At 35.2% G+C, this 288,358-nt stretch overlaps 2 protein-coding genes across 5 annotated transcripts; both read right to left on the bottom strand.

Annotated features, from left to right (window-relative positions):
- Positions 1-49,384: 49,384 nt before the first annotated feature.
- Positions 49,385-269,536, bottom strand: LOC118269616 (angiotensin-converting enzyme). Of its 4 annotated transcripts, XM_050706773.1 has the most exons (16): positions 269,280-269,536; positions 236,230-236,267; positions 204,162-204,220; positions 147,412-147,446; positions 94,872-94,900; positions 75,485-75,701; positions 74,288-74,455; positions 72,410-72,497; positions 68,150-68,290; positions 66,020-66,196; positions 52,026-52,123; positions 51,557-51,845; positions 51,330-51,486; positions 51,075-51,251; positions 50,872-50,985; positions 49,385-50,778 (listed from the first exon to the last, which is right to left on the bottom strand). In XM_050706773.1, coding segments are annotated over exons 2-16 (2,298 nt in total). In that variant the 5' UTR covers positions 236,232-236,267; positions 269,280-269,536; the 3' UTR covers positions 49,385-50,231. The 4 variants fall into 4 exon arrangements, with proteins under 4 accessions (XP_050562730.1, XP_050562732.1, XP_050562731.1 ...); XM_050706775.1 differs by lacking the exon at positions 94,872-94,900 and having other exon boundaries at positions 204,172-204,220; XM_050706774.1 differs by lacking the exon at positions 204,162-204,220 and having other exon boundaries at positions 94,888-94,900.
- Positions 175,117-253,641, bottom strand: LOC126912847 (uncharacterized). Its single transcript, XM_050707145.1, has 3 exons — positions 253,561-253,641; positions 252,388-253,275; positions 175,117-175,133 (listed from the first exon to the last, which is right to left on the bottom strand). The coding sequence occupies exons 1-2, from the start codon at positions 253,639-253,641 to the stop codon at positions 252,484-252,486; spliced, it is 873 nt and encodes a 290-aa protein (XP_050563102.1). The 3' UTR covers positions 175,117-175,133; positions 252,388-252,483.
- Positions 269,537-288,358: the final 18,822 nt, after the last annotated feature.

The following is a 288,358-nucleotide window of genomic DNA, read 5'->3' as shown; positions in this document are numbered from 1 at the left end:
GCCATCTGAATCATTTGTTAAAATTTTGCGAATTGGTTAGGCAAAAGTGACCGATAGTACATTGCTATAAATAGATTGTAATAAGGCTTTTATAATTAAAATACATTATATGATTCTATTTGGCAATATTTCGCAAGAATTAGCCAGTGTTTTATGTAAATTTTTATAAGAAAATATAAAAAAGAAATAGTCTGACGCGTTTAGATTGACACGTGTCTAGAACAACAGAGCTTTTTTTTTGAGGTAGGAAAATCATCCAATGGCTTCTTCCGCCTTGGGTGAGGCGAGAGGGAGTGTCAGACTCTTACTGACTAAAAACCACCCCGTTACTTCTCCTGCTTTTCGAGCCGGAGCCCCGGTAAACCCGCTAGGTAGTCCGCAGCTCCGGATCAGGAGAACAATAGAGCTGGGAGCACGCGTGTGGCGCAAACGTAGACCTCTCTTACCTCAACAAAGTACTATGTATTTCATAAAAATCTTATTGTGGGCAGAACATTAAGATTATAGACCAAATACATAAATATTGTAAACAACAAAAACATTACGAAGCTTTGAATATCAAAGACCGTATTGCCCAAAATGCGTGTATTATCCCTTGGATTTTTCTTCCATTTACAATCTCCATTACGGTCCAGATCAAACAAAGATGGCGAATTAAAGGTACATTGTGAACGGAACGAATATTACTTTTGTTAAAAGCTAAACGAAAAATATTATTTCAAGTTAAATTGAAGTGGCTGGTCGGCTTGAAGGAGTCAAACTTTTCGTTCGACGCCAATCCAGGTGTTTGTTCTAATAATAGGCATCAATAAGAAGCCTTGTAGTGACGAAGATCTTGTTTTATTTCATTTTTACGAAGTAAATATGATTTTACAAAACATGTTCTCCATTATATATGGCAAAAGGCTCACCACCTATTACATGGGACTTATAACAGTAATTGTGAAAAGTGGGTGTCCAAAGTGGCCATGCGTGCCATATTGTGCACCTCTGCCTACCCCTTCGGGGATTAAAGGCTGGACGATAATATGTATGTATGTTCTCAATTACCATTAACCTGAACGTTTGTTCAGTCATCGAATACAGCGGAAAAAAGCAAGATACAGAACCATTGATGGCAAAGAGTTTTCTATTGAACAAGGATTCGAGATCATGTTGAATCCAAGAATGGGCAATATTGACCACTGCACTTCAGTTGTTCCCCATAAATTCTTATTTCCAGGTCCACTAAAACCTTAGGAAACATTTCGAAATTGATTCCTACAAAACAGACGATAAACGCTAAAATTTTACTGAAAAATAAATATAAAACTACGATAAACTACAGAAATCCATAAAGTTGGTCTTAAATTTTATTTTATAGCCAAAGCGATTACCTGTATGAAGTTGTAACCTCCGATATTGGCCATATATTTCATTCAGAGATTTAGTTTATCGAGTTTACACTTGAGAGCTATGGTTAGACACAGAACGCTCTAAATAGGCTAGTTTCCTACTAGTCAAAATACTTATTACGAAACGTCAAAACCGATATTTCCTATGAATATTGTATAACATAGTGTGTTATGACATGCGATTGTTACGTGCAATAACAGACTTATTTCTAGAAAATGAGCTAGGAAAGCTCGAAAATTAAATTTGAGTATCGAGACTTAGTGTAAATAATTTATTTTTGACTGAGGAAACTACCCAATCACCTATGGTAAAGAATTGCACAAACGAAATTGCGATAGCAAAAAATATGAATATTGTATAAAATAGTGCGTTATAACATCATCAGATTTAACGCATAAATAAAATAACACAATTTTATTTCCCAATGGAGTGTACAATTAATGTGTAATTAATTAACACGTGCATGGTCTTAGCTAAAGGGTCCTGTAAGCTTTACATACATACATAATATCACATCTTTAATCCTGGGTAGGCAGAGGTGTTCATACGAAATGTACCCGTTACCCATTTCTCAGCTCTTACGTTATGGGTACTAACCAACACATTCCATGTAACTGAGGCGACTCATACATATGTATAGTTTTACAGTATCGTTATTTTCTATTTCTTTTAGTAAAATCTCGAAATTAAATTTTGAATTTATTTATTAACACCATGAAACAAGTGCGGTACTTATTTACACTTACCATCAGGCGAGACAGCGGCCAAACGTCGACCCATCAAATGTAAAAAAGAGAGAGGTGGTTGCAATATCCCGAGCTCCCTTTAAAGTGTAACGCATGGTATCTGCTCTTTGTATTTGCTTCATGATAAACACTATCGTCCAAAAGACGTCTACTTTATAACTAAAGTTTGTCTAAAGACTTGCGTCCAACAGCTAATATATTTAAGACGAACTCAATAATGGTGGCTGCAAACGAACAAAGAAAGTGATTGATCGAATTATTATTTTATTTCACAAATATACATCATCTTGTCAGAATATAATATTACCTGGGCCTACAAGTTATTGTGAAATCGATCTTCTTTCTTCGTAGTTTGTTAGGTAGGTATAATAGACAGGTAATCTAGTTTTAGTTTCAATTTAGGTTGAGGAAAATACCGCAAACTAAATTTAGGTATTTCTTATTAGAAATTGATACAAATATAGTTTATTGTTCAGAACAATAGCAAATTCTAAAGATATCTAAAATAATTTGATTATTGAGTCAAAGTCAAAGTCAAAGCATTTATTTCAATTAATCCTAAATTAGGCACTTTTGAAACGTCAAATTGAATTGTCCGTCAGTCTGTCTGTCAGTGAAGCTAGGCGCTCGTTCCAAAGTGTTGCTTCGAATGGAGAAGAACGAGCAAGAAACTCCATCGTTACTCTTTTCAAAAAATGTTTTTTACAATATCTCTGATACATTATTTGATCATTTACCTATTGTATATATATGTAGGAACAATGTAACGACAATACGACGTCAAAACTATGGGACAATAAAACCAATTTGTAAAGAATATAAATTAAAAAAGCGGGTTGTTTCAAACATAGTGCCCACATATGTACACTTACAATTTTGAAATAATGCTTCTATACAAATAAAAAATAATCTTTAATTTAATTTTTCAAATAAAAAATAAATAAATAACTGCTTGATGCCACAGGATCCCTAGACTACATTGGGATAAATTAGTACTTTAATTTAACGTGTAACTAGTGATCCTATTAGAGCATTGTCTAGTGTGAGTGAGTGTCCAGTGGAGCCGGACCAACATGCTGCCACACATTTTTATCTTCAATATAATCTGACAGTTTATAATATGCCTGTTTACACAGTTCACGCTTTATACAAGATTTAAATTTTTTCTCGTTCAGATTCAGTATGGTGGTTGGTAGTTTATTGTAACACTTAACACAAAATCCCATGAAGGATTTCTGCACTTTGGACAATCGGAATTGCGGTATAGCTAACTTATTTTTACCTCTCGTATTAAAATTGTGTCTGTCGCTTCTTTTTTCAAACAATTGTTGATTTTTTCTCACGTACATAATATTTTCGTAAATGAATTGAGAAGGCACTGTAAGAATGTTTATAGTTTTAAATAGTTCTCTCAAAGATTAAAGAGTTGTATAGTATTAAGTTTTACAGACTAAAAGTTAGTTTAAAACTTGCGCGGATTCCAGTCAAGCCTAAAATATATCTAATGTGACAAAATGTAGATGCTGAACAAAGAAAAGATGGATAGACTTTGTGAGGAACAATATACAAAACTGAGCTTTCATAGAATGTCCTTTGTCTGGGGAGAATAGAAGAAGAAAACATATTATTGATGATGACCTCAACAAACTTGATATGAGAGCAGGAAAGATATAAGTAAGCTCTTCAAATGGTCTAAATAAAAAAAAATGTAGACAAATAAATCAACATTGAGGTGTCAATTTCTAATATTGAAACAACCGCTTTTTACTACATGCAAATGAACATACATACGATACATACATCAAAATGCAATGTTTTTCTGTCTGTAAGTATAACGTCTGTCTGTCTGTTTGTCCTCGCTAATTTCTCAAATAGCTGAACCGATTTTGACGGGACTTTTATTGGCTTAAGTTTTTTTGTCTCAAAGTTATCCGAAATCCGTAATCCATGCGAGCTAAGCCGTACGCATCAGCTAGTTGAAATAAAAAAAAGAAACAGAATTCAATCATGATTAAATTCTAAAAAGAAAATTAGAAAACCAATAACATTATACTAAACATTTAATAACAATTTATTTAATACAACCATCCAATTTAACTTAACACATTGTCTGCATTTAAACGATTTCCGCCTTTATGTCCATACACATACAGTCATATAAGCCATTAATATAATGGAAACAGTGAAACAGCTGTTAAGGGTTGTTAATTAGTAAAACCGCTCAAAACACCATGTAAAAGGGGCAATTTTGATGGGGATTAAAATCTGTAATGGCGTTGAGAGGGTTATATTGCTGACGTAAATGTTCAACAATCATGGTCACCATAATGGGTTCTATATGTGGTGGGATTAAAATTAAATTTTTGTTTTGTATTTTCCATGTATGAAATGAATATAAGAATATTTTTATTACTGTGCACTTCTCACGAAACTATCTGCCTCGCACAGCAAAACTGGAATGAGCTGTCGTTGGCGGTAGTTACGAACCGATACGACCTCAAAACCTACAAGAAAAGAGCGTATTTCTTTTTAAATGGCTGGCAACGCACCTGTCCATAGGTGGCGCTGATCGTTTACCATCAGGTGACGGGACTGCTCGTTTGCCCCCTATTCCATAAAAAAACCTATTGTCGAAAAACGGAAAGGTCTAGTAATTGTTTGCCTGACACGGAAATCAAAAGACCGCTTACCTGGCAGTCGCACTTGTGACCACTCGAGCAAAGAGGCAGCATTCACAGCCTATTTATATAAATTCTTTCAATACAATTATCGAAACTTTACTAAATAATCTGATAACATCAGTATAACAATACAACGTTACATATATAAAAAAATCAACAACACAATTTCCTTAATTGTTTAACATTTGAAAAAGATACAAAACATTGCAGTACTTTCGATGTCGTTATTCTTACACAAAGTAACAGACAACAAACAACGAAGGTAAAACAAACACAAGCTTGTACTAGATACTTGTATCAGGTATTGTATAACAGTTTGGTACAAGATATTTCGCAATATCATCGACTTACTAGTACTTGAACGATACGAACACAGAAACAAAGTTGAACTCTTCGAATAGATACATAGCAGGAGATGAAATAGATGGCATATTTGAACGGAGTTTTATTACTTCAAAAGCTTTTTTTGTTTTTTTTTTCTAATAGTAACGTACGTAGGCGTTTTTAGATTAAAAAATATTTGCTTAGTTGCCTACTCAATATACGTAGCATACCATACTTTTGTTTTGCGGAGCTGCGGACTGCCTAGCGGGTTACCGGGGATCAAGCTCGAAAAGCAGGAGTTGGAACGGGGTGGTTTTTAGTAACAAAGAGTCTGACACTCCCTCTCACCTAGCCCAAGGTGGGAGAAGCCACAGGATGATGAGCCCTTAAAAAAAACAAACGTTTATTTCAAAGACACTGGCATGTTCTCCAGTTTTCGTGGCTTTAGAGGTCTTTATTCAGCAGTGGACGTCTTTTAGTTAATGATGATGATGATGATGATGATGATGATGATGGTGGGATGAATACGTCCGTCACCGTTATATACCTACAATCCACGGGATTTTCTTATGATATAAGCCGGTAAACCAACAGACGGATCACTTAATGGTACGCAATCGCCACCCCCCATGGACACCTGAAAAACCAAAGGCATTCAAGTGCCTGCCGGCCTTCTGGGAGTTAGGAATTTAAGCGTTGTTGGGGAATCAGAAAATCAATAGATTAGGATAAGGAAATTGGACTTCTGGTAACCTCACCTACTCAATGAAATACAACGCAAGCGTTGTTCCACTTCGGTTGTCTGTGAGGCCGTGGTATAACTCCGGTCGGGAGGGCCCATTCGTGCCGATGCATGGCTCAAACGGAGAATTTAAACCAAGAATACACAAAAGAACTCCAAGTATGTTTATGATGTACCTCACCCAAAGCAAAGGTCATATATTATAATAATAGCAAGAATCAGATCAGAAACCCGTAAATAGTTGTAAGCAAATGGACAAGTTAATGGATATGAACCTCACCCAATTATCCCTAGTTCAAGCTTCACAGACTATTTATCTTATTTCTATTTGTATTCAAGCAGAATTTAGTATTGATTTAATTTTTATTCTTTACATTTATTTTCTTTGTTGTCAAGACATATTTAAAATTTGACAGCATACTTTTCATTCCACCGACGGTGTTGAAAGTAGGTTCGATTCCTGGATCAGCACAAAGTCGGAGTTACACCCAACGCTTACTCTGTCACACTCTAGACTAAAAACGTTGTGGATCGACGTAGACTACAAGGTCGGCTTCCAATACGTATACCTCTCATCTCATATTATCATACACAACATGCAGTTGCAAAATGCAGACGTACTTACGTTTCGCTCCTCCACGGAGCATCTGCAGGAGGTGTTGACTTGGCCGCCCGATTCGAGATGCGATTAATTGCGGGATGTAAGCGGAATGAAATCTAATAATCTATTGTATTATTAGTGTAATAGAAAGTAGGTTTACCTATTAAGATAGTTTTATTTTAGTTTGGAAATGGTAAATTATTATTGAGACTTAGTTCTACTGTATATCTCAACAACCGAACTATTCTAATACTTTCTCAAGTCAAAGCAAAAAGCAACACTTTCACAAACACGCCCAAACAAAATAAGTGTAAAAAATACAATATAGAAAAACAGGCTATTCCTATTCGGTTCACACTTGTATACCCAACCGATATTACTTGTACAGCTATTATTCTAAGTTGAGCCTCTAAAATTTTAGCCCTTACTGTATTGGGTTCGGATTTTCTAGACGGCTGATAGCAGTTTTTGATTGGATCAGCGCCACCAAAAATAAGATACGTAAAAATTTACTGGGTTTCTGTATCTGTCTTGTTTTTATTTATTTTTTTGAGGGGTGAATATCATCCATTGACTGCTCTCACCTTGGGCGAGGCGAGAGGAAGTGTCAGACTCTTACTGACCAAAAACCACCCTGTTCCTACTTCTGCTTTTCGAGCCGGAGTCACGGTAACCCTCTAGGCATCTGTGTCTAGTTTAGAATTATAAAATCAAGGCAAAGGTAAATAATAATTTATAACATTCACAATTCTTAGCTCAGTATATATTTGTAAGAATTTATGTGAATAGTATCTACCTCATAATGTATATGATATGACTCAAATTAAGTAATGTTGACGATTAAAAGTATTACCTAGTAACTTATTTGCAAAAATAAATACCATTTATCATAATACACATTACTTTGTATTCACTATTATTTTCTTCTCTCTCTATCTCTTTCACACAGGTAGGTGTAAGACGTAAGATCATGTCCTATCTTATCCGAGACATCATCTGCTTTGTTCACGGTTAGTGCTTAATCCTGCTTTGTGGTAGCTATTGTTCCTAATCGATCAGAGATAGATGTATAGATAGCGGCATAATTATCATGCTTTACCATCTTGCTAGCACATACGAGTATATTTTCTTCGTGGAAATAGCGATATTAGCACAATAGACAAAAAGTGATTTCTATGTGATAAAAAGTACCTTTTTGTTACAACCACCATTTGTAAGGACATGTGGTTGTTTTACGAGGCTCTAATATGTAATGTATAACCAAGAGCTTTCCAACCTAGGCGTTAACTCTTGAAACCAATCTCAATGTCAAAGTAATTTTAATCCAATAAAAAATCTCAATAATTATTCAATGTCAAAACTTACCGTACCTGTTAATATAACAGAGTACAACATACAGATACAGTTTAACATACAGAGTACGGAATATAAAAAAAAACTCAATATCAATTAATTTATTTAATATTTACGCAATACGGATGCAATAGGCGCTAGTGTTGTAACTCAAGAGTACGAAATTTCACTATATCAATGTTGATCGATCGGAATTGGGTTCAACAGCCCCCTGGAAATACATATTTTTGACGTGATTGCTTTATTTTATTTTCTTTTTTTGGCATAATCCATTCCCAATCTAAAATTTTATGTTTTTTGCGCAGATTATCTGCACGTTATATTCTTTCCTCTATCTCTACTTCAACAATAAAAACACTAACATTTTTCTTCAGCTCCAATTATAACAATACCTACATCCCCTTTTAAGTTTACTCTTAGAAATCACGTGCTTTGAACTGACTTGAGACGGGTGCTTGAGCACGCGCGGTCACTCCCAAATGGCTCCTCTTAGTTTGAACTCATGTATTGGCCGTTGTTAAACTTCGTGCTGTGTCTGCAATAATAGTTAAGTTCCACGATGTTTGAGCCTTTGACAAGAGATTTCATGTTTTATCGACAGACCCTTTGATGTTTTTTTGAAGCCAGCTCAAAGTAGGCTTGTGTAGAAAATGGAAAGACGTGTGATCAAAGCGAATGTTTGGTTATTTCAAAGTTACTTATAGACATGTTGAAGTAAATTTTCTATTGACTTGTGTCTAATAGTTTTTTTTTTATAGAAAAGCTTTTCTTTTGACCTTATTTTGCGCTATTTTTGGATGTCTTTTATGTACCCTTTTAGTGTCTTTCGTAATAAAGGATAAGACAATTTTACTTACTGTTTTCTTCACAATAGAATAAGGTTCAGCCTTTTTGATTTGTATTACTAAAGATTAAATGCGTTACTGTGAAGTTATAAAGAAATTAAATTCCTTTAACTAATAAGTAAAATACAAAACATTATATATACCGGTACTATATGAAATAGACTCATCTGTAATGTGCAGAGCCACATGTATAATATAAGCTTTTATAATAGGGCAAAATCAAATAATCATAGTGGTTTTTAGAACCATATCACTCCTAATAGGTATCTATGTTCAATTTAGTATAAGCTCAGTGACTCGGCGCGACCTGAATGTCTGCACTCCCGATACCATTTCCCGTTATTACCTTTGTATAATGTGATCACATAGAATCACGCCTTTTTCCCCATAGAATTTAGGATATAGATATATTCTTATAGAAGAAGAATCGTGGAATAAACCTAATATGTTCTGTGGAATCTATGTAAAAATTAAGATATTATTGTAATGAAATTGAACTCAATTTGCATACATTTTTTTGCTTAACAATCTTAATAATTAATCGTGTATGGTATAATATAAAAGTGTTACATACACTTTGTTTTTGTGTATAATCTGGCAACAAGCCTCTGTAGTAACAGAGGCTTGTAGTCCAACAATAATATTTAACAGACTGGGAAAGTTTTTGATGATCAGATTCCAATCAGATTGACCTTAATAAATAAATCATATATTTTTCAACGCAGATTTACCATACAAATAATGACACAAACCCAGATTAATAATTGATACTTTTCCCCGTAAAAAATGGACACATCGTGAAATTCAAACCCTGAACAAACAATTATTATGAGTTTCATTGGTGACTTTATTAAAGAATTCGTAAACAATACAGAAGTAGATGGAGACATATGGTAGAAAACGTATCGCAACAAAAACTCAGAAAACCGACATTTTATGTGACGGAACAACTGACTGACTTTATAGGCTCGACGTTGCACTGTAACATTCATGTCACTATTGGGACTTGGAAAAAAGACTGCACCGTATCCAGAGTTTTATTTGGACTACTTTTATATTGTGATGCAACTGCAGTTCTTTACAATACTGTGTATTTTAGCATGTCTTACTTTATGTTTACAAATGTAATTAAGAAACTAGCTGCAGACTACCTAGCGGGTTCACTGGTGCTCCGGTTCGAGAAGCAGGAGTAGGAACGGGGTGGTTTTTGGTCAGTAAGAATCTGACACTTCCTCTGGCCTTGACCAAGGCGGGAGAAGTCATTGGATGATTTTCCCCCTTTAAAAAAAGCCTGCATTTTGCCTTGCCTTGCCAAAAAAAGCTTGCTGAAAAATTTAATGTTTAAAAGTTAAAGTAGTAAGTTCAAACCCAACTGTTTTTACACTTAAAAACCAGTTGTCCTATATTTATTTGGTTAATTTTCACATATAAAAGGGTGCCAAGGTAACATCGCTACTACATTTCAACCTGGATTCAAAAATTAAATCCAAAACGTCGTGCTCCAAGCATGACAACGTTGCAGTCACATCCAATTGAGTATCAACGATTTTTAAATTGACAATTTGTCATTCAAATAACATTCATAGTCCACATTCGTTCGACGTTCATATACTTTTGGCGATTGTAAACGATTGAGTTCGTTTCGTTACGAGAGAGAACAATCGAATACATTCGAGATACGTAATCGAATTAATTGAATGTGTGCATCGGTAGTACCTATACTATATTATACAGTGTGTACTTTATTGTAGGTATATTTGAAACTACTCCTCAGTGACTTGTTTGTTTACGTGTTTTGGTCCAATTGTTTTAATGGAATGAATAAGTCATGGTTAACACTTAAAAACTCTAGAACTGCAGACTTAGACAGAAAAGTAGACGGAGTGGTTTTTAGTCAGTAAGAGTTTGACACTCTTGTCTTTACTTTACCAGCAATTATTAGTCATGTTGCTAATTATCACTGACCAAAAGGAAGCAGCAGCAAAAGGATTTACGACAATAAGCCTTTATGCATTATTATGAACACAGAATACAGTACAATAAAACCCACCTGATGAAACCATTACACTGTCTAACATAATAATGTTTCCATCATATTGCAGAAATTACGCTGCTTTTGTATCTATGTGATAGACAGATTGTTCATACACGAAATTAGATGTCGAACGAGGGTATACACATGTCCGACATCCATGATAGATAATTTACATTTTGTATTTGGATAGACCATTTTCAAATCGAAATTACTAGGTAATAGTATTTTGGTCAAGTACGATGATTTTTGTTTATAAAATAAACGAGCAGACGTATCACCTGATGGTAAGCAATCGCCGCCGCCCATGGACATTTGAAACACCAGAGGCGTTACAAGTGCGTTGCCAGCTTTTTGGGAGTTAGAAATTTAAGGGTTGTTGTTTGGGAATCGGGGATTAGGATGATTGGGAAGGGGGAAATTGGGCCTCCGGTAACCTCACTTACACAACGAAACACAACGCATGCGTTGTTTCACGTCGGTTTTCTGTGACGCCGTGGTATCACTCCGGTTGAGCCGGCCCATTCGTGCCGAAGCATGGCTCTCCCACACTTAGACGATGATGACGATGATTGAGAAAACAGTTCGCTGAATTAAACTAATAACGAACTTAAGATCAAAGCCTCTTTATACCCAGTTATACCCGCTTCTAATAAACCAACAAGACAGTCAAATATAAACTTAAAACATCCACAACTACTACAGTAACAAAACCAAAGTCATTAAAAGCCGAAACACCGCAAAACTTAATCGATAAAGTTTGAAAACGAAACCAAACACGAATACTATTCGATTACAGAGAATCACGAAAGTTATCGATTCCGAAAATTACTTTAATATTAAGTCTGTGTAATTGAATATGGGCGAACTCCAATAAACTGTTCAAGGTTCTATCAATCAGTGTGCCATTACGGGGATCTCAGTCAAAACATCAATCAAATCAGTTTCTAATGGCGGGCCGGAACGGGTGTCATGGCGTCTCGTGACGTATGCAAATGTCAGATGGTGAAACGAGTAATCTATCTATTAAGCGAGTTCGTATAGCTCTCGGAACTTCTTGTGTGGATTCTTGATTACTCGTACATTTTGGAGATATGAATAATTTATTCAATTCATTGTGCTTTGTTTTTGAGGGGGAAAATCATCCAATGTCTTCTCCTGCCTTGGGCAAGACGAGAAGGAGTGTGAGACTCTTACTGACTGAAAACCACCTTGTTCCTTCTCGTACTTTTCGAACCGGAGCCCCTGTAAACCTGCTAGGTAGTCCGTAGCTCCGGATCAGGCATTAGCCTTACTGAGAATTCATTGTGCTAAGGCAGCTTGTGTAGTGTAGCGCTTTTGGTTTTTGGTGTCCTCCGAAATTATAGATAGAGGATTTACTTCTAATGATTTATTTTTCATTACATTACCGTTATTCTAATAGCAGAGAATAATAAATGTATTTCATAGAATCCTCTTTCTAATTCCAATGAAATACATTTTTCATTCTGATCCAGTCTATTATAGTTTTAGCAACGCATTTTTTAATAACTTTGAAAGTAAGTAATTCGGCTAACATAGGTACATAATATTAATTTGAAATTCAACTTTTTGTTAATTATATTCATAAAATTTTGAACATTCAGACAAGACAAATCTCTAGGTCCAACGTGAATAAAACAAAATGCCTAGTCCTTTAAACTTAAATCTAAAAGAAAGTTAAGTTATTCTGACATGACAATTTACCTCACTAACGAGAAGTCAATGGAATACAAGTATTATTCAGTCAAAGGATTTTCATTTAAAACGGTACTCCTGTGTAGGTCAATTTTAAATTGATCCAATTACCTTTGAACAAAACTGTAAAACACTTCAAGTATCAAGTACGACAACTTGCAAATACAATTTGAAATGAAACTCTTGACTGACAATAAAATTCTTTTATATTTTCCAAAGGAACTAAACAGCGTTCTTCTAAGTTAGGGTTAGGCCCCACTAAAGAGGAGAGGAGAGAGATGATTTTCAGATAGAAGTTTAAAATTTCTAAGCTAGAATGACTATAGCTATCTGCAAGTTGTAAGCAGTTTACATCGCCATATGGTACAGCTCATATATCCACATGGCACGGCACAACTTATGATTCCAGTTTTTTATGTATGACATGTGACAGAAACCCCAGACATCTCCACTCATGGACTGCACTGAAGTCGAGTTGGAGAAGAGACTTGAGTAGCGAAATTCTCCTTATTTTGTATTTTACTTTGTATAACGTTGTCCTACACTAGGATTTTCTCCTGTGTCATGGGTGCGTTTAAATATATACAAGACACCCAGACCCAAAACAACAATTAGTGGATCACACAAAGAGTTGCTCCGTGCAGGAATTGTTACTACACGTTGCGTGGCAGCCAATTGCCCAACCACCGTGCTAAGTATGCAGATCCCTAATCCCCGATTCCCCAACAATAGTTAAATATTCCCAACCCCCAAAAGGCCGGCAACGCATCTGTAACGCCTCTGGTGTTTCGGGTGTCAGTAGGCGGCGGCAATTGCTTACCATCAGGTGATCCGCCCGCTCGTTTACCGGCTTATACCATGATAAAGATTGTTTAAAAATATCCTCCTTTTTATCTGGTCTCTAACACAGTAGAGTCCGGTCATTATATTCAGTAAATTGCATTCGCCATCTTTATGGAAAATAGTCTTCAGTTTTTAACTTGGTAATTCATGCATTTCCAGCATTGTGCGGAATGATTTTTTGATTAATTGGACTGAGTTTTTGTTATAAAAGAATTTGTTTGCTTTTGTAGGACTGCGGATTTTTTTATTCATTTAGATGTCAACTTGAATTCATTTTTATAATCTAGTTTAAGTTTAATTTAGGTTTATTACTTAGGTTTAGGTTTATTGTGTGTAGTGGTTGTATAGTGCCCAGTAATTGCCTATAGGCTCACCCCTATTCCATGGGAATTATAACACAAATTGTGAAAATTGAGTCAACTTTGTGTAATGTGCACCTCTGTCTACCCCTTCAGGGATAAAAGGCGTGACGTTGCGTGTGAATATTTATTTAGAATTCGTTTTTGAAAGTCGTACACCTACTGAAAAAGCTTATTTCTTTCCTTGGTGTTAAAATATAGGTCTAGGTAGCAATTTTAAGTCCCATTAGTTACCCAATTCTGTAGAAAATGGTCTAGTTAATTGCATGGTTTAAAGATGTAGTGGAAGGCGGTGAGGATTTATCCTTTTTCTGACCTTCATTTATTTACTTAAGACTTGTTAGTTAGTAGACGTATAAACTTTTCACTATTTTGGACTTAGTTGAGATTTTTGGACAACTAGCTTCTGCGATCCCTTGCGCTCGCGTTCCCGTCGGATAAAAAGTATTCTATCACCCAAGTCAACTTATACCCTAACTGCTGCTGATAATGATGTTTGTCATCAAAATCCGTTCAGTAGTTTCAGCGTGATTGACGGACAAACATCCAAACAAACAAACTATCACATTTATAATATTAGTGTGATTAGTATGATCCTGGGATTTTAAGGGAGTCTGAATTTCATGTACGATATTTTTAAAACCAAAGTGCACATTAAAAGTACTTATATTCTAATGCCATGTCTCTTTGACCTAGTTTTTTTAATGATAAGGTTAAGCAGTCAATTAGTTTCTAAGCACTTAGTTTCACTATCTTTCTGGCTAATTAAGGTTGAGAGCATTTAGACTTTTAAGTAGCTCAGGTAACTACCCGTAAAGGTAAGCGTCCACAGGCCCGCATCGTACGCATCGCACGCAACGGATTTTAGTTTGTCTGGTATAGAAATTCATACAACTGCGTCCACTGATCCGCATCGTACGGACCGCATCATCAGCAATGCCTACATGCGATGACGTCATACGGAATGCGTGCGATGCGTACTATGCGGGTCTGTGGACTCTTACCTTAAAAGTGTACTTTAAGATTTCAAAAAATACTGGTCTTAGGTTTTTGTATCCTACTTGATTGTTTTCTCTAACACTATTTTAAGATGAAAATATATTCATATGAAAGATATACATAGAAGCGTGTAAGAGAAAACATTCAAGTAGGGTACAAAAACCTTTTTTTTTATCAAAAACCATTACATTTCGAAAGAGCAATCTCCAACCCTGAATCCCAAAGGAAAGGTTAAAAAAATGTTTCATGTATTCAACCGTCATTTTGGCTGCAACATCAAAATATAATAAATCCGTTTCTTGGGACGACAAAGGGACCTTCCTGAGCACTCTATTCAAGATGACAGGTGAATTCATAACTGATTCCCTTCTATTGTGTGAAAATTTCTTCGCATAAACGTATCTATATTGACTTACAAAACGACTGGGAAATCATTGAGGAGTGTTTCCTATTCGCTGTATTGTCGTTAGATTGTTTTCACATATATATACAATAGGTAAATGGTCGAATAATGTAATGAATATGAACATATTTATAAACGGAATGTTTTTGGAATCAATTTTAATAAAGTTCTTACAAGCTTCGGCCCGCGGCTTTGCCGGCGTTTCCGTGTAAATAGACATGAATGAGTAACAAACAAACACACAAACTGACAAATTTTCGCATGTATAATATGTGTAAGATTTATTGAGTTACAGTGAATGTTATAGTCTATGTAAATATTAACCTACTGATAGATTAAACTAGAGTATTGGGTACATTAAAAAGCAAATGACACTTATTCGACCAAACACTAAATTTTCAGCACCATTTCATGAAACTAACCGCAATTTGCGGAGGGTTTTCACCGCAATTGACTAGTATGTATTTGATTGTTCATTTTTTATTTGGAATTCTATAATTTATGTTATATTGTATAAAACTAAATATCACCTTTTATTCCTGAAGGGGTAGGCAAAAGTGTACATTATGGCACGCAAAGTCCCATGTAATAGTGGATGAGCCTATTACCATATAACGGGCACATTTCCAGACTCCGTGCTACTACCGGGAATTATTCAAAAACCGAAAATGTCCCAGCAATACTTTGCTCGACTCGGGAATCGAACCTGAGACCCCATGCCCAAAAGTCGCTCTTGCAACCACTCGACCAACGAGGCAGGCTGTTGATGTGTGTTTAATATATTACTTTAAAATTCAATTGTTACCAACATTCTTTACCATGCTTTTTAAAGTTCCTATAAACAAAAATCTCTATTTCTCAACAAAAATGCTCCAACAAATTCCGTATCTGAACAACAAATACACTTCAAGTTTCGTGTTGTTATTTTAGTTCCAATTTTCACATAGTACAAATATGAACAAAGCTGGAGGGCCGGAGGGTGTTCGGAGGACGCAATCAATCCCTTGATAAATGTTTTTTTCTCGAAAGAGGAGTGACTATAATGTGATTTATCATATTTCACTGTTTCAAACTATTGTTCTAGTATATTTCAGTTGGGTTAATGTGCAGCCAGGATTTTTGTGACATGTTGATTTATATTGGTTAAAGCAAAAAGTTTTTTTCTTTGTTTGAACGCACTAATCTTCGGAACTCCGAATTGAATAATTATTTTTGTGTTGCACAGTTTATTTATTGAGAAAAACATAAGCATAAGACAACATGCTAAGATAAATAGGAGCTGAGTAGAGCGAGTGATTCTGTGTAGGAGTAGCTAGTCTATTGATAAATTAGAATTAGAGAAACATTGCACGCTTGGTGGGGCTGGGCAACAAGCAACCGTGCAACGTGTAGCAAGTTCGATTCATTTATTTATTTATTTGAATAGAACGGTACAAACCAATAACACTATTCAATACCTTACAAAAATTTAAAAATAAATAATAATTTAAAATTCATGCACGGAACAACTCTTTGTGTGTTCCACAAATTGTTCTTTCGGGTCTGGGTATCATGTGTACGTGAAATTGTATGTTTGTTAACGCACCCATGATACAGGATAACATTTTGAAATTCTTTACTTATTTTTCTTTTGAACGTCAGTAGATACTAAACTTTAGGTTACGTTTGTAGACCACATCGCATACAAAGCTTCGTAAGTACATTAGCAATAAAGAAAAGATGTGGGCAGGTTTCTAAATTAAATTGCTATCTTTGAATGAATAAATGAAAGCATTAAAAGGTCCTTAACATTTATCGCTATTAAAAGCTAGGCATAGTCGTTCAGAAAACGCACCCACGCTGCCGCTGGGTAGACGATACGCACGCAGACGATATTTCGAAGATCTTATATTATTATCACAATGAAAATCTGAGTGAAAAATATTTATAGAGAAATAATTATGAAATAAGAATGGTATTTACTAGAAAGAACAATTATTATAAAGACTAAATCACTATCTTTATAATTCTGTTACGTCACTAAAATATATCCTAAATATAAGGTGTTCTAAAATTATCTGCCACGGCTTTAATGGGAGGTAGTGTTGTGTTTGAAGATGACAATGGTGTAGAACTTTTATATCTCGGTCCATAAAGAAGTTAAATAAACATTGACTCTACTCTCCATAAAGTGGTTCATACGTACAATACGTACGATACAAAGCACTAAACCCAATATCACGAATTTGCCTAACCTTGAAAGCAGACCATTCAACCACCTCTCACTTAGCTTTAACAACCAAATTAATATATTTACAACGTCACGCCTTTTATCGCCAAAGGGGTAGGCAGAGGTGCACATTACGGCACCTAATGCCGCTATACAATGTACTCCCTCTTTTCACCCTTTGTGTTATAAGTCACTTGTAATAGCCTATTGTCATATACTGGGCAAAATTCGTGCTACTACTGAGACTACGAAAAACCGAAAAAAGCCCAGTAATACTTTGCCCGGCAGTCGCAATTGCGACCACTCGACCAACGAGGCCGAGACCAAACAGATTAAATCAAATCAAAATTATAACTAAGAACAACACAAAGACAATATTCGTTACAGTTTACCTAGCATGACACATGATTTTGAGAACCGACCACAAAGGAACCATGTGTCTACGAAGTTTCTAACACAAAGACCTGTGCCAAGCGTTGCAAATTAAATTACGGGATCGAGGTCCAAATATCGGAATATGGCTGGTTTAAAGTCACTGGTAACGGAAATGGGATTATGCTATTTGGACGTAAGGTGTCTTTGAGGAGACGGTGTGAAATTTGAAGTGGTAGGTGGGAAGTCAAAGGTTTGGAACTCGTAGTGACAATGGTGTTGAAATAACATTGATATTTTTGTTTATGTATGGACTAGCTTTTGCCAGCGGCTTCGCTCGCGTTCCCGAGGTATAAAAAGCGTACTCCGTATCCTATCACCGAAGTTAGCTCATACCCTATTTGTATACCAAAGGAGATGGCTAAATGACTGACCCAGGCATAATAACAAGAATACGAATTTCACGCTAACCCGTATTATTTAAATATTCACTTATGAATTATTTTGTGTTTAACTAATTCTTATAACTTGGTGAACAAAAATTAACAAAAAATAAGTTTCATAATTGATTTTTTTCTGTTGTGGTTTGACATGACAACACGGAAGTAGGTACTGCAAGCTATTATTAGGACATTAGTTTCCCCGAAAATCAAATCGAAATAATTAAACGAACATCAATTTTTAATAACGGTAATATAATTACTTTTTTCTGAAACCAAATAATTGTAAATGTTTTGATCGACACAAAATATACATATTTGTATAAGATTGCCATCTTACTATATATTTTGTGTCTGTCCTTGGTTACTTTGTGTTCATTATCTAGTATAAGCAGAATTGTTTACCTATCTACCTCAATATAAATAACTTTCGGCTCAGGTACATCAAAACGCCTTGGTAAAAGTTCACAGCAATGTTATATTGAAGTTTTTGTAATGTTGTTTGACGTAGGAGCGCTACTTTATTTTCAGGATTGCGCAGATGCCAAGTTTCTGTGACCTTCTTAATTACAGAATATAAATTTTTAATTATGCGGCTTTATTTATTGCTAGGTACCATATTTATACAATATTTATTTGTACGGGTTACGACGTCCATACTTTGGTTTAGCCATGTCCTTTTATCAAAATCCGTTTAGTAGTTTCATCGTAATTGACGGATAAACATCTAAGCAAACGAACTTTCAGTTTTCTAATACCTCTTAGTGTGATATTTGTTACACATTTATTAATTAAAATCTTAACCTTCTGATTCTTTAGAACAACTCTAGTTATTTTCTAACTTACTTCAATTGAGAAGTTAGAAATTAAACGTTACAATATTTTTCTAAACTCCGTCGTGACAGTAATTAAAAATATAGAGTCTGGTGCGGTCTCAAAATTATTACTTGAGCAGATTGCTTCGCACACGTAGTGGTCGTTGTCGGAACCAATAACATTCTCAATTAGTGCAAAGTAAATTATTACGTTTTTCGACTTGCTTACGTCATTATTTGACGAAGAACTCGATTAGTTTCAAGCCATGCTAGAGCAGCATTCCGTAAAATACGACGCGGCGATTGTCACGCTGCTAAGCTGCTGTATGACTATGAGTCAAATAATTACGCGAGTAAGCCAAAAAACATAATTATTAATTGAGTATGTCTCACGAAATTTGTAATATAAACATGATGCAAAGTCAATATATTTTTTTTTTACCATATAGGTACATAAGTCACTACTACATGTGTTTTTTAATTTAGATACAGAAATTATTAGCCGTTTTTCTATGATGGTGTCCAGAGTTACAAAATATAGCTAAAAGTCTATTTTAAAAGGCCAGGAGTATCTAAGTAAGCATATCTTAATCTACATTGCACCATGTGCGAACTAAGTGCAGCCCTAAGCATATAAAAGAAAAAGTTCCTTTAAAAGACTGAACATTTGGCAAGTCTCCCGTTTTCTCTCATACTTAATTAGCCTTTGCTCACATTTAGCTGATTCTAAGTGAAATTATCTTTAAATATGTATGTATTGTCTATGAAGATAGCGGGACGAGCTGGTCATTACAAGTATTGGCAGGTTATACAAAAAGAGTGAAAGGAGTGTAGTTATATTATTTTAAATAAAACTTTTGCCCTACACTAGCATTTTTTTTCCTGTATCGTGGGTGCGTTTACAAACGTATAAGTTCACATGACATCCAAACCCGAAAACAATTTGTGGGTCACGCAAAGAGTTGCCGAGTCCGTATGGGAATCGAACCCACTACAGCGTTAGGCCGCAGCCCGTAACCCAGCCCCCGCACTAACCGTACAGTTGATCACAGTAATTTGTGGCTGAAAATAAAATAAATGTAATGTCAAAAACCTACCAAAAAGGGACAATTAGCTAAGTTTATATTTTAATTGTTATTGTAATGCCAAAATATTTAAACTGAGTAAATAAAAATAAAATTTATTGAAGCATAAAATAATAACGACACCACACTTCGTACATAAACGTTTTATTCATACTAGCAGTCGTAAAAGAATAACATTTAATGTAATTTTTAATTTCATTTAATTATATTTTATTCAGTTAAATGAGTATATTTATTTTTCATTAATGTATGTAAATATTTTTATCTTTATCTTTTACACGTTTACATTTTAATGTTTACGTAAATTCTACTAACTGCTGCTTTTAATATTTACATAAAACTGCCTCGTTGGTCGAGTGGTCGCAAGTGCGACTGCCGAACAAGGGGTCTCGGGTTCGATTCCCGGGTCGGGCAAAGTATTAAGAGCTTTTTTTCGGATTTTCGAAAAAATTCTCAGTGGTAGCACGGAGTCTGGAATTGTGTCCAGGATATGGCAATAGGCTCACCCCCTATTACATAGGACTTTAACACAAAATTGTGAAAAGTGGGTGTACATTGTATAGCGGCATTACGTGCCGTAATGTTTTTTTTTTTTTTTTTTTTATGGAATAGGAGGCAAACGAGCAAACGAGTCACCTGATGGTAAGCGATCAGCGCCGCCCATGGACACCCGCAACACCAGAGGAGTCACAGGTGCGTTGCCGGCCTTTGTTTTTTAAAAAGGAGTATGCTCTTTTCTTGAAGGTTTGAAGGTCGTATCGGTTCGGAAATACCGCCGACGACAGCTCATTCCACAGTTTTGCTGTGCGAGGCAGAAAGTTGCGCGAGAAGCGCACAGTTGTGGCCTGCCAACCATCTATATGGTGGGGATGGAAATGCTGTCGTGTGGGTCGATGGCGAAAAGAAGCGGCAGGAATAAGACCAAACAATTCCTCAGAGCACTCCCCGTGGTATAAGCGATAGAAAATGCACAATGAAGCTACATCTCTACGCATTGCCAAAGTGTCAAGTCGGTTTGAAACTTCCTGACACTCAACAATCCGAACCGCACGCCGCTGAACGCGGTCCAGAGGATGAAGCTGGTACTGGGGTGCCCCCGCCCAAAGATGAGAGCAGTATTCCATATGGGGCCGAACTTGCGCCTTATATAGAAGCAGGCGATGGGCTGGAGTGAAATACTGCCTCGATCTGTTGAGCACACCAAGCTTTTTCGAGGCTAATTTAGCCTTATCCTCCAGATGACCACGGAACTGGACGTCGCTCGAAATGTTGATGCCAAGTATTCCAATACCGGCTGAGGCAGTCAGAGGGGTACTTTGAAACTGAGGTGAGACGACCAACGGTAGTTTCTTAGCGGTAAACACGCAGACCTGTGTCTTAGTAGGGTTAAACTGGACCAGATTAAGTTCACCCCAATCTGAGATTCTCTGCAAAGAAGTCTCGATATCTGACACAAATCTGTTTCGGCTTTCGATGACGTTTTCCCGAGAAATGTTAGCGCGGCCGGTATAATAGGCATCACCTGTACTGTCATCCGCATAACAATGAATGCCGCTGATTTGCAACATATCATTGATATGGATGAGGAACAGGGTAGGTGATAGCACGCAGCCTTGAGGGACACCTGCGTTCACAGACAGAGAGTCGGAGCATTCCCCGTCGACAACGACCTTAATGCTTCTGTCTGTAAGGAAGCAGGAGACCCATTCGCACAATTTCTCGGGAAGCCCATAGGAAGGAAGCTTCGAAAGAAGCGCTTTATGCCAGACCCGGTCGAAGGCTTTCGCCACGTCCAAGCTCACTGCCAACGCTTCCCCCTTAGACTCGATCGCCTGTGCCCAACGGTGTGTCAGGTAAACCAGAAGATCCCCAGCCGACCGACCTTTACGAAAACCGTATTGTCGGTCATTGAGTAGTTGGTGATCTTCTAGGTACCGCAAGAGCTGGCAGTTAATAATGGACTCCATTATTTTCGAGAAGAGGGAAGTTATGGCTATCGGTCTGTAGTTGGACGGATTTGTTCGATCGCCTTTTTAGGGATCGGGTGGACCAAGGCCGTCTTCCAGGATTTCGGTACTACGCCTAAAAAGTAAGAGAGCCGAAAAAGACGTGTTAAAACTGGTGCCAACTCCGGAGCGTACATCTTTAACACAAGGGGTGGAATCCCGTCGGGCCCACTCGACTTTTGGACATCAAGGGACAGGAGCGCCAAACGTACCGAACGCTGGTGGAATCGGATATCTGGCATATGCCACCCACACCACGGCACGGCAGGCGGCCCACGCCCCCGTCATCCAGTGTCGAGTTGGACGCAAAGATTTTACCCAAAAGTTGGGCTTTATCCCTTGCGCCATGAGCCAACGAATCCCCCCCATGTGCAGAGGTGGAAATGACGGCCTGCAGAAATTGCCTTCGATAGCTTTGGCGAGCGACCAGAACGCACGAGTTCCCGAAGGAAGGCGTTCAAGCTTCTCGCCAATTCTACCGATGTACTGAGACTTAGCCCCTGCAATAACTCTTTTGAAGGACTGTGAATGTGCACCTCTACCTACCCCTTCGGGGATAAAAGGCGTGACGTTGTGTGTGTGTGTGTACGAAACTACTTCTACTAATTAATTACTGTCCTAGGTAGGTTGCAGTGGTCTGCGGACGGCGAGCAAGAGTAGCTCGCCGCCCGACCAGAACCAGACCCGTGCGTGCGGCGCGTTGCGTTCCGCGCGCGCCTCAAAGAGCCATCAGACCACCACAGATAGGGCCCAGTAGGGCTGATGCTTAATCCGGAGCTGCGGACTACCTAGCGGGTTTACCGGGGCTCCGGCTCGACAAGCAGGAGTAGGAACGGGGTGGTTTTTAGTCAGTAAGAGTCTGACACTCCCTCTCGCTTTGCCCTGGCGAGAGAAGTCATTAGATGATTTTCCCCACTGAAAAAAAAAAGGTAGGTTGCAGTCGGACCCGGAGCTGCGGACTACCTATCGGGTAATCAGGGCTTCGGCTCGAAAGGCAGGAGTAGGAACGGGGTGGATTTTAGTCAGTAAGAGTCTGACACACCTTCTCGCTTCGACCTAAACGGGAGAACATAAGATGATTTTCTCCCTAAAAAAGTAAAGTGTCTGGATATTTTTTAATGTACCTATGTAGCAATAAAGTTTAGTTTAGATATTGAACAAATATTTTGAAAATCTTTTAACTTAACTACCTACTAAAAATTCCAGTATTAGGTGAAACTAAACCTTAGATGGCAAGTAAAGTATTTAAACTCATACTATAAGTACCTATAGAACTGTAACCTCCATTAAACCCTTAAGTAATTGCTGTTAATTTTACTTAACCACATTGTCAGTACATTAAAAATAATGAATTGTATAACTGTTAAACGTTCCCATACGTTTCATAGCTTATTACAGCTCGGTCAAGACAGGACAACCGTGCAGTCAAAATTAAATCTTCGTCGTTATGTACACTGATTAATTAATGAAAATAAGTATGAATTTAACATCCATGTGAATATAGGACCAAACCAAAGTAATTTAAAATAACACACTTATCACACTCATATTGTTTTAAGGGGTGGTTTCCTCAGTATCTCCACATTCGCCACAAATACGTGTTGCGGTTACTTTGTCTCTAAATCCCTTACATTATGAGTCTACGTGACTTTGAGCGATAAACGCATGTTACGCTGATAGCGTGTTAGGTTCTGGTTACAGAGGAAGATAAAAGAATATGTTGTATGCATCATGGTTGTACAATTTGTTTCATGATAGGCTTGCTCTTATTTAATGGAATGAGTTATTATTACACATTAATTAATAGAGTATCAAAATAACAACAGCCGTTTAGGAGTTCAATTCCTTTCATCGTGAAGATATTGTATTACATTTTTTTTTACAAAAACTTTGGCCTGTAGAATTTTCTATGGTATCGTGGGTGCGTCAACAACAAACATACAATTTCTCATGCACATGACACCCAGACTGGAAACAACAAATTGTGGCTCACACAAAGTGTTGCCGTGCAAGAATCGAACTCGCTACAGATCGGTAAGTGAGCAATATTATCTTCTACATCGAACCTTATGCTTAACTCTATGATCAATATTGATAGCTACTATGTATCTACTTTCAGCTTCTCGTATAAAACTGATGAAAAGTTACACAACGGTAACTTTGAACAGAGCGAGTGAACAAAATATTATGATACGATGCATCGCGTTCCGTACCGCTAAATATTTATAAGATCAGAAATATGAAAGTTGGAAGTCTTCGTCAGAGGTTTTAATAACGGCCCGATTCTTTTTAAGCAAAGAATAATAATAAAATACATTTTGCATGCAAATTGAACTGTGTTATGTGACGGTAGAGTATAAAATACATTTTTTAGGAACCCTACTACCCATTACATACATACATACATGCATAACCTCACGCTTGACTCCCATGGGGGTAGGCAGAGACAATCGAACCCCAATTGCCACGGTTCTTAGACACTTCTTTCGCTTCATCAACAGTCATCAGTCTCTTCATGCATGCTCATACCTATTACATATCTAACAAAGGCTTGGCTGGAGCACTCTGTTATAAAACTGTACTATATCCAGTGCCCAGATTATGGCAAAACCTACTCATTTTACACTAACAATTCAATAAATTTCAAGTTTTAATTCCGCTGGTAGATGTATTTTCAGCATGCGGTGTGCAGCACCACCCTCCTGCACGTAAGAGGTGCAACACAAATACACACACACGACATGCAACAAAACACTCGACATATGTTTCGCTCCTCCACGGAGGATCTTAGGGAGGTGTTGACTTGGTGGCACCCGCAGCTCTAATCCGCCGCTGAATCGCGAATTTATTGTATTGTTAAGGTGCTCCCACACAGCAGTTATATAACGTTATACAACAATGTGTAACAATATAACATTTGCAATAGCGTGTAACATACTCCACAATTACTGTTATAATTTGTTTAAACACAAATGTTAAATCAGTCTCTAATGTTATATAACTGCTGTGTTGCTCCCTTTAGTTACCATGGATATCCGCAAAGTACCTTTACTTAGCGTTTTATAAGATTTGTAACTTTCTTATTTTTGCATATTTCTTCTCAATTTTTTTATGACGTATGTAAACACACATTTTAAGCAACTTGGCATAAAAAAACGTTTTTTCCAAATTTCGAGTTAGCGTAGTATAAATTGCTGGTGTCGAAATGTAATACAATTTACATGAAAATTCATAGTTCTTTGTATTTGTACAGTATTTAATCTATTTGATTAACTCCGTCAAACAAAATTAGTAATTATCTCAATGTTTGTTCAAAGCAATTAAGGCGAATTTTATTTGCCAGATTAATAACGCAATTTAAATTAGAATTTTGTTATTTGAATTTTAGTGCCCCATTACTATTCTAATCTCTAAGGTTTTCTTTATTGCTGGTTTTTGGCCTGTCTAGTCCGAATTAAAGAATAAAAAAATAAGGCTAAGATTTTTCTTACGCCAGACTCTGAGTTTTACTTTTATTAGTCAAGAATAAGAGTAGTAGAGTCTAAGATACTGATATAGGGAGAGGAGGGAGACCTGGAGACTTGAGATACAGGCTCCACTCCGTATGCGATGTATCGATAGTAGGGAAGCCATCTATAGCACACATCCATAGCACGCATCCATAGCACACATCTTTCCATATAAAAACATAGCTTAGCAGAGTCCGTTTCCACCAGTGCTAAGCTATGTGTACCAATGAATATAATTGATGGAAGCCAAACGCATCCACAGCAATGTAGCATAGTACATCTCTGTCTGAACTTTTCATCAATGAAAACCACCCTTTATTATTACTAGAGAAACGTAGATTTAAAGTCGTAGATGTACTGTAAATACACCTACGAATTTACCTCTTAAGAAAATTATATGAATTACGTTTCAATGCTTTGTTATAATTTCAATAACTTTTATCTTCATATTAAAACTTGGTTCAACTTTTTATCTCTGATATCTCTACAAGTACCACAACATTAATTACATTACACGAAGTAACATCATAACTTCTACGTCACGTATCACGACCCTTTCACAGTATCATATTAAATTAATAAGTTATATTAAGCGAAAGAATGAAATATTAGATATACGGTGCTGAATGAAGTCGTTGACTTTTGAAGAACGAATGTGGTTTTTATTTTATTTGGGTTTGACCTGTTTACTAATTAAAAAGGGTAGGTAGAGGTGCGGGCAAGGGGTCTCGGGTACCGGGTCGGACAGAGTGTTGCTGAGATTTTTTTGGCTTTTTGTACAGTATTAGTACGGAGCTTGGAATTGTGCTCATTATATGGTAATAGGCTCATCACCTATTACACGGTACTTATAACACAAATGGGGAACAACCTGATCCAAAAATATAGGGAAAAACCTAAAAAACCTATACGGCTGCCGTATACACTTACGTGCGTAAAACTGAGAATATAATAAATAGAAAATCGAAAAGATTTTGCCTCAACTAGAAAACATATTTCTTGCTTGGCAGTAAAGTTTTTATTAGATAGTTTTTAATGTAGTAGTAAGTAATTACAACTGTGATTTAAAAAAAATACTTTTCAAACTTATTTTTTAAGAGCACCACATTTACTATTTCCCGACGTTCTTGATAAAATAATTAACTTTTATTTTACAGAGGTACGTAAAACTAAAAAGTTCAATATTGCGAAATTGATATTTATAAAGTACCAATCAAATTAATTACACAAACCACACGGGAAACGGAATATTTAATAACGATGCCATATCTCAAATCTCGACCCTAGTCCCAAAACATTAAAGATTAAATTACAACCAAGTGTGTCCACAGTCGTAAAACATAATTTACGTGCCTTGGGAAACACCGTTGGGCATGATTGTATAAGAATAGTAGTAGTATAGCTGTAAGTATGTTGACTTACCATACTAATATTATAAATGTTTGTGTGTTTGTTTGGATGTTTGTTCATCAATCCTGCTGAAAGTACTGGACGGATTTTTATGAAATTTGGTTTACAGACAGGGTATGACTCGGCTGACTTGGGTGATAGGATACTTTATTCCATTGAAACATGAGCGAAGCTGTTGGCAGAAGCTAGTAGTTTATAGATCGAATCTTTCGTTAGATGAAGACGTTGAAAGTATCTACCTATCATTACCAAATCCGTCGAGTTGTTCCTGGTGCAGAAAATATTCTTTTAACACATTAATACTTTTTACTTCTTCCATTACATTACGGAATTTCATAAATAAACTTGTTAGTATTTATAATTTGGTATTCTCAAAATAAGTATTAGGACTATTTCCAATTTAGTTCAAATACGATACCCTTAGGCATTCTATAAATCCTGTTCAACAGACTTCTTTGATAAATCTATTTCATCCGGCCTTTATAAGACAAAAATACACATTAAAATCCTAATTTAAAAGAAATCAAACCTATTCAATTAAGCAGACGAAACAGAAAATTCGACAGCATTTCGTTTCATTTTAAAAATTCTAAATAAAATACCATTCCACCAAACGTAAAGCATTTCATTTCGAAACAAGCGAGCAACTCAAATTAGGAGTCCAATTTACGAATACGAAACGAAAACGGATAAATGTCAAAACATTACGAAAATAATACGCGAACCCGTAATGAGCAGCTTTAATCAACGTAATGCGTAATGCTGTAGCATACACAAATCCATTTAGTAATTACATTAGCGTCACAACAGAGGCGACCTAAATATTCAATCCTTTTTATAAGACAGTACCTACCAGGCTTTCATGAGATCCTAGGGTTAGCTATAAAGATTCAAAATTCATGAGCACGACAATAAAGGTCTTTGACCCCAAAGAACTTGTTTCGTCTGGCGGACTCTTCTCGTGAATTGGTGTGAAATATTCAAGCGAGGCACATATTATGTCCTTTTTATGTAAGTCACTGTCTATATGTGCATTGATACGGATCTATGAGTACAATTCATTAAGAAAAATGCTCTGTTGTTGCTATTTTGAGCTTGTTTGGGATTACAGTTTTATATTATTGTAGTTGAAACGTTTTTCTTTATATCTATTGAGGAAAATGGGAAAATGTTAATTTAAATATATTGGTACTATTATATTTTATTAACATTTTCTGGTGTTAGAACTTAAACTATAATTTAAACTTAACTTACATTAAACTTAAACTATGACTGATTTAGAAGCGTATTTATTTACATGTACAAATTAATAGCTCGAAGTGATTGAAATAATCGGCTTTTATTTCTATTTTTTTTTTTTTATACGGACAAGATCACATTTTCCCATAAATGACAATAAAAACCATTTTCCCATGAACGCTTTGAAAGAACATGTTTGTTAACAGCATATTTCAACACATTTCACGTATAAAGGAAAAGGGTTCTTATTGTTTGTTATTTATTCGATCCTGTTAGATATATCGTATTTATGGGCATCCAATTAAATTGGTAATTGTGGTTGGGTTTCAGACAAACAAGGACTGGTTGGATAACAGCATCTTAAACAGAGTGAAGACCAGAAAACCGCAGCCCAATCTGTGGTTGATGTCCTAAGGGTAACTTTGGTCCTTTGGATATTCGAATCAATGAAGAAAGGACCAAGGTTGCATCAATTAGTAATAACACCAGTACTTATTGACTTTTTTGTTCTGGTATGTTCTCTATAAGAGTGTGAGTAAGCGAAACTATACCTTATGGTCTTTGCATTAAAATTTTAAATCTAAAATTTCATCAATAATATTTTGTCTGGATTACGTCAGGAGTAAGTAATACTCCACTTAACCTTTTGATGCTTTATAAGCACCATTAATATCCTCGAAATAAGTTGCTATAAAACCCACTTAGCCGGTTTTGTTTTGATTATGTAAATCTTGAAAATTCAAAGACCTTGAAACAAAAGCTACAATTTTGTTTGGATTTAAGAAAATGTCGTCTGAACAAGACTTTTAAGTAAAACCTTGTTTATGAAAAGATTCAGTCTCTTTATAGGAAAATAACTTTGGAGCTTTGCATAATTATTGTATTTTGTGCTTTAATACTTACATATTAAGATCCATTTCCATAAAGTTCTGTTCTTATTAATATTAATTAATTTCGCACCAGCTTCAGAAATTATGTATTAACATTTTTCCGTTAATGAGTACTACATAATAATGTATACGAAGAAAACAACTTCATTTTGTTGGATATTCACACTGAATGAAATCAGCATAAATTAAAGCTGATGTTTCGTACAACTTAATGTAACTTTACAATTTTTACTTAATTATAGATACTTACTATAAGTATTTTCTTGCTTTATCATCATTATTTTCAGTGCATTTCCATCTGTTGTTGGAAATGCCTCCTGAATATTACGCTAAATATACGCCACTGTATTTTATATTCGTCTTTCTACATTTGTTGCATACTAGGATTTTCTTCTGTGTCGTGAGTGCGTTTATAAACATAAAATTTACAAGCACATGACACCCAGACACAAAACAATAATTTTTGGATCGCATAAATAGTTGCTCTGTGCCGGAATCGAACCCGCTACACATTGCACGGCATCCAGCGACCAAGCCACCCCACCAACTGTGCAGTTATATTCATAGAAATAAGTGATGATACTGCTATTGATCTGTGTAACACACGTAATACCAGAGCCCTAGTGGTTTCCATAAGAAATTTGAACTGTAAGATCGGGTCAAGACACGGACCGTATGACCACATATGGATCGTATTGTAAAAAAAAAAGCTTACCACATGATTCTGGACTACCAATTCAGTATTCACTGTTTCAACTACTAAACCAATGATCCCATCTATCTCCTATCCAATATCTTTTGTTACATCCAACGTGTTATTAACAGGAGAATAAACTTGGGTGTCATCGTAGCTTGGGATGAGCTAATCTCGTCCTACATCTGACAACCTTAATAATTCTACAATGGTTGGCTTACTACTAACTAAACTGTAGCGTTTTATCTTTGTTCATAGTATTGTTCTTGTTTTTTTATAAAGAGTACAGTAACTTAGACTTGAGGAGATTTCACTAGTTTTTTTAAGTACTTGGATCTATAAGGTAGCAACGAAATTGATCAGAAAATACTCGTATCCTTTGAATACGAAAAAACTATATAGCACTTTGTTATACCTATCCTTAGTCATTAATATTTTAATGGTATGACATAAAATTTAGTTGCTAATTTTCTTTTATGTCATATGCCTTCTATAATATGAAAATCGTATTCAAAATACCTAAAAATAAAAATTAATCTCTAATTGAATATGTATGTAATAAATACACATTGAAAATTCACACACATTTCTTCACATATTATTTCCTTAACATCCAACCTTTTAGTTTACCAATTTAACAAACAAACTCCAAGGTCATTAGGGAACAAATAAAGTAACATTTGTATCAAAATCAAAGAACTATTGTTGGCTGGCCCCGTGTTGTTTACTTCTCCATGTTTGTTGTAGACAAGTCACGCTTTCAAAATACAAACATCGCTTGTTTTTGATCCTTTTCTCCTAAATATTTACCCACTGACCTGAATACAAACCGGTCATTACAGGGTTATGTGCAAGGACTTTTAATTGGTGAACTAGGGGTCCTCTTTAATGAAACCGGTTTGAATTTGGATAATTTTCTCTTTTTGGTCCTTTGGTCCTTGCTCTGGGCCTTTGGTCTTTTGGTACAGTTTTCTGTCAAATGATGTGACATTGCGTTATAATTAAAACATCTTACTTCTCTATTAGTTTCGTATGTTTTAGGAAAAAAAATATAAAAGTTAGTATTGTCGAAAGATAACAATTTATGATATTTTTTTTTCTAATTATTACAGAGTTACTTAAAGCAAACTCATCCAAAGAATATTATGTTCTTACAAAAATGTGCAGTTCTCATTTTATGTGTTAATTCAACAAGATTGATGATAATAATTCATCGCCTCTTCCAACACGCGTAAAAATAAATTGATCTCTCGAATCTCAATGACAAACAGCTTATTGAATATATCCATTTCGACTTCGGCCTTGAATGCATTTTCCTACAAACATTTTCTTTTGTTATGTCCAGACCCCTTGGAAGTGTTGACCATTCAAACGAATGCTGCCCTAGTTTTGCTCAAGCGATTTTGTGCCAACACGGCGTCTTAACACCGTCTTGACGTATCGAGGAAAGGAAACAAAATATGTTGACAGCAAGATATATCTATTTTTCGTGCTTTGAGAAATGATAGAAGTTTTGGCAAAATAAAGCTTGTTTATGTTGAGATTAGCCCCTTAAGTTATAGTAACGTAATTGTTTTTCTTGGGTCATTTAATGTTTTTTTTGGTGGATAATAATATCCAAATAGTAGGTAGCAATAATCGAACGACACATTGAGCACAAGATCCCTTTCCAAATATCAGCAGTAGTAGGTACTTAGAGAAACTTGAACAAAAATAAAAATTCAACAAATACAGACGGAGAAAAAAATTAACTGCCATACTAAGCACAGTCTCACTTAATATTAAGTACTTTCGCACTTGATCCCAAAACCAATTGAGTACCGCGTTCCGCCATTTCTGCATCAAATTGTATATAAAAATGTTCTGTTTATAAATGTTGCCCTTAAAGAAAATGTTAGCCCCCATGGCGAAGTCGTTACATTACACGCAACATTTAATCTTGCGAACAGGGAAAAATATATATTCTCAACTTACGCCTACGACCCTCATTTAACTTTTTTGTAAGTATTAGAAAATGGTGCTATGAATTTTATTTTGACTGTCACAATAAATAAAGTAAATGCTGAAATCAGTTGAGCATGTGAGTAAGTCAAACCTCCGATCCATTGAAAGTCGTTTTCAAATTCAAGTTCAAATAACTTTATTAGTAGATCATACTGGTACAAGATTTATGTTGACCATCAGCGGTCATCATATAAGTTTTACAATTCCACATCACTAACATCCACAGCGCCTATATGTTGCCACTGCTGACCAAAGGCTTCTCGTACGGAGAACGTTTGAGCATTAATCACCACGTATGTTCAAGGCGGGTTGGAATTAGAATTCATCATCATGTTATTTGGTGCTGAACATAAGACTCCAATGACTCCAGTTCCTAATGTGTGTATACATGATTACTAATAAAAATAACGACACATTTATAAAAAAATAGTTGTATCAGTGTAACTTCCGACGAGTTTAAAATAGTAAAGACAACATTAAACATTTTTAAAAGTGGCAAGCCAGAGCATTTACGTATTCTAACTGTGCAGTCACATATGCTCGGTTTATGTAACTTGTAGTCAAATAAACTAAGCATTTATTTATTTATCTGAGACTCAAGGAAGGCACATTTATTCATAGTTACGCTTCGGAACTCGTGATTCACTAGTAGTGTGACCCTACATACTTTGATTTTGTGGATTGTTTTTATTTTTTATCTCGTTCTTAATACTGGTTCTATTTTTAATCTTTTTTATGTTTTTAAATTAATTTAGTCGTTGTTATTTTAGCAAATTAAAATATTCTGATATACTTAATCATTGACAGTGACTGGGTGACTGAAAGCTATGCAATGTATCTATGAATATGTTGTACGTTGACTTTGCAAGTCATTGTCGTCTGAGTGTTTTTTACTTTTGGCACACAGTATTTTTCTTAAAACAAAGCCCAAATAAGTTCTTGGAATTCAGTAATAGTCTTCTAAGCACATTATAACACGGCCTTGTTCTGATTCAACCAAAAATATGTTATTGTTCACAAAAATAAATATATCGTAACCTAAATTAAGCCTTGTCTTCCTAAAATAAGGTCCTTAATTTCATGTCGTTTGATAGACAAATTAATTATCCGGCTGAACATTACAAATGTCAAATTGTAACAACTGACAATCGTAACAAGCCGGCGTTGGCGTCGCCGTGTCGTGGGCGCTCTTTGTAAATAGAGTCTGGAGAGCTTGTACAACTTATTTTGTAAGTCATTGTCGCAGTAGATTGAATAACTTTTTTGATACTTACAAGATCGCTCAATGTTTAGTAGATCTACTGGCAGATATCAGTCTGGATTGTAAGATTTGCATATCACGCTTAAAAAAACTGTAAATTACCTTGTATTTAATAAATTAACAGGGTCCTTTACTGCCCTAGTTGTATATAATGTGTCTATGTACGTACATTCTGCAATAAATTAGAAAATAAAGAAATAATCACTGGAAACATTCAAAAAAGTTTGTTATTAAGCTGAACATAAGAATCAATTTAGTGTGTCTCGTGACATTTATTATACAAAAGACTTCACCTCTCGTTACAAAGGTCTTTAAAAAAGGATATTACATTTCCTTTGTATCTGAAGCACAAATATTTTGCAATGCACTCACTCACTCGCCTGTAATGTAAATTCTCTTTATGATAGCAAAATGCACATATTTCCCAATTTTCCATTTGATATTCACAAAGACATGGACACCGTAGTACAACAACATTGTCGTAAGTTGAGGCAACGCTTCCTGTATATCAGAATATTTTAGTCGACCATTGTGTTCCGGATATTTTTGTGAAACTTGGTCACTGTATTTTCTAAAACTTCGCCATTACGTTTATTAATTTTGATATTCTTAGCTAGTACGGTACTGTGGGCTTTGTGTTTGGCAAACAAATTCATAAAATGTACCATTGAATAATGTTAGAACATTTTCAAAGGTTAATCCACACTACAACTTGATTGTTTTTTTTTAGTGGTTTCTAATCATCCAATAACTTCTCCCGCCTTGGGTGAGGCGAGAGGGAGTGTCAAATTGTGACTGACTAAAAACTACTTCGGTCCTACTCCTGCTTTTCAAGCCGGAGCCCCGGTAACCCGCTAGGCAGTCCGCAGCTCCGAGAACTTGATAAGCCTGGATTGAATTTTATATTTAGTATTTTTTTTTTTATTACAGTTCAAAACATTTCTTCGCATGCGACCTTTCATCGTTTGTCAAAGTACTAGTTTTCAATATTTTTCCTTGAAATCATTTTCTTTAGCCTATTGTGTGAACGCCAGCACCTATTGTTCTGTTTCGTAAAAAAAACATGCTTCACTTCCAAACCGACACACTTATTTAAGATGACAGGTGACGGTACAAAATTACAAAAACACAAGTCACTCTCTTTGAGGTGAGAAGACTGCAACTTCCATTTTCGTTCATATTTAATACAGGAAGAGTGTTATAATACTTTGCACGCGTCGAGGTAAAAGGGTGTTAATACAGGGATGTATTGTGTGCTAGAAAGGCCCCTGACATTGGATCGGGGTCCCGAAGCAGAGCAGAGACCCTCCAGATCGATGTATGATGAGGACCTAAAGAAGGGGACGGGTAGAGGCTTGAAGCGGAAAAAGGGGGAGATCGACTGCAGCAGTGAACTGCACTTAATTAACTGTGATTTGGTCGTAAGGGGCCCAGCTGGCAAGGGTCACCCTGACTATATGCCAAGTCCGACCCTGTATAATGCACATAGTTCAGCTGTCTTTACGTTTGTTTCTGTTAGCATCAGAATGTTTAATAATTCCTCGTTGTGAAGTGCTTTTAAAATGCGGTAAATATTTTGCTAGGAATAAAAATAGCTGGGTGTTCAGGCTGTATAAAATATGTGTTTGTTCACATATTTTTTGTGTACTTATTCAAATAGCCCGTTGCTATTTATAAACCTTTTTAGAGGAACATATTAATTAAAAATCACGGTTTACTCACATAAATTAATGGAGAAAAGCTCTACGTATTTCGAGTCACAGTGGGACTCTTCATCATGAGCTGCACGCGCATCCAACTGTAAGTAATATAACTTTTCTCGTTAATTTAGTACGTCTTACGATAGTATAAATGAGGAACATTAATTGATATGGGGTATATCTACTTTTGTCTGATTAGGGAACAATTAATCATGCTTATAGTACCTGAATGTTGTTACAATTACATTTGCGACACTCAACAAGACATTGCTATCTCATTTCATTAGTGAATTTACGATCTATTGCAGTTGTACACGAATAAAGTATATAATACACTGAGTTACAGCGTGATTAGATTCTACTAACTAAAAGATTCTTTTTTTTACGTGGGGTTGCTAAATCATACAATGACTTCTCCCGCCTTGGGTGAGGCGAGAGGGAATATCAGACTAACTAAAATTCACCCCGTTCCTACTCCTGCGTTTCAAGCCGGAGCCCCGCTAAACTCGCTATGTAGTCTGTAGCTTCGGGAATCAGATGCTTTATTTTGCTTTTTATATATTTGTAATACTTCACAACTGAATTCTTTCAATGAAACAAACATTAATTAACACATGACATTTACAGTCACAAACGTTCCCAAGAGCTTTCAGAAAAAAGAAATAACTCGTTCGACACCTTAATGGAACATTAACAGAGAAAACAAGAACATCTATATCCAATAACCATTCCTTTACTTCGAACGTACATATGTAAGAATATAAGTATTTCGCTACAATTGCTGTCAAAGGAATTTCTTTTACATGGCTTCCCTGAAAAAAGTACATAAAGTAGATTTTACTTTAGCCGACCTGTATTAATAGTATCATAAATTTTATATTTACAACGTATATTACGTTATCTTATCGTAAATGAAACTTGTATCTTTGTTCCCTTGTTGATCGTTATTTTAAAGCTATGGATACACTGACGTGTGCAACATGTTGCGTAGTTTGTGGTATACCAAAAATCCGTGGCTGTCCACTGCTGTGTGACTGACTTTCTTTAGAAAATACGAGTATAGTAAGGTTTGGTATAATATCCATAATTGGTTGGTGGAAGATCGTACCCTAAAATAAGGCACTTTAAGCGGTCACCATAAGAGTGATTGTTGTACAGATTTTTGTTCATGTTTAAACTCCTTAAATTCAAGTTTTATCTACATTATACACACACACACACAACGTCACGCCTTTTATCCCCGAAGGGGTAGGCAGAGGTGCACATTACGGCACGTAATGCCGCTATACAATGTACACCCACTTTTCACCATTTTGTGTTAAAGTCCCATGTAATAGGGGGTGAGCCTATTGCCATATCCTGGACACAATTCCAGACTCCGTGCTACCACTGAGAAATTTTTCGAAAATCCGAAAAAGCCCATTAATACTTTGCCCGACCCGGGAATCGAACCCGAGACCCCTTGTCCGGCAGTCGCACTTGCGACCACTCGACCAACGAGGCAGTCTATCTATCTACATTATAATTTGATAAAATTGATGCATTAATTTAACAAAAACCTTATCAATTCATAACAACCAAAATATATTTGCAACTTAATTGAATGTTACTGTAACGTCATTGAAAACATTGCCCTCAGTATATCCAGGGCTTTACATCTGAATAAAACGTTGACTGGCATTATTTATATTATTTATTGATTAATATTATTTACTTTCCCGTTGTATAATATTCGTACATAAAATATGACGGGGCGCGATAAAATGGTAGTTTATATCGAGGTAATTATTTATTTTATTGTATTTTGATTGTAGGTACATATTTATTTTATTCGGTTATTAATATGCATTTGTAATTTTTACGAGTATTTATACTGTTTCGCTTTGATTGGACTTTTCAATACAATAGTTTGATTTTATTTGATTTACTTTTGTTTAAACTAATTTATTTTATGCCACAAAAAATCCTTCTGATAAGCAAATTTCACATTAGAAAACTCAGCAAAGAACTTTAACTTATAAAAAATTTCGTTAAACTTTTCTTACTAATGTTTCGACTCAAAAGACCTAATAAATGATATCTTTTCAACAACATACATTGGAAAACAAAATAAAAGAAATTACATAAACCGCTTACCTGGTATTTAGAAATTCTTATTAAATTGGTTGAATCTGGCTTCTTCCACAGTTTGCTCATGGCGAACTAATTATGGTTACCAAAGAATTCCCGATTCAATCACATTAAGGGTTTCATAATCACCTCACGGTATGTCCCTCCAATTTGGTCCTTTCACCCAATTGCTTTCTTCCTCGAAAACAATTGAAGAAAAGGTTGGCATACACATTCTAATGCCATTTCCCTACCCCTCTTGGAAACCAAGCAAATGAATTACCGTTCAATCATAATTTTGCTTCCAAAGGTAGAATTATTTGTTCGAGTCGTAAAGACATATCTCCATATTTTCTTAGTTCTGTGAATGTTGTAGCAAAATAAGACAAAAGGTTTGATCCAAGATGGGACACAAAATGTGATTTGGTGATTATGACAAACATTTGTCGTGGCGTTTTGGTCTATCGCACTAATATTACACATGTGAAAGTTTGTTTGGCCGTCAAATACGCTGAAACTACTAAACGGAATTTGATGACGTCACGTTGTGACAAACATGTCTGCACTTTTCCGATGTCGTCATCCTGTATGTACACACACATGTTTAAGCGAATAAATAAATCTAAATCTGATGAAATTTGGTATACAGACAAGATATTATGAGCTGATTTGGGTAATAAGATACTTTTTATCCCAAGGAAAAGCAAACAAAGCCACTGACAGAAGCTAGTTAATGGTATAAGTACTGCTCTGTCTGTGACTCTTGTAGGATAAATTAAACCAAATTGTTGGCTCCAAGTTTGTTGTGTAGATATACATTAGTCGTGGAGTTGGTCAAATAATGTTATGCTTAAGAGTAACTACATGTTGTGTATGACCAATATTTGCATGTGCATCAACTGGATTAAATGCTGAGACACGTATAGTGGGTTCTAGGGAGTGACTGCTGTCTGTTATATTATTATTATGTTTGTTTATTCTGAATCTTGTTAGTTGACTTAGTGGTGCGCCAATGTATAGATATAAACTACATAGATATTTTCATTATGTGTTTCGTTATTTACTTTTATGTTACCTACTTCTGATTATACGGTCAGTTAATAAATTAGTAAATTGTTTGGTCTTTTTTTATACCACAACGGTTGCAGAAAAGCGCCATCTGATGGTAAGTGGTTACCGTGAACTATGAATACTTGCAAATACTAGGGACATTAAATGCGTCTTGCCGTTTTAACTCTTGCTTATTTTTAAGTCTACCACATAATGACTCTAACCAAAAGTATAGCCAAAGTCAAGCCAAAAGTATAAAATGCTTAGTTATAATGTGAGTTAGTTTTGCAAAAATATCGTTAAATTATTTAAATTAAACAATCTATCTTAGCATGTGGTATGAATTCGATCTTCGTAGGTAAACCAATTCCCATATAGAAATATCGTAAACCAATTCCCAGATTCCAACAACACTGGATATGAACTAATAATAGCTCCAGTTATTACTCTAATCGAATATAACGTACTTTATTAACATTTACGCGCATTCTACCGAAAACAGGAATTATTTCTGATCCAGATATTTATCGAATCCGATCAGTCAGTGACAATAGTTGTGTACCGTTCTGCGAATGTTTGATAATCAATCTCGTGGATTGGGTACATGAGTATTGTAGTATTTGTTGATGAAATCTGTCGATTGGAGGAAAGAGTTAGAATGTGTGATGATGAAGAAAGACAAAGGGTATTTTTTGTGGGAGGAAAATCATTCAATGATTTCTCTCAACTTGGGTGAAGCGAGAAGTGTTGGTCTCTTACTGACTAAAAACCACCCCGTTCCTAATCCTGTTATTCGAGCCCGGTAACCCGCTAGGCATTCATCAGAAGAGATCTAAAAATGCCTAATCCGAAACAAGGTATTACAAACAAATTAATTAAACTAACATGTCATCCATCGTACTTGGAGAAATTTAATGGTTACTTAATTTAGTCCTTAGCAATTGTTTTCGATACAAAATAATTGCTAAGGAATAGTTTAAGTATCCTTTAATTGTTTTCAGAATATCAACTTGGGTGAGACGAGAGTGAGTGTCAGACTCGTACTGACCAATAACCAACCCGGTTCTACTACTGCTCTTTGCCAATACAAAAAGAAAAAAACATAACTCACTATCATTTTAAAATTTCTGCCAACACTTTTGTAGATCTCAAAATTCTCTAAAAAATAGTCCCTATAAGTTTTTCTATAAGTATTACCGTTTCTAAGATAGATTCGTGTGTCCCCACACACATTTTTCCACTTTGGAAGCGTCTAACTTTCAAACGATTGATTTTGACGAAAAGTGGTTTTAGAAACCTTAATGTCTTTTTTAAAGACCTATCCATAGACACCCATCACGGATATGTATGCTGAAAAAAAATTTTTTTTTAATCAGTTCCATGTATGAGTGCCCCCCTTTACTTTTTAAATTTATAAATTTTTATTCAAAATTCGAATAGCGGTTACCAAAATACACCATCTTACAAAGTTTCAACTATGTAGGCCCAACAGTTTCGTGGCCCAACAGGCTGTGACTTATTCGTCAACTCGGCCGCAATAAACTCGACCGCGCGGTCGAGTTGGGAAGATTTAAATGTACCTATTATTTCATTGTGCATCTCGACCGTAGGAACATTCACTATGCGGTCGAGTCGACCCGGCTAATTTTTGAGATTTTTTATTATTCGTCATCTCGACCGAGTATAAAATGTACATTTGAGTAGAAAATGTTTAAGGCACATCATGGAAAGATTTATTTTGCTAGGCGAATTAAAATGCGTCCTGTGCTAACACAAAGATCGTAGATGTTTCATTACAATCACCCTTTAGTTTTGTAAAATGTAGCATCTTAATCATGACCTTACATATATCCTGATTAGTTAAAATAGTTTTGTATCTCTATCGCAATTTTTATCAGTGGTCAGAAATGAACCTAATAATCAACTGAGCAATGCCTGATTAAAAACATCTTTATATCTGTCCTTAATTCTAATTTTAAGTTATTATACTGTTGGGAAGCGAACCCAACAACACGCGCGGCCATCACGCATCGGCGGCGTGTACACGTCATGCGTCATCAGCTGGTGGGGAGCGGCGCGGCGCGGCGAGCGAGCGACACGACCGGCTCCGGACCACCACTTGCTTCTTCGGACCCAACCGCGACGGACCCCTCAACCGCTCTTAAAGATATTAATGTTTGTCCGGGACCTTTGTACTTTATATAATTAACGGCATTTTTAGACCAGTACACCTATTTCGATACAGTCCACTATCTTGTTTTATTCCCCGTCTAAACAATACATTATATAATATATCCATAGAAGAATAAAAAAATATATATTAAAAACGAAACACTTTTGTCAATCTCTGTACCATAATGCCTCATATTTTCAATGTCGGTCGAGTTGACGAATACAAGATACGAAAAAATTGCTTCATCAACTCGACCACGTGGTTCGGCCGAGATGCACAATAAAAAAATAATTAATATTTAAATTTCCCGACTCGACCTCGCGGACGAGTTTATTGCGGCCGAGTTGACGAATAAGTCCAGGCTGTGACATACGGACGGACGGACGGACGGACGGACAGATATTTATTTCCGAAACTGTTGGATAGGTCTTTAAAAAAGACATTAAGGTTTCTAAAACCACTTTTCGTCGAAATCAATCGTTTGAAAGTTAGACGCTTCCAAAGTGGAAAAATGTGTGTGGGGACACACGAATCTATCTTAGAAACGGTAATACTTATAGAAAAACTTATAAGGACCATTTTGTAGAGAATTTTGAGATCTACAAATTTGGTCTGAGATATTTTTTTGAAAAAACTTACAGTTTTTGAGAAAAACTCAATAAACCTAAAATGTTGGACTTTGACCTCGAATAACTTTTGAAGCACATATGGGATCGATGGGGACTTTTAAATTTTTAATCTTTATAGTAAAATAAAGGTCTGTACCAAAATTCAGCTCTGTCGGAATTTTTGTTATTTCTACGTATAATGACCGGACTATAAGTAATAGAGGGTTCTTTAAAATGAAAAATTCGTTAAAATTCTTTATTTTCAAGTGTACTACTACCTATTCCAGTTTAACAAATATACATAATTATGTACATACACATACCAATCTCACTTCTCACTAATATTATAAATGCGAAACTTTGTGAGTTCGTGTATATGTTTGTTACTCAATTATATCAAAACTGCTAAAGGGGTCGGGATGAAATTTGGAATAGTGGTAAATAATGATCTGGAATAACACATATGCTACTTTTTATCCCACAGGAATGCAGGCGAAGCCGCTGGCAGAAGCTTGTACTATAATGTATATGAATAAACATTTAATATATACAGAGAACAGTAGCTTTATACTCAAGGAAAACTTCCGAAGACATAGGTTCATGTTCAGAATTAATTAACCCAATAATTTTAACTAACTCACTAATAGAATAACAAGAGGAACTGACTACACCAATTAAAAGTTCCAACACTGATAAACTTTAATTAATTAGTTGTCACTTTCACTTACTAGTTATGAGAGGTCAGCTCTTCTGTCCCTTTCAAGCCTAATTTAATTACTGTAAGTGAGAAAGAGAAGTCGTTTAAAGGGCAATAAATATGTCTTGAGTTGGTATGTTTGTTTGCTAAATTGATATTAGTTTTAGGACATTTGAGATTTAGTGCAGTCTTGTTTGAATTATGTTGGGTACGATTATATAGACTCAAATTGACAGTCTATTAAGCCTATCTAATACGGAGTCTATTAATGAGAGTCCGTTAATCAAATGGAGATACTATTAACCAGGATAATAAGCAACAGTATGCGACAAGCCGGTGTGGGGTGTTTAACATAATCTCCCCGCAATTTATTCTCTTACGCAATGTCCTGCGTGACATGGTGCGGGAAAAAACAACAAACTGTCAAAATGTATTGACGTGGCCTTCGTGACAAACCGCACGAAAGATGCGGTGAGGCGCGATACGGCGCAGCAAGCAAGCAGTAATTATTAAAATTTAACCTCTTTCGTGATGTCCGATCGATCTGATATTTGGTATACACTCATAATCTTGATGGCTATACAATATAAGCCTATTAAATCTTAAATTACTTATAGCATGCAAATGCTTTTGCAACTTTACATACCTCACCAATGAGTAGTTCAATTAATTTTCCCTGTTATAATAGGATCAATACCATGACTGCCGAAAAATGACAAATTACACTTCTACCTAACCCTTTTAGGGAACGACAGCCTCTGTTGTCATACCGAAATTTAAATTCTACCACCAATTGACAAAGGGTGCAAACTCGAATGACAATGACAGCTCTACTCTTGCCCTGGCCTCGGAGGCAAAATATTTTTCAGAATAATACCTCTTCGGTCTGTTTTTACATCATGAGGTAATCTTATTTGTAGGTGTCATTTTATTTTCCCAGAATTTAATGAAGGTATGCTTAATTAGGATAAGGGTTATTTCGGGTTTCAATTTTATACTCGTTCTAAAACCATAAAGTCTGTTAAATATTAATTTTTGCAAAAATAATATAAAAGGTTGTCAGGGATTAAATGAATAAAGGAGTTTTTACGGACGGGAATTTTAGAGTGGGTGATACTGGAGGGCTCTAAAAACATATGTGTAGGTTTAATGTGTTATTACACTAGGTTTTATATGTTATATTTTAGCTCTTTTGCTTACTTTGGGGTGAGTAGAGAACACAAAAATATTAATAAACCAGCTGACCTGGCAAACTTTGTACTGCATTCAAACATTTTTATTTTTCTTACCTTTTAAATCGTCCTTGACTTCTACAAATAATTCAAGACCAAAATTAGCCAAATCGGTCCAGCTGTTCTCGAGTTTTAGCGAGAATAAAGAACAGCAATTGATTTTTATATATAGGTATAGCAGATAACTTATTCTATGGTAGAAAGACTATTTTTTATAATCTGTCTCATTAGTCGAGTTGTTGAACATTTAACTGCAGAACAAAAAGTCCATCAAAGAATTTTTAGATTTTTGAAATTTTATCACTACCTACTGCTGAATAATTTTGGGTTTCAATGCCAAATAAACCTCAAGCATAAAGTATACCATTTAAATGTACAACATTACATCGATATTTACAGATAAGTGTAATAAATTACGATAAGTAAATTAATATTCATCACCACGAACCAACCTACTCGTAACTCATTTCACCTCCCATTCATTTCACCCACTTTAATAAAGACACGTGGAAGACGCTAATATATAAATTTTATGGACAATGAAGAGGAAGAACAAAGCTTCGGAATCTCAGCCTCCCCTTGTATGCACATTAATCTTTTATTATTATTCGCATTGTACCGAGACGAATACCCCATAGCGTACTTTAAAATGGCTCATATTTTACGACAATTAAGTTTAAAGGAAAATATGGCGAGCAAAAATAATAAATTGTCGTGTTCGTTTTGTGATAGCGTGGTCTTGAAGTCTTGGATGTGATATGATGCCTAAATGGTGGACAGAGAAGTTAGTATTATTACAGTTTAAGTGTGGGAGATTAGTATTATAATACGTCACGAATAGGCCGGCTGATACCACGGCCTCACAGCAAACCGATTTAAATCAGCACTTGCGTTATGTTTCCTTGTTGGAGAATGAGGTCTATTCGGCCTAAGGCCCAGTTACACAAGGAAACAGCATGCAAGCGTTATTTCACGTCGGTTTTCTGTGATGCCGTAATATCAACATCAATAACAACAGAGATCCGAGTCTATTGACTATTGTTGACAGTATTGAAATAAATCCCCAAAAATACTATTGAATGTTTCTAGAATAAGTACTGATGCTTAATCAATACATATTAATTACATAGGTACTCTTCGACCCACTCCGATGGAAAACCTCGATGGAAAATTGTATGGGAAATCACCTGCTTGATATCATCATACGTAACGTAACAACTCAAAACGTAGCGCAAATAACTAAACCGCAGAACTACTACAACATAAAACTCACGAAAACTGTAACAGCATGCACCAAATTGCATTTCTTAATTAAAATCTCTTTGTAATTAAGAGCCACGATGTCGTAAAGAAGTCATAAAATAAACTTAAATCTTGGAGTTACCGAAGACGCCAGATGTTACATAGTTATTATGTTTTGATTAATTGTTTCCCTTAGTCAACCGTTGGCGCTGATATCGCTTACGAGTATGAGGGTCTTTCTTACGTTACGTGCACGTGGTAAAGTTCGACGGACAGACTGACAGGTCGTTTGTTTATAAGTATATGTATTTTTGTTTGAATCGTTATTTTGAGTTGAGTAGGTAATGAATTATTTTTAATGGGGAGATTTTTTACGTTTGTAATGTCATCTGTCATCACATATTTAGACTTAATGAGTGTGATTAGTGTCGTCTAGGAAAAGCAATGCTTACTTCCCATCAACTCAGTAGGGAGCGAGCGTATATTGCTTTTTGTTTCTTTAGGCCGATTCATTATGATTACTGATGTCAATGATAAATTGATGGCATAGGAAATATTCCAATCCATTTAACTTTCAGTAAATATTTTCTACTAGCTTCAGTAGTAGTAAAAAAGGTATCCTATCACTCAAGTCAGCTCATAACCTGTCTGTATACCAAATTTCATCAAAATCTATTTAGTAGTTTCAGCGTGATTGACGGACAAACATCTAAACAAACAAACTTTCACAACGAGAATGTTGAGATTATTGATATAAATAATCCTTTAAATAGATACTCCTTTAGTTTCAAGAAAATTGTAAAGGGCCATTAGCAGATATGTCATAATATTAACAACAATGATGATAAATAGAATCTACAAGCCAATGCAAGTTGTTTACAAGTAATGCGATTATTATAAGAGTCAATACAACTTTCTCATGTCATAACTTTCATATTATCCTTAAAATGGATGGCGACGTTGCATTATCTGGCTAAAGTTCGATCAAACAAACTTCTTCATTAACTACACAGAAGTTTGAGGTAAACATTTTGTGAGAAAAACAAACAATATCGATATGTTTGACCTTCACAGTATGAAAAACATATAAAAAATATGTTATGTTTACGATTAGGTCTGTCTTTTTTTGTGAATCAGGTGCTCATTGTTCACACTGAATACATATTTCTGTCGAAGTTATTATTTACAACGGATTTTTTAAAGTAAGATTTAGAACAAATTCGTCGTTACAACAATAAGAGTCTCTAATATGGCCTAAAACTAGTCGAGTTCCTCGTCAAACAGTTATGTAAGCCGATAGCATAAAAAATAATTTAGTATAATATACTGTCTATCATCGGTCACAGAGTTCCAACCGAAAAACGGCGTTGAATGTTTAACGTAACTTAATGAGATAAAGGCTCACTCAGTATGGGTATTCTTTTGGGCTCTTGGTTACAGCATGGCGCTTGGCCACCATCTCATCTGGGGGAAGCGATTACATCATCGACGCCTGACGATGGAGCACGCCTACCTAAGACCAAAAGATTACTTTCCAATAATGAGCAGTGAATATGTATTTTTTTTATTTAGCTATCATTAGCAAAAAACCTTAAACACTGTCTGATGGTAAACGGTCACTCAGAAGTTAGAAGTGCGTATTAAAGTAAACACGTGCACCTCTGCTTCCACCAGCGATATTTTTACGTTCCTTCTGTGACCTACCAAAAAATGCAGACAAAAGCAAATCCAGCTTTAGATTAAAACACGGATCATTAGTAGGTACACGCGTGGAAAGGTCCACAAATGTTTTTGCTGACACACGAACAAGGATGTAGGAGTGTAGGGTCAGGAAGTTATTATTCCTTGTCACAATCCCTTTTGTTAACGAGTGTTATTCGTTGATTGGTACACTGCATTTTAGTTATAGAATTGTTTTATGTATTTTTTGAATTTCTTATTGCATTGCGATTACTACATAACCAAACAGTTAACGTAATTAACGTCAATATGTTATCGGCTTGGTCATGTAACTGTTAGACGAGTGATTCGATTAGTTTCAAGCCATGCCAGAGGCTCATATACATGAGTAGCATTCCACGACACACAAAGCGGCGACTGACGTACTGTTACTGGCGACTCGAGTCAAGTTCCTCGTCAAACAGTTATGTGAGGCAGACGATAACATACTTAATAATTAATTTAGTATGTCTCACGAAGGTTATAATAATTAAATATTGTGATATTAAAGTTTTTTAAGTTCTATTAGATGAGTTGCCAAACTCTTTGAAGTTAATAAAGTTATAATTCTAATTAATTATGGATTAACTTGATATGCTATTGTCTGCAGCCTGTACCTATCACAAACGTCACTCTTAACAACCAAATTCCCTTGACAAAACATCATAAAATAAAAAGTACGAGCGCCCTAACGATGGAGTGTGAGGATAAATCTCGGAACACAAACATATCCTGGAATAACAAACAGTTAAATTATCCCTTTTGTAGAAACATAGGAACGAAACCAATGATTTTTTAGGAGTACCCAACATAAATTAGAAGGATATTACTAGGGGTGATGTTATTTCATTTGGTGTATTTTTATAATGATTTGTGTAACAGTTGGCTAGTGTTGTATTGAGGACTTTTATAGATTTAACTTAACATCAATGGTAAGATGTCACTCTCAATGTTAGTGACTGAATTTGTGTCTTTTAATTCTGAATGTTTTTAGGTATACATTTTTAAAGTGACATACATGGTCAATAGTAATATCATTAGAACTTAAAACGATCAAGCCAAGCTTACAACAGTGCCGAAATATCGGAAACTCACAAAAACTAATGAAGATGGTAAATATCCCGTTTTAAGTTCTAATGTTTTTAGGTAGATCGTATTTTAATGATATCCTATTGTTCATTTTTATTAAATAAATCTACATGATATAAAAACTGGAATAAATAATAAATAAATATGTACAATGTACAATAATTTAAAACTAAAACGAAGAAAAATAATTCCCTCCATTAGGCGTCAAAGTGTTTACTCGTCCGCATCGCTGTCACTGGGGAACGTTCCCAGAAGCCTGGCCACTTTGCCACGTCGGATGGCAATGCTTATCTTCTGACCAAAGAAATAGCCTTTTGTATTTCATCAAAATATTTAAACGTTTTCTTGTCGTATCAAGTTTTACTTAACTAAGAGGCTCAAAACTAAGAAAAGAGATTAAACGCCTTTTATCCCCGAAGGGGTAGGCAGGGGTGCATATTATGGCTGAAAAATGTACACCTACTTTTCTTGTGAGCCTATTGCCATATACTGTGCACAATTCCAGGCTCCGTGCTACTACTGAGATATTTTGGAAAATCCGAAAAGCCCAGTAAGACTGTCCGACCCGGGAATCGAACCCGAGACCCCTTATCTCGCTGTCGCACTAACGATCATTCAACCAACGAGGCAGTCTGTTTCCGCCACTATACCGCCTAAATCTATTCTGCAGAAATTGACTTATCATAAATGTATTACAACAACATGACATTTCGGGTCACCCGGTTTTCTAATATGAACAAAAACCTTTTTGGTATCACGTAACTGATCGGCTTGTTTGATTCTAGATTATGCTAATGCTGACACAATACAGTGATTTGTGGTTCCAAACAGTTGCAGTTAATGTTGATACTGGCCGTTTTTAGAACAAAACTAACTGACCGTGTTCAAATATCGAACGTGGAACGCAATTTGAATTATTTATTTAGAATGTTGACTTTTTTTGTCCGTATTTCATCTGTAGATTTTGTTTTTCTTATGTTTTTTTTTTAAGTTTCATATTCATAGTCAATCTTTAGTTTATGGTTTAGGCCGGTAAACGAGCAGACGGATCACCTGATGGTAAGCAATCGCCGTTGTCAATGGACACCCGAAATACCACAGGTGTTACAAGTGCATTGCCTGCCTTTTGGGGGTAAAATAGATTTTAAGGGCCGTTGGGGAATCGGGGATTGTAAAGGGGCTATTGGGCCTTCGGTATCCTCACTCAAACAATGAAACACAACACTCTCTATAACTCCAGTCGAACCAGCCCAGCAGTGCCACCCACGCTTATATTTTTTTTATATATAAAAATCTGGTACCTATGTAAATCTATAATAACTTATTATTTATTAGTATCGTCCTTTTAACTTTACTGTGGTTTACTTTTATCCCTAATTTCGACATTCTTTTTACATTTTTTTGTACTTCATAGGATGGCGTTTTGACCACCATCTCGCCTGGTGGACGCTGAACGATGGAGCACACCTACCTATGAGCAATCTGTTCACTCGGGACTTGAAGACACTTAGTTGTATGCCTATTTACATAAATATTTTGTTTACGCCAATCGTGTTAATCTCAAGGTTAAGTACCATAGCTCGATAAGCTAAATTTTGTGCCTGGCTTAGCATTCGATCTAGATGAAAACAAACAAATAAATATACAAGCAAAATTATTGGGATATAAAAGAAATAGATCGTGGGAAGAAGAATACTACCCACGCAGATATTATTATGTATTATGAATCCTATTTCTATATAGGTAAAGGTCAAATTGTAAGAAAAACAGTCGTAAACTGTTGATCAGATTTCAACCTACGTCGTTTCTTTCTAAAATCAATAGGCTAGTTTCCTGTTAGTCATATTCAATACGGCTTTCAAACCTTTAAGAAAAAATCTGTGACCGGTCAGCTGTGACTCCTCTGGTGCTGTCGGGTCGGGTGTCCATGAGCGGCGCTCATTGCTTACCATCAGGTGACACGTCAACGCGTTGCCGCCCTATTAAACAAACTTACGAAAAAAAACGAAAATTTCTATGAGTTTTGTATGAAATAACAGACCTATTTCTAGAAAAAATCGATAATTAAGTTGATAATTCATTCTATGAATAAAAGTGTGATTGATTGATTGATTATATGAATGATTATTTTTTAATATTCAAATTTTGAACAAAACTAATACTATATAATAACTAATAAATAGAATTGGAATTTAAAAATAGAATTATTCTTATTTTATGTTTCGGATTCCGTAAACGTAGATTTAAGAAGGTACGTTCGTATGAAGTTTTTATGTTACCAGATCTAAAAATATAAGAAAAAAATCAAGCAAAGCTCAGGTAAGAAACTCCAGTTTTCTTTGTACACATTTCCTTTTATATTTGGGTGTTCTTGGCAACTCTCCAACTTAGGGGTAACGGACACAGCTAGTAATTGTGTCAACTTCAATTTTTGCTATCTTGCTTATATTCCTAACTTATTCCTTCGATAAGATAAGAGTAACTTAATATTAAGGGTGAATCGTTGCAATGTTTCGGTGTACTTAAATAGGATTGTGTTCTTTATTCCAGATAGTAATATGGTTGTGTTTGTTATAGCTAGACCAAAATAGTATTAGACTTTTGAAAGACAAAGTTTAGTATGTTTAAATTGATTTTCATTGATATTGATATAAATAAAAGGTTCAGTTCATATTTTTTTAATAATTCAAATCTATTATGGCGTATATTAGGTTTATTTTTCCTTGACAGTTTTGTTAAATGCCACATATTTTTGAAGAGGGATTAACTCTTAATAAACATAGACAAGTATGTATGTTCAAAACATTTATTATTCTCTGCTTTCATTGTTGACACAAATATACTAATCCCGACTTTACCACAGTAAAGTTTCATAAACACATAAATTACGAGCAACATCAAATTAAAACAAATACATAATTAATTACAGATATAGAAATAGAACATTCAATTATAATTAAAATTAAAATATAACATTATCTGCGGCACTCAGAGACGTTTAAAGGTAACTTAAACTATTCCTTAGTAACGATCCTTCGAGTAACAATTGCTAAGGACTGGGTTAAGTAACCATTAAATATCTCTGAGTACGGCGGTAAGTAAGACAAACTAAGTTTTGGTCGGAAAATGTTAATAGCTGACAGTAGGTAAATAGAGACTTTATAAAATTACATTATTTTTACAAATTTGATAATCCCTAACATATTATATGCATCTTACTTATTAGAAATTGAGACGCTTAAGGCACAGCAAAATTACATCTAACTAGAACATACAACTATATAGACACTCTTGGTAACAATATTTATTCTATCTTGCAAATTGTGATATGTACAAAAATATTTCCATCTTTATAACCTAGCATTATTATTACAAAATTGAAATAAATACATTCTAAGTATACATTGTATACATTTAAATGCATTTGTGTGATGAAAGTATTAAATAATACAGAACTGTATAGAATAAATAAACATTGCTAAATACAACTTAAGTTCCCGAACAAAAAGCAGATTACACGAAACGATACATTGAACAGAAATACGTCTTTGAACTCCACTCAATTGTTGGCACAATTTCACTATATTTAGTCTCAGTGTCCATATATCGGTTCGACTTCTAGAACCGATATTCCTCAAATCAGGCATGCGAGTTGTTTCTCCGTTGCCTCTCCAGCTGTTTCCTATGGCTGTGACGCTTCCTCGCTATTATTGCTATTAATATCACAACCACCGCCAGGGCCACCGCTATTCCTATCCACCAATACGTGTTATACGAAGCTTCCTTCGTATTCACCTCTTTTTGGTCCCCAGGTGCGACAGGATTCTTTATCTCCAAAACTCCTACTGTAGACGTTTCGATGCCGAACTTGGAATTCGATTCATCACCTGTATCGATTACGTTTTCTACAATGTCTTCGTGTGTTTCTACTTTATCGACATTTTTGTTTTCTGCTGAAGGCGATATCTCATTTTCTTCTGGTTCTGGTTCTGGTTCTACAGGCTCGACATAATCGTCAGATGTGCCACTGCTGTCTGTCGACGGTTCTAACTGGTTATCTAGGTACTCATCCAAGAATTTGTAGTAGTCTGTCAGTCCGGTGTACTCTAGTCCGTATTCGCGCTTGGCTAGCAAATCGCTAACCATCTCAGTCCAGACGGTCCCGTAACCTTGCATCATGGCGTCTCTGTAAATAAACGGATAAGGTAAAAAAAAGTACTAGACAAGCGGTAAAAGGGTTTTGTTTCGTACGGGTTGATGAAATCCAAAGGGTACTCACATCAATCGTTCGTTGTTTTCAGCAACATGTTGTATTAAATCCGAATCATCCGATATAAGTTCTTCAGCAAAAGATTGATAGATTTGGTACTTTAGAATTAAGCCCATGAATTTTCTATAACAAAAGAAAATCATAGTAAGATACGAAATTCTCAAACACAAATCTTTTATCGAATTACTGTTTTTGTTTTAGTAGCCACTCACCCAATAAAAGGTTTATTAAACATCATGTATGGGTCTCCGAGGAAATCACTGTCCGCAGTTTCTATGTTGGAGAAATTTTTACGGAAATCGCTCCAACTGCTTGGTATTTTCGCGTACGGTATCGCTCCCATTAAAACTTTTATCCTCCATTCGTCAGCTGCCAAGTAGAAGTTTAGTCTGGAAAGAAAGGCATAGTATAAAACATTAAGTTTACAGTTTTAAGTTAACACTACTTCTGTGACAACAAAAACTTACTTTGGCAAGTCTCTGAGAGCCATAATAAGTTGTAAGACCAGACGATGATGATTGGCGTTGTAGTTGAAAAGCTCCACCGGGAATAGACCCGCTTTACTTAACGCATGTGGGTTCACGGAGAGCAGCGACACAAAACCAGGAATAGCTTCATACACAGCTGGAACAAACAAGGCGATGAGTTGCAAAGTTCTCAAAGAAATTACTTCGGAACTAGAACGGAGACTTACCAGAATAGCGGGACGCTTCTCTCAAGATGTAAGTGTTGTTGCTATGTAAATTAATAGTTTGCTTGTAGACAATTTTCATGACGGCTTCGTGAGCTTCTATGAAGTTGGCAATGCTGACATCTTTACAAGTAATTGCTCTAACTTTGTTTGGCTTACACCAGTCGACCAGTGTCGGTGGGCAAGTGCTATTGAACACTGATTCAGTCCAAATATCTGGGTCTGCGTCGCCCAAGTTTAGCTCTTTGATGAGTTTTGCTGCTTGTTTGAAAGCTTGTACTCCACCCAAGTTCTGTGAAACGGATTTATACGTTATAAATAATGTTCACTTTATGCTTATTTCTCTTTGATAATATGTTATTTGTAAGTAAATTGCGTCTTTTCCTGTTGTTGCTATATAAAGGTCGGGTTTGTTACTTCAAAGTGATTTCGAATCATGGCTTCAATATTCTAACATGGAAATAAAACTTACCTTTAACTGAAGGTTGGCGTGTACTTTTTGGTAAATACCAGGATGTTTTGGTAGTAGACTTTCTATGAGATTGGACCAGTCGTCACCCGTTAAGGATCCTGCGGAACAAGTCAAATTGAGTTAACAATATTGACGACAGCCAATTATAAGTTTGCGTCGCCAAAATTATATTTATAGTATGGAGGTGTCATGGGCCAATAGATTCCTAAGTAATAAGTAGATGAGTACCTTATTTTATTGGAAACTTTAGGCTGTATAATACACAGGAGAATCTAAGTGCGTGGCAAATTATCTTGGGTCCTACTTAGAAAATGAAGTAAATTAACCCTTCAAAAAGCACCCTTTTTAGGGAGCTGTAGAGTATAAAAGTTAAAGTTTTTAAATGTGGTCCAGACTAAATTTCTAAGTACCCAAGGTCACATAGAATTTCACGCGAAATTGAGTAGAACTTAAGCATTCCCTGTCATATAAATTTCAATCCTGTGTCAAACGCAGATAATATGATTTGCTTAATTAGTCCTTTATGATGTAAATTATGACTTTTCTTTCTGTTTAATTTAATATAATATATCACATCAACAGCCTATTAGTGGCCACTGCTGTCCAAAGGCTCTTCATAGAAGAATTGAGCATTAATCACCAAGCTTGCTCAATGCGGGTTGGTGATTTAAAACTTACTAGCAAACGCGGCGATCTCCGTTTCGCCACCAATGATTTTCCCTGTTTTCCTGCTTTCTCTTGATTTTTTCCTGAATTTTCTTTGCTATAAACCTCACGGAGCCCGAGACCTTTCCAACGAATGCAAAACCGTGGAAATCAGTTAGTGCGTTCTGGAGTTATAGCATCAGGAAGGAAAACCCGACTTATTTTTATATAATAGATAATAAGAAACACCATGCTTGTCAGTGGTGTCTAAATTATCTTAGAAAGTAAAAGTAAAATTTATTGAATTTCCCTTTTTTACTTTTATATTTCTCACCTATGTAATAATTTTATGCATTGGTTGGTATAACATGTCACAGTTTCCATTTTCATACAAAGAAATAAAATAGCCACGGCTAAGTTAATTCACCTGCATTGGAACTAACAATATACATATTCAGTTTACCAACTGGAAAAACTTCAACAGATTTAATTTTAACTTTAGCACACATTTTTTGCTATTGAATTCTATATGCAAGAGTGTTTACAAAAAATACGTATTTTTAAAAATAAATTTTCCAGTATATTGTGTTCATTTTTATATTTAAAGGAAAATGTTTGTAACGAGAAATAAAATAAATAATGTAACAGCAGGTACATTCTGTTTGCATTTCACTTTACATTTTACTTTTTTTTAATTCTATTCATTTCACAAATTGAAACGTCGAACAGAAAACCAATTAATTTCTATGTTATAATTTCAACCTTAGTAAAATTTTAAATTTACTAATTAAAATCATTAATTGTGTCCTGTTAAAATAAGTGGGTGTACATTGTATAGCGGCATAACGTGCCGTAATGTGCACCTCTACCTACCCCTTCGGGGATAAAAGGTGTGACGATGCAGATTAAAATCATTAATTACATATTCAAGTGATGTCACTATACAATGTACACATTGTACACCCATTTTTCACCATTTGTGTTATAAGCCCCATGTTATAGGGGTTGAGCCTATTGCCATACATTGGTCACAATTCCAAATTTCGGTGTGTGTGAACCTGGCAGATCATTGTCCAGCAGATCAAAAATAAATGCGAGTTCTTTTCGCATGCAGCTGAGTTCTACAGTTCGTGATAGTTTTTAGCAATAGTTCTGACGTTTTTACCTTAAAAAAAGCCGATTGACGAAATGATCTGCTAACTTCCCGTAGCAGATCATTTGGCAGCAGATTAAAAATAAATGCGAGTTCTTTTCGCATGCAGCTGAGTTCTACAGTTCCTGATAGTTTTTAGCAATAGTTCTGACGTTTTTACCTTGAAAAAAGCCGATTGACGAAATGATCTGCTATGGGAAGTTAGCAGATCATTTCGTCAATCGGCTTTTTAATACAGATAGGAGAGTTCTCTTACGAATTCAAAACAAAAAAAAAGTTCTAGCCTTTGACAATTATTTCTAGCGATGAAAAAATATTTTCCGACTGTTCAACTCGTCTAATATGATGTGCATAACGATTGTAACGGAACTCCATCGCAGAATTCGATTCCAGACGAAAAATACCTTCTTTATCGACGCAAATCATTTTTAAAAGCTAGAACTCTTTAGTTTCTTGTGAATTTGTACCAGAACTCCAACACAGAACTCGATTCGAGTCTAGAACTCACGTTCCAATGCTAACAGATCATGATAAACTGTTGAAAAAGTTCAAAAATATTGTTTTCAGAGATTCAAATTATTCTTAAAGGCTAGAACTCTTTTGTTTTTTATGAATTTGTACCAGAACTCCCACACAGAACTCGATTCGAGTCTAGAACTCACGTTGCAATGCTAGCAGATCATGATAAACTGTTGAAAAAGTGGAAAAAATTTGTTTTTATTGTTTCCAGCGATTCAAATCATTCTTAAAAGCTAGAACTCTTTTGTATTTTATGAATTTGTACCAGAACTCCCACACAGAACTCGATTCGAGTCTAGAACTCACGTTGCAATGCTAGCAGATCATGATAAATTGTTGAAAAATATTGTTTTCAGCGACTCAAATCGTTCTCAAAAGCTAGAACTCTTTTGTATTTTATGAATTTGTACCAGAACTCCCACACAGAACTCGATTCGAGTCTAGAACTCACGTTGCAATGCTAGCAGATCATGATAAACTGTTGAAAAAGTGGAAAAAATTGAAAAATATTGTTTTCAGCGACTCAAATCATTCTTAAAAGCTAGAACTCTTTTGTATTTTATGAATTTGTACCAGAACTCCTACACAGAACTCGATTCGAGTCTAGAACTCACGTTGCAATGCTAGCAGATCACGGTAAACTGTTGAAAAAGTGGAAAAATATTGTTTTCAGAGATTCAAATCATTCTTACAAGCTAGAACTCTTTTGATTTTTATGAATTTGTACCAGAACTCCAACACAGAACTCGATTCGAGTCAAGAACTCACGTTCCAATGCTAGCAGATCATGATAAACTGTTGAAAAAGTGGAAAAATATTGTTTTCAGAGATTCAAATCATTCTTAAAGGCTAGAACTCTTTTGTTTTTTATGAATTTGTACCAGAACTCCAACACAGAACTCGATTCGAGTCGAGAACTCACGTTCCAATGCTAGCAGATCATGACAAACTGTTGAAAAAGTGGAAAAATATTGTTTTCAGAGATTCAAATCATTCTTAAAGGCTAGAACTCTTTTGTTTTTTATGAATTTGTACCAGAACTCCAACACAGAACTCGATTCGAGTCGAGAACTCACGTTCCAATGCTAGCAGATCATGACAAACTGTTGAAAAAGTGGAAAAATATTGTTTTCAGAGATTCAAATCATTCTTAAAGGCTAGAACTCTTTTGTTTTTTATGAATTTGTACCAGAACTCCAACACAGAACTCGATTCGAGACAAGAACTCACGTTCCAATGCTAGCAGATCATGACAAACTGTTGAAAAAGTGGAAAAATATTGTTTTCAGAGATTCAAATCATTCTTAAAGGCTAGAACTCTTTTGTTTTTTATGAATTTGTACCAGAACTCCAACACAGAACTCGATTCGAGTCGAGAACTCACGTTCCAATGCTAGCAGATCATGACAAACTGTTGAAAAAGTGGAAAAATATTGTTTTCAGAGATTCAAATCATTCTGAAAGGCTAGAACTCTTTTGTTTTTTATGAATTTGTACCAGAACTCCAACACAGAACTCGATTCGAGTCGAGAACTCACGTTCCAATGCTAGCAGATCATGACAAACTGTTGAAAAAGTGGAAAAATATTGTTTTCAGAGATTCAAATCATTCTTAAAGGCTAGAACTCTTTTGTTTTTTATGAATTTGTACCAGAACTCCAACACAGAACTCGATTCGAGACAAGAACTCACGTTCCAATGCTAGCAGATCATGACAAACTGTTGAAAAAGTGGAAAAATATTGTTTTCAGAGATTCAAATCATTCTTAAAGGCTAGAACTCTTTTGTTTTTTATGAATTTGTACCAGAACTCCAACACAGAACTCGATTCGAGTCGAGAACTCACGTTCCAATGCTAGCAGATCATGACAAACTGTTGAAAAAGTGGAAAAATATTGTTTTCAGAGATTCAAATCATTCTTAAAGGCTAGAACTCTTTTGTTTTTTATGAATTTGTACCAGAACTCCAACACAGAACTCGATTCGAGTCGAGAACTCACGTTCCAATGCTAGCAGATCATGACAAACTGTTGAAAAAGTGGAAAAATATTGTTTTCAGCGATTCAAATCATTCCTACAAGCTAGAACTCTTTTGTTTTTTATGAATTTGTACCAGAACTCCAACACAGAACTCGATTCGAGTCTAGAACTCACGTTCCAATGCTAGCAGATCATGATAAACTGTTGAAAAAGTGGAAAAATATTGTTTTCAGAGATTCAAATCATTCTTAAAGGCTAGAACTCTTTTGTTTTTTATGAATTTGTACAAGAACTCGATTCGAGTCGAGAACTCACGTTCCTATGCTAGCAGATCATGACAAACTGTTGAAAAAGTGGAAAAATATTGTTTTCAGCGATTCAAATCATTCTTAAAGGCTAGAACTCTTTTGTTTTTTATGAATTTGTACCAGAACTCCAACACAGAACTCGATTCGAGTCTAGAACTCACGTTCCAATGCTAGCAGATCATGACAAACTGTTGAAAAAGTGGAAAAATATTGTTTTCAGCGATTCAAATCATTCTTAAAAGCTAGAACTCTTTTGTTTTTTATGAATTTGTACCAGAACTCCCACACAGAACTCGATTCGAGTCTAGAACTCACGTTGCAATGCTAGCAGATCATGATAAACTGTTGAAAAAGTGGAAAAAGTTGAAAAATATTGTTTTCAGCGACTCAAATCGTTCTTAAAAGCTAGAACTCTTTTGTATTTTATGAATTTGTACCAGAACTCCCACACAGAACTCGATTCGAGTCTAGAACTCACGTTGCAATGCTAGCAGATCACGGTAAACTGTTGAAAAAGTGGAAAAATATTGTTTTCAGAGATTCAAATCATTCTTACAAGCTAGAACTCTTTTGATTTTTATGAATTTGTACCAGAACTCCAACACAGAACTCGATTCGAGTCAAGAACTCACGTTCCAATGCTAGCAGATCATGATAAACTGTTGAAAAAGTGGAAAAATATTGTTTTCAGAGATTCAAATCATTCTTAAAGGCTAGAACTCTTTTGTTTTTTATGAATTTGTACCAGAACTCCAACACAGAACTCGATTCGAGTCGAGAACTCACGTTCCAATGCTAGCAGATCATGACAAACTGTTGAAAAAGTGGAAAAATATTGTTTTCAGAGATTCAAATCATTCTTAAAGGCTAGAACTCTTTTGTTTTTTATGAATTTGTACCAGAACTCCAACACAGAACTCGATTCGAGTCGAGAACTCACGTTCCAATGCTAGCAGATCATGACAAACTGTTGAAAAAGTGGAAAAATATTGTTTTCAGAGATTCAAATCATTCTTAAAGGCTAGAATTCTTTTGTTTTTTATGAATTTGTACCAGAACTCCAACACAGAACTCGATTCGAGTCGAGAACTCACGTTCCAATGCTAGCAGATCATGACAAACTGTTGAAAAAGTGGAAAAATATTGTTTTCAGAGATTCAAATCATTCTTAAAGGCTAGAACTCTTTTGTTTTTTATGAATTTGTACCAGAACTCCAACACAGAACTCGATTCGAGTCGAGAACTCACGTTCCAATGCTAGCAGATCATGACAAACTGTTGAAAAAGTGGAAAAATATTGTTTTCAGAGATTCAAATCATTCTGAAAGGCTAGAACTCTTTTGTTTTTTATGAATTTGTACCAGAACTCCAACACAGAACTCGATTCGAGTCGAGAACTCACGTTCCAATGCTAGCAGATCATGACAAACTGTTGAAAAAGTGGAAAAATATTGTTTTCAGAGATTCAAATCATTCTTAAAGGCTAGAACTCTTTTGTTTTTTATGAATTTGTACCAGAACTCCAACACAGAACTCGATTCGAGTCGAGAACTCACGTTCCAATGCTAGCAGATCATGACAAACTGTTGAAAAAGTGGAAAAATATTGTTTTCAGAGATTCAAATCATTCTTAAAGGCTAGAACTCTTTTGTTTTTTATGAATTTGTACCAGAACTCCAACACAGAACTCGATTCGAGTCGAGAACTCACGTTCCAATGCTAGCAGATCATGACAAACTGTTGAAAAAGTGGAAAAATATTGTTTTCAGAGATTCAAATCATTCTTAAAGGCTAGAACTCTTTTGTTTTTTATGAATTTGTACCAGAACTCCAACACAGAACTCGATTCGAGTCGAGAACTCACGTTCCAATGCTAGCAGATCATGACAAACTGTTGAAAAAGTGGAAAAATATTGTTTTCAGAGATTCAAATCATTCCTACAAGCTAGAACTCTTTTGTTTTTTATGAATTTGTACCAGAACTCCAACACAGAACTCGATTCGAGTCTAGAACTCACGTTCCAATGCTAGCAGATCATGATAAACTGTTGAAAAAGTGGAAAAATATTGTTTTCAGAGATTCAAATCATTCTTAAAGGCTAGAACTCTTTTGTTTTTTATGAATTTGTACCAGAACTCGATTCGAGTCGAGAACTCACGTTCCTATGCTAGCAGATCATGACAAACTGTTGAAAAAGTGGAAAAATATTGTTTTCAGCGATTCAAATCATTCTTAAAGGCTAGAACTCTTTTGTTTTTTATGAATTTGTACCAGAACTCCAACACAGAACTCGATTCGAGTCTAGAACTCACGTTCCAATGCTAGCAGATCATGACAAACTGTTGAAAAAGTGGAAAAATATTGTTTTCAGCGATTCAAATCATTCTTAAAAGCTAGAACTCTTTTGTTTTTTATGAATTTGTACCAGAACTCCCACACAGAACTCGATTCGAGTCTAGAACTCACGTTGCAATGCTAGCAGATCATGATAAACTGTTGAAAAAGTGGAAAAAGTTGAAAAATATTGTTTTCAGCGACTCAAATCGTTCTTAAAAGCTAGAACTCTTTTGTTTTTTATGAATTTGTACCAGAACTCCTACACAGAACTCGATTCGAGTCAAGAACTCACGTTGCAATGCTAGCAGATCATGGTAAACTGTTGAAAAAGTGGAAAAATATTGTTTTCAGAGATTCAAATCATTCTTACAAGCTAGAACTCTTTTGATTTTTATGAATTTGTACCAGAACTCCAACACAGAACTCGATTCGAGACAAGAACTCACGTTCCAATGCTAGCAGATCATGATAAACTGTTGAAAAAGTGGAAAAATATTGTTTTCAGAGATTCAAATCATTCCTACAAGCTAGAACTCTTTTGATTTTTATGAATTTGTACCAGAACTCCAACACAGAACTCGATTCGAGTCAAGAACTCACGTTCCAATGCTAGCAGATCATGATAAACTGTTGAAAAAGTGGAAAAATATTGTTTTCAGAGATTCAAATCATTCTTAAAGGCTAGAACTCTTTTGTTTTTTATGAATTTGTACCAGAACTCCAACACAGAACTCGATTCGAGTCGAGAACTCACGTTCCAATGCTAGCAGATCATGACAAACTGTTGAAAAAGTGGAAAAATATTGTTTTCAGAGATTCAAATCATTCTTAAAGGCTAGAACTCTTTTGTTTTTTATGAATTTGTACCAGAACTCCAACACAGAACTCGATTCGAGTCGAGAACTCACGTTCCAATGCTAGCAGATCATGACAAACTGTTGAAAAAGTGGAAAAATATTGTTTTCAGCGATTCAAATCATTCCTACAAGCTAGAACTCTTTTGTTTTTTATGAATTTGTACCAGAACTCCAACACAGAACTCGATTCGAGTCTAGAACTCACGTTCCAATGCTAGCAGATCATGACAAACTGTTGAAAAAGTGGAAAAATATTGTTTTCAGAGATTCAAATCATTCTTAAAGGCTAGAACTCTTTTGTTTTTTATGAATTTGTACCAGAACTCCAACACAGAACTCGATTCGAGTCGAGAACTCACGTTCCAATGCTAGCAGATCATGACAAACTGTTGAAAAAGTGGAAAAATATTGTTTTCAGCGATTCAAATCATTCCTAAAAGCTAGAACTCTTTTGTTTTTTATGAATTTGTACCAGAACTCCCACACAGAACTCGATTCGAGTCTAGAACTCACGTTGCAATGCTAGCAGATCATGATAAACTGTTGAAAAAGTGGAAAAAGTTGAAAAATATTCATAAAAAACAAAAGAGTTCTAGCTTTTAAGAATGATTTGAATCGCTGAAAACAATAAAAACTAAATTTTTCCACTTTTTCAACAGTTTATCATGATCTGCTAGCATTGCAACGTACCATCGGCGTCGAGACGACGATGACGTACTTAGGACTCGTCCTCGACAGTCGATGGAACTTCGTGGAGCTTTTCCGACGTTTGGCTCCTAAGTTGGAACGGACGGGGGCTGCGCTTAAGCGGCTCCTGCCCAACCTCGGGGGCCAAATGCCTCCTGCCGGAGGTTGTATGCGGGGGTCGTGCGGTCCATAGCCCTCTACGGCGCCCCTGTGTGGGCACCGAACCTGATGCGGCGGCCTACTCGGACGCTGCTCACGTCCCAGAGGGTCATGGCCATCCGAGTGATCCGTGGATATCGCACGATCTCCGGGGAGGCGGCGAACCTCCTTGCCGGATTACCGCCGTGGGATTTGGAGGCGAAAGTGCTCGCGCGCGTCTTTAGTCTGCGCGCCGACGCGCGTCGCCGGGGCGAAACTCCGCTGCCGCGCCAGATTAGTGCGTGGCGGGACGATCTCATGGCGGATTGGCAGCAACGACTGTCGCAACCGAGGGCTGGGCTCGCTGTCATTGCAGCGGTAAGTCCCCTCTTTGAGGAGTGGCTAGAGAGGCGCCATGGCGTCCTCACCTACCGCCTGACGCAGGTGCTTACCGGACATGGGAGTTTCGGTAGGTTCCTGTTTTTGATTGGGCGGGAGGAAACGCCCGGGTGTCATCACTGCGAAGACCGCCCGGAGGACACGGTGGAACACACGGTTGCGGTCTGCCCTGCGTGGGCTGAGCACCGCCGTGCCCTCAGGGAAGTGATCGGCGACGGCGACCTCTCGCGTCCGGCTTTGGTTCAGACCATGGTGCGGAGCGAGGGGGACTGGGATGCCGTCTCCTCCTTCTGCGAAGCAGTTATGCTAGCTAAGGAGGAGGCGGGACGCGTGAGGGAACGAACTTCCTCACGCCCTAGCCGACGCGAAAGACACTCCGGGCGTCGGGGATCGCGTGACGATCTCCGGCCACCGTAAGTGCGGGTCTGCGGACGGCGAGCAAGGGTAGCTCGCCACCCGACCAGAACCAGACCCGTGCGTGCGGCGCGTTGCGTTCCGCGCGCGCCTCAAAGAGCCATCAGACCACCACAGATGGGGCCCAGTAGGGCTGATGCTTAATCCGGAGCTGCGGACTACCTAACGGGTTTACCGGGGCTCCGGCTCGACAAGCAGGAGTAGGAACGGGGTGGTTTTTAGTCAGTAAGAGTCTGACACTCCCTCTCGCTTTGCCCTGGCGAGAGAAGTCATTGGATGATTTTCCCCCTGAAAAAAAAAAAAAAAAAAGCATTGCAACGTGAGTTCTAGACTCGAATCGAGTTCTGTGTGGGAGTTCTGGTACAAATTCATAAAATACAAAAGAGTTCTAGCTTTTAAGAAAGATTTGAATCGCTGAAAACAATAAAAACAATATTTTTCCACTTTTTCAACAGTTTATCATGATCTGCTAGCATTGCAACGTGAGTTCTAGACTCGAATCGAGTTCTGTGTGGGAGTTCTGGTACAAATTCATAAAAAACAAAAGAGTTCTAGCTTTTAAGAATGATTTGAATCGCTGAAAACAATAAAAACAATATTTTTCCACTTTTTCAACAGTTTATCATGATCTGCTAGCATTGCAACGTGAGTTCTAGACTCGAATCGAGTTCTGTGTAGGAGTTCTGGTACAAATTCATAAAAAACAAAAGAGTTCTAGCTTTTAAGAACGATTTGAGTCGCTGAAAACAATATTTTTCAACTTTTTCCACTTTTTCAACAGTTTATCATGATCTGCTAGCATTGCAACGTGAGTTCTAGACTCGAATCGAGTTCTGTGTGGGAGTTCTGGTACAAATTCATAAAAAACAAAAGAGTTCTAGCTTTTAAGAATGATTTGAATCGCTGAAAACAATATTTTTCCACTTTTTCAACAGTTTGTCATGATCTGCTAGCATTGGAACGTGAGTTCTAGACTCGAATCGAGTTCTGTGTTGGAGTTCTGGTACAAATTCATAAAAAACAAAAGAGTTCTAGCCTTTAAGAATGATTTGAATCTCTGAAAACAATATTTTTCCACTTTTTCAACAGTTTATCATGATCTGCTAGCATAGGAACGTGAGTTCTCGACTCGAATCGAGTTCTGTGTTGGAGTTCTGGTACAAATTCATAAAAATCAAAAGAGTTCTAGCTTGTAGGAATGATTTGAATCTCTGAAAACAATATTTTTCAATTTTTTCCACTTTTTCAACAGTTTGTCATGATCTGCTAGCATTGGAACGTGAGTTCTAGACTCGAATCGAGTTCTGTGTTGGAGTTCTGTTACAAATTCATAAAAAACAAAAGAGTTCTAGCTTTTAAGAACGATTTGAGTCGCTGAAAACAATATTTTTCCACTTTTTCAACAGTTTATCATGATCTGCTAGCATTGCAACGTGAGTTCTAGACTCGAATCGAGTTCTGTGTGGGAGTTCTGGTACATATTCATAAAATACAAAAGAGTTCTAGCTTTTAAGAATGATTTGAATCGCTGAAAACAATAAAAACTAAATTATTCCACTTTTTCAACAGTTTATCATGATCTGCTAGCATTGCAACGTGAGTTCTAGACTCGAATCGAGTTCTGTGTGGGAGTTTTGGTACAAATTCATAAAAAACAAAAGAGTTCTAGCTTTTAAGAATGATTTGAATCGCTGAAAACAATAAAAACTAAATTTTTCCACTTTTTCAACAGTTTATCATGATCTGCTAGCATTGCAACGTGAGTTCTAGACTCGAATCGAGTTCTGTGTGGGAGTTCTGGTACAAATTCATAAAAAACAAAAGAGTTCTAGCTTTTAAGAACGATTTGAGTCGCTGAAAACAATATTTTTCAACTTTTTCCACTTTTTCAACAGTTTATCATGATCTGCTAGCATTGCAACGTGAGTTCTAGACTCGAATCGAGTTCTGTGTGGGAGTTCTGGTACAAATTCATAAAATACAAAAGAGTTCTAGCTTTTAAGAATGATTTGAATCGCTGAAAACAATAAAAACAATATTTTTCCACTTTTTCAACAGTTTATCATGATCTGCTAGCATTGCAACGTGAGTTCTAGACTCGAATCGAGTTCTGTGTGGGAGTTCTGGTACAAATTCATAAAAAACAAAAGAGTTCTAGCTTTTAAGAATGATTTGAATCGCTGAAAACAATAAAAACAATATTTTTCCACTTTTTCAACAGTTTATCATGATCTGCTAGCATTGCAACGTGAGTTCTAGACTCGAATCGAGTTCTGTGTTGGAGTTCTGGTACAAATTCATAAAAAACAAAAGAGTTCTAGCTTTTGAGAACGATTTGAGTCGCTGAAAACAATATTTTTCAACTTTTTCCACTTTTTCAACAGTTTATCATGATCTGCTAGCATTGGAACGTGAGTTCTAGACTCGAATCGAGTTCTGTGTGGGAGTTCTGGTACAAATTCATAAAATACAAAAGAGTTCTAGCTTTTAAGAATGATTTGAATCGCTGAAAACAATAAAAACAATATTTTTCCACTTTTTCAACAGTTTACCGTGATCTGCTAGCATTGCAACGTGAGTTCTAGACTCGAATCGAGTTCTGTGTGGGAGTTCTGGTACAAATTCATAAAAAACAAAAGAGTTCTAGCTTTTAAGAACGATTTGAGTCGCTGAAAACAATATTTTTCAACTTTTTCCACTTTTTCAACAGTTTATCATGATCTGCTAGCATTGCAACGTGAGTTCTAGACTCGAATCGAGTTCTGTGTAGGAGTTCTGGTACAAATTCATAAAAAACAAAAGAGTTCTAGCTTTTAAGAACGATTTGAGTCGCTGAAAACAATATTTTTCAACATTTTCCACTTTTTCAACAGTTTACCATGATCTGCTAGCATTGCAACGTGAGTTCTAGACTCGAATCGAGTTCTGTGTAGGAGTTCTGGTACAAATTCATAAAAAACAAAAGAGTTCTAGCTTTTAAGAACGATTTGAGTCGCTGAAAACAATATTTTTCAACATTTTCCACTTTTTCAACAGTTTACCATGATCTGCTAGCATTGCAACGTGAGTTCTAGACTCGAATCGAGTTCTGTGTTGGAGTTCTGGTACAAATTCATAAAATACAAAAGAGTTCTAGCTTTTAAGAATGATTTGAATCGCTGAAAACAATAAAAACTAAATTATTCCACTTTTTCAACAGTTTATCATGATCTGCTAGCATTGCAACGTGAGTTCTAGACTCGAATCGAGTTCTGTGTTGGAGTTCTGGTACAAATTCATAAAATACAAAAGAGTTCTAGCTTTTAAGAATGATTTGAATCGCTGAAAACAATAAAAACAATATTTTTCCACTTTTTCAACAGTTTATCATGATCTGCTAGCATTGCAACGTGAGTTCTAGACTCGAATCGAGTTCTGTGTGGGAGTTCTGGTACAAATTCATAAAAAAACAAAAGAGTTCTAGCTTTTAAGAATGATTTGAATCGCTGAAAACAATAAAAACAATATTTTTCCACTTTTTCAACAGTTTATCATGATCTGCTAGCATTGCAACGTGAGTTCTAGACTCGAATCGAGTTCTGTGTGGGAGTTCTGGTACAAATTCATAAAAAACAAAAGAGTTCTAGCCTTTAAGAATAATTTGAATCTCTGAAAACAATATTTTTTAACTTTTTCAACAGTTTATCATGATCTGCTAGCATTGGAACGTGAGTTCTAGACTCGAATCGAGTTCTGTGTTGGAGTTCTGGTACAAATTCACAAGAAACTAAAGAGTTCTAGCTTTTAAAAATGATTTGCGTCGATAAAGAAGGTATTTTTCGTCTGGAATCGAATTCTGCGATGGAGTTCCGTTACAATCGTTATGCACATCATATTAGACGAGTTGAACAGTCGGAAAATATTTTTTCATCGCTAGAAATAATTGTCAAAGGCTAGAACTTTTTTTTTGTTTTGAATTCGTAAGAGAACTCTCCTATCTGTATTAAAAAAGCCGATTGACGAAATGATCTGCTAACTTCCCATAGCAGATCATTTCGTCAATCGGCTTTTTTCAAGGTAAAAACGTCAGAACTATTGCTAAAAACTATCAGGAACTGTAGAACTCAGCTGCATGCGAAAAGAACTCGCATTTATTTTTAATCTGCTGCCAAATGATCTGCTACGGGAAGTTAGCAGATCATTTCGTCAATCGGCTTTTTTAAGGTAAAAACGTCAGAACTATTGCTAAAAACTATCACGAACTGTAGAACTCAGCTGCATGCGAAAAGAACTCGCATTTATTTTTGATCTGCTGGACAATGATCTGCCAGGTTCACACACATCAAATTCCGTGCTTACTACTGAGAAATTTTCTAAAATCCCAAAAAGTCCTATAATACTTTGCCCGACCGAGAAATCGAACCCGAGACCTCTTGCCGACAGTCGCACTTGTGACCACTCGACCAACGTGGCAGAGATGTAATGTGCCTAAGCGCACCTCTGCCTACCCCTTTAGGGAAAAAAGGCGAGCCGTTGCAAAAAAAATACGTATTTAAATATAGTACTTATATACTTACTCAGTAAGTGCACAGGTAAAGGCTTGCCAATGGCATCAGAGCCCTTTAGCCTAAGTGCAACATATTTGTGAAGTTTCAAGTATAGTGGTTTGATATTCTCCCACAATTCTCTCGCTTTTAGTATGGCGCCTTCATATTCGCCAAGGGCGTCCCAGTATTCTTCAACGGAGTTGTAGTCTGTGAAAGAAAGATATAATTAGATTTTGACATTAAGGCGTACTGTCTCCATAAGTTGCATTTTACACGCACGCTTTCGTCGATTATTCATCGTAAGAATGCTTGCAGAAACAGTGCGCTTGCAGCTTTCAGTCACCGCGCCGTAAGCACGCTAGCAGCCAGTGGTAACCACAGTACGAAACCACGCCGTGCCTGAGCCGAGCCGGAGCTGTACTTGTTTTAAGGTTTGTTGTTACATTTTTATTGAGTTAAGGAAACATGTTCCGAGATTTGTCATATTCCACCTGTAATCAACAATTATCACGACGTATTTTTATAGCTGATGGTAGGTAATATTCCCAGCCCTCTCTTTTTAGATGAGAGACAAGCAGAAGAAGAATATACACAAAGTGTTTAATATCTTCTCGATAAAATATTGAACACCATATTTCAGACTACCTAATTAGCAAGTCTAGGTAATATGTAAAGCATTTATTAAAATATTTATACTCTGTAAAATACAAACAACTTTGGCGTTAAGCTTTCCAGCGAAATGCCATTTTCTCACAACTTCATGGCCGAAGTTGGGAATTTTGCCTCGTTACGTACTTATTGACAAAATCCTAAATGGGTTTCAATGGAGAATTCTCAGGAGCGACGCGACATTACATCTTTAGTTTAATATTAATTAAGAAATTAAGATTTATTTCAAAAGCTGCTTCTATAAACACGCTTATTTAATTAGTAGTGAACAAATGTAATTAATTTAGGACGATAAGTATTTTAAATATTTGGTAAGAATAAGGTTGAGCATTTAATTTTGAATGCCTATAAATATAGCAACCTGCCTATTTAATGTTTAAGACATACTTAGTTGGAGATTTATGTGAACAAAAACCGCACTAAATACTTATCTCTTTCTAATGCTCCTATTATTTTGATTGATGATTATTTCACTTAGAAGTATCACGAAATAAATAGAGAGAGATTACATACACAAAACGAGGTTGACGAGACGTTGACCAATTACTTTATCACTTATTTGGGTTGCCTGGATTTAGTTACAAATTATTCAATATCTTCTCTCGTTTAGGTTGAGGCGAAAGAGAATGTCAGACTCTTGTTTATTAAAAACCACCGTTCCGGAGCCCCGGTAACCCGATAGGTAGATAGTCCGCAGCTCCGGGTCAAACATGACAACACACAGATGGGGCCTAGTAGGGCTGTACTAGGCCCCATCTGTAGCCTGATGTTGACTATCTTTGTAGAACATACGAGTAATATCACACATCTGACATACAACAACTAATAATTTATTCATGTATCAACCCATAGTTAAAATTGTTATTTAAATTATCTAATTACATTAATTGCGTTATCATCGATAAGCTATTGTCTGTTTAGTAATTCAATTTAATTACTCGAAGCTCTAAATTGTTGGCAATTAATATTATCTATTGCTATTGTATATTGTTTGTAATATTGATTATTATATGCAATAGTTTAATTATAAGCTATTAATAATATAGGCACTTTCCTATTTAGTAGTAATTTAATATTATAATGCTATGATGTATATACGCAGAAGTAATGTATCTGCCATCACTGTGGGTATTTATTACCTTTTATGAGCGAGGCGAGATGTGGAAAGCAATAAAGATTTGAGTAGGTATTGAGAGGGCAATTTACTTGGCTGATGGCAATTTATAAGAAAAAGAATTTCGACTGCACGGTTGGTGCGGTGGCTGGGCAACTGGCTGCCGCGCAACGGGTAGCACTTCGATTCCCGCACGGAGCAACTCTTTGTATGATCCACAAATTGTTGTTTCGGGTCTGGGTGTCATGTGTATGTGAACTTGTATGTTTGTAAACGCACCCACGACACAGGAGAAAATCCTAGTGTGGGGCAACGTTTTTAAAAAAAAAAAAAAAAAAATGAACAATTCATAAGAAGAAAAAGAAATAAAAACTCACTGTTTTTCTTGGAAGCATTCCTCAGTAATGGTAGGATATGCTCCAGATAGTCGTTGATATCTGGTAAGTTCCTCTCCCACGACTGCTTCATGCGATGCAGGGTCTCCTCATCTTGCTGGCGAGCCATATAGTAGTGTAGTTCTGTGAACAAATATTAAATTAGTATAATGAAAACAAGCTTTACTAAGAGACGGGTGGAAAGAAGGTAGGAAAGCCTTTGCCCTGCAGTGGGACAACAATGAGTAAAAAGAAATAAATGAAAACAAGGTTTAAACAGAGACAAATTTACCGTTTTTCACCGTTATGTATTGAAGGATGGGCTTTATCAATCACGGAACCATACCCAGTCATTTGGAAGATGTATGAGGGCAGAGACGCAGAAGCCCTTTAGACAACTTTAATCTACATGCAAAAGGACACTAACCGGCGGCTATTTCTATACGCACTATGGAATTTATGTGTTTTTCGGAAGCACAATTATCCCCCTCCCCAATTCTCTTCATCCCAATTCCCTAACAACCTTTAAATTCCTAACCCCCAAAAGGCCGGCAACGCACTTGTAACGCCTCTGGTGTTTCAGGTATCCATGGGCGGCGGCGATTGCTTAACATCAGGTACTCCGTCTGCTTGTTTACCGGCTTATACAATAAAAAAACAAGGACTGTCCCCATGTTGGTGTAGATCTATTGTAGACAACTTTACGAATATTGAACTACCAGTTTGATTCTGACTATATCAGATAAAAGGAACAATTGTCAAGACATTCTCATCTAAATAACAAAAGGAATAATTACTTTAAGATTCAGTACACCACTAAAATACTCAATACATCTCCTAAACTCTAAGATAGATTGACCAAAACAGATGGTACAAATAACAGCAGATCAACCTATACCTTTCTTTAAAATTTGTTCATTCTATTTTCAACTTTAATATCTAATATAAAGCACAAAATCTAATGAAAAATTTCGCCAATTGGTGTAGGTACAAAGACCGGGTCCTCGCTTTGAATAACTAAGACAAATACTGAGTGAGTTTGTACTAGCTGTAGAATTAGATTTCCTTGTATTGAAGCACTGTTTATTTAGAAAACGGTAAGCTACGGAACATTAAATGAACTAATTAAATGAATACAGATTCGGAATACGTTTTAATATTAATTGAGGTGTTTAATTACACAGTTGAGTAACAAATTCATTTGTATGTCTATAGTGGTTTTAAATGATTGTCCTGTAGCTATACAATGTGATAGGGTTGGGACTTCTAACCCGTTAAGGCTGAGTACTTACTACATCTAATTTTATCGACAAAAACAATAATATGGGGGTTGAACCCCTAATTTAAAATATTGAAAAATAGTTATTTTTTCGGTAAAAATAATTCACAAATGATTTTTTTCTCACCAAAACATTATCAAACATATGAAAAAAGTAATGAATTAGTTAGCCAAGGTTATTAGCTACCGTTTGTAGTATTTTTTTTGTTTCTATGACGCATACAACCTTTGATATCAAAAAAAGTAAAAAAAATATTAAAATAGCCATAACTTTTAGGGGGAGGGGATTCGACCCCTTCGACCCGGGACTTTTGTCGATAAAATTAGATGTAGTACTCAGCCTTAACGGCTTAGAAGTCTCAAGCCTATCACATTGTATAAGAGTGAGGTGGAATTCAAGGGAATTCAGTTTAGTTAATTCTTAATTCTATTGGTAACTAACTTCATAACAGCATAATATCACGATTTCTATTCCCCAAAGGATTGGATACACATGAAATACCAATTTTAAACCAATTACGTTATGGGATCCATGTACTAAGAGAGAGCTTACTGCCATACACTGCGTGGACACTTTCAGACTTTTTTTAATACTTAATAGGATGGTGTTTGACCACCATCTCGCTTGGTGGTAAGCGATGATGTCGCCGACGATGGAGCACGCCAACCTATGGGCAACCTGTTCACGAGACTTGAAGAAATGTCTGACTTATTGCCGACTCAAAATCACTTAATTATTACTTAAACTATTCCTTAGTAAAGATTTTGTTCTGAAAACAATTGCCAACGACTGGGTTAAGTAACTATTAAAAATCTGAGTACAGCGGATTAACAATTAAAATAAGTTATACTTGGCATAAAACCTGTTATATCCGTTGCAGTCGCTTGACATCGTTTTCATATATAATATTATGCGATAATAATAATGTTTTAAAGCTTGCATAAATCTAAGCAATACCGACCATTTTAATGATAGCTTAGTGGAAAATGCTTTCGTATAACGCGCGAGAAATATGTTATTTTATTAACTGTTAAAAATAACGACTTGTGTTTTATAAGTTCCGTAAATGTGCTGAACGTTTTATTAAAAGATACATGAGTTATATACACTTGGGAGCAAAAAAAAAACCGAAACATTAAAATAAAATATTCGTTTAATAACAAAATAATCTCACTTTAAAGGTAATTAAATTAAAGCGCCTTTCATCCGTTAGCAATTAATAAAATAATTGTATCAGAAAAGAAAAACGCTAGTGCCTCCATTTATTTGCTCCCAAGTGTAATTTAAAATGTAGTTTTTGTATTATTTTAACACACTAATCTTCGTGGGCTTAAAGACCTTTCTACTGGGCAATTATTTACTAAGTAACTTATTTTTTTATGATATAAGCCTGTAAACAAGCTGACAGATCACCTGATAGAAAGTAATCGCCGTCGCCCATGGACACCCGATTGTTGTTACGGAATCGCGGATTGGGAAGGAAGGTAATTGGGCCTCCTGACCTCATTGACACAAGCAAGCGTTGTTTCACGTCAGTTTTCTGTGAGGACCGTGGTATCACTCCCGGTCCATTCGTGTCGAAGCATGGCACTCTTAATAAAAGAAAGATTTCCAAATCAACAATCCCTAACATTATTTCACATAATCCGACGATTTAAATAAAGTAAGCAGTCGTCGTCAAGTGCTGCGCGACTCGCGATGCGTAGCGGAGAAATGCAACTGTGTTTATTCTCTTTTTTTAAATGCACATAAGTTTAGTCTAACGTTTTTTATTTAAGCACCATTGTATGACAACTGGAATCCTTAACCAAGCACTTACCTTTTTACGCGAGCATAAAACCAACACTGATGCTTTTTTTTTCATAAAAATACAAGTGCTCTCACCCCAGATGAGAAATTAACTTTTTTACAAACATTCGTTTCTTGTGCCAGTGTTATTAAAACTTTCTGTCTTACTTTATAAGATTCATAATGACTTGGGAATTTTATTTGGTAGGGCTAAGAGGTCCTGTCGAGCCACCATTTGTCCTTCTACTTCCTTACTTATATAAAACCTTCAATTTATTTCCAAATTGGCCATCCAATTTTTTTGTTATCTCAAACGGATTATTTTTCCTGTTACAATAAAATTGTTTTAACTTCAATGTCAATTAAGATATTTTTTTAAATTGGCCTCTGTATCGAATTTGCTTTTGAGATTTATCTTCTAACTTCTTTTAATAGCTGAATAATTTATTTATCTGACTTCAAAAAAGGGAGGTTCTCAGTTTGACCTGTATGTATGTATGCCTGTTTGTACGCGATTATCTCGCGTTTGGCGCAACCGATTTTGATGCGGTTCTCAGCATAGTACTTTTGAGACTTAAGGATTTAGGTTTATTGTCCGACTTAAGAAAATGGAAGTGCTCTCCGCGATTAGTTCACGTTTGAAGTCAAAGTGCAAGTCAGTTTTTTTAAACATAGTTTTAGACTTATTTATTGTCTAAATTTGTTAGATTTTTTTATTGTGTTTGTATGTGATCTATTATTAACTTACTGGATGTTAGTTAAAATGCACAAAGAAAAATGTTTCTTTATTCTAAGTATAGTTTCAAACATAAGAACGTTTTTTCTTTGAAGCTTTAGTGTAAGTCTACTGTAGGACTAACGTTTGTAGGTAATTAGTTTGTTGACGCGACTTATGAGTTTTCTTTGTGTTATTTCATACAACTAGTTTTTACCTACCAACGGCTTACTAACGTGGATTAACCTATGCCTTTCTGCGTAACCATGGCAATTTCAAGAAGTCTGGTTGAGTAAATAAAGGTTACAAACTCAATTTCGAATTTATATTTGTTGGCATATTAACAAAAGTAGCAAAACAGGTATGTAAGTTTATGTAAGATTCATAATACAATTGGTGTTCCATGGTCTCTGCCTACCCCCATGTGAGACAGGCGTGAGGTTATGTATGTATGTATAAACAAAAGTTGGCATATCTTACCTTTTAGCGTACAATTGGTGGCAGTCCCACAATCGTAGTTGGTGGCGAATCTTATTTTGTTTTGGGCAGTATCACCGAATGTGACGAGCTGAAAAGAAAAATATATTTGAAAAATTGGTTACTTGTACAATTAAAGACATCATAGGAAGGCCTTTTTCGGGCTAGACGAGAGGGAGTGTCAGACTCTTACCGACTCTTACAGAGCCGGAGCCCTAGTAAATTCGCTAGGTAGTCCGCAGCTCCAGATATCCTAGGTAGGCCTAAACCAATTTTATAACATTTTTAGACACCATAATATTTTCTAAGAATATCTAGAACAAACACTACACATTAGTTGAACTAGAATGCGATAAAATGGAACTTCAAGTCAAACAAATCTTTCCCAACACATCGTGTAAACGATTAATCCAGTAAAGAAGTAGTTTCATTAATCTAAAGATTCCCTTCGTACGGTTTAATGCGAGAATCAAAGCCTGATAAAACTAGATGAAGTTTCACCCCTCTAAGTTTCCGGGTCATCAGATAAGCGAAAAACAAAGAAAAAAGAGCTATATATTTTGAGTTGTAAGCTGTAAAAATTAACGAGGGGAAATGAGGTATTGTACTCGTAGTTATTTGATGGCAAACTTTCGGTTTTATTTTATGTTTTTATTAATTCAATTGGTCCGATTTCTGGGTCGGGAAAGTAGTTATTTGATCTGTATGTTTACTAATTCAGAAGTGCATCGACACATATTTTTAATATTGGATAGTGAGGCAAACGACCTGATAGATTCATTAGTTTTACACAAGGATACCAGCCACATCAGTGGAATTGCTGTTACCGGCCATTGGTTTAGTATTAGTAGGTAACTATGCTGCGCACTCTGCTCATGATGAAGAGCCCCTCTGTGACTCAAAACTAGTGGAGCTTTTCTCAATAGGTACAATTACGTGAGCCGTTCTTTTTAATCAATTAACACAGATTCTGCACACAAAGACACTCCTCCATCATGAACATAACAATATTCCATAATACTAAGCCTCAAATATCACCAAAACAAACTACAAAAGCACCTCTCAGTCCTACCACCATATAAAACCAGTAAGAAACATATATCATAGATAAAACACCACGGCGGACGCCATAAATAAAAGCAAAGATTTATACCCAATTACTCCCCACTATCTATCGTAATAAAAATAACTAAATGAATTTATTATCTCTCAGGTGTATAGAGGTATAATATTGCAAGATTCCGAACTTATTTCTTGGAAACATTTTTATATATTTGGTTCACCACCAGATTTTATTATTTGTAAGTCTCTTTGAACGTTTTCATAGAATTTTGCTTGCTCTTATACTTATGTAGGTAGCGTAACTATTTACTTCCGTAGGGAGGCAGATAAAAAGAAATCTGAAGATATGTTCCTAGTATTTCTTTTTTACTGAGACGAATATATTATTCTATTTTTGATAAATGAATGAGAATGAATGGTAATGGACTGAATGTATTCAATAAACGTCATCTTCTTATGTCTACGGAACTTTTATGGGACCCCAGTAGTTCCATAAGAGTGCTTTTCTACCAAAGATGTGCTATGCTACGTTGCTGTGGATGCGTTTGGCTTCCAACAATCACGAGGAAACGGACTCAGCTAAGCTATGTATGTTTTTTATATGGAAAGATGCGTGCTATAGGTGCGTGCTTTGAATGTGTGCTATAGATGGCTTCTCTACTATTGAAACATTGCATACTCGAACTGCGCATCTTCCTCCCACAGCTACATAGGTTAGTATCAGAGGAAACTATATCTAAGAAATGAACTAATTATTACTCTTGACTAATAAGACTTTAGGATAACAAGATAAAATAATAGGTAAGCAAAAGAACTCACTCTTATCCACTGCTCAGTATCAAGCAGGGTGTCTCCAGGTTGCAACAGCAGCTTCACCTTGCGCCGGAGCACGTGGTCGTCGGCGGAGAGCGCATGCGCGGTCAGAGCGCTCTTGATGTCATTCGTTTGCTGACACACGAACATGCCGAACGTCTTGTCGCGCTCCAACTGTTGGTAAAATAAATTAAATAAGTTATCTAAAAAATAAGCCAATATAAAGAACAGAAGAACATTGCTACTTCTGTTTTTACTTAACGTAGCTGGCTCGCAGAAACTGGGCCTACAAAAAGTTAAACTCTAAACTTCAGTAACTCAAACTTCGTACTTTAATATCCCAAGTAGAGGATTTAACAATATTCTCATACATTGGGTTCATATCGAAGAACCAAAAACTCACAACATGATCTTTATGAATAAATCAAATAACATTCATGTCGTATTATATTATTTTCTCGTAAATGGAAATTCCAACCGACATACGAAGTACAACCAATTTAATTAATTGCACTTAATATACAACATAATATGAGCAATGGAAATAATTAATAGCCCTCACTTAATATATCATGCACATAAAATATTGAGTGTGAGTTTAACCACACCCAATATTTTATCTATTATATAAAAATAAGTCGGGTTTTCCTTCCTGATGCTATAACTCCAGAACACATGAACCGATTTCCACGGTTTTGCATTCGTTGGAAAGGTCTCGAGCTCCGTGAGGTTTATAGCAAAAAAAAAACTGGAAAAATTCAAGAGAAAAGCCAGAAAACCGGGAAAATCATTGGTGGCGAAACGAAGTTCGCCTGGTTTGCTAGTTTCATATAAATAATTGTGAGAATAATTCTTTATTCTCACATACGTTTTCAAAAGAGGACCTGTAATTTAATCCCCATTCCCTACTAAAGGATCAGAAGGCGACATAAGTAAGACATAAATTTCGGTACTACAATTCCATTTATTGCGAACTTTCTTGAATAACAATGAACGAATGAAATGAAGATAAATAAATAGGTTTTGGTTTGAAATTAAAAATATAACGTTATTTTAAGTAATTTCATTAGTAAATCATTAAAAACTACGGCCGACAATTAAACGAAACTTCGCATTGGAGAACCGGAGTAGTCCTACTGGTCGGTTAATGTAGAAAATATTATCTAAATAAGAGAAAATAAAACTAATAATTGTTCTACCAACCTTTGACGCTAGTCCTTTACTGTTCCCAGTGAGCTCATTCCACGCAGCATTGGCTCTCTGTTCACAATGGTCTACATAATCCAACTCCACAAGGTCCACTAGAGACACTAGCCATCTCCTGTCATCATCAGCGCTGGATGAAGTGCCGCATTGTAGAGGAGATAGCAGAGCGTAGAAGAAAATGCAGAAGAGAGTGAGAGTGGGACTCATTGTTGATCTGTAAAGAAAGAAAAGAGTTTTTAAGGTTTCGTCTTATTTTGTGAATATGATATTTATTGGTCATCCACCATCCAACATGTGGCGTGGTTGTTATAATGCCGTATTTGTAAAGAGAGTTCAAATTAGCTTAAAGAAAATAACGCACTTTTTGGCCTACGTGGCCTATTTTGCTCATTTTTCGTATATTGTCAGCCAAGATGTTAACAAATATGTGGTTTAAATTAAGTCATAAGAGGTTTTCCCATAAGGTATAAAAATAAACAAACAAAATGCATAAAATCAGTAAATATGTGGTTGAAAAATGTTTTAAACATTATCACTATGAGAGCACTGATCTAAAATGAAACTGGTGAAGTACTTTTAAGAGTACACTTTATGCAAGACAGCAGAAAGCACTCATAGCTCCTACGAAGCGGTGACGTAAACATAGAAGTTTCTAGTAACAAAAACATTTTGACGTGTAAGTACTATGAAGGTGCTTTAAAACTCGTTCCCCAACTAAAGAAAAACTTTTGATTTTTCTGAAAACCTTAATAAACATACCACCGTAGTATCCCAATTACTTCCATTAGAAAAACAACAAACAATACAAACTCAATAACGCTCAATAATTTTGGCATCATCATTTAGATCCCACAAAAACGTTTCATGGCTCAATTTTTTCACCATAACACAATAGCGATTATTTCCTTTAGCAGTTTTCCCTCTACCAGCAACTTTTCCCATCATAATAAGTTGCATGAGGTGTTTCACACGTTCGTTTCGATCAAATTATAAGATCGCACCTTACTGCCGACCCATTAGAAGGAGATTTGATGAAAGGCCCACTAATCTATATTGGATTCGCGCGGATTCAGTAAAATCCCCTCTCATTGAGGAAATCCTCTCTTTATTACAGTACAGGCCATCAAATAAATGTCGAGGTAAGTAGAAAAGTAGCGAGGTTTTCTAAGAGGAAATTTCCCATGTTCATCTCATGTCTAGCAGTCGTAAAATATTAAACAGGACCCTAACTCCTAACTCATGTCACAATAAAACAACACCTTTCTGGATGAACATGATGATGCCAGATTACAAATTTGCAGAGATCCTGTCACCCATGTCCCTTATTGGACGGGCATTTCACGGCACTCAAAATGCCATACATAAAATTTCATGAACGACAAACTTTGTGAATTTATTCATTTTTGTGAACCCAATCTCTGGAGGAATGAAATTCAAATTATTTCGCTGTCACGTTTTTTTAAACGTTTATTTGATCCGTCCTAAAATTTCAATCTAGGTACCAATACATTTTATGTTTTCCATGAATTTATGAATAATTCAAATAATGACAACAATGTTACAAAATTTTCCCATTTATTGAATCATTTTAAAAATTTCCAACTCTAATCCCAAAGTTTGCATAACAATTGGCTGCAGTCACAATGATTATATAATCTTTTATCAATTAACTCATTATGAACGCGAACTTCGTTTAAACCAGCTCAGTATCAATTATCTAAGCAATAAGGGAGAACCCCAAAAGCGAGAATTAATGAGGGAGCCGCAAAATTAAAGATTTTTTACGTATAAACGTTAAAACGGGGGCTATTCATCCTTTATTCGGTTGAAAGGGTCACGATGATAAAAAGAAAATTAAAGACCAGGCATTCATAAAGCGATTGTTGCTTTCATTCAACATCTTTCAGACGAGATATTAAAACTACATCAAGTGAAGAAAGGAAATGCAAAAGATTTTTTATGTAAATTACATCCTGAATTATTGCAGCAAATCCCCAAGAGAATGCGAGCTTTAGAAAATCTGAAATTAAATCATTTGTTTCACATGAAACTCAGACAAAAAGCGATTTAACGGCTGCGCAAATAGGACAAGCTCCGTGATTACTTTTAAAACTTGGACGTGTGAGATAAAATATTCGAGGCATTATACCGAAATTTAGAGAACAACAATCCGTTTTAAATCGCCTGACAAAATTATATCTGCATGTCCTTTGCTAATTTATGTAGTGTGCCTGATTTTGTGAATATGAGAGCATTTAGCTGCAATTTTCATGTATTCAGTTTTACGTCGACCGTGTCTTTCTCATTAATGCAAATGTTCCTTAACTTTCTTTGACAAACATGTCGGGTCATAACTCAATTCCCCGTACTCGACTCGGTTGACTGAGGTACCGGTGTCAAGTAGTAGTGACCTATTTCACCGAAATTTGCGTATAGTACGCAACGCTAAGTTTCCAGCAAAAGGCAACTCAATTGAGCACAACGGGAGTGCGGATACTGACCGTTCTATCGATGCGACTGTCCTATCAGTGGCGCCGGTAACGACCGTTCACGTGTCTCCAAATATCAGTTTTATCTTTAACAATGTAAGACTCAATTTTGTTTGTTGGAAGATGCGATTTTCTTTTGGTAACGAGTTATAGTTGACCGCATTTTGGATAATGGCAACGAGGATATGGGGTGATTGTGACGTGGTAGTACTTAGCTTTGTTCAAACGATAGCTTCAAGGCAGTCATTTAGAATTAGTACTTACTACAGTGGGGGAAATAAACACAGAGGGATTCGAAAAAGTAAAGAAAATAACATTACTCATTGTATGGACATATTAATCTGCTCAGGTGTAGCAAGCAGAGATACCTATATTTATGAGGTCTATATTACTATTAAGATTGTCCAACACCAATGATCGCGAAAAATATTCCACATTACAAAAGAATTGTAATTTTAGACACAACCAAGAACCGTCACGTACACAAAAGTTTAAGGATAGAAAGTAAGACATTTTGAAAGTTTTCGAACAACCACAATGTGAGGGTGGGACATTAGCTATACTTCACAGGAATACTGATATGCCTTGAGAACTTCTAGAAAATGCCCCAACAGCTGATGCAGATGACAAAGCATTATCTTATAATGAAAAGAACTTCTTTGATGTACTTAGTTTAGATTTATTAAAAAAGTTTCCAAGTATTGTAAGTGACGTCTCAAATAGAAAGTTTTCTTTGATGATGGTAGTTTTTATATATAAACATTGGTTTTTAAAATCGTTTTTGGATTGGCTTTTTAGATTATAAGTGGTTTATTGTGAAGATGCTGGTTGTAATTGAATGGACAGAACTTTTAACTATAGCACGGATCAATAGGTTATCATACTTTTTAGATTTTTTTTTATGGTATAAACCGGTGAACGCGCAGACGGATCACCTGCTGGTAAGCAATCGCTGCCGGCAATAAGACTAGAGGCGTTACTAGTGCGTTGCGTGTGCATTGTCGGGATAACCGTCTCAAAGTAATATTCAAGATTAGTCACTCTTAATTAGTCATAAATATTTTTTTCTGAAACTAATAAACACTATATAAACTAAAGTAGCACGTTGTCTTTAAGGACTCTAAACTGTTTTAAAATCCCTTAACTACAGAATTCCACGGCAATTAAAATAAAAAAAAATGCTCTCCACTTAACATAAATTTATTTAAGCAACGGTGAACAGCACTACATAATTTGCATACCATCCCTTTACGGAACATTTTATTAATTTTTCCAAAGGATCCACTAGTTCATAGGGTTGCCTCTCATCTGATCCCAAGGTATTCCAATCACGTATGATCTTCAATTACCTAGTTTCTTCACGGGTAAGTGGTTGAGGGCTTTGTTGTGGCTTATTAGAGAAAAGGTAAACACCAATTAGTGTAGTTAACTCCTATTTAGAGGGAATTAAGAGCGATTTTTGTAGGAGAATAATAAGTACGAAGATTTTAAGTGTGTTATAAATATTAACTGTAATATAAATGGCACGACATCCTTTCCCTAAATGAGTAGATAGAGTAAATATTAGATACAATATACCCACCCAGTTTCGCCAGATATGACATCACTAATTTGCCATCGCTAATATAATTCGGAGCCGTAGATTACCTAGCTGAATCTACACCTATATACTCCTGTTTTAAGAGCAGAAAAAGTCAGAACAGGGTGGTTTTTAGTCCCACGGAAGGAGAAGTCATTGATGATTTTCCCCCACAAAAAAGTGTTAACATAGTTGCATTCTCGATCAAGTGAGGAGAATTCAGATTCCATGAGAATGAATTTCCTAAAATTTACAAATACTGGGAAACTCAACAGTCACACTTTAGCAATCACTCGACAAAGAAATAAAGCAAGAGAAAAGGAGATCATAAAAATCTTAGATTATAATATCAAAACTACAGACAGAAAAATCTCTACAAACTCAATATTACAGCGGTTACAGCGAATGCCCGAATGTAAGGAGATATTACATGAATATTACAATTTGCATTTACTCCGTTATTAGATTTCCACACATTACGGTACCACTTAGATATTGTCTGGAACAAGTCTAGATTTTCTGTGTACAGTCATGAACAAAACCTGTGTGTGTGTGACATTATTTAGAGACTACCGACTTACGGTGAAGAACAACGTCGTGATGAAACTTGGATTTATTAAATTATTCCCTGGACTGGACTTACATAATTTCTAATTGTAAGTTTGTTTTTGCCAACCGCCAAAATTGACAACCCTTACTGAACAAACGTGGTGACTAATGGTCAAACCTTTTCCGTGTGAGAAGAAGCCTTCGTTCAGTAATGATACTACTGACGTTTGTGCATGCCTATAAGCAACTCATTCACTTTATACTTGAAGACAATCAAGTAAGAATGGAAATGATTTGTCTTATAAAGATCTAATCTTTTATTTATTTTATAAACTTATAGTAGAACTCCTGATTACCCTCACCGTTATTTACCATCTACCTCGTCTCATCTTTTGTCTGATGCCATCTTAATACCACCTGTATTAGATGGACAACGCCACACGTACTGCAAATATTAGAATTTCATGAAATACGTATATATTTTGCTCATGACTGTACCACACTGAACCCGAGATGAACTCTATTAACGTTTGCGTTGGTTTCATTACGTTTTATCTAACGGTAACTGTATTTTAACGTACATGTATGTATATAAACTTACGTAGAAATTCTTGAATAATATCAAAATTCACATAAAACATATATTATAATAACTTTATTTTTTGTACACATACGCCTCACGCCTGTCTACCATGGGGTTAGGCTATTGCTACTAATCTTACATACCTCTTTCGCTTCATCAACACTCATGAGTATTTTCCTTTTCATGCATGCTCGTCACTTAAGGGTGCTTGCGTTTCGCGTATGCTCTTTCAGTATAAAACACGACTTTAATCAATGTTTAAAAGGGGAAAAAACCATTTTTACTGAAGCTAGTCCAGTAAAAATCATAATTTTTAGCCTGAATTGAAAATTATACCTAGGACTAAAGCACGAAGTATAAAACAAACACAAAAAAGAAAAGAGAAACTTATAGGAAATATTGTTTTTTTTTAAATGTTCAATATTCCAATGTTTTGGATGTTGGATTACTGTATATATTTTTTAATAAAAAAAACCTAGATTTATATTTAAAAAACTACACAGTTTTCGTGGAAACGTAATCAGTTTTAACAATATTTATTTGGAGCAGTAAGCTACGCGCCGCGGCCTGTATGTGTGGTGCATTAACTATATTCTAGTTAACCCGTCCGAACGTTAGAACGAAGATATTTCATTATCTAGATAAGGCACAATGCAAGACCAAATAATATAAGGAGATACACAAAGGTTATTGGCATTAATATTATAATATCTTTTTTAAAATAATACCCTTCGTATAGTTAATTAAAAAACCGACTTCAAACTTGTCTTCGTTCTTCTTATTTCTAAAATCTAACAGAAACATATATCTCCTACTTTTGGAGATGATTTCTGATGAATTCCGTCGAAATAAAAGTCGGAATTAGAAGTTCATGATGCTAATCAGAGACATCACAGCGCGAGTTATTGGCTATTTTCTATTTCATCTATAGGGCCGCACGCCATAGGTACTTAACAATTATAACTGGTGTAGAATGGGGTACATCTTATTCAAAAACCCTGTCTTTTTTTTCAAATTTAGATACTCTAAGAACCGCTGTGTCATCACAGTTGAATGCAATGTAGAGGGGGCCCAGTAGGGCTGATGCCCGACCCGGAGCTGCGAATTACCTACCGGGGTTCCGGCTCAAAGAACAGGAGTAGAAACGGGATGGTTTTTAGTCAGTAAGAGTCTGACACTCCCTCTCACCTCGATGATTTTCCTCCAATAGAAAATAAGGGATTACATTTTAGCGATATCCAGAACATTATAATATCTGTGGCATTAGAATATGTGTGTAATGCTAACAGAGATGTTGCGGGATTAATTCAGGATCCCGCACTTTCATGGAGGATACACATTTAATCCCGGTTTGGAGTCAGGAACAAATGGAAGCCATTCCTTAATTTGTTAACATGAAACTAATTTCTAGTAGATAATAATCTACTCATCTTCTAAGCAGTGGTTATCGGCTTTTAATAAAGTTGAAGAATGTCTCTAATATTATAAAGCTGTAGAGATTGTTTGTTTGAATGTGCTAATCTCCGGAACAATTTTTTCGAATTGAGTAATTATTTTTGTGTTGGATAAATAGTACATTTATCGAAGAAGGCTATAGACTACAGTATCAAACTCTTGTTGACTGAAAACCACCCCGTTCCTACTCCTACTCTTCGAGCTGGAGCCCCGGTAACTCGTAACTACGACTACTACGAAGGGTAGTATGTGTGACACTGTTTTAAAACAGAAATAAAAATACCTATACCTACATTAAATCCGCTCCCACCAAACAAAAGCTAGCCCCTATATTTAGTTACAACATTAAACCTACAGGCTGTTCACAAAATTGACTGCGATAAACGATCCTTAGCGTGCACTAAATTAAAGCCTTTGAGAGGATCTATTGAACAGCAAATCCTCCCCTCCGATATATAAACAGGCAGGTTTAACGTTCACTTCAAGTAATAATGACCTGTCTATCGTTGTTGGAAATTTAATTCGCTGGGATATTGTGCTAAGCTAAGCTGGTGGAGAAATAATTGTTATTTTAATGGTCATTTATCTTCTTTGTGAAATAATGTTGGTGTTTTTATGTCTTTTATATTTATATTGATTATTATTTTTCTTTCTTTATGCCTCGACTAAGAAGGAACTCTCCGTTAAATACTAATTGAGATTTTCGAAGTTTCATATTCTAAAATTAGGGTTTTGTGTCAGACATACAAGTGCTTTGGGGTATAATGGTGGCAATGGCAAATCATTTTTCAATCACTTATCTGTATACTACAAAAGATTTTCTTAAAGTACCAAACCTACTCCTGCTTTTCTACCCGGAGCTCTGGAGCTAGGTTGTCCGCATTCCTGATCAGGCATCAGCTTTGCTAGGCCCCATCTGTGATCACAATAGCACCACCTCTTTTTGTGGAACGATAGATCTGATGTTACATTACTTTAGACTCAACGATCTATCTCCCTGACCCAGTTAGAAAAAGATCAGGAAAAAGCCCAACTGATATAATAATTACATCTTATTGAATTACCTAAGAGGCAATAATTTTGTTTCCCAGCTAAGAGCCATTTGTGCGTAACACTTCGTAGAAGGGAAGGCCATCAGGGACTGTGCGAAAAATATGACGGAAGATAACAAATATTTCGTAGTTAGATTTTTCCTTAACGATTCTAGAACTTTCTGCCTATTATTGGACTAATTATGGTCATGGAAAAGTCTGGTCTTCGTATAAGGAAATCGTAGTTGTATTGATCGCAGATTTGACAAAGGTTAGTAAGTTATTCTGGGCTTGGGGAAGAGTCAATCCCTAAGATGATAATCCCTTTTTTACAGGAGAAAAACATCCAATGACACTCTTACTATCTAAAAATCACCCCTGTTTTTCGAGCTGAAGTCCCAGTAACCCGCTCATGTTATTTTGTTACAATCAATAACTGATATTAATTGAACTTACTCAAAAAGTGAGTATATTATTTTCATAGTAATATGTACTGAAACGCCACTAAAAACTGATGATACTCTAAATCTCTAAAAAATCGCATATCGATTATGAATTTAAAAACGAAGCATAAAGTTTTATCACTAGCAGCATTCCTCACTTACTAATAACAGCTTAAAGTATGATCTACTGATATTCCTCCACCCTCAATACTATTCCACATTTTTCAAAAATAACGCAACAAAATCCCATTCGAAAACTAATAATTTTCCCAAATGCAGCCACAAATTCGTGCTAGAAAATGCATATATTGATAAGTCTCGCAATTCTTCGGGTCTGCGTTACGGCTATGAAATATGCATCCTTATACCAGTCCGATGGTTGCTCTTATTTCCATTTGCAATTGCATATAATGCAGATGTGAGACATTTCTACTAAAACGTGAAATAGTGTCTATAACTCATAGTTTGTGAAGCACTTTGCTATTTTACTAACTAAAAATTTAAAGCTTTGAAAATGTTTTATCACCCTCTCTGGCTGTCCGGTCGGTTTGAGTGAATGTTGTTATAACGTTGACAATGTATGAAATATTCATTATGTGCGTATTTTGTTGGGATGATGAAATTATTCCTATATTGTTGGTGACGGTATTATGTGGTGCTTTGTAGTCTTCTAGTTATCATAATTAAGTCGCAGTTAATAGAATAAACTAAAATTTTTAGTCATTTCTTTTTTTATATAATGTTCATAACACAATATAACATATGGTTTATTCCATTAGAGAATAGAATCTAAGGACTATAGTAGAATTTTCACATTACATCACATCAAGACCTCTTCTCGCACAGAAAAGGTTTGAGCAATTAACACCACGCTTGCTCAATAGGGGTTGGCGAATTCAAACTCATAACCAGAAATTATAAGCTCAGTTTTCCTCAAGATATTTACCTAAAGAAAAAGAAGTTAATATTTTAAAATAACTCTATAACTATATACGTTTTAATTATATCAGTTTCCAGGCTCTAGAAGTCTAGATAATAACTAGAGATTTATCAAAGAAAGAACACAAATCGTAATTTAAACTATCTTCCAGTAAAATTTATCAGGCCTATGACCTATAGGTACACATTAGAGCTACGAAGCTAGCTTTCAGTAACCAAATCAAATACACATAGAAACTAATTCAAACAGAAATTCAAGGGAGTTTACATACGATATATATAGCTACCGAATATCAGGAGCTACGATTCTAAATAATTAATTAAGTATAGTGATTCGGATTCGGAATATATTGATACATATACATACATACGTGAGCTATTAACTACCTTACTGTATTTCGTATCAGGAATTCGTGAATGCGTTTCAATCTGAATGCTAGTAGCATTCAAGCGAAATGTCGTGTCTGTTTCGTAATTTTCCGAAGCATGAGTCAAATCAAATTTTGATGAAGTACTGACTTACGATTATTGGAAACATTTTATACACAATATTGCGTAGTACGTAGTATTACTATTTAAAAATACAAATCGAAGTTACAATTTGTAACTTGTTGTTAATAACTTAAGGTATTTTATTGGATAACCACAAAGGAAAAACGCGATTTAAGCGAAAATATTACAATATTATTGTCAAAGGTAAGCAAGAAATTACATAATATATCAAAAGGTAAAAGGAACGGCATACAATAAAAATGTAAGTATAATATAATGAAAAAAATACCAACATCCCTAATCCGCTTACCAAAGAGGATAATTTATGACTTTACCATCGAAAATTGTTCGCTATAATAAATAATATCGGTAAAGTATTAGCAGACGACAATACTACGGCACAAAGAATGAGTTAAGGACAAAATGACAAACAAGAATAAAGAAGAGAAAAAAACAGAGCAATCGTGAAAAAATATTGACGCAAGATAAAAGAGTAAACAGCGTTTGAAGAAAAAGGTTTTGCACTAGCTAACGTAGGCAAAGAACTTTTATGTCGACGGCGAAAACGTAAGACCACTAACTCTATTCATAAAAAATCTTATAAGTGTCGATGAACAAAACAACTCGCTTCGTTGCGATCAAGGAGTAGAAAAAGAGCGACTGCTAAGCACTATAGGTCTGGAGTTAAATTAATGTTGAGCAATAACATCAAAATTGTCATTATTTTTGGTCTTAAAATAGTTGTTGAGAGTAACTTCGAAATTTGTTTCTTCAACGGTTTTGCATGCATTTCGTATACCACGCATCTCCTTCATTCATTATATCTGTGGTTTAAGTAATATGGCAACAGATAATGGTCACAAGGGAATTATGATGAAGAAAAGTGAATGCGATGTAAGTCCACTGAAAGCAACCTCTCTGAAGATTAATAGACGTCACAATGGACCAGAGCCTATTTTGGCTATAAAGCCAAATACCACTATAACGCTTGTCTACCAAAAAAGCAGAACACCTCAATGTATGGGGATGACACAGACACATGTCAATATTTACGTCAATCCCGTATAATTTAATTTTCAACTCCCTTGGTAGACAAGCCCTAAGCGCCATTTAGCTAAAGGCTCAGGAAATCAAAATAGAACATCTAGAAACCTAATCGCATGACAACAACCAAGCATAAACGAATAAACTTAGCACAAACAAGGAGCAGAATTGGTAAAGAAAGTTTGCAACTTCGAACGTAAATTCGAACCGAGTTATCGGTCCACAGTCATTCGCGTTAATGAGTTAGGAAGTTACCTGTGGTGTCAGAATTACAAAGTTAACTGTAGAGTACACACTGATGATTTGATCTTAGTTTACAAGTTTATTAGGAACTGTTTCTGGATCAAAGTAAACTGAGTAATGTATGTATTAATTCGCTGTATGATTATATTTGGTTTGGTTTGGAGTTGTTTCCTTATTAGCTTATGTTTGCTCATCATGTGTAATGTTACAGATACATATGTAACGTTAATGGATTAATTTATTAAAATTGTTAGGCACTTTAAAGCTAACTTCAAAATCGACATGTTTGAGCACATCATCAGCTCTTATCCTGTTCAATATAAACTCCACTTCGTTGGCTACTCGTACGATGTGAATAAGTATATTCAAAAATCTAGAATACTTTGTCAACTCTAATGTTTTTAGGGCTATTTGTATTAACAGACAAAGGATACAATAAGACAGAACATAATTTGTATTAGTTCCAGAACTTTCAGAACACTTTAATAACTAACTATAAAACTTAGAACATGACCTCATTTAAAAACAAGCAAATTGACATTTCAAACCAACTACGTATAAAATCAAAACCGTTCGAAAGAATGAAATCGTCTTCAGCAAAAGATTGATTGCTTTTCTGACATCTATTCTTTTATAAATCAAAGTGATGGAACACAGTCTTCGATGGAACTCAAATTATGCTTAGGTAGCAAGTTTAATTAAACAGTCTTCAACAGTCAGAGACCTTTAACGAGACACTCGGGATGTCTAAAGTTCTAAGAAACTTAGTAATAGACACGTACATTGTGGCTAAGTAATTAATTTACCGAGGTGACATTGTTGTTTTCTAACATAAAATAAGTTGAATACATTACACAAAATAAAACCTCGTTCAGTTTAATCCCAGTGTGGTGCAAACAAATGAGAAAAACAAACTTTGGGTTTTAAACAAACAACGTTCTCGTGTATACGAAGTTAGGTGCAAGGGTACGTAATTATGAAGTGTGTCATAATGTTGATGCTGTTAGATATTTTGTCTTGATAAGAACAGTTCATTAAGATGTAACTACACTGGTGTTATAATGAAAATAAGTTTAATTAAGTGTCATTGTCCTACAAAGCTAACTTACTATTTATGTAGTAGCTACCATTATGAATTTGATAAATTTAAGTACGGCGCGACAGACCTAGTGTAATACTTACAAAATATATTTTATGTTAAACAATTTTAATGTGTATGGTGATCAAGAATGTGATATGAATAGAGGTACCAAAAATCTGATTATCTGTCGTCAGAAAAGGAGAAAAATACAGTTACTAAATTTGACCCAAACAAATAACCAGGTCAAGCTAAATAAAACAGTTTAAAAAGTTAGGCAGATATGAAAACTCATACTGTAACTATATTATATGACATTGGTGTTAAAGAGTTTGTTTGATGCAAACAAAACATCAAACAATGTAAGATAGTATATTAATGGTGAAGAAACTTTTAGAAATGAACTAGATTCTGAAGACATTATCAATAACCGTTTTAACTAAAATCATATTAATGGACCCTTCAAAACTTCGTAGGCGTAAGACGTAGGCGAAGCGAATAAACATTAAGCCTGTAATAATCTAGGACTTGTAAGATTTCATCATCAAGTTACGTCTACATAATCCATTTTAATAATTTGCTGGTGGAAAATTATGTTTACACGTGATCATATCTCTTATGGAGTATATTTTGTGACCTAAATACAATAATTTGGAAACAATTTGAAGTTTTAATTTAACTTTGGCGTATATATTTTTTTCTTCAATAGAAGCTAGTTACATATATTTTGCTTTTTACAAACTTTGATTGGTGCCTACTGTGGTAAGAACTGCTTCTGAACAGAAAAAGAGGCCGTTTTATTTTCTGACTCTGATACGTTTAGAGTCTGTTTCAAATTGTCTGATTAATTCTCTTTGATCTTAACATTTCATAAGGAAAATATATGCGCAAAATAATGAAATATTCGGAAACCAATTCTTCAAATAATATCATAAACTACACACACAATTTTCCAACTTCAATGCAATTGCAAACAAATGGAAATTCAGTAGAATTTACAGTATAAAATTGTTTTAAGTCTACGAAGCGAGGCTAGGTACTCTTATATCAAAATTGTGCAACTGAAGAGCTCTCAGGAAAGGTCGTATCTTCACTATTGTTGGACAAATTTCTTCTACTATCTTCCAATAAAATGTTTTTCCATTCATTCGAAGAAATTACTGTTTTGAGTACATTTATTTTGTTCCGTTTCATCATTTTTCTTTCTTTTCTTATTATTTAGTTTTTATCTTATTGTAAGTTCAGGTCGGCACTAAGACTTGACTATAAATACAAAATATAGGAATACTGATTGTTGTAATACTTAACAATATTTTCTTCTTATTTTAGTTTCGTGCCTTTTTTCTTCTTTTCAATCTAATCTTTTAGTTAGAATTAAGATCGTCGGAAAGATTAAGTTCGAGTAAACCGAGACCTGTTTATTTTTATGGGATAGTGTTGATTCTACAAATAGATATTGTTCTGGATTTAGTTGAGGTGTGTGTGAAAGAAATCTTAGAAACATTTCTGACAGTTACTGTCGCAACAGATAACACTAGTTACATGCTTTACCATCTTGCAGAACAGTCAGTAGAACCAAGTCTCCATTACCGTGCACAATGACACTTTTAAACTGACTCCAGGATTCAAAACCGAGGATATGAAGATATTTTTTGTCAGAATGCTTGAAGTTTTGCGAAAGAGATTAATATTACAATAGTAATTAATAATAATTGTCTAGTAAGGTTACACTTAAATCAACGTGCATTTTAATAAAACTCAATCATTTTAGTAAATAATTCTCGATAATATGTGAAAAGTAATAGACACAGTAGAAATATATCTAAATAATAAATGGTTCGCCCACGTTTTTGGACTTTTGTGCTATTTATTTCATTTATACTCTCACCTTGGGGCTTGGCAATTCCATCTGACAATTATTCAGTTTGTTTTCATTAAAATGTGTTTTTATTGCTGCGTCTATACGATCCTTTGGGTACTGTTTATGACTTCTGTGTGTAGATATTAATTACATTTTAGTAGCCTGGGTCATTGAACTCTAAAATTACTGAATAAAATTAGCAATTTTTGTTTTCGCTTACAACATCACTGGTCTATAGAAAGTACTAGCTACTAGCATGCGTGTTTCATAGTTTACGTAATTCATGTTAGTTCTATTTTACTAAGCCTAGTATCAAACACAATATTACCTACACCAAAGTTTCCCAAACTATGGGTCCCAAGTCATTGGTGGGTTACAAGCGTAATTTTTGTGGGCATTGTCTGTAGAAACCAATCGTTCTATTTAAATTCAGCTACGCATTTATAACACCTCTAGTAATGTAAATGTCCCTGGGCGGCATTGATCACTAACCACTTAGGTCTGCTCGCTTACGTCAACAAAAACGTCGCAAAAAAATTATAAAAAGAATAAGTAGGAAGGTATATGTATTGTATTCCTAAAAGTAAGTTTGAAATAAAACTTTGTCTCGGTAACTGACCCCAATCTGATTTGAGATCCTGCCAAGTTAGAGACGAGGTATTTTTGGAGCGTAAGCTTATGTATGAATGGAGTTGTAATCAGATGATGAGATCACTATTTGTAGTATTGTTGTAATATACAACTATAAAAAAGAAATATTAGTTTTCGATATACCTATTTCAAAATTGTTCTAGATATGAATAGAGTGATAGAAAGTTATAAACTTATGACTGTTTGACGAGGAACTCTACCAGTTTCAAGCCATGCATGGGGTAGCAGCGCGACAATCGCCGCGTCGTGTGTTGCGGAATGCTGCTCATGAATATGAGCCTCTAACATGGCTTGAAACTAATCCTGTCCCTCGTCAAACAGTTACGTGAGTAAGCCGATATCATAATAATTAACACATTGAACGTCGTGGTGGTCAAAATTCGACTGTCGTGACCGACTGACAAAATTCCACAGATAACCGCGTTCAAACCAAATTTACTGTATAGATTTTTAGAATATCAATAGGCCAACACTTCCATCGTGAAAAGGTTCAGCTGCTCTATTTTTGGTCCAGTAACCTGTGAAAATATATATGGAGCGGTATTGTCAACAATAGTCAAAAGTCTGTATATACTCGTACATACATATGTATGTTAAAAAAGGTATAGTTGGAAGTTATTCTGAATATTTAACTTGGGAAATTTAAAAAAATAGCAGGTCTGTAGTGTTCTTAACTAGTGCATAGTGTAGTCCAATCACACTAATACGAGTATGATAAATGTGAAAATTTGTTTGGATGGATGTTTTTCCATCAATCATGCTAAAACTACTCAAACCTTTACCACCAGGGATGTGCTATGCCATGTTCAAGTCTATACACATATAGCTTAGTATTAGTGAAAATGGTCACATAGTTTCACATCTTAGCTATTACATCTAGCATAGCTATATAACACATATCTGGTGAAAAAGCGCCCTCAAACTATCAATTCAACTTAAGAACAAAGTCCTTATAAATGTCAACAAGGTAGACCCTGTTCTTGTTCACCGTTACACCCGCGAAAGTGTCCATTTATTTTTTATATACCATTTACTTTTATGTATTGGGCCTTAAATTCTGTGCAGTCAATCTGTTAAGGTTGGTTCATGCATCGCTGGGCTTAACTGGTACCCTTACGTAGGCATACATACCCAAAATTGTATGTTAACGCACTCGTGTGTATTTTCTTTATCGAATCGTAAAATGTTTTTTATTTTTATTCGCTACATCGAAAATTCTAGTTGTTATAATTGCACGTCCATTATTTTCGATCTATTTTTTTTTTTTGGAATTCCGTTTATTGGAAATAGTGATGGACTTTAGTTTTTAAAAGCCTAATGTATGTATCGTTGAATTCAAAATAAAGTAAAAAATTGTAAATAGTTCTTGTCAATAGTCAGATTATTTAGTAGCTGCATGTTTAGATAGTAGTTATGTACTTTTATGTTTTATTTTTTATTGTGAACGTAAGTAATTCCGTTCACTATAATTAAAATAATTACATTTTTCTACTGTAAAGTAAATACTGCATTAATTAAAATACTGTAAAGTAGAAAAATGTAAGTGCTTGCTACAGAAAAACTAACTATTACAAGCTCTTTCACAAAGAAACCGATTAAACCCTAACTCAAATAGTTGATCTAAACTCAGTCTATTTTTAACAAGCACGCGTCTAATTTGGAAAATTCTCATGAACTCACATTAGCAAGTTAATGAAACCACCATCTACGTACGATCAAGTTTTGGTCAAACAAGAAAATGCTTCGCAGTTTTCAAAGCGCACATTCTAAGCAAAGGGAACTTTTCGCTAAAACTTTGACTTTGCAATTTTGTAAGAAAATTCTTTGCGCTTGTAACTTTTCCGCATATTACGGTGTTTTTTTCATAATACACATTGTTTGTTTGCATGTTAATGTAATCGTTTACATTTCACTGAGTATGCTTTGATTATTTTATGTCAAAAACAATATTTTACGTTACAAGTTACCTACACCTTTTTCTAAGAAGTATTTTTTTATTCCACGCCGACTTAATGGTAAGTGGTAAACGTGGTCTATGAACGCTTGCAACACTTTGTATTTTGCTCAAAAGCGCAAGTAGATTAGTTCTTCTAGACGCAGCGTAACTTATCATATTCTCACACTCAAGGCACCACGTGATATGCATCCTATGCAGAATTACACCAATGCAAATAAAAAATCTCACGAAACAGCGCAATGAAAAAGTTAATCTTACAAAATATGGTAAAGAAAGCTGCATTTTACCTGCATATGAACGTAAACTATGCTAAGACTCACAATCTCCAAAAGTGCAATATGCAAAAGAGTGCAAACTCTCCACTTCACTTATTAATATGTATGTTTGTGAAATATGTTTAATAAACTGTAGAAGAAGTTAAAGCACTGAAATATTCATGACAATCGCTAATAAACATATCAAGGAATTCCATTTTAAACTTATAGGTTCGTTGATAATTTAAACTTACTTAATTATGAACAAAAATAAAGTAAAGTCCCCTTCACTATGATGCTACACTCAAAAGAATACCTTCCTACCTTTGAATAAGAACTAAATAATAAACCTCATTATCCGATGAACTATGAAATAGTCCTGAAGAGCTTATTTCGGCACTTGACAATACTCGTCCGTCCTTCTTCAACAATCGTTCAATCATGCCTCCTATTGTCAAAAATTGCCTTTCATACAAAATCATAATTCATATCACAATACCAGAAAATAAGCCCTAAGAAAAATATTTGAAGAAAAGTGATTCCTTTTTGTCGTATTTTTGTGTGACCTTATATTTATTTCCACTTCTTCAACATAACATACATACCATCTGACTTGTTTTTTCCTAAAAAAATCAACTACTATTTCATTCAGTTCATGATATTCACTGTTCTTCCCCCCTAAACCGCAAAACATAGACCCAAACCTAAACTGGTAAAGAACTCATTACGTCACTCTATTTTCGTCACAGTTGATAGACATGGCATACATATTAAACATACATGGCATAGACATATTGAAAACACAATGAGATGAAAGCTAAAACGAACAGCAACAGCTCTTGAACAAATAATTACAAATCATAAAACGATTCCTACGTCAATCACGTCAAAAGTAAACGAGACTATCGATTCAAATGAACCGTTAACAGAGTGCCTAAAAACAGAACAACAAAGGCAAGGATCAAAATAATTAACAATAGACCTCAAATTGTACCCAAAAAGCAATTTCCTTTAGTCTCCATTTAATCCTTTATAACTAACTTAAGATAAACAAAGGTATGTAAGTTACAATCGTGTCTGAACAAAAGGGCTGATGTGGAACCTACATTTAATTATGTATTCAAATACATAAATATGCGGTCACACATTGTAAATGGAGGTTTAAGCGAGGTTTATGTGTGATTACACTTTGGTGACAAAGTTTCTGCGTTGAATAATTGTGATGGATCATTTGACGTAAATTTTGAAGTCACAATGTTCCCAGATGCTTTTGTAAATGGAATTGGAGACAAAGATGGTGTTTTGAATGATGAAGATGGTTTTGGTGAAATTAAAAAGGGTGTTCTGGGTAATTATTTTGTGTAAGGAAGCTTTGAAGAAGGGTGCGAGACAGATGTTCTTCTAATTAGTGTTCTAAATGGGTTAGACGTTCTTAAAAACGGATTGCATTATGTTAGTCACAAAAATGGCAAACTAAAAAATCATAATTTAATAAGTATACGTTCCTTTGTAAAGCCAACCTGTTCTCGTTTCATTATCACATGACAATAAAAGAAGGAATATTTTTATAATAACTGTCAAAATCACGGTTTACTCACGGGACTTAATGGTGAACAGCTCTACTAGTTTCGAGTCACATGTCGACACACACAACGGCGCCGCGTCAGTGCACGCTCATGATGAAGAGTCCCTCTGTGACTCGAAACTAGTAAGGCTTTTCTCCATTAATGTACGTGAGTAAATCGTGATTTTTTTAGTTAGTTTCAAAGAAGAAATAATGTAACTACAAAAAAAGGACTTTAACTAAAAGAAGTACTATAATAAAAATGGACCTAGAGAGACTAGTGTGTGAATAGTGTCCTATATCCTTAGGTCAGGTCTGGGATGGGTTAACAAAACTAATTTATTTACAAAAAGGTCCACCGTTATGCTCTTAACTGACAGTTGGGTGACACAGGTCAAAATGAACAAGGCACTGACGTGACAATTAATGTAACATCATATCCTTAATACCTGGAAGGGATAGGTAGAGGTGAACTTAAGTGAGGTGATGTTAGTATGTCGGTTCTGTGGAATGATACGAATTGGAAGCTTTATAATATTTTATTTCCACATGGAAACTAAACCTAGGCGGGTTAACAGTCGACTTTGTTTTGTTATGAATATCCAGAAACTGAACACATTTATGAACAAACTGAACAATAGAAAACTGTTGAAGGCAAATCCTCCGCTAACATCGGTCACCGGTGACCCCCGTGGCTTTAAAGTGGGGGCAAATTGAGGACTAAGATTACTATTGATTTTATATCTAACTAGCTTCTGCTAGGGGCTTAATCCGCGTTCCCGTGGGATAAAAAGTATCCTATCACTCAAGTCAACTCATACTCTGTCTGTATACCAAATTTCATCAAAATCCGTTCTGTAGTTTCAGCGTGATTGACGGACAACCATCCAAACATCCACTTTCACATTTATAATATTAAGTGTGCTAACTACTTGAAGTTCAGTAAATAAACGTACAACAAAAAGCAATTTCATAATCATTCAATTCCCTAGTCTCCATTATATTCCCGTGCCATAAAGAATATTAAAATAAACGAACAATAGCACGTACATTCATAGTTTCTATTCACATATTGTTATATTTTTCTTCCATACTCTAGTTTTGCAACTAGAGCGCCAAGTAATCTAGAGACATTTCCAGGAGATATTTTTCTCAGATATTTATATACGTACTTGTGGCTCCACGTACCTGGTTTTATAGTCTGAAAAGAAGAAAAAGTTGGAATTAGTTTGATGTAAAGCAATTTAAGTAGGCACATAAAGTTGATACTGTCATTTATTGCTGTAGAAGTTTTAGTGCTAGATAGAAAAGTAGAAATGTACTGATATTCATCTAGTGTTACGAAAGCAGTTTTTAGTTTTAAAAATGTCGGCTTTTTGGTCTTGAATGTGAAATGATCTACTTTGACATAGAATTACAGAATCAGAAACAACATTAAAATTTTACTCAATTTCAATTGAACTAAAACTAAGCTTTCATGAGACATACTAAATCAACTAAGTATATTGAGAAAAACTCTAAGAGTCCTTCTGTGAATCGAAACTAGTAGAGCTCATCTCACTACTATTTGATCAGTAAAAATATATATAAATATACGATATTTTTAAATACAATGGATTTTTGTCAGCGTATTATTTTTTTACCTATATAAATAACCTCAAACTTATCTCCCAATGGGGATAGGCGAATACTGTACAACGCCAATTACTACGAATCGTACTTTGTCACATATATAGAAAGATACTATTTTCTTTGACTCAGTAATTACTCTTTGTCACTAATAGGCTTGAAACAGTTCTAACAATTGCTATCCATACGTAATCCTGTTCACAAGACGATAATCTATCATCCAATTAGCAGTTCAAAGTAATCCAAATAATGAACAACGTGTTATTTTAGCCAATCAACGGTCGACGACTGAATCTATTGATTCGTTAACCAATCAAAGTGGCTCTAATTGCCGTAACGAAAAAAAAAGTGTTGAGAACAAACTTATCAGTCTGTGATGAATAAAGCAAAGTGTGTGTATTTTAAATGAATAATTAATTACCTAGTTTTATCAGAATCAACAAAAAAAAGCATACCGACCGAATTGAGAACTTCCTCCTTTTTGGGAAGTCGGTTATAGTATTTTTTTTATTAGTAAATGATTTAAATTCTGATGGTATAACTCGCCAAATATTCATTCATTCATTCTGGGTACATACCATACATACACAATTCATATGGTAAATGGGTAAATAACACGAAATCCCTTTCGCATTCCAATTCCGACCAATTTTTTTTATTCCTTTATTTTGGTAGGATAACCTCAAAACACACGCAACGGCTTATGCTCTGTTGTTTTAGAATCACAAAGACATTTCTAGATCTGGAGGCCTACTGCGATTCTTCGAAACGTAATTTCGGTATCGAAAGAACGTGTTCCAAACAATATAATTAATTTTTAGACCCTTCCTAGAATAATTTCTAATTTCCATATTTTCCCACGTAAAAAAATACTTGAAAATTTATGTTATAACGAAATTTCGTTTCGAAGAATTGTAGTAGACCTCCGATTTTCAAAATATTCGCGGAAATTAATACTTGGGATTGTTTTATGATTGTTTTGTAAATCTTTCATCTGTAGGCCTTGGGCATAACTTTAGGATTAAAGTTCAGGCTGCTTTCCATACTATTCAATTGAAGGTATGAGGAATTTATAAGTTGGTTCACTTTGATGAAACTGAAATGAGGATTACTAAGGACTGATTTCCTTGGCTTAACCACTTGAAATTCCATTAAATCTAAAGTCATATCATACTTTAACGGCACCGCTCCAACCCATTTTACATCATATGATATAATTCGTAACGTCAATATAAAAAAGGCTGTAAGCGCACCGTCCGCTCGCTGGCAGCGCACGTATAGTGTTTGTCGTACCTACACAAAAAACCGTACGGTTTTCAAAGAAAAAACGCCGTGTCTGAGCCATGCCATGCCCGATTATGTAGATATTGGAATTTCAACTTGAAATAATAAATACAGCATAAAGAAAAGTGTCTTACTAGGTACTTCTAATACCAATATCAAACTGCATACACATGTTATTTTAGAACAGTTTGAGCTAAACGACGTTCATATAAAACTTTTAACTTAAATCGGCTACATTTTAAATAAAAATCCTTGCATTTGAGAAACTGAAAAAGTTATTCCTATGGCAGAAACTGCAAGAAGCAAAATAGACGCAATTTACTTCAATGCTAATTTTGTGCAATTTGCTTTTGCTATCATTCCGTTATTATATTACTTTTAAAAGAACTTACTTATTTAATTCCTTAAGATAATTTATTCAACTGCATTATAAACTGAGAATAACCGCTGTACTCCTCTGAGTAATCATTTAATGACTCTTCATTAAATGATTACTGAACCCAGTCTTTAGCAATTGTTTTCGATACAAAATCGTTTCCTTATTAATATCTCTGAATGTGGCAGTTAATACCATAACTATTTTTTACACTGAGCAGAGACGTGTAACAAGTCTTTAAAAGTTTCACACCTTTTTATAACCAGTATAAAATTAAATTATCACATTGTAATTCAATTTTCTTCAGGGTCCAAAATTTGAAGTGAATTCGGCTAATCAAGTACCCTAGCATCTTGATAACTTCCTACTTCGGTGACAGGTAAAAGCGACCCAAATCAATTGAGATAAGGACGTTAATGAGTAAGCAATTTATTTTCACCATAAAACCTCTTAGGAGCATCTATTCCTACGAAGCATAATTGTTCAGATTTCATTATTCTTCATTACAGACGAGAGAAGAAAATTCGTTGGCTAAAGTAATTATTTTCTATCGTATCCAAAGGTCTCATTGGATGAAAGGAATAAATTAAATTTTGAAGAACTGGACGGCCTCTCGATATTCATAGCATTTATTGGAGACACTTTTCCCTATTAAGCATTTCAATTATATTTTGAAAATGAAATGAAAAATTCTAATTTCATTTCAGCAATGATGGTTACTTTGGAAAATATTTTCGTTCGGTCTTTTAAGATTTTAATGTTTTAAAAGAAAATGTAAATGTGTTTACGGGGACAGAATGCTGCCTCTCAGGAAAACAGGAAATGTTTTTCTTATTTTTAACTTAAAAATAAAATTAAATAACACCTACACATTCATTCATACCTACAAAAAAAATGCCTTTGGAAATACTAGTTGTCCTTATAAATATGCCATTCTAAATAATGCCTTTAAAAGTACTAGTAGCTAGTGTCAAATCGGTCACTGACATGGGATAGTACAATGAATTGAAATTCGGAATTTTATAGTATACACAACTGTGAATTAAAGCCAAATTTTATCACCTCTAAAATAGATAGAATAATGAAACTACACGTAGTTAAGGTAACATGACCCTTATTCAAGTCAACATTTGTGTCAAAACTGAGAATTCGCAGGTGACTTCAGAAAATATTTTCTCTAGCAATATTTTAGTAGGCCATGTGATGTTTAACTTATGAAATGAGAGTGGGACAGCAATCCTTTCAACTGACATTAACTGCTTAAGTCCAACGTCACATTATGCCCAACAATTTTGCGGTGGTGCGGGAAAATATTAAACATTATTACTTGAAAGTTTATTAATATACTCGTACTCGTATTTTAATGCAAATGTAAATGCATTCGGAAACTGTTGAAAACTATATTCAAAGAGATTTTCTATTTAAAAAACTATTCAAACTTCGTAATGCTGAGTTCGGACAACTTGGAATCTGGAATTTTTGCTAGTGTTTAGCATTAGATCATTATTTCTCTACCACATAAACATAAAAAACCCTAAATAAACTTCTCCCACTACGAGACGAGAGTGTCAGACTGTTACTGACCCATTCCTACTCTGCTTTTCTAGCCGGAGCCCCAGTAACTTTCGTCGATTATGCGACCTAACTTTCGTCGTGCGATAAAAAAAATGGTATTACTTATCGGTGTCTGGGATTATCACAGTCACATTGCTTGTTAATTCTGAGCGACATACAGTCCGGTTTATGAGTGAATCAAAGCAACGCAAAATTTTCGCGTAATGTGACGCCAGTCTAAAGACTCAAATTAGTTCCTCGCTAAGCCTACTTAGAGCATGTTAGGACTTTAATTTTAGCCCAGCTGAGACACGACCAGTATAAACCAGCCAACTTTGTGGACTCTCTAACAGGGAAACGGTTCATATTTAATGTAGGCTCGTACTTAGTTACACGGTTATATTTTAATTTCATACCTTTTCTCTAAGGACCCGCGTCAAAGTTTAAGCGACCAAGTTAACATTTTAATGAAACCTACTCCATTGCTGGAAATTCTTTTGGCTGCTAGTTTAGTAGATGCGTAAAATACTCGAGGGCTTTGACTCTAAAATGTGACTCCAAAATTATAAATGTTAATTCTGTCTCAAATCAAAAAGAGAAGGGATAATTAAGTCAAAGTGCAGTTAAACGATAAAATAAATAGTTTTGAAATGTCAACAAAAAAAAATCTGTCAGTCTCTCCACAAGTGAAGCTAGGTGCTTGTTCTAAAAATGTAGCTTTGAATGAAGAAGAACGAGCTAGACACTCCATTCCAATATTAATACATGAAGCAAAAAACCAACCCTATTAATTCAAAACCACACAAAGAACGAAATTAATACAAAACACACTGGACCAGTAAACCTAATTGTAATGAAGTTCAAAACTTAAAATGATGTGTTAAAACAAACTACACCCATTCGCCCATTACTTCGAACTCGCAATACACTTAAAACAATGGCGCTTTGATAGTCCAGACCGCTATTATGTTCCACGTAACCCCTACAATTGATTTCCTAACGTTCCTCTGAAAGCCACATCGTTGTTTTATTTCGTATTTCTTTTCTTTCGTAATTTAGTAGTACGAGTAGCTCTTTGACCGACTCCCTCCATTCGGTTACTAAACTAAGCTTTTCTTTGAAGTCATTAATGATGTGGGTAGTTTCTAAATCTGTTTTGTTTTCATTTTGTAATGGAGCTAATATGGAAAAAGGCTCTGAAATTAAAATATTATATATATAAAATAAAATAATATTTCCTAATAAAAAAGAACTTATTTTTTAGTAGGGCGACACTGGTAATACGCTCTTTTTGTGAAGGTTTGAAATTTCTTGAAGTTTGTATCGGTTCGGAAATACCGCCAATGAAGCTCATTCCACAATTTTGCTGTGCGAGGCAGAAATTTTCAAAAGAAGCGTACAGTTCAATTTCTCTTTTCTATTAACATGTTTTTGATGATTAGCTCACTATTTATTTAATTATTATATTCAGCACTGAAAACACATACATTGAAATAAACAATATCTATGACAGAGATGGTATTTACATTAATTAAAGACATGAACGGCATTTAAATATAATGTGTGTGTAGTTATAGTTAGTATCCATCTTTATACAGTGACAAACATCGAAAATGCATAATTTACATTTAAAACAATGGTAAACAAATAAGGTTACATAATCAAATTCCGATAATAGACGGCCCCAAGTAAACATAAGAACAAATAACCATTTTTGAGAACACTCCAAATGAAATTGCCGGGTTTACCAACCGAAAACAAGTAAAACCGTTAAAGTCCATAAATTTTAATGGAAGCGAAATTTCGAATATAACGCAATAATGTCTTTGAACAATAACATTCGTGTTCCATTAACAGAAACGTTCCTGAATGTCGTTTCGCAAACAACTCTAACATTTACACAGACAACGTCAAACAAAAGTGTACAAAACGTTTGCAGAAACATTATAATATACCTACATACATACATTATTTAAATAAAACTTCTATACATTCACAAAAGTCAAACTGAAGAGTTTCAAAATCGCTGTACTTTTTCGCTTTTCTAGTGTCTTTTATATCCTTGAGTGTCCAAACGAGGATTCCTATTGCTCTCGATAGCTAAACTGTTTGCATGAGCTGTGAATCGCGATAACTATTACTACTGCATGTTAAATTCAATATAAGCAAGTCTGTATCGGTTATTTTTTCAACCTTTTTATGATATAAGCCCGTAAACGAGCAGTAGTTTACAATCTCCTGATAGTAAGCAATCGCCACCGCCCATATACACCCGAAACTCCAGAGGCATTGTCTGCCTTTTGGAGGTTAGGAATTTAAGGGTTGGGCAATCGGGAATAGTGGATAATTGGGCTTCATGCTTGTTCCAAATAATAATATAAACTTGACGGTTAAGTAATGTATTGGCTCAATACATTTCCGGATTCTTAAAGATAGCTTATTTCTTTTCTTAACTGCAATATTTTATAGAAAGACTTCACAAATTGAACGATAAGGGAAGATCCATAATTATACAACACACATCTCTAATAATTGCACTTCTCAAATAACATGTCTAGTAAAATGAAGTCAAATCAGACCAAGGTCATTGCAAGGAATGTCCATCAAATTGACCTTCCAATCATAAACACTAAACAGTCAATGGACTTAATAAGACGAATACAGATAGAGATCTCGTTGCAAATAAAGACGTATCATTTTGCCTGTATCTAGTTATTAAGGGAACGTTATCTGATTGAGATAAATGTGGGCAGAATATTAATGGAAATGTAGGTAGCATTTGTATTCCACACGCGGGTTTATTTACAATCGTGGAAAAACAAACCTAACATAATATGGCTGAAGTTTTTCTTCAAAGGTTCCTGTGGATACCCAGAAGTGTATGTATGAGAAGTAGATCCACTTTTTGCCAGTTATGTAAACAAGCTCTTTAATATTTTAAGTCTGTTCGAGCTTTTTGCTATGGACCAAAACATGGACCAACCAGGCTAATTAAAAATTATTATCAAACCCGGAAATCGGACCTTAGGCTTACGTCTTTATTTTGATTACAATTACAAAATGGAATTTCCAAACCCAAAACCCCAAAACGATTTGAAACGCACCATCAAATTCCCCGTTTCACAAACAACCGAACATTGTCCTTAGAGACCGTTTTAATAATAAATTCGGAACACAACAATAACGAATAAAGAGTTCCAAACGAACCCTAAAATATTAGTAGGTGCTGTTCGCAGTTCGTACGAAGCTTCCGATTCTTTCCCCAAGGCGGGACTATCCGGAGAGATTACCCCGGATTTTTCCCGGTCCAAAAACCGGTAAAGTTGAAAGTTTTGCAACCTATCGAGCTACTTTACTCGAAGTGTGACGGCAAATGTATGTGTTTGGAAACTTTTAAAAAGCTCTTTGTGTGAAAATCTATTGGTCGATGCGTTTCTCTCTTTTGGATTATTTTAACTGCACTTTTGAGTAGAGGAAGCATTCGATTTATCTCGAGTGCAATTTCACTTTGTGGACTTAAAAGATCTGCTGTCATTTGGACCGATTCTCGGCAAAGGCTTGAGTTAATAGTCAAAGGATCTGACTCGAATTTGCTTGTTTTATTGTCACGTTCGGACCTGAAGGGTATAACCATGGGCGTTATAGGTAAGGTGCACGTTTTATATTTAAAGTTAAATGTAGGATACCTTATAAAGTTAAGGTAAATAAATTAATGTTATGAATTATAAATACTTAAAAGTAAAACAATTCTTTCCTTCATAAATTGTAATGCTCATAAAAATGCTATTGACAGAGCATGCCAAGAAGTCAAACGACCATACATGAGAAGCTAATATAAATGAACCGTCCATACTAACACTAATTTAAGTATACATAGCATATCAACCAATGAATGATAAAAAAATACTAATAACTCAGAACATCCTTTAACAATGACGTCAATGACCATCTAGTAGATACCTACTAGTCTCTACAAAGAAAAGTACTTTGATACGTATTTCTTTTATCTGCCCACAGTTGCTTGTAAACTATAGGCCATTACAGTATTGTCTTTACCTTCGACTTATAAACTTTTCAACTGCGACGTGTTTCCACAAGTTCTGCTTACACACAAGATACGATACGAACACAGAATTCTACAAAATCGAGAATTCTAAATGTTAACAATAAACTTCTTGTTCTGTTCAAGTTTGTGCTTTAAGAGATACTAGATTCAGTACAAGTTAGTAGTTGTTTTACTTAAACATTTTGTTAGGTTCTTACGCTCAATTGCTAAATGATACATAAGGTCGATTTTCCACTGGCATGACGATACAGGGATATTAAATTAAAGTCCTTAACATAATATTATTATTCCCGGGTGTTCATTAAAAAAGGTGAGATGTTTTAAGCTTCCAACTAATTTTGTGTTCCCTAAATAAGTGAAGGAATTCTTACGATAACATTTCTTTTTCATAACAAAAATTATAGGCAAATAATGAAAAATAAAACCTAAGTTTGAAATATATATCCACTACATTCTGCTATAAGACTTTATTCAAACAAAAAAAAAATGCGCTTTACCAATCACAATATACAAACATCGCCCAAAAATGCCGACAGCGCTCTCGATCATTATAAAAATTGGTGCGAAATAAGATAGGAGCGAACAATTTTCAACCGAACTTCAACCGAATGATAGCTGTCGAACGAAATTCGATTAACACCTGTGAAAATTCTCAACTTTTTCCGACAACCAGTACGAACTTAATAGAGGTTACCAGCCAACCGTGTTCCTTGTGACTCCTAAAGTACCACGTGGCCTGGAAAATCGAGCGCCCCAACCAATTTTAATTGTTTTGACTTTTTGAATTTCGTAGCCCAATTTTTGCTCCCAACCTTTAAAGTAGAACCCTGCTCTTAATTTGGAAATTGAGTATTCTCCGAACTGCCAATACTGGGTTCAGAAGCATAACATTGTACAATTTTTATGGTGAACTGGAATTGTACTTGGATGTTTCCTCGTATCTATCACTCGAAATGTTTGCAAAACAAATGTTACAAATGGATTACGTGTTCATGAAATCCAGCAGTTTTTAAATTTGTAGTTCTGTGGACATTATTAAGCCTATATCAGAGCCAAAGTTAAGTATACAAATTCTTACATTTCACGTTAGATTCTTTAATATTTTTAAGCAATTCAGTATCGTTATAATCCGAAAATTTCTTTTCATCTCGCTTTTAAAGTTGCTCGAAATAAAATATATCCGTGGAAACATTTTTGATATTAAATTTATATTACTTATTCGAAAAAGTGCTGTGGCGAAACGTTTCTGTCATGGTAGGTCCGTTCGGGTTGGGTGATATGAATTGGAAAAACCTTTTATGAATGAATGGATCCACTTAGATGCGTATATAGTAATGGTTTTCATAGAAATGTGTGAGGATATTTCGTAGTAAATCTAATATTTTCTTTGATCATAATAAATATTATATTGACTGCCTCAGTGAGTTGCAATCACGGTCCTTGAACAAGAGGTCAATTCCACCTTTAGGGACGGTCTATTGATAAGTAGGAAGTCCCTTACTAACTCTGCAAGGAACGATATTCTAAAATCTGCTGCTTTTTTATTGTATAAGCCGGTAAACAAGCAGACGGATCACCTGATGGTAAGCAATCGCCGCCGCCCATGGACACCCGAAACACCAGAGGAGTTACAAGTACATTGCCGGCCTTTTAGGTTTAGAAATTTAAGGGTTGTTGGGGAATGAGAAGATTGGGGAAGGGGGTAATTGGGCCTCCGGTAACCTCACTCACGAGACGAATCACAACGCAAGCGTTATTTCACGTCGGTTTTTTATGAGGCCTTGGTATCACTCCGGTTGAGCCGGCCCATTCGTTGACAGTCAAACATATTTTTTACAAATCGACATCAAAGACTGATCTAAGACTTTAATTATCAATAGTCGTAACATATCTGTGTGTACGTACAACCAGTCACCCAATAAACCAAGTATAGAATCTAACCTCAAAACAAAAAGGAAACGTTTCTGTTCAATATCAATATTCTATTTGTTTCAACACCATCTAAAAACAAACTGCATCCGAAAAGGATTTGGCTTACACGAACAATAAATAATGGAAGTTTTACATTGAACATTTGGTAACGAAATGTGTGTTTTATGTTAAAGGATATGCAGCAATGGATTGTATTGCAAAACTTGGAACACGGAGTTAGCTTTGCAGACGTACGTGCATGAAACTTCGATTACAATTTATGTACTAGGTACAGTTTCTGCAGGTATTTGAAACTGAAGTTTTGTTCGTATTACATCGCAGACATGTTATATCTGTTGTTTTAATATGAGTTAGCAATATTTGCTTATGTAGCTCATTAGTCCAAACACTTAATCTAGATATCAGCAACACCCATTTTCACCAGTTTCTTATGGAGTTCCTTATGTAATAAAGTCAAAGGACCTATTTCCGCGATCAGACACCATACAGATTGTTAAACAAGCCTTTTGAAATATATGTCTTTACCTAATTCAAAACTCAAGAACGAATACTGTATATTTAAGAGTACCTATATTGATAACCCTGGGGATCATGCCATTGTATCTACTTATCAGGTAAATGCAACTCTACCAAGCAGGTAACAAGAAACATGTCTCAAACAGAAGTAATTTATCAAATTCCTTTGAATTGTAAATGAAAGAAAACGCTCACGTGTTATTCAAATACAATGGAAACATACCAGTCAAAATTTACCACAGCATTATGAAAATTCAGTGATCCCGTTACGGTTGGCGACTTTGATACCGATTTAACAAATAACGAAATGCCACAATTCAGAGCAAGGCTAATCCGGCATCCTAATATTAAACGCATAGTTATATGTCTGTAGCATTCCAACGCAAAAATAATTGAACCAATTTTAATGAATCCCTACTTTTTGACAGAAAATTCAGAAACGGAGATCATTAATTGTTAATTACAATAATTTATTTACATAGTCTCCAAATTGTTTTTTCATATTAAAACTCTTCCCTACAATGATTTTATGTGAAGACTACACGGTTAGCGCGGCTGAGCAACGGGCTGCCTGCATAGCGTGTAGCGTGTTCGATTCTCGCACGGAGGAACTCTTTGTGTGTTCCACAAATTATTCTTTCGAGTCCGGGTGCCATGTGTATTTGAACTTGTATGTTTATAAATGCACCTAAAACACGGGGGGAAAAAACCTTATGAGGGGCAACTTTGTCAAAAAAGATAATTGTTAAATGCACTTATCTCTACTGACTTGAATCAGATTTTTTCATTCTTATAAATATCAAACTAATTGATAGAAAATCACAAGCAAATCCCTGATCAAAAACTATACAATTCAGTATATTACCCGTTAATTTTGCAAGTTTAGCATCGATTGTGTTGTGACAACACGATTAATTCAGTTCATTGGCGTATTTGTTAACAAAATAGCTGTTTGATATATCACTGTATTTTCATATTTAACACTCGTTGTTTTGTATCTGTATTTACATGCATTATGTGAGAATACATCTTGTCATGACGATAGTCTATGTTAATTTAACAAAAAAATATTCTGACGTGTATTGAATACGAAGTTATGAAATTCATTTGAATAAGATTTCAAGAGAAAAAATAGATGTGATTGGTTGTCTTGATCTTGAAAAAGGTTACTTTTCTATTATAAGTCGCAGTAGTATTTATGTGTGTATGTATGTTGCGGTATCTATTGTATATGGCATTGCCATTAATAATACAAAAATCTATACAATTCAAAAGGGTTAATCACAAAATGTCCTCGAAATGTCGATACATCTGCAAAGGACTGTGTAACATGGTATAATCTAGTATTCAAGACCAAAATCTTAATCGTCGAGTTTCTGAAACATTGGCATCAGTACAAGCAATCAAAACTAAGCAGTAACCGCGAAAACCAATCAAACAAATCAGTTACAAGGTTACATTTTTAATTAAAAATGTCTATTTATTCTGGGAAGTATTGCTTCGAAGATTGGATAGTTGCCAATAACCCCAATAACCTAGATACAAAATCTAGGTAACGAAGACATCATTCAGGATTTGTATTACTTATTGACAATCTGCTTTTGTTTTAAGACCGGAGATTGTAAAGAGGCATCGATACTTCAATGAAAAGGTAACGTCTAGAATTGTTTTAATCAATTTTGTATTCTATTCCATTATCATTATGGTGGATATTAAAACGCATTAATGAGGTATCACGCTGTTTGCTGTCTCTAACTTTTATACCTACATTGAGATGAAATATTTTTAGCTAAGCAACAAAGTTCTAAGAAGGCTTGAGGTCGTTTCGAAAATACAGAAAACAAGATTCTTATTTGTACAGAAAAATAAAAACGAAATTTCGTATTGCAGTACAGTAATGAGACATGGCAGTATCAAATAAATATCAGATAGCAATAACATTGTTTCCAATACATTTGATTCTTTCAACGCAAATAAAATCTTTTTAGCAACACAATTACTGATTTCGCAGACAGAAAAGATGTGTAGGTGTTGTTATTTTAGAGGTGATTGAAGAACAAAGTACTTTAATCGAAACCGTTTTTTATGTGAATAACTCGTAAAGTATGACTATCGATAAAGTATATACATATTTGCTTTTTTGAAACCCTCGAAAGTACGAAGTCTGAAATCTTACCCGGTGCATGTAATCTCAACCCTATTATAAATGCGAAAGATTGTTTATTTGTTTATCTTTCTTTCACGTCACGACGAAATAATTTGAGGGTATCTATGGATGTTACACTTAATATGTGAGTCGTAACCAGTCATTGTGTATATGTATGTATGTAATAACTCCTAAAGGGTGTAAAGAGGTTACATTTACAAGAGTGCTAAAACCATTGAAATAAAGAAATGGAAAAGAAACGAATGCGTATTTCTCTCAAAGAAATTACATCGTTCGTGTACGCATTCGATTGTAATAACAAACATGTGTGAAAATTGTGGTACAAAAGGCATTTATTTTGTGGAAAAAAACAACACAGTTAAAGTATTGTGCACATTATTTTGTCAAAAGGCTAAATGAATGATGCGAAGAGGACTTTTAAATGTCGCTTTTATGAAAACACATTACGATTCATTTATATTTTAATGGCTGCTGATATTTTTCCATTAAATGTGACGTTTTGCTTCGGCTTGATAAATAATATTGTTATGAATACCTATGTATTTTTTTTTAAATCAGATACGTATAATGAATGTTTTTATTTTTAATGCAATAGATTATTACGAGAAGTCAAATTTCTTAAGTTGATTTATCAATTATGTGAGTATTAGTTATTTATTTTGGCTAGCTCTAATTATTATATTTGATTGTTTCGTATCACTTAGAATGCGGCGGGACAAAGTTCCATTATATTGTACCAAATAAATTAATTGTGTACATACGTTAGAGACGTTACACATTGTTTCAAGTCTGGGTATATTATATGTACGTAAAATTATGTGTTTGTCAACAGCGCTGCGGACAACCTAGCGGGTTTACCGGGGCTATGTTCTTAGTCTGCCATTCCCTATCGCCTCACCTAAAGCGGAAGAAGACATTGGGTGATTTTCCCCCTTTTGTTTTTTTATTTTCGTAAAAGCAACCGCTGTAGTAACTCACATAAAGAGATCGCATGTACAAATACATACATATATACTATTTCATCTCAAGTAGTGCAAGATTTATGTCTATATTCATGAATGATTTGCAGTCGGTCGTCTATTTATAAATTCAAACGATAGTCCCATTTGTTTACCCACTCGGTCTGTTAGATCTGACAGCTAGTCAAGATAGGGTTATCGAAGGAGTCTAGGAAGTGATAAGGACATCTGTTTTAGATCATGAATGAAACGCAGATGTGGTACAACGGTTATTGTGATAATTTTGACGATATTGATACAGTAATTAGGAAGTAACCAGTAGGGCCGATGCCCGATCCGGAGCTGCGGACTATCTAGCGGGTTTACTGGGGCTCCGGGTCGAAAAATAGGAATAGGAACGAGATGGTTTGTAAAAAAAGTGTTATGGTAAAAAAACCCAGTATAGAAAGAAACAAAAGAGGACATGAAGAATAGATATACATGTATGGTAACTCATTACTCCTGCTTGATGTCTAAGATTTTATGTATAAGATTGAAGATTGACGAATGGGTTAATTTAAACTTATAACTTTTCTTTTCAACATCAACAATATTTTTATTGAAAAGAAAACAAGTCAAATGTTTGTACTTACGCAAGTAATTAAAACACAAAATCAAAATTAGAAATAGGATATTGATACCCTTATCTTCTAAAAAAACATCTTCCCAACTTCAACATCAATCCCATTGGTGCGAACAAATATCTAAGACAGTTTCCTCGAATCAAATTAATTTACGTGCAACGGGACACAGTGTAGCTGTGTGCCAAGCACGATTGTTTATCTAAATCGTCTCGCCTTTTCGGCAGCCAACGTGTCTCGTATCCAACGGCTTTATGCTCTGCATTCCAACTAGTTTCTACCTCCTTTTGGGTGTTAAATGTTTGTTTATGTGTTATAGTTGCGTGTTATTAAGAACTGAGATTATTGGTTTTGTTCTAATTTACTGTATCATAAGCACAATTACATCCTTGAAGTTTAAATTGCTGATGATAGTCTTGTGGGCCTAAATGGAAGAGTTTTGTATAGGTTATGTTTGAGACAATTACAAAATTAAATACGTCTCTATGACCTCAAATATTTCCTTTTATGTATAATTTTAAATATTGTCCCACATTAAGATTATTTCCTGTATCGTGGGTACGTTTACAAACACAATTTTCATACACATAATACCCACACCCGAAGCAACAATTGGTGCAGTCAAATAGCATATCCATAACATACACATTTTCTAATGATCCTACTTCTCTTATCAGCACTAACAACAACATACAGCTCTCAGAAATTCACTCACAAATCACAAGCACCCACCCACAAAACCCCATGAAACAAAGTTTCACAACATTCATACAGGAATGTAGAACAAAAAGCAGCATGACGTCACACTAGTGCAGTTGAGGCGGCGAAAGGTCAAAACAAATGCAAGTCAGAGCCGTGAATAATAGATTGAGTTTTGACACTTTACACAAGGGTCGAGCAATCTGAGCTTCTATTAGTTCAAGTACAATAGTTTATCGTGTGCCTTGTCATCACATCGAGCGCTTCGCTAGCTAGGCGTTTAATTTGATCTGTTAGGTTTTACGTTGAATGCATTTTAGTTGTTTTGATCGTAGTTACGCTTTCGATCCCTGAAGGGGTAGGCAGAAGTGCACTGAGGTGACTTTACAATTTATGCTGTATTAGTGACCCGCCCCAGCTTCGCATGGGTGCAATGGTGATATATTATGCATGTACTATACATATAAACCGTCCTCTTGAATCATTTTATCTATTATAAAAAACCGCATCAAAATTCATTGCGTAGTTTTAAAGATTTAAGCACGCAAAGGGATATAGGGACAAAGAAAACGACTTTGTTTTATACTATGTATTGAAGTCCCGTGTAATAGCGGGTGAGCCTATTGCACCGCCTATGACCGGGCTCATTTCCAGTCTCCGTACTAAGAAATTTTTTAAAAACTGAAAAAAGTCCAGCAATACTTTACCTGACCCGGGAATCGAACCCAAAACTCCTTTCCCGGTAGTCGCAGTGGTCATAGGACCATTTAAATATCAAAGTCAGTTGTTTTGATATTTAAGTATCAAGTTGTTTTCATATTTAAGTGTTTTGAACCTTATTTTTCTAACATTGAAGATGTTTTCTTGACCTTTGATACTGTCATTCGTGTTTGAATATGTTTTTGTATTTACTTATAATACTTTTGGGTCATCGAACTATGAAAATTTGAATGACGTAACGCTTGGTATGAAGAAGACAATAATTTTTGCATACATTATTTTATGTTCAAAATACTTTTTTTTCTACGCAGCCAGTCTCATTCAGTATACAACGTTCGACGTTCAAATTATTATGATTAGCGGTTTTAGCTAATATCAATAATGTGTACTATTTGTTGCCTGTTCCTGGCAGGCACATGACGGTGTGTTTACGTAAAATACAAAATAAATTAATGACAGTTCTGCTAATGAATATTTCATTGACACGGATTCGTAATCTACATTCATTTAGTTTTGTGGCTCGTTAAAATAAATATGTTGGTGTTAGTTTTGTAATCTGACAAGATGGAGAGATGGTGATGTAAATATTTTGAATATATAGGTCTTTGGATAAATAATTTTAGGTAAATTATTACTTGACTTGCTTAATATAATAAAATGACGATGATTTTTGTTTAAGGGGAGAAAATCATCCAATGACTTCTCCCGAATTGGGCAAGGTGAAAGGGAGTGTCAGACTTTTACTGACTGAAAACCACCCCGTTCCTACTCCTGCTTTTCGAGCCTGAGCCTCGGTAAACCCGCTAGATAGTCCGCAGCTCCGGAAAAATAACTATGATAAACCGATAAAATAATAGTGACGAGTACGACGTGTATGATTATCAGGCAGGACAGGCATTATCTATAACGTATCATGTTTGAAATTTTGTCCTATATTTCGCACCTACTACTTAATGAAGAATTAATTCGAAGTACACTTATGTCTCTGTACGGCGAATGGCGTACTGTGTTGTTTTTGTATGCAAAGGTCCAAAGCCTCTATGTAGCCCCTGCGTGCGAAAGCAACAGCCTTTGTCCAGCTCGACTCGTGCATCTTGCATGCATCCACAATAGAAACTTGCCTCCAGGTAACTATTGTTGTTGGACAAGCAAGCAAATTCCGCCATTTTTTATTCCCTTTCAAAACACAATAGAAAAGATTTTTCCGTGAACAAAAACCAAGGTCTGAAAACAATTGTCTGTTTGAAATGGTTGAGTTTGTAAGAACTGGTTTTTTGGGGCGTGCATTCAGGAAATGTTTAATTGTTAGTTTTTGACTAAATAGCTGCGAAGTGGTAGCAGTGTGCGGACTTTTGTTTTTTGCGCCAGAAGGAGGGTTATGTCTTACTTTTCACGCTCTGTAGCCTAAACGGCTTGACGGATTTTGGCTTGAGAGGTGTCGTTAGATTCGTATTTACTGTGAGAGTGACACTGGATATATCAAAATAGTAAAAAAAAACAAAATGGCGGATTTTTGGCGCCGAATTTGAATATTTCTTACTCTCTAGCCTGAACGATTCAATGGATTTCAGCTTTATAGGTGTCGTTTGATTCGTATTTTCTGTGAAACTGACACTAGATATATTAAAATGAAAAAATAATAAAACTAAAAGAAAATAAAATAAATAAAAAAGGTAATTTAAAAAACTAAAAAACCCGACTGCGTTCCAATGAAAAATCCCTAAAACAAGAAAGTCATTAAAATTGAAGCAGTCGGGACCCATTCTAGAAAGCTAACCGTATGTGCCCTCACTAGGTCTTCCTATTTAGAATGGGTCCCGACTGCTTCAATTTTACGATGACTTTCTTGTTTTAGTTTTATTCCGTTTTTTTAGTTTTTAAATTACATTTATTGTCTTACTTTTCTTCTGTGAATGCAAGCGGTTCCCGCACTTTGTAAAGAATTCTGGAACTTTTCTTTTGTGTGGGAATACTTTAATTATTTTTCATTTAACTCTTTTCTAGTATGTTGTCGTGTTTCGCGGTTTTATTCCGTTGTCACTTGTGTAGTTGGTTGACGTCTTGACATTGAGTAATAAATTAGGTATTTCTTTTCTTATTAAAAAAACATTGTTTCTACTTAAACATTGTGATCGTACTAACTTATAAGTACAATACGCCAACCACGCTTACTTTAAAAATGTTTGTCGGTAGGTAATTGAAGTAAAAAAAATTCACTGAGTAAAGGACAAGCTGGAAAGCAATTCCTACATTATTATCCAATTAAAATTAAGAGTCACAAGCAAATTTTTACAAGCTACAACCTAAAGTGTAGTATTAAAGCCAAATATGCCTATTTAAATTTTATGACCTTATAAAATAATTTTAAGTGGCTATCTTCCGAAGCAATATTGGCGTTTACATAAAAACGTATGCTTTCATAAAATGGTTAATGTTTGAAAACATTCGTATTCCTTGTATTTCTAAACAACAAAGTTCCAAAGTATAAAACCATTAACACACGGTACGTAGCTATTGTCTTTTCAATTAAAATCAATGTCTCGAGAGCTCGCTGATGTACTCGCGACTTTACACCGATTCCGTACAAAATTTCCTTTATGGAATTCAATTTTGTTTTACGCTAAAATTTCTACAATAGATGTTGTCAGTTTATATGTAAGTGTTAATAATAATAATTTCAATTTTCAGCGAGACAGCTTTAGGTTTCAGGCGCCAAGGGAAATCTGATTTTTGTGCCTAAACTTTTTTGCTTCTATTGACAAAGGATTTAAGATAAACCAGACTAGTATTACAACTTTCAATGGATTTTTTAATCACAGTTTATCTTCAAGAAGATATTATTAAAATGGCATAAATGGAATCCACTAGAAAAAAATAGATCATACTGATCATACATCAACAGTCTGTCGACCAAAGCCAGCCACTATTGACCAAAGACCTTCTCACACATGTATAATGGTATAAGCCAGCAAACAAGCAGACAGATCACCAGATGGTAAGCAAACGCCGCCGCCCATGGACACTTGAAACAGCAGAGGCGTTGCAAGTGCGTTGCCGGCATTCTGGGGGTTAAGAGTATAAGGGATTGATTTATTGGGATGGAGGTTAATTAGGCCTCCGGTAACCTCACTCACAGAACGAAACACAACGCAAGCGTTGTTTCACGTCGGTTTTCTGTGTGGCTGTGGTATCACTCCGGTTGAGACGGCCCATTCGTGCCGAAGCATGGCTCTCCCACACTTAATTTACCGTGAAAGTCAACAAATTACATACATGCCTACATAGGCTTTACTAAAAATAGCATCGCACATTTGAATACGCCTAACTTCGCGCGTAAGTAAGTGTAGCTAATTTATTTTCTAAATGAGCATACATTTTCTAGAGAACCTTCGTCGTGTGTACATAAGACATGATACCAGTACTTAATACCCACGCACGTAGCGATTTTGAACTCTAATATTATGTAGGCTGAAAGTTGTAAATCTATTACAGATTTTGGTGTATCTTGATGTGCGTTTAGTTCAAAATCTGTTTTTATTTACGACTGATGTATAGAAGTTGTTGAAAAACTTTATATTGACGTAGAGTTTTGTAACGTTCACATCTCGTTAGGGAAACTCGAGAAATGTGTGTAAAAAAAGAAGATACAAGACTGTTTGAAGTTAGTTTTGATTGTTAAGGAATTATTTTTTCGACGGTTCTTTGATACAGTTGTGAGTAGAGTAATTATTATGTTTGTATGTTAAATTTGAAGTGCTTTCGTTAAATGGAATTTAGTGTAAATATTTACTATATTGTCTGCAATTAAGGAATGAGTTAAATGGATTTACTATGGATTGAATGCCTATTGTAGAGTTACTCGAAACTAGTAGAGCATTTCTCCATATCTAAACCGTGACTTTTTATTAATTTAGTATGTCTCACGATCGTTATTATAGAAATAAGAGTGACTACTTCCTCGACAGTTAACACCAGTTTTTATCTAAATACTTAACATAGCAGTATAAAGGTAAGCGTCCACTGAGATTCACGTCGTATCACATCATCGGCAATGCCTACTTGCGATGCGTACGATGCGGAACGCTTACCTCAAACCTGACTTCTTTCAACCAAAGCATCAAATACAGTTCTAAACACACAACACATTTGTCATTTGTTGCTCAACTCTCAAACCACACGCATACTATTATTGTCAGCCATAAATAAACCAAATTATTTTGACCTACAAGTTCACAAGTTCAAGCAGGTGATCCAGTCTTTGAAACAATGACAAAACATCATAATGCATATCAAACTTCAAAGAAAATATTTTGTCATAATATTATATTAGTCCTACGCAACCTAGCTTGCGAAATGAAATTGCTTCGTGGCGATGTGAGCGACTTAAAGCAACATATTAACGACGTATCCGAGCACCTCAAAAGGTGCTACACTCGACTTGACGAATACGATACACGAATCAAGACACTTGAAAAGCGGGAGGAAGAAATTATTTGCCTAAACAACACAATCAGTAATCTACGCGAACAACTAAACACACACACACAAGCTTCTATACAAAATGAAATAGAAATCTCGGGAATTAACGAATATAAAAATGAAAACCCGATGCATACCGTACGCGTAATTGCACACAAAATCGGAATCTCCATCGATGACCAAGACATTGACTATGTGAGCAGAGCAGGGCCACGACGGCAGCAAGTGTCAAACACCACCGATAATTTACCCCGGAACCTAATAGTTCGCTTTGTACGCCGACATCAGCGTGACAGCTTCTTGAAAGCTGCAAAAACCAGAAGTCCTCTGCATTCGACTGATATAGAGATATCCGGAGCCAACAGACAAGTGTATATCAACGAACGTCTCACTCCCGGGAACAGGCAGTTATTTCGTGCGGCTAGACTGGCTGCAAAGGAACACGGGTACAGATACTGTTGGTGCAGGAACGGAGCAATCCTTATCCGAAAACAAGAAGGGAACCCGCCGATCCGTATACGGAACTCTGATGACCTGGACCGCTACCTGGGACCATCCACCGCGTCTCCGGCATCTACAACCACAGCGGACTAAGGACAGAACTGAATATTGTAATGATCTCACAAAGCACAATTCTTACTTTATCCTTTTTTATAATTTTGTTATTTTGTCTCTTAATTTTATTCACTTAGTATTAAGCATTACAAAATATAAGAACCACTTGATATTATGTACATCAGACACTATAGTCACTTATAGATTTAAGTTCCTAAACACAACACTAATTAGCACAACACGCGACACACTAAACGACTTATTACATACTGCATCAACCCACACACACATTCTCTCAAAGTCAACACCCAGTAACGCCGTCTATAAGAGGTTTTTACTACACATTATAATATCAATCCACAACACATGCTCACTACACACACTTTTATCACACATTACATTAACTCACATAATTATTCACCACACCTACTTATTACACACCGAAATAAATCATAGAACTACTGTCTCAATCCGCACACTTCTCAATGTATGTCTAGTAAACACAATAACAACTATTACATACAATACTCATCTGCGTCCTGCGATCCACACCACTGACAGACCTATAATAACTCAATTAAACCCAAGTAATACATATCTAGTTTCCTTACACCCTATAATAATTATAGTAATTGTGACAAGAATAAAGAGAACAAACAACACAGTTTTCTTAAATTACATAAATGGCTTTATTTGACGTTATACAAGACATAGACTCTAACGTAAACATAACTTGTCATAAATGTGATTCATTAGAAGACTGTAGGAAACTTATACCTAACAATAACCAAAATCTCAAAATACTAACATTCAACATAAGGAGTTATAATCGCAACTTTGATGAATTTTGTTTAGCGTTAAATCGACTTGACTCGAACATAGATGTCATTGTTCTGACGGAATGTTGGCTTAGGGAAGGGTCAATATTAGAACCACTGCCGGGCTACGCAATGTATCGCTCTCACTCGCAACTAAACAAAAATGGAGGCGTCATAATTTATACTAAGACAAATAGAAACGTAAAAGTATTTGACTCAGTGATCCTAGAATCGGACAGCATAATACTCATCTTGGACAACAAAATCGCCGTCATAGGAATATATAGATCTCCATCTACTCCAAATATAACCAACTTCTTAACATCACTAGACTCCACTTTGTCACAACTAAAACAATACCAAACAATTACACTTACTGGAGATTTAAATATAGACATAATAAATGCAACCAATCCAAATAGCTCGGAATACCTGTGTTTAATGGCTTCACACTCTCTTCTACCTGCAATAACAGCTCAAACAAGAACAGACACTTGCCTCGATCACATATTCATAAAATCCAAATATAACTCCGTGGGGCTAGTTGCAAAATGCTCAATTACAGACCACGATATTGCTTTGGCAGTCCTCTCACAAGCACATAAAGACAGAAACCTATACACTAAACACAGATTAGTTACCAAAACAGATGATAACGCGATTAATGAAGAATTGTCAAAAACGGATTGGTGTGACATACTTAAATCAAACTGTCCTGACAAAGCTGCAAATATGCTCACCACTATCATCACTAGTATAATACATAAACACACACACAAAGTTAAAGTAAGCAGAAGCCGATTCACACTCAAACCGTGGGTCACACCAGGACTTCTACGGTGTATAAAGCACCGTGATAAACTTCACCAAATCATGAAGTCTGATCCAGAAGACGATTTAAAAAAACTAATTTATACCCGATACAGAAACTTTTGCAACGGCCTCTTACACAAATTAAAAACTGAATACAATAGCCAACTGATAAACAAAAACCAAAAAGATCCGAAAAAATTATGGAACACTCTGAAATCAATTTATAGCCCTGATAAAAATAAAACAAAAACTGGTGATCAATTAATTCTAAACGCGATGGATCCTGTCCGCTCACTTAATATCTGTAACGCTTACTTCACTAATGTCGGAACAAAACTATCCGACAGCATACTAACACGTATCTCTGAAACCCAAGAATCTCTAGCCAGGAAATATAAAACGTCACACTCATACTCTCTCTCTCAAAACTCTTTTTTCCTTCACCCAACAGACGAAGAAGAAGTATTTAAATTCATGTACCAGCTTAAGATTGACAGTGCACCAGGTATAGATGGTATAACTACAAAGTTCCTCCTTAAACACAAGAATTCAATCCTCACTCCACTCACTCATATCTTTAATCTTAGTCTGCAGACTGGCACTTTTCCGGAGTGCTGGAAAATTGCATCTGTCAGACCAATACACAAAAACGGACCAGAAGATACTCCCGAAAACTATCGCCCCATTGCTCTCTTACCCATAATGTCTAAAATTCTTGAAAAAATAGTAAATAACCGCCTAGTGAACTACTTTGAAAAACACAACTTAAACTCAGATCGGCAATTTGGTTTTCAGCGAGGGAAATCAACAGTAGACGCAGCTACACTTCTATCAAATTCAGTAGCCTCTTTCACTCAAGCTGGAGACCAAACTCTAGGGCTATTCTTAGACCTGGCAAAGGCCTTCGACACCATCTCAATTAACCTCCTCCTGAAAAAGTTGGAATGTGTGGGCATACGAGGTGTTGCATTAGACTGGTTTACCAACTACCTAACAAACCGCAAGCAAATGGTAACAATAGGGGAATACTCAAGTGAATTGCTTCCTATTAGCTTTGGTATCCCACAAGGTAGCATACTAGGCCCAACCTTATTTAGTTTCTATATGAACGATATTTTAAACACACATATACCTAACTCCATTATTATATCATATGCCGATGACACCGTTATATTGTTTCACGACAAATCTTGGGAGAAAGTATACCAACTAGCGGAAGAAGGTTTACTAATCATTTCCGAAGCCCTAGACACAAATCTCCTGACACTAAATATAAAAAAGACCAAATACGTCACCTTCTACAAAACAGTGGCTTCCCGACCCCCAAGACAACTAGCAATAAAATACCACACCTGCTATACACCCCTTCAACCACCTCCTTCACACTGTAACTGTACTACAATAGAACACACACCTACCATCCAATATCTCGGCATCACGCTAGACGAAAACTTATCATTTAAAGCACACATACAATCACTCTCCAGCAAGGCTCGCAAACTAATATTCATAATGAAAAAACTCCGTGACTGCACACCAACAAAAACCTTACGCACCATCTACCTTGGCCTGTGCCAGTCAGTTCTACAATACGGGATTGCAATCTGGGGTGCTGCTGCTAAAAGTACACTAATAGAAGTAGAAAGAGCTCAACGAGCCGTAATAAAAGTAGCCTTACGGAAGCCATTCCGCTATCCCACTGATTTAATTTACAAAGATTTCGAGGTATTGAGAGTGCGTCACCTATTCATACTATGTGCGACTCTAAGCGTGCATAAATCCCTAAAAAGTAGACCTGATTACAAAGAAATAATCAACAAGCGCGTGCTCCATATTCCATTACCGGACGCGAATAACCTTCTCGTTAGAAGATGTCCATTATATTCACACATCAAGGTGTACAACACAATCAACAAAAGTTGCGACGTCAAAAACTTGAATAGAATATCCTGTAAGAAAAAGATTACACAGTGGCTAAGTGAATTGACATATGAAGAGACCGAGGAAATATTGAAACACTAGACTACTAAGACTATTGCAACATTACACATAAACACCTGCACAAATGTAAACATTCACACACACATTCATTCTCACGCACGTATGCACACATACACACACACACACACACACACACACACACACACACACACACACACACACACACACACACACACACACACACACACACACACACACACACACACACACACACACACACAATTTTTATTATTTTTGTACTTACCTTAGAATTCATTGTTTTTGTTTTGAATTTAAAATTTTATTATTTTATTATATAAGACTGAGTAATAATGATATAAGAATTACATTTTATGTTATGGCTCAAAACGGTTAAAGCTAAAGCTAACTCTGTGATTCAATCACTTATATTAGTCCTTACCATGCCTTATTTTGTGATTTTGTTTTACTTTAAGATTTACTACTTTAAGAGTTGTCTTTAAGTTTTACTTTAAGATTTGGAAAATTTTAACATTTTATTTTGTGATTCAAGAACTTCGCACCATGTACTATTTAATTTTCAGGCTCTTACTTAGTAGGCTACATATTGCTGTATAATTCGACTTAGTTTATCTTTAATATCTATCAATATCGCTGTAATTTAGATTCACTCAATAGTCCTACCTAATAATGTACTCAAGATGTCTCAACTCAAGTCCCCAAGATACAGGATTATCCTAGTTTGGGGGCTATCGATACACTTGATGACAACACCAAAATTAAACAAATTATTGTAATATAGTATAAGACCATGATAATTGTGAAGTTCATTAATAAATTTAAAAAAAAAAAAAAAAAAAATTATGTACGTAGGTAAAATAACAAATTGTCTACCTACACTACATATAATTTGAATAACTCTTGTATTAAGGGATGAATATTTGCTATTGAACTATCAAAACATGCTTATTATTGAAAAAAAGGCGTAGGTGGTAGTGTGCTTAGTACACCCACTTTTTACCAATTACTTCTTTTTAACCTATAGTTGACAATTTCATATTGGAGAGTTGGTTGCCAAAAATCTATACATATAATAAAATCGTAGAAAAGTGCTGTCTGTACATTGAAAATAAAAATAAAAAAAATAGCAGGGGTTATTGTTATGTCGATGTCGAACCCAAAAATGTAATTAACTTTTTTTTGTCTGTTTGTCTGTTTGTCTGTTTGTCTGTTTGTCTGTTCGTCTGTGCGCGCTAATCTCAGAAACGGCTGATCCGAGTTGGATGCGGTTTTCACGAATATATTGTGGGATGCTTAAATTTACATTTAGTGTTTGTTTCATGTCAATCGGTTCATAAATAAAAAAGTTATGTCAAATTAAAGAATCACGTCGAACATTCTATGCTTATACCATTAATCTCCGCAACTATTTGACGGATTTGGTTGAAATTTGGTACAGATATAGTTTAGAACCTTAGAAAGGACATAGATATATTTTTATTTCAAAAATCAAAAAATAAAAATAAGAAATAAATTATTTATAAATAATTCTATGTCGATCGTTACACGACTTCGGTTCATGTTATTGTTTTAATTTATCGAAAAAAAGTAAATAAATAGTAAAAAGGTATGAAAAAAATAATATCAATATAATAAAACATTTAGTACAAAGAAAATGCTCTAACGGAGTATAGATAATTCTATGTCGATCGTTACACGACTTCGGTTCATGTTATTGTTTTAATTCATCGAAAAAAAGTAAATAAATAGTAAAAAGGTATGAAAAAAATAATATCAATATAATTAAACTTTTAGTACAAAGAAAATGCCCGAACGGAGTATAAATAAATAATCCAAGTTGTCTTTATCCTCGATAGATGGCGTTGGGATCGAAATAGATCGCGCTATGGTTTCGTTACATTCATTTGGTTGGGTTGGGTATCGGCCGAGCGCTTCGGTACTATCGTAGAAAAAGTGTATTATCAGTCGTATGATTATTTGTCTGTAGTGGTCCTGCTGTTTCGTATATTCTAAATTGGTTTCGTTGTATTTGTCAATTAATAAGTTTATTTGTTGGGTTTTCCTGGTTTTTTGGTTAAACTATTTAACGTAGGTTTAGTTTGATATCGATTATTAGTAGTTACTGTAGTTAGTTTTTTTAATAAAATTGTAAGTCTAATTTTTTTTTAATTAGATTAGATTTAAGTCGTTTCTTTTAAATTATTTAGTTTAAGCTTGGTTATTATAGCATAGAGGATAGGTTGTAATATAGTTTCTTTTTTAATTGTTATAAATTCGTAATTCGTAGCTTTCTTTAGTTTTAAGTTAGTTTAAGTCCGTTTTTAAACTATTTTTTCAATGCCCTAAGTGAGTATACATCTATTAAATTCAAACGCAGAGCTCATTATGTTGATTTTTGAAGAGTTCCCTGGAATATCTTCCACATCTCATTTTTGAAGAGATCCCGCGAGATCGGGTACTATGTGGTTAAAACCATAAATTTGCCGGAAGTCACTATTCCACGCGAACGAAGTCGCGGGCAAAAGCTAGTGACAAAATAAAATCTATGAGGTAATGACGATCGAAGTCTTTGAAAAAAAACAAACAGCTGAGCTGAGATTATGACATTCTCTAACCGTAAGTTTGCACAGTTTGTAGTTTCGCTCGTCTTTCAGGATTTCACTATATTGGAATATTATATTTGGTATGTAAGAATAATATTTCTCTCTATTGATAAGGAAGGAAGTTTATCACGAGAAATTGCGTGGAATATAAAGTAGGTGTCATCGAAGATAGAACGATATACAATCTGATTTAGTTAGACATTTATTCATGTTCGTTTTTCCTCGAAAAGGTAGACCCTTAACGTAAAGCTACCACAAAAGTAGCGAAGCAGTAAATTCATACTAATTAGGTCCAAGCCAGACTGATTAAGACCCTAATAATAACAGGCGACATAACAACTGGTAAGGACTAAAGCAATACTAAACTTGATTTATGCAAGACAATGTTACCAAAATTTCATATTTTGCATGATTTTATAATACTACCAATTTACATGGTACTTAATAAGCAATCATACAGTTACTGAAATATAGGTATCCTTTTTTATGGAATAGGGGACAAAAGAGTAAACGGATCACCTGATGGTAAACGATCAGCGTCACTTAAGCACACCCGCAATACCAGAGCAATATGGCACGCTATATGGCAAGGCAAATATTTAATTTAAAATGAAATATTGATGTATTTTTAGCCAATAAAATGGTAATAAAACATCAGTAAAGTAAAATCGATTAGTAATAACAAAAACTTTGTAATAGAAACGGTGAAATTATAGAAAAATATGGCGAAATGAAAATGTAATTATGAAACAAAGTTTTGAAAGTAAGACAAATGCCAATTAAAACTTTACTTTTCGGTTCTGAAGTTGGTAATAGAAGTATAGGTGCGTAGGTAGGTATATTGTGACGATCTTTCACTTTCAACACCATGAAGTTAAAAGAGAGTTGGAAATATTGCGTAAAAATGATGGATTTATAACCCTGGTTTCATTCATTATTATGTTATCGGCTTATTCACGTAACTGTTTGACGAGGAACTCGACTAGTTTCAAGCCATGCTAGAGGCTCATATTCGTGAGCAGCATTCCGCGACACACGACGCGGCGTCTGTCGCGTTGCTACTCGAATTATATAAGAAAGTTATAATAAAACCCTGGTTTCATTAAAAGATATTAATCTAATATTATAAATAATGTAAACGTTTGGCCGTCAATCACGCTGAAACTACTAAAACAGATTTAAATGAAATTTTGTATACATACAGGGTATGAGCTGAGTTGGGTGATTAGATGTAAGACGAGAGCGCGGACGAAACCACTGACAAAAGCTAGTTTTTTTATAAAACCAAGTTTCCATTATCATAATAGCGAAAATTTGAATGGAACGTGAAAGCAACAATCACATTCATTAATCTTACTGCAAACACAATCTAATTAGAACAAACACCTATCAAGAAGAACAAAGAAAAAACAGGAGATAACAAAGATAAAACAAATAACCTAATTACAAAAGAATGTGTTAAACAAATTTGACATTTGAATAATACAGCCTAAAACACATATCACGTTAACAGCACAATATAAAGCTATTGTGCTAAAGGCTCATTGGGTTAAATGTATCCACATGAGCCACACAAACTAATGAACACGTGTGCTGTGTTCATTATACCTAATAGTAAAATTGTGAGCACCCCGAGCGTAGATTTTAAGGTATAAGCTGCAGCGGTAATTTTAATTAATATGCATGGCAAAGTAAACATGAGTATGCTAGATGAGATTGATGAATGTGAGAGTAAATAAGTACATATTTGGGAATGAATATTATTGCTATGGATTATAATGGAGATGCAAGATTAAAGGTTTGGACTTGAGGTTTTGGAGATCTGTTCAACTTAGTATGAGTTTGGTTTACGTTTCAAGTAATCGAAACGAAAACGCGTCCGGCGCTCTGATTGGCCGGCTCGAATAAATCAACCAATCAGTACCGTTAGAATGAGTCTGCTTTACATTTAAAGTAATCGGAACAAGAGCACATTCGGCGCTATGCATCCTTGCTATGAATCCAAGTAATCCAACCAACCAATCAGAGCTAAGGGTACTGACATGTAGAAGATAGCAGAAACTACAATTTTAATATGACTTGTTAGATACAATATAATTAAACACACTCATAACACTTACAGATTTAAAAGAAGAAAAAGATTTGTGTCCTACTAAATTCTTATCCGTCAACACGTTTGAGTCTGTAAAATATTTAGGCTTTTATACGAAAACCCTAAAACGCTACAGGAAAACCGAATTAAAAACGGACCCTTGTAGGCGGCCCTATAAAGAACTGACCCGTCTTGACGTTCGTAAACTGAACATTTTATAGAAGTTCCTCGAACGAAATCCGTGCACTTTACAGATTGGACGGCATGTAAGAGCTTTGTATAAACTCTTAGAAAAATCAGCGAAGCGACAAAACAAACTCCACAAGATTGAATGTCTCAATAACTTCTATTTATTTGAAGTGTTCCAAGCTATTGGTCCTGACTTCTTACTTTTTTTAACAAAGACCTTTCTTTGAAGAATTCTTTGGCGATTTCTGAGCAAAAACGTCGGCTAAATGCAACAGAATTTTGCAAGTTTCTTCGGTTGAAACGAATAGTGTTGATACTTGATAGGAGTGAGGTTTCTTCATCATTTCTTTGATGTTGTTGCTGCAAATAAGATTTGATTTCAAAGTGATTGCGGGCTTCAACTTTCTAGTGCTTTAAGTTTTATTACCTCAGTATAAAAATGATATGCAACTTATTACTACACTCTTTTACTTGTGTTAAACATGTTCGCTCGTCTATCATGTTTTGTTTTTTCGTCTTTTAGCACACGTAGAGTAACACCAATATAATTTATACTGTCATAAACTTTTCTATGACTTGCATTATCGTGTCATAGCTCTCATCTCTCATGACTTACACCGAGACATTCAGAGAAGATTACAAGATATTACGTACGACGAGTACTGCGACTGCAAACGTTTCGCTTAGATTACAGTCCAGCTATAAAATTATCAGCCGCAGTAAACTTGTGACTTGGGAAGTATGATCTTCCTTCAGTTTGTTTTATTATTGCATTTTCTAGTTTTTTGCTAGCTCTGAATTAAAATTAAAACTATTTAATAAGATAATTGCACATCGCAAGGGCTGGACAGCAAATATCATCAGCCTAATTACATGCTAATGGGATACTATAGATGTTTAGTAAACTAATCATATTCATACTAATTAGTGATACTAATTTTAATGGTATTTATACCTAAACTAATGATATATTTCCTAATTAAACTCTTTCACTATCATAAAATAACACAAAGTTGGCAAAAGACTATAAAAAATATGAAAGTTATGTCTGACTTGACTACAGTCTCCTCATTTAAAGGAGTTGGTTTGACTGACTTGAAATATCTGCCGTATCAATTAATGTGTTTTGTGTATAGTAAAAAAAATAGCTTTTATTAAATCTCTTTATATAAAAATCAATTGCTGTTCGTTAGTCTTGCTAAAACTCGAGAACGGCTGAACCGATTTGGCTAATTTTGATCTTGAATTATTATTGACTACTAGGTTTAAAAGGTGAGAAAATAATATCTGAAGCGGTACGAAGTTTGCCGGGTAAGCTAGTAGACAATAAATGAATGAAATATAATTTTATTATTGGGTACTTTAGTTTCCTAATGCACAAACAAAAACCAGTCTTGGCCAAAGCCATCTAGTTTAGAAGATTAGGGTCAGAAACCTTTTAGACAATTGCACACAATGTGCCATTTCCTTAAGCGTTCTCAAACGATACAGTGGAAGTACTATCAAGGAACTTAGTTTCTTGTAAAATGCAACGCTTGAATACAAATCGCTTAGTGCTTAGGACTTGATTAACTTTACAATGTTAGGTAATGAATTTGTAAGGAATCCATGGAACGGAGATTAAGTGTGTTGTCTTGCTTGTCGTGACAAAAATGAGTTTTGATTCTGAGATGAGCAGATGTTAACTTGTGTCTTCTAGATAATGTTTTAGCCTCCAATTTGTCTACAGTGTCTTTATTATATTGAATTGCAGAAATCTCCACATTTCATTTAAGATTTAGTTCAAACATTGCTTCCAATTCTCTACAAAAAAAAGTTCAAAGAAATTGCAATGCAACGTCACGCCTTTTATCCCCGAAGGGGTAGTCAGAGGTGCACATTATGGCACATAATGGCGCTATACAATGTAAACCCACTTTTTACCACTTAAAAAAAAAAGTTCAAAGAAAGTACACCTCAAAATATCCGTTGATATTCAATTAACACCAACGCGGTTCTACGCAAAACAGTTTTTTTTTTTATCTATTTTCTGTGTTTTTTTTTTATAACTGGAACACGCGTAACGTTTTAGCGTTTTGAACACTCGCCAAATGGGTCAATGACAGTTCTAACAACCAACCAAAAAAAAAAAGTTGTGAATTTGTATATCGGATTAACCGTACGTATCACGATTTTCGTCCGAATTCTTCTTTTTTTATTTTATTTTTTTCGATAGCTAGTACTAGCTAGTACATTTTGTATGTAAGTTAGTATTCTGGAGCCTCGCGAATGAAAGGACCAGTTCTTGGGAGGAGTTTGCTATCCTCTTGAATATTTGATCGGGGTTTTCGTCGCTGTGCGTGATTTTATGCCTAGGTTATATGCTAGTTGTATTATTCATGTAGTTTGTTTGTTCGTTTTATGTACAACCCTATCTAAGATAGACTGAGGTACTCTGGGTGCGTTGACCGTTATGATATGTTTGAGTGTTGTAAGTATTAGGTAGACTTGTGTTAGGATTCATAACTTATATTACGTCAAAAAAGATGTAAGTCCGTACAACAAAAGTACTCGTATGAAGTACGCTATTTCAAAGTATCAAAGTGAAAACTGAATTATAGTCAAACACACACACACACTCAGAATTTTTACCACATCCGATATGAAAAATTTGGCAGTTCAAAGCAATAATCCTAGTTTTTGTATTCAGTTAGTATCTATAGATTTAGTATAAAAATTGATTTACGTTCAAGGAAATATACACAAATTCTAGCCTATTGAAATGTACATGTCAAAGCCTTTAACAACTATATCAGCGAGTTTTTCCAAACGCACACCTGCATGCACGTATTTGTGGCGATTTAAAATTCTCTAAAAAATACATTCGAATTCCAATAAATTCGCAGTTGAAAAATCAAAAAGCGATCTGAAAATTCACAATCAAAAAGGACTAAGCGTTGGTTTTACCGATTTTTACCGCTTCCACGTCATATCTAAGTTTGTACGTGAGGGTAGAGACAGCAGATTACGTCACTGTCAGGAAAGGGAACACGATTTTTATGGAAAAAATGCTTAAAAGGAAATATCAGAATTAAGCTGGAATGGTTCACAAACACTCTCATGTAGGTAAGGGTTGAATTTCTTTTATTATGTCAAGCAGGATATTGTTAACAACTTTCCGTGTGTGTAACACGCTTAATGTTAGGGATGAAAATTTATATCCGAGTGTAATGTAAAGATATTGATTGCCTTCTTTTCAGTTATGGCTTTTTACAGAATATTTTTTTTAAAGCGATGGATCCTCGCACTAGGATTTTCTCTGAGTCGTAGGTGCGTTTACAAACATACAAGTTCACATACACGCGACACCGAGACCCAACAATTCGTGGACCACACAGAAGTTACACGCACGTTACACGCTACGTGCGCGGCTGCCGGTTGCTCAGCCACCACATCATCGCCAATCGTGCAGTCAAATATAGAAGCTATAGCTATAGGAGAAAATATAGAAGCGAACACAATACTACATGTATATAGGTACTACTTAAGATTTGACTGAAAATTAAAACTGTAATAGGTAGATGCTATTTTATTTTAGTAATTCTTCTTTTCTTTGTATGTGACGAAGCAGATTATGCTAAGCATCTAAAAACCCTAAAACAAAATACATTTAAAATCTGAGCTACCTAGAAACAGCTACCACTTCTGTTCCTGTTATCGAAATCATAAATCTAATAAATAATTTATGAAATCCACGAACAACAATCTATAAATACTTAATGCAGAATAGAGATCAAGGCCAAATGAGAAACGTAGGCGCCGGATACTATCAAAAATTGGATTAAACATGATTCATGGTAATACCGATCTACTATTTAATAAAAGCAAAAGAAATAAGCCTCAGTCCTTTTATTTTGTTACAAATTGAAGATATTTCGTCACAAAGGAGAATGACAAACAATTTGGATTTGACTAAAAGCGATATTCTTTGAATGAGGTTGTTTTCTTTTACGGTATTCAAAGTGATTCGGGTATTCGTCATTGTTAGCGGGATCGTGAATTATGGGATGATGCTTCAATTACCGAAACATTCAATATGGTTGGATATTGGCAATTGTTCTTTATGGAGAGCTTTAACTGTTCCTCCAATTTATGTTGGTTGTGGTTAACGATGTCTTTAAATACAGGGTTTAAACGGAACGGAAAAAGGCTGCATTTTTTATTTTAATAATTCGTCGCGTTATTTATGCAACATCAGCCTTAAGCACTAATTACATAGAATTAAAAGTCCTTTTACCATTACCTGTTTGCGGCGCTTAGGAGCGGTTACACATAGCATTTTCAAAAAACCATTGCAATTATTGTTTTGATTCACATTTTATTTCTACAGTAAAGTCGGTCTATAATCTTTAAAGAAAACCTTTAAACCTTTATTATTCCACATATTAGTAGAGTTGAAGATCTTATAAATAATAAATGATTTAGATCATTATATGTAAACCCAGCTAAGACCAAGCACGTGTATTATTTAGGATTAAATAAGCCAGAATACAAAGTAAATCACAAAATATTTTCCAGACCCAAAAATTGGAATTAAAAAACCCAATCAAGCCAAGTTACAAATAATAAAATCGACTGCCAATAAACTTTTTCACTATTACGATACCCACTTCAGTGAATACAGTTGAAAAGATTAATTCTCGATGGATCGAGTTTCATATTTGATTGGGCACGAAGAGTTGCCTAGCACTTGCGAGTCATTGGTTGTTTTACCCGTTTTCTAAAGAATTGTTAATGAAGCCTTGATAAATGAAGCATAAAACAATTTATCATCAAACTTCCGAGTAAATAGTGAAGATAGTTTGGTCTGAATTTTCTTTTGTCTTTATTAAATTCATAATTAAATACTAGTTTGCCGTTTATTAATTCTGTCCTTTTTTCTCTGTAGGGCCTCAATAGATTCTTGTCTGGGGACTTACTCTTGACTCCAATTCCGATCGATCGACATTCATCATCATCATCATCATATCAGCCATAAGACGTCCACTGCTGAACATATGCCTCCCCCAATGACTTCTAGATAGGCTGATTGGAAGGGACCTGCATCCAGCGGCTCCTTGCGACCTTAATTAGGTCGTCTGTCCACCTTGCGGGTAGACGTTACGCTACGCTTGCCAGGATAAACATAGATACCGTGAAATTTCGTACTCTTGAGTTTCAGCACTAACGCCCATTGCACCTGTATTACGTGGATATTGAATGAATTACATGGTATTGAGTGGTTTGTTTTACTCTACCTATATTGGGCACATTACAATTGGGCTTGTACAGTTTTGACAACGAAACATTTTATTGATTTTATAAGATTGAGATTGGTTTAGAGAATAACCGTCCAGCTTACAAAACAATAAAACACCACTACTCATTTACTTCTCTCACTTCTAATCTTCGTCAGTACTGAGTTTCTTAAACTGAACTCTAATATCAATACACGAGTACCTACATGCAATGGAGTATACGTGGGGAACATTTAAATGCTCATTTCTCTTTCACCTTAAGCATTGCAAGGGTACCTTTACTAAGATCCTCGTTCCACTCAACTAGGGACATTTTGACGACGTTTTCCTTTACGTGACCCTAATTTCAAGCATCTCTTAAGATTTCCTGTTCCTAAGATTGACATGTCTCCGTCCTTCGACTTATAATAATCTTTTTCGAAAGAGCTATGTTTAAGACTAATACAGGGTTACACGTGGAACAGCTTACATCAATGTGGGATATAAGATTAATGTATCAGAGTTTGTTTGTTTGGATGTTTCGCTGAAACTAATGAACGGATTTTGGTATAAAGACAGGGTATGAGCTGACTTGGGTGATAGGTCAAAGAATTCAAAAGTTAAGCTACCGACAGGTTTTATATTTTAAATCATAGATAATAATTAACAGGAGCATTATAGATAAAAGCTGATGCAGTACATAATTATAATTGTACCATGATAAGGGACAATATTGCATAATATAAGGTCTAATAGATACAAATTAACTCAGCAATAGTATCACAGGTTTCATAGCCTAGGGTTAATGACAAATTATTTTAATGCCTTATAAATGATTTTAAATTAAATTTTATTTTCTTACGGACACAAATACTTTCGAAGATATACTTTGATTTGAAATATCGTGTTACATCACTTCTATGAACGTTTTATACGTCATGAATTTGATCCCACTCCTAAACTTTGATTCGTTTTATCTAAGTATTGTTATCTTATAAGACAAAATAAAAAAAAAATACGTGCCTAATATTTTTCCATTACCTAACTGAAGGACTAAATCGATTTTTATTTTCATACCTCGTCATCATCCCTATTAATGAACAGCGGAACACAGGCCACATATGGCATTGAAGAGATTAATTATAAAAAACCGCGATCCCTCCCATTGTTCGTATAAGCTCCGGATCCCGATCTGTAGTCAGCAGTCATAAATAAATGAACATTCAATACCAAGTACATTTGTTATTCATGATTTATACTCGTTTTGATGATGTGATGAGGACATGGACTTATTTCCCCTGTGTTTGTGCTAGTTTATTGATGGGGTGGACGCAATTATGTACGTACAGTGCTTGGAATACAATGCATTGGGTTTCCGGGTTCCACCTTTGTTTTTGGTTATAATTTTCTAAGTTTTTTTTTTGAGGGATTAAATCGTTCAATGACCTTTTCCGCCTTGGTCGAGGCGAGGGGAACTTTTGAACTTTCTACGCGTAATACCGAAATCAAGCTACATAGGTAAACGTACTACTAATTAACTTACAAAGCAGTCATATACCAAATAAAACGCCTTCCATTTTATTAACCACCTCCATTATTCTAAGTCAGAAATCTAAAACCGCATCAAAATCGGTTCAGCGAAACGCGAGATAATCGCGCACAAACCTACATACATACAGGTCAAACTGAGAACCTACATTTTTTGAAGTCATTTAATACACAGATTTTAAACAAAATAAATAATTTCAAATACAGTAAACAAACAAATGATCGAACTAATGTCAATAGGTTGAGCACGTACGATACAATTCGGTGACACAGGTGTATCACCACATCTGTGACGCTGAAATGGGCCTATAGTGGGTAATTACAATTACTGATACTAAACTGGTAGGTATGAATACTGAGTGGGTAAAGGAAGATGGAACTACATGGATAAATGATAAGTATGTTGTGGATTGTGATTTTCATGTTTAGATTATTGTTCATTAAAACATTTTCTTGTAAAATATTTCAAGCAGTCATAGGGACTGCTCAAAACGGTCATCATGGTCAACTGTAAACTTCTTACGAGTTTACTTTACGTTGAACGAAAACGAAACGAAAGCGCGTTCGGCGCTCTGATTGGTGGATTCATTTGCGTCGGCTAATCAGAGTACCGAACGTTTCGTTTTCGTTTTCATTTCATTTTCGTTCAATGTAAAGCAAAGTCGTACTAAGGGACCTAAGTTTTATACACAGCAAGGTACAAAACACAACCCCTCGCCTTCCCCATAAATAATAATACATTCCTTCTTTGAAGTACATTATTCGTCATTGGTTTTACAAACTTTACAAAAATATAAGTACGTAAGCCTACTAAAGTGACAGCGGTAAACTCCTGCCTACCCAATCAAAGTACTGCATTATCTATAAATAAGATCTCACCCTTATCCACAGCCTCCACAATAACTGACAACGAAAACGCCAAAATTATCTCTCAAAGATCAAACTCGAAGCATCCCGGAAATGGAATCTCCGCTACCATTTCCGTTTCAAATCTTTATGTCAACATCAACGTCAACGTCAACGTCAAAACGTTAATTCTTCATTTTTTGACACAATCATTTTCGTTTAGGTCAAAAGATAAATACAGAAACGAGGGTTGTTTGTTGATTTTTTAATCAATTGCTTGAGTTAATTCTAATTCCTTTTTAATAAGGCTTAATTTCGAAGTGTCTGTTCAGTAGCCTTAGTATGAGTTTGCTTTACTTTTAAAGTAATCGAAACAAGAGCGCGTTCGACTCTCTGATTGGCCGGCTCTTATACACCAAACAATCAAAGCGCCGAACGCGCTATCGTTTCGATCTCCTTAAACATAAAGCAAACTCGTACTAAGGGTACAGTGCGAATTAGTGATAGCTTTTCAAAACTAACTGTAACTATATGTGTCAAGTTTTAGCAGAAATAGTAGTTAATTTAATTTAAAGTAAACGCACACCTCAGTTTACGCCTTCAAGCAATAGGAAACTTGACGTTATGTCGAAGCTATGGGCTGTGTTGTCCACAAACATACTAAATAAATCGGAAAGATCCTCGAGCAAATCTTAATGATGAGTTCAACTTGGAAAATGTGTATGGATGAATGAAAAATGTATGACGAGGAAGCTAATATTAACCCAATCGGAAAGAAAAATATAAGTAGTTAGTCCATAGCCACTCCGTTCATCCTAAAAGTACCAGGAAAGCATAAAAATGCACACGTCTAAACATTCCATATACAGCACTTTACGTCATAAGAAGCGAAACTTCTTGCAAGTTGAGCGAGTGCACACAGAATATCTCAATACCCACACAGCGCCTACAAATACTGTGAATACCGACTTTTATTAAAACCGTGCTTAGAATATTTGGCGCACTCCATACTATATGTGTTTATGTTTGCAATAAAGATTGTGGGAAGCTGAGAAACGACTGATTTCGTTTCAGCGTATAACTGACAAGACAAGATGGTCTTTAAGTCAGGCATTAAGTGTTGTATTGTTGGATAGCAGTTAAGCTTAGCTGTTATGACATGAACATCCAATATTTAGTTCTGATTACATCATTCCAAATTTCTGATATATTTTTCATTTCCCCAAAAGTGTTATTCTGTTTCAAACATAATTATGTATACTAGTGGTCGCCTAGTGGTCGAAATTCGACCATATACGATTTAATTTACCACCATACCACTTATCATACCACTTATCATACGTTTAAGGATACGTCTCCTAAACTCCGTCTGTGTCTCCGTCTGTGACTCGGAAACTAGTAGAGCTTTTCTTCATTAATGTACGTGATTAAAGCGTGATTTTTTAGTTAATTTAGACTTACTGCCTTTATATTGTGGCGACACATGACGAGTGACATATGACAGAAGAAAATACCAACCAACAACAGTTGACGGGATATTTACCATGTTTACTCAATTTGGTGAGTGTTAGTGACCATGTCAGTTTAAAAACTTATAGAACAACAGTTGGACAAAAAGCCCGTCAGGCAAGATCACCTCGCCTGGTCGGAGGATCCTGCTTTTCTTAGGGAACTTTACTCTCTGTTTCCTAAAATATAATACAATTTGATCCTGACTCTTACTGGAAATTCCGATATTGAAAATCCAATTACAATCTGACCACTAGCTCAACAAGGCAGTCATTAAATTCTAGAATCGACATGGAAATTTCGACGGCACGACGTACTGAGGCTGAGGTAGTATATTAAACTCGTGCTCTGAATATGACGAGGGATAATGCGAGCAAATAATAAACAATAATAAATTATGTACGTACGTAATATGTTCTGCATTGAAAATAAATCTCATTAGCACGAGTTCGTGATTATTTTGTTAAATTAGTTGATGTATGGTACATTTGTGTGACACTGCATTAATTTATTGGATCATTAAGATTTCTAGTTGAAACTATGGTTTTAGTTGTGCAAATAATTTAGGAGAATTTGGAATTTGTACATGCAACTATATATTTTGCGATTCATAAAATAACAGACGAAAGGCGATTCTAGTATAATAGCATTAAAAACAGTGTTGGTGTTCAAACCACTTCAAACTTTGACCAATTAGTTTTATAACTATAGTATAAACAGTGGAAAACGTTGATGAAAATTAACGAAGCTACGTAAAATATTAAATTATTATAGAAAGAAAAGTGTTATAACTACATAACAACAGTACGTACACATTTTATCAAATATGAACTTTTCGTTTGAAAGTATCCGTAGGTACATAAAACATAACTCGGACCAACGAAAATGAATCATTTCTGCACAAAGTATGGCGTTTTCGAGTAAAAGATTGACTACCTAAAATGTCATAAAACCCATTGATAATGTCAAATGCGTTCCGCTCTGGCCACCATTTGTCACAAAGTGACAATTTAAACGTGTCATTTGTCACAAATTCTACGTTTGGTACATCTCTAGTGGGGAAACTGATGGGAAAACAGAACATGAACGGGGTACAACATTTTCTAATTCCTTTTAAGGCTTTGTTTTTAAAGCACAACATTGGCTTATTTCGCCTTGGGCGAAATCATTCAATGACTTTTCTCGCCTGTCAGATTTTACTGACTAAAAACCACCTCGTTCTTACTCCTGCTTTTCTAACCGGAGTCCCGGTAAACCCGCTAGGTAGTCCGCAGCTCCGGACGAAATGACATAGTATAGCATGTTTCACCGAATGTAATATAGATGAACAATATGATGCTAATGGCAGCGGAAAAAAAATCATGTTCATCTCTGAAATCTATATAAAATTCAATCTATCATCAAAGAGTCTAAAAAGATAAATTGTACCTAATACCTTCCTAATATACGAATTAATTTACGTTGTCCAAAATATAGGTCAACAGTAAAAACACCAGTACATCGTTGTTTGGAATTAAAACGTTGGACCTAAAGTTTATACGACCATTAAAGCATGGTTTTAAAGATAAAAATATTCAAATGAAACCGTCACGTTTTGTAGACTCACGCTAAAATATTCATATTCAACATTTTACAGCTTATTTAAAAGGTATTTTATTTATTTGTGCCTACAGAAAGTATATATAGTCATAGTTTGTTTTTTCTAATGGCCGGGAACGGCGCCTGCTGAAATCTAATGATTGCTTTTAACATTTGTGTCTGTACCATATAATAATGACAATTTACTCAGTTATAGCAGATACGTACAGTAAGTAACATCAAGGAATAGGTGAGCTGGTCTGTAGTAAAGATAAAGAAAACAAATGGAATTTAAATAAGATGGAAGAAGTTAATGACATATCTCAAAGGCAGATACACACTGGGACAATAATTTAAGTTTATTAATCCAATATAAGCTTAATTTTTAATGTCCTGTGATACAACTAAACTGCAATAAAGTCAAGTATTTTACTTACCCGAACTACTTTTTCACACGTGGACATACATACAGTTCCACTATATGACTAGGGTAATGAGTATAGAAATAAAAGAGAATACAAATATTTATTTTTCATGGAAGGTTTTCGACAGTTGTTTGGCTTATGGACTTTGGTTTCATATCATGTGTCGCAGGAATGTAGGTCGATCCGAACTTTTGCAAGATCATTTTTGGGCCGACATCGTGGACACGCCGCCATATGTTGCGTATGAATACATTTGTGAGGCAATAAGCCGTTTGTTTTAAGATTCATAGCAAGTATTATAAATGTAGATGTAATGAAATTTTGTAACGTCCTGTCTTCATATTTCTTGCAGGGATGGACAAAGCTAGTAAATAAGATTTTTCTAGTGATAAGTATCATTACAATAGGACATCATCAACCTGTAATATGCAAATAGTAACTAGTCAGCTCAAAATACAAGGACATAAAAACTGCTAATGAAACGACTAACACCGTTCCTTTAAACTACTAGACAGATAAACGTATAATCTACTCACTCGTGTCAGGATGAAGAATGCTTTGGTTGAATTCATGCGTAATATTAATGAAATAGAACAAAAATATTTTTTTAGTGATCTGCTCAACAATATATACTTATATATTGTTGAGCAGTATAAATACTTATATATATAGAAATTATTCCAAATCTGTAGACAAGTATACTTATACTTGTCTACAGATTTGGAATAATTTCTTAGAAATATGCCAGGCATTTTCCATAAACTAATGTTATTCAAACCGTCTTCAGCCAAAGCTTAAGTAGTTTTACTACTGTTAACAAGCTACATGCGTAAAACAACTTCTGCAGCAAAACTATCAAGTTCCATGAATCGGTTCGCTTTCGATTTTATGTTTTACAGCTACTGTTACTACATCGTAATGTTATGAACGTTTTATACCTCAACAGGGTATAAAATCTATTTTACGATTTGAAGTAAACGAAAATTCGCGGTCCCCGTACGCCCATAAAACGATAGCTCCATAAAATTATTTGATAATTACATGATTTCAAAATTTGGCGAATGAGGGATTTACTTTTATGGAGGCGGTAGTTGTAGCAATAATAAAATTATTGTTTTGTGTTTTGATTCTAAAAGCTTCTAGCTATCTATTTTATTGCCCTATCAGCTAAGTTTTTCTAAATAGGTTGCCTCGTTCAGATGTCTCTTGGATCTATAACTACACCGGGTTTACTGGGGCTCCGGCTCAAAGAGCAGGAGTAGAAACGGGCCGGTTTTTAGTCAGTATAGAGTATAGACATTCCGTTTCGCCTCGCCTAAGGTGAGGGAAGTCATTGGATGATTTTCCAACCCAACCCAAGTTTCTAGTCTCCAAATCAACTCGAGTGTAGCAGAATAAAATAATCTATTGTATATTTAATGTGCTTTAAACAGAATAAACGCTGAAAAAGATCCTTATTCAAATCAATAAAACGTTCTCATACATCCCAACATTTACACGATATAAGTAAATGACAAAACAAAAAACTACATTTATATAAGTAAACGTATAAAGGCCGAGACAATAAAATTGTCGGCAAAACGAATCGAAATCTTTGACGGTGCTGTTTATTTTGATGTATCGGTCTCGGGACGGAGAATTATTCGCTGTATCCTTCCTCGAACAGGGATAATTGATAAATAGGGTTTATTTAGTTTGAAATTGAGAAATGCGGAAAATCCAAGGATGACAACTTATGATATTATTATTATTGGTTCTTTTTAACGCATTATTTCATGTCCTTAAGCACAAAAACCCAACCTACTTTATGAGGAGATAAAGTGGGCAGTGGACTTACATGGATTGTTGGTAACGCCATGCCTTACCAATCATGTATATCCTTAAATCGTTAAAAAAGGTGAAGAGTGCTAGGTACATGAATTAATGTTTTTAATATTATTTCAATACATTTAGAAGTAAGCTACACGTTTAAAATAAAATGAATACGGTACATTTTATGAATTCAAAATAATATTAAAACATGCAGCAAAATAAATGGAAGATATTTTACCATTCGGCTACGTACAAAAATAAAGTTACATTTAAAATTTTTGCATGAAATGTTCTACGCAGGAAATTTTAGGAGATACTAAGTTTTGGCTGTATTTTCTGGTAAAATAGTGTCCATATGTGTGACTGACGAGTTCTTTAGCTCTTTGGTCAAGTACTACTAGTGTTTTTAAGAGCGGAATCTAGAATTACATTCAGTATGGAGGTTAACTCGTTCGGGAAACTAAATGTCGTCGAAGAGAATAAAAGACCACAGCGCCTGGAATCGTATCCGAAATACGACTATATGGCAATCAAATTAAATATTTTATGTAGAGAGGGAGAGATTTATTTATACAGGACTTTCTATTGTTTATATTCCAAAATAATATTAGATAGTTTGACCTCAATTACGAACTATGTAGTAGCACTAAAACAGCTGTTATTTTAGGTCTTAACTTCTGTTAACTACCTAATGAAGTGAAACAGATAGAAACGAGAAAATAATAATTTTAACTGTTGGTAACATTTGGTAGTATAAATATTCTAGGTATAGTTATCAAATAACATGCCATAGCCCATAATAAAAACGTACTAAAACGAAGTAGAGGTCGAATGTTTTCGTATGCTGCGATATCAAACTTGTAACAAACCATGTAAAACGGTTCTAAAAAACTAATTCCAAGGGTTGTTTTCTACCAGAGATTGTGCGCATCTTCCTCACACAGCTACTACAGCTTAGTATCAGTGGAAACGCATGTGAATCACCAAGGAACCACAATCCTTCACGAAAAACTACTACTACCAGCTATTACTTTCCATACAAAATATTGGTTCACGGAGTACCGCAGAGCTACCTATACAAATAAATTTATAGCATCTATATTGGTTACTTAATCACCGCATACGCAGCCATAAATGGGAGTTATGAACGTTTTTATTAACCCTAAGAATAAACTCTATTTGAATTGGAGCGGGCAAGGAACTCTTGTGTGTAATGAACCATTTTGAATGAGCTATAACTTCTATTAGGAAATAATATCAAGTGGGAAGCAAAGTACTGAATGATTTGGACCATGTTTATTAGTGTTAGATGTGACAGAAGTTACAAATAAGCTTCTTTGTTGTGTTGTAATTAAAGACATCATTAAATCTGTTTATTAAATAACACTAGGTTTTTTTCAATTATGTTGTTATTAGTCTGACTGCCGCACTCAGATTTATTTAATGATTGCTTAAACTACTATTTCTTAGTAACGATTTTGTATCCAAAACAATTGCTGAGGACTGGTTTGAGAAACCATTAAATGACTCTGAGTACGGCGGTAAATGTAATCAGAGGACTTGCTGTTGCAAAACATTTGATCCCATTATAGCTCTGCGTTGTAAATTGTAATAAAACTTCCTAAAATTCAGACACAGTAGGTACTTATCTAGAAATTACAAAAATGAGGTAGTGAATATGATAATTTAACGTCTATTTATACCTGAAAGATCAGAAACGACTCTTAAGTTAGGTATAAACGCAATACAAATCGGTTAGAAGGTTAGCAAATCCAGGACAATTCCTATTCAAAGAGCGTTAAAAGCTTAAAGTACATACATACTAAATACCCCTCATTTAGGAAAGACGTTCCAAGATTTAGGTCGAGATTCAGCAAAGAATAATAAATTATTTAACTTTATAGCTACTTTAACAAAGGGAACAGTATTCTCTCCTGATAACGACTAAATGTTTATAAGTACCTCGTTATTCATCATTATCATTCAGTTTAAAATTAAACCTACCTGCTAAAATAATAAAGATGATAATAGCATCTGCTGATAATTTGTTTGGTTTCTAAATCTTTATGGTTTCGCGTGCTTTGCGAATGATCAACGTGCTATTGTTTGTGTGAATGGATTTCTAAGGGAATCAAAGGCAGACGCTTATTATTGAGTAGAGAATGGATGGAGTATTAACTTAATCGTAATTTAATGTGAAAAGGTAAGAAATTATTGACACAAAGCCAGCAAATAATAAAAGCAGTAAATAAGACCATGATACTACAATTATACAATTTAACAAATTCTCGTTCAAAGATTTGCTCAAGATGCATTACCTTTAAAATATGTACCTATGTAATCTCTAAAATGTAAGAACTAAGAACAGTGATCTAATACAGGATCAATCATGACACTCAACAGAGACCAATGAAACAAAAAGAAAGGAGAAATATACTCCATCTATTAGGTCTCGTCACAATACATGGGGTTCTTGTTCAAACCCCGGTGGAAACAATTCAGTTACCCAAGATCTCACAACAATGTATAGAGATAACAAACTTAAACTTCATACAAAGGGAATATGTACAAGCAAACATGGTAAGCCAAGATCTAATGTTGAAGATGCAACCTCTTGATGTGCAAATTAACAATCTTGCTAACATTTTAGTTAAATGAAAGTTAAGCGTACATTAATTACTGCAGTATGCAGAGCAGAGAATAAACTGGAAAATAAGTGGAGCCAATTAATTTTGTCGACTCCGAATAAAGTTTCGTTTTAGTTACCGAGTTTCGGATTGATGTTTTATGTTGGGTTGCGATGCCCGTGTTTTTGGCGTTTAATATTTTTGCAGGTTGTAAGTCTTTTACATTTTGGTAATTTTCAAATTAAATGTTAACGTTTGTTTTACCAGATCAGCATTAGTTTTGAATGATAAACAATTATCAGTTTTCGTTAGTCAACTATAAGGTAAATTTTAAGTTAATGAATTGAATCTTTACAATTATATTTTATGTTACTCTACTTTTTTAGCAAGAAAGTCATTGATTCTCACCCCTTACTTCGGATGGACAAGAACTGCTACTTACAGGTGCCTTGGCTTTTTATGATAGTTCTTATGATCTATCTTTTGGCTTAAATTATAAGCGAACAAAAATCTTTTATTATATAAAATATACCGATAAATATACCGGATGATAATTTTAATAATAGTTAATAAAAAAGTAGCCGATGTTACACATACAAAAACACTATGACCGTTACATCTAACATTTGACGTTTACCGCACAGTGTAACGTCAATACACGACGTCAATGTCAACGTCACCGTTGACGTTGTCGCAGCGAACATTCGCGACAGGATGATTTCTGACCGACAGCTGAAATTGTAACGGATCACCCTGTTTCTACGTATGTTATAGAGATTAATGTGGATTATTGTTATGTTATGTTATGTAGGTGATTTGGCTTATAATAAATGGCTGTTAAAATCAGTATATCAAGTTTACATAGAAAAGCGAAACAAACATATGAAGCCAATGGCGTGATACTAAAAATTCGAATACATTTGATATCTTTTAAACTTATTGGCTTAAAAAGAAAGAGAGTAGACCGATTTGTCTCCTTATAAACATCCACCCAAATATACTCCAGTTCATCCGTTATCATAGCGCTTGCAACAGCAAACTCATAGATTCGTAGTAGTTCTAATGATATTATTAGCTTAAAAAAGTAGGTACAATTGTTCACGTAAAAGTTCCTGGTTTAGATTCCCAGATTACGTATTATGAGTATTTTTTTCTTCAACGAAAACATTGACTTTTATTTTATTGTTGTTAAAATAAAGTCGCAGAACATAACTAGTTGCCACGCCAATATAATATTAGAACTATCCACCATTAGTCTAGTCGGTGGGCCTAAAAAACACAATACTTAACAAACTTTCCTTTTGTAGCCCGAGGAAACTAGTGGAGCGGTTTTAATGGGCCCTTTATAGGAGAACTTCGTTTTTTACGATGACATCAAAGCGGTGAAACTTGACAAAATAACCTTGTGATATTTTAACAAGTAAGTAAACCTACCTACTTTATCGGTCTTTAGATTTTTCTAGAATCACCCAAGTATGTAATATTATATTTTATGAGTGTTCATATTTTGTCTAGATGTAAATAGTGTCTCTCATGTGTGTTTAATAGATGTTTTGATTTTTTTTTCATGCCCTGATTGTAAAAGAGTAGCCTATAGAGTTTCTTACTCGTTCTTCTCTAATGGAATTTACATTTTGGAACGAGTAAATAGCTTCACTAGAGGACTGACAGACAGACAGACATTTTTTTAAATATTCAGGTCTATTTGAAACAAATAAAATAAATAATTTTGACTTTGACTACTGGGAATCATTAGTCATTCATTCATATAAACAAAATTTCAAATCGATACCATCACATGTTATAAATAAACTTGAAATATTTATGTTGAAAGGGGAGCAATAACGCCATAACTTATACATATTAGAATCTAGATCAGATCAGTACCAAGGTTAAATAAAATCCGAGAAATATACAGCTAATAAGCTAAGCCTTGAACTAAAAAAACTTTCCACATATTAGTTCGGTCATAGAGATAGAGAAAAATAATCCCAAAAATATGTTGTTATTTACCATAATTTATGACTATTAAGTAGACCGCACAATTTTATTGGGAGCCATAAATTATAAGATCACATCTGCATGTACTATGGGAATGAAAGAAAAACAGAATACATTTACTTACTTACTTATATTCTAGAAAGTTCTGGGAAAACAAACACAGCTGAGGCGCGATCGTGGCGCGATATATCTTAATGTGCTACTCTAATATGTAGGTTCCTAATACATAATGTTACATAATGTATGATAAAAGAGTATAAGTAAACTAGCGACCCGCCCCAGCTTTGCATGGGTACAATGGTGGTATATTATGCATGAAAATGATGCAAAAACCGCATCAAAATCCGTTCCGTTCCACAGGTCACGTCGTTATTGTCCGCCATCAAAAGTTAAAGTGCGAACCTCATTTTTTTCAAGTCGACCAATTTACCTAAAACCGTCTCCTAATTCTGAAAAATACTATGCCGAAAACTGCATCGAAATCGGTTCAGCCAAACGCGAGATATTCGCGAACAAAAATACATACAAGTCAAACTGAGAAACACCTTTTTTAAGTCGATTAATACATTGTATACCATACATATTAAGACGGGAAAACTGGTCCTCGTGAAGAAGCCGGGGCGCCCTGCGGACTCTCCGTCCGCGTACCGGCCCATTGTGCTGCTCGACGAGGTGGGAAAAGTCTTCGAAAGGATAATTTCGAACCGCCTCGTCGCGCACTTGTCTGGATTTGGGCCGGACCTCGCGGACGGCCAGTTCGGCTTCCGTAGAGAGCGCTCCACGGTGGACGCCATCATGCGCGTAAGAGACCTCACGACGGGGTCTGCAGTGTCCAGGGGTAGAGTCGTCGTGGCGGTGTCTCTAGACATCGCCAACGCATTCAATTCCCTACCCTGGAGCTGCATACTGGAGGCACTCCGGTACCACCGGGTGCCTACCTATCTCCGTCGTGTTATCGAGGCCTACCTGACGGATAGGTTCGTCAGGTACCCCGGTCACCAAGGTGAGTGGAATCGGCGAGAGATGTCGCGCGGTGTTCCACAGGGTTCGGTTTTAGGGCCGCTCCTGTGGAACATCGGTTACGACTGGGTGCTGCGCACCGACCTCCCAAACGGCGTCAGTGTAGTCTGTTACGCTGACGACACACTGGTGCTGGCGCACGGGAGGTCGCACCAGGCGGCGGCCAATTTAATGGCGAGAGCGGTTGCGACGGTCGTTGCAAGGATCCGGCAATTGGGACTCGAGGTGGCGCTCCACAAGTCCGAGGCCATGTGTTTTCATGGCCGCGGGAACGCGCCACCTCCGGATGGGTCCCAAATAACGGCAGGAGGGGTTACCATCGGCGTCGAGACGACGATGAAGTACCTAGATAAGGACTCGTCCTCGACAGTCGATGGAACTTCGTGGAGCACTTCCGACGTTTGGCTCCTAAGTTGGAACGGACGGGGGCTGCACTTAAGCGGCTCCTGCCCAACCTCGGGGGCCAAATGCCTCCTGCCGGAGGTTGTACGCGGGGATCGTGCGGTCCATGGCCCTCTACGGCGCCCCTGTGTGGGCGCCGAACCTGATGCGGCGGCCAGCTCGGGTGCTGCTCACGTCCCAGAGGGTCATGGCCATCCGAGTGATCCGTGGATATAGCACGATCTCCGGGGAGGCGGCGAACCTCCTTGCCGGATTACCGCCGTGGGATTTGGAGGCGAAAGTGCTTGCGCGCGTCTTCTGTTTGCGCGCCGACGCGCGTCGCCGGGGCGAAACTCCGCTGCCGCGCCAGATTAGTGCGTGGCGGGACGAGCTCCGGCGCGATCTCATGGCGGAATGGCAGCAACGACTGTCGCAACCGAGGGCTGGGCTCGCTGTCATTGCAGCGATAAGTCCCCTCTTTGAGGAGTGGCTTGAGAGACGCCACGGCGTCCTCACCTACCGCCTGACGCAGGTGCTTACCGGACATGGAAGTTTCGGTAGGTTCCTGTTTCTGATTGGGCGGGAGGAAACGCCCGGGTGTCATCACTGCGAGGACCGTCCTGAGGACACAGTGGAACATACGGTGGCGCTGTGCCCTGCATGGGCTGAGCACCGCCGTGTCCTCAGGGATGTAGTCGGCGACGGCGACCTCTCGCGTCCGGCATTGGTACAAGCCATGGTGCGGAGCGAGGGGGACTGGGATGCCGTCTCCTCCTTCTGCGAAGCAGTCATGCTAGCTAAGGAGGAGGCGGGGCGCGTGAGAGAACGAACCTCCTCACGCCCCAGCCGTCGCGAGAGACACTCCGGGCGTCGGGGATCGCGCGACGATCTCCGGCCACCGTAAGTGCGGGCCTGCGGACGGCGAGCAAGGGTAGTTCGCCGCCCGACCAGAACCAGACCCGTGCGTGCGGCGCGTCGCGTTCCGCGCGCGCCTCAAAGAGCCATCAGACCACCACAGATGGGGCCCAGTAGGGCTGATGCCTAATCCGGAGCTGCGGACAACCTAGCGGGTTTACCGGGGCTCCGGCTCGAAAGGCAGGAGAAGGAACGGGGTGGTTTTTAGTCAGTAAGAGTCTGACACTCCCTCTCGCCTCGCCCAAGGCGAGAAAAGTCATTGGATGATTTTCCCCCTCAAAAAAAAAAAAAAAAAAATACCATACATATTCGTTGATTGTTATTCGCTCAATAACATATTTTAATTGATTACGGTTGTATATGTATGTATCAAATTTGTTAGTACGAGTGTATGTTTCACAGAATTATGTATGCCACGTATAAACTACAATCCAATACAAGTAATATAATTCCCACTAGAATGCAACCAGTTATTGCATCACCACAATTCTGAGAGATCCAATCACAGTATTATCGAACCATAATCAACAAATAGGTGCCTAAACAAACAATTTGCATATCATAAACTAATTCATACTATAGGTAATCTAATTTCAAATATGGAACACACTGATAGTTTTTTGTTTTATTTTGTTTTTTTTTTTATCTAGCCGTGGTCTACGATTTATAGCTGCCCTAGAGGGAATAGAATAGAATCTTTGTAATTATAAAATAACTATGTATGTCCTATCGCAATTAAGAAATTTCATCAAACTACAGTGGTTTTGATGTAAGTAGAATTGCAAACCGGACTTTAAACAAAAGTTTTCCATTGGTTAATTCAATTTCTAGACAATGAATATACTAGGCTAAAATTATTGTATTACAGTATTCCAATATATTGAAAACCTCCTCTTTTGAGTAGATATTTCAATTTGAACTTTATTCAAAAGAGATAAGATATTTTATTTTGACGTCACAGTCTCACAATATAATACATATAAACTATATTCTAAAATATAGAAACTATACTCATTTTATTCTACCTAATGATGTAACGATAGAAAAATATTCTTCATTCATACAAAATGTACATTCAAAAAGCTACTCTATAAATATACGTATAGAGTCTAAACAAACTATATTGATGAAAAAGCCTTTAATTGAACTGAAAGCGATACAAAGGAAATAGTTGAAATCCTTTTAGAGCACAACGGAAGGAACTGTAAAGAGAAACAACTCCACTATGGGGAGTATAATGGTGTAGGAAAATGAACCTTATTGCATGATAGGAAAGTCTTTTGTGCAATGGATAGAGTGCAAAATACATAATCAATTTAATTTGTGTGAGTTTTATAAGCTGCCATTGAAATCTGTTTTAGCATTAAAATTGACGGACCATTAAAAAAAACTTATTTTGTTATTTAAAATTCTTGCTGCCTTCATGTTGTACTAATAGTGATTGTCTAGGAAGGTTACTTGATTTCGATGAAAGGTCGAACAATTTGACTGATATTGTCTGACTGGGTGTGACTCTTACTGACTAAAATCCACCCCATTTCTACTCCTGCTTTTTGAACCGGAACCCCAGTAATCCTGCTAGGTAGTCCGCAGCTCTGGAATACCAAACTGTTAGTACACCATTTAAACCAACAGAGCCAAAAGTCACAATAAATAACTGAGACATAAAACTGAAATGAAACCCCGACTTTCATGACTTGAGAAGTGTGATAAAAGGCAATCTTAATTTTATTCCTAAGTCTGCACAATTTTAGTGGGCTGTTAAAAATTGTAATGAATAATCTAGGAAAGCATTTCTACGATGTTTAATTAGAAATGTAGTAATAAGTACGTATTAAAAAACTAAATCTCTTGATTGATTCCGATCATGGTAGCAAGTTTATAGACTAGCCCACCACACAGGGATTATTATAGTGTGTGCGACGTAGTGTACAAGTGCGCAAACATAGATGCACACTCTAATGGTGGTAAGTATTACTAAGGATTCAGCTACGGTAGGCCATGCATGTCGTGCTATTACTGAGATTTCCAATAGATTATTAAGGCTTCCAGTAAGGGTCGAAACGGGAGCGCGTTCGTCGCTCTGATTCATTGGTTTATTCGAGCCGGCCAATCGCCAAGCACCGAACGCGCTCATCTAAGGCTACAGGGACCTACGTCATTCCAGATATCGTACTAGGTATTAATGAGTTTTCGATAAACTTTAAATTTCAAGGGATTTCGAGGAAGGGGAATATTCCCCTTCCTCGAAATCCCTTGCTTAGCGATAATAATATTTTATATATATTCATTTAAAACTCTAATATCACAAATACAAATAAGGATTGACTTGGATAAGTATCTATTCTAAAAACATTATCCGCATATTATGGTTTTAAAATATTATAATTTAAATATATTTTGACGCAGCGAATTTTCATTAATTAATGGTTACTCGACCCCGATCTCGGGAAATGGAGAAAGAAAAATTCTTAATTATCCTTGATAAAATTATCTATGAGGAAAATAAAAAAGGAGTCGTGGTCGGCTCTTAGTAACCTACTAAGGTAGCAGCAAAAATTGATGAAATTAAGTCTTTATCGTAGCAAAAAAGGTAACATCCAAAGATCAGATCGAACGATTTAGGCTTTCAAACCTTATACACATCAAATAATGGAAGTATGGGAGCATTTTTCCTCCCATTTCTACCCACACGTTGATACCTATTTACTAAAAGCTTTTGTGCCCAGCAAATGCTCAGCCACCCGATATATAAAAAGTATTTGACATCCGACGACTCGATCAATTTACTTAGGGTATTCCTTGTCTCATAAAAGAATCACTTAAAATATTCCAATGCTGGGATAAAATACAAGTTCAAAAAACTGCTTTCGTCTCACGTTTTGTAATTCAAAACTCTTGTGAAACGTTTGAAATGAAAATATTCCGAAAGGTCATGTTAACTTTGCAATTTGCTGGGTTAAATTGGACCAATGTTGGCTTGGAGGCAAAATTGGTAATCTATACGTTGGGAAATTGAGTGGGGCCCCCAATATGCGAACATAATATGTATCGCACGCGGCTCACTATAATGGTAACTGAATACTCATTAAGAATTTAGTACAATCGACAACAAAAGTCGTAACTAACACCAAATTTATTAAAGTTTTCCTTCTTGGGGACCGAACGTCAATATTTCAAAGATCTGTTATAAATTGTTACTTTATAGACTTTACTTTAGTCGGCAATTTAAAGTTATAAACGTAAAGCTGTTTACTTGGCGACTTCTCTTGCTAACTGTACCTAAAACCTCGTGAACCTTATGCTTAAACTTCTGTTTTAATTGAATATGGATTTATGGAAGCCTGTGTATTACTTTAAATAATTAACGATATAATTACAGCGACGTTAAGATGATTTACTCTCTAGGGATCGAAATTAACTAAGCGTCTCATTTGTTGATACAGTATTAGAGTAGCTCGAGTAAGCAGCAATTTGTTTTGGAAAATCTTTTTCAGTAAAATGAAGGTCGTATCGAGATGAACATCAGTGAGTACATCGTTTACTCAGTCTATGTCTATTTACTCGTATTTTGCGACGGAGTAATCAATCATGTTTAATTTAGTTCGAGAACCTCATCAGGGATTCTGGTCGACGCAGCCAAAAACCGGGAATCACATCACGAGTTGCAAACAACTGGCCTGTACGTGGAACGTAGTGGTGTACCTGTGTTGTGTTACATTAGGTATGTGTATGGATACTCACGCGGAGAATCAGCTCGGTGTATGCCACTCGCAGTCCTGCGAACAAACGGGGTTCGGATTAGTAATGTGGGAGACGTGGACAATTTTCTGTCAAGGCGAACGTGCGTGTATTGCGGTGCGATCTTAAACGTTTCTTTTATCGACACTTAAACGCTTGATATTTGCCAAAGAAGATCGAGATGTGGAAATCTTTTTGATAGTAAAGGGAGTAGCTTTTGTGAATGAAATGATATTATTTAAAGATATGCTATCTATACAAGTGGATAATGGGATTTACTGAATTAAACGTCAGGATTCAAGTGCAAATAATTTCCTCGCGTAAAATATGATCATTTGAATAGTTAAAGTTTCGTTTACGACTGTTTTACTGCAGTTTTCAACTATCACAATCCGAATCGATTTTGCGAGGGATTTTAAACTAGTGGAGCGAAACTAGGAGTAAGCTTTAGATTGGAAAGTCAGACTTTTCAAGCGTGCTATTGACAACAGTAGCGCTATTTCAATATGTAAATAGCCACGCGGTGTGCTAAACAAATTGTCGCCGCTGTTACTGACGTTATTCTTACTAAAGACTACACGAAAATCCTCAACAAATTCCTCGAATACGTTACAAGTTCTACGAACGGTTTTTGTACATTTTTCCATCGAAAATATTTAAAGAATCTCATCACGATTCCGAGGTCTTTTTTAATCTTTTGAATAACTCAAAGCGTGAGTCGTTTTAAATTCCAACTTCATCACAAGAACAAATAAAACTGGATTGAATTTTTTGCACAATCATCTTAATTCCTAAAACTGCAAGCTCGTACAATGTACATAGCGTAGAAAGTACTATGAGGCATTCGTACCACATAAAAAATGAAAGATTAAGCCATAAACTTGTTCCGGGTAGAGGAGAGAATCTGGGCTCTTGTTTGTGTAAATCTCTCAGGCGTCTCGGATCCCACAACGAATTTATGTAATCAGTAACAAAAATACGAGTAACAATAAAAATCTGCCATTCGTGTCTTTGGTTTCTTTAGTAGGTATTTGTTCTTCATTTTAAACATCGAGCCTTACAAATTCGTATTCTGGAGACTTCGATGTTATCGTGTTTCTAGAAAATTCTATTTATATCAAAAACATGAGCAAATACTTTTTCCAATAACCACCGGCAGGTAAGCCCAACGTTCCTACTAAGGGCGCTTTTCCACCAGAGATTTGCTATATAGCTATGCTACGAAGATGTAATAGCTAAGCTGTGAAACTATGTAACTTTTTCTACCGACACTATGAAGATGTGCCACCGCAAAGTAGCTGTGCGAGGAAGTTGCGCAGCTCGAGTATATTAGGTATTGATAGTAGGAAAGCCATCCATAGTACACATTCATAGCACGCATCCATAACACGCATCTTTCCATATAAAAAACATAGCTTAGCTGAGTCCGTTTCCACCAGTGCTAAGCTAAGTGTACCAATGAATATGATTGGTGGAAGCCAAACGCATCCACAACAACATAGCATAGCACATCTCTGGTGGAAAAGCACTCTAAAGGAACTAAAATTTCCAGCGAGCGCTAACTTATTAACTTGTCAAAACATTTTCGTACCAACATGTTGTAGAAAATTCTTCAACAAGTACTTGGAACGGAAAGAATTCATCTGAACGGTTACTACGACCAATTAACAGTAGTAATGGCTAATTATCATCAACAAGTCTTATTGCGGTTCAAGGTATAATGGTTGATTCATCATTCTGTTTTAATTAGCCAGTGTTAGCTGAACCTCGATGACCTTGAACAGTACAGTATCGATTATGTACTAGCAAAATTATTAGGTTCAAGAGCTCTAGAATAAATTATGGCCCGTATGAACTGTATAAACAATATGCAAACTATATTTCGGAGTTCAAGGCTGAAGTAGAAATATACTTTGAAGTGGAACATTAAGGCTGCCTCGTTGATGGAACAAAGTTTTTGATCTCAAAATTGATAGTAATAGAACTTTTGGAATTGTGCCTAAAACATTTATGAAATAAGGGTTTGATGCAAAGACTATTTTCAACCGACTTAAAAAAAACCTCTTTGTTTTTTGTTCTCAGTTTGATCTTGTTTTGAGTCTGTTATGATGATCATACAACAAAAGGATGATAAAGAAAAACTCCAATTAACGAACAAGACCAATTAAGAAATTATTTTTTAAAACAATGACTTTTCTTTTTGAACTGACATTTTAAACACATACAAACACAACAACATAAGGAGGGTGTTGTGTTAGTTCATCCGTTATCATGGCGCTTGCAACAGTGCCGAAATATCGGAAACTAATTAAAATAGTAAATATACCGTTTTCAGTTGTAATGATAATGAATTTTTTCTTCATTTCAAATTCAGTACGATACTATTTTCCACAACTCTGATATTTTTCTCTCGAAACCCATGAAGACGTCAACATCAACAGCAACAAAGGCGCAGACGACAAATTGGAAAAGGCCCCTTAAATATAACAAGTCGTAATCGTAAAAAGTTCCGAGGTATTAATGGTTATGGCTCGTTTATTTAATAACCTTTTTATTAGGTTTTTGTTATATACTGTCCGTATTATTTCTTGACAAAACTAAGCAAGAACAAGACAATGATAAAATGGATTCTCCGAAGATTACGAACAATTTGTTATTCATTGCCAAAATTTGTTAAGAATTAAGATTCATGAAATGTCTAACTTTATACTCGAAGTCTGCAATTTATTTTTAGAGTTTCGGGAGTTCTGTTACTTTCAGAACTTTAAATACATTATATTTATATTGTTTATTATATTTCTTGTCATCAGTTACAGCTTACAATGTACTGTCAATGTAAGGTTGAGAAATTGTTGTATTATGAGGACACAAGCCGAGTGATTGTGCGTATTATTTTTATTGCATTGTATAAATCTTATCGAAAAATAGAGAAGCAATATCTTGCTAGCTTGTTATTTAAAATTAAAGCCAAGTTCATTTCAAGAGCCTAGAAGATGGAACTTAAAAGTTTAATCAAAAAGTAATGGGTGTCTACTTGAAATATATTAAAAACCTTGATAGGATTCTTGATATAGACAGGAGATACCTAAGGGGTGAGATTTTACAGTATTAATGCCTATTAATTTATATTGTTTTAAAATTTTTAAGTTGTGATGGTCTTGAAACGCGTCAACAGTTAGACTTTAAACACGTAAAATATACAATGTAACGCGTATTAGCCAGATCGAGAACGTGATCGAAATGAGAGCATATACTGATTGGTTGATTCATTCGCGCCAGCCAATCAGCGCACCGAAAGGCGCTCTTCATTTCTTCTAAAGCAAACTCGAAGGGTACTGAACGCAATTTTATAATCCCTTTTTAAATACCGAAACTAAAATCTCAGCTTAACCCTCTCCAGAGTACGAACTTATCTAAGATACTTCAAACTATCAGTCTAAACTTTCAATGGATGGATCCCATGTTTCACACCTATCCTATAATCGATTTGCAGACTAGTTGAGCGTAGAACTTATGAGGAAGTTTGATACCCATCTAAGCTAGTGGTTGCTTGTTATAGACACGTACAATGTTTTATTATGATAGAATGGCTGACTAGATGCAAGTTTGAGGCTGTTCTAGTTTATAGAAAGAAGTTGGTTAAAAGTAGGTTTTTGGTGTTTTAGTCTTTTTGGTGTACTGTAACTTAGACATGGTGTCGTGTTGTGGGCCCGGAAGTTTGAGACGTTCGATTCGCATGAAATAGGATACTTTTTTCCAAATTATATGTACTTTCTAATACTATTTAGATACCGCTGACAAACGGTGAAGGAAAACGTCGTGAGGAAACCTGGGCTTATAATTTCTTATTATAAGTTTGAAATCGCCAACCCGCATTGAGCAAGCGTGGTGTATACTGCGTAAAACGTTATCCATGTGAGAAAAGACTTTTAATCAGCAATGGCCATTGATAGGCCGTAGATAATGATGATGATGAAAAGTGAAATAAAACAGGAGACAATATATGTACTTTCATTTCTAATAAGTATGTTTGAAATCAGCAAAGATTGCAAAATATGAGCATAAATACAAATTAAGATAGCATACGATCTCGAACATTCTATATCTTCATTTCCAAATTCTTAAGAACTTAAAACTCATAAAGCTATTTGATACCTCGCTGATAACGTACGCAAAACGCCAAAGTTTGCCAAACTTTTGTATCTACATCATTAAGGGGTTTAACACACTTGCTTTGTAAACAAATGTTTGTATCCAAGGCAAAGTTTGTGGCAATTATTGGCCAGACACTGTGATCTAAGATTAATCTTGACTTAGCCTAGGAAAATTAAAGTTAAACACGTCTGTTGACACGAATCTAGAATAAAATGAACTTGAGATCTTCAGCTTTGTTATATTTACGGAGTTCAATTAAATCGTGGTTAGTTTGAATTGGATTGAGAAATTCCCTTTAGTTCTAAAGGACAGAATTTTGAAGGAAAAATAGTAATTGAGTTATCCATTATGTCTAACAAAGAGGTGAATAGAAATTCGATTGTAAATAGTCTTTTCGACTAGATAAGTTCGAGGGTCTAGAAACTTTAGTGATTTGAGTTAATATTGAAATTGAGAGATCAGTTTCAAGTCCTTAACGCTATGAAGAATTCATTCGTATTTTTAATTCATATATTATATATTGTCACGCCTTCTTTTCCCAAAGGGATAGGCAGAGGTGCACATTATAGCACTGTATAATGTGCACCCTCTTTTCACAATTTATGCTGTAAGTACCATGTAGAAAAGGGGTGAGCCTATTGCCCTATTTCGGGCACATTCCCAGACAACATGCTACTACTGAGAAATTTTCGAAAACCAAAAACGACCCAGCAATGCTTTGCCCGACCCAGGAATCAAACCCGAGACCCCTTACACGAAAGATGCACTTACGATTACTCAGCCAACGACGTAGTCAGTTAAAATATATGTGTGTGATAAATATCTTATCTTCTATTGTCTTATATTTTTGACAAAATAAATAACTCTAGCAATATTACATGGCCACGTAGGTATCATACGAAAGTTTTAGTAATTTTCCACAGGCCTAGGGTAAGTGTCTAGGGATAGTCTGGGATATAACGGCATTAGTATTTGTCGAGACATGACAATACATAAGCCTTTTTTATATGTAACTACACAATTTTTGCCCTTGGATTGGGCGTTTTCTTTTTAATGGGGGACAATCGTCCAATATCTTCTTTCGCCTTGGGCGAGGTGAGAGGTAGTGTCGGACTCTCACTGACTAAAAAATACTCAGTTCCTACACTTACTTTTCGAGCCGGAGCCTCGGTAAACCTGCTAGGTAGTCCGTCTAAGTAGTCGGCTGGATTATAATCCTTGATGGATTGACATTTTATTTTAACAACACAAAATATGACACTATTTTAATATAACCCTACTACAAAACCTTATTTAGACTCTTTAGTTAAATTAGAGATATTTTCCTTGATAACTATGAAAAGTAATTACAATTTAATTAATTTGATTCAATAAACGAACACTAAATTGTCTCCCTCAAACTTTGTCTTTACCATAAAATTACCACGTAAAAGACAAGCTTTACTACACTCAAAGGAACGGTCAAAAGCATATAATACATACTTACGGGTTACTCTTAAGAATTGGACCAAAAACAAAACGCAAATCTACTGCCAAAAGTGGATCTGCAGACAACGGCCGGAGTCTAAGTACCAAGTAATATGGTCGTTGGCAAAGGCGAATACAAAAACCACATTTTTTTACCGAATTCGAACCATAATTACCAAACCACGCCAATTACATTAGTACAAGTATCTAACCACAAAATAGCAACACAGTGTTACGTACTTATACTAACAAAAATGTGCAACTACATACTACTACTTAACTAATCTTTGACATTCAAAAGTGTCTTCCTGGTCTATTTGAAATAAATAATATTAACTTTTTTTTTTTTCGAATATCTATGATCTTTGCCTTTGCTATACCTAAGTGACGACTTACCGGTTTTATTTGCAAACGAAAATTTGGGAGTATTGAAGAAAGTAGCAATTTACTCGTATCTAGTGATAAAATAGTGGCATATTGGTCAGAAAGGGGATAGGATAAGTTTTATAATAAATTCGATTAGTAAAATGCCCTGCAATTAATCTTCCTCTGATTCGATCAAAGGACAATAAAATCCCAGGGATAAGTAAGTTTGCAAAGCCGTATGGGGACCATTCCTTAGCATATATCATTGTCCTAGCGATAAAATATTTGCGGAGCGCAGTAACCTCCTGTTTGGCGAAGTGCCAACAAACTGGTAAATACCGTGGTTTCTGTCGCTTTTTCCATTTATATGGCAGGTGTTTAATCCGCTTTAGTGCGCTGAATGAAACAAGAGCGGTGGAATCCAATGAGATTTAATTTAAAATGTTGTAATGGAATGACGAGACAATTACTTCGCTTAAGTGTCTTTTTTGCTGGAAATTTATGTGAAAAGTTGTTGCCGGTGTTTAATCAATTAGTTGTACTATCTCTGTTGTAACAGCAGTATAATAAAATCTCTATTTATAGCGAATAATAGTTCTTAAGCTTCCGAGGCATAGGAGTGGAACAGCGACAAACTTCCTGACATTGATATACTGTTGATAAAGCGTTGAAGCACTTTTTATCGGACCTTAGAACCAGGTCAAGAGGTTTTCAAGTGCAATAGGGTAGATTACTGATTTTTGTTCTAATGTCCGTCCAGTTGATTATTTTAAAATATTAGACACGTATTTTTTATTTTCTTAGGAATGACATAGGAATTATATTCTAAAAAATAGATCAGCAGCTGTGACTCTGGTTTAAAAGTCCTATCAACTTTAAGGACAAAGCAACTTATTTTCCGACCTATTCCTAAAGATTTTAGTTTGAATATTAAGTAGTAGGTAGTCATCATATATACCGAGTCTAGCTTCACCTAAAAAGAGCATATCTGAATCTATGAAGAGAAGCTTAATGAAATTTGGTAATCAAGGTTTTTAGGTCCACTATCCTTTCATCCGTGTACTGATGATTTTCGGTAACCACACAAGGATTCTGGTGATTTAGTAGTCTCTGTATGTTGCTTAATGAGAATTTGGGTATAAAAGAATCCGTAAAATAGGATTTTTGGCATCTATCATTTTTTCTTACCGATTTTTCGTAGAAAATTTTAGTGATCGTAATGTTAATTAGCAGTTGATTGCATGGTTGGCGCGATGACTGGATAACCGACTGCTGGGTAACGTGTAGCGGGTTTGATTCCCGCACGAAGCAACTTTTTGTGTGATCCACAATTTATTGTTTCGGCTCTGGGTGTCATGTGTATGTAAACTTGTATGATTATAAACGCACCCAGGACGCAGGAGAAAATCTTATAGTGGGGCAAAGTTTAAAAAAAAGAAAAGATTCTACATAGAAGCTTCAAACCAATGGCGTAACCTATTAAGTCTTCGTTTTCCTTTAAGCTACGGTACCATGTTATAATCTTGAAACTGTCGATGTAGGCGAATAAGGGATTACAAGGAGCGCTGAGCGCAGTCAACTGTTTATAACACATAGTACTTAAAGACTTTACAATGTTCGTGTTTTCCTTAGGAAGCCATAATAAGCTGAAGAGGTTTGAAGATTATGTCGAAACGGTCGAGTGATTTCTGGCACGAGGTCTCTAAAATTACTTACTAATGCCAATTAGGAAAGGTAAGCAGAAATTATTCTTTAATTTGAAATATCTCTTTATACCATATGTGAACGTTATGCATCAGTACATAGTATAAAACTAAGTCGCTTTCTCTGTCCCTATGACCCTTTGTATGCTTAAATGGTTTAAAACTACACAACAAATTTCGATGCGGTTTTTTCATTAGATATCTAGCGTGATTTAAGAGGAAGGTTTATATGTATAATACATGCATAATCACCATTGTACCCATGATGGCGCTAGTCTAATATAATAGAGAGTGAGCCTATAATTCAATATTGGACATAATTCAAGACTCAATACTAACTAATATTTATCCTGATGTAACAATAGTAGTCCTACTAGCCAAATGCAAGGCAGATAACAGACCAAATAACCAATCACAAATATTTGTCAACACTAACCACAAAACTCCTATAAATTGGAAACAGGAACAAACTTGCTCTAATCTTGTTCTTGTACAACCGGAACCAACGCATCCCAAGTAATTAGATTTGACATAGGTTAGGTCACCCGTCTATTAACTAAAGTCGAAATAGGGGACCTAGTTCCTATTCGTAATTCCAAATTGCTTTATAGGGTTTTCAAGACCCTTGTAGAGTTTCATTTGCAAAAGTTTCCAAGCCTTGTCGAAGGGAGTGGTCTAGCGATTCATAATTTATAGTCTAGACCTTGTTTCTTGAGTTATACTGTGTACAATTAATATTAGTTGGTGCCGAATTCTTGTCTGTTTGTAGATCAAGGCTAGATAAGTATTATTTATGTAGGATGGAAGTTTTGGAGGACTAGGCTGTATGAAACCTTATATTGATATTGAAACCACGTTTGTTGTATGAGAGCCCTTTGAATATTAATTTTCGTTGTTGTTGTTGTTTTAGCAACTAATTTAAGTCCTTTAGATAAATTGTCATGACAGGCGAAAGGCGGACCATCACACAACGGATTCTTACTGATATAATTCCTTTTTACCCATCCAGGTCGGGTAGTCTAAAAATATCACTAAATACAAGTTTGTTTGTTGGATCCTTCGTCAATCACGCTGAAACTACTAAACGGATTTTGATGAAATTTGGTATACAGACAGGGTATAAGCTAACTTGGGTGATAGGATACTTTTTACTCACGGAACGCGGACGAATCCGCTGGCAGAATCTAGTGTAAAATATGCTGCAGAATCACGGGCAGTTCATTACGATACTATCACCAATAGTAAAGGAACGGTATCTCTTTACGATCCAGTTTCCATGTGGGCACAATGGTACCCAATTAATTGCTAACGATGCCCCGAACTCATTACTCGGACACTATGGAAGCTTTCTTATCTTAATAGGATGAATGTTTTCGCTATTAGTCGTAGCTCGGGAAGGATTTGTGTTAACGTTTCTTGCGAAAGAAATTCTTTTGTGGAAAAAGTCTCTTTGAAAACGTCTTTTCTTTTTTGGTTGCATGTCCTTAAAGAATAAGTACTTTTGGAAAGGAAATACTTCTGTTTTCTTAATGAAATTGTCAGAAAAGTTACAAAAATTACCTTTATCACGCTACCAATTTTGTTTTCACGTGAAAAACGTTTTAATTCAGAATAATATATGAAGAAAAGAAAATTTTGCTTTATTTTTAATTAGAAAGGGTTTACAATAAGTACCAACATGCACAAACAAACAGTTCCTTCAGCTATAACATTAGTAAACACATACAAAATATTCTTTGAAGTGGATGATGTCTGTTGATAATGGCGTATACGCATGTGTTTAGCGTCAGTTCTATTAGTCGACCTTTAGACCCGAGCCCGATAACTGCAAGATACAGTCAATAGAAGAGTGTTTTAACTAAAAGTAGGTTACCATGTTATATTCGATGTATTGAGTTATTTATGCATGAAGGGTCTTGAGATGTAAATGTAGAATGAGGTATTTCGGTTGTCCATATAAAAACATGAGTTAATAATGCTTTAGTTTTGAAATGTGAGAGTGTTATTGCTATACCTACCTATTTGATTTTGACTAGGCATTTTTTGAGGGGGGAAAATCATCCAATTACCTACTTCTTTGAGGGGGGAAATCCCAATGCCTTGGGTGAGTCAAGAAGGAATGTCAGACTATTACTGATTAAAATCACCCGATCCTACTACTCCTGCCCTTCGAGCCGAAGCCCCAGTAAACCCATTAGGTAGTCTGCAGCTCCGGAATTCGTGTAAGGCTGGAAGTGTCTTCGTTTGTAAAACGATACCCCATATGAAGAAGCTATAATGTTATACATACATATTTTATTTGATCTTAAACATGTAAACTAATCCTTAGGTACGAAACTTCATAAAATCAAAATACAAAGGACCAAGAAAGATTGAACGATTCAATTTCTACCCTAAATGGTGAAGTATTCCGTCGACGTGGAAACGAAACGAAAAATTAATTATTCCACAAGAAATATGTTCAGAATAAACCTTATCACGTATTCTATTAATACTAGAGAATGTCAATTTTAGCCGCAGTAATTTAATTATACTGGGTCTTCTTTTATTACTCCAGTTACTTCAGAACTTTGTTATTAGACTACCTGCTGGTCAGTAGCTATATAGTTAGACTGTCCATTTGTCCTTTTACCCGACCACGCGATGCAAAGAAACATTTTCTCCAACCTATCTATCAAAAGTGAAGATTATATTGCAAACCTCTTTTTTAGCAATGGACCGAGAAAGGGCTGTTTATATCAAAATGCCTGAAGAAATTGAGGACACCAGAATAGAAAATATTAGGTATAGATGTTGCCGATATCGGTAGCCAGTTCACGATCAACTCAATCCACAAACATATCCATAAGAATAGATAAGAGATATGATATGAACGTTGGTTAACCAAACACAGCCACTACGCAGTTAATAACAAACAAAACCCACAGCCCACATTGCCTACTTTCATTCCCAAATTGAACTTCAAAGAGCCAGTCATTAAAGTTTATTCAAAGACCTGCCAAAACAAAAGAAGTACTCCTGTACCTTTGTACCGAAAGCTTACGTCCAGTTGCGTAATGTAAGCCTAAACATCTGCAAATCATTCCATAATAAAAGTGTACATCAATAGAATGGTTTAGGTGAAGATACAGTGCTTAAACGCAGCGGGTAAACTGAGGACCACGAGTGATTTCATTGCTGTCATTGTTTTTGTATTTTGTAGATAGCATTATAAGTATTTTGTCTTTAATTTCAATAAATAAACCCGACTTTCAATCAAAATCACAACATAATTTCTTTAAACTGTTACTTCAAACAGGACATCAAAATAGAATATCTTTCTCAAATAATTACATTCCGATACAACTTGTAGGCACTTCAAAGAATCAGTATGTACGAGTAAATACAACCAAATTTGTTTGAAGAAAACCAAAGTAACCTTGTCTTTATGCGGCTCAAAGGCTTCCTAACTTACAATAAAACAATATGAGATCTTCATACATTTCCATACGTATTTGCACTGAGCAAATAGGCAATTCAGCTTTATAATAACACAAATGAAAACGGAGCCCTAATTAAAATAATTACAATTTCATAGAACGGGGCTTAGACTTGTGTTGAAATAATTTTGCTCCAAGCTTGAATACTATGTTAAGTTAGTATTAATAAGGTGAGAATATGTTATTTTAAATGTAGTGTTAATTAAGAATCTTACTAAGCTTGTTCTCTATTTGGTTGCCAGGTAATTTCAAATTAAATAGTGCAAGGAATATGCTTGTGCATTAAGTTTGTGAATGTAGGAAGGTAATGTTAACTTTGTTTGGCTGTATAAAAGGAAAACAATGTGATAAATAAAAACGTAAAACTAACTAATTGCGTTTTTCTCAACAATATTACTATTTGGAAGTTACCTAAATAGAGTAAAAACAATTTTATAATAATAAAGAAGAAATAAAACATGAAAACAATAATTTCTAACATTTAGTCCTTTTGCGCAACAAAGGACCAAACTCTAACCCGCTCAGTATACCACTAAAACATAACACTAACACCATAAGCAGTGTGCTTTTCCTTTTTTTAATACTATTACTTTTTACAAGTTAGCTACGTAAGTAAAAAAACATTTTATTAATAATAAAAAAGAAATAAAACATGAAAATAATAATTTCTAACATTTGGTCTTTTTTCGCCACAAAAGACCAAAACCTTGTCCGCTCAGATAACCACTAAAGCAACACCCGAACACCATAAGCAGTTTGCTTTTGTATACCGGTATGCGATACGATCGCCCACTATCAGCTTACAGCAGGCATGTTAGTAAACAATTCTGTTACTACCTTTGTTCTTTCAACCTTCACAGCAAATTAATCCGTAATGCTATCATATTTCTACTCTTAATAGTAGTAACTTGTTTGACAGACATATTTTGTAGTGTGAAGGCTAACACGGTAAGTATTGATGTCAATCTCAGAGACATGTAGGTAAATTCAACAAAGTGATTTTGTGTCTCATATTTTAATTTGAAGCGGCGCATTTATCGTCCCTTTAACCGACTTACTTTTTTTTTAGTATAATTTTTAAATTGTTAGGTTTTTAAAATGCCGTAGACCTTAATTTAAAATAATCAAATTCAATTCAAATTACAAATGATAATAAGCTCAACTTACTATTTGTAAAACTTTTACACTAAACAACGTTACACGATAAAAATGTTTTCGATGAGTACTCATATGAGTATTGAGTATCTACTCATATCTACATATTTTCAACCTACAAAGTAGGGGTCACATCTACAGGAAGATTCCATGCCCACTTTTTCATTGTGTGAAAACTTTTATTTACATTCACTTTGTATTTGAATTATTTCCCATTTGAAAGGTGCTCCTAAGTCAACAAAGTCTCTTTTCCACTTGTTGACCTATGGTTCTTTTATTCAGTTTGACGTAAGCTATAAAGTACCGTATTCTCACTACCTTAAAAACTGTTTAAGGTTGTCATACAATGTGATAAATGTTTGATGGGTTCGTGTTAAACCATCAAATTAGATAAATACTAGTTTTATAAATATTGTTTTTGAAAACTAAAACTCTCTTTGCCAATGTATCATTAAAGGTAATATGAAGCACTTCAAAACGTAAATATTCACCCAAAGAAATCCTTCCATCACTCCACATTTAAAAAAATCGGATTATAGCTAACACGTGTAGCATAAGTACTAAAACTACTAAAGAACTTTTTACCTGTTTCCCAAACCCTACTATATTTCACTCCTACACAAGAACCTTTGATTAACCGCGTTCAAAAAGTTTCAAGTTCAAGTATCAAAGCAACAGAACCCACTTTTCACCACTTGTCCTTAAAGGTTTAATGGGAACTTTGATCCTAATATATCACTGAACTAATACAGAGTACAATGGCCACATGAGATGTCTTGTATTTCAGCTTTATTTTTTCTTTAAGTTGCTACCGTTTCTGGTCCTTGGGTTCTCTTTGTTAATAGTTACAATTATTTTGATTCTAAAGTTCTTAATAATATTAGGAATATTTCAGCTAGACTACTGTTAAAAGTCACTGATGATAGTTCTTCAATATTGAAGAGCATTTTATTGAATCCTATTGAGTTCAATGAAATCGGAAAAACTTTGAAATATATTATGCTCAGTCCGTAATCAGTCAGTCATATTCATATTGTCATATCATATTGAAATTGTCATAAATGGCAATATGATTATATCATTTCAATTTTTTGATTCCGGAATATATCTCATTTTATTTAGAGTAACTCAATATGAGCGAATACAACGTCTCTATTTATCTAGAACCTTCCATCCCTAGATCGCAGCTAAAAGACATTTAGTTGCATGAAGCTTTACGTTTTCCTCATCAATTCTATTCTTTACTCCGGTTCGATACAATTCACAATAAACAGGCTTTATTTAGTGTACCAATAAAGTGTTTTATAGCCACTATTTATTTGGACAGTAGAAATTTATGTCTGTAATACCATCCCCACTTATCAAACGAGAGTAATCGGTGAGTGGCGTCATCTGACACGTTATTAGAAAATACGGAGTGGAAATCCGATATTTTAATGATGAACATGATAGCGTTTTGTAATAAGAAATTGCTTGAAGAGGGTGATGAAGATTGACGTATTGTGGGTGAAAAGTATTTTTTTGGTAAGCGGCCTCAGTTGCGGTATCTTTCCTGAATTTTGCAAGATTGGATACTTGGAGCTTACGTGTATTATCGTAATGAAGTCTCGTACGCGTGTAATAGTATTATGTAATACTATTTTCTTTGGGTAACAGTTTTGTTAGCAATATTATTGGTTTGGTTTGTATCTATTTTTTATAAAAGAAAAACGAATATAAACTTAAAACCCTCAATCAAGTTCTATCGCTACTCCACTTCACGATCCACAGATCCAAATGCTATGTACCTAAAATTATTTTTTCAAGAAAACTATTGAATAATAAAAAATCACCAAAAGCGAAATGTTATATTTTCGAACGAAAACCAATGTTTTACGAAGACGTAGGTAGGTAATCCTAATCATATAGCCAAAAATTCATCGCAAACGACAGGTATTGGAATATTTTATCCTAATCCTAATTGATACAAGGAGAACACATTGGAGCATATAATACCAATTTAATAAGAATCCTTTGAATCGTATGTCGATTCGTTTATTTGGTTTGAAGAGAAATAAGTACCATATAAAAAATGGTGCCCACAGCTAGTGTAGCTTTATCCCTTTGAGTTACATAATTAAAAAGTTTCTTCGACAATGAACATATTATGAAGAATCGATTCTACCGGTCAAACAGTTGCATTTACCTACATGCAAAGAATATTGTGTACATCTGTAAAAGATATACATATAAGAATTGTATCAGTCAAATAATTGTAATATGTATTGTATGCATATTGTAGATGTATTATATTAAATAAATAAAATCCTACATAAATGTAGAAAAAAGTTTTTTTTCATACATTTACGCACAGACGTGACCAAAATATTGTTAAGATATAATAAAGCACGAGGGAATTACTGCGGACTCCGAACGAGTTGATTAACTGATAAAATCGAGTTCATGATTCTATTACTGAGCATCGGTATCGCCGCCGGCAAAGGGCAGGACAGCCTACCGAAATCCGATATCATCTAAATTTAATACTACTTATCGAGGAAATCAAAATACCATTTTTTTTCGTGAAGTTACATTGAATTTAATGTCCTTTTGGTATTACTTAAAGTGTTATTTTTCTTTATTAATTGTTACAAAAACTGAATGGAAAATAAAAATTTTAAACCATCCTTGCTGATTGTATTTTAGCTCACTGCTCATTGTATTTTCTTAATAAAAAGTCTATGGCTGTATTTTAACCCGCAGTATACAATTTCATTATTATAACGTTCAGTAGTATCATCAATTCTCATTATTTTTCCTATAACCTCTAGACGTCTACGAGATCTGCATTCAATGTTGAGTAAGTTAACAGACGTAATGTGTACACACAGAAAACTAAAAAAAAAATTGTTACAACTTACCCCAAAAACAACCCTCACAAACAAAGCCTTAAACTTACATACTGTTAACATCGAAAGTTCGTTCCTATTTCCTTACAGACAATGTACCAACGGTAACACATCAAGCTACACAAACCAGTATAAACTGACCGTGGAATGTGTGGAAGTATCATATAAAGTCAGACCATGATATAATGGATGGTATAGCTCGATGTGTGCGTACAAGGATTTTTCCAAGAGTTGGCATCTCTCCATAATCCATAAAGTGAGTGTAGTAAGTTACTCGCCCTTTGTTTGATTCAACTATCTCGTAGAAAGAGTACAATGCAGGGGTTAAGTAGTAGGAATTGTGTTGGTTCAGTGTGTAGCTAAAATAATGATTGTATTTTTCTGCTAAGTAAGACTGCCTTGTTGGTCGAGTGCCACTGCCTGCACAATTTGATTCCCGAGTCGGGCAAATATTACTGGTCTTTTTTCGGTGTTTTGAAAATTTCTCAGTAGTAGTACGGAGTCTGGAATTGTGACCAGTATATGGCAATAGGCTCATCTCCTTGTGTATGGGACTTATAATACAAATAGTGATAAGTGTGTACACCCACTTTGTACACAGTGTGTAGCGGCATTACGCGTCGTAATGTGTGCCTACCGCTTCGACGATAATAGGCGTAGCGTTGCAATTTTCTGTAGTGTGGTGTAGTGTAAGTGATAGTAGCATTGTGTGAGGGTTGTGAATGAGTTTTGTGCTTTAGTACTTTATACTTAATCCTCCACATAGAACGACAAGCCGCCAGCTGCACCTACTCATAATAGATAAATCCACATAAATTGGAACGTCCACAAAACCTAATAGCTAGATGACAAGAATAATTCAAAGTGTCAAAGGTTTAAAGAGCAGCGCACGGAGCCTTGAAATATCCGGATCATTAAAATAGGATAAAGATGTCGACACGCGACGTTTCCCTATAACGCGGGGTCAGCGTTTGTGTAAAATGTAGGAAATAAAAGTGTCTAAAGAATAAAGTGGGACCGGTGAAGCTCGATTTATTTGTTGACTCCGCTGTTACAAGTGACAAATCCTTTTTGTAATGTCCTATTGACAGTGTTCTTGCTTTATTAACATTGAAAGTTCATGTTTAACATCACTATCACAAATATTTTTGGAAAAGAACCATAACCGTATGATTCCAAAAGAAATAATAAATCGAATAAGAACAAACTATGGCCATGTTTCTAGAAATAATAATTGCCCTAGAAAGTTTATGAGCTCTCTAACAGCTACAAACATTATCCTATGACCCTCATCATACCCTGTCTGTATACAAAATTTCATCACAATCCCTTCGGTAGTTTTAGGGTGATTGACGGACAAACATAAAAACAATCAAAATTTCACATCTATAATATTATGCAATGGTTCTTGTTATTTTCCGGTGACATATATGTTTATTTTCCATAGTAAAGACATTACGAGTTTTACGTAGAACGAAATTTTCTAGGCTTAATTCTCGGGGCTGACAAATTTTTACTCAGTTATAAAGTGTGGTAGTTACAATCCATACACTAATTCAATGAAATTCTAAATTACTTACTACAAGCACTACGTAATAAAAACAAAGTGTAACTAAACAAACTAAACAATTCAGTTGGAGCTAACAGATATTCCACTCGCTACACTAGAGGACAACTATCCTTTAATTAAATTTCATGATAAACATGAATATTCACGTACTAAGCACACAAGGAAACTAAGTAGATCTTACACAAGTTTCCACCATCGGGGCCATACATTACTTTTTACTGCAAACATTTAGCATTTTAGTGGTCCTTTGAGCCGCGTGATTAAGTTAAGTTTCCACATAGGACCAAATAGACAATTTCGTATGAATAATCCTCATACAAATGTTGCTCCATTTGACTATTTTTTTCCACTTTATGACCTTAGAATCCAGTAAATCTTTACGACTAGTCCGGTAAATCCAGAATAAACGCGACCTATAAAACGGATTTTATTAAGCGATTTGCATAATTTTGTCAATTAATTATTTCGGATGGGGCTTTCTATGTTTATTTTACATACAGTATAATTGCGAACGCTCTGCAAATAATAATATAATCATTTTCCTATTTATGACAGTGAATGTGAATTTTAGGAACGCAAATGTTACTTAACTAATGATATTACTATAAATACTTAAATGTTATTACTATAAAAGATTTAGTTTCAATTACTATTAGTTTTAAATAAATGTTACTGGATCATTGGAAAGCTCATTAAAAGATAAAATCTTCTCAATAAACTAAATAATGTATAAGCATTTAGTTTCCAGTTGAATCTCCGGATCAGACCAATTAGCTTATGCAGCATAGCTATTTTAGGAAAGCATATACTCAAACAAACATTTCCGCAAACGCAACAGTTAGCAAATCTTACCGACTAAGTTTCAAACGAGAATAGCCAACGAAGGTTCTAGAACAAACAGCGTGTAAGGAAAACAGAACAGTACCCTTACTACAAGTGGTATCTGTACCCTTACTATGAGTTTGCTTTACGTTGAACGAAAACGAAACGAGCCCACGTTCAGCGCTATGATTGGTTGGTTCATTCACACCGGCCAATCAGAGCGCCGAACGAGCTCTTGTTTCGGAACTCATACTAAGAGTACAGATACCACTTGTAGACACGTCGCATATAAATTACGGTCGGCAAACATAAAACTAGGTACACACTATAAGCTTTTGAATAATTTTCCTCCTAAGAACGTGCGTAGTTCGGCCCAAAAGACCCCAGGACCGCAAACGTACTTTAACCCTACAGTTGCCATGTGATAATTTGAAAAGACAATATTGTTACGCTGTTTACAACTTTGACTATCTTGTTGGTAGAACCTTTAAAGTTCAAGTTCAAGCGTGACTTTCGAAGTTAGTAGTTTTTACTGCTCCCGCCTTGGGTGAGACGTGTGGGAGTGATAATTCTTATTGCGCTTAAAACCATCCCGTACCAATTCCTGAACGAACGCACAGTCGCGGTAACTTGTGACTTTATCCACAACCCTGGTCGAATCGTATCGGTATGGGATTTTATTCCTAGGCTGTGCCTGGTATCCCATGCGTACGGCGCGTCGACTTTCGCGCACGCCTCAAAGAGCTATCAGACCACCACAGATGGGGCCCAGTAGGGCTGATGCCTGATCCGGAGCTGTGGACTACCTAAGGGGTTTACTGGGGCTCCGGCTCGAAAACGGCTGGTGGATTTTAGTCAGTAAAAATCTAACTCTCCCTCACGCCTCCTCTAAGGCGGTAGAGGTGATTGGACAAATTTTCCTCAAAAAAAGGCTGGTATAGATAAAAAGTGGGTGTTCGATTGTATGTGCTCTCTACCTACATCTATGTTATTAAAGGACGTCATGCTATATGATAACCAGATACCTAACCCATTTTCAGAATAAAGAGGTTCTGTAGTATTTCGTTTTATCTTTTGTGTAGAATTTTAGCTGCTGACGTTAAGTGCGGTAGGATTTATTTCTCGCATGTGTTAGTGACGTGTGTAGGAACGCGTTTTTTTACGCATTTATTTAATGTTGAAGTTCTAAATTAGTGTTGTAGCCTACTTTCATCGTTAGATTTAGTTTTATGATGGCTTTTTATACAGTAATTATATTTATTGCTGTTAGCTACTGGAAATATATGTTATGAAGTATCTTTTGAAGATTTGGATATATTAATAATTCTTTCAAACGTACTCAGATATCGTTTGTTTCATCTTTAAGACCACTGCTACTCCTATGGTGCTATATTTTACTATACGGTGTAAAACCATTGGCGGATTTCAGGTTAGTGACTACCCTTAACGACAACATAAAACTTCGTATCATAACCGGGTTTAGCTTTATGCGTTTCCGGAATCTGCAGTTTCAGAATGCTGAAACAATGTATTCTTATACAAAATTTATTAAACAGGACCTGGAGTGACACAAGACAATGACCGATTCCAGACTTGTGCTGTGTTTAAATAAACGGAGCTACATTAATACCAAAATCTTATTCTAGAACAATAATTATTTACTAAAACAAGCTATACCACTGGTTTGCATCACATCACACTAATATTATAAATGGGAATGTTTGTTTGTTTGGATGATCACGCTGAAACTACTACACGGATTTTGATGAAATTTGGTATACAGACAGGGTATGAACTGACTTGGGTGATAGAATACTTTTTATCTTACGGGAACGCGGGCGAAGCCGCTGGCAGAAGCTAGTTTATTATAACTATAAGACATGCTACACATAGATAACGTACTAAGCTAACACATACCTAAATCCTATAAATAAATAGATCAGCCATTCACATCGGTATTGCATCACAAACAATAATATCTATAACAGACGATAACTATAAATTCAAATTCTAAACGCAATAAAACATTTTAAGAGCGGAACTGCATAATAAGTTCGCATCTCTCATAATTTCCATTCGTTCACACTCAATGATAATAAATCATTCAGTTCACTACTGGTCGCGGTTTTGTTTAACTTGCATCGCGTCGTGGCCACGTGTGGAACGATTGAATGATTCATTTCCATTCACTCGGTCAATATAGGAGCTGTTGATGGCTTGGGTTTAATTAGCTTGTTATGAGAAAGACTTTATTTTTACCTTCCTTTTTTTGTTTCAGAACTACTTAAACGTAGAAGGTCAACGTACCTTAACACTAGTATTAGAACTCAAAACGGGCTATTTACAATGTTTTACTATTTCTATGAAATATCGGAAACTCATAGAAATAGAAAAACTGACATGATCACTAACACTAGTGTTATTGACCATGTCAGTTTAAAAACTTATACGTACCTTAACGTCTAACTCAAAGGTACCTAAATAAAGGATTAACATAAGTTTTCTTAATTGTTTGTAGTCTAAAGTATTTAATAGTAACGTTGTCTTTTTTCTATCTATCTAATCTTAAGTAAACATAGTACATCAATAGTTAACATTTGTTTAACAAAGCTAGAAACAATTATTGTCTTTTGTATAAAAAGCCAAGACGTTTCACTCAACAATCTCACTCACAACAGCTCAATCAACAAAAACAATAAACAATCAAGCTATGAATAAAGAAAAAAAATACATCTACATAACTACATAACAGTCTAGTACCAAAATAGAACGATGCTGACCGCTCATGATGAGTGCGTGGGTTTGCACAACAAAGCTAATTATAGGCACACTGCTATACAATACAACCCAAATACCTACGTTTGAATAGGCCTCGTAATTAAGAACAGACAAAAGCTGGAACCTATACGAAATTACATTAAAAATCTCGCTAGCTGTTTCTTACTATGGTTAAATCTACCAAGAAGTGAAAATCATTCAATGACTTCTCCCGCTTTGAGTGAGGCTAGAGAGAGTGTCAGACTCTTACTGACCGAAAAACCACCCCGTTCCTACTCCTGCCCTTCGAGCCGGAGCCCCGGTAAACTAGGTAGGTAGTCCGCAGCTCCGGATCAGGCATCAGCCCTATGGACATGGACCCAATCTGTGGCGGTCTGATGGCCCTTTGAGGCGCGCGCGAAGTTATTAAAACTCGCGCGACGTCGCGCGGCTTCTGTGGCTTGAAACTAGTACAGCTTTTTAATTTATGTGAGTAAGCCGTGATTTTTTTGTCAATTTAGTTCGTACTACCTACCTACTCACGATAGTTATTATAAAACAATTAAACAAATCGATTTATTTATTCAAATGCGGACAGACAGACAAACATATCACGTCAAACTTTTATCTTCTCTTTCACAGCACAGGTTATAAATAGCTTTTAATATTTTAAGTGCTGATTCCGTAAAAAGCCTCTCGTTAAAAGTGCTGTTAAATGAACATTCATCAAAAAAAGCATTTAGTAGCTTTTAAAATTTTTAGATTTGTACATTTTCCATCACAATAAAACTGAAGAAAGCAATTAAAGCGTAATCATTCAGGAACAGACCCTCAGAAAATAATTTTAAACTCTTTTTTTTTACCTTTCAGTTGAAACCTTCCACTTTTTATTGTGAAAAGACCTACCTAGCGATTTTTATGAAGAATTCTTAAGAACTTAATAACTGACTTGGAAGTAGGAGATTGGTTACGTGACTTCTGAACGAGAGAATAAATAGATTTGAAGTCGATTCTCGAAATCACTAGCAATTGACGTAAGAAAAACGAAGATAGTGAACATTAAAGTAAAGATCGGGAAGGCAGTTTTGAATGAAAGTCAAAGCAAATATTACAATATAAAAAAAAAACAAAATGTCTGTCTGTCCATAAGTCCTGTAGTGAAGCTATTTGCTCGTTCCAAATATAGATTCCTATGGAGAAGAACGGGTAAGAAACTCCATAGGTTACTCTTTTTCAATCAAGTTTCAAGTAAATATTTCACATCCCTAAAAGAAGCTCATAATACCTACAGATCTTATCTAAATAAAATGTACCCCTTCCATTTAACTCAGTGTAAGCTTCCACGTTCCGCGTTTAGCGTACTTACTTCCTAATATATGATGTAGCCTACATCATGTAGGTGAGGTACTTATTTTTGGATAAGGGGTCTCGGGTTCATTTCCCGGGTCGGGCAAAGGAATACTGGGCGATTTGCGGTTTTTCGAAATTTTCTCAGTAGTAGCACGGAGTCCGGAATAGTGCCTGGTATATGGCAACAGTCTCACCCCTTCTTTGTTGGGACATAAACGCAGCATTTTAATTTCGTACTATTTTTGACTACAAACTTTACTCACACATCGTTTCCTTTAAAACCAATGCATCTACTCTAGTCATGCTCACGTACTTACTGAGTACGAGACTTCAAATATATTTAAAACTAAGTGCAACAACTTTAGGCCACTCGATCAGTCAAAGTCCAACGGTGTAGTACCGACCTATTTACCTACTTAGGAAAATTCGTAACACATTCGGAATTGGTTTGGACATGTGATTGATTGCTTGCTCGTGAATTTACTAAAGGAATTACACTTTATATAGGTATGTGTGTGTGTATGTCCGTGAGATGTTCATTACTCGGAGCCTTGGTCTGATTAGGTCCTTTTTTTGGTTTCTGCTAAATTTATGTGAAGTTAGATATTAAGATTATTACTGGAGCTGGAATGGGCTGAATGGCTGGCTGAATTATAATCACAATGACTACCTTTTCTCTTAAAAAAGGTAGCGATAGACATCAAATTATGGATACATACATACATAACCTGACGCCTATCTCCCATGGTGGTAGGCAGAGACAAGGGAACGCCAATTCCTACGACTCATACATACAGTCATCAGTCTTTCCGTGCATGCTCGTCGGTTAAGAGTACTTTTAATTTGGCTCTTCTTTAATATATCTCCAATGTCGCCATATGTCCTTCTAGGAAACCCTTTACCCTTATGGTTACTATTGTTTATCAATTTTCCTTAAGATTTACCCCTTACGTTTCATCATTTCTAGTAACCAACTGACAGGTTCCAAAAATAATTTTGCTACAATGAATCACTTCGACAAGAATATATTAGAGAACCAATTCATTTATAGAGTGGAATAGAACCTCATGACAGTTACAGCAAACAATTCGAGATATTATAATATTCTCTCTAATTGTACCTATCTCAATCTTACATAGTAAGTAAATACGATCTAATAATACATTTGTCTGTGCCTACGTCAATATTGAAATTCTATCCACACCAAATAATCTGTCTAAATACGAATTAGGCATTTTGAGTAATAGCTTTAGCTGTAAATCTATTTCTGTAACTATCTATGTGTAACAGACTCATTATAATGATATCATTTATAACTTCAGAATGTCTGGACCGACTTATTTGATTTCTAAATTAAGTTTTACACAAACTACATGAACATTTCTTGGTTACAAACAAAAAGCATGTATCTGACGTAAAATACGTCGAGCGTATCATCGGTTGCACTAACGTATCATCGGTCGAGTGTGAACGGTCAAGTGTTTTTCTATACATTTGTCTGTTTTGGCGTTACGCGACCGACCATACGCGACGCACGTTCCGTCAGATATGAACTCACCCTAAAACGCTTCTCATGCATGAAGGCGTCGGTTCGAAACATACAAAAGTCAAAATACCAAGTTATATGTACATTCTAAGATTATTTAGATACCACTGACTAACGGTGAAGGAAACTTGGGCTTATAATTTTTAGCTGTGTAGCGTCTACATACTATAATACAATTAATTCCGTTCACACTAAGATAACGTACTTGTGCTAAGCATTTACGGCAAATCATCCAGAATGACCTTAGTCAGCTATTCCATGTGAGTTCCTTTGAATACATGGACTGTGAGAGACAATACAAGATAGATAGCCAATATATTATACAGTCATTTGCTTAATTAACTGGAACGGCTACAATGGAAAGCTCTCAGTTATTCAACAGGTGCAATTAGGTGATTACAAATGAGATATATTGTATGTTATAAATGAATATAAGACTTATTGTGAAGATATAAAGTTGATTTTCTTCGAATGTTATAAGTAATGGTATTGCTCCTCTTTTATAGTAAATTTTCTTAGCTCTTCAGCGAAAAATGATATACCATAGAATAAACATTTCTTACGACAAATAAATTCACTTCAGGTCCTGAGTCCATCAAATCGATAGGAATTTGAGAAGCATGCGAACCGTTTACGATGAGATCCTTACAAGAATTCAAATTAAAGCTATCACGTTTCGGCCTAAATTGTGAACTATAAACGTTGAACAAACAAATTGTAATTTCGTTAGAATAAGGATGTATCTATGACCTAGGAGAGATTGGTTGGAATACCGCAGATTGTTTTACTTTTGGCAATTTATTGGGCTAGGATTCTAGCTGGCCTTTTGGTCTCATTTATCTAGAGTCCAAAGTTATTGGGACGAAATCTCAAATCACAGAGTTCAACATAAAAATCTTAAATAGGAAGCACAGCGTTTTGAATTGTACGTGATGTCACAGTAACTTTACTTCTTACGTTCCCGTGGGATAAAAAGTAACCTATGTGTTATTCCAAATTATTCCATAATCTACCTCTGAGTCAAACTTCCAAACTTTCGCGTTTATAATATTAGTAAGATAAGATGACATAGTTTCATGCATAAACTTGTGAACACTAGAACCTACGACTGTCGATCATAAAACCTTGTCAGTTTATACGAGAATCACATCTGAATACGGTATCCTAAGCAACCGTCCGTACTCCACAGGAAAATCTCGTATGACTGCACAAGTCTCGGCTTTACACGTAACAAGCGTTGATCTGAGCATAACTGTGAAATTGGACAAGATGGTGCACTAGTACGGTGCACTCGAAATATCAAATAGAAACTACACACGACACGTCTTTTAGATATACTTTACACACACTCGAACAACGAGGCTCTTTTTTTTGAGGTGGGAATCGCCTTGGGCGCGACAAGAGGGTGTGTCAGACTCTTATTGACTAAAAATACACGTTTACTACTTTTGCTTTTCGACCCGGAGCCCCGCTAGGCAGTCCCGTCGGCAGCAGCCCTACTGGACCCCATCTCTGGTGCTCTGATAGCTCTTTGAGTCGCGCGCGGAATACGACGCGCTACACGCACGGGTTGGTTCTGATCGGGCGCGACCTACCCTTCCTCGCCGTCTGCAAACCCGCACGGTGACCGGAGAATATTAGAAGCTAAAAATAGATTACTTCGACCAAGGTTTCGATCAAAACAAACAAAATATAGGGGAAAGTGGGGTAAACGCGAACGCGGGGTAAACCCGAACCCAATAGTTTTAATATGTTAGAAAGATATAGCCGTATATCACTCGCCGGTAACTCAGAGATCACGCCACCACCAGCGCCAGTCAACGACATGGGAGTCGCGGACGCACGTACTTTTCAAGGTATGTCAATTTTAATATTTTCAATGTTTTCGATGTAAGTTTTTGATAAATTGAACTTAGTGTAGCTTTATTTCTATTGAGAATAGTTATTTAACCTTTACATAGTGGGAAACTTACATACTAAACCATTCAAATGACAGTGACGCATTTGGTAAAAGTTTTAGAACCTAAAATATTTTTTCCATTTTATTTTTTTCGACCCGGTGGGGTAAAGGCGAACGCTGCATGTCGGGTAATCTCGAACGTTCGGCATTACTCCTCTCTCCTTTTTTTGTTAGTTCCCTGTTCATATTTTTTTTCCAACTAGCCACTGGCAAATAGGGTATAGTGTTTTCCAGTCTATGTTTATTTCTTTGTGGCACTAAATTATGTTGTCGGGTGATTTTGATAATGCTAAACATCAAATAAATTGTTTCAGATGCCCCGTAATTATAAAAGAAAAACTGAAACTAAATATAGTTTAGAGGATCTCAAAAAGGCTATAGTCGATCTTCAAACCAAGAAACTCAGCATTGGCAGAGCAGCAAATACTTGTGTTCTAAAAACTACAATTTATCTTAGTAATGTTAGTACGTGATTACCCCACTTGGTGTTCGGCTTTACCCGACATCAGTTGGGTAAAACCGAACACTAAGGGTTTTGTTTTTCGGTCATTTTATTATATTTTATTGAAAAAAAAGATGTTCATTAGTAATACGTTAGCTAGATAAGTAAAGTTTATTATTCAATAATTAAAGAAACTCTGTGATTTGATTCCACTGTTTTATTTATATTTTCCCTTAGGTGTTCGTGTTTCCCCCACTTTCCCCTACCTCTTTCACCTCCAACGAAGCTCAAACATCAATTCACCAAGGAAACAAAACAAAAATCAACTGAAGAGGAAATACTTTCCATATTTTGCAACAATGTACGCAGCTCTCATTACTTCCAAGGCAACAATAGATAAAATACTCACGCATCGGTATTCCCGAGCAACCAGTAATTGGGAACCACTCATTTTACAATAAGAGCATCGAGGCAGCATACTTTTGTTAGAAAACTCATTGTACGTTGTACCCTACCATTATTGATGAAAGGTTATGAAAGGAAATATACGCGAAATATGAGATAATTATCAATCATCACGATTTGTAAGACTAGGTTACCTGGTGGTTACAATGGAGCTGTATGATCTCATGAGTGTTTCTTTACTTTGTTAAGACTTAATCGTCAACTGGCGAGCGCGAATCTCGCGAGCGCGCGCGAGTTGGCACTTTTCGATTTTGCCTACTTTTTTTGTCGTCAACTCGCGCGTCTATATAATTTGATGTTTTAATGTATAGTCAGCTACAAAAACGTTATAACAAATTTAATTTAGTTAGGTACTTACCTACTATAAATGTATAAGAAACTTTATGAAATTTGATTTTTAAAATAAAACAAAATATAAGTACATCGTTTTGAAATCAGTTTATTATAAATCAACAGGACAAAATATAAATTATTAGTAGTATTTCCCTTACTAATTATCAACAATATCACATTGATTTGAGAATTTGGCTTATTATCTTATTATCTAGTATGTAAATTGTAAAAAACTAAGTAAATAAAATAGAAACAACGAAAACACTCCCCTCACATACTCGTATACAAAATTATATGTGAGGAGATTTTCGATAAATCTCATAAATAATTCGAATAAATAATTATTAATCAATCTCTTTTTATTTGACTGTAACATAGGCGCGAGTTGACACAAAAAAAGTAGGTAAAATCAAAAGTGCCAGCGCGCGCTCGCGAGATTCGCGCTCGCCAGTACGATTAAGTCTTTGTTAAAACTCCGAAACAGCTGAAGAGTAAATGGATTATCTACACTGTTGTATGAAAATTGAAACATCATGTACCTACATGATATTTCAATCCACAAATTTCTAATCCATAAAAGGCCAGCAGAGCACTAGTAACGCCCCTGGTGTTTCGGGCGTCCGTGAGCGGCGGCATTGCTTACCATCAGGTGATCCGTCTACTCGTTTACCGGTTTACACAATTAAAAACTATTGCAGAAAAATGAATATCCCACCTGTGAATTGAATATAAGTTAGCAGATCTCACGTCAACGTCACGTCATCCTAACCCTACAATAAACTTTAGTTATTTTAAAATATAGGTACCATTTATTTGAGAAAATCTGACTTCATCGTTCTCTATAATCTTTTCTCCTAAAAATATTAAAGATGCAGAAAGGATGCGGTTAAGAAGAAAACGGTCAAAAGAATGGAAATGTCCAGAAAATATCGAAAAGTAATCTCAGTATGGACAATACAGATAGAACCCATAAGGAAAACAAGAGGACCAGTAAGTAAAATATTTAAAGCGATTCACAAAAAGGTTCTTCTGACAACACAATAGATCCTCATACTCAATGCATAAGTATACGATTTCCATGGGCTCACGGAATCTAATTTGACGAAAACTTTTTTATGGATCAACAAGTCCATATGGTAAAAGTCGTATAAAAGTTTCTTTTTTTTATGATCACAACACCATACAATTAACTGATGATGGTTTCAGTAGTAATTAAAATGCCTTACAGTTGTTTCTTTTCTATTATATTATCGGCTTACTCACGTAACTGTTTGACGATGAACTCGACTAGTTTCAAGCCATGCTAGAGGCTCATATACATGAGCAGCATTCCGCGACAATCGCCGCGTCGTGTGTCGCGGAAACTTATAATAAAATCCTTTCTTTTTCTTTATGGGCCCAGCTTTTTATACATAGGTAAAATAATCAGTAGAGGTAATAACCTCTACCGAAATTTTTCACTATCGATACGATTTTATTGCAACACAGTAACAAAATTAACAAAATCTTTTTCACACAGATAAATAACACTTACTAGTTTATATAAATCTGAAATCCATTGCTGTCCATTTAAACACTCATTTCAAATTAATTAGCTTCGCTATGTCAGATATTAACAACAGCAATGCAATTAAACGTTAATACGAAAATAATACACTACTAAATCGAGTTTAAATCGATTCAAAAATTCTTTTGTTTGGATCAAAAATTAATTAACATTTTCGAACATTGGGATTTGTGGAGATAAATTGATATAATCACATTAAATTTGACATTGGTTTAATGTTTAATGGACAAAACGAGCTTATTATTACATTTCGTTTACTTTTAATCTGAAGCGTTTGATAATGTCATTAATCAGATTAATTAGTTCGCTTTTAGATTAAGAATTGCTGGGATAAACTGTTTGATTGGAGATTAAGATTAAGAACGATGGAATATTTCTATGTAAAGTTTTGTATTAACTGTGTCTAAGCTTATCTATAGTTAGTTCGTGGATTTTATGTAACATTTGCAATCCCTAGATGAATGGCATTTAAATGCTGATAATTTAACTGATATTCGATAAATTTTTTGAAGTTTACCTTCAAAACTAACGTTAATCTCATACATTAACTATTTCTATTCACTCTAAACGTCATTTGTCAATGTGGGGATTTAATATTATAATACGAATATAATTAATTATTAAAAACGCTATACCCCTAACGTAATTGTATAATGTTAGTTATTTTGCGGGAATTGGCAATTGAATATTAAACTTCAAAACAAAAAGGGACAATGTCAGTCCCATAAAACAAAACTAAAGAACAAATAACAGTGACTTTTCACTTTACAAATACAACTAAATAATTTGAAGTAGATTAATAGTGAACATCGAAATCATGCCTATTAGTCATATTTATCGAAGAAACTCAAGCTACAAGAACTTCGTTATAAGTTTATAACTAATTGAATGTACACAATGATAAAATACTTCCAACATAAATTGACATTGAGAAATGATCTAAAGTTATCGGAAAAATACTTTTGTAAAGTCATCCTTTGCGATAAATTTTAAACAAAGTGTATTCTCGAATAGAAATGGAATTTGTTCAATCGATAATAATAATTTTGCCATTTAATCCATAATAGAACATTTTTTGGAAAAACTACGTACTTACCTATACATCAAAATTCTAGAATATGGAGGAAGCAGTAGCGTGCACAACATACATACCCAGGATCAACCAAGTCCAAGTTTATTTTCAATCATGCGATACCTTCTGCCTAACCTACTTTCAATCTCTGTGTACGCCCTTGGGAGGAAGCAGACATCTAAACGTAAACGTAAGTAAACGGTGTAACACTTTTCACCAGCTATGTTATGAGTTCTATACATCCCATACCATAATGATGAGCCTATTGCTATACACCGAATACATTAAATATAACTGAAAACATTTAAAAGGTCGAAAAATCTCTAAACATTTTGACCAGCCTAGGAACAAACCCAAAGATTGTTAACAGACGCTCTTAAAACGACTCGACTAACGACACAGAAGAAATAATTTTCAACAAAAATAAATCTGAACGTGACACAGCTATATGTTACATGCCAGTAAATATCACAGAAGCTGTCAGAACCGTGTGAGTTGACGGTTTTATCCTGTCGTAATTGGCTTTGAGAGTCACTTTAATACTTTAGGTTGTTAAACGCTTCGATGCGATGCACCGATTGTATGAGTGACCGCTGTGACTGGGTACGAATGATTTAAATAGCTCTGGTTTATACAATGTTAGGATTATTACAACAGTAAATACATTTAGCAAATTAACTCTTGAAAATCTTGACAAGGATAAAATACTACAAGATTTTTCTGAATAGATCCATCCATCCAAAAAATTGTTAACATCACATTATTCAGGTTATTTCTATATCACCACATCTGACGACAATAAAGGGAAGAATTAAGAAGGAAGATTTGAAACTCTGAACGAAAATACCTAAATAATAATTGCTTACTCAGAAATTGGAATTACCAATTCTTAATTCTCTAAAAACCGAATATACCGAACGCAAGCACTCTATAAGGTAAAGGTACCATTTATTGGAAACCTGGAACGCTTAATGAGAATAGTACGGGTGGACAACCCAAGTTACCTAACCCGTCGATAAATTCCAAAACGTAGGACCTAATGACAGGGGACCTGAAGGGTTTCTGTTGGTATTTTAAAGGTATTATGGCTTAGACCAGAATGTACCTGGATTATAATGTGTTGACAATATTTTGTTTTTGTTTTAACACTTGGTTGTATGATACCGTTTTAATTATAACTTGTAGAAGTGTTGCCAATTTCTCGAGAACTGAGAGGTCGTGTTAAACCCTCGGGTATATAGCCAAAATAATTTTCTGTAAGTTTCGATTTTCATTTTCCACTATTTGATCAAAAGTATTGTAAAAAAGTAATCTGACAGTTCAAACACGACACCTTTCATTTCATCGATTATTATCATGTTTTGAGTGTCGTGTAATGGTACATTTACTATATTAGAGCATTTCTTTCTACTTCTTCTAAGACTCTTTAAAACTTGTGTATGGAGCCCACGTATTTAGGCTTAGCAGTTTCGCTTGAAGACAAATAAGTTGGTAAGTTCTGAAACTAGTTAAACAATGAAAGTCGCTCACATCCCACTTACTTTTTTTTATATAATATAGCGTGATATTTAAATGTGACTTCAAGTTCAATTTGATTTTAATACGCCTACAATAATTTATTAAAATACAAAAGTAATTTTCTTCAAATAGTGCTTTAAAACACTAAAACTGTTTCTTTCTTGAGTGACACTAATAAGTGTGGGAGAGCCATGCATCAGCACGAATGGCCCGGTTCGACCCGAGTGACACCACGGCCTCACAGAAAACCGATGTGAAACAACGCATGTGGTATATTTCGTAATGTGAGTGAGGTTACAGAAGGCCCAATTAACCCCTTCCCCAACAATCCTTAAATTCATAAACCCCAAAAGGCCGGCAACGCACTTGTAACGCCTCTGGTGTATCGGGGTTTCATAGGCGGCGGCAATTGCTTACTATAAGGTATTCGTCAGGTCGTTTACCAGCTTATACCATAAAAAAAGTTTGAAACATTAAATTACAGCAGTTTTAAAATGTAGCAGTTTTAAAATATATTTCATATTTTTTTCATTATCATCTTCATAAATCATCCTTTCAACGGGTTTTTCTCTACTTATATTATATTAAGTTTAATCTATTTCGCCTTTTAATGTATTTTTTACTAATGTTCAAACGTAAGCCAAAAATAATAAACACAATCTGATGGGCTGATCTCTTTCTTTGAACCTTCTTTTTAAATAAAGCCTTAAAGTGTATTATCATGTTTTATACAAATCTTAATCTGATGGAATTTCAGTAATGCTATACCTACTTAGATGACATGGAATAGCTATCTAAGTACCATATCATATTTTTTTGCAGTTAGTACTGCTGTTTTCAATATACATATTTGGAGGTGACAGTAAGCTCGAGCTGATATTTTTATGTGAAGTAGAATACTACTACCCATACACTCATACTCTTCACAAGGGTGTCATAAGACTGTTTATGGATGTTGGGCCTTCTTTAGTGATTTTAGCTAATCCTGTTTTATTTGCTGCCATCAAGTTACTTAAGTTATCCACTCGTCAATGATATCCTGTCACTTATGCCCTAGAATATAATGTCAATGTAATGGACTGGCATGTTCTAAGAATAAGATTCCCTAAAATAATACATTAAAAGATACTACTTATTTTACTAAGGGATTTCTTATAATGTATCTCAGAGATAGCTTTCTCTAAACTGACCGTACAATTTTAACACATTGAACGCGCTGGTGGTCACCTGTAACTGACGTTAGCGAAGAATTTGCCTTTAACAGTTTTCTATTAGCAGTAAAAGCCTTAACCTTTATAAACACTATCGAAATTACATTTGGTAATATGTATTTAACCGAGTAAAACCAAAGGTCAGTTGGTGTATAAAATATTTTTCTGCCACAGATCTCATTATGAGGACAAAAGTCTAAGACGAGACGGCGCCAAAGGCCATCAGCTCCCTAGATATAATCCTATAGCCTTGTTATTGGGGTTGCAATTATAGTGGCTATGGAATTGAATTATTTCGTATAATATTGCTAGGATCGCTGATTTTTATAAGTGCAATGTTGATACAATTTTCTGTGATTTCATTACTAAAAGTGATCGGGGATTAAAAGCTAAGTAGTTAGCAGTTAAATAACATCTTTGTCATATAATTAACTAAGACACGCAGACGCGGCAAATATATAACATATTGGCTCTTTCATACCTACTTATAGGACTTGTATGAAAAATAAACTGACACTTTTTATTATACTATTATATGATCTTAGAATGTAAATGTTAATAATTCTCTTAAATCAATCTTGCAATTCACAATGGAATATAAGAACTGAAAACATACAAAATAAAACATTCCTTTATTTTAGACCAAAACTAGATCTAAATCTAGATATGTTTACATCTTACATTTAGATAAAAAAAAAAAACAAATATAAACAAGTTATTGTGACAACCCTCAGGACCGAGTGTTTATTTATGCGAACCAAGTTGTTATGAAAATAAAATTCAGATCACAGTCTTGTATAACAAAAAAAAAAAATTCAAGAACAAACTATTACGTAACATTGTACCTTTTTGTGCCAAAAGTCGAGTAAGTAGTCAACTCGGACCACATGCCTACGGCCCATTTGGGACGAGTTGGGGAAATTAAAAATAAATTAAGTTTTTAGTGGTCAACTCGTCCCACTCTTTTTTTTGTATGGATCTTTAAACTTTATCAATGTTTGGTACAGTTAGCAACAAGATTAAAATTATTTTTTTATAGTTTTTTTCTTTACTTTCGTTTTGTTTATAGATTATTTCATATTAAAAAATCCTGACGAAGAAAGAACCTCTTTTTTTTAGTGTCGGTTAAATAATTTATTACCTAATTTTTTTTTAGCAATCGCACAAATTCATGTGTTAACCAAAATTACTAAGAATAGTAAACATGTGTGGCTTAAACAATGGTCATGGCGGTCACTTATGAAGTAAATGATAACATAGATAGAATTAAGTTTTAAATAAAGTAATAGAACTTTATTATTTCCACACTAACCCTTTTGCTACTGACTGTACCTTATCTCATTGTGGTAGTGACGTGGGACGAGTTGACCACTAAAAATATTATTTTATTTTATTTTCTGCAACTCGTCCCAAATGGGCCGTAGGTATGTGGTCCGAGTTGACTACTTACTCCAAAAGTCTATGTTCCAATTTAAAAATTAAGTACTTTTTGATACACCAATTTGAAACTCGTGACAGAAGACACGTGTAACAGGATTTTTAAATATACATATAAAGTAGCTTCGCATCAAGTAAAAAACAAATACTAATTATACAATAAATTCGTATGAGGTGAATCCACAAGGATAACCCGGATCACGGTCACAGGCAGTGGAGGAACACCGCGGTGGTTTTAGCCGGTTAGAGTCCGGCACCTGCACGCTTCCCCGTCGCCCCCACGACCGCGACGTGTGAAGTCCATGAGGATTTCCATCGCTTTACAAAAAAGAAATACAATAAATTCGTACGAGTATTTAATATTAACTAGTGGTCGCCTAGTGGTCGAAATTCGACCATATACGATTTAATTTAAAATACCACTTAACATACGTTCAAGGATAATTTTTATTTAACTCAAACTCAAACAAACTCTTTTATAAAACTCTATTCATATGAGACGTCAATATCATCGCAATGTCTATCGATTTTGACGTTTTGTCAAATACGATCAGATACTATGCATGTGTGTGTAATGTTTTATTTATTAATTTAATGTACTTTATAAGCATTATTTTTGAAAAATATTAGCGTCCTGCACTTTTCCTACACATAAACTATAAGTGTACCAAATTTTATGCTCCTACGTCCGCGCAATTTTCGTAAAAAGCGGTCCAAAGTTTTTGCATCACGTATTAATATATAGATAATACAAGAATACATCACATAAAACAAACGACTGCTACTATTAAATATTTTCAAATTAAAAGCTCATAAATCGTTCTCAAGACTCAATAAAGGTACGCGTCCACAGGCCCGCATTGTAGGCATCGCACGCAACGGATAGATAAATACTCATGCAACTGCGTCCACTCATTCGCATCGTACACATCGCATCATCAGCAATGCCTACATGCGATGCGTACTGACGACGGCATACGGAATGCGTACGATGCGTGCAATACGTACGATCCAGACCTGTGGACGCTTACCTTAAAACAGCAACGCCAAAAATATCAAAATGGCGTCATAACAACAGTTGAAAAAACAAATCAAAATCCGTTGTCCATCAATTAAAACATCAGTAAACGGATTTCGAGAATAACGAGCATCAGTTTAAGAATTTCTCCGAAGTAAGCTGTTAATTCGAAACTGGATTAATTGAAGAAATCTGGCCTTAACCCCTCCCCCTGTCCAATTAAAGATTATCTTACTTTAACACCTCTGACCTTCAAAGATTGAACGACCAATTTATCGACTAGAAAAAGCGAAAGTTAATTTTCTTAAGGAAAAATCCAGTTATCTTCTGAGCTAATTACTGTTGAACTTTTTTTTGTTAGAAGACAGATGGTGAATACAGGGATTTTGTTCTGTATTCTCTTAACTTTAGTTTTGGACTTGAATTTAGGTCGTGCTATTGAGTTTGGTACGTTTATAAAATACATTACTATTCATTATGGACTCTAATTGGGTAGATGACTAATTTTTATTTTAATGTCCGTCTGGTAGATTACATTAAAACGTTACAGACGTAATATTTATTTTTATACGAAACACTCTCGACGATTATATTGATTTGATTTAAAATAATTTGACGTTTTTTATAAAACAATCTTTGCCTCTCTAAGTAGGTAAATAATGTAATTATTTAGGTTACTCTACTACTACTATGTACTACGTACGACGTAGTAACGACGGAATAAGGTTTTCTAAGAAAATATGAGTAAGTATCTACCCGAAGCATTAGCCGATTATCTATACCAGTACAGACAGATTCTTACTGAAAGATTCATAACGGGAACGCAGAGCTAATCAAATTCTCCCTAAGCCTAATGAGAAAGGGCCAATTACAAATAGTAATCCCCCATCTTACCTTTATAAGGCGAAGGCCAAATCATCCCTTCTAAAGGTAAACAACCCTTATTTAAATCTGGAAAGAATCGACAAGGGAAAATGAGGTTTCGAAATTTGCATAATCCCATATTATGATACTCTTGTTTTGTTTAAAAACAATATGGAGTGGTTTCCTGTTCTTTTTTTTACAGGGAAAATACCTGTGGCGGAATGCCCCGTCTCACACAAAGAGAGTGCTTAAATTTAAAACTTGGTCCGCGTTTTTCAACAGATGACAGAGGTGGTTAACGGTCCACCTAATGGAAAGCGGTAATGGAAACTTTTCACATTTCTCCCCATAAGTAGTTAGGAATTAAATTTTGTCACGTTGCTTTTCTCCGTGGTTGGGTGATAAAAGCGGCTTTGTTTTGTTGGTGAGCCTAGTTGAATGTTCTATTTTTCTGCTTGCAACTCTTTGGCTTTACGTTAGCTAATGAAAAAATATTAGACACGTATTTTTTTTTATTTTGTCGTATAAGAATACAATACTTACAGAAAACGAATCAAAGTTTAGGAGTGGGAGCTAACTACGTATTGAGTTATTGAATATTATTGAGTACTCTAATTAAATACTGACAGATTATTAACACCAAGGTAATATTATTTGATCAGAATAAGGCGTTAATAAAGTATTATTATTTTGTATATTAAAGTTTGATTGTGGGTAATTAGTTCCTTTCAGAAGGTAGAGTGTAATAAATTAATTAACCTAATAATTTTCGATTATCACGCTAAATGTGTTAATGAAATATTGAAAACATTTTAAATGATTGAAATATATTTTCTAACTTCCAAATAATTGGCTAAAATGTGTGTATGTAAATTATGTTATTACTAGAATAACGTTCACTATAATATTATAGATATTTTCGTTCATCATCTCGTCTAACTATCTATCCTATTTTTTTCGAAAAGAAAACGCAAAAGCATTTATTGTACTAAAGCTGACAGTCCACTCTATAAGTCACATTAATATTTACACCAAAAAAATTACGTAATAAAAATAAATTAAAAATTTCACAACCTCAATATATCGATAACTCGCTCTCCTGCCCTATAAAGCGGCCATAACCCACATAATAGGTACATACATACCCCCATTTTAAAGAACACACACGAAGATACATTAACCTATATAAATAAAGTATTATTATGGATTCTGACGTAGATTTGTGTATAGGTATCTGTGTTACGTGCTCTGCAAATGTGAACTCTGGTTTCGTTATATTTAATTGCTTTTTTGATTGGCCGTTATTTGTAGAGTGATAACAACTAGTGATGGCGAGATATTGCTCAATTCTTATGAACTTTTATTATAAGTAGTTGTAACAGTTCTATTTGTATTTCTTTAGAATTTCGTAATTTCGAAATGAGAATTTCAGTAATTATTTAGTTTTCTGTAGTAGCACGGAGCCTGGAATTAGGCCCAGTATATGGCAATAGGCTCACCCCCTATTACATGGGACTTTTTTTTAACGTTTTTAAGTCTGCGTTTGGCCACCAACCCGCTTACTGCCAGGGCGGCGAATTCTGAATTTATACAATAATTAGTGAAAGAACATTATGTGCCGTAATGTGCACCTCTACCTATCCCTTCGGAGTAAAAGGCGTGACGTTGCGTTGCCTGTAAAGACAGTCGATAGCAAAACAGACCTCCAGAATTTTCCTTTCTACACCTATATAATTTAGTATTTCATAGCTCATAAATGATCTTTTAAGAGACCACCAAAGAACAGATGTGCTACATATCTATAAGAGAAATAAAATTTTATATTTTACAGTTAATAAAACTGAAATAAAGTAAGTATTAAAGCGTTTGATACTTCTTCGAATATTATTGTTTCCCTGACCGAGTTCTGGTGATCAAAGCTTATATCTGAAGGACTTTTGGATATATAGGAACAATAAAATAGCTAATCCCGTCCAAATTGGTGGTTTTAAAAATTAAATGCCTGATTTACAGCATTTTTTATTATTTTAAAACGATGTGTGCAAGCTTAGCACAGACGAAATATTCTAGATTTTTGTGGTGAACATTCCAGAATACATTTTTCCGTGGATTACAAAATTCCCGAGGTGTCTTTGCACTTGGAACAGAAAATGTGTTATAATATTAGAGGTTAACATAAATCCATGCTGAAGGTGCTTTTCCACCAGAGGTGTGTTACGCTCCCAATAATCACATATTGGTACACATAGGTTAGCACTAGTAGAAAAGGACTCAGATAAGCTGTTTTTATATGGAAAGATGTGCAATGGATGGCTTCCCTACTATCGATCTTCCTCACACATTTACATAGCTTAGTATCAGTGGAAACGTTCACATAGCTTAGCTATTGCATATTCGTAGCTTAGCTACGTAGCACATCTTTAGGGGAAAAGCACCCTCATGGTAGCTTCTACTTTTGTAAAAGCTATGACGACAATCTAGATGTATTTTCAAATACAAAACTCGTTCTGACTAGCACAAAACCTTTAGAAAATATATGTATAAGTGTGTACTTATATCTAAAAAGAAATCTATTAAGCCTATCCCAAAATAACCTTTTAAGATTAAGGTATGACTCACGTATAAAAAAGTAGGTAAAGCGCCACTTAGTTACTTGTATTAAACAAAATGGAACGGCCATAAAGACTTTTGATGCCTGAAATTGCGTAATTTATTACTTTTATTTATTTCATCATCATAAAAATAGAAGTAGACACAAGTATCTAAAGTATAGCTACATAGTTCTTTGACTATTATCAACGTGGGTAGTTTTTTAAGAGGTAGAAAAATACACGGTTGAATTTTGACAAATAATAGAGTGGCAGAATGCTGCTCATGAATATAAGCCTCTAGCATGGCTTGAAACTAGTCAAGTTCCTCGTCAAACAATTACGTGAGTAAGCCGATAACATAATAATTAAAATAATAGAGTAATAATAATAGAATTGATTCACAACAGATCGTGAGAGATGCATATTTAACGAAGAACGCGACTAGTTTCAAGCCTAGATAATAGAGGTTCATATTCATGAGCAGCATTCGCGACACACTACGCGGAAAACTGTCTAGCTGGTTGCCAGTAACAGCGTGACAGTTGCCATGTCTCATGCTTATGAATATGAGCCTCTAGCGTGGCTTTAAACTAGTCGAGTTCCTCGTCAGGCAATTACGTGAGTAAGCCGAAAACATGACAATTAATTTAGTATGTCTCACGAAAGCTATAAATGGTATTAATTTTATTGCGTGATTTGTAAACTAGATGACCACTACAAAATCACTATAAATAAGACATGATAATTAACCAAATTATCTTATAATGAAAACCAATTAACAACTAGAACTTATCTCATTATTTTAGGAAAATAGAAAATATATTTTTTACTGTAGATCTAATAAAAGAAAAACGCTCAAGAAACTTCTAATACTATTGCTTTAAATTAATAGATAGTTAAACTTCTTTCGCGAAAATTCTCGAAGCTGGAAACTTACCTGAAACAAAAAGAAACGTTCATTAATATTGTTAGACATTAATTGGATTGATGGATTTAACAACTCCATGTTTATAATTGAGTAAATTTCGGACTTAATAATACTAGTTACTAATCATAGCTTGAATTATTGTTTTATTTGCGACTTCGTCTGTTTAATTTCATCTTGCCGCTTATTTAAGGACAATTTTATGATATTACAAACGCATAATAATATGGTAACCTATAAGACCGGTCCATAGACACTTTCAATAATACCACAGAAGTAAGAAGTAGGTACAAACTTTACGCAAGCGTTATTTCACGCCAGTGCAGGATGAGTTAATCCATTGTCTCTATAATACTCACAATTTAACAGAAACTGAGAAAATACAGCTCTGAAAATACGAAAATCGAAATATTGTAGCAATACAAATATGAATACCAAGTTATAACCGTAATAGCAATCCCGCTATAGCCTCACTGGTAATTATAATTGCTGATACATTGGGTATTTGCATTTGTATCCATGCACACGGAATATGTGTACGATGCATCACATGTCATATATCACACACATGTCACGCCGCAGACAAAGCTCGAGCCTTAGAACGCATTGGTAATTTGGCACACATGTAGAATGCTACCAGTAGCTATCAATTCGCTATTAGTGACACTAAGATACGTAAAGGTTTGAATTAAATATGATAAGTATTGAATCGTGTGGATTGAAAGATATTGTAGAGACAAGAATTGAAAAAGGAATTTTACCTAAGTATACCAAAGTATGAATGGCATCGTCGACGTCGGTAGAGCGCGTCCTAGACGGACATATTATTAACATATCAACCAGGCGATTATTTAAAAAGGGCCAAATTAAAAGTACCCCTTTGTTATTAGCGCCTAAAACAATTACAGCGCCAAAATTATAGAGTTGTAAGTTATTTTTTTATGTATGCAGTTTTAACCTAACCTACCATTCTGGTTCCTTCATTGTTTAAGTGACAACCTCCACTATTTCTGATGGAGGTTTATGGTATTACCAAGGTGATAAAACCAAATGAAGAGCTAGCTCAGGGTATACATAAAAACCAATGTATTAAGGCATCATATTTTCTAAGGATTATCTAGCCCACCTATCGTACAAGCTATGAATTGTATCCGTAATAACTTATTTACCTAAGTATCAATAAAAGTGATATAGTATGGCCCAAAAATCCTGCTTTATATGGATTGGAATTCCTTTGAAATTAACGTTATTTATGAATTTTGGATATGTATGGTTTGGTGAGGCTGAATTACATATGGCTCGATTATACAAGACTAAAATGTTTCCTCGTTCAAAAAGGTTTTTTTGCCTCACTCGTTTTTGTAAACAGTGATTCCTGTCATTTCACAGATTTTCATTTCATACCGAAATAGACCACCCACGTACATATTTGCTCGTTCCAAAAAAACCTATGCAATATGATAAACCCGTTCAAATCAAAGTGGAATCCGGCGATCCCATCAAAATCCAATTCCTCCAAAAAATGTTATCGCACCAAAGTACACAAAAAATAAAAATACAGGTACTCGTTGCTAAATAAAACAGTCGGGGGAACGTTCAAACCCGTATAATCAATCAGAATTGGAGAAAATCTATTTACCAATCAACAGGTTTGAATGTTTTGCGATTTGGGACTAAAATATTTCATCAAATAAGTACTCTCGTTGATTGAATCGTTACTTTTTGACTGACATCAAAGAGATGGTCTCTGGTGTGAAGGAGCGACGGTACCGGGCAAAATTCCATCGTTATTACTGACCGATTTCGAAACGACAGCATTTCCTTCTGAATAGGTCCTATTTAGCTGAGGGTTTCGTGAAGACCTCTAATGGGAGACAATTTAGTGCAGGAAATAGTTCACTGTGAGACAGATATACTTTGGAACCAGCAAAAATCAATTTTGTTAACCGATTGACTGTTTGAGCATCAGTATTTTTTTAGACTTTGCTGTTCCGTGTGTTGTATTAGTCAGTTAAGTATCTGATACATGGTATCTGACTTTTCATAGGAGGTAATTCTATACAGAATGTAAGTAAGCCTTGCGTAATCCTTTATTAAAATGAAATAAAACATTAGTTACTTCTTTACTTAGTACACAATTGATAACTTTAAGTAGTTATATGAATTCTTACACAATCTTTAGTCCTAAGATAACCTACTAAAAGGGCCTGCGATTTAAGAAGCTCTCAACGTCCCCTATTTAATGGGATTACAGCGTTCAAGGCACCTCATTATTAGCCTTTCAAGCACAAACTACCATAATATCTGCTGATCAATACAAACTTTGGGAGCATAACGGAGCAAGGATGCAAAATGCACACAACTTTGGCACTTGATATTTTAAAGGACGGTTATTAGAAAACATGGCTCACATTGACAAAGCTAAAATTAGGCACGCGAATATATTTCTAGCGTATTTATCAGGTACATATATCACTCATGCAAAAAATCTAGTAAAGATTTGATTAAGACTAGTCTCCTCTTTTCAAATCAACGAATATAAAAAAAAGATAATCTTGCAACAAAATATAGTCAAGTTCAGAAATATAAATAACAAAAAAAAAACTACACAAGCTTTATTCATTCATTCAATAACGCAAAAAGTATGCGTGGATTGAAAACATCAAAACACTTATAACACAATCAAAATAACCAGATTGTTAATAATAATAATTACCTTGGTTAAATTTACGCTGTTGTACAAATTAATTTATTAAAGACAACTCGTGCAAATCGTAAAGTAATTAATAAATTAATTAATGAGTTTACCATTCCTTTAACTAGAGTATCACAAACTGACGATTTGAAAGCGAAACGGGAAGTTTATTTACCAAATGGAAATCAAAGGAAGATTCTAAAATACCAATCTATTGAAGCCGACTAAAATAAACAACAACAAATTAAGAGGCAGGATGACAATAATTACAACGATACAGAAACAGGAAATTGGGGGCAAATTGATGAAAAAATAAAACAAGATGATTCTAATAAAATGAAAGAAGTAATAGATGGGGAACCAAAATTTAAAACAAAAGTAATTGAAATTAACTAAGTTATTGAGGCAATATTTTCTAATGCCCTCGGGCCATGCAAAGGGATCTCACGCAATTCTGAGAAGAGAATTATTCAATTACAGCTGGTATTGATTTATGAGAAGCGTTTGACGCCTACGAGGATCTGGTGATGACATTCGATAATCTTGATGCATACAATAAGATTGATAGATTAGATCAATTAGACGCCTAAATTAGTTTCCGAAAATATGAAAATCAATGATTTATTTTTAAACTTATCAAGAGTGAAGTGGGATAAGATATTTAACAACGAGTTAAGAAAGCTAGGAAAAGAGATCTCTATAAAACACCTTCTTGGGGTCAATTTTGTTTGTACAATGTTTTGTATGGGAATAAAAACTTGCAGGTATTTTTTAAAAGCCCTTCAAACCTTCAAGAAAAGAGCGTATTGCTTCTTAAAAGGCCGGCAACGCACTTGTGACTACTCTGATGTTGCTGGCGTCCATGGGCGGCGCTGATCGCTTACCATCAGGTGATCCGTCTGCTCATTTGCCCCTTATTCCATAAAAAAGGTAAATAGGAACATATATGTACATTAATTGCAATATGAACCTTATTGCCAATCAGTAAATACTACACTACCCAATTTACTCTGATCTACGATATGATTAGCTGTCAATCGATATGAACTATTCGATACCTGCTTATTGCTGTTGACATTTGAGTACCGGTGCATCGAACAAGGCTAATTGCAAATCCCCCTAGCAGTTTGGTATTAAGATAATTATATCCTGCTTAATAATGTCTGACGCATAATGCCAAATTTCGGAATTAATTTCACCTTAATATATATCCTTCTGATAGAAACGTATCACTAAATAACGGTATTGAACTTTGAATCGAAATTGTAAATTTTTGATCAAGATATGTTATCGAGTCTTTGTAGAGACATCCGTGTTTTAGATATACCTTTTAAATTAATTTCTTTGTGGCAGAAACTTTTTCCAGTACATTTAGGATACAGATTTATCTGTTATGAGCTGCATTTCTAAAGAAGACGAGCCTATTATTGAGCATAGGTCTTATAATATTTATAACTAATGCATGCCAGATTATTGGATGAAATAAAAAACGGGTAACACATAAATCCTTTGTTTGATCAAGTTCAATGAATTATTGTCACAGCAAAATGCAAATTTATTTTGCACTTTAAAATCGAAATGTTCATGCACTTCTCCCCATATATCTCTATTACTTCAGTTCAACAGTCACTCAACCACCAGACCTCCAAAGAAGTCTTACTTCAACCAATTTATTTACATTGGCCTTAGTTTCCTGTAATCTGATTCCCAGCCAACCGTCTTTGCGACAAAAATATTTATTTATAGATACCAAAGTAAATTAACTTCTGTGAAATATTTCTGACAAAAGGAGAGTTTTCCTTTTCTCTTTTCATCGAGATATACTTTAATTTTATTTTATGTCAGTTCAGTATATATTATTTTATTCGATTTTATTTTGTAGATATTGTTCGACAGTTCGTAAGCCTTCCGCGACCAATAAGCTTGGGTTGGGTGAATTTATTTAATTGAACTCCTGTAAATGAAAACTGTTATTGGAAGCGGAACTTTTCATATAAATTATTTTGTGGAGTATTTTTTAATATGCATTGCGACATCGCGTAGTTAAGATTTAGAATGTATATTGATTGTTTTATTCTGTAGATCTAAAGAAAGAAATAAAAATCATTTAATACACACGCAAAAAAAAACAAATGACAAGTATATACAGTTTATGAAAAGATTAGATAATAATAATTATGTATTGTATGGATTTTATACGTATGTCCCAAGTCTGCGGTGAAATGGGACTAGTTCAGCATGTGCAAGACACCCCTGTCTTAAGTGACAAGTAGTCAAAGGTGTCTATGTCTATATAGAAAGTACTGAGAGTACTGAACCCTCCAATCGAAACCACTAATGCGACTTCCGAGCCAACTTTCATGTAGACGTTTGAATAATAGGAAACATTTTTCAAGCCATATTCTTGTCTCCACATAATTTATTCGTCCTTCCCCGTAAAAATATCTGCCTACAATGTAGCGGAAAAATAAGAACTTATTTCTAAAGTTACTTATTTTATTAATCCACGTGGTTATTAGAAAAGGCCTTGATATTTATCGACAAAACATTATAATTAAAAGTTTACGGTATAGCAAATAAATTAGTAATTCGATCCCCAATTTTCACGAAACCTTGGACCGCTTCTGTGTAATATGAAACTGGATTTGATTAAATATTTTATTGATATTTGCTAATTGTTTGATGGAATTCCATTATGATTATTTTGAATGAGTCAAACTTTGCACATTTCGGTTTATAACTTAAGTGGAGTTCAAACAGGATTCGGGTTCGAACCTCAAATGAACAAACGAGTTATTCAATAGTGTGCCTGAACGTCAGTCTAGTTTTGGTGTCCTAAGCCTAATATGAAACTAATAATATAACAGATCCAGTCTCCTAAAGGACCACCCACTAGAGAGAATTCGCCTGAAATGACTATGAAATACGTAGAAAGAATGTTGCCAAAAATATTCCCCACAGAACTGCTGTACAAATAGAAGCTCGAACCGAGTCGAGATTTAATAAATACCTAATAACTTAATGCCTAACAGGAACAAAAATATACAGCGATAAAATGCTTACGGAATTCATTCATAATTTCCAATATCCTAAAAACGAGAGCGTAGGAAGCAGAATCAAGTTTTTACGAGTGTTGGTGCTGAGCCAAAATCGCCTTGTTTTAAATCTTTCTACCTACAAAACCTCCCACGCTTTAGCACTTTTACGATACCCTGTGACGTAATACTTAGATATCACGACCTTGGTGTTTGCAGATTGACGGATCGTGAGACACTGTAAATCTTAGTCCTTTTTAGGATTCGGTGTACTAGGGTGTTTCCTAACAGCTCCTGACTCCTAATTGTCATTAGGTGACGCTGTAAACGATCAGCGTGTAGTTCTCTGACCTGTAGTGTTGTCTGTACCCTTGATAACTTCCGGAGCTGCGGAATACCTAGCGGGTTTACCTGGGCTCCGACTCGGAAAGCAGGAGTAGGTTTTTAATCAGTAAGAGTCTGACAATCCCTCTCCCTCGAAGTCATTGGATGATTTTCCCCCTTAAAAAAACCCTTGATAACTTACATAGAACAGGTTCCCTTTTACATAAAATCAATAATTTTATCTAAGTGTTAGGAAATTGAGAGTGTGCATAAATTATATGCTTTTAAGCGCACTGGCGCAGCACTGGTTCGTAGGTTCAACTTCAAAATAATAAAACTAAAGAGTTTATTTGTTTAGTTGAAAAAGATTTTTGCACTATACATGACATTTTATACACAAGACTTAAAAGTTCTATGCAAAAATCTTTTCTTTCTTACATTTTACTAATACAAAGTGCACTTATGTGCTAGTTTGAGTACACATGACTAACTTTATATAAGCCAAAGAGCATATGTTTTGCCTTAAAACGGAGTCGCCAGCTGATTGCGTTGGCACGAGTCAGACCATTTTTAGCAGCAAATGTCAACAAGAATGATCGTGAAGAATTATTTTTTATGCACACACAATTGCAGAGTTGGGAGATGAATTTGAATTTTTGAGTACTTTTTTCGCCGAAAATGATTTTTAGTTTGAGTTATTTTAAGTGCTCCTGTTATTTGCATAGCTTTTCATTTTATATGTAGAATTGTATTTTTACTATTTTAAATTCACATTGTGAAAAGCTGTTCTCTAACATGTTAAGTATCTACGTGAAAGGTTCTCAACACTAATGTTTAAGTCATAGTAGGTATTGGATATAACTATGGATATTTTTAACCGACTTCAGAAGAAAAAGGTTCTCAGTTTGTCCAGTATAATATATGTAGTGTAGCTATGTATGTTTGTATTGCGATTATCTCGCCTAATGCAGAACCGATTTTGATGAGGTTTTCAGCATAATATTTTTCGAACTTGACAGAGAAGAGATCAGGGAAATTACCTAACAAAAGAAAAAATTGAGGTGGTAAAGAAAAGTTTTTGTGCATACCAGGTATAACAAATTATTCTAGTTTTTGTGGTTATATGTGGAATGTGGATACATCTATTCGCTATTTCTGGCTAGGATCCATTTCGTTTCCTATTCTTCTAGCTTATCGTAGTGATAGATAGTCTTAGTATTTATTCATAAGCTGGGAATAAACATTAGGCGGAAGGAAATTCCTAAATGTAAGTGATCAATAGACTGTATTGTAATAAGTATACAGGTCTTGATGTGGTTCATTTCTCTTCTTGAAGTATTGATGACAAACACAACACAAATAGACATTAACTGATAACCTCTTTGTCTCGTATATTGTTTTCTAAAAACCAACCGAAATTCTTTGATCGCTTAGCACTTTTGCATAGATTATTCATACTTAAAAATATACAGATAACATTACCTAGTACCTACTCATACATAGTATTATTCATACTCGTGATCACCAGACTAACAATCCCACAATGCACTAATCTAATTAAGAAAATCTAGCTAGAAGATATAAGCGCATCGCACAAGATTACAAATGTTAGCACGTGTTATGGTCTCGTACTCAAGTATTACATCAATCTTTACAAAGTGCTTATAAAACAATCTTATCTGGCCCATTTAAGGCATGTTGCAGTAATGTTCCGGTATTTTTACGATGATAACAAACACCGCACGTGTGCAACTGCCCTAGCTCAGTATAACAAAATTACCCAATCTTCAGTTTGCAAACAGTGTAAACAAAGCTTTATGGGTAAACAGAAGACTCAAGTAATTGGAGTAGGTGAAATTATTTAGACGTTTTTTATGTTAAAAGAAGATGTGCTCTTGTTTATTTTTATGTACTCAATTTGCTAGAACTGTCTGCGAGTTTTTGATGTGCGAGATAAAATTGGTGATGAGTTTTAAGCTAATAACTGTTACTAGGATTTATTTCTCATTAAAGTCAGTTGACAGTGACAATATTAACCCGTATTTGTTCTGATATCTTGAGGTACATCCTGTACCCACAGTACGAGTTTGCTTTACGTTGAAACCAATCGAAACGAAAAAGCATTCGGCACTCTGATTGGCCAGCGCGAATATACTAACCAATCAGCGCGTCGAACGTGCTCTCGTATCGATATCGTTACACGTAAAACAAATTCGTGCTAAACCCTTTGATTGAGTGACGGGTCATATGGTGAACCAATACAATTAATTTCTTTGTACTCTATATCCAACGGCACCTTATATGTATATCTACACATAAATATTCAACAGTACCGTACCAGTAATACATGTATACATCTACACATGAAGGGTTGTCAGTATTTTAAAACAATGTTCTCAACAGTTTTTAATTAAAAATAAATTATGTGTTCATTAGTGCTACAAACATTGACTCATTATCTCTTCATTTATTTTAAGTAAATATGCGAAAATCATTTACAACAGTAAAAGAGCGAAATTTTCTGATAAATTTAAAATTAATGAGCATTCCTTTACGGTAGAAAGAAATCGTTTATTATTATTTATACTATATAATAACTATATTAAAATAATGTCTGTTTATTATTACGTCACTGTTATTAAGTCCTTTGGAGTTTAGTCTGTCCTAAAATTGACAATACAATCTATGAACAACACTACCAACTCTTTGCTATATAGCGTAATAATGTTTAAAACAAAACAAACGCTAACCATGTTACGAACACAGAAACTCAATAATTACTCTATTTCTTTCCATTCCTAACACTCAGTCCAAGAATATAATGCACAAGAGCTTGCAAACAGCCTTCTCAAGTAAAGGGCTATGGAGCTGAACTCTCGCAAAACGTGTATGACTCTCAACATCCAACAAGAACAACTAAGTGTTCTGTATATAGTACAAAAGCTTTGCAACCTTGGCGTTTCGTACGAACGTGAATTGTTGCCATTTAATAGAATCTCAGAGGTAAATGCATGAGTTTTGTAGGAAGATGTATAGATGTTTTTTAGCAATTATTCATGAAAGCAGGAATCGTTTATGAAGCCAGAGTGATTAGGTGAATTGATAGTTTAGTTTATCTTATTAGTGTAATCTTAGTTGTCGAATAAATAGTACATACAGTAGAAAAGGCCCAGAACGCTTCAGTAAAATTTTTCGGGAATTCTCATGTAGGATATATTATGGCCTCATCTAGTAATTTCAAAGATTGACGTGTAAAAAAGTGTTTTCTTATAACCAACTTGCAAAAATAAATATAATTTATGTATCTTTCGACAAAACGATTTCTAAAATGGAACACAGAACCGATCTATCACGACATATGTATCTTACGAGACAAGTCATTATTACGTTGCATTACAACCACAAAAATCTCTAACATAAATTAAAACAAACATAATAACTCCAAAACAGTTTCAATTAACATTAAAGGCTCAACAAAACTCTTAGAACATAATATTAATACGCTTGCAGCTATATATCACATGCACAACTTAAAGGCTTTAAGGCAGGCCCAAAACTTTGTCTTGTGTACTTCGAAGTTGTTTACAGAGGTCCCAGGGACGCCAACAAAGGTTCTTAGACATCTGTAAGTCTGTATGTTCACGGTTTCAATGTTTGATGTAAATACAACTAAATATGTGCTCAGTACGCAAAATAAATTGGGTTTGGCTTTGAAGCAATAGGAGATAGAACGGTATTTGCTGTGTTCATATTTAAAGACTGCAAAGAAATAGACAACAAAGAAGGTATACTTTTTAAATAAGTCTAATAAAAGTTAACAACTTTTCTCCGATTAGGTTTAACGTATTTTCCGAAATCTGAAAGATTTCGCAAATCCGATTATTTGAAAGAGCAATAATCAAAATCATTAATGAAGAGACTCGTATGTTTCAAACATTAATATTCAAAAATCTAACAAATATGGCACAATTTCCTAACATGTATTCTACGAGTAGAGGATACTTAATGACATATAGACAACTTGAATTCGCAAAATTATTTACGAATCCACTAATGCAAAAGAAACCAAATAATAAAAAACCGGCCAAGTGCGAGTGGGACTCGCCCATGAAGGGTTCCGTAACAGCAAGTAGGTGACATATTATAAAAGTTATAAAATAACTTGGTTTTACATAGTGTTTGTATGAACGACAAACTTATATTTGCGGTTTTTGAAAATGTTTTATTTCTTAAAAACTAATAATGATATCTCGTTCAAACCAATTTTCGTTGTTAGTTTCTATTGAAATCTATAGCATATATTTTTTTTAGTTTTCTCTCTCTCTTATTTTAAAAGTTAGAGGGGGGGGACACTCATTTTTCCACTTTGGAAGCGTCTAACTTTCAAACGGTTGATTTTGACGAAAAATGGTTTTAGGAACCTTAATGCCTTTTTTAAAGACCTATCCATAGACACCCATCACGGATATGTTAGCTGAAAAAAATTTTTTTTTTTAATCAGTTCCATGTATGGAGTGCCCCCCTTTATTTTTTTAATTTATTAATTTTTATTTAAAATTCGAATAGCGGTTATCGAAATACATCAACCTACAGAGTTTCAACTATGTAGGCCCAACAGTTTCGAAAATAAATGGCTGTGACATACGGACGGACGGACGGACGGACGGACAGACAGACATGACGAATCTATAAGGGTTCCGTTTTTTGCCATTTGGCTACGGAACCCTAAAAAACAACAATAAAAATAACTAGTACTCTTCAAATTATTACGGAAAACTACCCTTAAAAGGCACGTAGTCACAAAGCAACACAAAATACACATGCATGTTAACACAGAACACAAAGTTTCTAAAATCCTTACTACATCGCCGTCACAGCGAGTCACAGCAAGCTATTCGAGTAAATCCCCCTCAATTTGTCATAACGACCCAAGCTATTTGACTTGCTATAACCGTCCACCACTCACTGTAAACGTTTCCTGTTAACCAGCAATTGTTTCGCACCATTGTGCGGTCAAGTTTGAGAATTTATAGTTAAGGATTCCTTGTTTCTTAGTTGGTGAATAGTGTTCTTTACTTCTTGACTGGTTACTGGTTGGTGGTGTTCTTTCTTCTGCTATAAGAGTCGTTGTTTTTAATTGCGATCTTTAAGATTTGTTCATTACAAGGATCCATTCTTCTTCTTGAAAAGAGTAACGATGGAGTTTCCTGCTCGTTCTTCTCCATTCGAAGTTACACTTTGGAACGAGCACTTAGCTTCACTGACAGACAATTCAATTTGACGTTTCAAAAGTGCCTAATTAAGAATTTATTGAAATAAATGCTGACATAAACGTTGACTTTCTGACCTACGTGAATTACAGACAAGCTATAGAGCTTATCTTGACTAATAACTTGAATAATTTATAACACAAATATATGCAACATGAGGCAGTGTATTCGTAAGGATATTCTAGCCAACTCTTCCATTTATATAAAGCTACACAAATCAGGAATTAGTACACGAAACAAAAAAAAACATGACAAAGAACATAGTTTCTATGTCTATGTCTAACATATCAAACACTAATGGTATTCTCGTACAACTACGTCTGTTGTTTGAGATCGATTTTATTACTACGCTGATAGCCATCTGCTGTCTCGTAGGAATAAAAAACATTGAATGTATTAGCAGCTAGACAGTTGGAAGACATCGTAAATTGTAAGAAAGGAGATCTGTGTATTAGCTGATGAGTTGGCAATCAGACAAAATAGTATTACTCAGTGGAAGCTAGCAGATTCGTTCTGGTTCTGCATAATAATGTCTGTGTTCATGGCTCATCAATGTACGGGTTTATGAGCTAGATTACAGAGCTACAAATAACAAGGTTGTGTCTCTAAAGATACAGATTCATATGGCTTTTGGGAAAGTAATGTTATACATGATATCAAAATCACCCCTATTACTCGAGACTTATAACATAAATTATGAAAAGTAGGTGTAATTTGGACAGCGGCTTTGCATGCAGGTGCACGTTATGGCAATGTTTGTAGTCAGAGGTGCACCTCTGACTACACCTTCGGAGATAAAAAGCGCGACGATGTTATCAAACTTTCTGACGCTACTTAAGACACGCTAATATAGGTAAAGTTTGAGTTGGCTTCAAATAGAAATGGAAACCTTTACAATAAATTTAAACTACTAGCCATATTACGAGTATATTTAGCATATTTTTATTCACAAATAGAAAAAATAATTCTCGAGTCGGTTTTTACATGAGTAACCGATTGAAATAACGTAAAAGGCAAAAAAGTCCAAATTACACACGCCCACCAAAAAACAAGTCACACAAACCTCCTCTATGGCAACCACAATTCCAACAACTTTTTGCTCTAATTAGATCAACTGACTTCACTCGTTACCTAATAAAAACTGTTTTCATTCCCTTCCATTGTATAAAGTTTTTATGGAGCCATTCTGGAACCACATCGTATACGTTGGGAAAAACACTAAGAGCTTGAAAAGTTCATGCAAGCGTAAAGGAGTTGCTACTTGCGGCCGTACACATGAATTAGCAAACTCCTTTTAACATCGTCTAAATGCTCTTGCAAACATTCTTGAACACGCGCTTAAATTGAGTACAAATTCTTAGCAATTTAAAGCGCCTTTGATTAAAACACAACATGTTTGTGACAGTGGCAAATAAGATTTTGTTTGCTCTGGATTTGTTTTTTCTTGACTGAAATCAAGATGTTGGACCCATTTTCCATATGTGTTGTAGATGATATGTTTTGACAGAAGTCGTTAGACGCATTTTTCATGTGTTGTAGATGATATGTGGGTCACTACCACGATGACTGGTATTGAATACTCTATTGAACTAGATATATGGGAATCATCGATTAAACGACTGCACCATTGGCGCGGTTGCTGGGCAACTGGCTGTCGTAAAACACGTAGCGGATTCGATTCCCACACGGAGCAACATTTTGATCCGAATCGATTCGATTAAACTCACGTCTACATCAATTTCAAAATTTCAGATTAAGTCCTAAATGTTATGGATATCGGAATTAGCATTGTTAGGATTAACATCATTAAAGTACAGTTTACTACTTGAAGTATACTGCATATTGCCAAGTACTGGATACTCGTTGACTATCTGCTTTAATTGCTATCTAATCTAAAACATTCATTGGACTGTAATAAATCGAACCTGATTTGATACGCCTATTGAAAGACATGAATAGTTATGATCGATTTAGCCGATACATATTTATGTAAGTAGATAGTTCTGATTCAAAAGAAAATGTAATATATAACATAAATCTTCTCGATCTAGATTGGTCTAGTATAAATACAATATAGAAATCTAAGAAAGTCGTTCACGAAGCCGTCATGCGTGTCAGACTGGATCTAATTGAGACCAGACATGAAGCGGTCTACATCGTTTACACGAAACAGATGGTGGCCTAAATATTTAGCACGCAAAAATATTTAAATTAATTACTGCTAATCAAGGTGTGGATGAAAAAAGTCTGCTCGTCTGTTTTAGCCTTTTTTATGGAATAGGGGGTAATCTGTTCCATAAAAAAAGGCTACAGACATACTGCTGTACTCAAATTCATTTAATGATTACTTAACCTAGACATTAGCAATTTTTTCAGAATACCGTAATATCTTTACTAAGGAGTAGCTTAAGTTGTCACTAAATGTCTCTGAATAAGTCCTCCTTTGTAGGCCATAAAGAAAAACAATAAAGCAATTGCATTCATTAAATCAATAACCTAAAACTATACAAATAAAAATTTTAAATATAGCCAAACCAATTATTGTATATATTGAACAAGAACAAATGCTTAACACAAATTCAAATACACATTTTTTACCAAGCACTATAATAGAACAGCTGATCAATTTGTAAAAAAAAAAGTCAACAAGATCAAAATTGTTTCTTTGATTGAACAAGTAAAAAATAGACAAGACCCGAAACCAATCTGGTTGATATGAATGAATGATATCGAGGAGAACACTATCAATTATTCATTGAACGAAATTGTCACCACAGATGTTGTGGATATAAATAATACCGCGTGACATGCATGCGTAGATCAGGAACGGTTCAAAGTAGGAGATGGAGCGGTAAATGTTAAGATCTATTTTTATGAGGGAAAATGCACTGGGAACATTGGTCGTGGATAAAAAGCGAAAACCAAGTCAATAAGAATGAATTTATTTAGACGTTTATGTCCTCATATTTTTTTTTTTTCTTATTGAACCTAAACTTTCTGGAATGGTGTAGTTTAGAATCAACCCAAACTACTGGGATATCGATTGCTTACATACCATCGTTTATACTAAAGTCTTTGACTGCCAATAGAAAACTGTTGAAGTTGAGAAATCCTCTGCTAACGTCGGTCACCGGTGACCACTACGGCGTACAATGTATTAATGATTTTACTACCTCCAGATATTATACATCTAAACAAACATGGTATCAATAGCCTTGTATCTACTTGCACACATTAAATCAAACACGATTATTTTTTGTTCCATAGCTAAATTGTTGACACATGGTTTGGTTCTCTTATAACTTAAGCCAACACAATGTCCGAGTGGTCGTTGGCTTCAAGTGATAGACACTTGAGAGCAGCAATTGAGATCGCTGACGCAGTAGCTGGACCGAGCTTCGTGGCGATAAAGTCTCTAAAATTGCCACTAACTTATGTTATCTCTTCCAGAACAATGTATGTTATTAAATAGTCTTCGAATTAGCTTATTTTGTTATGATTTTAATTGGAAACGTTAATCCCACAAAAACTTCGTATGGCAAGTACTCTTCTTAATTAGGAGTATGTGTATGTATTATGTTTTTTATTTAGACGTCCAAGTAGAACTGAATAGAATAGATTAGAAATTGATTTCTGAATATATGGTAAACATCGAGATCTTAATATAATATAAATAGTATCACATACACTACCATTGTCGGTGTAGACAAATATTTTTATTTTTTGGAATAAAATAGAAAATAGTCATAAATACAAAGATATTTTAACCAAAGCCATTCACTATTTTGATAAAAGACCCAAAAACAAACGAAGTTATCTAACGACTAACACATTTCCGTCGCCCAACATTTTCGCTAGAGTCAACTCCAATCAATCTCAATTTTGTCACGTAAATGTCCGACTTTAACATGGAGTAGTAAGCCAATGGAAAGATATAGTGCAACTGATGGACTTGATACACGTCCACACAAACCGAATTAAATGCATGAAACAAATTACGCTATTCTCTTGCCACATTCGTACGTTTGAACACATTTTAGTTCTCATTTTGGTACAATTTGTGATTGCAAAATTGTATTGTGGTAGCTATGAACGATTGTAATGGTCTTTTAGAAGAACGATGGATGATAGGTAGTAATATTACCAAAGAGCCTTCAGTGACATAAATTGTAAAAGAGAATGAAAACATTGAGGCTATCAAACTCAAAATCAAATCATTTATTCCAAGTCAAACTCAAACCATAAATAGGTACTTTTGAAATGTCAACAAATAAAGCTGAAATAAATAATAGTCTGTCCGTCAGTGAAGCTAAGTACTAACTCTTTGAAATTAGGTTTTCTGATATATTTTATTGATCTGCTTAATCACTGTTAAAGTAGACGTAGCTCATATAATAATTTACATCTAGTTTGTATATTTACAAAATCTGTGAGAACTCCACCAACTCAATCCTCAATCGACTCCAATCAATCACCATCCGTTATGTTCCATATGTCCCAACGGTTTTTATCTAAAGGGCTTTTATTATTTGGATCCTTAGTAAAGTGAAGTCCGGAATAAAATATCTCCCTTCCTTAATGTAAATAAATGGCTTTCAGATCAACAGCTACATTCTTACAAATTGATGAGGATGGAATCAAGTGCTGGGTTGATTCGAAACAAGATAAAAAAAAAATAAGCAACGTCACGCCTTTTATCCCCGAAGGGGTAGGCAGAGGTGCTCATTACGACACGTAATGCCGCTATACAATGTACACCCACTTTTCACAATTTGTGTTATAAATCCCATGTACTAGGGGGTGAGCCTATTGCCATATACTGGACACAAATCCAGACTCCGTGCTACTACTGAGAAATTTTCGAAAAACCGAAAACACCCCAGTATTACTTTGCCCGACCCGGGAATCGAACCCGAGACCCTTGTTCGGCAGTCGCACTAAAAATATCAAGATAAACAAAATGTAGGAATATTGGCACGAATTTGTGACTTTATGCTTATGTTTCTGGCTATGGAAGTAGTGTGGATATTAAACCGCGCGTCGATCAAACTGATGTATGTCTGACATTCAAAGTATTCAGAGCACGCTTTTATATTTGCTTTTATGCCTACGATGGCCTTCTGCTTTTACTATTAAGTCTTTCTTAATGTCTCCCAGCTAAGTTGTGACTTCCCAACTTTCTGGTTGTTTTTTTTTACATATAAATGTTAGGAGCAAAAGTGTTGTTTGTATCAAATGTTTTTTTTTAAGTTTTCCATAAAACATTCCCTAAAGCACTAGGTAGTACAACAATTTAAATCATAGTATTTTCTTTTTATTTGTATATCTCCAATATTCTTTGTTTTACCTTTAACTACCTACATAAAATTACTCACAGGGAAATCAATTTCATCAGACACATGTCCCTTCTACAAGTAACGTATTAATTGCCCTAAGGACCCTAACTATAAACTATTTCGGTTATTTGCGTAGGCAGCATTTGACATGTATGTCTCATCAAAACAATATATAATTATTATATTAATTGACAAATACAACGAAACCAATTTAGAATATACGAAACAGCAGGACCACTACAGACAAATAATCATACGACTGATAATACACTTTTTCTACTATAGTACCGAAGCGCTCGGCCGATACCCAACCAAATGAATGTAACGAAACCATAGCGCGATCTATTTCGATCCCAACGCCATCTATCGAGGATAAAGACAACTTGGATTATTTATTTATACTCCGTTCGGGCATTTTCTTTGTACTAAAAGTTTAATTATATTGATATTATTTTTTTCATACCTTTTTACTATTTATTTACTTTTTTCGATGAATTAAAACAATAACATGAACCGAAGTCGTGTAACGATCAACATAGAATTATCTATACTCCGTTAGAGCATTTTCTTTGTACTAAATGTTTTATTATATTGATATTATTTTTTTCATACCTTTTTACTATTTATTTACTTTTTTTCGATGAATTAAAACAATAACATATGTCGATCGTTAACGACTTCGGTGTCGTGTAACGATCGACATAGAATTATTTATAAATAATTTATTTCTTATTTTTATTTTTTGATTTTTGAAATAAAAATATATCTATGTCCTTTCTAAGGTTCTAAACTATATCTGTACCAAATTTCAACCAAATCCGTCAAATAGTTGCGGAGATTAATGGTATAAGCATAGAATGTTCGACGTGATTCTTTAATTTGACATAACTTTTTTATTTATGAACCGATTGACATGAAACAAACACTAAATGTAAATTTAAGCATCCCACAATATATTCGTGAAAACCGCATCCAACTCGGATCAGCCGTTTCTGAGATTAGCGCGCACAGACGAACAGACAAACAGACAAACAGACAAACAGACAAACAGACAAACAGACAAACAGACAAACAGACAAAAAAAAAGTTAATTACATTTTTGGGTTCGACATCGACATAACAATAACCCCTGCTATTTTTTTTATTTTTATTTTCAATGTACAGACAGCACTTTTCTACGATTTTATTATATGTATAGATATGTAGTAGGTATGTAATGACACCTACGTATAGAAAGCCTGGAAAGTTTTCGCATATTATGGTTTCAATATCTTACATTATTTGTAAGAAGATACAGAAATATTTGGTTACATTTTAAAGTATTGGCTAAAACTTTATTAGTTGGTATCTAAGGATTTATCATAAACAGTTGGTTAGGAAATAATTATGTATAAAGGAAAATATATTCCTAACTTTTAAACTAAACTTTTACCTGATCGTACCTTAGTTTCTGCAATTAGTAAGGTTAATGTGGAACCAGTGGAACTAACCCTGAAACAAAAAGAAAATTAACATTAATTCTGAATCCTTAAAGAAGACACAAGATATTATAAATACAGTCTTAAACCGTAAACATCGTAAGACTCAAAATCAAGTACCAGTCAATCAACAAAACCCCTCATAAAGAACTCTTGCAACGCCATAGATTACCAGGGTGTCAGAACTACAACAGAGTTCAAGTAAACGGCGCGTGACCGCACCCTACGTCACGGGCTGATTGAGACTGATTCAATACAATTCATGGTTACATTATCAGTCACATGTCTCACTTATTAATTGTGATTTGTATTATTACTTCGCATCATTTCTCAGTTCTCTGGTGCTATGTAGAATGCAGAATGGTGTTTAGAATGTTATAGTTTTTAAATATAAAGCAAGACTTAATCTAGCGGAATCTGGCTGGAAATGTCTCTTACAATTTGCAGAAGAGTTAGGTATTTCTAATTACATGGGAACATTACTATGCTAATAAATAATAAATATCTCGATCTGCTCTTTTCTGAGAATAAGTTTCTATGAATAAAATGTTAGGTATTAATAATTTTAATCGTAACATTTTTATATCACACATACAGAAATCTAAAGAGAATATTCTGAGAAGCGTTCTAGTACTAAATGTACACAGAACACAAGTTTTATTTTATGACCACTAAAGCTACACACGCTATGTTTAGTATCTGATACCAGTACATTAATTATTCTAAGTGTATTTAATTACTGTCATAATAAAAAACTACGTTCCGCTCCTAGCTTCGTTAATGACTGGGATAAAAAGTGATATATTTTTAAAATCTAGATAAATATTCCACCTGGTAGCACATTTCAATTAATTAATAAATCGGTTCTTTTTCCTAGACATATCAAATAGCACGATACTTTTTTTACACCACGACGCTGGCAAGAAAGCACACGACCCATCTGATGGTAAGTGGTTAGCGTGGCTTATTAACGCTTGTAACAGTTGAGGCATTACATACGTTTTGCAGACTCTAAAGAGACCTATTTACTCCATTCTTGAAGCGCCCCATATATAATAAGTATACCTCCTCAAAGAAGTAGAGATAAGTACAAATTTAAATCTGACACCCACATTTTATCAACATAAATTCCTTACTTACTGCAAGAAATAAATGACGAACACTTCTATATCAAAACTGGTAAAATCCCCATCAAATCCTACTTCATACTTCGAGGGCACATTAACCAAACGTCGATGCTAATGTACCTAATACAGACCTTCGGACTCAAACGTGCATCTAATTCCAAAGGCCCCAAACAGGTCAGTAATTTTAAGCACTCCAAATGCATACCCAAATTAACCGCTATGTGTAGCTAACCATTTGGCCATAATTAATCCGATTACAGTGACTTTAACTAGGTAATGTAGGCCTACTGTTAGACTATTGCATTGGAAAAGGCTTACAAATACTCATTACTGGAGTCAATGAAGCGAACAACCCATTTCGAGTAGCAAACGCATGAATTAACCCAAAAAGGAAAGTTTTGGGGATTAGAAAATACTAATATTAATTGCAGTGAGAAGATTTTTGGTGTGTTTTGAGTAAATTAGATAGAAGTAAAACTAGTGTGAGTGAGGTTACCGGAGGCCCAATTACTCCCCACCCCCTCCAAATCTCGCCAATCCCCCGTTCCACAAAAACCCTTAAATTCCTTACGCTAAAAATTCTAATTTATGACAATAATAATCGAGGAATAAGCGCGGCAACTAACTGAGCGACCAACAGAAGGACCATTGCGGAACGCTGCTCATGAATATGAGCTTCTAGCATAACTTGAAACTAGTCGAGTTCCTCGTCAAACAGTTACGTGAGTAAGCCGATAACAGTTATAATAAGGTTTCGTTTCCCTTTTATAAAAGTACATTGCCTCTAAATGACTAATACTCGCAACTAATTGACAACATCTGGAAGTATATCCACGAAATTACAACGTCCTTGTGAACGAATTGATTCAGCTATGCTTATCTTGTCTTCTCCACACTAAATAATTATTGATTGACCTTGCGTCGGTGTCTTTTGTTTTAATCTGTTTGGTCACAGCGTTAATTGTTTTTTTATTTGTTCCGAAAACAAGCATGGTTGTTTACAATTAGACGTGTTTTTAGCTGTGAATAATGGGAGTTGGTTCGTGGATAACTTTTAATACAAAAACTATATTTATTTGCTGTATACTTGTAAATCTGATTGACCAGTTAAATCGTATGTTTTTATAGTAAGTAGGTACGTAATTTCTGTAAATCTTCAAACTTTACTCGTGACTTTACTAAACTCACATTTCATTACATCACAATTTATAGGCCCCTGATATGGCTCGAAACAAGTCGACAAATCTCAACACTGCACAGTAACGTGAGCAAGCCATACAACCTAATTCATTGAAGTGATGATACATTACTATAATCAAGGTTATATGATTGCATGTCAAAACAATGTTGTAAACATAATAATGTGGGCTGTAAATCTTCGTGTTTTGTAATCAGAGTGTGATTGTTAATCTAATCTATTTTCTAATCAATGTTTTCGAATTACGCATTAGAATAAAGCAAACACAATCTCTTCAGGCTTACAATAAAAGGTTTTATAAAAACAATGAACATTTACCAAATAATATCGGTTACAGGTCGACAACCTCTACGATTCACGAAGATTACATTCCCGATGTTCGATTCGCCCAGTAACAACATCTAAATCTATTGGGGGTGAAAAAATATCAAGATACCATTTCAATTAGGTCACAGAAATAACGATAAGGTCTCCCGATTGTAGTCCCCCACTTTCGCACTGACACTCAAGAATTAAGCTTTGCTTGGCGATCTGCCAATCACTAAGAATGCCGCAGATTTTTCTAAATCTAGGGTTAAGGACCTTAGGCTGTCACAAAAGCGAGGTTATTCGAAGTGGAGGTAAGATGCTCGGTTTTTTATGACACTGAAGATGTGTGAATATATCTCAAGTATTTTCAAGTTATTAAATGCAGATGCAAAGCTCTCACAAGCCGCTTCAATTTCTTATATTCTACACAAAAGATTCACAACCACGAACAAAGCAAATTTCTTAAACACACATGGCGAATTTCCTTTGCTGTCTATTCAATCCCACCCACTGTAAGTAAAGGAAATTCTATTGGTGGTTCACTGCAGATCTCTTGCTTTGACTGCGGAATCTCAACCTTAGGGGCGTTAGCACAAACCAAGATCAAGTTCAAGGTGAAACTGATCACTCTAAGCGCTCTTGAGAATGTAGGTCTCACTTAGGCGCATTCCATTCTCCGCTCCCGCTTACTTGGAGCGATTTTTATTGAGATTCCAATGACACAACGCCATTCGCAGTGGAATATAAAGTTATGACAGTCCTCGATGGAAATCGTTAAGTTCAAACGGACTTAAGATAAATACGAGAAACGGAGACGTGAGTAAAATATTAGTATAATAAATACTGCTCAGATGGAATGAGAAAAATCTCTCTTTTGGTATTTCTTTATAATTTTTTTCTTTAAGTATTTAATCTTGTAGATGGTCCTGCTGTAGCTACGGTACTTTAATAAAATTAACTTATTTCATTTATTGATGTAGATGTTTTATGATAATATTTGCAGAGATAAGTAATTTGTATGGATGAAAGTTAATATACTGGTTTACTTTAAGAAAATACATGGTTTAACTACTCACTTTAACAAAATACATAGCCAAATTAAAAGTACCCTTAAGCGACGAGCATGCATGAAAAGACTGGATATATCGTTATTCGGACTGTTGATGAAGCGAAAGAGATATGTAAGATTCGTCGCCATGGGAGACAAGCGTGACGTTATATAGGTATATATGTATGTATAGTTTTATTCAAGGGCAAAAAGTTACGAGAATCTACCTAGCCTAGAGAAATGCTAATGCTAACCAAAATTAAAACTTAATAACAATGTAACAACGTTCGTTTTCAATCTTTATCGAGGCCTACAATTCTATACCTACGTCTATTATACGAGACTAAACATCAAGTAAACGAGAACGATAGAAGAAATCTTTCGCTAAATCTTTATTTTTCCCCTCTCCAGACACTGAATTGTGATTTTTTGTAGACTTGTGTCGACACGTTTTTGTTCAAATATAGATCTTGGAATTCCGACATCATGATGAAATTAGACCGAGAATCAAATACGATTTTGTGAAACACGATCTTAATTCAACCACTATATGACGAGTTTATGAGTCAGAAGTAGGTTTTACGTATGTAGATCTTTGCTAAATAAATAAGATAGGAAGAAATATTTGCAAAGTGGTGCTGATACGAATTTCTAATTTCGTTTAAGAGTTTAAATCAAACCAAAATCAGCCGACAAATCAAACATACAACATACTACTAATGTGTATCTACTTACTTACTTTGACGTGTAAAAGAGTTACATTGTAACCTATTTGCAAGAATAAATATCATTTATCATTTACTTATTGAGCATTCTTATGAAATCCAGGCAATTTGAACTGCTATCAAATTCATTAGACAGTCCAATAATTCATTGAATTAAGACTACTCACTTTTGTCAAAGTATTTACCAATTATAAACAAAGATCTTTCCACACTTCAACAAAAAACAACTATTTCACACGTAATCCGATAACAAAGGCAAAAACTATAACAAAAATAAATAACGATGACATTTAACAATCCCTAGTTTTGTTACACCGTTCACATTGTCACCCGAAATAGTTGAGAGACTTACGACTTCTTTTTGATGACAAATCACCCGTCTAGACTGTTTTATTTCGCGTTGTTAGCAGTTACACATTAACACATCTGTAGATTCGACAGCTAGTTACAGTTTACGTGTCAACCTTGTTATTTTACAAGTTAGTATCGTGTATATGAAAAAGACATTACATTGTGTGTGTTTGATTCGAGAGTTGTCGTAACAAAAAGACAATTGAAGTAAATATTTTAGAACAAAAATGCGTTAGTATAGTTTCCTTCAGTGTTTTTTTTTTTTTTTTGAAAATCATCCTAGGACTTCTCCCGCATTGGGCGAGGCGAGAGGGAGTGTCAGACTCTTACTGACTAAAACCACCCCGTTCCTTCTCGAGCCGGAGCCCCGGTAAACCCGCTAGGTAGTCCGCAGCTCCGGATCAGGCATCAGCCCTACCGGGCCCCATCTGTGGTGGTCTGATGGCTCTTTGAGGCGCGGAACGCTACGCGCCGCACGCCCGGGTCTGGTTCTGTTCGGGCGGTGAGCTACCCTTGCTCGCCGTCCGCAGGCCCGCACTTACGGTGGCCGGAGATCGTCTCGGGATCCCCTACGCCCGGAGTGTCTTTCGCGACGGCTGGGGCGTGAGGAGGTTTGTCTCTCACGCGCCCCGCCTCCTCCTTAGCTAGCATGACTGCTTCGCAGAAGGAGACGGCATCCCAGTCCCTCTCTAGTTTCCTTCAGTGTACGAGCACACTTAGTGCGAGTTTATTTTACTTTTACACAAAACGAGAGCCCTTTCGGCGCTCTGATTGGTTGGTTTATTCCATCCGTCCAATCATAGCACCGCGCTCTCGTTTCGACTTCTTTAAGCATAAAGCAAACTCATACTAAGGGTATTGGTATGTTTACAAACTTCAGTTTTTATACACTTAACTTGTACTTAAAAAGTACAAACAAATTTCACTTCTAGATCATACATACGAGTAGATTCAGTACAACAATTTGTGTATCACAAAAATGTGACATACTAATACATTTCTTTTCTTTTTTAAACAACAACAATACATTGAACCAGATACTAGCATTACGTTTGCATACCATACCATATGCAAGTTGTGTACGTGCTAACAATTTTAAATAAGGCATTCTAGAATTCTAGAAAGAATTCCATACAAGAATTCAACCACATCTAAAAATACGACGCTCTTCTAAACTTTAAGTCTCGTTTTATTTTCAACGCCTTTTACTTGTTTCCTAATTATGCACATGCAAGCTAGATTAAATTCCATGCTATTTGTTCCATAAAAAAAAATCAATGAGATTTTTAAAAGGCAAAGCACGTACGTTCCCTATTTAAATGTACGACCACTGAATATTTAATTTATCGATAATGTTACAAAAAATCAATCTGATTCGTTGTACTTACTAATGATCGGAATGAAAGAGCTACTTCAGTATCGATGGCTGATGATGAACACGATCGATTTGTCTTGATTTACGAGAGACAATTGAGAATTCTTTATATCAAAGTATGTTCAAAGGATTATAGGTACCTATCAGTCAAACAGCTGAATGTCCAAAAAGATACAAGATTTACTACTAGTAGCGTAAAATAAACTTTGTCATAAAAATATTTTGCTAAGCCTGTAGTTATCCAAGGCAGGAGAAGCCACTGGATGATTATCCCCCTCAAAAAAAAGCTGTAGCTATAAAAAAAAATATCGAACTTTTCGAACAAAATACTGATGCTGTATGATGTCCGCCAATTAAACAAGACTGCGAAGTGTATGAAGAACTCTTTGCTATCTGGCGTGATTCGGACACTAACGAACTGACGAACAAGAGAAATGTTACTGTAGAGATCCTTTACTAGGAAAGCCACACACTATTCCATATATTTTCAGAATTTCTTCACAAAAATATGGAGTTTTTTCATAACTGTACGAGAATTTATGTGAAGATAAAATGACTTATGTTGTAGTTACTACAACTATTACAAAAATATTGATTTTTATTGAAAAATTTAATAGAAGCTCAATGAAAAACGTAACTGATGCAAAATAATTATGTAGGTTGATTCGCGATGAAATTATGCTAATGCCTGCGATAATTGGTTTACATTATAATAAGTAAATAAACAAAAAGCGTAATACAAATAAGCAATTATACTATAATATTTGCAATTGAAACTAATCAAACAACAAAACCAAATAGTTTAATTTGCGATTCTAAAACCTATTTCATAAACAATAACCAAACAGCTAGCTGTTAACAAACAAAAAAAAAATACATTTTAACATCGTTGAAAACCGCACGTGTGATAAATCGGGTGCCTTTTTAAATTGTGAACGGATTGCGTCTATTGAATGTCCATTTAATTTTCTGCGAAGCTCCACAGCCTGCAGAACGTGAGCAAAACCAAAATGGCGGCTACATCATTTTGTTAATTGGTATAGAAACCAAGGCCAGATGTGCAATATCGACGGCGATTTTTTTCATAATTGCAGGGACGGACCCAACGAATTAACCCGAACCTCTCGTTGATTTTCTCCCCAACCATTTTGGACCTCGGAACCTCTATATTACTTCTCATGAACTATTTTCTTCGCTGCTCGGTTGCCGGATCCCGATGTCATCTTATAAGGGTTCACTTGCAAACGACCTTCATCCAGCAGCTTATTAATATCGAAATGGTTTTAATCACACAACTATTCCGGGTCCTATCGATAAGTTTGAAACGGATCCCTTATGCCTAACTTCGTCAAGTATCGACGTAGCGTGGGTCGAATTCCAAAACTCCTTTAAGTTCCAAGTAATTTAATAATTAAGTTTCCTAGCCTCATAGATTTACTAATGATCGGTAGGTATCTTCACTCATTAGGTGTTTAAACGACGATGTCTATTGTTACTGAGAATTCGAGATCAAATGATATTCTCGACTATTACAACTCATAGACAACAATGTAATAAAGACACTGCTTATGTTTCATTGTGAAAGAGAGAAGATAGTCGTGGTGGCCCGGAGGTTTAAGACGGACGCTTCTCATGCATAAGGGTTCAAAACATCTTGAGGAAACGTGGGCTTATAAGTTCTAATTATAAGTTCGATTCTATCGCCAACCCGCATTTTTTTATGGAATAGGACGTAAACGAGCGAACGAGTCACCTGATGGTAACCATTGAGTAAGCGTGGTGATTAATGCCCTTCTCCTTATAAGAAGAGGCCTTGACCAACAGTGATTTGACCACTTACAAGGCTGATGGTGTGATGATGAAAGAGAGTAGCAAACCGTATGCGGCGGAAGATTCTACGAGCGTTTAAGAAATTCGATATATTTAATACAAGTACTTAATCGCATAAAGAGCAATAACTTCTAGCCTTGAAATTCCTAAACCACATACGATATAAAAATAAAGAAACACGAGCTTCTTTATAACCATATTATAGACTTTATGTGGAAAGCTGACGTCAGGAAATCTTATTTTTTAGCGTTCCGTAGATCAAAGAGAAAATATCCATTAATCGTTCATCTTTATTAAAGCCTAAGAAACGCATAACAATAAATGTCAAAGCATTTATTTCAATTAATCCTAAATTTAACGTTTAAAATGTCAAATTAAATTGTCAGTCAGTCTGTCTGTCAATGAAGCTGGGTGCTCGTTCCAAAGTGTAGCTTCGAATGGAGAAGAACGAGCAAAAAACTCCATCGTTACTCTTAAAAAATCTTACAATCTCTCGTATGCATTATTTGATCACACTTATGAAAATGTAATTGAACTAAAGATTAAAGTCAAACCTACTGAAGTTAAAAAAGCAGTTTTAAGTTAATGCAATGTATCTAAACTACTGTTCTGACGCCATTCTGACACTTGCGAAGAAATTTAAAGCCATTATTGCACTTACCATTGACCTAAAATATCGAAATTTGGCAAGACGCACTGTCTTATAACACCAGTAAAGCAACCGCGTATTTTAGTGACGTCATAAAAAAATTCTGGCTACTTATGTCTGTACGGAACCTTCGATTCCGATTAGAAGTTTGTTTTATCGTACCAAGTTATATTCGACATAATACTAGTTTTATACTGCAGTAGCGATTTATTAAAGCGCTATTGAGAACTTAAATCATATTTATAGTCTAGCAACATGCTTATTCTGTATCTGACCTAATGTTTCTGGCATTGGACCAGGAATAGCCAAATTACAACTTAGTGGCATTATTTATAAGTATCAAAATAAAGTGGTTTCTTTCGACCCTTGGACAAAATTGTACATCAGATACGATTTTGGATTGCAGTTAAGCCATTTTACGTTAATATTATTTTATGTATCCACGCATCTGATGCATAGGAATGTGAACCCTATTTACAATGAAGTGATCATTAAACGAAATACGTTACTTCTATGTATTTTATGACCATGTCTATCTACAAAAATGTCAACATTTCACACAAATGCTTGCGAGACATTCATTTAAATCGATTTTCGATTACGACTACACACTAGCAAAAGGTGCTAAACAGAAATATTCGCATGATATGAATCGGCGCGTCTATAAACATCGCAACAGTGTTCGTAAAATATGAAGACTGGTTGATGCCGATTTATATGCCTATTGTGTTTATACAACACAATTCAAAACGCTTGTTGCTATTGATTGAGAAATGAGCTTTCTGTCTTTTGAAACACATCCGAAAACAGTTGGAGACAACACAGCTAAGTGAGAAAGTTTTTGAAATGATTTGACGGTTTAGGATATTAACCCTGAACTGTATATTAACTGAATCATTAATCATTAACATCTAATATACAATATATTTTAAAATAAAATAAATATGGTTGAGCGGCTACAGGGAGTAAACGCTGCAAACAGGCGATAGTAAAAAAGTAGGTTTATTAAAAAAATGCAATTTAATATTTATTTTCAGTAACAGTAGTTGTCATCAACTTGTAAAGGTTGGTGTTGTATGAATAACGCAAAAACGATTAAAATTAGAAAACCATAAAAAAGATGTAGCCTTTTTCGGGAGCGTTCCGTTTACACCCTGTATAGATACTAATCTATAGACGCTCCACCATATTTACCATCACAACTTTACTAAAATTATGGATCAATCTAGGTATTGGATAGAATCCCACTTCCGATCTTAATCCGCAAGGAAGTGAATGAACAACCAATCATAGTCAACGTCAACCACAATGTAACATAATAATATACATTAAAACCTCAACAGCAGCTATCGCAATTCCAACACAAACGAGTCCTTCAACACAAAAATAATATGAAGGAAGACCCTAATAATTGAAAAAAAAATTGTAGCTTCAAAATTAGACTCATCACCCAACACTCAGCCCACCTAAAGACATTAAGTCAAGACCCACGAACATAAAGGATAGCAAAATTGAAATGTCAATCTTCGTCTACAATCTAATAAAAGTCAAGATTACATCTTTAGAGAGGAGCACGGTGTCAAATTGAATAAGCATACATTTCTTGGAAAGGACATCATCGTTCACAGAATTCTATTGTCGATATGAGTAAGAATAAAAATTTGAATACCAGATGTCGCTCGCATCGCATTCAGGGTTGTTCGTTTAAAATTGTTCGTGTTCTTACATTTTGATTTTGAATGCATCGGAGACGATTTTGAAATTGGGTTTTTATGGAGACATTAGACTTGTTGGTTGTAGGAGGGTAATTTTTGCAAGCATTCTTTAACCCTTGGTATTTATTTTGAACGCAGAATCACGCGAAATACAAAGTGTGTTCTATTGTGTCTCATATACGGCATATGAAAGGATTAGCCAAGTTTGAAACCAGAAATCCTTATGCAAGCATTTTGATCAATGCCCGTCCTGTCCCCATACGAAAAGAGGTCTTTACAGCAGTAGAACAGCTACGGGCTAGTTTATTTTATTAAACGGTCCGTTTTCTATAATCGGAACAGCAAAACTGTACAAAACACGCGTAATCTAGTTAATTAATCTCCATCCATCATCACAATAAAACCCGGAACTACCATTTCCATTCCTCTCATTCCATTCAATAATACAACTTGTAACTGTACAATGAGGTGTAATTTTCGAGGTCATCATAAAAATTAGTTCAATGACAGATTAATAGGAATTAATTACTGTCTAATCAGTAGCGGAATGTTTGTACAAGTGGTTGCAATATGATGTTTATGTGAAACTTGATAATACATCTCATGTTTTATGCATACTGTATATTGGTATTGCATGTAATTTATGTATTTATATGTATAGGCATTATGGGTTATTCTGAAGTCAGGAATATCATCATGCCTTTTCTTCTCAGGAGTTATTAATAACACTAATGACTAACACCCACGGTTCGCCTTAATTCGAGAATTTAGAAAAACTCGAAAAAGGTAATGCGATGCTTGACCCAAAAATTGGGACGTATGTACAATCAACATAGAAAGAACAGAAAGATTTTAATTAACATTTCACAGGCCAAGAATTTCTTTCTGTAAATAACTAATATAGATATTGGAATGTATCTTACTATCTTTATTCCGAAATAACACAACATATTATATTGTATCAGTTCCACAAATAAATCAACCTAATAATGTTTGTTACATATTCAATTTGACCTTCAAAACTAAGTTTTCTTCTATACCTATCTTGTTATCTATTACGCTGATACCCATCATTACAAGACATGGTCCCTCTTCAAACTGATATTTATCTCCATTTAACGAAGTTTATAAATGTCCTATATATTTTCTTTCCTTAATTACACTAGTTTTTTCACTATTAGCACTAGCAAGGTCGTTGTATAGATGATTAATGACAAATCTTGCTTCATGATTGATGTCGCCGGTCGAAAATTAATTAATCTCCGAATTTATAATATTGATTACCTCCTAAGATTTGGGATTCAAATCGTCATCTGTCATTAGTGGATTACTTATGTAGGCCAATCGGTCTATTAACAGAGAATGTTCATTAGCATTGATATTTAACGGTTCGTGTGTTCTAACTAGTGGATATGGCTTGAGATCTTTGAAGGAGAATGTTTTTTTTTTTATGTTTTATACCCTATTGCTACATTATAAGTTTGAAAATCAATTGATGAAATTCGACATATTATAGGGGTATCTTGATGTAATGTCGTGTGTACAAGAGTCTAATTTAAAAGTGTCAGTTCTTCTTTAGTATCTATTACCTACGTTGTGTGCGTAAAATGTACCGCTCCAAACTCACATTATAAATCAAAATTTCCATAACGTCTTGGCCCTTGATATTCAGTGACGTCATTTGTTTGGCAAACATTAGCTAATCCATCATGGCCCCCAAACCATCAAGTCACTTCAAAGGGATACGCGTCATCGCATTCTTTGTTCCAATAAATGTCGTATTAATGCTTTATGAATTATCAACTGTCTTATCTGTATCCGTTTTGCTAATTTTATTATCACGTGTGTCGAGGTCTCGTGTTAATCCCTCTAACCTTGAGTGACCTGAGTCTGATTTATCAGTGTCATCAACATCGTCATCGGGTTTTCTAATGAGAACTTCCTATTTAGACTATATTCCATAATCAATTGATTCACAGCTTTGAGGTAAAGAATTTTTGAAATGATCATTATTTATAACCAAAGATTCTGAAAGTATGCACGTATTTTTAATTATCCATTCAATGTGGTGTCATAATAAGTATACAATGTATTTAACCATATACCATACCAAAAAAAGGTAGAACACTAAAAATAAAACGATGTACAGCAACGAGTGCATGTAAGGATAAAAACTTGCGCAATTAAATACCTACTATCTATACATATAATAAAATCGTAGAAAAGTGCTGTCTGTACATTGAAAATAAAAATAAAAAAAATAGCAGGGGTTATTGTTATGTCGATGTCGAACCCAAAAATGTAATTAACTTTTTTTGATGCCACAGGATCCCTAGTCTGTTTGTCTGTTTGTCTGTTTGTCTGTTCGTCTGTGCGCGCTAATCTCAGAAACGGCTGATCCGAGTTGGATGCGGTTTTCACGAATATATTGTGGGATGCTTAAATTTACATTTAGTGTTTGTTTCATGTCAATCGGTTCATAAATAAAAAAGTTATGTCAAATTAAAGAATCACGTCGAACATTCTATGCTTATACCATTAATCTCCGCAACTATTTGACGGATTTGGTTGAAATTTGGTACAGATATAGTTTAGAACCTTAGAAAGGACATAGATATATTTTTATTTCAAAAATCAAAAAATAAAAATAAGAAATAAATTATTTATAAATAATTCTATGTCGATCGTTACACGACTTCGGTTCATGTTATTGTTTTAATTTATCGAAAAAAAGTAAATAAATAGTAAAAAGGTATGAAAAAATAATATCAATATAATAAAACATTTAGTACAAAGAAAATGCTCTAACGGAGTATAGATAATTCTATGTCGATCGTTACACGACTTCGGTTCATGTTATTGTTTTAATTCATCGAAAAAAGTAAATAAATAGTAAAAAGGTATGAAAAAAATAATATCAATATAATTAAACTTTTAGTACAAAGAAAATGCCCGAACGGAGTATAAATAAATAATCCAAGTTGTCTTTATCCTCGATAGATGGCGTTGGGATCGAAATAGATCGCGCTATGGTTTCGTTACATTCATTTGGTTGGGTATCGGCCGAGCGCTTCGGTACTATCGTAGAAAAAGTGTATTATCAGTCGTATGATTATTTGTCTGTAGTGGTCCTGCTGTTTCGTATATTCTAAATTGGTTTCGTTGTATTTGTCAATTAATAAGTTTATTTGTTGGGTTTTCCTGGTTTTTTGGTTAAACTATTTAACGTAGGTTTAGTTTGATATCGATTATTAGTAGTTACTGTAGTTAGTTTTTTTTAATAAAATTGTAAGTCTATTTTTTTTAATTAGATTAGATTTAAGTCGTTTCTTTTAAATTATTTAGTTTAAGCTTGGTTATTATAGCATAGAGGATAGGTTGTAATATAGTTTCTTATTTAATTGTTATAAATTCGTAATTCGTAGCTTTCTTTAGTTTTAAGTTAATTTAAGTCCGTTTTTAAACTATTTTTTCAATGCCCTAAGTGAGTATACATCTATTAAATTCAAACGCAGAGCTCATTATGTTGATTTTTGAAGAGTTCCCTGGAATATCTTCCACATCTCATTTTTGAAGAGATCCCGCGAGATCGGGAACTATGTGGTTAAAACCAAAAATTTGCCGGAAGTCACTATTCCACGCGAACGAAGTCGCGGGCAAAAGCTAGTTAAAAATATATTCAATCTTCAATGATGTTCCAAACGGTAAATGGACTATCCATTAGCATCCATTGAGCACATGAAAATTAAAAAATATATATGTATATCCATTAGGACCACCTTTTACAAACTTACCTGATAAAAGTTCCGTAATTTACCTCCAATATTTCTATTGTTCTTCTCAGTCTGAATTAAATTAGTCCAATTACATCGAAACTAGCTCCTTTAATTTTTATTTTCAGAAACCACAACATGCAACAGTGCTACATAACTCTTACTTATTGTTGAACCCAAATATAATTTAAATAGCTATTTTTCTTATGCCTCTGCAAATGCAGTTATTTCACTAGGGAAGAAACAGCTGGATGTAATGATAAATATTTGTACGAAGATTATGAAGTATTAGCGTTATCTAATATCATGTTGTTATCACGGGTACGATAGTTGCCGTGCAATCTTGCGACTAAAGTACATTAATATGAGTCATGACTTTATAACCGATTTTTTTTTTGCAAAATTTTGCAAATGTGTGAAAAGCATATGAAATGTGTGATTCCAAAATAAATTTTGATAAGTAAAGGATAGAAAGCAAACGAATGGTAAAGAAAATTGCAGATATACGGTGGAAAAAAATCATGTTCAGGTTTAATTTTTACTTGGAAAAAAGTCAGTCATATTAATATTTTTATTTTCCAATTCAATAAATACGATCGTCGTCACTCGCGTAACGTTTACAAAGAGAAAATCTTTTTGTTTACATTTCGCACAACCAAAAATAATCGCAGAAACAATACAAAATAAATTCTAAACCACTAAAACTTCGCGGACCCGAAAATAACTCAACAAACATAAATCCTTTGTTAGCGGTGTACTCGAAAAAGTTCCGCATAATAACTTTGAAAATATTACCTGTACGAAAAACTCAGTACTTACCGTATCTGTAGTCGGTAGTATGGAAACCATTAATAATGATAATACATCCGTTACACCTATTTCAGCAGCCCGGATGGGCCTGTCCAAAGTTGTGGATCCGATTACGGAATAAATGTATCACCCCATATCAACTTCGCAAGCTTATGTACTTCCAACTCCCAATGACATGCAAGATGATATCTGTATTGAGTTCGGAGTTTTAGTGATGATACGGGATTTTTTGGGCGAAATGGGAGTTATAAAAATAGGGAATGTTTTAGTAAAATATTTCAAGACCGTAAAGTACACTCGTTTTGCATCAACTTTGATACTTACGGTCATGAAATGGCGAGAAAATAAATAAATCTTGATTGCTCCGAATTAAGATTTAAGACAGATAAAATAAACAAAAAGCCGCAGTAGTAACCGAAACCAGCATTTCAACGACCGACTACAAGACAATCTGTTCACTAATTGAGAATTATATCCCAACAATAACGTAATAAACCACGAAATAAATCATCAACAGCTCCACACTAATCACTAACTTCCGTCCTCTTCTTGTTAATCACGTTTTTAACAAAGGAAACTGAATAGACACTTCCCATACATAAATCACAAAACACAGCGATATTTCATAGAAAGCCATATGTTTGTCTGTTTATGCAACTGCGCCAACAGACTGCGCCCGATAAGTTCAAATATTTGATCTTAGATTACGGGTACGAGAGCGATGCTCAGCGTTAGAGGGGAATAAATTTTACGCTTATGTCATAGAAGGGTTTAGAAAGAAAAATGGAATGCGCGGTAATAAGTCAATTTTGTCTGGTTCTTTTGCAAGCGAGGCAGACAGAATTACAAGTAGGATCATCATTTATGCGACTGCATCTCGATTGCAATGTTTGCGTGTGTGAGATTTGTGTTTGTCCACACTGGCAGTGCTGTCCAGTTTGTTTCTAACATTAATTCATGGCGGTTTCTCTAGTCTAGTGTGATTGTAGCATTGCAATTCGGATATTTCTATTTCAAATCAAATCACTTTAATGCATCCATAGTAAACAGTCTGGTCTACAATTTTAATACAGTTAATATGATGCCCATGATTAAAATATCTACAGACTTTTTCTGTTATCCACAAATCTTATAACAAATACTTTCCACGATTAAGACATTAAACCAGTTTCTCTTATTTTACAAACATGTTTCTGACTATTGGACTTTATGATCATGTTAGCTTGCTTCTAATTTGTAATATTCGTCACTTCTCACGAGTGTTACCTTTATTTGGACATGAAAACTTTCTCGCTAATTGGCTTAGCCATTCTGGGAAAGGTTTTAGCATATGCTCGTAGATAAACTAATATGACTTGTTTTATTTTTAGGAGTTACGAAATTACGCGTATACATACTATTTTAGGAAGTTTCGACTACTTAACCTAGTTTGGGATTTTAACAAATGGAAAATGTGTTATCAATTATAAATGCTAGTTTAGATAGGTGATCTTTGTGTTATGAAGTCATTTCAAATACACTCTATAAAAGACTGAACGTGAGACAGAACTTATAGAAGCAGGTATATTGAAAAGTGAACATTTGAGAAGTTGACTATTTACGTCCAGTAGGCATACATCGATATTAGTAACAAAACCAAAATCATACGCTCTCCCAAAATAACGTCTAAATTATGATAGACACGTACCAGGATTTCATAGCGCTTGCAGACGTTTTGGCATGCTAGAGAGTAGAAGAGAAACAACTGTATACTGAACAAATATTGGCGGTACGGAAACCAATCGCTCGGCTCACTAATCGAGATATCCAATAGCTTTGTCTGTAGAATATGGCGCTAATTTTGTTTACATAATAGAATTAGTTTTAATTATTGCTATCATTAGTATTGTGGTGAAGAACAAAGGTTCATTATATGATCTTTAACTTAAAAATATTATTTTTAAGAAATAAAATTAAAAGGCTCAGTTGCAAGACGTGTCAGTTGACTAGAAATATTCCGAAAAAAGTTTCAAAAACATTAAATTGTTGAAAGAGATGTCAGTTAAGTATGTATATCTCCAGTCTCTTAGGCTAAATAGGGTAAGATAAAAAAATCACAGGCTAAATAGGCCAATAAGCACTTTAATTGGACGAAATATTTTGAAGTGTCTGTTTGATTACAATTAATTTGGTGAGCAGATCTTTACCATCTAAATATAAATTTCACAAGCTACGAAATAGTACAGGCTATGGTTAGAAATGAGAGCAGGTCACAGTCAATGGACATGGTGAAAAGATGAACTGCAGAGAATGCCGAGGATGTTATGGTTTTGTGTCTAAAACTGAATTCATGAGAGTTTATGGTATGGAGAGAGATGCCAAACGACATGACGTCATGAGCTACAGTGTGTTTTTGTTATGAGTGAATTGTTTCCTGTGGTAAATTAGTTTAATAGTATTATAAACATAGGATAGGAATAGTTAACAAAATACTTCATTATTTATGAAGTTGCAGATAATATTTTGTTTCTCAACGTCACGCCTTTTATCCCCGAAGGGGTAGGCAGTGCACTTCGAAAAACCGAAAAAAGCCAAGTAATACTTTGCCCGAACCGGGAGTCGAACCTGAGACCACTTTTCCAGTCGCACTTGCGACCGCTCGACCAACGAAGTAGTTATATTTTGTTTCGGTGTAGTATCAGCTCGCCCCCTGGATCTTGCCCCTTCCGATTAAAATGTACCACTCGCCCCGTTTTTATTAATTTGAAGTTGTGGTTCCCCGCTTACGAAAATCCTTACGGGGCAGTGAAAAATTAACAATTAAATAATTATTTTGATGCATCGACTCGCCCCTTGCGGCATTCCCTTTAAAATTTAACTAAAAAAGGTATATTCAGAAAAATGTACAGTAAACAAAACTGGTAAGTAATTTAACCACTTGTGATAGTTTTATTACCTGGCTTACCTACTGTAACAAAAGGGACTTTTGCCTGATCCGGTGTAGTATCAGCTCGCCCCCTGGATCTTGCCCCTTCCGATTAAAATGTTCCACTCGCCCCGTTTTTATTACACATGCAGTTTTATTTCAATTTAGGCATTATTGAAGTTTTAAGAAAAAGTATTCATTTAAATATTTTATAAACTCAGAGTGCTGACAGTACTTTTAACTAACCAACAATCGGGGGCGAGTTGGAGTACCTAATAATTTAAGGGGCGAGTTGATGCACTTGGGCAATCAGGGGCGAGATCGAGGGGCGAGCTGATACTACACCTTTGTTTCTATAAAGAGAATACTCTCCTATACAAAGATTTAAAAACTCTTATACGCTATTTCTGCAGGACAATTCAAAAATTAAAACAAAACAAAATGTCAACAACCCTATCGTTGAACTATTGACAGGTCACATTTCGCATTGAATTTATTTTAGTTCGACCTTTGACAGGTCCAATTAAGTCTCGTATCTTTTTTTGTATTTATTAAAACGAGAAAAAAAGATTTGAGTATTTAACTCGCAGAATGAATGCTGACAGCAAAAAAATTTAATGAATAGAAAAACTCAATATGATACAACAACTAGTCCAATAGTTATTTCGATTCTTTTTGTAGTTATTCGAGATTGGAATCTGTCTTGTTCAACATTAATTAATTGTGTTCTACGATTTGTTCACGTAACTGTTTGACAAGGTAGCTCAATAAAAGAATATTGCAAAAATAAGTTTGAAGTAAGGTGAATCTTATTCTGTCCAATTTCTTTCAAACCTAAGATGTTTTTATTACTATTGGCTGATTTTTATTTATCTTCAATCTCTACATAACATAAACTTTCGTGAGACATACTAAATTAATTATTGTGTTATCGGCTTACTCTCGTAACTGTTGACGAGACGAATATGAGCCTCTAGAATGGCTTGAAACTAGTCGAGTTCCATGTCAAACAGTTACGTGATTAAGCCGATAACATAATTACCTATTTAACTCGGCATAACAGTTATGTTATAAATAACATTGATATTCCGTGCACAAATTCTTCAACAAATTCAATACCGCATACTTCGATCTCAAAACAAATCGAATACTGTAATTAGCTCTGTTAGCAATAGGCGTAATCAAGTAGTTATAATTACACTGTTAATGATACAAACTAGGACTAATTAGCTTTTCACACCTTAACACAATCATGCGGTTTGTTTACCTATCTATAGGTATTTAGCTATGGAGGTTGCGGAGTTCACCAAAGTATTAAAATTATCAGTCGACTATTTCAATTTAGTTATTGATACTACTGAGTAATGCAACCAAAGGTAACTAGCTAATGGATGCTTAATAAATTATTTCATAGTCTATAATGTAGCTACCATAATTCTATTCTATAGGTTATAATGTAATAGGAGTAATGTTGAACATCATATCTTCCCTTGCTCAATGTGTAGGTGGCTGGTCAACGCCCTATAACCACAAGTGGGTTAGTTGAACTTGGTCATCTAGGTTACAATAACAATTAAAGAAGAGGAAATCCTGTAGTGCTTCGTAAGATTTTTTCGGATTTCTTCAAAGAATTTGGTTGGAAATGAGTCACAGCCAGAAACTTGTATACTAAAAGCTATTTCGGTAGATTTTTTGTCCACAATCTTCTTGTTCCAAACACTAAACATAACCGTATTATGAGGGTCGGTAAAAATCCCTATTCATTCTATTTTCTGTGACAAACTACAATGAACTTCCTACGTTCAGGGTAACCCGGTTAACGGGAAATCTTTAATCAACTTAGTATTTTCCCTGTTCAGTTAATTAGGCCGCGGGTACCGGACGGTCAGCATCGAGTACCTTGTTGTCATGTGACGTTTTGTGATGTAGGTCTATAGAAAATATATTTATAAATAGTACTTATAATATGTATTAAACAGTAGTATTGTAAGCTACTAAAATAGTACGTAGTATTCGGGCCGCCACAACAATCTCACCACTGGATTCTACACCGCTTCTTATACACGAGAGGGCGGATTCAAAACCTACCAACAAAGTACCAATGTGACTTTCTCCAAGTTATATGTACCCTGACAAACGTTGAAGAAAAACATCGTGACGAAACCTGGGCTTCATATCGCAATGAACAAGCGCGCTGATTAATGCTCAAACCTTCTCCGTGCGAGAAGAGACCGTTGCAGCAGTGGCCAATTATAGGCTCTTGATGATGATGATAACGAGATCCAAAAAGCCAGGATCTATATTATTAAGAAACAAATGTTGCAACGTTCACAGTCGCAATATTAACGGAATCTCTAATCACAATATAGGTATACTCAATCTACCAAATCAAAACGCAACTCCCCGTTAATCAAGAAGCTTAACATAATCACACTACTGTCATCACTTAATCACAACCAACTTACAGCAAACCGACAATGAAGCCACAATCAATTCTCAAGTACCACAACTCTGTAACAAGCTTCAAAGTCAAAACGGAACACCTCTAAAATTTAAACGCTTGAAACCTGCAAACAGCAAATTTCAACGCATAAATTCAAAGTCCAACATGTGCAACGCCCGTCCAGACTTTTACTTGATTAATTAACCCTGTAAACGCGTACGAAGGATGAATTTAGTGGGTCGTGTCACTGCATACATATTAAAGGAGTTTACATAGGTTCCTGGTTTGTGCGGAAGTGTTCCGAGCTGAGTTACGACGTCTTTTTGGGGGTTGAATATTACGTTGAGTATGATGGAGGGCCGGCGCAGTTTATCATTTTTTTTTAGATTTCTCTCTGAATCGCTGCTGGAAATGTAGCTGTAATTTTTGAGCTTGAGGTTTTATTTTCCGTTGTGATTTTTGTAGCCACAACATGTATTAAAAGACTTTTTTTAATTAGTAAAAGCATTTTAAAAACTAACAAACAGATAAAATACGCAAAACCTGTTAACAACTCAATATTGGCTTCAATAGCTCGTAAAAAACAGAAACTGCATCAGCATTAAATATACAGTTACATTTCAAGTTTTATAACTTTACATTTTTGGAAATGCATATAAAAATAAAAATGACTTATATTTTTATTGTTATGTTATTCACGTAACTGTTTGACGAGGAACTCGACTAGTTTCAAGCGCTTAGCACATGTATATGAGCCACCAGCAAGACTTGAAACTAGTCGAGTTCCTCGTAAAAAAGACTCGTTTAAAATAACCAAATTTGGTATTTATATAAAAAAAAAACTAACAGAAATCGGCAGAACGACGGTTATTTTCATATTATTACACGAATTACGAAGTCATTCGCTGACGTAAATTATGCGCATACATTTAAGTAACAATAGAATGAATGAACACTGTTCTACGGGGGAAACGTTTCAAATATGCTCCAATTTTAGTAGGTAGCTTGGTACATTGCTCATTTCGACCGCAATTAATGCATTTTAGGGTTACTAGTGCAGCACCTTTGATGCCACATAGTATTATAGATAGGTACCTGTATTTTACCGGTGAAAATTATCGTTTTGTTCAACTCTCTGTTATGTTCATTTATAACATACAAATGATTTGTTGTAGGTTGTTCTACAGAGATCAGCCAGAATATTAAGTATGTACGAGTTTAGTACGATTCTGTTGCGTTCGGCGCTCTGATTAGTCGGTTTATTCGACTATCCAATCAGAGCGCCAAACGCGTTCTCGTTTCGATTACTTTAAACGTAAGAAAAACTCGTATTAACGGTACTGATCTCCACGTTAACCTACAGGAAACAGGAAAAACATTACATAAAATACTACAATAGTGTTTTATCTCTAGGTAAACCAGAACGGGGCCTTTTTACCAACACGATATTTCAACACGTGGTAGAGGTCAATGGCATGTACTGTGACGTCACACTTCCAAAGAAACGTGAGGTTCCAACATCTAGGTAGAAAAAAGTAACAATAAGAAAAAATCTCAATGTCAAATCCGACAGCTATCTTGATTCTTGAGTGCTGCGATATTAAATTGTGTTGAGGGATTGGTAACGTCTTTTCTAGGCTTATCATCACCATGGCCTTTTTAAAGAGATACAGTTCTTCAAGCAGTAAATGAAGCAAGGAATTTACGACCCTAAAGCAATTGAAGAAGTGTTATGTTTCACTGTGTCTTGCGATTTGTCTTTTTTAATTAGTTGAAAGAAGAGAAGGTTAGGAAAATAGGTAGGAGGGATAATGAAAGAAGACAGTGCGCTAATCTTGGATAATTAGGGACAATGAACTCCCAAACTTGTCTGTTTTGATACCGGTACAATATTTTTGGGGAAACACTAATAGACAGCCTCTTCGGATGAAAGATCACAAGTGTAAGTTACTACTAATCGAGTTTTTTATTAAAATATTGGAAGCTTACATTAAATTCTGCCCAGAAACGCCCTGTTGTAACTAAATTCAGAACGTATCTGGTGAAATGTGATGGACACAGCAGCTCAATATTTTGGGCACGTTATCGATCACAAAATCTATCGTGTCGTTATTTTCAGATATGAATAACAGCACAAATTTTGCTTAATAAACGACCAAAACAATTTATTATTGTTATGAAGGCATATGTAGCACCTCAAAAACATTTCTTTAAAAAATGTCACGTAGTTACGTAAAGGTTCGCCATCTCTGATCTATCGCTTAAAGGAATAAACAACATCAGATGATGTAGAATGTTCCGGAAAATTCGTAGGTATGTACCTATTTTGTTTTTGCCCCTATTACTCGTATACACAAAACACAACAGTTCCGCGGGTCACGAGTTTTAACCAAGTGGGACTAAACATGACTTAAAATTAAATCCGTTCAATACAGTGACGAAGGTAAACGTAATGCGGGTAGTCGAATATGTTAATAATTCACTAACTAAGGTAGATCAAGTCAGTGGCGAAGCGTCGGGGCCCCATATAAAAAATTGTTTGGGGCCCTTATTTTTTGGAGTTTATCATCCAATCAATGACTTCTCCGCCCCTTGGATGAGGCGAGAGAAATAGAGTCAAGACTCTTGGTGACTAAAAACCACTCTATTCCTACTCCTAATCTGAGCCGGAATCCCGGTAACCTGTTAGGTAATCCGCAGCTCCAGATCGGGAATCAGTCTTACTAGGTTCCGTCTGTAGTAGTGTGGTGGTCTCATGAAAATAAAAAAATTGGGAAGTTTTTATTTTTCGCTTACGCACGGTGGGGACCCGGGTTCCCGTATAATTGACGCTAGCTACGTCCCTGTACCAAGTACTTGTTTAAAATAAAGGCCGCAGAACATTCTGGAAACTACTGGTACTCATAAGTAGAGAGATTTCCCTGATACTGCAGTTGTATAGTTTTGATACTTGTGTAGTCTTGTTTAATATGTGAAACGTTTTGGTATTTTGTAGTTTTGTAATGTGATCTCTGTGTTTGTTTTACTTTAGCTTTGCTTGCATTCTTGTTTGCGGCAATGCGTTACTAAATATTATTATTACGTTTGTTTCATATCTGAATATATCCGTCACAGTCAGTGGGGAGCCAGTGAATGCAGTGGCGACTTTTCGTTCTATGTGGAAAACTAAGGGAGGGGAGGCCTTTGTTCAACAGTGGACGTCTTCCGACTGATGATGATGATGAATATCTGAAAAGACCTAAACCTTTTCCTAGTTCGAAAACTCATTAGTTAATGGAAAGTCCTAAAATATGTAGAAGCATACGTAATCGGTTATATTGCTATTGATAATCTTAGATAAAAGAAAAGTATTACACTGATCCTAAGTAGAAATTATATTTTTTTACGAACTAACTTATCTTATACCTTATTTCGTTAAGCGAAAGAAGTTAAATGAAGCTTAACTAATCACTTAATTATAGAATCACCAGTTTGGGCGGATTAAGTAATTTATTTGAGTGAAGAACGAAACAATGGGTCTTTTAGATCCCGAATTAAAAATGGTTGACCTGCAATAAAATGTCAGCCGTTCCGGGTTAAGACAGAATAAAGTGCCTTTTTGACTGGCATTTACTTTTCTTCGTTTTTTTTTTCTTTAACCCTTAAGGCGCGTTTGTGCTCGTTTGTCCTATTAAGTATCAACAATGACATTCGGGTAATTGCTAGGAAAAAAAAATTATTACTTCGTCATAATTACTATTTTTACTTTCACACACAATTATACAGATTACTTACGTAACTTGATTTGATTTGGCCACAGATGCAGTGATCTTCGTATATGCTGTTCATGACTATGGGTCCTCGGCGTGGGTTGAAACCAGTCAAGTTATCTCAATTACATGTGTAAGCAAATACAACAACCTAGTTCAATATTCCTGAAGATTAACATTACAAAAAAAAACTCATACACATGCTACACTTGGATAAACCAAAAAAAAAAAACTATCAACACTTTCCTCGCTATCGTTTTAAAACCACAACAATTGCTTTTATTACACCCATGACATCGGACACGCATTGGTCGGTATCAATTCGTACACACGGTTTCACATGAAGCTATACAAAACCAGTTTATAATGGTCTCGCTTTGTATTATCTTTCTGCCAATACAACGGTCAGTTTATACTGGTATTGCGTAGTCCGATGTGATATGTGTACAAGGAACACGATATCTTCGCATCTCACGATTCCATTGAGAAAATTGCCGGCATTTATGCCAAACGGAACCGGTTTGTCGGGACAAACGCGGCATTGTATGCTAATCTGTGTATTGGGAACGTATCAATCAATGTGAAATGAATATTATGGGTATTTTTTTAATGTTGGTATTCCGTGTAGGACTGGGCATAGCACTGTAGTATTAGCATTGTAGGTGGGTGGTCTGATTTTGAGCAAATTATAATCGTGAGACATAATAAGTTTACTAAAAACAACGGTTTACTCACGTAAATATATTGAGAAAAGCTCGACTAGTTTCGAGTTAACAAAGGACTCTTAAACATGAGCAGCGTGCGCAGATGCGGTGACGTCTCGAAACTAGTGGAACTATTCTCAATATATTTATGTGAGTAAACCGTTGTTTTTAGTTAGTTAAAATATCTGTCGTTTCAATAATTTGAAAAGGACATAATTTAAAAATCGAATTCTCCAAGCAAAATGGGAATAATAATGTTATTTATTTATGCAGGTATGCCGACTGACGTCTTATAAATCAATATGTTCAATATGTCAGTCCAAGCAATATATTCATTAAATCATAAAACATAGTTACGAGAACGCAAAGAGGACATGATTTGAGGAATAACTTCTAGCTACTACTAGCTATTGTAATTTATCTAATTTACTTTCAAACAAAAGTCAACTTTAACAGCACCGAACTGAGTAGATTTTTATTTAAAGACGAACGAGATGGAATTCCACAAAGACTTGTTATTACATCTGTTATGCAACTGTAGGTATACTTACTTAAATGCAGTCGTGTCTTGTAAGTTACTTAGTAAATTAATGCTAAGTATTTATTCATTGTTAAAATATGCACATTTTAACAAGACGAACTACAACAAGTTACTACGTATTTTCCTTTAATTGCCCACGTGCAAAATGCACGACAGAAGAAACATATTTAATTCCCTATTATTATTCTTATAAGTATGTATCTTAGTTCCATTTTATTGCAAGCTAAGATTTTTATTTAAAATTAGTTTGTGAACTACATTATGTATAATGATTGACCGACATACCAATGAATGTGTTAAGGACTCTACCAAGGCACTTATAAAAATTACTTCACACATACGAAATTTTTTTTGTTGATGGGGGAAACCTTTGAAAGATGCCTAGCTTTTTAGGGACTGTGGAATTTTTACCTCACTAAAACCTCGCCGGTAGCACCGATAAGAGGCACCGAGTCCTCTAATTAGAAGCCAAAAACATCCACAGCAATGTAGAAAAGAATAACTTCCGAATTGGCTTATTGTAAGTATCTATTAAATTACATTTAGCGGCTTCTTGTTAATCATTGCTTATCGCTGCATATGAAATATTGCAATTTATGTCTATTCTCAAATGTAGCCAAGGATGTCATTAGTATAGAGACACGTATTATCTAGAGCTTTATGCTTCATATAACTCAATTCTCCCATAGATAGGGTCATCAACAATAGCTTTGAGCTGCATCTAATTAAGACTTAATACTATAACTTCGTTACGAAAGACTGGAAGAGAGATATTTTAAAGTGCACTATTAATAGAAGTGGCGCTTAAAACTTTAAAGGAATAGCACTTGACATTAATAATTTGCATATTCGTGAACAGAATGCAAATTAAGAAAATAGTTTTATTACTTGAGGAAACGGAAATCCGCCATTTAAAGTCGCACGAGGTGCCGTCTAACTTAAAACGAAATCGCATGAGATCGAAGAATTTTATTGTCTTGCATTATCCTATGAATGGAGTGGCTAATGGGTTTATTGACCTTTCGTGAACTTGAAACTAGTTTACAAAAAATACGGTAAGTTTATTCACATTATATCACAAATGCAAATCCACGTCTGTTGTTTGTAGAAATAATACTATGATTTGGTCTTATTTTCTATGTTGTAACATTCAATTTTTGACACAACTACATTATATCTGAATCTATTTCATTCGTGCATATATTGAAAGCCCTCTACTAGTATCGAGTCACATAGGGACTCTTCATCATGAGCAGCGTGCGCATATGCGGTGACGTTGCACTGCTTACTCAAAACAGTGATGTTTCGTTAATTTAGTATGTCTCACGATAGTTGTAATAAAAGAATGTCACTTCATTTTCAAAAATTGTATAGTCAAATAAACTTAGCCCAAAATACCCCATTGTAAAAAAACCGTACAAAACAAACCAAAACAACAAATTGAAATCGAGAATCTAGTCTGAAGGAAACAAGACTGACTTATAGATATTAGTTTCAAACCTTCGCCACAAAATGTAACTGTGGTGTGGCGATAACTGAGAATGTTGTGCAAGTTTACAAACGTCTGTGTACAGAGTACTGAGGTACCCTCCCTCAGAGGAAGCTGACGTGAGATGTGTTTACATTCAGTGTTAGTACTTAGGTACTAACTGGATCTAGGATATTCTGTTTAGCATCTAGGTCCTTGTAAGTTTTGGATAGTCACGCTTACCCATTGTGTTCGGTGTTATGATTGAAGTTGGTCCAAGTTTTGGTATAAAGTTTGTCTATCTGATTCTGGTGGGTGATTCGTCTTTTGTTCATAGACATGTAAGGAACTTGACTTCGTTATGTGGTGAAAGTTAATCCTACTACTGGTTTTCTACTTTACATTTTTATGCACTAGAGCGTTGTGTTTCGTTGTAAGTGAGGTTACCGGAGGCCCAATTATCCAATCTTCCCAATCCCTGATTCCCCAACAACCCTTCAATTCCTAAACCCCAAAAGACCGGCAATGCACTTAACACCCCTGGCGTTTTGGTTGTTCATGGGGAGCCATTGCTTACCATCAGGTGATCCGTCTGCTCGTTTATCGGCTTATACCTTAAAAATACACTAGACACTAGACTGTAGTTTATTCCAGTGACTAGAGCAACAACACCAAAAAGCACTCCATCAAAAAATCTAACGGTTCACCGTTTATTTTATCTAGACACGAACTAACAGAATCGTATCATAAAATCAAGTCTTCTCACAAAACCGTTTATCAAAGATTTCTATTCGAACAAAAACAGCGTATAAACACGTTGTTTCCGATACAATTTAATCAGAACCATCGTAAAATTAATACATATAAGAACATTTATGTATCGTGCGCGATAACCAATTTGCAGTTACCGTAGTAATGAACGAGCGAAGCGGCTAAATGAAGAACACACTCAGCTTATGTTACGGGACCATTGTTGGGGCAAATGGGTGGAGGAAACATTGTAGTAAATTATGTCATGGATTCTGTATATTGTTTTAGAACCCATAACAACTTTTGAAATATTTGTAAATTTTTTGACATCTCCAGAAATTACGAGAAGTCTCTATCTCTATCTCTCTGTCTCTGCTTGTCATCTCATCTCATCACTCACACACATACAAACACACACAACAGTCACTTAAAATCAAATCAAAATATAATTTTAGACTGACAAAAAGATAATGAGAAACCTACTCGACTACGAAACGTTTTTGGTTTCGAATTTATATATTACTGCAAGTTAGGATGCTTCGCACACTGTAATTGCATTATGCTGTATTCGCCAAAGGCTAGTACACAGAAATCTGAAGCGAGAAATTTCCAGTGCCGACACTGTGACGTCACGTTTGGTTAACGTTTCCGACCAGACCAATAAAGCATTTATGAAATGCACGAAATTTAGCGTGTATTCACTGAGGTTTGTCTACGTGACAGCTTACTAAGTTTTGCACGTTTTTGTGCAAACAGAAAGACGATTTATTACAACATCCTATCCTTTAAAAGGGTAAGGATGTATTTTATTTTAAGGATCCCATTAATCCCATGTTATAAGCGGACATGTCTATTAACTCATTACTTTTGTCAAAAAGTTCAATAATAACCTGATATGGAGACCTGAGATCTCACTCGATATTCACATCTGCAATCAGCTCAGCTAAGACTGGGTATTAACACACAATTAACTAACTACCTCACACACTCGAAAAGAAATATCAAGAGCAATTATCATTATCGCTTCCGAACAAACTTGAACGTTTACGCAGAAGGAGGAACACCGAGTGTATACAACAATGACCGATTAAGTAACCCCACGAGGCAAAACAAACAACAAACTTGGAGATTACGCATATTATATTACATACAGTAAGAAATTACGTGAAACACATTGACCTGAATACAAATGATGTTGGCACGTCAAACACGCGGCGTGGCGCGGCGTAACGCAAATGTGTTTTGAGATGAAGCTCGTGTAAGTAAGATAAGAAATTATCGACTGCGAAAAGAAATGTTAATTGAAAAATGTTGTTTTTTATGGTAAACGAGCAGACGGATCACCTGATCACTGAAACACGCCTCTGGAGGCGTCAAAAGCTTTTGCCTTTTTAGGGTTAGGAATCTAAGGGTTGTTGGGGAATCGGATTGGGAAGTCAGGGGTACATGGCCAGGCCTGCTAATCAAAGGCCTCTCTTTTCAGAGGCATTTTAGAGATGGCACCTGGCACCATGGCAGTGACCTAACGTGACTGGGAGTTTAGAGATAACTAGTCTTCGCAATGATATTCTCAGTAATAATAAAAAAGAAAATAAAGCCTACAAGGCTTTATTTATTCTTTTTTATTTTTCACAGACAGAAAAGTATTTATAGTTATGTAATCGCAATAATTCTCGATTTACTTTAATTAATGAAAATTGAACTTTTATCGACACAATGAGGACAATGAATGCCGCCTCCCCAGTTTGGAGAATCGGCATTGACCCAATGACGCTTTTGGATATCAAGCTCTCTTGAGAATGCCCGATTTCGAAGAAATTAAAGACAATTAACGAAATAATTGTTCGATTGGCGAATCGAAAAAGCAGTCATGTCCAGTGTCCATACTTAACAAGGACGTCAAACAACGTCCTCTTAAAAAGAAAATGCTTCTGTAATGGAATGATGAAGAAATAACTCGTAATTTAATAAAAAAAAGGTCAAAAAAAGAATTTGAAATGTTGCTAAAAATAAACAAATGCCTATCAAAATTTCATTATGAATACAAAAATAGAATTGCTCCTTTAAATATATTTTGTCGCTTTAAAAAAAAAGGGTTTTCCACATGAAGCAAGTACAAAGAGGAGATGCCATAATGTGATTGTGCACTGTAACACAAAAAAAACGGCACTGCTCAAAGATATCATAAATAAAAATTAGTACATAGGTTATAGCACTCAGAAAGTGACACATTAAAATTTGGACAATTGGCAACAATTTTGTAGTATGGGACTGCTAGATGGAAAATAGAGCTTATAACTTGGAAAAGAACATCCCAACGAATGACAGTTGGGCAGAAAACCCACCAGCAATGATCACCTTGCCTGGATGGAGGATCCTTCTTTTTTAGGGAACTTTACTCTCTGTTCCCTAAATCTTGATACTAAATTACTCTAGCAAAATAATCTAAGGGATTATTTTGCCAGAGTAATCGCTACAACACTAGCGAATAGATGAAGGGTGGTGACTCAGTATTCTATTTTGACGTCACTGAGGTAGGTATGCCAAATGATGTTCTCTTTTCAATCAAAATAACGACTTTTATCAATTCACACATAAGTCAGACAAAGTACCTACATTATTTTATACACAAGAAACGTAGGAATCCCACACACGTAGGGAGCCCATTATTTCATTAATTCCAAACATGTACGGGGTTCCGTTTACCGCTAAACAGTTTATTTTGTAGTATTTAACGTCGTCACGTTAAATTAATGTTTGTTTTCTACAAGCAGTCATTTTAATAGCTATTAATAGCTCATGGTGTGTGTGACACTGTGATAGTTTACTGTTGTACCATGGGGCTTTTTGAAATAAGACCCTTTACAATTATCTCCACTCATGGCAGGCGAGTTGGAAATCGCGGGTTAAAGGTTTATCAGCGAGCACTGCTGCACTTTCGACCTTTATCAAATTGTAGTTCCACATAGTATCGCACATCCTATGTAATAGGGGATGAGCCTGTTGCCATATACTGGGCACAATTCCAGACTCCGTGTTACTACTGAGAAATTTTCGAAAAACCGAAAAAAGCCAGTAATACTTTGCCCGACCCGGGAATCGAACCCGAGACCCCTTGTCCGACAGTCGCACTTGCGACTACTCGACCAACGAGGCAGCCAAAGCAAGTCAAATTCAATAGAAGTACCTAATACAAAAAACGTTCTCAATCCATTCAAAAAATAAAAGGAGTGGTTTACGTAACACATAATATTGTTGTTTTACTATGTGATTAAATTAACTAGGAACGTGATAATCACGAGACGTCTGAACCATCAGACTATAAACATCAGTAGGTTAGGTTAACTAGAGTTACTAAATGGGCAATAAAATAGATCATAAATTATAGTCTAGTAATTAATTCATATCAATATATTTCTAAACGATATCGAGGTCATCTGAAGCCAGTGAACCTAAACATTTTTATTATTTTTACCTTTTTATATTAAACCGGTTTATTGCACTGTTAAATTAATAAATGTTTTGACCTGTATCTAGTCGCAAAAATTATTGAAAGTCGTGATGTATACATTAATACATTATGAATACCTTGGTACTGTATTGTATTGCCGTTCGTCAGACGATCACCACATCCAACCAACCGTAAAATCAGCAGATGCACTTGCGACCACGCACTGGTTCAAAAAGAAAATTTGTCGAACACAGTTGTAACCACTTTAGGGTCTCAGCACACATATGGGATCGGAAAGGGATCGTCACCGTATCGCCTCGAGCCGTTCAGAATGGTTTGTATTAAACTCCCTACTGCAACGCACACTAATCGGAATAATAACGTAATTGCCTCGCCTCGGAACAGGCTCCGAACTTGAATTCCCGTGCTTACGGCTCATCGTCCCCGCGCTTACGTTTCTCCGTCCCCGCGCTTACGTCTCTCCGTACCGACTAACTATCGTGTTAGTCTAGTCGGTGTCGCCTAGCCGTAGCCGAGTTGACGTACAGGCGCTGCTGATACGCTTTCGTTACGTGCATACGGTAGGTTGACGCCTGGTTGACAGCGAGGCGAAAGGCGTTACGGTTACGATCCCTTTCCGATCCCATATGTGTGCTGAGACCTTTAGCCAGTAAGAGTCTGACACTCCCTCTCGCCTCACCCAAAGCGGGAGAAGGCATTGGATGATTTTCTCCACTTAAAAAAAACCACTGTCGTTACGTGTGACGTCACATCTCCCCATTTGAGAATCACTGCACTTATAATAATTACACTTATCACAACAATATTAATGAATGTTTACACACAAGTTTTTCTTCGATACTTATTTTATTAATACCGATTTAATAGCGACATTGACATATGAAGATAATATGATGTAATAAATTAATAGAGTAACTAGGTCAATCAGTACGTGTTTCTATTAAACGTCTTATGAATATTTTTTTCTTCGTATTCGTTTAATCAGTGACGGCAGACATTTTAATGGAAATATAACATGTGTGGTTTGTTTTGGTAGACTTGTAATAGTAATAGTAATTTGATATTGATTTGTAAACTTACATAAACTGCTCCTGAGCTTTCTGTCCCCAATTTAATTCCTGTAGACAAAAAAAATTATGATTAAAATAGTGTTTGTGATTTCAAGGTTGTATAGAATGTTGATACGCTGATATTTTATTTTTTAAGTACTTCTTGATTAATCTAGGCAATCCCATAGTCATACTTCAATTCGTTCTGCTATTTTGTTACATGGGTAACTATCCTACAGAGAACGAAAACGAAACGAGAGCGCGTTCGGCGCTCTGATTGGTTGGTCCATTCGCGCCGGCCAATCAAAGCGCCGAACGCGCTCTCGTTTCATTTTCGTTCAACGCAAAGCAAACTCGTACTAAGGGTACAGATCAGGAGTAAACATCGTGAGCGACATACGCACACGTAACTGTTTAGCGGAAGATTTTAATTATCCGCCATTGCAGCATTGTGACGTCACAGTCTGGGACACGTTTGTGCGTAGAAATGTTTGTACAACACGACGACAACGTAATACTGACGTGCTATGGAGAAATTCCGACAAGAATAATGGTGATTACTAGGTTCATGTTTTGTGGCAACAGAGTCTCTGATTTAAAGCGAGACTGCCATACAAGGTGTATTGGTTTTGATGTCCGTGACACGTTAATTTTATTTAAGGCTTCTCTTCTAAAGAAATAGGCATTTCAAAAATTCTCAGTAATAGCATGGAGGCTGGAATTGTACAGGTTTCCTCACGAGGTTTTCCTTCACCGTTAATCAGTGGTGTTTAAATAATCTTAGAAAGTACATATAACTTGGAAAACGTCACATTAGTACTTCGTCTTTGGTAGGTTTCCTCATGCATGAGAAGCGACATCTCAAACCTTCGGGTTACCACGACATTATACCCACATTGACACATTAACACCAACCGTAATTTAAGTCTAAAACACACAGATTACATCTACTAACACAATCCATAAACTCATCAACACACATCTACATTTTAATCAAAACTAATTTCTAAGTAAACAGATTAAAATCTCACTAACGATGTCACCGACTTCTATTATCTTAGAGTTACCACATTAGTCTAGTTAGTAAATAATTTAAGACGGAGTAAACACCTCTATTATGTATGTAATAAGACCCAGTTTCTTATCATGAAGAATGCGGCACTTTAGTCAAGTGAAATGATAGTGTAATTTAGGTTTTTTGATTACACTTTATATATTTAAGGAGAATTTAGTTTTTGTTTACTAGTTAAAGGCAAATGGATTAATTAATTTTCTAAAGTCTTATTAATATTCTGTGTACATATTTTTTCTGTCTTATTATTAAGTACATATTTGTATTTTTCAATGACAAATATGTATTCTTGTTTGGTACAAGATTAATTATTCTATGTTATAGGTTTACAGGAGTAGGTACCTGTAGTAGAAGTAGTAGTAGAGGTAGGTGGTGACATACCCCTACTCTTCTGGTTTTATAAGATCTAAGGGAGATCGCAACTTGCTTATCTGAAAGTAATTGGGGGAGGCCTATGTTCAGCAGTAGACGTCTTATGACTGATATAATGATGAAGAGAGAACTCATACGTGATATTGTTTAAGAAACTGACTATTATTTTAAACTTCTTTTCTAAAGTAAAATACAAAAGAATAATTATTGCACGTCGTTTATCTAAATGTCTCTCAAACACAACTAACATAATGACACAGTACTACATAATCCCCATCCATATTTATACAAACAGAGCAACAACTGCATAACTCCATTTAATCATAGCGACTCCCCGTTGGACGAGTCCACTAGTTAACACTACCATATTTCACTAAAACTTCAAATTAAGCCATGAATCTACGTTTTAATTGCGGTAGGGACCGCTTTTCACATTCAAATTACTTTGAACTACGGGATAAAAGGTATTAAGGAGGAAATAAAGTATGCAAAACTATCTTTAAATTTTAGCAGTACCTAGCTTTACGGACTGACAGACTATTTATTTATTGGCGTTTCAAAAGTACCTGATAATAATATAGTTTAGTTGAAATAAATTGACTTTGACTTTTGTAATTAAGAATAGTACTAATCTGATTTGGTTAAAGCCGAACTTACAACCAAGTAGGTAGTGACGAAGGTTTGTGTTATAGAAAAACTAAACTTCTTAAGAATATGACTATTGAGTCTCTGCATTCTTTACTAGTACCTGCTGTCTCCAAACTAATAAGTAACTCACTGATATAGATTTCACATGATAGATGTCAAAAACCTAAATTAGGATTTTCTGAATCTGAAATTAAAACCCTCACAGAAAACTGTCGTGGCAACAATGCTTACGTTGTGTTTCGTCGTGTGAGTAAAGTTAACGGAACATTTAATTTTATTCTCTTCCTCAATCTTCCGAAGCCTCCATTTCCCAACAATCCTCAAATTCCTAACCCTCAAAAGGCCGACAACTCACTTGTAACTCTTGGTGTTTCGGGTATCCATGGGCGGCGTCGATTGCTTATAACTACCATCAGGTGATCCGTCTACTCGTTTACCGGCTTATCCGATAAAGAATAATTGGAAATGTAAATGACAACACCAAATATAACCGAAATAGTAACACAGGTAATTGCTCTTGCAAATTCAACGATAGCTGTGCCCTCTAAAAACAATAGACATGAAAATAAAACTTAAAATGTAACTTATGCATTAGGAAATAAAATTCAGTATCCATTGAACTCTATACATCGTAACACACTTACTTTAGACAAACGAAAAGAGAATCTGATATAACCTTATTTCATATTCGTCTCATAGCTTCTCGAACATTCTTATCTTCTTTTAGAACAAACCTTTGTATAATAATTTAAAAGTACCCATGAAACAACTGCGTTGAATAAATTCCTTGTAAACTTGGATTGGTTTTAGGAAATCAGAAAGTTTGTTCCATTTATTAGGTACTTTGCATGTTTTGTGTATGGGAATGTATTATTTTGACTGTTTGTCTCTTTGTTATTTACATCTATGTATGTGTTAGGAGAGTCATGAGAATAAAGACATAACCAAATGTTATTTTAAGAAGCGTTTAAGTAAGATAATTTACTGACTGGCTTTCTCGGGCACACGTTAACTATGTATTCTCGAAAAGAAAAGTGTACTAGAGAAACCAAACCAAAGATTTAGATTAGATTAGATTAGTAGCTCCAGATTTAGATTTAGCAGGAGTAAGAACGGGGTTGCTTTTAGTCAGTAAAAGTAACACTTCCTCTCGCCTCGCCCGAGGCGGGGGAACCATTTGACACTTTTCACCCCTCAAAAAAAAAACTATTGAAATGTAAGTTAAGACTCTTGCTGACAAAAAAACTCCACACTCTAATGTTCCTATAGTTAAAAAAATCCAAACGATATGTCTACAGAAAAATAATTTAATTTCAACGATAACTTCAGAGTTATTTATATGCTCGTTAAAAACAATGGCTTCTGTTTACTTGTCTGGGTACTTATTTTTTATATTGGAAAAACATATTGATTATATAAATTTTCCTATCGTTACAAAATTAGATACGACGACTATAACTTTTAAAATTGAAGGATTCTTAATATTTCATACCGTCCAGTTATATTGTTAAAAGTACTTACTTTACGGGTAAAACAATAGCAACAAGCAATATTTAAAGCATTAACTGCCGAAAGAAAACTGTTATAGGCAAATCCTCCGCTAAGCATTGGTCACCAGTGACGGTTAACCAGTTAAGATCTTTAAGAAATGATATAAACCCGAAGTTCGAAGAACTAGGATCGTATATAACCAACCAGATCAAAAACACAATCCCCAGAAAAGATAAAACCACTAACCACTAAAATATCCAACAAACACTTCAGTAAACGACTTGGAAAGTTTCAAACAAAACTCGATTATACCTAAGACTAAGTAAATTGAAGCAACCAAGTAGCTATGCACTCGAATCTTGGTACACTTAATACCTACATTTAAAATGCCGTTGACTGCTTCACAGAAGAGGGTCATTTGGACAACGAGCTATTCAAGAAAACTTTCTAAGACAATTTTCTTCCGTAAAACAAAAGTTCTTATAACACCACTAATGTTTTTAAAGTTAAGATTCACTCTATTAAGAGGTTCGTGTCAGCATTTTCTGGGTATAAACGTTTTAAAAAGTTTTGCTTGATGCGAATAGCTTTATGGAAATATAATAGACATTTTAAGGAAATTTTGCTTTTAGTTCTAATTCTGCGTTGTCATGTTGTCTTATTACGGGCTATCTGGGTTTTGAGTCCAATTTGCTTTTTCAATTGGGTACATTGTAATTGTGTTAAACGTAGAATATAATAGTTATGCTCAGTTGAACTAAAACCTACTTAAGCAACTTTAACACGTCGTGTGCCCAAACGCGGATCCACGCGAACCACAATGTAGTTTCTATTATGTCTTGTATACCGCCAAGCGGTTAACGGTCACTGTATCTTTCGTTTACCGGCAAAACCGTAGCCAGCAAAAGTGTTTTGCAGATCGTAGTTAAAGAAATGTACCTAAGTACAGACGTAAAGACCTAAGTACGACAAAAAACTTCATGGCATTGATCAAGAAATTTAATTCACACCACGAAATAAAATTAAGAAGACATTGACCAGATTAAGATAAAGGATACATTTCTCAATTCACAAGAATATAAACAACCACGATCAAATCTGAATAGACAGATTCCAACATAATCACCATAGATTGGAGCCGAAAATGTTCATTCTTGATTAATTAACTAAGTCAAACACGTAGACACCGGCACATCAAGATACCCTTTGAAATTGTCGACTTTATTACAAAGGGATAAAGTTGAAAATCTTTTTTTGGAAGTATCTTCAAGTGCTCTAACAAACTGGGACGCTAATGAAGTCTTCAGTCACCTTCACAAACCAAACAAATATAATTACTGTCAACTGACAAATACTGTCAACTGTTATTAAAGGCGTGGCAGTAAAATGCATTTTGTCTCACATTCTGAATATTTTTGTCTCAGTAGTAGCACGGAGTCTAGAATTGTGCCCAGTATATGGCAATGGGCTCACCCCCTATTACATGGGACTTATAACACAATGGTGAAAAGTGGGTGTACATTATTTAGCGGCTTTACGTGCTGAAATGTGCACCTGTGCCTACCCCTTCGGAGATAAAAGGCGTGACGTTTTTTCAAAATATTATTGGCATTTTCCATGAAATAACTGCGTGGTGTTAAACTAACTTAAATACCTAATACCTAATTGTTTTATTTAAATTTAAAAAGCTATATCAAATGGTTTTCACTAAAAATAGCAATGCATTGTTCAGTATTGCAATTTTTATAATAAACATTTTTCAAATTTATAAACAGCAAACAGCTAGCCGGACTCATCTACCTTTTATTGCTATCATAAATTGTAATATTGCCTCTATGAAATTACTAGCGTACGCCTGCGGCATCCCTCGAGTTTATTTTCATAAGAACTATAACTAGACTACCAGACTGAATAATAAAACGTAAACCTTGGCTTCTCTTCCAAATCATAAGCATTGGTGCAGGTGCATTTAATTACTCCTGATCATAGTCATCGAGATGGACTTAGGTTTAAGATACTCACTTTCGTACTTCGAAATTAGGGAAAGGATTATTTTAAGAAAACATTCATCTGATACCTAGTATATCAATCATATAAGTCGTACGGTGCAGGAAACTAGAATAAGTTAAATCTGGGTTGACGAACAAATTACTCATGCCACGGGGTCTGCCTTTAAAATTTTAATAAGAGGGGACAGTACTTTGATCAGATACCTAAGTGCACTCCAATGATCTGGACTGAACCCACTTGTCTAGCGACGAGATCATAGTAGTTAAATCCTCTAATGTGGAGGAGGCCCATAGATCAGCAGCAGTGTTAGTCTGCTCCGTTAATGATGATCAATGTCATTAACTCATAACACCACTGACATTGCATCTGAACCATAAATAACCTTTAGTGCGGTACTTCTAATATATTGCCTCTTCCACACAATGAAGTCATATATTTTAAACAGAACAATGCAGTGAAGTAATAATTTATTTACATTCCCACATCAACAAGAAGGAACAAACATATATTACTCCGCACTGACTAATTATGTCATCAGTCGTTTTAAAACGGGATATTTTGTCAAATTGTGGGAAACGAGAACTCTAATTAGTTACAAACGAAGTATATTTTGGTAGAATTGGTAGACTGAGAATGTGTCGTCATTCACAAAGTATTTAAATATCTTCATTAATATGGGGATTCCGACATGGTTAAGATGTTATTAAGCAAAATAGTGAATAGGTTTAGGCAACCATTTGTGCCTGCTCATGACTTCTTGGCTAAATACATATCACATAAATGGGAGCATTGAGGAAAAAAAATGCAAATTTATTATCACCCCGTATTAACAGCACCGTCCATCTTAAAAGTAGTGAGTTTGAGCCTTCAATAGAATGTTCATATTTTTTTACAATATCAATAGTAAGAATATCAGTAACTAGTATAAAAATCAAATCTCTTGCTTGCATCTCAAAGAGTAAGTTGTTAAAGCATAATAATTTCATACAACTCAATTCTAAATATACTTTATTACCTTTAACGTCCACAATTCCTCGAAAAGCAATATTGTGACACATTTTTATTCATCACAATATAAATTACAGGGAAAAATGTATTAAGAAATAACTTAAGGAGAATGGTTTATACGTAGATCCTTGTAGGTCCTCAAAATAGACCTCATTCAGTTCAGAATACTTCGAATCATTAGCTTACGTAGTTATTTTTATTGCTCATACAAAATATGACTTACTTGTTGATTCAATGGTCACACACATCACCCAATTCTAAGAAGTATCAACCTTTTCGATTTCTCAAAGGCTGGTCTAGACAGTTGACGCAATAACTTTGATATGTACAGATCAACTATTTTTGTGTAAACCACAAATTGTTATTTTTGGACTAGATGCAATGACGACACAGGATAAAATCTTCTAAAAGAACGTCATCTCGTAGTATAGAAGGACAAAATTGGGTCAAAAACCGGAGATCTCCCTCCTGCCTTTTAGGGAAGTAAACGAGCGAAAATTTTTGGAAAAAACTCTTCATAAACCAACGTCACTTTAACAGAATAATCCCCCCATCAAACCATGAACATGTTTGTTCCATATTACTGGTCTCGAAAAGGGATCCGATCTAATTTCTCCGACATACTGCCTTAAGCCTTTGTGTAATCAGCTGTTCAAAGTTACGAAAGAACGTGGAACAATAGACCAAAACTTGTGTTACTGTGTTACATTCATTATATCACGCCTATTTTGCCCCGTAGGGGATAAAGTTAGCAAGTAAGTAAGTGCAAGTAATCATTTCATTTCTGTTGTAAGAAAACAGTTCTATTCTAGAAGCCGAACATAGAGTTAGAATTTATGTATGTTCCTACGTAGTTAACTATAGCACACAATCTTTCTCATGGTACTCATAAAGTTACTGTTGAAAGCATTAAATAACTATGGACGTCTCAGTTTTTCTTCTGTGATGTTTCTATAAATGCTGTTGTTTGTTACTACAACACGTCAAAACGGCTGAAGAGATTATGGTCTGGAACACGAAGGAGAGGTACTTTTTATCCCATGGAAACGCGGACGCAGAAGGTAGTTAAGTTAGTTATACTACTAATTTTCCCGCGGAATTCATTTCAAGATTGATCTCTAATAGATGAAGTCACATCAAAATCAACTCTGGAGTTTATGAGTAGAGGTATTGCAAATCGACAAACAGACATTTACAGTTTACATGTAAGGAAGTTACTTTACTTTCCAGTACAAATGTATTGTTACTTCAATGTTCAAGTTTCGGTTACTTTGTAAGAACGTCGCGTCGTGTTTGTTAAACCAGTCGATGTTTGGAGTATGAAATTTATTCAAATTATATTATTTTGTCTTTGTTTGTCGTCGTTTCCAATGAATAGATTAAAGATAGCAGTTACTATGTTGACTTCGGGGAGACCTTTTACTGACCCTTGTTTTAGTACATGGTTGCCTACGTCAAAAAGGCGGATAATATTGGAATTTCGTTTTTACGCTACACCGTAATTGAAGAAAAAAACTTTAATTGAAACATGAAGTATTCAAGAGATTTTCAATAGCTAACCACTAACTAGTTATTCGAAATCTCAGCACGTTTCATTAAAATATTTCCACATCTCCTGCTGCAATCTGCTTCAATCATACTATCGACACAACTAATAATAATGCCATCATATTTTATTTTTATGTTTGAAGATAAGAATCAGTTTTTTTTTTATTTCTATACTCATCGGCTCCGCAGCGCGGCGTTCTGGAAGCCATTGTGGAAGGCTCGCTATGTTAAACAGCGGACATCTTGTGGCTGATATTGTCATAATGATACATTGAAAACCAAGTCTAATAAGGTTATTAGCATACACCATTATTATAAACGATCTCTTTTTTAAGGGACGTACATCATGTAATGGCTTCTCCTGCCTTGGGTGACTAAAAACCACACCGTTCCTACTCCTGCTTTTCGAGCCAGAGCCTCGGTAAACCCGCTAAGTAGTCCGCAGCTCCAGATCGGAGTTATGTATAAGGTATTACGTACCGTATAGAAAAGTGTCAATGAAATCAAAATATCTCAAAGGCTAAATATAAACGAACATAACAATAATTAGAGTTCCAGTGCAATACTAACCCGTTCGCAGTTGCCTCGTCTGATCAATTAGCCGCATAATACTAGAATGCAACGCTTCTCCAACTACTGCATACTGATTTTATGTCTCATTATTTTGGGGAAATCTGTTTAGCTACATTTGCATTATAATATTTTGTATGGTTAGGGGAAAATAGGGAACTCATTTTATATGTAGATTAAATAGTCTAAATATATAAAATCAGTTCCCTTTCAAAAAATTAGTTCATTGGGATTTATTTGAACTCGCAAATCACAATCTTTCATCCAGAAATAAACCTTAAAACAATTTGTGTAGGAATTATTTTGATTTAACTAGTGCAGACTATATTACTAATTACTATATTATTTTGTACTAGAAAACTAGTTAATCGTTACATAACGTCAGCTATCATACACTAAACTATTATCGTTTGGAGTCCAGTTTCCCTCATCAATATCCAATTCACAATCAACAGATTTTTAAGAGGAAAAATAATAAAACTGCCAATTAAAATGAAACCACCTTCCTATTATTTATTCCCAATCCCAAGAAACTTTAAAACATGGATGGAGCGTAAAGCGCAGTAGCAGTAGTAGATCAGATACTAAACTTGTAATTGGATTTCAATTCCTAGTACAGTTTGAAACTCATCCCCGATATTTTGCATTAAGCTTTAACTCCTGTTACCTAGAAACTTACAAGTTCTCGTGAACTACGTATCAATGTATGGGTAAAGTGTAAATTCACATAGTTAGTGTTAGTTATGAATTCCCCATTCCCAAAACTAAGATCACTGAGAAGTTTGAATAACAACATATGTATAAAATATTTTTTAATGAAAACAGGTAACCTTCTTAAAGTTAAAGTGCGAACCTCAATTTACCGTAAACAATCAAGGTTCGACTTAAAAAAATATATACCTAAAACCTTTTCCTAGGTCTGTCAAATACTCTGCTGAAAATCACATTAAAATCGTTTCAGCCAAACGAGATAATTGCGCATAAACATAGGTACAGGTCAAACTGAGAACCTCCTTATTTCCGTCTGAATCAAACACAGAATCGGTAACATTGCTCAGCTTGTAGGCACTTGCATTACTACTCCAATAAGTCTTTCCAATATTTAACTACCACTTTCAAGAAAGTTAACACTCTCCTACAATTTATCAAATCTCAGGAACAAGAAGTAAAATTGGAACAAATTCAACATAAAACATAAAGATTGGAGTCAATAGTTTAATTCAAACAAATAGCAGTTTTGGAGCGACCTCCGCATGAGACAAATGGTGGTAACTACTCGTATTGACAATAATAAGTGCAATAAAGAGAATGCTTAAACGAATCTGGGACAAGGTTTGCACTTTGAGCAGTGTGAATGCACTGCGATGTTATATTCGTATTGCGTACCCGGAAAACTATGGGAAGAAGTTGTGGTTTAATATATAATAAAATTATGTAGCTGTGATAAAGTTTGAAGATGTATCTTATCTCTATCTTTATATATATAATTCTTCTGTACGTGTGTATGTCACTGAACTCCTCTTAAACGACTAGACGGATTTTGATGAAACTTTTTGTGTGTGTTCAAGAGGATCTGAGAATGGTTTAGATTCACAATTTTGTCCGCTGGACAATGTTTTTTTAATTTATTTTTAATTTATTAGTAGTTGTTGATTTTGGAATGTTTTACATCGGATCCGACGGACGGCGCTACCATCGCAGTGTCAAATATTAATGACGTTAGATATTGTCATAACATTTGAATAATAATTTTCATCAAAAAGGTCCAGAATGTTTTAGCTTATTAAAAAAAGAATAAAATTTTCAAATTAACGTGTAGACAGGACAACGTCTGTCGGGTCCGCTAGTAGTTATATAAAAATCAATTGATGTTCGTTAGTCTCGCTTAAACTCCAGAACGGTTGGACCAATTTGGTAAAGTCTAGGGCAGGTCCAAAAAGGTGAGAAAATGTTTTTAGGCGGTACGAAGTTTGCCACCAGCTAGTTAGTAAAAAATAAGATAGGTGAGCAGATATAGCTACTTAATTAGGTAAGTATTTTTATTTATTTTTAGCTACAAAAAAAGACTCACATATCGATACAAATACGTAAAGTACTGTCTGTAAGTACCTAGTTACTGTTGTTTAGGAACGACGAGCCACTGCTCAAAATGCTAAAAACATGGCGATATAAACCAAAACAATTTACTCAAAATTGCACCTAACTACAATAAAAATAAACTCCACAATGCAGTAAAGACAACGGTCTCTAATTGAAATCAGTTCGCTCTAAAGCCTGTAACAATTCGGCATTCAAGTGCTCGAAACGTTTCAACTCGAGGACATGCTGGGGGCAGTTCTAAGACAATTATGTCTAGTCGTGCCTGCATACAGAGCACCTAAGTTAACTCTGGCTTTGTCCTAGTAGTGTTAATATATTGTGTGAATAATGTTCCGTTGTCAATATACTATACGTACTTTTCTCTGCTCAGGGACCTTAGTACCTACGAGTTTAATTTACGTATAACGAAATCGAAACGAGAGCGCGTTTGCGCTTTGCGCTCTCATAGGTTATTAATGGCTTATAAATACATACATATATACTTACACATAATTATCATAAAATACAATATATAAATAGAATAAATAAATACTAAAATAACAATATTATAAATAGTAAATAAATAAATTGGTGATAAAACTACAAATACTCTATACCATATTAAATACACATGTCAAAATAATATACATAGATAGGTAGTAGAAGATGAGTCTGTCTGTTACCATGGTGAAGCCGCGGGCGGAAAGCTGATTAAGTTAAGAATAAAATAATGACCATAATCTCAATAATAATAAAGTAATTTCCATAACTATCCCATGAATACAAACTCCTAAATAGATATACAAAGACTATGAAAATATCCTCAATCCATATAGCGCTACACTAAAGTCTAACATCCAAAGAATGGCTTAGCTAAGTGGAATCTGATGCGATGTGTCATTAGCAAATTCTCGCTTCCCATACGTTGAAGTTATTGGATCCTAGTTGCTTCTATTTTAGAAGATAGATTAATAGGTTTTATATTACTATGTATATCAACTATACGACCTGTTATGGGAACCATCGAGTACTATAAACTTTTGTTTTGTCAGCTATTGTAAATCACCTAAAAGGCTCCACACCTTTTTTATGGATTTGTAAGGGATTAAATAAATAATCATTTTAACCCCATACAATTTTTTAAGGGCGGAATGTCATCCAATGCCTTTGCCCGTCTTGCTGACTAAAAACCATCCTATTCCTACTCCTGCCCTTCGAGCTGGAGCCCCGCTAGATAATCCGCAGCTCCGGTATTCCATACTATAGGGAATTAGGAACAAGATCGAAATCCACGCAGATATACTTAGAGACACAAAACTATAGAACTGGAAGTCATAAATTCAACTGCGAGGAAATAAACCAATCTGACTCTAGGTATTGATGGGTACCTATGGCCAGACCCTAAGATAGGCCTGACAATAACATTCTAGACACAATATCTCCGGAGCTGCGGACTACCTAACGGGTTTACCGGGGCTCCGGATCGAAAAGCAGGAGTAGGAACGGGGTGGTTTTGAGTCAGTAAGAGTCTAACACTCCCTCTCGCCTCGCCCAAGACGAGAGAAGTCATTGGATGATTTTCCCCCTTCAAAAAAAAAAGAGACACAATATCTGGTCTGTCACTATAGAATAACAAGATGGCTGATAAAAAAGGGTTATTCCACCATTTAGATCACGAAAGAACGATTTACTTCGACCTCGAATAAAATGATAGCATAAATACGGTAAGTACTCTGTGGTATGTACGTAAAATAAGACTTAAGTACATAATAATATAAGTATGTCTGCCAGCTAACTTGAATTTAGACTCAAATATTTTCTGAATACCTAATGTCTCTTATTAACTAAACGACGAGTACCTTTATTTTATGATAAGACTGGTTTTTATTTCGGCAGTTAGCACTAGGGAATAAAGATATGGAAGCGTGTGTCGGTTACAATTTAGAGTGTTTTTCCACCAAATTTGTGCTATGTACTGATTTAACGGGGATGTAATAGCTAAGCTGTGAAACTATGTGACCATTTCCACTGATGCTAAGCTATGTGTACTAATGAATATGATTGGTGAAAGCCAAACGCATCCACAGCAACGTAGCATAGCATATCTTTGGGTCAAAATCACCCTTCATCAGGCTTTTAACTTTTATACTGATTTAAAATTATTGTTTAATGAGAAGAGGTGTTTCAATACATTAAACTTTTTAGTACAGATAGTTACTAACGAAAAAAGACCTAACTATCAGCACCCAAGAAGCATAAAAAGTCCCCTTGTTTTGCGGTCACCGCTACGCCAACGAGCCCAAAAACCCGTCCAGATTCAAATTAATATAACTAATGATCTTGTCACAAAAAGTTAATTCAATTAAGCCTTTAGTTACCAGACTTATCTCTTACCAAGTAAGGCTTTCAGACTTAGGTCTATAAAATAAGCCCTATCGTTTTATCTAATGGAATTACCTCGGTTTCACCTGAAATACTGAATCTGCGTTGATACTTATGTTCTAGAGTACAAGTATTGTAGATTAAAGTGTTCAAGTTAGCTTTACTTTGAAATGGAGTAGGTATACCTATGTATAAGACGTAACTTTACACTTCTCGTCAGTTATATTTTTAGTTAGATTATGGTCTACCACCAGAAATTAGCATTAAGTACTTATTTAAATTGCGATATATTTCTACGTTACATAATGTATATTTGGGGGGATCATCCTTATTATTTCTCCCGCCTTGGGCGAGGCGAGAGGGAGTATCAGAATCTTACTGACTAAAAACGACCCCGTTCCTACTCCTGATCATCTCACGATCCCCGACGCCCGTAATGTCCTTCTCGAAGGCTGGGATGTGATCTGAGGATATGTCATTCATAAGCACCAATTAAATCTACCTACATAGTTTCTACGTAAAAGTGTTTTATCAACCATACTTTGTCTTCACCAATCACCAAAGTACCATCAACAAATTCTGTGCATTGACAAAAACCCTTACATATGTTCTTATATGAAATTACCTAAGGGGAAAATTGTATGTTGTTTACAATTAACCAATTAGCCATCCAGAATCCGTACGGTTATCTATTGGATAACGCGATAATACAGTTTGCAAACAGCAAGAGTTTTATTAGGTTAGGACCACCGGATGAAATTAGAAGTTATGAAGTGTACTGGCTTTATAAAAGTTTAAGATAACAAACAAACTTATAATTCATTTTGTTGAGATCGTTGCAAATTAAATAATAGGGGCTTATTTTGGGCAGAAAGTAAGATAATATGGTACGGTACTGGGTTTTGTATGAGGGTCGAAAGAAGTGTGAAAGCCAAATTTAATAAGGACCAAATTATTGTTATGTTCTCGAAGTTGGGTCTTGTATTCTCAGGAATAACAAGGCAGAACCTAACTTGAGATTAAAATGGAAATTACAAAATGACCAAATAATTTCGTAGGAAATATCAAAACAGCATAAATTAATTTACTAGTAAATCATAATACATTCCCAACAAAGCTGTCTAGTATGTCAACAATCCATTGAATACATAGCGGATTTATTTTAATCAAACCTCTAAAATGTTTGACGTTCCACATCGTTAATATTCCGCTAACATTGCATTCAGACCTCAACTTCGCGTTCAAAAATGTCACTTGAACCCTGCCAAAATCCACTAGTAAATTGTTCACGTCATTATACTAAACTAGCTACTTCCGCGCGGTTTCACCCGCTCTATTTTGCTCCTATTGATCGTAGCGTGATGTTTTATAGCTTATAGACTTCCTCAATAAATGCACTATCCAACACAAAAATAATTATTCAAATCGGACTAGTAGTTCTGGAGATTAGCGCGTTCAAACAAACAAACAAACAAACTCTTCAGCTTTATAATATTAGTATAGTATAGATGTAAATCGTAAATTCTCGTCAGAGCTAAATAATATACGCGGCACCATGAGGGTTAAGTGCGAAATGTGCAATTGTACTGTGAACGTTTTTTGATAAATAAATTTTCTACTAATGGTTAGATGTGAGCTCGGGTCTGCGGCGCGAGGGTTAAAGATTGCGTTGCGTTGTAAGAAACTATACATTTTAGCCCTTTTATGCGTTTGTGACGCTGTTTTGTAGAAGAAAGTTATTGCTGCTAGTTATACATTTTTAAACACTATCATTAGAACTCGGAACATATCACGGATGAACTGTGATCATGGCGTTTGCAACAGTGCCGAAATGTCGGAAACTCACAGACATGAATAAACATGGTAAATATCCTGTCTCAAATTCTAATAATAATGTTAGTGACCATGTCAGTTTAAAAACTTATATTTTTAAACCCTATCGCAAAGGGGACATTATTCTAAGTTTACCGGGATTGTGATTCATTACGCATGGTAACATACAGTAACGTAGATATACTGCCGTCACTGCAATAGTGCCACCAAGTACACGATTACCGCGACATTTTTCCAATCACACAAATCTATCGCAACTAACCTTTACCTTTTACCTAACTCTTTAGGGAATACCTACCGTAATACATACATAATAACACACAATATAGTCCAACAATTTCTCTCAGTCAATTCTAACACAACGGAGACGACTTGGAAGAATTATTTATGAGTTCGCGCCGGTTCCCCACCCCTACCCTAATGATACATCGGCCTGCGAATTCAGGGTCGTTAGTCGATACTCACAGGTACTGTGAAACTATGTATGTACTATATAGTACCTAAGTATTTCATTGACCTCGGTATAACTGTTCCTTTGTCTATTTGACTGGAGTGCCTATGTTCATGTGTGCTTATTACCTTAATACCTGCTATATTGAGGCTATATTTGATTTTTTTAATGCTAAAAGTAATGGATGAGGAGTTTTGGTTTTGTCGTTGGTGCAATTGCAAACAGTCTTGTGTCAAGTAAAGATTTGGCTTTAAAAGAAACATTACTATAGCATCAATAAGATGCTATTAGGAGCCGAGCAGAGCGGGTTTGTAGCTAGTATGGAATATAATGCATTAATAAAGTTTCGTAAAGAAAAGTAATGTTTTGGTTCCCTTAGTATGAGTTTGCTTTACGTTTAAAGTAATCGGAACGAGAACGCGTTCGGCGCTCTGATTGGTTGGTTAATTCAAGCCGGCCAATCAGAGTACCGAACGCGCTCTCGTTTCATTCCGAGACATACCTACATAATTTTTCAATGCAAGCCGAGTTGTTCCTCTTGTTGGAAAATTGGAAGTTATGTAATGAAAACACTGGAAACCTATCAGTAACGGCACAGTTATTTTATAGCTTTGGCATGCGTGACGTAGTTAGCCACTACTAATGTTGCACGCATGAAGAGTTAATGGCAATAGTTATCGAAAATGTTTTGTTTTAAGTAATATTGCCTCGGCTTACTCACGTACTATTTTGACGAGGAACTCGACTAGTTTCAAGCCATGCTAGAGGCTCATATTCATGAGCAGCATTCCGCGACACACGACGCGGCGATTGTCGCGCTGCTACTGGCGACTCGAGGATCGCGCCCATCGCGCCCTCTGTCTGGAATCACGCGCACTATCCGGCGCGCGCGACGATGTTGGCTCGTTAGACTCGTTTGCCGGCTGCGCAGGTGTTAGATTCGATTCTCGGGTCGGCGCAAAAACGGTGCTACATACCGCGCTCACTGTGTCACACTCCAGACCCGCAACATTGTAGGTTGACGCAGATTGTAGACTCGGCTTCCAGGCAGGTGGTAATGCCCAGCCACCGTCTCTGTTGAAGTTGGGACGGCGACTTATTTCGATGGCCTCACGTACTTTCCGCGGTACAAAGTATTTCTCCCTCGCTAGTACGGAGACCTTGTCGAAGCGAAGGAAATGAGCCGTGCCCGCGCTACAAGCATGCTCGGCTACTGCCGATGTATGGGTGTCCCTGTTCTTCACACTGCGTATGTGTTCTTTGAGTCTGGTTGTGATGTTGCGGCGAGTTTCCCCAATGTAACTCGAGCCACAGTCGCACGGTATCATGTATACCCCGGGAACTGCCAGTGGATCCTTGTCCTTAGGTGAGCGTAACAAGTTTCGTAATTGACCGGGTGGGCGGAAGATCGTCCTGATGCTGTATCTACGGCGTAACAGGTGTCCGATGGTGTCGGTTACTCCTTTCACGAATGGTAAAAATGCTGGAGTCCGCTCCGCAACTGCCGGTCGTCTTTTACCTGATGAATTACTCGCCAGTCGAGTACATTGGCGCCAGTTGTACCCATTGGTTTCCAGTACCCGTCTCAGGTGATCAAGTTCTGCGTCAATGTACTGGGGATCACACAGGTTCAGTGCCCGGTTGATTAAAGTACGGGGAACAGAGGCAAGGTGGGAGGGATGATGGTGCGAGTCGGGTCGTAGGTACCAGTCCGTATGTGTCGGTTTACGGTAAACCGTGTGTGAGAAACGGCCGTCTGTTTCACGCCTCACAAGCACGTATAAGAACGGCAACATTCCTTCTTTTTCCTCCTCAGTGGTGAACTGAATGCTGCCGTGTACCGAGTTTAGGTGTCCCACGAATTCTGCCACATGTTCCCGGTTGATGACGGCGAATACGTCATCAACATATCTCCACCAGTATCGCGGGCGCACCGGGGCGGATGTTAAGGCTTGACCCTCAAACCACTCCATATACATATTAGCAACCACTGGCGCTAGCGGCGAACCCATAGCAACTCCGTTCACTTGCTGGTAATAATCCCCTCTCCACAAGAAATAACCTGTTGTCAGGCAATGGCTTACACAATCAATGTATCCTGTAATTATAACTACTTGATTACGCCTATTGCTAATAATTGCTAATTACAATATTCGATTTGTTTTGAGATCGAAGTATGCAGTATTATAGAACGTTGTTGAAAAATTTGTGTACGAAATATCAATGTTATTTATAACATAATTGTTATGCCGACTTAAATTATTATGTTATCGGCTTAATCACCTAACTGTTTGACGTGGAACCCGACTAGTTTCAAGCCATGTTAAGGTCTTATAATCGTCTCGTCAAACAGTTACGTGAGTAAGCCGATAACATAATTACTAATTTATTATGTCTCACGAAAGTTATAATAAATGTATGTTATGTACAGATTGAAAATAAATAAAAATCAGTCAATCTATATATTTTATTGTAACTATTCGACCCGAGAATCGAATCTAACACCTGCGCAGCCGCCGGCGAACGAGTCTAACGAGCCAACATCGTCGCGCGCGCCAGATAGTGCGCGCGATTCCAGACAGAGGGCGCGATGGGCGCGATCCTCGAATCGCCAGTAGCAGCGCGACAATCGCCGCGTCGTGTGTCGCGGAATGCTGCTCATGAATATGAGCCTCTAGCATGGCTTGAAACTAGTCGAGTTCCTCGTCAAAATAGTACGTGAGTAAGCCGATAACATAATAATTAATTTAGTATGTCTCACGAAAGTTACAATAAAATAATATTGCCTCGTTATTTATTTAGAAGAAAAAACAAGCTTAATTTTACAGCTTAAGCCAATAAATTATAGTGATTTATTTGACAAAAAGACAATTAACTGTTGTAACTACTTAACCAATAACTTTTTTTGAGAGGGAAATATCAGCTAATGTCTTCTCCCGCCTAGCGAGGAGAGTGTCAGACTCTTACTGACTAAAAACCACACCGTTCTTACTTGTGTTTAGAACCGGAGCCCCAGTAACCCTACTTAACCTATTGGTTACTAGGTCCTAGGTATTTTATCGTGGTCATAAGGTTACTAGGTATCAAAGATGCTGGATCAAGCGTGGTAGAAACGTTTCAAATTGAAACTAACTACCTGTATGCAAATTATTTACGTGTCGTAAAGCGTGTTTTGACGGTCGAGTGAAAAGATAAACGTAACTAGTTAATAACTAATGGAAAATCACACAATCTTTAGTTTTCTTGTACGCTCGTGGTTTTTTTATAAAGCATGAATTGGTGCATTGGCACTTGCAAGACGAAGCTGAAAGTAACCTTGAAAACAAAACCCAGGATGGAAAATATTTGACGATGGTTTTTTTATGGTATAAGCCGGTAAACGAGCAGACGGATCACATGATGTTAAGCAATTGCCGCCGCCCATGGACACCCGAAACACCAGACTCACTCCACCACCTTCACTTACACAACGCAATCGTTGTTTCACGTCGGTTTTCTGTGAGGCCGTGGTATCACTCTGATCGAGCCGGCCCATTCGTGCTGAAGCATGGCTCTCCCACACTTAAATGTGAATGGAATGAGAACCATTTAAGGAATATATCTAGGTAGTTGTACTTCTGTTTACACATGCTAGTGTGTGCCGATACACACTAGCATTCACACATAGCACATCCTACAATATCTTCAGCAATAATCGTAACAAACTGAAAAGCACACACCAACGTACTCAACAGCCTGTTCTCGTGAAAATGTATCGTTATTTTTACGGAACGTTAATTTCACGATACAGCTTTTTTTCTGCGGTGATGCTTGATAGCTTATGTACATATTTGTGGTGTTATTCTGACACGAGCCGGTGGTAACGGATCCAGTAAAATAACGCAACCCGTATTGCCGGAATGGCCCGAATTTAACGGTTCAGAAAACATAATGATCGTGTGAAGGGGCTTCAATAACTTTCGGTTGGATATGCAAACGAGTGCATGTTGTAAACAATGCGAAATGTATCACTTGCGTAAGAATGAAGAGATTTTTAACTGCTTTCCTTACAAGCAATTTAGATACTAGATTCTAAGGTAGCATCACTCCATTACTGTAATATACTGTAATGTACATTAATGTTAGTACATTAATGTAATGTACTAAATTGCTATGTATAGGTAGTAGTCAAGCGAGATATAGATATAGATATACACAAGCCTAGTTATTATAAAATTGATTCCAAAAAACCCCAGATAATTTAATCAATTTTTAAACGAAGGTTTTCCTTGTATTGTGTTCAAGGAAAACCTACTATTAAACGAATACTAACATACCTACTGTGGACACAATAAATACCTACATAATAAGGATGAATGAAATGACGTCACGAGTTGCCATAAATAAATCTGTGACAGTACCAATTCCCGTTAACTAGTTATTTTGTCTTCGAACTGTATAAAGTAAACAGGTTTTAGGCATAGTTAGTTATAAGTAACTATACTCTTAGTAAGCTAAGAGTGTGATGAAGTGGAGCTAAGACGAAAAACTCTTACTTGTGTATTTTCGTTATTAAATGGTTTTGTTAAAATAATCCTGTTTTTTTGTAATTGGCATTTAACCCCGCATCTTGATGTCCAATCGATCTGATATTTGATAAAACCTTTTACATAAATAAAATATAATAGGTAACTACTTACTTGTTTTTTGTTAAAACTAACTACGTAAAACTGTATCGGTACCTACATATTCGATAGAAATCAACCTAACTATACTTTTGACTGAATTATAGAAACAATGTTTAACGTTTGATTTAACTCTACTAACTATTGGCTATTGACTTAACTAAGCCAAATTATTATCAAAACGACTGTAAAAAGTAGGTACGTACTACATCTTTTTTGTGCTGACGATTTTGACAAACATGTAGTTAGGTACATAGACTGACAAACAAATATTGTTCAAACGTCAATCATTATTTGCTCTCATGAATAACTAATAATAATATTTACCTCTTAAGGTACTAAAGAAAAATTACAATAGTTTTACGTACTAGTTACCTTGTTATGCATAAGGAAAATAAAATGTTTATTTTTATAAAATATGTTTTCATTTCTGTAAACATATGGTCATTCATATTGGTCATATTAGTGACTCAAGATAGTCTGAATACTCGTATTTTGCAATTTTAGCGCTTAATCAGGTTTCTTGGTGACTTAAACATGAGATCATATTGGTTTTCCTTTTAAGGTAGGTTTGGTTGAAAAGTACCTTCACACTTTAACCTGACCTTCGAAAGTCGCAGTGAATATTGTAATTATTATCTCGTTTTAAGATCAAAATTCTTAATTATGAGCCAAAATTAACTGATTGCTCGGTCCATGCAAATCCCAAAAAGTTCTAAAACAAACTGTCGCAACAGATAACAATTTTCCGCAACAATTAATCCATATTCCGACGAAGCCATCTTTATTAAGTTCAAACCACGAAATACACGAAAGCTTTCACAACAAATGAACACGTTGATTAAACAAAAGTAACAAAACAATACTAAGTTAGGAACTCAGTAATGGAGTTAGCCTTTTGGGGGTTCACACCTAAACAAACTCTGTCAGTTATCAACACTTGCGAAGGTTCCCCGAGAACAAGCAGACGGTTTTATGTCAACAAAAAACGAAAATTTGGACACTTGGAACTCGGCCAGACAACATACATATAAAAATAGTATAGTATTACACAATCGATATACAAATATTTTAAAGAAAGTACGCGTCGAATTTGTCGCAACAAAATACGCGTGCCGTAGCGACTAGATTCGTTTAACCAACAGCGGGCATTCAACCGAAACTGCGCTGCACGACGATTTAAATGTCGGGAAATTCAAAATAAAACCGCCAAGCGATTGACGAAACAGACAAAATGGTCCCGAGCACACGAGCTGCAGAATTTAAGGCTCCAATTGGGGTTTTACTTCGATACGACAAAATGAGGACTAACCCTCGCGGCTACAAAGAGGTCAAGAGTGCAAACACTTTCATCAAATAGAGGTGACGTGTAGAATTCACTCTTCTATTTCTAATACAATGACCCAATTTGAAAAAGTCATCAAGAGAGTTCAACGGCTCTGGAAGCTAAAATTTTTCCACAGAAAATAAGGAGAAATATTCCAATTTACCTGAACAATTGTGGCTTCCATTAAAATCCATATTTTTCCGTCTTGAGCCAACGTTTTATCTAACAAAAGAATTCGCCTCAATCATTTTTTATCATTTCGAATCACAAATAGCCAAAAAGGAAGTTAAGATTTTATGAATACAAAAAAAAAACTGAATTGAATTTTTTCTTACAGCTGTTATCCCGTTATATTGTTTTATTCATCGAATCAAATGTTAGTCGAAGGAAAATGTTCATCTGCGTTGGTGCGAGTGTTGACACCGATTGTACAGTTATCAACTCCTTTAAATATTTATAAACTGGGAGATTTAGAATTTTTCATGAATCTCGATAAGAGGTGTTTTGAAATACTCTTTGTAAAGTTCTGCTTTGTTGGTTCGGGTGTTGAATATTTTAAACTAGAATAGCGGTCCGCGAACGACTTCATAAAAAGCTTCGCAGTCCATACGCATAAAATATACAAATACAACTGTGCCAGAACGTTCAAAGGACGGGTGTTGAATAAACCTTCGTCCGAAAAACCAACTCATTTGAATTGTTTTTGAGAGTCTGCCAGAAATATACTAAAATAATGTTCAAGTTCTGATTACCGTCTCTCGAACAAAATTATGTTAGTGTGTCAGTTATCTGTTGATGTCACAACGTAATTTGATCTGCAAGACAAATGTCTGTAGGACAGCAATAAATTCGGTAATATTGACAAGCATCTATGCTCTGTGTAAACAAGAATATCTAATTAAATCGAACTACCTACGTATAAGATCGAAATATGTTTAATGACCTAAAATTATTTGTACTGAATGCATCATTAACTTGTTCAAAATGATCTACCTAACTACATACCTAGTTAAACCTTTAACTAACATCAGAAAACTGTTGAAGGCAAATCCTCCACTAATGTAGGTCACCGGTGACCTCCGAGGCAGTTAACGTGTTAAAAATAATAACAAAAACCTTTACATAAATTACCTAAAATAATTTTACAAATAAAGACCAATCAGAAGATGAACAAGCAAGCAATCATTTAAGAATAGATATGACAGTATTAAACCAGCAACTTAATGAAATGAAAGGCCAAGAAAATACGAAGCAAAAAAAAAAATAACCATGACAAAAGACTACGAAGTTTTGGCACGAGAAAAGTATGGATAAACCCGATGCTTCCGTATTGTATCGTAAAGTTATAAGCGCAATCCATCGTATATTCAACTGGAGCCAACTTATGTCTAATAATACTGAGTGGGCGTACAAATGTTATGTCATGTCCATCTTAGTCTTACGAGGGTAAATCGTGACGGTTCTCCGTGCCCATAATACGGTTAGTCAAGTGGTATCGTTGTGAATATGTCTGTCCTCTTGAACGGCCAGTTGCAGAACAGAAAGGACTTTTGGGACTTTCTTCCAGTTATGATGTTGTGAAATCTATAAACTTATTTTTAGCTTGTTTTTGAACCAACTGGAGATATTTGTGCTATGAAAAACTATATTCTACCTGTTTTCGTACTAACTAACTAACTAACTAGATTCTGGTAAATATTGTGATCCCTTAGTACGAGTTTGCTTTAACTACCTTAAACGAAATCGACGAGAGCGCGATCGGCGCTCTGATTGGCTAACGCGGTCTATGACTAGTTAAGACAGATAGTTATTGTTAGGAAAATATAATTTGTGTTGATATTGTTTTTATTTTTCTTTTCTCGCGAAAGAATCCAGCTCATGTCTCGTGATCATCAAGACTTTAGTCAAGAAAATTGTCACATGAAAGCTAGTCTAGTCAAACAAATATATTTTTCTTTTGTATGTATCATCTTATCTTGTTTTCGCGTACAGAATAATGCCACCATAACACGTAGTTTTATGTCCAACGTACCTCAAACATACTTGCCATAAGGAAAAACAGTCCCAGTCCTAGTAGTAAAAATTCACTTCCATTTATGCGGAAGCACGTAGCACATGTCCTTTTTTTATTCAACTCCTAATATTTTTCGCAGATAGAAAAAACGCTAAAGACGCAATTTGTATAATTTCAAAAAGTCTTCAGTTTATGTAATAAGATTTTTGCCAAAGAAAATACAGGTTTTAGGTGATAATACATAGGTACTTTCTTACCGACTATAAAACGAAGAAAATACCAGACGTTGATGTGTTAGACGCGTCGGGAATATTAAACTGGATGGTACAGGTTTAATCAGAACTAAACACGAGCTCTTGGAGTACCCAACTTTTTTATGACGTCATATATTTGTTATATAATACACCTATAAACCACTCGCTTGATCTAGCATTGAACCAGATATAAGAAGATGAAAAAATGTAACGGAGACTTTTTTGGCACTTTAGTTCCTGCCAAGTTTCGATAAAAAAGATTAGTTGCTTAATACAATGCTACATTTTTTGTAACTACATCGATGATCGAGTAGTCTTGATAAGCAAGTTACTATACAAGTACCTACGTAATTTCGGAGTGGATTAACAGGTTCCGTAAAAAAATAATGCCATAGGAAAACAGTTTTGAAAAAATTTGTTAATCGCTTAAGTCTCGAAGTCTAGAAATAGTAGCCAGTGTGTACAACTAAACTTCAATAAATAAAAATTCTATTTGAAGATAAATATCACATTTTCCTCAACAGGTACGATGATATTGGATGTCTATTTTTGGTTTTTAATAGCTACAAACTTACCTATTTTTATTTGGAATCCAATAAGAGTACAAATAAGAATACCTACTACTTTCTAAGTAGTTATGTTACTATAGATAGCAACAAAGCATAAATAATCTAACTACCTGATGTTAAGCAGTGTACACATGTAGCCTCATATAATACCAGAGGCATGCGGAGTGTGTTGCTTTCAACGTGGAAATTATTCATACATATAACTAACTAATAGGGATGATGACAGGAACATAAAACGAAACATTATTTTTAATTAAAAATGAAATGCTAAACAATATAGAATGAAGATCTCTTACGTGAAATAGGTTTATAAGAGATCTTAGTATCAGATCTGAGTATTAAATCGAGTAAAATCTATTAATTAGTTACGTGGGATCGAAAACAGAACTGTTAGTATTTAATATAGCTTTACGGTACACCGGGTAGTACCTGAGTACATCGTGACATTAATCAATAACACCCTAAAATCTCCAAAGACTGTGCTTTACTGCTCGACATTAGCACTGACTGATGTGATGGAGTGGTCACATCACTCGATAACAGAAACTATTCATCTTTTAATAACTAGATAGCCCTTTTTAACTATGTTAACAGTCACATACAGACAGAAATAGAGACATCATATTCTAAATTCTAAAAGCATTTGAAATGTAGGACAACATTCGTTCGAGATCAAAGCATGTGATAAAATATCTTCTTTAATTACCGTTTCGGTTTTACACAATTTTAATGTCACAATAAACTCCAACTGTAGGTAGTTGTTTACGAAGACTGAATTGTTCAATAAAAATGTTTAGTTCTATTTAAATGGTTTTTCACGGGGATTTTGTTTAGAAAACTTGAACTTTTATTTTTAGTTATTTAACCACAAACAAAATACGATTTCGACATAGTTAACTGCATTTTGACATAATTCATCAAAAGTCTCAAAAGGTGACTGCCGCGTTGGTCGAGTGGTCGCAATTAACTAGTTACGACTGCCGGACACGCGGGCCTCGGGTTCGATTACGGGTGTACATTGTACGATGACATTACGTGCCGTAATGTGCACCTCTGTATACCCCTTCGAGGATAAAAAAGCGTGACGTAAACGTCACGTCACGCTTTTCGATGATGCAACTCAACGACGTTGCATCATCCAAGGTCAATGTCAATCCCATAGTTATTATGAGTTTTCTCTCCACAACAAGCAACAAGCGTTTGGATGCCATTTGTTTTTTAAGGGAATCAATCTTCTGAGGACGACCTACTGGATTACCGGGGTTCCGACTTGATGTAGAAGTAGGAACGTGCTAATTTTTAGTCAGTAAGAGTCTGACCTTACCTCTCGCCTCTCCCAAGGCGGGAGAAGTCATTGGATTATATTCCCCCCTCAAAATAGACTCCACCTAACAGACTTGGTACCCTCTAAAACACAGTGACTGAAGTACAATAGTTATGCAGTAACTAGGTACATCTCTAGCAAAACCATGGAACAATATAAGGTGTGATGTTACATTAGGTAACTATAATAAAATATTTCCTTTACATAACAACCAATAATGCTTGGCATTGGCGAGGTGCAAATGATTAAGTAATTTAACAAGGCCACACTCATTAGGATGCTGGCGTATCTTTTCTTGATTCATAACATACTTGTAACACGTGTTTGTAGACCTACGAGTATTAAACTGGTTTTACATTTATATTTAAATATTTAAATGACAAAATATATCAATAGTGACTAGGTAATAAAGATTGAAAAATGACCTGTATAAAATATTCGTCTGGATTTTTGAGATTTTTTAAAGCGTACCACAGAAACACGGAGCCTTACAATCGATAGAGGTACATCGCTTTACTTAATATCCGATCTTCTAACGATAGCTCTGACTATTCAAGATTTTTTTATGGAAAAGCTTAATTAACTACCTAATAGTTTATTCGCACTGTTTATTAAAATTCGAAATGTTACGCTCAGTGCATTAGTAACCTTTTCTAGGTGGCTAATTAGCTAATATCTGTCTAAATAATGTCTTTACTAACTTAATACAAAATGTTAATAACTAATACCTAACTAATTCATAATTAGCAATTATTACTTAGCATCTCATTTTCACAAACCTAATCCTAACTAATAAAGCTAGAATTCAAATGGTAAATTCATAACTCAGAATAATTAGTAAATTCTGAATTGGTAAATGTAATATCGCCAAATATAGGCACCAAGCACAACAAGTAATCCCAAATTATCAATAACAAACTACTAACTAGTCAAAAAATTGTAAACTTTATTACAAAAATATAAGGTTGAAAATGTAATAAAGAAATGTCACCGGTGCATTTACGATTCGCTTCGTGAATAGTGAGCTGATTAGCTACTGATAAGATTAGATTGTTGGTTTGCGACATAGCTACCATGTGTTACTAATGGATAAAAGTCCACTAGGTATAGTCCTGTATATTTTTAGATTTTTATATAACTAGAAACGATAACAAGACGGCATAGTTAGAGGCACATCACTCACTTTACACCACTTGTGTTATAACTAAGTCACAAACGCCGATAACTATAAAGGGCCTTATTGACTTAAACAGGGCATAAATCCAGACCTCATACTTAAACTGAGAAGTTTTTGGAGATCTGATAATAATATAATATTCCGTGTCTAACTTAGAACTTACTAACTAAAACTGTAAAAAAAAAATGCTACGTTATTTTATTTCATACCTAGTTAGTTAATTTATCCAAACAACAACCAACATACGACTATTTTTTCGCAGTCAGGTCCATGATGTTTTAAAAATGTACGAGTAATCCTACATAATCTCATTGCTACATGTAACTAACTATGTACATCAGTTTCCTCAATTTATGTTCAAGCTAAAATACCGTTTTTAGCAACGTTATTGAAGTCGAGATTCCCATAAATATAGTATTTTTTTGCCAAGTCCAAGTTCAACGTCTTTTAAATTGGAATTGCATACATTTTTGCAAAGAATCTTGACTTGAGCTAGAAAGTATATTTTATTTATTTATTAAAATTTGATTTGCATATTTGTTCGAGACGAAAATCTTTGTTATACCAACTACCTATTATAAATGCAAAAGGAAGGTTTGTTTGTTATCTTATTTATACTTAACTATCTAAGTACTCAATCAATCTTCTTGAAATTAGGTTACTAACTATAAAGATATGTACACAAAGCCACAGTAATAAGTATACACCCAACATAACTATAACTATGCAATACCTTTACATGTGTGGGTAATTTTATAGTAATGTGCATAAAAACAAACGTAATAGCCAAACGCCTATTACGCACACAGTTTCATCACGCATACACTTATACTAAATATCATTTTCGTGAGGGTATACGCATTAATTCAATAATGAAATATAAATAAAAACAAGGGTAAACATAAAAACAATACGTAACAAACATTGAATAAATCAAATAAGGAACGATCGAGTTACAAAAATTATACCCATATAAATATAATATCTTCTCATCGATTTTTATGTTATTGAATGAGATACGATATTTAGATTGCTACTTCAATTGCACGTATGGCGCAATGGTTATCGCTTGCGGATAAAGTGATGAGACGCCGGTTCGATCCCAGCATCGCGTTCTTTTTGTAATATTTTTTAAACATTATTGAATGCAAATTTTCTAATGTTTCAATACCTAAATAAAAATTTACAATGTTTGAGGCAACCACGGAACTCTCAGGTTATTTTATTTGGCCCGTTTATGAAGTAACTACCGACAATCCGCAATATTTTTCTTAAACACCCCACATTATAAAAAGTTTGTATTCTTAGTTGTCAGTCTACGAGTATTTATTAATAATTATCCACAACTCATAGTCGTGTTTAACTTAATTTATATCTATCCATACAAAGTTAAAGTTAAACATATAAACATAACATAGTCGATGTTTTGCGGAAGAAGAACATATAAATTATTTGATATTGTAAGGCGATTAAGAATATTGGTGAGTAACAGTTAGACATTATTTTTATATTCTTTACCTATACAAATTACTATTTCAATTTTATTCTTTGTTCTTCACTATTATTTGAGTTTTAAGTTTATAAATAAATTAATTTAACTCAAGTTATTTATAAGTCTATTTATAACAACCTAAGTATCTAAATATATAAAGTTATTTTTATCATATAGTTTATGCTTATCTATTATTTGAGTTTTATGTTTATAAATTAATTAACTTAACTCAAGTTATTTATAAGTCTATTTATAACAACCTAAGTATCTAAATATATAAAGTTATTTTTATCATATAGACCAAATGATTATATTATATGATTGACTCATTTATTTTGTATTCACAGATGAGAAACAAGAAATGCAGTTATGGGTCGGCTGATATGGATATTCTGGAAACATGGGATATAGAATCACGCTAACGACGCGAAATAAGTAAATCCAGAGATGAATTCTTGAAGCCACCACGGTATTGTGCCCGAACGCAAGGTTGATTCGGATTACTTCCAATGCTTTCTTCTCCACGCGCGTAACAACGCGCGCCTATACTGCAATCTGTGATATCACCTTCGTTCTGCTGTTTTACGTTGCAGCAAGTCAGCGCTGAACATAACAATTACAAATCTATAATAGCTCATCGATGAAACAAAACCAATTACAATCTGCTTGGTTGATCTTAATTAAGAAAATAATGTTGTAATTTTACTAAATAAATCATTTGATCATTTGGCAAAAGGTAAAATATAATGGTGTAAAAATGTGTGCGGCCTAATAGGTGTGATTATAGTAAACGAATTACTTTAACTAGTGGAATCATAAGTGTATCAGTTGAATTTATTTTACTTAGTAATTGTAAACCTTATTTATACAGACATAACATTCATAATTGTTTAGCAATGTGAACAAAAACAAATTTTAGTAATAACTGAATACACACGTTGTCGCAATTTGATTTTTTGTCTATTACTAGGAATTTCGAAAGTCTAAAGGAGACGGTGAAGTGATGTTATTGTTAAGCTGTTGGAAATTGTCATAATTTCTTTCCATTTAACATGTTGATTCATTTCACCACTCATTTTAGCCTAATTAAATTTAAATAGCTATAGACTGTGAATGTTAAACGTGTCTGTATTAAATCATTGCACCACGATATTTTTTCATCCAAATTTTTCATGTTTTTTTACTTATTGGACATAATAACAAATAATAAATAATTTTCAATAAAAAATAATGTTGTTTTATTCAGAATCTGTTTCATTAGTAGTTTATATAGTATATATTATAGTTTGATTTTATTATAGAAAACAAAAACAAAACAAAGAAAAACAACATAGTAAATAAATACTCTTGGTTAGATTCGAACCCACATTGTCGTAAACGATGTTTGAAACCGGTTCATTAACCACTCGTCCACGAGCACTACGTCTGTTCAAGTGAAAATGTTTATTGATATCATCGACTGTTAATATGATTAACCTTACCCAAGTATTAAATTATAAAAATACGTATACCGACACAAAAATTATAGTATTTACCAATGTGTGCGTAATAGGCGTTTGGCTATTGCGCTTGTTTTTATGCACATTACTATAAAATTACCCACACATGTAAAGGTATTGCATAGCTATAGTTATGTTGGCTGTATACCGATTAATGTTGCTCGGTGTACCTAGTTGGGAGTAGGAAAACTACACAATACGCGGGAAAAGCAGTGGGTAAAAAAGCAGTGTATTTTTATACATAATTATATATTTTTTAAAACTTTACCCCATAGTTAGTTACTTACTTTTATTTTCTCTAGTGGTCGTGGGTGCGTTTACAAACATACAAGTTCACATTTTCAAAACTACCTACATAGTTAGTTACACGGGAAAACCGCGGGTAAAAACCAGAGTAACATTTTTTTCTCATTTTCGCAAAGATTTTATTCAGTGTAATAACTAGTGTTGTACTCGTACATTGTAGAAATTATAAGCTGAGCTAACTATAGATAATGGTTCGTGAATAACAAATGCGAATAATTAATTTCCTCAATGTTTCCGCCCGTATAATTAGTAGGTAGCTAGTTAGCCGACATTGTGGGATTTCGTACATTATCGAGTGATATTGCAAATGTGATTTTGACAACATAGTCACTACCTAATACGCCTTTAACTGTAGTGTATCCCTTATTGTAATGTTTTGCTAGATAATGTAACTATCAAGCAGAGAAAAAAAGTCGCCCGTAATACGCGTCAAAATCAATGGTAGCACGGAGTCTGTCGTTTATGATGTGATGACGTCTGATAGGGGAAAATGGGAGAAAAAGACATATTGCACCGACCCAAATAGGCATCCCAAGATAAGGGAAAGTAGAAGGGATGATAGAACTCTCCCCTGTTCGTGATAATGGTAACAGCGATATTTTTTTTTGGCCTTCAAAAGTGCCTTGTTAGTTTACTTGAAATAAATTGCGTAAAGTTTAGTGAAATTGAAATGTCAATGCCCCGAGAGTGATTACAATATAACAACTAGGTAATTACTGATAACAATAACTATAATTGAGATGACAAATAACTAGGTAACCATCTTAATACAACATGTTCTAAAGTACCTACACATGATTATCCCGTTCAAAAACTTATGTCAAGAAAATTCTTTACCGAATATCTAAAACTACAAAAGGGTTACAACCTTAGTTGCTCGTCTCACCAGCGTCATTCAAGTAGCCGGTTATTGAGGAAGTATGACAAAACCTCGGGTTTTCGGGTCGGCCTTCCCAATCTCGACAACCCAATCCACAATAACCATTCTATGGCAGTACATAGTGTTCAAGATTTTCTTTTTACGTCACCATAAACGCTTCGAACAGTGAAATGCTAGTTTAGGTTCCCGAAATTCTTCTGTAGTTATTGTTTGATCGATGGTTTTCGGTCTTGAAGATGGATTGTTGTGCTCGATTTTAGGAGATTGCTTATTTATCTACGTAGTGTGGAAAGGATTATTGATATAATATTAGGTTTTGGATAAAAACATACAGTTTTCGTAAAATGAAGGTACCTATTTGTGTATTATGTAATGATGATCAAGGTCGCTTAGAGCTGGTCGATCTGGAACTTGGAAGGCATTGCTAGTTGGTATATTGGACGTCTTTTATATTATACACAATAATTATGATTAGCTAAAAATCACGGTTTACTCGCCAGGTCTGCTGCTCAGTATGTCTCACGATAGTTAGTTATTATAAAAACATAATTATGATCATATGTTAATGACCTTGGGATTTATGCTTTGTAACTACTTTGTACATTGAAAACCGTTTTTAAATTGAATTCTCGAGGTGAGTAACGCATTGAGTTGCTGTCGCGGTTCTCCGGTCGGAATCCCGAATTAATAACTACTTACTTCTATGTTGGTGTTCTGTGGTATGCCTTGATAAAAGACGTGCGTATTAAAGGTATGTAATGGCTTTATGATCTGTGCAATTAGAAGATTCAACACGATCTTGATGTCGGAACGATGACTCGCGGTAATCTCTTGAATTCCTTGAAACCATTTCGTGATTGTACGTAAGCAAAGATGTACATAAATAGTTAGGTATTTAAATTCAACAGTGAATCATTCCAATTTTTTGACATCAGTTCTAACTATTGAACTCTATTGAGATTTTTGATTGAGGTCGGTGATTTTAGACCGTATTTTTTTTGAGGAGATAATCATCCAATGACTTCTACCGCCATGGGCGAGGCGAGAGGGAGTGTCAGACTCTTACTGACTAAAAACCACCCCGTTCCTACTCCTGCTTTTCGAAACGGAACCCCGGTAACCCTCTAGTCAGTCCAGAGCTCAGGATTTTAGATCGTTAGAGGACTTATAGGGCTCATCCAATACCTACGGAAAGAGTAACCTGGGTGGGTGACCAATGTAAGTACCTATTCTAAATTCTATTTGACCACCACCATACGGCACCCTTATCTATCTACCTAAGTAAGTAGCTACACAGTGATCTGTACAACTCGTTTCAAAGATCATGAATATGCATTTAGTTCAGTTAATGCACAATGAAGTGTGGCTAATGGCTTGCAGTAATTAAATTATAAACGGCTTTTAAGATTTAACTAGCTTAAGATGGGAAGGGATAAGATTAGGTGTGCATCTATAAGTATCAGGTAGTTACTTACTTTGTTTAAAATCCGAATTCGATTGCTGTTAAAACGTACCTACATTTATAAGTACGTATGTTGGTACTGTTTATGTTTTTTTTAACGTATAGGTAAACGGGTCGAGGTCAATTAGTGTGTCATGTTTTTTTTTTATTTAAATATTTTCAATCTGACGCATCCATTGCTGACTTTGCGTAGTTATCATTGATTATATTATTATTCATCGTCATAAATCGTGATAATTATAGTCTTTAAGTATATTCATGTCAAGTCAGAGTACAAAATGATAACCTAAGTGCCCTTTGTAGGTAATAATAACTACCTAGTTCCCATTTACTTACGTTCATAAGATTTAAATCTTAATAAATTGCAGTGTCTATAAACTATAAATGAATATCACTATCTTATTGGACGATCATAGATTCTTTACACATAAGTATTAAAACTGCACGAAAGTGTACTTTACTCTCTTGAACATAACCTGTAGTGTTATTGCGATAAAACGTGGCGTAAGTCAACCAGAAATCCCGCGATAAGTTTCTATTTCGAAGAATTTGATAAAGGGTCAGTAAATAAATCATCGTACAAACATAATTAACAAATTCCTACACCAACAAAAGTGAGACAAAACTTCGTTTAAATTCAAATACTCACACTAAACACCGGTCAACTTGTAAATCCGAGTGACGTAAAATAACTTCACAACTTCTCAAAACACACAATAATGACACTGCAGTCGCGAATATCACATAAAGTTGACACTGAATGACGTCATTGTTGCACAAAACATCACTATTTTCAAGTTTTTTACAACACTTCGGATATCGGGATGGCGGTAAAGTCGCGGGAAAATAACGCACACTACGCGTCCATATCACGCGGCGATCGCTCGCAAACTGAATGAATGAATCGAGTATTCGAGTGGCGGACTCGAGACCGGGCGAGACCGACCCGCGTGTAAACTCGATATAGGCGCGTAAACGCGTGACGAGCCTCGAAACACCTCAGAAGGTCGAAGTTCGCACTTTTTTGTACGGATTATGAGAAAATTGTATTTTACGATTATCTTTTGTAATTTTGTATTGAGTTAAAACGGTCACGTAGTCTGTTTACGAACTGGTTCGAACAGTTTTTCATTACGGTACTAGGATTTTTTCAACAAAATTTAGTATACCACACATGCTGTATGCGGTGTTAGGTGTTTTTTTCTGCAAATAATTTTCAAAGGTGTTTGTTTTGATTTTTGCGTCCGAACTCGTCCCTTGGACAATAGAGCTGCGATGAAAAATTTGCGACGGTTCTGTGAATCCGCGTAGGTAGGCAGTACGAGTCACCTCTGCCATTTTAACTGTACAACTGTTTCAGATAATTAAATGTCAAAAGTCAAAACACTGCAGGATGGACTATGAACCACCATTTTTTCCAAACAATAGCAATCTATGTAGTCTATTAGCACAGCACAGTTCACTAAATAATTAAATTCAAATTTGAATTTGAATTCCATTTCATTTTAATTGCTTTGCATAATTCTAAACTCCGTGCTACTACTGAGAAATTTTCGAAAAACCGAGACCCCATGTCCGTTTGATTTAAATTTGAATTACCAATTAATTATTCATAATTACAATTACATAGAAAAATAAAATACAGTGAATTGAGAAATAAGGGGAGAGTCGGCACAATATGCACCAACGCACCTTATTAAAAAACTTTCGATTTCGACAGTCGCGCCTTAAACAGTGAGTTCAGTTAGACATTCTAGTACATTCACAAAGTGATAGGTACCTAATTGGTTTTACAAACGGTAACATATTGCTATGCACCTCCAATAGCATGTCTTGTCAGTTGTCAGACAGTAAAAGTCTGACTTTCTCCTAGTCTAGCCTAGATAAACATCTAGTACATATTGAATACTAGACTAACATCTGTTTAGAACACCATTCACTTGTTAATCTTGTTATAGAAAACAATTTAAACAATCTATAAAATGATAATCCACGATATTACTATAGTAACACTATAGTAATTTTTCACACAAACTGACGTCTCGTTTGTTTTGTTTTATAAAGTTTCCTATTAATATAATTATAAACATAAAATGTTAACTTACATACTAAATCACAATTCCGTCTTCACATAATAACACTTTTACAGTTTATGTAAGCCTTTTAAAGTTTTAAAATAATCAAAATTTGATACTAGCTAAAACGTACTAGCGAAACTGACGTCTTTCTAAGGGATCATCAATTAATACTTGTCCAAGTGATCGAAGAGCAAGATAGAAGTACAAGATATAAAAAAGGAAAAAAAATAAGTATTAAGTAGGTATATTACATTAATACATCAGTTTTTTAACGGTAGAGGTCATATTTGCACCTGAGTTTGTATAAGTACTCGTAAATATTTAATACATACTTATGCTATCATTTATAAGTTTGTGTAAACTATTTATTCCTGTCTGTATCTGATAATGATAACAAAAATATCAAATAAATAATCACATACTGAGTTAAGGTACTGTTATATAATTATGCTAATTTTAAGTATGAAAAGCATGCTTCAATTGAACACTTGTCTTAGTAATTAGTAGCGTGTGTCTGAAAGTTGCTAAAAATTAGCATACTCTTACCGGGCAGGCTGGAGATAGTCGGCAGACGTTCGATTTTTTAAATTTGAGTTTTCTCAATAGAACGCCTTTAGCAAGCTATTTAAGGATCCTCATATCGGGCATGCTTGCGAATCGACAGGTGTTCGAATTTTAGCATGCTATTTTCGAGCATATGTAACAGTACCTTAATAAAGACTCCACTTAATGTACCATTCAAAGATAGTACGATCGTGTTTTCTCTAATCATCTGTCTGTCGTCGTGTCACACTACATCATATCCATCATAACTAAACATGCTACAGATAAATGGAATCTAATGGAAGTAATGTATTCTCCATCCAGACTAGCTCAGACTGGATAAAATTGTGTAGCCTACATTTTTCAAAAACCCATTTCGTATAAATCAACATTCTGGCATTAAGTACCTTCATCAAGAGTAATGCAAATGGAAAAAAAACTCTAAGCTTCATGGAATATTACCCTAAGTACCAATATCTAAGTGATTTACTTAAAAAAAATATTACAGCACTGATCCGTGAAACTATTTAGGCATCTGCTCAATGTTCATCTGTTTACACCGCAAGGTTGAATTTTGAATGTCAAGTTCACTTTTTGTAAATGCTTTTACAAAGGACATTACATACCTTATTGAACCCTATTTGCTTAAAAGGTCAGATAGCCGACTTGCTTAAAGAAACATTTTTCGTGGACCATATATTACACCTATTGTGACAAAAGTTTTTAGCTATTAGAGGGTGAATCTATAACCATTTTTCTTGATTGACTTCGTCAACTGATCAATTTTCGAAAACCCGAAAATACTTCAATAGTATGCGATCCAGAATTCGAACCCGAAACCTTTTAAAAGAAAAAAAAAGTGGTTTTTAGAAAATGGTTTGGAAAACATTTTAGCTTAACTCAAGATGCGAAAATAAGCTTTTATGTATAGAGCCATTTTGAAAAACTAACAAGCCAGAAATTTAGAATTTTCTCCAAAAGCCAGACTTCTTCATAAAAGTCTAGACACGTATATTCAGCACTTTTCTAAACTTTTTTTTGTACAAACTTTTTTAATATACAAAACTTTGAATAAAATATGACGTGTCCAAAGACTTTACAAGTATATTTATTTTGATATTTATCTTCTTAAATCTTAATTCATCCTTACAATTCAGGGTTGTATACATGGCGTCTCTTTAGTCCTCATTGAGAATGGTGAACACAGATCCAGGCAAGTGTTGTTCAATTTCGTAGACCAAACATTTATGCAACGACTGTATTTTTAAAGACAAAGATAATTTATTTTATCAACATAAGTATAACGTACCTATATAATGCTCGCAAGATATTAAAGGAAGCATATTAAGGTACAGTCATCTATATATTAATACGTGATGCAAAACTTTGGACCGCTTTTTACGAAAATTGCGCGAACGTAGGAGCATAAAATTTGGTACACTTATAGTTTATGTGTAGGAGAAGTGCAAAACGCTAATATTATTCAAAAATAATGCTTATAAAGTACATTAAATCAATAAATAAAACATTACACACACATGCATAGTATCTGATCGTACTTGACAAAACGTCAAAATCGATAGACATTGCGATGATATTCTCACGTCTCATATGAATAGAGTTTAAATAAAAGAGTTTGTTTGAGTATGAGTTAAATAAAAATTATCCTTGAACGTATGTTAAGTGGTATTGTAAATGAAATCGTATATGGTCGAATTTCGACCACTAGGCGACCACTAGTGTTTAGTTATTATGGTATAATTATATAGAAAAAAGTAAACAATAGTTCAAATCTAAATTAATACACTTTAATGATAACAAAGAATAGTACTCGAAACAATACATTAGGGCACATGTCTACCTGTAAGAACTTTTACTCTAGTGATCCTAAAGTACATCATCATCATCATCAACATCAACAGCCTGTTCTCGTCCACTGCTGGACTTAAACCTCTCCAATGGCACGCCACTTAGCTCGATCTTCAGCTCTATTCAACCACTACCAGCCTACCACTACCGCCTTGCTGCTGCCACTACCTTGTGGGTATCGTCACTCCACCTAGTTGGAGAGCGAACACGTTTATCCCAATCCGACTGTAATGCCGATCCTAAAGTAAACTATAAAATAATTTAATATACACACTAAATCATACAAAATCTTAAAACATTACTTTCGCTTTTATTTTAAGTGGTTAACCAAAGCAGACTCGTTAATTCAGTCTTCTAAAGAATATTTTATTGTAAACAGACTGGAAACAAATAGTTAAACATTAGCTCGTACCTTGGTATTATTTACACGTAACTCCATGATATATAAATCTTATTTACTTAATGTTAAAAGTTTGTATTAAGTACTTTTTGACTGACTGCCATTAGGTAAGGGACCGTGAGTTAGGTCTCTAACTTTCTATGATAGCTCATTATTTATAGTGATTCGGTCTAGTGTTAGAGGAGGTTTGGGGCAATTAGACGTTTAATCATATTGTTTTTACGATTTGCTATATTATTTTAAGACTCGTGCGACGTCAATTTTCTCGTGTATTTAGTGATGATGACGATGATGATGATGCGTCATCTAATTAGTAAAGAAATAATCTTGTTTTGTTTTTTTAATTTTCTGAGTAATACGGGCTATAATCATACTAAGTTAAAAGTTATATTTGGGATTTTTTGTACTGTTCGTCAACTTCCCCGTGGTAAAATCCCATTTACGCTCGATCAACTAGTCAAGCAATGTTATGTTTTACAAGAACATACATAACACATAACACATTCTTATACATAACTTGTATAAGATATGAAAATGTTAGAAAATACTCTATCGGTATTGGTATTTGTTGTTATGATCTTTAGATCAACAAAAACATCACAGAAACACTGTCATACACCCATCATTGAACTCTAACCAATGTGACATATTCCCTACAAATCACACAACGTAATTATTCCACAGCATAACACAATAGGTACACATCAACATACACAACACCAGTTAATCATGAACTCCCTTTACATGATCTTTCTACACATTCAACTGTCAATTTATACTGGTTATACATAACCTGATGTGTAGGCGTGTATACATTACACAAATGTATTTATTTACAAAGGACCTTTATCCTATATACATTCCAATACAGTCCTGATGGATTCCTGATATCAATCAATCCATTGATACAGATTAATCCGTACAGGTATATTGCCTTATCAATGTTGCCCCATTCCACCCTGTAACAACTTGGTCAATTTAGGCGAGGAGCTAGGAACTGGAGTACCAGCTGACGTGGACATAGGAGCGTTATTAGAGTATATCAATATGCTTATATGTTTAGAACAAACACCTGGGTCTTGGGTCCTACACGTGGTTTGAGGAAATATGACTTACAAGTAGGTATAGATGTGAACTAGACATTCGTGTTACATCTTTCTGTGTATAGGTTTGAACTTTATTGTCTTGTATATTAAAGTTGGGAATTGATTAAAGAAATTTGACAATTTGGGGTAGCTTTAAGTGCTGGTGTCGCGTCTGTATATCCAAGAGACGTATTTTACTGTCCACTTAATTTTTTTTATTGACAACAACACTATCAGCATTAAATTGAACTATCAAAAAAATACAATAAATTAATGAGGTTTCAATAAAATAATTGGGCACCATGATTTGTCTAATATGAGTAAGTACTTCCATTCGTAGATTGGAATTCAAGGACGAGACTACTATAGCCCGGAACTGTTTCCAAGGTTATGCTCCGCTCTCTGCGGTCAATTTGTGGATGGGTGAACAAGAATACTGTTAACATTAGTTGATAGTATGTCATGTACTTCAATGTGTCGAATGATATTGCCGATGTAATATCAAATTAATTGTATATGAAGAACCTACAGTAATTGTTCGTTTGGTCATACCTTTTGTTTCTTTTTTAAGACGGGACAACCTTAAAAAGCCCCTAGCTTTTTGGAGACAAAGACTACTTTTACCCCACTTGGCCACTCCGGTGTCCACCTTCCCGTTTAGTCATACCTACAAGCACGTTGATTAAGAGTATACAATACCTGGCTTCTTTCCAAAATAAGCATATAGTAGGTCGATCCTATCACCAACATCTCTTCAATAACCACCTTTCATAAACCCAATTTTGTTCCAAATACAACCCAATATTACACATACAAAAAGAAACAATACAGTCTCATTGTTATAATAATACAACAAAATGAATTACTCTAATACAAGTACCAAGTTATTAAAGCCCAACAGTTTATTGCCGGACAATTTCCCCGTACTAGTATAATCCTTAGTTGCTACAATCGTGCCCATGGGATGCGGCTAGTAACTAATTGGTAACCACACTGTAAACTAGTTGGCTAATTAAAACTTTAACACTACGAACACACATTTTTCTAACAAAGCGTCGAGTTAATCAGATTTGTTGAAGTGTAAAACGCTTGTCTGTATAAATATCTATTTACTGATGTACCGTAATAAAAGCGCGTTAAAAAATGTAGTTTGTCTGACGTGATCGAGTCTTGCTGACGAGGTTGCTCGACTAGTTTCAAGTCACACCAGGAGCTCATAGTCTTCGAGCGTTAATAATCAACAAAATGGATTTTTTGGGTCGTCCAGAATTTGAATGTGGTGCAAAAATCGGCAAAATATAAGTTAAAAAAAATCATAGTATGGAATTTGGAATACGCATATTTTTTTAATTTACCTTTTTAATGAGGGAAATCATTTAATGACTTCTCCCGCCTTAGTCGGGGCAAGAGGGAGTGTCAGACTCTTAGTGACTAAAAACCACCCCGTTCCTACTCCTGCTTTTCGAGCCGGAGCCCCGGTAACCTGCTAGGTAGTCCCCAGCTTCAGGGAGTACAAATCTATTAATAGCTGACACCTTTATACATCTCCAATATTATGCTGATACGTATTATAACCGGTTTTGCGTCAACATGAATCTTACATAATTGAGCAGTAATCCTAGGACGCTAATTGACTGTATTATTTTAAAAACATACAAGTAAAGTATTAGTAAATTGACATAACCATTACTGTAGTAGCGTGACTGTAAACGAAATCTACATAATAATTTGCTTAAGTAAAGTTTAGAATTTTGTGTACATACTTATGAATATTATGAATGAATGTGTTACTCAATCACACTAAAGCGAGCGAGCGGGTTTAGATGAAATTTGGCATGAGAACAGTAGGTTAGATAGATAGATAGACTATTATTATTGGAATATATGCATAGGTACATAAAGCCGCGGGTGTAGTTAATCAATACTTACTACTTAGTGTTCTTTTTATACTAAAATCTTTTTGTACTATATCTATTATATATAATTCTTCTGTAAGTGTGTATGTCACTGAACTTCTCTTAAACGACTGGACCGATTTTGATGAATTTTTTTGTGTGTGTTCAAAGGGATCTGAGAATGGTTTAGATTCACAATGTTGTCCGCTGGACAATGATTTTTTAATTAATTTTTAATTTATTAGTAGTGTTGATTTTGGAATGTTTTACATAGGATCCGACAGACGGCGCTATTATCGCAGTGTCAAATATTAATGTTCGTTAGATATTGTCATAACATTTGAATAATAATTTTCATCAATATGGTCCAGAATGTTTTAGCTTATTAAAAAAAGTTTAAAATTTTACAAATTAAAGTCGTGTAGACAGGACAACGTCTGTCGGGTCCGCTAGTATAATACGAGGCCCTATATTGACTGTGCGGTTGGAGCGGTGGCTGGGCTGTGTGATCCACAAATTGTTGTTTCGTGTCTGGGTGTCATGTGTATGTGAACTTGTATGTTTGTAAACGCACCCACGATACAAGAGAAGTGTGTGTGTATGAAATAATTGGTTAAATATGCGAAAATTATGTTCGTTTCTCTTTTTTTCACATCGGAATAAGGCACTCAAGGAATATTATTAAATACCAGCTACTTCCGCGCGGTTTCACCAGTTTTCCTAATAAATGCTGTACCCAACAAATAAATAATTATTCAAATCGTGACCAGTTCGTTTCGGAGATTAGCGCGTTCAAATAAACAAACAAACAATCAAACAAACTCTACAGCTTTATAATATTCAGTATAGATTTGTGTGCAATACTAGATTGAGAGATAATTAAGAAAGCTGAAGTATTACGAGGCCCTTTTTTCTTCCTAAGACCACGTGGTCGAAGCCGCGTGTAGTAAACTAGTTTATTTATATATATATGTAAATACAAACTAGACGAAAAGGTCACTACAATTCATTACCAAACTGGTCAGGCACGTTCGTTGATTAGATAATAATTTCAACGTCAACAGTTTGTACGCTGTCAACCTTTGATAAAACGTGCTTCGGTTCGAAGGGCCAAAGGGCAGCGATGACTGGTTCGTTGTCAGCATTGACAGTATTATTATTCAAGAGTTCATTGTGCAATACTATTTGTGGATACATGACAATAAAATTAATGCTTTTAAACTGTGCTATTTAGCTTGCAATGTTTGTTTGTTTGGGACAAATGACTAATATTGCACATATCCATAGCACGCGTCTTTCCATATAAAAAATATAGATTAGTTGAGTTTTTCATTTCATTCCATTTCCATCTAAGATATTTGTACAAATAAATATGATTGATGGTAAAAACGGATTCACAGCAACATATAAAAAAAAATATTATTTGCTATTTCAGATATCATACGTTTATCACCTTTCTTCTCTTCCCGTAGGTGAGAGTTTGACCCTCTCTCTCGTTTGTCTCAAGCCAGGAGGAGCGATTGGACGACATTCCTCTCTCAAAAAAGGCATCGCATGCGTCAACTATAATTTATTTTCACATAGAAACAAAGGGTCATGACATCAGTATTAAATGTTATACTAAAAATATAATGAAGTACAAATGGATAGTGATAATATGACTATAATTTTATCGCACGATTCCACCGGATGCCATTTCTACTTTACTAATTATTCTGCCTTAGCGATATAAGAAAACACAATAATATAGATTTAACTTGGAAACGGATATAATAACTAAAGGTCATCTTTAGTTATCAACGTGAATGTGTTAAAACAAATCAAAGTGGAAATACGCTCATACTGTCTCATCGTGAGGCCTCATTTTGCTTGAAATGAAATAGTAACAACATTAAAGCAATATCTATTATAAGAATTTTTTATTAGTCTCTCTCAACGTCAATCACTCGTAATAACTATGTTGACTACCAATAGAACAGCTCAAATCAAACAAAACCACTTGATACCCCAACAAGATTTTAATGACCTGTGTGCCTATGCACCATCTAGTGTATCTTGATCTCGGACAAAACCGAGAGCAAATTTTGAATCAAGAACAATTTCTGCGTACTCTTCAGACGTTACCACGGATCATTGTATTCTGGAAACGTTATGTTGATTCATTGAGCGTTCGTATGATTGGCAAGCAAGGTCGTATTGTGTTTGATACAAAGCGGCTCTTTCAAATTCCCGATGTCTGGTAAACATTAAACACTGATCAAATGCCTCCTGACTGTGGTTCTTTATTCTATTTGACCTTCCAATATCCCTTTGTAAGTACTCCACATGTGCGTTTGTTTAGTAAACGAGTACCTTGATTATTATCTTTGATAATTACAAGTTCAGTTCAGGCACACGAGAAAATTGCGTTTACATTGTTTTCGAGACAGTAAATTGTTGATGAGAACTCGGTGTTAATATTAATTGTGACTAAAAGACTTGATACCTACTAGTAACACAATATCTAGTTTTTTTCTGTGGGTTAGGCAGAGTTAATCGTATGTAAGTAACAACTTGGTTCAATAAGATTGCTAAATATGTTTAAAGAACGACATAGGTTTGAGGGGATGAGGGGAAGGGTGTCACCGTGTCACCTTTGGTTACAAATGCCCAATGTGCACAGTTTACACCATTTGAAGCTGAAGGTAATAGAGAATTAACCGAAGACACTAACCTCCGTACTCAGAGTCATTTAATGATTATTTAACCCAGTCCTTGGCAATTATTTTCAGAATAAAATCGTTACTAAGAAATAGTTTAAATTCATTTAAGGTATCTGAGTGCGACAGTAAGAGATATTATAGTTGAAAATTGAGTGAAACAAGACAACGTGCTGTATAATGATAGAAAAGGAAAAAAAATTGTAACTGGAGCTGTATAATGATCAGTGCAGGTATAATTGAAACAGAATGGGTAGTACAACGAGGTTAATAATTGCGTTTACCATGCCGCGGTTGCTCTAATGACCATTAAACGGTTCAGTGTCTGTTCGGTACATTGTTTATTTTGTTCGTACAATATTGTAGTAGGTAGTAACTTTGTTGCATTAGGTATTTGTATTATATAAATCTATTTTATAGTAGCTGAAGCCCGCAGCTTTGCTCGTGGGGATTAAGTTAATGTAGCCTACGTTACTCCTTACTATGTCAGCTACCTGCCAATAAAAGTGTCGTCAAAATTGATCAAACCATTTCAGAGATTAGCCAGAACAAGCAGACGGACAAAAATTCAACATTACCCATTTCCACTTCGATTTCAATATATGATTTTTAGCTTTGGAATGAGCAGCCTAAGTTAAAACGCCGTTGCCCGGATGTTTAAGACGCCTGCTCCTCATGAATGAGAGTATGGGTTCGAAACTTACGAACGGCAAAGTGCCATTGTGACCTTTTCCGAGTTATATGTACTTTTAAGACACGATTTACTTAGGAAACCTGGGGTTATATTTTAGCGAGCATAGTGATTAATACACAAACCTTCTCCGTGTGAGAAGGCGTTTGGTCTGCAGTACTCACTTATAGGCTGTTGATAAGATTGATGATGAGGCTAAGCTACGCCTACTATATATCATATCACCAACAGTTGTAGGTTTAATTCAGCCCACATAACGATATATTATCTAGTTGACCAAAGCTCCTCCCATCGCCATCAATATATCACATTTAATTAGACCCAGTCACCCACTCTATTTATATATCAAAGTGCCACAAATAGATAACTATTCATAGATGTTATCATGAACACGACTTAATTTATGCTTGCTTTAGTCACTATGTAGAGGAATTGCAGTAGGTTAGGTCCTAACTTAATGCTAATGTAACTTCATGCAAGAAACTACTTATATTTTTTATTTTTATTATTCTATGTTTTTTTTTATTTTTGTCTGGCTAATCTCTGAAACGGCTGCTTCGATTATGACGTGATGTTACTAGCAGGTAGCTGATGTACTAAGGAGTAGATTAGACAAATTTTATTTTAGAAAATGAAGTAGATTAGTAACGTTAGTCACAGTTAGATTTTCTATAAAATGTCGCTCTAATTTGTATACACAGACTAATCCGGGAATCGCATTGACCGCGACCGCACGAGTTAACTACTATAATTATTAAACGGTTTTATTTAACTTGACCTGTTTGTTTTTTGTTTGTGTCTTTAATAATTGCAATTTCTACCCCTTCCTGACGACTTTTCAATTCGATTTTGGTTCACACTACAAAATATTTTAATGTATGACCTACCAGTTTTAGATCTACATGTCATTCATACAATCTACCTAACATCTAATTAACCTTCTGATATGTCTACCATACACAATTAATTCTAGTTAATAAGCAAGTATCTACATGAGAACTGACAGCCTACACTGCTAATTCAACATTCAACAGGTATAGTTCATTAACCTCTGGGTTTACGACCTACGTGGTTACCTTTAGGGCCTAGACTCTGATCCATCATTGAGCTAAATTACGTCACCAGTATATTATGACCGCTTGACTATTTTGTAGTAAACGTGAGATAGTGTTTAACTCTTCATTTCGGTCAGTGATATGTATTTGTGCCAAATGTTATATTATATTATATTATATGATAAAAAATATATTATAAAAAAACTACATATTATATGCAATTTTACCCATAAGATGACTCCTGCTAAAAATATCTTATGTTTTTTTAAACGTTGCCCCACATTAGGGTTACCTCCTGTGTCGTGGAATCATACAAGTTCACATGCACATGACGCCCGGACCAGAAACAACTCTCTGTGCGGGAATCGAACCCGCTACACGCTGCGCGACAACCGCTTGCCCAGCTACCACGCCAACCGTTTACTTAACCCATCTCATTAATGGCACCTAAGGAGAATAGTCTTAGTATACTCCCCAAAACCAGCCTAATAATACCATTTATCAAAGCCTAATCATTTAATTGAATAGTCTAAGCTGTAAATCTATCAATATTATGCCGCCCACAGTCTACCCATTGAATAACTACGGTTGCTTAGGTATGCATAATGCTAAACTTCCAGCCGATTTCAAAGTGTAAAGTGGAACGTTTAAACCGGGCTAATAGGTACTGCTGTATTCTAAGTTTGTTTTCAACATGTAATTGTATTAGTATGTAGTTAGGTAATAGTTAGTTTTGAGTGATACGTTACTATATTTTGAAGGTTTAGCTAAGACTTTTAGAATGTTGTAATTTGATTTTTACATTTGTAAAATGTCCATTCAAGATTTTAAACGCACTAAACTATGATTGAATAGGTTGCTTATGTGTCGGCGTGGCCCGATGTCGACAAAAAAGCCCTTGTCTAGACCGTGTAACTATTAATAAAGCAGAGGACACATTTTCGCTTATACTACTAATATGTGAAAGTCCTACTAATTGTGAGGATGAATGACTGTTCCTTATTCTTCCAAGTTGAATAAAATTTGGTACAAACATTGATAATACTTGAGAGTAATTATTATCCCAGAAACGCGGGCGCTAATAATCACCACGTAGAAATCAACTGGTTTCACATTCAAACTGCTTATCGTATTAGTAAATTACTTAGCTATACCCACTCAATATTCCCCCACCTGTTTACCTAGTACTTACCAATATGAATACTAAACTAATTAACTGTTTACTAAACTCTGTATTTTGTTGTGAGCTCCGACTTACTTTGATTTCAAGATTAATTTAACTTGGTGTATGGATTACAACGTCGTTTACTTTACCTGGATATTAATAGATTGAGGCTTTTGATTGGTTATAGGTGTTGTTTTTTTCGTCATGACTCATGATAATACCTACTATTGCCTAAGTATAAGAAAGTGGTGAAATTTAAATCTATACTAATATAAAGCTGAGGGGTTAGTACGAGTTTGTTTTACGTTTTACGAGATCGAAATGAGAGCGCGTTCGGCGCTCTGATTGGTTGGTTCTTTTGTGCCGGCCAATCAGAGCGCCGAAAGCGCTTTTGTTTTGGAACTAATGGTCGGATTTGAAAAATATTTTTGTGTTAGATAGTCCATTTATCTAGGAAGGTTATGCATAAAATATCACGATTCTTCCTCATGAGCAGCGTGTGCGAACGCAAAAAGACGCGCAGTCAGTAGGCCAAAACTAGTCGATTTATTCTCACTATATTTACGTGAATATTTAGTTAATAAGGTTTAATCATAATTTCTGCTTGCTGCTAAGTATTTTTTTTTTTTTTTTTGAGGTGGAAAATCATCCAATGACTTTTCTCGCCTTGGGCGAGGCGAGAGTCAGACTCTTACAGACTAAAAACCACCCCGTTCCTACTCCAGCTTTTCGAACCGGAGCCCCGGTAAACACGCTAGATAGTCCGCAGCTCCGGATTCGAGTCACAGAGGGATTTTTCCTCATGAGTAGCGTGTGCGAACGCAAAAATACGCGCAGTCAGTAGGCCGCGAAACTAGTGGGGCGATTTTTTCTCAGTATATTTACGGGAATAAACCATTATATTTAGTGTAATAAGGTTTAATCATAATTTCTGCTTGCTGCTAAGTATGGGATCTCGGTTTCGATTCTCAGTTCGGGCAAAGTCAACTTATAATAAGTTGACTTGTCAACTTAGTAGTCTCGCCATTTACGCTTTTCTGTTTAACTATATTTTATTTGTTTCTAACACTCCATTGTATTATTATTGAGTCTTTTACAATTTCTCTAAATAATCTCCGTAATAGCACAAAGTCTGGAATTTTATAACTCCCAGTGTTACAAGTATTAAAAGGATTCTAGCGAACACCTTACCTATTTCGCGAACAAACGCAGTATAAAAGTAATTAAATGCAGCACAATATTCTGTTTAGTACACACACAGGTGTAAAACTGTTTATTTTGCTACTAATTTAGCTCAAACAGTTTATAAGCATAGTATTAGCTCATAAGCTCTGTTTGCAAGTTGCTTGCTACATTAGACTATTAGACACGACTTTGTTTTCGTATAACATGTAAAATATCTTTATGCAATGTGTTGAAAAAAGGTTTTTTATATTGATATTGATGATGATATGATTTAAGTGTGGGAGAGCCATGCTTCGGCACGAATGGGTCGACTCGACTAGAGTGATACCACGTCCTCACAGAAAACCGACGTGAAACAACGCTTGCGTTGTGGTACGTTGCTTGAGTGCGGTTACCGGAGGCCCTATTACCTCCCTTCCCAATTTTGCCAATCCTCGATTCGCCAAGAACCCTTAAATTCCTAACCCCGGCCGGCAACTCAATTGTAACGGCTCTGGTGTTTCGGGTGTCCATGGGCCGCGTGCATTGCTTACCATCAGGTGATCCGCAAGCTCGTTTAACGGCTTATGCCATAAGCAAATGTATGAACTTAAAAAAAAATAGCCAAGCCAGCCAAGCCCTTTATAAAAAATGTCATTACGTTTGTTGAATGTGACTCGTACTTAATTACTTGATCAGTTTTTTGTATTGTTGTTATTACTCTAACCTAACCGCCTGTTAAGCATGAGTATCATGACATCATCATCAGTAGAGGACGTATTTTGGCTAAATTACGATGCCCTTTAAAACTACCAAACAATATCACTTGTAGCACCTTATAGGTAGGTACTTATACTTTAATACTACATAGTTACATTACTTCACGCCTGTCTCCTATGGGGTAGGCAGAGACGATGGAGCGCCAATTGCTACGACTCTTACACACTGTCATCGTTCGCTACATCAACAGTCATCATGTCTTTGATGAGATGATTCGTTGATGATGAGACTTGATGGATGGATGGATGAAAGTAGAGTTACGAATTATTCTACATAGGTATAATAGAAAAAAGACAACTGTTAATTACAACAGCAGCGAAAAAAGACAAAAATATAATAAAACAAATCAACAAACAAACAAATAAACAAGCCAAGGGTTTCATCATAATCAAAAAGAATAAAAAGAAAGAAACTTTGACAAAGTCCTTTGGAAAACAGACGAGAATTTCAAAGGTAAAGACATCTAAACAGGAAAACATGAACTAATCAATGTTAGAAAAGTCAAAGGGACTAATTTAAAAAGTTACCGGAATATTAATCATTGTTGTAAATCGCGTGTAATTAAGGTCGTCAGTCGATTCTTCAAAATTAAGTCCCAACTTTTGGATCTGACTGAAGTTTTGCTCTATATTCTGTTACTAAGTACTTCATCAAGTATCAAACTTGTATCCTTGATGTTTTGTTATCAAACATGTTCTGATATTCTAAAGTTTGGCTGTATCTTCTGAGACAGACGGGGAGACTATATCAATATAGTAATACTTACACATTATTGGAGATTTTGATGTCTTACAATTCTTATTATCACGTATACTGTAATTTCCTATGTCTATTTTGAGGGTGGAACATCATCCAATGATTTCTCCCACCTTGGGTGAGACGAGAGAGTGTCAGACTCTTACTGATTAAAAACCACCCCATTTCTTGAGACAAGAGAGTGCCAGATTCCTACTGACTATAATCACCACATTCCTTGAGACGAGAGAGCGTCAGATTCTTGCTAAAAACCGCCCGGTTCCTAATCCTGCTTTTAAACCGGAACCGCGGTAACCCGTTAGGTTGCCCGCAGCTCCGGATTTCCTACGCCTGAAGTGTAAAGAACCACTAAAGGTAAACTTACGTAAGACGTAGTTCTAAACAAAAATAAAAATTGCTTATAAATAAAATTCATTCATTCAGTAGCACTGAATATTTCGATAACTTTTCGAATATATGGCGTTCGTTTCAGCAACGTTTATCCATTAATTACACGTTTATTAAAAGCTGATTTATCAAAAAGAGTAAAGTAAGTGGATTACTGGTTGAAACTGTAAAATTTTCGCAGTGACTTTATCCTCCGAATTTATAAATATACTTCGGTATAAGTTATTAAGAGAAACGAGTGGGAAATGCAATTCACATAACGTTGTTGATATTAAAACTCGTAACTATACATTTTCGTATCCGAGAAACTATTACTTAAAGAAAAGTTGAAACCTTTATCACATTTTTAAGCCTGTCGTCAGGCAGATTTTAAGTGCTTTATGAGTATATGGGACGTACCTAAATGGTACTTTGTCCTTAGTTTTATATTTCGCTAGTGTGTTATGTGTCAAAGTGTCGTTCTCGTAGGATGATGCTAGATATCCTAAGATAATATTAGACATCTTCCTCAAAAATATATGGAAACTATCGAAACTAGTTTTTCATAAAGGATATAAAAACGTCTATCTTTATACTATACCTATAAAAATAATCCTTTACTAGAACACCAAACTCTCCACAAACATTTCTAAAACATGGATAAATAAAAACTTCACTAAGTACATTCATAAAGCAGCCATTTTATTATGTGACGTGCATAGACAAAATGGCCGCTAAGCCAAATCGCGCGCCAAAATAGCGTTCCTATTTTACTAATAAGTGCTCCAATTTCAACGGCAAAGCTGTCATACGCTAGCAGTATTAATAAATACGTATAAATACAAACTCCCGACAATATTCTTTACGAGTTTGAATACGTACGTTAATTGCTGATTAGATGTGGGAATTGGGGAAAAGTTGCCAGTTGAAGTATGTAAAATCTGGCACGCGGTACTTAGGCACAAATCCTCCAGTGGCCGATTGCTCACAACTGTAGCCTGTAATATAATTCACTGGTAAATTGCAAATTCTGTGCATGGCAACACTAAGTCTGGTGGAAAATGAACGTTTTCATTTCGCTATTGTTTGTGACAATGTTGCCCGCTTCATTGAAAACGGTAATTATGGGTAAATTCAAATACCAATTTACTAAACTTTGTTTATTTTTAGGGTAAAATGTTTGTAATTAACTTAATCTGCATGATTAAATACCTATTGCATAATTACCTACACGCTAAATTGATTTTGTGCGTAGGTATAATGGGTAGGAAAATCCATTTCGTTGTTAAATTTTAGGGCCTATTTTATTGCCTAACCTATAAATTGAACTCTAAAATAGTCAAGTAAAATGACCCAGACTTTTTAAACATTTTACACTTTTGCACAGCTTTGCAGCCATTGTTTTAAACAGCATTTCAAAAGGTGCAAAGAGAAATAAATTCCTGCATCAAAGTAAACCTTTTCAAGAGTTACATTTTACTCAGAGCGTTGGATTTCCTCACGAGATCCTATTTTATACTTTTAAAGCATGTGATAAATGGTCTTTTGTCCAAAAATTGCATCAGTATATCTTACTCGCCGTTTGTTCCCTTGTTGGGAATATACTACCCTATCGCTTCCCCTGGGTATCGTTGGGAAATATTATTTTGATAGAATGGGCGCTACGGGTTGTATCTTCCTGAGTTCGTGCAATAAATAATATTATGTTCGTAGTGGGCTTCCGAAGGATTCGGGACGTATAGATCATTTGCTGCGTACAAAACGTAAGGCGAGGAAAAAATATCTACGATGATATTTTATTGGTACAAGATTATTACCGCGTAAGACTATTAGAGTGGTCGCAAGTGCGACTGCTGGACAAGGGTCGATTTCCGGGTCAGGCAAAGTATTACTGCGCTTTATTAGACATTTCGAAAACTTCTCAGTCGTAGCACGGAGCCTGGAATTGTGCCCAGTATATGGCAATAGGCTCAACCCCTATTTCATGGTACCTATAACACAATTTGTGAAAAGTGGGTGTACATTGTACAGCGGCTTTACGAGTACGTGCCGTAATGTGCACCTCTGCCTACCCCTTCGGGATAAAAGGCGTGACGTTTAAAAGATTATTACCAACCACATATTACACACAAAATAATATATTGTAAATTGCAAGATACACGTTTTGTCGCAACCCCTCACAAGAGCTTTGTCCCAAACTCCTTCTAACTTTATTAAGACTTACCAGTCGGTTTAAAGCGAGAAAATTACATAATTAACCAGAACCCCGTGAAGTAAGTAAGCTTATACTTAAATAAAACAAAGCAAACCTACAAACAAGACTCTAGTGCACCGTATACTAATTTATTCCAGTAATTAGTAAGGAGAATGTATTTTTCTTCCCAAGAGTGAACCTTGCAAAATATATACCAAGCAGATTTTCCGTTATGCTCCTACATTATAAATTGGTTCCGTGCTGTCCTTAGGGATCTGGCACTGAAAGCTGTTCCCAACCATTATTTGGGAGATATGCGACTCTTGGATAGTAATGTTTTGATAACGATTGTAAGTTATGTGCTGTGGTGTGCGTAAGTCTTGGAGACAAAAGAAGGAAATCATTTGGTACACTGTGTGTGGTGTTTAAATTAATGGGCCTGCAATGCGTTTCTCGGTTCGCACTATCAGAGAATTCTTGGTCTTATTATAACTTTCGCGAGATATAATAAATTAATTATTATGTTATCGGCTTATTCACGTAACTGTTTGACGAGGGACTCGACATGCTACTTCTTAATTATCAGTAGCAGCGCGACAGTCGCCGCGTCGTGTGTCACGGATTGCTGCTTATGAATATGAGCCTCTAACATGGCTTGAAAGTAGTCGAGTTCCTCGGTTTCTCGAGTATCATCGAGTTACGTGAGTAAACCGATAACATAATAACTTATTCGTGGTCTATAAAATTAAAGGGTTTATTGAGAAAACTGTTAAAACATTTAATTTAGAAAGAACCGAATGAACTTCTTATATTTGTTGTTATTGGGTGCGCCAAAATGACACCTAACCTAGTAGAATTACGACCTATTTCTACACTTTGCCAAGATAAAACATACTAGGATGTCAATGTATCACCTTCTTAATTATCTGTGTCTACATCAAACACCAAAAAAACCACGGAAACCCGATCACAGTTTTTTAAAAACTTC

Source organism: Spodoptera frugiperda, chromosome 30 (genome assembly GCF_023101765.2).
Source record: "Spodoptera frugiperda isolate SF20-4 chromosome 30, AGI-APGP_CSIRO_Sfru_2.0, whole genome shotgun sequence".
NCBI lineage: Eukaryota > Metazoa > Arthropoda > Insecta > Lepidoptera > Noctuidae > Spodoptera > Spodoptera frugiperda.
The sequence above is the reverse complement of the archived record's forward strand: the minus strand, read 5'-3'. Positions and strand labels throughout refer to the sequence as shown.

Coding starts and splice junctions, on each gene's coding strand:
- LOC118269616 (XM_050706773.1), bottom strand. Junction 94,901..147,411: donor ACACCGAGCTGATTCTCCGC/GTGAGTATCCAT, acceptor TCTTCTTTTCAG/ACTATAAAACCAGGTACGTG. Junction 50,986..51,074: donor TTTAATAAACCTTTTATTGG/GTGAGTGGCTAC, acceptor CTTTTGTTATAG/AAAATTCATGGGCTTAATTC.
- LOC126912847 (XM_050707145.1), bottom strand. CDS start 253,641: ATGTATATGGAGTGGTTTGAGGGTCAAGCCTTAACATCCGCCCCGGTG. Junction 253,276..253,560: donor GGTGGAGATATGTTGATGAC/GTATTCGCCGTC, acceptor TGTGATCCCCAG/TACATTGACGCAGAACTTGA.